Source organism: Aquila chrysaetos, chromosome 10 (genome assembly GCF_900496995.4).
Source record: "Aquila chrysaetos chrysaetos chromosome 10, bAquChr1.4, whole genome shotgun sequence".
Lineage (NCBI taxonomy): Eukaryota > Metazoa > Chordata > Aves > Accipitriformes > Accipitridae > Aquila > Aquila chrysaetos.
This window is the reverse complement of record NC_044013.1, coordinates 31,187,450-31,405,617: the sequence shown is the minus strand read 5'-3', so window position 1 is coordinate 31,405,617 and position 218,168 is coordinate 31,187,450. Positions and strand designations below refer to the sequence as shown.

Below are 218,168 nucleotides of genomic sequence, written 5' to 3'. Positions count from 1 at the left end.
ATAGCAATTAGTTCCCCAGTTTCCATGTGATTAAGTACCTGATTTGATTTCTTCTATTTGGTGTCCTTCATTAGTCACGCTCAGCTCCTTTATGTTACCTACAATTTTACTACCTACCTTTTTATACAATAAGACCCCCTCTGAAGATTTCTTCTTCAGTACTTCCTTCTGTTGCAGCTAGTTCATATTCTTGATGCTGATTTTCTCTATCCCATTTTAATTCTACCCAAGCTATCCTGGAGTGGGAAAGATCAGAACTGCAGAAGTTTGGGGGTTTTTTAGGGCAAATGTGACACTTATAATTCCTGATTTGTTCTGTATTCCTTTTCCAGTCCCTTCTGAACTCATTTTCTTTTCCCTTTTGTGAACTGCCAGTGAACTTTAAGCTGATGCTTTCAAACATCTGCTCTAACTTCATCATTTCTTTCATGAGTGGTAATCATCAGTTCAAAGATCATCACCGTGTTCATAAAGTTAGGATTATGTATCATATGTTTACCAGTGCAGCATTTCCCCAATATCCAGTGTCTTCCCCAATCACTAGGTACCAAGGTAGTAGATCTGCAGTCCTTCACCATGCTGTTGTCCTGAAGAAGTTAGGATGATCAGCAGAAATCATCACCTCGTTCTCCACCCTCTTCTCAAGATTATTACTCTGTGGGGTTCAATTTAACTCCTTTTGTGACACCTGGCCCTTCAGCCCCCTCTTTATTTCCTATCATTCGACCTCAGCGAACACCCCTGGCCGCAGCCCCCTCCAGCACAGTCCTCCTCCACCCACAGGTGTGTGAGGCCGGGTCCTTGTGAGGACCATATTTTTAACCTTTTTCCGCAGGTCTGGGCTGGTGGCACAGTGTCCACCCAGGCTTTGGTTCAGGGACCTCCAGCCTCCCCCGGGGACAGCCCCGGGCTGGTGGCGGGGCCACTCCGAGCAGCAGGTTTCACCCCCAGGGCTGAGCCGCCTGCTCCCTCACGGGATCTATGTGAGCTGCCGGTGGCACCGGGGCTGAGGGGGACGGCGGGGCTGAGAGGACCATGGTGGCACTGAGGGGACAGTGGGGCTGAGGGGGTCTGTGGGGGCTGAGAGGAGTCAGCGGGGCTGAGGGGACTGGGTGGTCTGAGGGTACTGGGGGAGCTGAAGGGACTGGGGTAGCTGAGGGTGTCAGGGGAGCTGAGGGGGATGGCAGAACTGAGGGGACTGGGGGGCTGAGGGGCATGGCAGAGCTGAGGAGAGTGGGGGGCTGAGGGGGATGGCGGTGGCTGAAGGGACTGGGGTAGCTGAGGACACGGGGGGACTGAGGGGGGTGGTGGGGCTGAGGGGACCGGGGGAGCTGAGAGAGATGGCAGCGGCTGAGGGGACCGGGGGCGCTGAGGGGGATGGCGGAGCTGAGGGCACTGAGGAGCTGAGAGGCATGGCGGGGCTGCGGGTGTGCCGAAGGGATGCCGGGGCTGCGGGGGGCACCGGCGCTGAGGGGATGGGGGGGGCCGGCCCCGGCGCGGCGGGCCGCGCGTCGTGAGCCGGGCACGTGCCGGGCGGCGCGCGGGCCGGCCCAGGCGCTGGGGGGCGGCCCTCGCGCGGCGGCCGTTAGAACGCGAGCGGATTCCGCGTCCTTCACTCCCCGCCGGCATGGAGGAGCCGCGGCTGCCCGCCCCCATCAACCCCAACAACTTCCCGGCCAAGCTGTGGCAGCTGGTAAACAGCCCACGCTTCCGCTCCATCTGCTGGGACGCCCGTGGCGAGGGGCTGCTCATCGACCAGCCGCTCTTCGAGAGCGAGCTGCTGGGCGCGGGGCTGGGCTGCGCCACGGGGCCGGCTGGCGATGGGATGGCGGGAGCTGCCGATTTTTTCAAGACCAAGAACTTCACCAGCTTCATCCGACAGCTCAACCTCTATGGCTTCCGCAAGGTGGTGATGGGGCCGGCGGGCAGCGTGGCAGGGCCCGGACCTGGGCCTGGCCTGGGGGCTGGCAATGGTGATGGCAGTGGCTCCGCCGGGCCCCTGCACCACTTCCACAGCCCCAACTTTCGCCGTGACCGCCCTGACCTCCTCATCCACCTGAAGCGCCTGACGAGCGCCAACAAGGCGAAGCTGGCTGCTGGTCTGGAGGTGACCAGCCGCCCGCCCAACCGCTTCCAGCGGGTGCTGGGCACATCACTGCACGTGGACCCGCTGCTGCCGCCCTCAACACTTGGCAAGGCCAGTGGGCCCGGTAAGGCGGGGCAGGCCATGCAGGGCCGTGGTGGGTTTGAGGAGCACTGGGTGGCATGGGGTTTGAAAATCAGCACTGCCCTGAGGGAGGAGGGTTACCTGTCCTTGCTCTTGGCTGCGCAGTTTACCCAGTGTAGGAAAATGGTTGTTCTTCATGCAGGTAGATCTCCTGCCAGTAAGCATGGGTAACATGGTTCACAAGTGTTTCAGTCTGCCTGTAGACTACAATACAGTCCCCATTACGTACTACACTAAGAACACCCTCGCCCGATCTCTGTGGAGCTAGCACAGCTCTACCAGGTGAAAGTTACTCCTACTTGCCCATCAGTAGGGATGCTTAATAAGCTCTCATTAAATCTGTGTGAAACAGTGGGTCATGTGAAGTGACAACTAGAGCATCCTGTCAGTTTTGTGCAGAGGAGAAAAGACCTGATAGCAAGATTTCTGTCAGCTGTCTCCTGAAAAAGAATTGCAAGCTAGATAGTTTTTAAAGAGGATTGAATGAGCAGGTGAGAGCTAAAGAGAAAATAATATTGTTGAAAAGCCCCAGAACATTTTTTCTTTCTTTCTAACCCTCATTGAGACAATCTGAGTTTTCCAAGACAAGTCTGAGCTCTCAGAGAATTATTCCACAAATTCCATATAAGCATTGTAGTTGAAGCTGTGTAAGGAAGATGTGAATATCTTGTTTTGTGATGCTCTTTGTTCGATCGAACTGTGGGCTGCTACCAGAAGAGCAGTCCTACTGCCATTCCCTTGGTCACGTGTTAACCACCTTGCAGCTGATACAGCAACTGTGTTGGTTCAGCACAATGATCTGAGGAGAAGACTTGAGCGGCCTGTTTGCAGCTGGCTGTCAGGCTAGGGTGATGCACCACATGGGTGCTGCAAGGCTTGGTGCAGGAGAAGTGGCAGGACTGTGCAATCAAGAGAAGGGGAGAAGCAGTTGCTGGTACTGCTTCCTGCAGCACCAGCCTGCATTTAGAACAGAGTAGGATATCATGATACTTATTCTTGGTTACTGTTTCAGAGTAGGAACTGTCATCTAGTTCATGCGGTGTTTTCTATGATGTGTGTGGAACCACACCTGTAATACCAAGAAAACAAAATGAAGCATGTGAGAAGGGAAGGAACTTCTCTCAATACCAAGACTAGGAAGCATTAATTAAAGATTTGGTGTTAACATTGTTAAGACTAAGATAAGTCATTACAGACTTCTTCAATGAAATCTGGTCTGACTGATGTACTGCAGGCCATTGGTAGAGTAAATGCTAAGAAAGATACAGCCTTTTAATTTTTTGGCCTTTCTTTTTATGGGTGCAGTTTTAGAGAGCTTTTGCTCTAGGAGTCTCAGTTTCTAGAAAGACAGAAAGAACAAGGAAAACATTGGGCTTTATATGCAGTCGAGTTCTGACAGGCTGACCATTTACTGTGTGCTCTGTACTGACTATTTAGGGGCATGCCTTTGCTGTAAATGTGAGGTAATTTGATAGATAAAAGATATTTTTGTTTGCAAAGTGTCAATCTGTTCCAAATGTCTTGCAACATGTAACTCTGTGTTGAACATCCAGGAACAATTCCTGTAAAGCCACTGGTGCTTCGTAACTTGGCATCCTGTGGTGTCTTGTTTATGGGTTAAAACTAGATGATCTTAATTTCCCCATCCAAAAGTAAAATATAAACAAAGGAATTCTCATCCCTCTGTTCATTCTCTGTTTATATATGGTAAAAATACTGAACAGGAAATAATCAGTCTCATACAGTAACTCTTACTACATTTTCAGGGCCAGTGGTATTTATTTAGTGATTCTTAATGATTTAATATGAACTTGTAGAATAATGACTGTATGTTACCCATTTCTTGAATTAGTTCCCATCAGAGGAGTGAAAGAGGTAGATGTGAGGCTATTTTTGTAAAAAGTCCTTTAGAGTGAGAATTGGGAACTACAGGTCTGAGAAAGCCTGGCTTCTCGATAAACCCTATTGATGTAAATGATCCTGAAACTTATAATTAGCATGGCTATATACAACACTGTGGAAAAGTCACAAATGCAGTAGTTCTTTTAGGAATTCTCTGAGCGTAAATGTTCTTGGTGTTACTGTCAGTGTTTCAACAAAGTCACCAAAACCTCTAACAGAAATCAAGCTGTTACGCTATAAGAACAAATACCATTTCATGAAATAATAACTGACTAAGAGAGGAAAGTAAGGGCAGAATAAAAGGAACATCTAGGAAATAACAAAATGGCAAAGTTTGGCATATTTTAGTCTAAACTGAACTATTTGAGCTGACCGGAAAAAAGTTGGCTTTGAATTTTTTTTCTTGACAAATTAAAGGACTTGTCATAAAGTACTTTCAAAGCCACTTGGAGGATTTTGACATTGCCCTTCCCATAGCTGTCTATGAGCTGTCAGCTTTGGAGTTTGGTAGTCTTGCTTTACAATTTCTCTTTTTTTTTTTTTTTTAACTGTATTGCCCAATTTAACACACAGTACTTTCTAAATTACTTTTGTTTGGTTTAGTAAGTTACTATGCATTTGATTTATAGCACGTTTCTAAATACTGATAACTTGTTACTGCAAGTTTAAGGAGATTGAATGCTACATAGATAACTCTACATTGGCACTGCACTCATATGCCACTGCAGCAGTTACTGGATGTTCACCTGTAAGAAGGCAGTCTGTTTCTGGATTAAGTATATTGGAGCAAAGGCAGTCTTCCCAAATAATGTTGTAGAGTCTTGGGTCCTCATACTGCCTTTCATTGCCTGTGAAAACTCATTTCCTTAACGCTTGTTCCACTTTATTTTGTACCCACTGCAGGACTGCTGACTGTAGGACAGTTTCATCAACCTTATCATCAAGACAGTTTCCTTCCTTACTCCTACATATCGACCTCATCCCAGAACAACGGCACTTTACCGACAAAAAGTTTAGATTGGACTCCAGCGCCTTCCAGAACATGGCAGGGTTCTCTTGGGTTGCTTCCAGGGCATGAGGCTTCCCCAACTTTTCCAAATAAAGGGGTTGCCTTTCCTGTACACCAAAGGTTTCCAACAGAAGTCACATACACAGTCCAGCCTGTTGTCTCTCTTCTGCCACTCCAGCAAGGGTCTCAAACCATTGCCACTTCCCTTCCAAAATACAGCAGCTACGCATCTTCAGTGCAGTACTCACAAGCCTACCATCCAACAGGTATGAAAAAAAATTTCTGCACTTGCTTTTCAAAAAGATATTTAAAAGTGATGCTTTAAAAAATATTTTTCTATAATTCTCTGTCATGTGTATGTCTCAAGTGAGAAATAGATAGAAAGTGTAAAGTCTAAAAGGAAGACAGATCTTTAAACCAAAAAGATTTTCTGTTTCGTATTCCTGTCCTTCCTCCAGATTTTGAGCGTCCCCTGGTGATTTTCCAGGTAGCCTCTCTGTTGAGGTTAAAGGGTGAGGAGAAAAACATTCGTCCACAACTAGTCAGTGTTAGGTTAACTTTCATATTTTTTTTAATTAAGCAAAACTTGGACAATGATACTAAAGCACTGAGTACTTGTTGAAAAGCAGTATACTAGTCCCTGGTCTTGTGTTTTCCCAGGTTAAGTTTTTAAAGTTAAAGATCAGTCAAAAGTATTGTGTAGAATATTTCATTGTGCTCATACTATTTTCATATCTTAATTTTTTTTCTTGCTTAACTTCTTTATGTTGTATTTTTTTCATGCACTGAAGACTAGAAAGTACAAGTCTTCACTCCTTTCTTTTGTCTAAAATGTTTCTGCTAAAATTTTCAGTCTCACTTAAATGTTTTTATTCGTCAGAAGAGAAGTTGAAGCAAATTATTGTTCTTTTCCTTGCCCTTACCTTGAATTGGAAAATCATGTGATAGGTTATTTTTTGGGGGGGGGGGTGGTGTGTTTGGGTTTTTTTTTATTTCCCTAAAACTTCTGAAACTCAGAACATAGTGACTCTTTCCTTGAACAAACTAAAGTTCAGTTATTATTCTTCCCTTCTGCCTGTTCCTTCCTTAGCAGCTGCACCTTCATTAAGATAGATATCCCTGTTTAGAAATCCTACATGTGGTAGCTGCTGTCTTTCTCCAAGTACACAGTGAAATCTTCACGCCTTTTGTGTGTGTCTTCTGAGACTTCTGCTGAGAACGTTTCAGACAATAATCGCTAGTTTCCATAACATCATTTTTGTCAAGGATTCTGAAGAGCGAGGCATTTCTTGTGGACACTCTTAAATGTTTCAGAGACAGTCAACTTTTGCCATGTGCTCCTTGCCCTGTGCTACTTACAAAGATTACTGCGGTGGCTAGAGCCTGCGTTACCAGCTGCAAACTATTAAGTCTCCTCCCAGGAGCAGGGTGTCCTGAGAATTGTAGAACTATAGAATGGTTTGGGTTGGAAGGGACCTCCAAGATCATCTAGTTCCAACCCCCCTACCATGGGCAGGGACACCTTCCTCTAGACCAGGTTGCCCAAAGCCTCATCCAGAATACCTGCTTAAGGTGGGAGATGGTCCCCACTTCACGTTTCTGCCAGTTACAGAGCATAGGCTAAAATTCATTATACTGAATTTTAGATGTCTATATATCAGCTAGTCCCGCGGACCTCTTCGGTAGTCACGGGAAGGAAATGGGCATCTCCAGGGTGCGATTCCTAAAGCTTGGTTTAGAGTTTGTCTTGGGCTGAGATTACTTATGTCCTGGAAGTGCCGATTTTGCAGTACTGACTGGAGAGGAGTTGAGGGAGGCTAGTGTAGATTTAGACATGAGTATGTAGATCTTTATAACTGGATGATGCTAGTCTCTCTCGCGGGAGTAATAAAAGTTTAAAGAATAAATTGGCTATGTTGTACAGGTAAAATATTCTGGGGCGGGAGGTGTGGGGGAGGGCATGATGAAAGCGTACCAGATTTTGCAAGGTACAAAAATTAAGGTGTAATTCAAACTCACATAGAGAAACTTGTGGAATCTGAGGCTTTTGAAAACTCCAATGAATTCATTAATATTTCTGAGAAGATAAGTTTGACATTTCACTACAGAGATTATACGTCTTTTGATTTTTCACTGTCACTTAGGACTGTATCAGTGTTTTTACTTCTGTCCCTGTGTATCTCATTCTCTCCGCTATCCCTTCTTCTGTATATTATACCATACAGAATGCTGAAAGCTTATTTCTTCATATGTCCACATGAAAAAGTCTGCTTTCCTTCATCTTGAGAGCACAGAACCAAGATTAGCTTTTTTCGAAAGTGATAGTTAATCTTAAAATATGTATTTTATAAGTGAGGGGACTAAAGAATATATGTTAAGTCTTATTCTTGACGAGACATTCTAATGTCCCATTAGATTAAATCAAAGTAGAACTTTGTCAAAAGATTTCTTTTTATGTATATTCAAACTTGTTTGTTAACTTCAGTGACAAAAAGATTTCCCTGTTTTTTCATTATGATTCTTATTGAAAGGGCAGTAAAATAAAAGATGCTCATCTGGATCTTTTTTTCCCACTAGCATTAGACTGTAATTATTTTAAGGATTTAGTTCTGTTTGCTTTCAACTATCTGCAAAACCTTTGATAGTAGTAGGATTGCATCAAAGAAATGCAGTGAAGCTTTATTATCAGAGAGTATCCTAATAATGAAAAATCAGCCAAGGAAACTGTGTGAGAAATGTTAGTTATTGGTGCCACCTGACATTGCAAGTCCAGTCATGCCTTTCGAATATATCTGTGGCTGTAGGGTTCATTTACATATGATAACCTTTCTGGTGAGTGGTAGTTTAGGAGTAGTCATGTTATTCTGAATGATACATCCTCTGTTAAGATAAGTAATTTTCTTTGTATGTAAGGCTTAAAATTCACATGGTCAAAAAGGGATTCTTAAAATAAATAAGCAGCTGAAAACATCTGTTTTAACACAGCATGGATAGCACCATATTTTCCCTTGAGAAAAGCAGACTAGATGCATTAGTAATGCACTTGTAAAACTAGTTGTAGGATTCATCTTGCCTAAGATTCATCTGAATGTATAATAGTTGTATATGCCTGGGCTTGTCATTTAGATGACATATATAGTCAGTAGAGAGAAACAGGCACCTCCCAGAGGTTGAGTCATTCCAACTTTCTTAGACATATGCCTTTGGAAGACAATTAATTTCTTTCTGAAGAACCTATTTGTTCATTGACTGTGCAAAGAGTCGACAACTGCTAGACACCTGAGTCTATGTAGCAGTAAGGCAATTAATCCCACCTAAATGTCTAAGTTCAAACAATATTGTCTTTCCCGTTTTCCCTTATTGAAGAGACCTTGGGTATCATCTTCATTTTCATCAGTCTTCTGGCTGGTAAAGGATCGGAGCTTGCATAGTTTTTGTATTCAGGCCCATTCCAATGTGTTCATTGATCTGGCAGGAACAGGCACAGCTGCATTCCCTAACTTCCTGCACAGCTTTGAGTACTGTTGACCCAGCTGTCTGATGAGTACCTGCCTTCTCTTAGGCATAACTTTTGGACCTGACATGATAAGTTCACACTGAAAGGCTGGTCTTAAGGTTCTTCCTTAGTATTTCCTGTGTAGTGCATGCTCGAGTGGAATGGATGATGCTGGAGAGTGTCAGTCTCATGCCCTTTGGCCCAGCTGAGCTGATAATAACGTTTATTAATGTCTGTTGCTATCTTGAATGCATACCGATGATACATGTGTTCCTTCAATTTCCAACAGATCTTTGGAGAAATTGTGGTGTTTTTTCAAGCTTGGAAAAGATCTGCTGCTGATCATACTGGGTTTGCATTTATTTTGGGGCTTTCAGCTTTCGTGAGCTTGCATGTAGTATTGGAACCTGTAAAAAGCATGCGGTACAAATGTGTACACATCGAACTGTAAGCATGGAGCTTTTTTGATGTTCTTAGATTTTATTTACACTTAGGCTCTAACTTCCAGATACATTGGCAAGATACATCTTTGCTAAAAACCATGGCTGAGCTCAAGCATAGCTGTCTGTGTCTATGCTACTGTATCAGACTTTGCCAGAAAAAGTGTTTGGGTGTCTTGATCAGTTCTATCATTAGATCATTAGCCTGGTTAGCACTCTCCCCCAAAAGCGCTGTGCTTAGTTCAGCGGTTGGCATGGGCTTGGGACCATTCCCAACAGGCTGTTTGGATGTGGCTGTTTTGACTTGGAAGAGTAAGAGATTTTAATAGTATTAACAGACTCTCTGCCAGAGAACGGATCTGGAAGCATTTAGTTTACTGGTAGAGCTGTAGCCTTCATGTAGGAGGAAGATGTATATAAGAATGTGATGTTAATATTATCATCTCATTTCTATACAATTCATCCAATTTTTCCAATGTTGAGAAAACAGGATTTAGTGAATGCCTCAATAATTTTCTAATTAATAGTTCTCTGCTTTGGAGATAAGAATACTAGCCTTGATCAGACCAAATGTCCATATAGCTCATCATTTCCTCTGACGGTAATGCCCAAGGAGGAGTGCAGGAGTAGAGCAAGCATGGACTGATGCTCTGCCAAAATACTCCAACAGTGTGGGCTCAGGGAATTAATAAACCATAATATGAGTTGTATTTAATAGCCCTCAGTGGATTTCACTTCCATGAACTTGTCTGTTTCTCCCAACCAATGTAGATTTGTGGCATATACATCATCTGTGACAAGGACTTAATTTCACAGATTAATTGCATTTTGTGCAAAGAGCCACCTTTTCTTGTCTCTTTTGACCCTATTGCATATTCATTAAATCTCCATTTGGGTTTTGTGGGAATGTGACTATATCCATATGCCTCTCACTGCAGCGTTTATGATTTTAAATACTTCTATCTTAGTTCCTTCGGTTGCATTTTCTCTGGAATGGGGAGTTCTGCCCCACTTAGCTCTTCCTTCAGGAAAGTGTTCTGTACATGATCCACGTTGCCTTACCTACAAACTGTTCTATTTTCTTACTGAGATGTAGTGTCCAAAAATATACATGGTGGTCAAGCTACGGGTAAATCATGGATTTATACAGTGGAGTAATAATGTTCCTATTTCATTCTCTGTTCCCTTTTGTATTATTTCCTAACAGTCTGATTGTTTCATTTTTGACTTTGGAGGTCTTTTTGAGAGCAGCTTGAGCTGATATCTTTCTGAAAGTCGCTACTATAATACTAGTATTATAGTATATAAATACTAGTATTATAGTTTATAAATAATCTAGTTCCCAATTATTGATTGACGACTAAAACCCCATCATTTTCTGTGTGAAATTAGTTTATTTTTCCTAAGTGCAGAGCTTTATCTGGTGGGTGGTGGCTTTGGGCAACTCATAAGGTGGTTTTTTTTCACATCTTCATAGCTGACTGCTCTTTTCTGACATGAATAACCTGGTATTATCACCAAGCATCACCTCACTGCTCACTCACTCAATTTTTAAAGTGCTTTATTAAAATGATGAGCAGCATGAGTTCCAGTACAGGTCCTTGGGGACCCTCCACTGGTGACCTCACTTACCTGTGAAGTGACTATTTATTCCTATCTTCTGTGTTGTATCTTTAAAATAGATTATTTTCTAAATGTACAGCCTTCCCTCTCATGCTGTTGTTGCTCAGTTTTCGTAAGAGTTTCTGATGATGAGTTTGTTAAAAGCTTTTTGGAAATCTATCCTATCAGCAAGATCACAGTTATCCATGTTTGCCTACCTACTGGAGGCCTTTCAAGAGGACAATGAAGAATGACTTATCTTAAACAAAAAGTAGTCTTGTTGACTCCTTCCCTTTATATATTATCCAGTATCAACTAATTCCCTATTCCATTGTATTTCCTTCTAATTTTTCTTATTCAGCTGTCAGATTTATAACTTGTATTTGCTTATACATTTTTTTGTTAACATACTTTTAAATAACTTCCTTTAAAACTATTGGTTTCTTTGCCTGATTTATTTGCAACCTCTTTGGATATCCAAAGGTATTTTCAGTAAGTTTGAAACATGGTCATTCGACTTCTGTGCATGAATATTTGTGATGCAGGATGTTCAGTCCTTTCCTTGTTCTGTGAACTGTGCTCTTCATTGATCTCTGCTTGTTCTCAGAGGTCCGTTGCTGGGTTGGTTATAGCCCCACTGACAGCAATTTCATTTTCATAAATCAGTGTTCATATTCCCCATACTGTGTCCTAAAGAGTGTGTGAAAATTTCCATCCATAGCCTGTATGGGCAGAAGTACGCCTCTTTTTTGGCAGAAACCAAATTTATTTTGAGGCTGATCCATCTTGTTTGATGGAAGGGGCTGTATCTTTTTCTTGATTTGTTCAGTAATTATTTATTTATTCCATAAGATGCCATTCATCCCTGTCTCCTTAGTATTCAAATGAGATCCGTGTTCACTGTCAGTTATTTCATAACAGCCTGTGGCAGAATGTGCTTTAGCTGGTAATTTCTTCTGGGTATGACTAGTTTGACTATATCTTAAACAAAAGAGCTTAGAAATTTCTTCTCTCCAATTAACAGGGCAGGACAAAAGCATGTGAGTGAAGCAGGTGTGTTTCTTGAATCTTAATTCAATTTGAAGACTTATTATAAAAGTATAATTATAAAATTATAAAAAAACCTTATTATAAATGAAGTATTATATCACTTTGTATTAATCAACACCTTTGCCTTTGATAACACTGCCTGTCACTAAATGCTTTCTTCAGTGTTATTTAAAAAGTTGTTTGGATATATGGTGACTGTCCATAAAAAAAAAAAAAAAAGTTCTTGTGAGTGCAAACTATTCTTTTTATGCAACTTTCTGCATTTCAGAACCATTCAGAATCGGTCATCGGTCTAGTCTTCTGCATAGTTATTTTTGTTCTTCTCACTTTGATTTACAAACAGAACGATTCATTTGATTAATGAGTTGCTTTTGCTATAAGCTCTACTAACTGTAAAAATACTGTCATTTATATTTTACTTGCAGCTTTTTATAGCATATGATCTGGACTTAATATTTTACACTTACCTACTATTTCACAAGCACTTTTTCCCTTCAGGTCCTTCCTTTTCTTAGAAAATAGGTTCTTTGTAATATGTGTTTGTTTTTCCTTAGAATCACTCTAGCAGGTTACAAGAAATTTCTCCTTTGTTATTGCTCTCTTGCGTTGTTTTTACAATAGCCCTTCAAAAGTTTTCTTTGGTAGTTTTCTTGGGTTTGTAAACATACTTTGGAGTTTCCAGTGAGTGAAACGCAGATATCATTTAGGTTTTTGGCAATATCCAGAATTGTAATATGTTCACAGGTCACAGATGTTCTTCTGAAAGATGTCCAGACTTCATTATAAAGTTGCTCAGAATTAGCTTTTGAAGTAATAAGTCATACACATATCTCATGCTTCTTTAGAAGGATGTCCACTAGCTCTTTCTGTGTTGTTTAGCTCCTGTGTTTGTTGCTCCAAACTGCACAAAAATTCAGCAACATCATAGTAAAAAGGGCAATAGGTATAGATATTAAAAAACCATATTCGTTGTCATAGCAACTGTCTCATGTGAAATCCTATGTAAGTGTCAGACATTGCAAATAAGTTGATCTGATCTGTTCGCCATCTCAAGTTATACTTATTACATTTACTTATTATCAACATTGGACTAAATATGATTTCATCAAGGATTTCTCTCTCTCTCAGAGTGACTGCAGATTTAAACATTATCTGTCCTGCAAATAATGCCTTTAGTTTTAAATTATCTCTGCGTGTCACCAAAAAATAATACCTGCAGAATACTGCCTCATCTACAAAGTTGCTTTTTACAATAAAATAATTGTTTAATTTCAGAGTGTGTTTGTGTATGAACATCCAGGATCTTCTTATGTGAATCGACTTTCTGCGGAATGTTGTGATGAGAAAGTCAAGCAACCAAATTGAATAGATGATATTAAGATACAGAAGATTGTGATTATGAAGTTTCTGTGTCTGTGTGTATCAATTTTACAATATATGTTTTTAATATATGTACACATATATTGGAATAACTATTTTTTAAGATGAAAAAATAATTTTTAAAATCACTTGGGAGGTAATAATACATTTCTGGAATTTAGTTTACTTGCAATTATTGAAATGTTTAATCAAAGTAAGCACTAGATGTCTGCATACCAAACACAAATTCTGGAAGTCTGATAACTGTGTTTGAATTCTTGCAGCTACAATGCAGTGTTCGCCACCTGCCCACGTAGATCCTCTGACTGGCTGTGCTAGTCCTACAGCTTCGACCTACACCCACTGCAGCTTTTTCCAGGTGAGTGTAGCATACGGAAATCAGGTGAAAGAGGAGGAGACTGTATGAATGAACTGTAGGTTTATGGACTTCTGGAATGAAGGATATAAATTTGAAAATTGATCTGCTTGAGGAAGTGAAAGTAATGTGGTTTACAAATATCAATTTCAAAGAACGACTGAACATTAAAGAGGCAGTTTTGTAATTCAAGTTAGGTTTCAGGGTAGCAGCATAATGGGTGTCCTCATCAGTGGATTGCTTTTTTCTGTATAAGTTTTTTGCTTGACTTCACCAGAATTTGTTTTATTTAACGAGTCTATGTTTATCTTTGAGGAATGTCCTGGTGTGGACAAAAAGAGATTCTTTCGTATTATGAAAATACTGGGAAACAGCTCCTCTTTTTTGTCGCAGACAGCTTTCTGCAGTCCTGAGTTTCATTTGATGAATGAGAAAAACTAAGGTGACTTTTGGAATTGGCCCCACCTCAGAGATGTCTTATTAAAGATAACTACAGTACTTACTGTAAATGCTTTATATAATTCCGGTGGAAACTACACCTTATTTGGAGGGCCTGGCTTATAAATATCAAAAGATCTGAAGTGAAAATGCAAGGGCTTCCTTTTCTATTACAGCATAATGCATATACTTTTTTTTTCCCCTCACAGAGGACAGGCAAAGCAAGTTATGCTTATGTGTGTTGAGAAAGGGTTGGCCTACCCAAGCTTGATCATCCAGTTTCCTGTCTTGCAAATATCAACCTTTGTCTTTTATTCATGATTTTTTTTATACAGTCTTATCCAAGATGGCCAGGTTATGGCCAAGATAACATGTTGGTGTAAGGATATAAATAGCCATTGACCAATCATGCCATTGATACTCTAGTATCTATTTTTCACACAGTGTATCTTTGTCCTCTCACTTTCATCATGAGCTTCTTTTTCATCCAGGACATGAGGATCAGTCTGAGTGATGGGAAGTCACAATCAAGTAACTTCTTACCTCAGAAGGCTGAGATCAATGTTTGGGATAGCAGATCATTCCAAAGGAGTCATCAAGGGTGGTGATGTGGCTAGATTGAAAGATAATATAAATACACTGTCCAAAGGGTCTCGTAAAAATCAGTTGTCTGGAGAAGCAAGTCCATGGGCAGTGTGTGGAGTCAAAAGAGATTTAGGCCTCTTGCTAGTGGATGCTTTGATAATACAGCTCTAACAAGGGAACTCCCAGTCAAAAGCTGCTGGTGCATCTGGGCAGAGATTGCTGGCAGGTAATCCTCTGTGTGAGCAGCCCAAAAGCAAGCAGTGGCATCAGTCAGTTCTACCAGGTCAGTAACTGGCTGACACTGAGCAGGATAACACAAATATCATACAGAATGGATCAACACGACTTCTTGAGATTTCTGAGTCTTAGTGTAACGTAGATCATTTCTCCTGGAACACAGTGACAGAGGCTGTGCAGATGGTACAGAAGACAGCTGTTTGCCTGTGGTTCTCACTGAGCTGTTGGGAATAATCAGATTACCTTTTGTGTGCTCTGGGGTAGATACTTCCCCAAACTCCTGCTGAGGGATGCAGCCAGCTACAGTATTGATCGTCCTGCCCTGCTTGTGTATCAATCATCAGTAACCCTCAAAGGCAGTAAAATTAATCAACCCTGGCTGACTAAGCATTTTGATCACTCTTCACAAAAAATAGAACTTTTGCATTGCATCGTCCTACTGAATATCTTCCACCAGTTGCAGGAATTCAGTGCAATGCTGTTGAAGGGTGGTTTGTCGGGCATTTTAGGCTGTTTGTTCATGCTGTGGCCTACTAGATACTACTGGCAACATCTATACAGAACTGCTGGACCAGTCCAGAAGACAGTGAGCTGTATCAGCACACTGGCAGTCAGTAAGCTGATTATCAGCCCTGTTTCTGTTGGATCCAGGCAGTGCTTTGTGGTCTCAGAAGGAAAACCAGGCACTGTTGGACAAGAAAGCCTAAACCTTGTGCTAGTCCTTATTGAGTCTTGCAGAGAGCATGACTTTAAGTTTGGGAGAGATTAAGACAAGTACAGTTTCTTGGGGCTTGGAGGACAGCTGCTGGGCTTGTACAGTACACACCTGACCTGCTGAAAGTGTTAGGTGACCCTGGCTGGAACATGGGCAGACAAGGCCAGTAAGTACATGTCTGTCTGCCTGCGATTTGCTCTCCAGAAAAAGCTACAAAGAATTAATGTATGGAACAGCAAGGGGATATAGATGGTTACGCCCAGATGTAGTGGCTGATGAAGGTATATCTTTTTTCAGGCTTCTGAAATCAAGGTTTCATGGATTTGTATTACACCCTCATCACAATTGGTTACAAAACTGGGAGCTCAGATACAGCTTCATGCTACTTTTCATTTGGGTTCTCCTGACGTGGGGTGTGGATCAGTGTGATGAATTGATATCCTTGGATAGGAATGAGTCTTGTGAGAGAAAACTCCTGCTATCCTCTGCAACAGCAGTTCTGGCAACTCACAACCATTAGTGCAGTACTTCCCTGCTGCTTTATCATAGGTGTGAACTGAGGCTACATATTGGCTTTTAGTGATTTTTGCTGCCAGTATTTCCTTGTGGAACCAAAGCAAGAGGTAACTGGAAATGGAAGAAATAAATGTGGGAGAAAAAAAGAAGTAGAGAAACTTTACTGACCTTAAAAGCAGTTCTAAGTAGTTTGCTTTTATTTGTAATAAGAATGATAATCAGCCATATTATTTCAGAATGAAATTGAATCTAAACTACTTCTGAATGATTGCCCAAGCACTCAAGCCAGATTGTTTTAGTCCTAGCAGTCCCTGAAAAGGTGTGGTTGTGCTCTACTTCCTGCGTACACTATGCTAATCTTACAAGTGAAATGCCCATCTTCCGTTTCACCACTTTTGCTAAATTAGACCATTTTTCCTCTTGAGCTCAAATGACCAGCAAACTATTAGTCTTGAGTCCTGACTTCTCAATTTTTATCACTTCTCATTGTTTCATTGCTGCTTCGCTCCCATCCTTGTCTGTCATATCTTCTCTAGACAAACTAGAAGGATTTAAATTGTATCTTTGTGTGGGCACTTTCTCATATTGGAAATGCGTACAAGGTCTTCATCCAAGAAGATGATAGGTGTTACAACAGCTTCAAGCTGAGGTCCCCTAAGAAGAGTCAGAAGAAGTTGCAGTGTGGGTTGGTTGATTGGTTTTGGCAGGGATGATTTAATCCCTGGACAGTTGACTTGGTAATCCAGATCTTACTTAAAATCCTTACTGCTTAAGACAATAAACAAGCAATGCAACAGAAGTGAAACACCTTGTTAATATTTTAAAAAATACAGCTGAAAAAAATATTAAAGGAAAGGAACTATGTTTAAACCTATACCATAAAAATATAAAGGTGGCTTGCCTTTAATGAAAAGACTGCTTAACTTAACCTAAATTTCTCAAATTCCAGATTTTATCTTCCCCTCCCTTTCCCCCTGCCCTCCACAGTTTATGGCTATCTGCAGACTGGCACATCAACATGAAACCACAACAGGACTTGACTTCATACACCCAGAGGAAGGGATCTCATCTCTTTGTGGTGTTTCCTTCAGGGGCTTCTGATGTTCATGCTGCTGGGTGACCAAATCCTTCACTGGCACTTGATCTGATTATGGCTTTCCTAGTAGGTGATCCTGTGGCTTCCTGTTCTCTAATTTATTCATTTATGGAAATAGCTTTTTATTAACCATTACCTCAGCTAGAAGGTCTGAGGATAATCAGGCACTAAGGCCTAATCCTTCATACTAGATCTCTTCCAAAATAAGATTGTATTTTAGATATACCTGAGTTTCTGTTCAACATCATTATATGACTCGTATTTGTCAGAAGAAATTACCCTTCCAGTGTCCTTTAACTCTGAGTCATCTCCAGAAGAAATAGCAGTACAGACACTGGCTGTTAAAATGTGATTTATCATTTCACTTGGGAAGGACTTGCTGCTTTTGAAAAACTCTTCATTGTCTTCTTTCTGCTTTAAACATTCTTTGATTTATATGAATTCTGCTAAAAAGAATATCATTGGAATGCTGACTGTGTCCTGTCATCTTGTGATGTCATTACAGTGAAATATTTTAGTGGTGTTCAGACCTGCTCTGTGATGGCAAAGGCAGCCTCTATAGGTTCTCCAAGAAGTGTTTCTGACCTGAAGATCTGTAAGGCTTTTATACAGATTTATGCAGACTTTGAGTCCTGCCTTTGTGGGACACTATGTCATGACAAGAGTGTCCAGATGTGAGGCTGTGACAGACAGGGCAGTTCTGCAGTATTTGTTTTCATAGGTATCTGAACTCCCATGCATTTTGGGACTGGAGCATCCCTGGGAATCATCCCTTGTGTGGATGTGTATATGGACAATCACTTGAAGAGGAAAAAGATGTTATTGCTAAGTAACTGTGAGTTCCTCAAGGTGTGTTGTCCATATGCACATTTACAGCCTACGTACCTTTTTCTCTTGCTTAAAAATCTTGTGGTTTGTGCTGGTTTTGTACACAACAGGAATGTTTGAGTTTTAGAAGAACTGAAGGCAGGTAGATTTGCTCTATCATTTTCTATCACATATGTGGCATGGGAAGGGGGTGGCTCTAACGCACCCCCACAGGTCCTACTAAGACTAGAAGTCTCTGGCTTGAATGCTTGGGTATACTTATACCTGCAATGCACAGGGTATGCAGACAATGCATCTGAAGGAGTACACAGCTACTGGTAAGTAACCTTCTCTCCAGGATAGACAGTGAATAAAAGAAAGCAGGCATGCAAAGAGTAAGGTGGTTAATGAAAAACAAGACAAAGTAGTAGCTTCTTTTTTTTTTTTTTTTTTTAATTAAACCGGCTGTTTTAACTGAAAATAACAGACAATCTTTCAAGCTTTTGGATAAATGAACACTTCAGTTGATTGCTCAGGTTCATTTCCAAAGCCTTACAGAACCAATACGTATCCTGTCATTGTAATTTTTTGATATAATAGTTTGCTCTATTTTATTTCTCCTAGAGTCCTCCAGTGCAGTCACCTTATACAGCTGAATTTCTGCCCTCTGACTGGCCATGTAATACATCTGATGAAAACAAGGAGACAGAAGTAAATCTTGAAGCTGTGTTTCAGATGGTTGATGAGATGCATTCATCACCCAAAGCTGAAATTGTGAAAGTGGAACCTGTGGAGAGCCAGTGTTCAACCCCTCAGTCTAACAGAGGTCAACCACTGCTGGTTAATAGTGAGAATAGTTATACACCTTCTTCAGCTGATGAAAGCCAACTGGAACCTCTTACTCCTGTAGCTGCAGACACATCATTTGTGATGGGAGCAGATCAAGCAGTAACTTGTTCTCCATTACAGCCTTCTGAATTTCTTTGTGCTACCCATACCACTGTGTTTGTAGAAAGTGCTGCTGCTGAAGTAGTGCAAGAATCTGTGACCACACAGGAAGCATGTGAAAAACTGAGAGAGGGAGCAGAACAAGCAGTAACTTGTTCTCCATTACAGCCTTCTGAATTTCTTTGTGCTACCCATACCACTGCGTTTGTAGAAAGCGCTGCTGCTGAAATAGTGCAAGAATCTGTGACCACACAGGAAGCATGTGAAAAACTGAGAGAACAACTGGATCACTGCCCAACTCTGTCCTCCCTAATGTTTGTTCAGGAAGGACCATTCAGTCCAGAGCAGGTAAGGGGTAAAGGGAGATAAAATAACATCTTTTTTGAGATAACTATATTCGATAGTAATGCTGGGGTCCGGACTGATAGCTTTTTAATTCTTGCCTGCTTAAGAACTAAAGGCTTCTTTAATTAAGCTTTTATTGGACAGTGGAGGGTTTGCTTGGTTAGGCAAGATTTAAAAAAGAAGAGGGAATGAAAAAGTACCCCATGTTAATGAGCATGAGATATGTTACCTTGTGTTGGCCAAGTTAGGGTGCTCATTTGCATGGGAAAAATAGATAGTGCAGGTGTATTCATGGTGATGAAGTGGAAGCTTTTTTAGGTTATACTATCTTTAATCTTAACAAAAGAGTATTTTGAGAATTGCCACTGAAGGCAAAGATTTTTGTTTAAAATTTAGATAAATGGTTAGATTGTTTCTGATAAACAGTTATTAAGTTTCTGTTTTCTGTGGAAAGTATAATTTATTGACATTTGAATGCTATAAAGCATCTTCATTTGTTTATACTTTGCGGTATCTGACAAGTTGTAATTGTACTTTGGTTTACCTGTGCCTGGTCTTCCTCGTATACAGAATTGTAAGTCTCGTTCAGTGAGGGGCATTCTAGATGTTACTCTGTTAAGGCAGAAAATGCACGCTCTACTTTTTTTGTTTTGAAAACAAAGTAAAAGCAAGAGATTGACTGCATCTGTTTCTGCTGCATGAGACCTACCTTACATGTAGGCACTCAAAATTTCATTTTTGTGTATGTGTTGAAGCTATTGTTCTATTGTGCTATCAGTATCTTGATGCCTTCAGTAAAGTTTATAGCTTGGAAATCCTCAGCTGGTGCAAACTTGATTGCTCTTAGTCATCTTCCTCTTGGGTATCTTTATAGAAATAGATGTATATTCTGATCAAGTCTCCACAAAGCTCAAGCCTAGACTGGACTGTTCTGCTCTGTACTGTGTAGAGAAGGGCACATCCTTGTGCTAGTGCTTACAGAGTTGGCAGTACTCCTTAATGAGCGTCCACTCATTATCTTAAGTGTTGACTGCACTTTAAACATTGTCAGTTTTGACAACTTTTGAAGTGCGTTTTTAGCAGTATATTTGTCCATTGTTGAAGGCCTTTGGAGTTTGTGGTCCAAACTCTCTTGATAAGAACTGAGGGATTAAGCATGTGAACCATGGAGTTGTTTGGGGGGGAGGTGTTTTGGTTTTGAGGCCCCGTTACTTGTGTAATTGTGGAGAATCCCAACCTTGGTCTTGGTCTGTTTATCTAGACGTTAACTGGTTAAATAACTGGGGCTTATTCTGTGTTGAAAAGGAATTCAGGGACTATTAGGCCTTTTGTTTGACAGTTTCCCTTTTTTTGTTAGAAATACTCTTTCTCTTACTAGTCTCCTCTTCCCAAACTGAGGAGAGGCAAGGCTAACTTAACCCTGCGGCTGCCTCTTGTCTAGTGGTGTTTCCAGAGCCTGGGATCATGGCAGGTGCAGAACTCTCCAGAGAAGGTTTCTGTGCTTGTACTCCCATCAGGCCCTTACATAGTTTGCTATCTTCCTTATCCCTGAATCTGGAAGCCTTCTGACACTTTCAGTGGCTGTCAGTGCCATGTAATTCAGAGCAGGCTTACGACAGAATAGTGGCCATGCACAGAAGAGAGTTTTATTCCTCTCTGTAGGAGCAGAGGAGGAACAAATTCCTCTAGTGTTAACACAAGAACATCAAAACAGCTCTGCTGAGTCAGATCAAAGGTCTGTCTTGCCCAGTGTTAAGTCTGAAGACAATAGCTGTAATCTGATACGTAGGGAAGAGCAAGAACAAGGCATGCAAATAGAACAGGGCATTCCTCCTTATACTTTGCAACTACTTTCAACTTGAGGACTTGGAATGATACCCTATACTTAATCTTAGGTTTCTCTTCTGTGGACTGAAGTCAGTCCTTGAAACCATGTCAATTTTAGCATACAGTATCTGACTAAGCAGATACTTTGCTTGTGATCTGTTGCACGAAGAGCTTCTGGCTGTTACTAGCTTCATGTGATGCTTCCTGGTTTCTGTCTCAGAAGAGGCATTCAGCTGCCATCCCTGGCCACTTACTGCATGTCACTTGTGATTTTACAGATCCCTTACCACAGCTGCCTCAGCAGTCTTTTTCCTGACTGTACAGTCCTGCTGCAGTTTCCTCTGCACGGCAGCTGCTCTGCACTTCTGGTTAGCTTTGGGTTTGTTCTCAACTTTTTCCATTTCTACTACATCCTGTTTTGAAATGAAGAGAGCATTGAAGTTGTGGGAAAACTATCCATTTTTACAGTGGCACAAAGATGTTTGCTGTTTTGTTCTGTATTTCTGTCACAGTATTTCTTAGCATTTAGTTGCTCTTGTGACAGCTATTGAGCCTTGAGCTGTCCTCCTCATAGACCTAACAGTTTAGTAGAAACCTGCTTTATTTTGCTTTCCTGATGTCCTGAAAGATAGCAAATTAAAGAGCAATTTGTTACATGAAAGGAGTTACTACATTCAATAGTTCAGATCCAGCATTGTCCTCTTAGCCTCAGTGAATTCCTGTCCTAGACTTTTACAAGTTTTGGCCTTTAATGGGCATATTTTATTCCATTCCTACTCATAAGAAATATTTTTTTTCTTCTTAAAATGGAAATACAACATTTCTGTTATGCTTGATCAAGAGGAATTTGCCTCCTATTTTGTTCAGTCTCCTTGGCAGCATACCTATCTGAAGGTTGAAACTCTTGCTTTCTTTGGTGAAGGTTAACCCAGCAAACTCCATTCACGTGAGTTGTTAATTTTAGTACCTTAGCTTCTCATCATGGTTCCAGCTAGGTATCGGTATAGTCCAGTCTCTGTCTTGTAAGTCATGTAACCAGTGAGATGCAGCAGATTTGGCATTTTTCAATAATTGAAGTGAAAAGTCAAATCTTTCACATTCATCAGCTTTGGTAACTTGTTTGATTCTCCACCAAACAACGTTTGTGACTTGGAAATTGCAGAGTACTAGGCCTGAGTGAAGAGTCTGTCCAGAGGTGTGGTAAATCCATGGTCAGAAGCATGTTCACTTAAAAAAAAAAGAGATAACTTGGGAACTAGATTTGTGTGGGCTAGGTTGATGCTATTACAGTGAAAATCTTATTATTGCCTTTTTTATATTAGATTACTAAAGAGTTAGTCTGTAAGATCCTATAAACACAGTGATAAAAAGGAATCTGAAAGGGGTACTGTGCAGTATCATTACTCTTCAGTTTCCACATACACAACTGTACAGCTTAAAATTGGACACAGTGTTGCAAGTACAGACTCATGAGTGAGGGGGAAATGAAATTCCCTCAGTTTGCTGGCCATGCTCATCCCTGTACAGCCCAAGGTGGTGTTAGCCTTACTGGGCACTGCAGCATCCCCAGGTCCTTGGTAGAAGAACTGCTAGTCAGAGTGTCTAGACTTCTTTCAGCATGTAGGCTAGTAATAATTTTTTAGTAATCGTTATCCCAATATGCATTTGTGTTTTGTTTATCAACTAATGCAGTTTGATTTCTACATCCCCTGTCTGATATTGCTCTTCAGTTCATATTGTACCTATTTTTCTCTCTTTTTAAACAATGAAATTTGTAGAATTGTTTCTAGAACAGTTGTCCTGTGGAGTATGCAAATTAGGATGCTTCCCTCAGAAATCTTCCCTTCTTACACTAGTTGGTTAAGGCTGCTTACTCATTTTTCTATAACTTATTATTATGTAAATGTCATCAGGAATGGAGACTTTTAGTTCATCACTCATGAAATTTGGATTCCAGCTGGTGAAGGTAGTGAACTACAGAACTCCTTCCTTCTCTTTGTTTTTATGCCTAGGAAGCAGTTGTGGTTCAGATGTTGGACAAAAGGCATTGCTAGCCAAATGGTTTTCACATGGCCTTGTTAACAGTACTAATGCAATACATACAGACAACACATTTCAAAGAACAAATACTACAGTAAAGTGGGTATCTAGCAAGTGCAGGAGGTGTGTTGGGGGGAATTAGCTCTCCCTGGAGTATTCAGTTACTGTATTCGCACAGGCCTTTTTGAATATTATTATACAACTTTGACAAAGAATGTATACATATTTCTATTAATATGCATACACATTGTCTTTTATAAATTTAACATTGAGTAACAACAGATGCAAGGCAGACAGTGTGATTTTTGGAATTACTAATATCTTATTACCAAGTGTGATGACCTTTTGTCTCTAAACTCACACATACCACTTTTAAAAAGCACTTTCTTTCCTTAATAGAAGGAAACATTGCAGGCTTTGAACAATCATTCATCTTTAGGATATTGATTGATAGGATTTTGCGGAGGAGATGAATACTCTAGAACAGGTGACAGTGAGAACATCTTTAAAGGTAAACGCCAAGTGCTTAACTTTGGGCCTTTACTTCCTCAGTGGAATAGAAACATAATTTGATTGTTTGGCTGCTTTTTTTTTTTTAAGCTACAGATTTTTGCCACATGATCATGGAAATACATCAGTTCAGTAAATGGTTGCCTGCAAAATACGTATGGAGCAGCAGCAGAGGGCTCCAAAAAGCAAGGAACACATTATAATTTAACGTCTTAACAATTGGATGGGGTGGGGTAAGATTCTCAACCAGAAATGTGTGGCTCACATGTGTAGTTTTGCATCACACAGCCCTGTCAAGTTATTTGAGCTAGATCTGTCATTACTAATACACGTGTTGGTAACAATGAGTGCACCTGGATTTCTTCTAGCTTATTTCTTATAGCTAGTTTGATAACTGAGGGCAAAGTTCAGACTATGAGGACATGTACCCTAATTTTGTATATTCTAGTTTTCTGATCTCATCTTTTGCTTAATAGGACATTTTGTAAGAGCTTGAGTTTCAATTTGGCAATCTTGATTCTGAGTTAAAAACACTTATTATGTAAACCATCTAGGCAGTGTTCAACACTTTTTAGATGTCCTTTTGGAGTGGAGAAGAATAGTTATTATTTTGTCCCTAAAGTGATTACAAGAAAATATTGAGTGATCTTTCGTTTTATTTCTTTTTTTGTTCCTTTTTTTTAAGGAGAATACTAGTGTTAAATGTGAATCCAGGACATCAGAGACAGAAGAGAGACAATTCACTTCAGGAACTGAGCCTGTGAACAAATCTGTAGAAGAGATGGATTCATCTGTAAAACCTAGATGCAGGAAAAGAAGACACAGTTCATGCAATGGCAAGTCCCCTGGTAAGAAGAGATTCTACATTTTTTTAGAGATTACTGAGACAGCTACTCTGAAACTAACTTATTACAGAAAGGGGAGATCAGAATAGTTTAGTTATTGTCTGCAGTATACGTACTTCATTGTGCCTTCAGTTAAAATATTATACTTGTACAACCTCTTAGTGTGCTTACCAACACTCTTCTATACATAATGCTTATGCTAATTACTCTGGTGTGCAAAAGGGTATAAATTATATTGGTAAATAAAACCTGAAGTTCTAGGACTTGTGTCAGAAACCTGGATGCCACAATATTGAGATGAAGTCCATAGATAAGTTTGCCACAGGGTGACAGTGCTACGAAGGAAAACACTGAGTAATGAGGTGACTATTGAAGTAATAGGGAAAAAACCTGCCAAATTGATGAAGTAACTGTAGAAGTCCAAACTTTTTGTCTTGGATCACTAAATAAATTTTGTACCAATCTGCTGATATGTGTGCTGAAACACATGAGAAAAAAAGCAGCAGAACATCTGAGGCCAAAAAATTCACAAATCTAGTAACTAAAGGAAAAACCTAACTGTCCAAAGATGAGAGACGTAAGAAGACACAAAGAGTACTTTGGATCCATTCTAGAGGAAAAGTTGGTGCAGCCTGCAAGTCTTGTAAGAAGGTATTTCCCTTACAGCTGTTCATCAAAGAGCTGATTGTAGAGTTTGAAGAGCTGCTGCTCACTTCAAAGGGTAGTTTCTAGATTCCAGATAATGATGCTAGTTAATAATTCAGCTCATAATGCCCATCAGTTTCAAACATGTAAGTAAGGAATAAAGTCTTTTTGTCAGGAAGCTGAGAAAAAAGGTTGGATGCCATCTTGAAAGAAGACAGGCTTTTGTTTAAAACACAGAATTGAGATTTCTTGTTCAATTACTTCCTGGCATCATGGATAATTAGCAAACTTCTCAGCTTTCATATCTAAAGCAAAACATTTGCTTAATATGCCAGTTGTAAAGTTATATACAGGAACATTTTGGAAAGCATTTCCTTGGGATTGTACCACAGAGATGAAACACTGTTACGCTAATGCTAATCAACAACAATTAGCATAGAGTCTGCTCTCTGGGAAGTGTGATAGTCATCCAGGTCTGTTTCCACTGTTGTACCTTTTAGACTTGGTGTACATGTAAAGGGTAGAAGCAGACAGCACACCTGACCCAAACACGATAAGGCTCAAGTTGGCCCAAAATAAATTGGGCACGACACAAGCCTTGAAGCTGGCATAGCCCATCTCCTGTATTTCAACTGTAAGCCTGAAGCAGACAGGTTTTAAATAGAAGCGGACTTCTGTTCCTCTGACTACATGTTTGTCTGTCAGTACCTCCTTTCCTCTGTGGGTCTTTGGAAACAACTTCTTCCTTAACCCTTCTGTGCTGAAACGTTGCATGATGACAATTTCCAGGTGTCTTCACAACTTATCCTCTGAATGTGATTGAGTCCTATCCGTTTTCCTCTTTTCCTTCGGGCACTCATTTACAAATTTTCTGAGCCTGCACTTTGATGTATATCCTGCTATAGAAAAGGCTTTTGTTCTATCTATTTCAGTAGGCTGGTGACATGATTTGCTTTTCTTTGTTACATGGTGACACCAAGTTCTAGATATCACACAGCCAGAGCCAACATAATGTGGTGCCAAAGGCCAATGCAATAGAGATGGAAGGAGCAGTCACTTCTGTGACTGGGAGCAGCTGTGGGCCAAAACCAAGGTGGTAATTGACATAAATGGGCCAAGAATCAAACCCTCCCTTCTGGAGAAGGCATTACTTTCCTTTGAAGAGCTCGACAGGATTTCTTTGCATTTTGCAGCTATTCTGTAGCCAGAAAGACAACCATCATTTTACTAAAACACAGTCTCCAGGATTTCCCTCCATAGCTGCCAGCCCATCTTTGCAGCACCATAAATCGCTGAAATACATTATTTGTTTTCTTCAAATGAAAAACAATATACTTAACTTTCTCAGCTAAATTTAGTTTACCAGCTTTAAGAACATCCTGCCAACCAGGGTCAAGATGAAAGGTCTCTCTAGTCCATTGTCCTGTCTCCAACAGTATCTTTGGCATCTTTGTACTGTTAAGTAGAAAAGGCCTCGGTAAACTTTTCTTCAGTTAATTTTTCTAGTCACTTTTTGAAGCTATGCAAACATTTAGTATCCATGTGGGGTTTGTAAGTTAATGTCATTAACATAGGTTAATTACACAGTGGGTGAAGAACCCTCCTCTTTGTTTTGAATGCAAGTGTTTGCTTTAACCATATCTTTACACCTCATGCACTAACCGTCTTTGTACCTGACAATTTGACAGAGGGACCTAATTTTCTTTGGTAGCAGCAGGAGAAGAGGACCTATTTGTGAGTGCTCCCAGGAGTCAGAGGCTGCAACAGAAGTTGCAGAACTTAATTCAGCACTAAGACACATCATTGCAAACGAGTATAGGCTGTGTCATCTGTTCCATTCCCACCCTTTTTTCTTGAGAGATGGTGGGTATGGCTCTCTAGTTCCTGGCGTTTTCATCCCATTGAGGTGTGAGGGATAGTTCACCTTTGAGGGACTGTTTTTTTCAGCCCCAGGCTCTTTCTTAGGACATCGATTTGAAGGTGCTGATGATGCATCTTCTTTCTTTGAGCTCATCTATAAAATGGAATTGTTGGAATAAATCTGCCTGGTTATGTTGGCAGCATCCACCCTTGCAACAAGAGTCCTTTCGGATTTCACAAATGATGGATAGGAACTCTGTAAATTCTTCACGTATTCTTGCCCATCTCCTCTGCATTGTACTCCACAGGTACACTCAGCTAGTGAATATAGCTGTACTGGACCTAATATCTGTGGTTTGTGCTTCCTCTTCTAAAAGAGGAAGGACCAGAAGAAGGACCAGATTCTGACTGGAGAAATTCTTGTTTGCAGCCCTTCTTCCTGGAAATAGGGATCTCATTGTGGAGCAGGTGGAATTTGTTACTTCTGGATTTCAGCATTTAAGCATACTGATACATTAGTAGGAAAAAGCTTTCTTTCTCAATGGCTGGCCATATATTTTTTGTGAGTCATCTAGTCCTTCAAATAATCTGCAAGTTCCTGTAATTTTTTACAAGAACACGAACTTAATACTGAGATGCTACTGACTCAGATGAATCCATCATTGTCATGCTGCAAGGTGCCCAAGACATTTACCACCCACTCCCATGCCACTACAGTTGTGTCACTATGCATTCCCTCTCATTCACTCCAAGGTAAAGAGATTTATATGTGCAATTGCTAGGGGCAAATCTTCATTCAGGCAAGGTCTCCCATGCTATCATATGTTCACCTGAACTATTTCCTGCACCTGCCAGCCAAAAATAATTTTACTGTTCATTTAGTTTTCCTAGTAGGTCACGGTGAGGTCTCCTACAAAGGTGTTAAGTGTTAATGTGGTGACAGGCCTGACCCTGAACTCTTCAACATCTCCTGTCTGAAGCCCAAAGTGAAGTTGCTCTCAGGAGTTTGAACTGCAGCTTCTTGCTCCAGCTCAGTTTCCATTACCTTTACTTCATTATATATTCAGTGAAGGACTTTCAAATTACCTGTCCTGGCAGTCTGCTCTTTTGGATGAGTGGATGTTATACCCCGTCTCCTAACTTTACGTAATTTAGAGTCGCATTGTTACTAGCCCCCTCATTTCTCCATCCCTATGCTTTTTCAAGATTTGTTCCCAACAGAGTCTGCTTTGGCAGGAGGCAAATGTCGGAAAGTGCAGAACTGGTGCTTACGGGGCAGGAACTTTGTAGTATAGAAAAAGAACAAAGGCTGGAGTTCTTTTCCTAAGACGTGAATGTGTCTGTTTAGAGATTAAAGTTCACGTGGGTGACATCTGCAGTGGTAGTGCTGTTGTGACTTTATCAGGGTACTTGTTCACTTTCTTGGCCTGCAAGATCTGGCCATACATTGGAAGTATCTTCATTTTGCTGTGGATCAAAGTACTTTTCAAAAAAGGAGTCTCTTGTTTGTCCTCTTAGTGACACCACAAGTTTTCTCTAGGATCTTGGCACCAGCTATGGCGTACTTTGAGGCAATTGTGTCTTTTATGGACAAATGAAGGCACATGTCACAAGCAGAACGGGTATTTCTGTACATACTGCCAGGGTTTCATAGTAAATAATGTTTGGTAGTTGGCATCCATGGTAGTGAATGCACATATGAATAATATATCTTGAAAAAGGGGAGCACTTTTCTTATGATTTGTTTTGTTGTTATTTTATATTTAAAGTTTTGAAAAATTATAGTAATTCCTATTCTTTAAACAGTAGGCCTCAAATTCTCAACTTATAGTCTGCCTTTCAGGCCATATTTTACAGTACCTGATAGAAGTACTGTGTATGCTGCCAAGTGAAACATACACAAGGACTAATATTTACTCAGTATTCCCTTTTCTTCCTAGATCTCCATCTGCTGGTAGATGTGGCTTACAAGCAGGGGTGCTTTGCGAAGGAAGAAACAAGAGAGTGAGAAGTGGGTGACAAGTACGTGAAAATGTGCAACAGCAGCCAGCTGGGTTCCCTTGTCAGACTCCAGTGGCAGTGCTTTGCACACAACAGACACTTTGGATCATTTCAACTGCGTTTTAAAAAAAAAAACCCTCTATTTTTTTTTGCTTTCATTTTAACTTTGTAGGGTATTAGTTGCTGCATTTTTTATACCTCTTCCATTACATTTTCTACCTGTGAAGTTATAGAGCATATAGTGGTCAGAGTATTTAATATGAAGTAATTAGTTAGCTGCTTGTATTTTTTAGATATGGGAAGTCTGAACTTTTTGTAAACAGGATTTTTACCTTTTCCATTACATTTTCTACCTGTCAAGTTATAGAGCGTATAGTGGTCAGAGTATTTAATAAGAAGTAATTAGTTAGCTGCTTGTATTTTTTAGATATGGGAAGTCTGAACTTTTTGTAAACAGGATTTTTACCTTTTCCATTACATTTTCTACCTGTCAAGTTATAGAGCGTATAGTGGTCAGAGTATTTAATAAGAAGTAATTAGTTAGCTGCTTGTATTTTTTAGATATGGGAAGTCTGAACTTTTTGTAAACAGGATTTTTACCTTTTCCTTTACATTTTCTACCTGTCAAGTTATAGAGCGTATAGTGGTCAGAGTATTTAATAAGAAGTAATTAGTTAGCTGCTTGTATTTTTTAGATATGGGAAGTCTGAACTTTTTGTAAACAGGATTTTTACCTTTTCCATTACATTTTCTACCTGTCAGGTTATAGAGCATATAGTGGTCAGAGTATTTAATAAGCAGTAATTAGTTAGCTGCTTGTATTTTTTAGATATGGCAAGTCTTAACTTTTTGTATACAGGAAGCATTAAAAACTTTCTCAAAACTTTCTTACTGGGAAACAAATTGGTTTTAGTGCTGTATTTGGAATCCTTTTATTTAACATTGTTGGAAGCTACAGTATGCTCAGCATAGATGGTGTTTGGTGCTCTCACTGTCTTTGCTTGAAGTCATACTGTGGCCCTTTACTGGGAATTGTGTATTAAACAAAAGCGTAGGAAAGTCACAAGATTCTAGGTCTGAATGGGTCAGGGATTTCAGGAGAGCAGCTATAGGAAAGATGAGCTAATTTTCTGAGTGATTAACCAGGAAATGCTCTTCCTTCCTAAACCAACGCTCTGTTTTCAGCAGCAAGTCTATCCTTTATGGTGGGTATCCATTACATATGACAGCTGCTGATCTTTTACATTAATGGAGAATTCTTCTGTTTTCAATTCTAATGGTATCTGTAATGATAAGTTATTTGTTATTTTCGTACTTTGTTTTAAATAGGTCTTAAATTATTAATTTCTTAACTTTAAAAATATGATTGTATTTATATTGATAGCAGATCGTAAGTTTTTAATAGCTATGCATTTGTACTTATGTTAAAATACTGTTTGAAGGATAAAGGGGGCACATTCTGTATTTGTGATGTTAGGGAAATACATGTGGAAGACCACTTAAAACATAAATTTAATTGCTTCATGCATGTTCATACTGCTTTTATAATTAATTAGAACAAGGCCTGTGCAAAATGCACAAGAACGGAGCAGAAAGAATTTATCAGGACCACCTCAGTTATGCCCTCCAGAGTGTTGTGTAGCTTCTAGCTATGGTCAGGATGTCCTAAGTGAACACTGAGCAGTAGGATGAACTGAGACAAAACCTTTAATTATTCACGAACAGTCCAAACTAGACAAATGCAATCGGAGGATAGTGTTAGTAGGGCGAGTGGGAGTGTTACCACACTGATTGTTCTTGCATTTGTTATTCTTTATCATATATTATATCCATGCAGTGCAATTTCAGGTGACGTGAATAGTGAAAGGCTAGGTGCTTATGTTCATATCCTCCTCCTCAAATGAAACAGTGTGGAAAGCATTTCTGAATGAATGCAAGTATTCAGGCAGTTAAAAGGAAAAGTTTGATAACATTGCTGCAGCTTTGTCACCTGAGTTTGGTTTTGTGCTCCCCAGCTGGCATGGCTTGAGACTGTTGGGTAATATGCCATGGAAGTAGTGGATGGTCTGTATGTCCTGTGGTAGTTTGTGCCATTAATAACAACAGGGTTTGAGAGCATCGGTCTAGCCTTCCTGGATTCAGGGTGTAAGGAGACAGAAATCACAGGAATTCAGCCTTATTAAACTGGGGCTGCTGCCTCTTTAATTCAAATAAAATACAAAGGCAACTTCTTAGCTTACCTTTCTTGCTCCTGTTTACCACCAAAAGATTTGATACTTTCAGAAGTTTAAGTTAGTGGAGTCTTACTGTCTTAATGCTCTATGATTCTAAAGACAAATGATGAAATCTTTGTATTAAAATTTTTTAATATGCTAATTTTAAAAGGCTATGGAGCTGGATCTCCTGCAGTACAGCACTTTCAGAATACACGTGCATGTAAACTCTTATTTATCCTTAAGCAACTCACCGACGTACTGTGAGAGAGCAGAGGAGAAAGGGCACTTGCTACTGTAGGAAATCTGTATAATATTGCACAAGGCCTCACAAGTCTCAGGTACTCTAGACTGAATGTCTAGCATTTCAGCACCTTAACGTGGATGTAGTTCAGTCAGTAAATAATAAGTAAGTAAATTCTGTAATAAGATGTTTTTAACTATATTCTTGTTAATGGGAAGAGAGTGGGATTTGTTTTACCTCGAGGATGTTCTTTTATACTTGCTTAGGCATAGTTGCAGCAATCTGTAATAAATTAAGCTTTTAAACTGAAATGGGTGTTGCATTTATATTTTCTCTGTGTTTTAAATTACAAATGCTAGAGTATCACAGTCGAAAAAAATGCTTCATGTTTCAGTAGTTGTTGCTGACACTTTCATCAACAAATAACAATTACCACACAGCCACATTTAAAAAAAAGTGGACTAATGCTTCGTTTGCGTAATTTATTAATTTCTGTGGAGTGACTCCAGGGATTAGTTTGTTGCACGTGTAACAGAAAAACCCTCGTTAATCTGTTCGCTTTCTGGAATGCCCTTTTCCATGAGTGCTGGGAGCGACAGCGAACGACTCCCAGAACGGCTGGATGGATCATATGCCTTCTGCGCATGGTGCCTTGTTTTTGCATTAATTGCTGAGTGCCCTCTTGAAGCACCACTCCATCCCATGCCAATGTACAGATTTCCAGTTGCAACCTTACTTTGAGGTTATAGGTCTGACCTATAGTATTATTCACCTCTCAGTGATGTCAGAGGAGAATAGCAGTTGAATTCCAGACCTCTGACATCAGCCTGACCTGAAACCTCCTCGCAGCAGCAACTCGAAAAGGGCTACTGAATCTAAATTAGCGAGAGCCGGAGAAAGGCAGCGCGTGAAATGGCCAGAGCCCTTCCCAGGCCCGCAGACCCACGGCTGCCATCCGTCAGGACGCTCCGGCGTGGCAAGCAGCTGGGGACGCCGGCTGGCCGCCCTCCCCCCGGGACGCCAGGGAGGCGCTGGGTCGTGTCCCGTCCCCCCCCCCCGCTCCCCGCCCCCGCTCTCCGCCTCGGCGCTGGCGGCCACGCCGGTGTGCCCCCGCCGGGCCCGGGCACCGGGAGCCGCCGCCGGGCCGCGCTGCAGGCGGGCGGCGCGGCGGGAGGGGGAGCCCGCGGTCCCGGCCCGGCGGGGGGGCGGTGGCTCCGGCTGCTCCACCCTCACTTTGTGTCAGCAGGTAGGAGAGCGCCGGCCGTCCCCGGGGAGGACGCGGCCAGCTGCAGCCTGCCTTCTCCGGGGGCCGAGCTGACGCGGTTAGGTGCAGTTTTTCTGGAAGAAAGACTTTCTTCCGCAGCAGCTCTCGGGGCTGTCCGGCGGCTGGCAGCCCCTGCGCCCGCCGGAGCGGTTGCCTACCCGATCCCGGTCAGGCAGCCTGCCGGTCTTAGCTGCCGGGTCGCTGCTGATGGTCCAGGTTTTATTTTCCTTCGTGCTCCTTGCGTTTAGAGCCGATAATTGCGTCTGCTGTAGCGAGAGGAGAGACTTTGGTATTTTACAGGAGCTTTTCCGAAGTGTTTTGGGGTTCTTTCCTGGGTCTGTAGATTACATGCGGGCACTTCACTTTCAGCCATGCCTGCCCCGGGAGCTTTCTGTCTGCAGTAATTTTCTCCCTTTGATCTTGCTGGATTCTCTTTCGGGCTGTGGAGCTCCGCTCGCACCTACCTGCCTGCCGCATGTGTGCGAGAGAGATTGCTTTCTTTTTTTTTTTTAAGTATTTTTTTATTATAAATACCGATTGTTTTTTGTTTGTTTGTTTGTTTTTCTAAAAAAAGACTGAAACCAAACATCATCAGACCCACACAGGTTTTTTAAGCTGCTGGAAATAACTTTTGCCTAGGATTTACAGCAACATTCCCATCCATCCCGGCCCCTGCGGACTCAAGCAGGCACACTGCCTAACAGGTTTGCAGATCTTTTTTCTTTTTTTTTTTAATCACTTTTTCTCTTCATAGCTGTGTGATCACTGTAACTTTGGTTTTAACTGAAAATAGCCTCTAAAATCTCCCAGTTATGAAGACTCCTCGATACATTCCATGTGACCTTTGGGCAAACCATGGAACTTTATATTTTATTTTGTGGGGCCTTTAGTCGGGATCTCCTTAATGTGTGCTTGGAAGTGGTTGTACCGGAACTCAGGCACGCACAGAAACAGTGCGAGAGAAACCAGATATGCTGTAACTTTTTGCTTGATACCTGTTTGGCTTGGTATCTAACCTTCTAAAGTGTTTTCGGACCTTTTTATTCCCTGGAAACTTGAAACTATGAAGAGAAGCTCCCTGCTTTATTAATTGTCCTGGAGAACTGCACCCAGAGTCAGACTCTGAACATGGATTGCTAGGAGGAAAGTAAAGCTGATCTCCAAACTTGAATGAAGCACTTCTGGCATGAGAAGGATGGAAGGGATCAACTCGATTTGGAGGAGAATGGTACAGAAGCAAACTTTCTTTTCACCGTAAATTCAAGAAATACCTCCTGTGTAATTTCTGAGAAGGATACCAATAATTGCAGATAACATTCAAGGTGAAGGGCTTGAGCTCGTGTTGTGGGAAATGCTGGCAAGAAGGTGAGGTGTCTCTCAAGGGTATTTGAGATGGATGTTTTGAACCTGTGGATCTTCCTAACTCTTGGGCAGGGGACACGAGGACACCATGTCTGTGGGGAGATCTCCCCATGCCTCATCTCTGTGGGACTGATGAGTTCCTAATGCTCCCTGGTGTTCTGAATATCTGAACTTATTTCTTGCTTGCAACCTGTTTCGCTGATCTTTCCGGATTTATCTGCTGGAGGAGGGACTCATAATTTAGGATTTTTTTTTTTAGTTTGTTTGTTTAAAAAATGCCTGTGAGCTCCCAGCGGCCTTTGAGCACGTGGCACCAAGGAAGAGAAATGGTGATGGTGAGAACCGGAGAAGTTGTCTGGTAAGCAGCGCTGGCGGCGACTGAGCCCCTCTGTCCTCTCTCTCTCCCGCCTCCCCGTCGCTGGGACCGCACGCTCAGAAACCCAACGAGCTTTGCTGACGGCTGGAGCCCGCCGCAGGGTGAGGACACGTTCCTGAGCGGTATGTGTGGCCCGAGCCCGCTGCTGCAGCTGGTAGCATGAGTGCTGGCCCCCAGCTGCAGCTGGCTGTCCTCTGGCCTTGGCTGCTCATGGCGACCCTGCAGGCAGGACTTGGCCATACAGGGCTGGCGCTGGTGGCGGCGGTTGAGTCGGAGAGGTCGGCGGCGCAGAAAGCCATCATTAGGGTGATCCCCCTGAAAGTGGAGCCTATCATACTGGAAGGGGAGTTTGCAAATGTTGCCGAGGTGACTCCAGCCGAAGGAAAACTGCTCCAGGTAAGAGCGGCTGTATTTTATCCAACTCCATCTGCCTTACCTTCCCACTCCTATCCTCTCCCCCCTTTTCCCTCCTTGCTGCTTCAGCTCCCAGCACAATGGATTTGATTTTATTTCTCGACTGCAGATTTATAACTGAAGCAAGGAGTCATTTTTTATGTGAGCTGTCCACCTGTGTGTTTTGTTCCTTTGTGTTCCTGCCCCCCAGCCCTGCGCACTGTTTTGAGGCAGAAGGGATCGTGCAAATGGTTGTTGATTCTTCATTCGGTCACGATCTGTAGCTGTGCTTGTATTAATGTTGAATGTTGGATGTGGTCGGTTGATCCCATGAAGATTATTGCATATCTTAATTGATGTTATAAAGCTGAGTGTGTCGAGTCACATGTTGGGACGCTAAACATCGGACAGAAAACATGATTTTTTTTTGTCTTTGTGAAATCCATAAGGTTTTCTACACACTTCTGCTGATAGCTGGGGGTCTGTTACAGCTCAAATACACATCCAGACTTTGCACACCAGAATTACTGACCCTGCTAGTTGTTGTCTTTTGTATTGCCTGTACCTGAAAGTTGAATTTCACCCATACAGTGGTTCCTGTGGTGTCACCACCACGTATTTTTATAAGTGAAATTAATGCTGGTTTCTGACCTTTACTAAGGAGAGAGCATCTGAATGTCTCACCATGAGGTGCAGATGCTGCTCAGAAACAGAACTGAGCTATTTGGTGAACAGACTGATCTCCTGCATATGCTAAGTTTTGAGCACAGTTTCTTGAGACTTGGTATGTACTCTCTCATTTCTGTTGGTAATTTGCTTGGCAGTCGTGTGCTTTATTCTTGAAAACAAAAAATAACAAAACAGCCTGCATTAATATTAAATCTTAATTTTTGCATGGCTTTTTCCAGTCTTGACTTTCCAAATGTGGTATGTTGTAATCTTAATTAAACTTGTAGCTTGGAAATTTAAATTAAAGTAATAAATTTTGTATGGTCTTATAAGAAAAGAAATACAGTTGAGCCAGCTTTAGAACATGGTCACCTGTCTGAAAATGAAAATGGGCAGTTTGTGACATTTATAAAGCCTGTTTTTCCACGCCTTTTGAACCACTCAGAACGAAAGCTATGCTGTAAAATTATATTACCAGGCTAAAAAAATCTTAGACAAATGTACTCAAGGTCCTGTTCTGTCATGAGGCAATGTCCAGGAAAGTCAATATTTATTCCTTACAAAAACTACAGTGGTGTTGCAACTGAGCACAAAGTATAGAGTGTGGGCCTTTTCGAAATGAGAAGATGATAATCTCTATTGTGTGATGTGTGGACATTTTTAACCAAATGCAGTGATACAAGGTGGGATTTTTGTAGTGCCTGCCATCACAGCAGCACAAATGAGGCGTTTTGTGTAGTCAGCCGTAAATAGTGTCAGATTTACAAATGGACTTCATCCTTTAAAAATCATCCTCAAAATGGAGAGGTTGGGGAAACACTAATCTAATCTATTGAGTTTGTGTACACAGATACTGACCTGCACTGTATATGTTTTTAGGCCTTGATTCTGCCACTATGTGTGTGCAGGGGATCATTCCTGTTCTGTATCCCACTGAATCCAGTATGGAACATCATCCAGGTCTGGTTTCAGATGGAAATGTTGGGATCGGGGGGTCAGGCTGTGCCTTCTGCAGCAGGATGTTTGCCCTGTGCCAGGCACTGTGCTCTGGGAAAGCTTAGTCAAGTGTACCTATGACCTCTCGTGTATATCTTATGGTGTAGTTTCTAATTCTGCCACTACGTATTGAAACTCAGAATATAAAATGCCATTTAAAATTGTTTGGGTCCTGATCCTGCAGTGGGTTCCTGCTCTGGAAAGCCAAAATGGGAAATGGAGCCGTATCTGTTAAGGTATAAAATAAGTAAGAAATGAATGGGAAGAACTGTTTTTAGTTCTCATTTAGATAGTTGGATATTAAATACACCTGAATTAGGCTTTATGGGGACATCTCATTTTACATGTCAACATCCCAATCTTGCAAAAACATTAGGTCATGTGCTTAACTTTGATGTCATTGGAACTCTTATTTAAATAAACTTAAGCCTGTTCACACATACCTGCACAATTGGTTCTTTATATGTAATTCAGGTACATAACATGATTATCTTTACAGTTAATGAGCTAAGAAGTCTAGTTTTTACACCATTTTTTTGAATAGGTCTTCTTGGTTATGTCAGACCCTGTAAGATGCAGTCAACCCTCATGCATATCGCAGGAGAACACAAACTGCAGAGCTTAGCTTGGAAAACAAGAGTGGATGGCCCGGTCCTGTTTTCAAAGCAATGCTCTCTTAGTTCAGTGGTATAATAAGATTGCTTAAGGATAAGTGGTGCAGAGTTAGCCCTATATTCAAGTAAAGTTCTCTTTAACTTATAATTATCTTCATAGTGTTCTGGTCAATATATTTTTAGAAACACATTCTTAATTTAATATAGAAAATCCTGCACGTAAGTGATGGAGCCTCACCAAATGTACTTTTACCAGAACATTTTCTTGATTTCTTTTCTCCCTGCCATATTCTCTAGGACCACAGTGTGTTACATTCTTAGAAGCTAACTTTAAAAATATCTTCTTTACTTATAATAAAATAAACCCAATGTCGAATTCCTCCTCACGCCCCTTGCCCCTGTGACCGGTTCTTCTGGGAAATCTCTGGATTTTCAGTTTTGCAGGTCACTGAACAGTGGTGGGTGGGCGGGTAGATGCCAGGAAGCTGCCCGGGACCTGTCTGCTGTCCGCCACTTTCAGTTTAACCCAGGCAATGTTACCTCTGGCACTCCACACGATGCAGTATGATGCAAAAGGAGAGGAATTTCTCAAGTAGGCAGAGCCACTTAAGACTTTATAGGTCAAAAAACCAACACCTTAGACTTCTTACAGAAATCATCTTCAAGCTTGTTCAGAGCTCAAGCTTGTTAGGATGGCACATGCTCTAAGCATTAACTATTGCTTAACACAGGAGAAGTCATGTTGTGAACTAGTTTGCAGTTTCCAAATGGCTGGAAGTTTAGATCTCTGTTAAGCTTACTGCAGTAGCCTGGAGTTCTTCTGAAAAAGTCGCAGGGAAGTCAGAAAATGGCCCTGTATTAAAGATGGAAGAACCAAACCTTTTAGACAAGTAGGTTGGAAAGAACGTATTTGGATCTTACTTATAATGGGCAATCCACGAGCAGCTAAGGATTCAACATGCCCTCTGAATTGCAGTTCCTATAGCTGTTTGCAGATCAACTCCCTTTAATATGATTGCTAATGCAATTTTTACAGCCTCTGTTTTTAATATTTTTGCTGTTCTGTTAGCTGATTTTTGAGGAATAAATCCTGGTTTCCTTCTTGCCCATACCTCAGTCTCCACTTGATACTGGAGAGAGTTGATGATGTTGGTTTGAAGATAGGCAGGAAAATAAGGAATGTCTTGGAAAGAAAAGGAGAGCGCCACTGTAGAGACTTGAGAGAAAGAGTTTTAAGATTTTTCCAAACTGAATTACAACAGAATTCACATGCAAACCTAATTGTGGAAGAAAAAAACTTTTTATCTGAGAAATAGTTCAGCACTTAAAGTGTATATACAAGCATACATAATTAAAACTGAGCATTAGGATCTTTTTATTTGAGTGTATATAACTCCAGTCTTGTATACAAGGGAAAGGATGATACTGTGTTAGTTAGTTACAGTCTCTAGTTCTGGGGCTAGTATTTTGGAAATAATGTTAAAAGTTTGGGAAAAGTCCCAAACAATGATATTTAAAGAGAGATAGATAAACTCAAACTACTGTATTTGCTATAGAGAAGGCAAAGCAATCATCAGTCACCGATCACCTTACATGCCTACAAGTAGAAGAAACATGTAGATATGTAGAACAGTGGAACAGTCGTCTTATTTAGCAGGCAAAAGTTTTCCCAACATGCATTATTTTATCACAAGTCTCACAATACTTTGTTTCATTTCTGTATAATCTTAGCAGTTACATAGGTGATTGTAGGAGAAAGTCAACTTCCATTTACCCACTGAGCACCTTGTTTTAACTTATGACTGCAGGAAAAAACCTTGAGAACACAGAACAAGCTCCCTAAAAGCTCTGAAACCCAAAAGCAAGGATTATCCTCTTTCCTCTCCCTGCAAAGAAATAAAGTATTTTAAAAACATTATTTTTAAAGTCAATCTTCTGTTTAAGGTGGAATGAGTGAGAATTAGAGGAGGATCCTGAATCTTGATTTTTAAGGTGTTGTATACAATTCAGAAGCTGAAAATCACACATAGATATATTCAGAAAAGAAGTGTGGTGCATCTTCATAACAGCAATGATAATTAACCCTTGAAATTGCTACAATGAACCCAACATGATCATCCTGGAAATGGAGAGTGTTTCCAATGTTACAATGCAGAATGCTATTGGGGAATGGATAATCACCTACTTACCTGCTTATAGAGGGTTACGCTCCCAACCCATAAGAAAGTAAATGTATTAGTAGTCTCCTACACTACTAGCTCCTGGATCAAGAAAAGGATGTTGAGTTCATAATGTTGACAGAGATCAAAGAAGTGGGAAAGTCTAACCAAATGATAATGGAGACAAATTACCTGTGAATAAACTGGTCAGATAGCACAATAAGAGTAAGTTCAAAGAAGCAATTTCTGCCTCTTGGAACAGCTAATACTAGAGTACACAGAAAGATATTCTTGACTTAGTGTTAAGTAATGTGCAAGAACTGACTCAAAAGCTAGCAATAATTGAGCCACTTGTACTGACTGCAGCATAATAAAATTCGTTGCCTAAGTACCAAAAAGTGGAACTCTGACGCTAACCTTTAGAATGGGAAATTGCACTAAAGTGAGACAGTGGGACAAATGGCTCTTACAGCTTAAAAAAATATCTTTAGATGTGACATAGATACTACTCAGGAAAGTAAAAGCAGTCTTGGGAAAACATACAAAGCATTGAATCATAAAGGCAGCTGTAATCCAATACAAATACATTGGTAGTGTTGAAGAAACAATTTGGGCCAAACAGAGCTTTTAAAAATTGGACAGACAGTATTAGTATAGGATTGGCATAGTATATAGTATAACCTGCAGTGTAGATTAGTATGGTATTGTATTAGTATAGGATTTAAGTGTAGCTGAAAGGTGAGCCATTAAAATCCAGAAGCAGAGTAGGGAGTCTCAGCTAGAGTTAGCTGCTAGGAAAAGCTGAGCTTAGAGGCTGTTTCTGAACTTCCATCCCTCTCTTGAGCATATGCAAGGCTGAGTTGGAGCTTTGCATGGTGTATCTTCTTTCCTGATCCAGATAACATGGGGCGGGAAGCTGTTCTCTGTTGAAGAAGGAGTTTGAAGGACTTTAAACCTAAATCTTCCAGCTCCCCAGTGCACCATCCGGTGCTGGTCATTGTCCCAGTAGAATTATTTATGACACATGTAGGTGTAGACCCATCCTGAATTGAAGATTTTCAGTCCTAAAAAGGTCATGGATCTGGAGGCCCAAGTAATTACATGGGGCAGGCATTAATAGGAGAAACAAACCCAACTGCAGCAGAGCAAAGATACATGGTCAGAAGGCTAAATCAACAAGGCTGGAGTGAGTGACAGTCAACAGAGGAATTCTGGCCACGTACACCCGTCCTGGAATATATCCAAGGAGCAAGTGGACATTTCCCAAAGATAAACTGGCAGAGGGTTGAGATTACAGAAGAAGGGAAATGGGCCTCAGTCATTCCTGTTGGCTGTAGCTGGGCTGGATTTGTGGGTGAAATGGCTCTGAACCATTAGAGAAATTACTTTTTGTTCTGTGCTTCCATAAAACTAAAGGTTTGGTAGGCATTTCATATAGATTATGGAATGCTATTCTGGATTGCATGTGAATTCATTATTTTTAAATGAAAACTTTCAGAATTGTCAAAGTAATACAAACATCACAAATTTTGTATGATCAAAGAGAACTCTATTGTATTAGACTTTAATTTGGACAAAAATTGACATGCATTTTTATGTATTATATCTCTGTATTTTTCCATGCATCAAGCTCTCAAACATGCCTAAAAGCTTTCTGTGGACTTTCCCCAAAAGTCTTATTTAATCTGAAAACAAGCAAGTTTTAACCTAGAAGGAAAAAAAGTAACACATAAGTGCAATGGAAAATGAGCAGTGTAGTTTGATCTTCAGGTCTGTCTATCTTCAGTATCATAAAAATCTGTGTTGCAGGGGTTGCCAAGAGTCAAATATATGAAATTTTGGTTTATGAACAAAGCAGAGTTGTAAGCCGAACCTCAGTACAGCAGTATATATCACACTCGAGCAATGCACATTCATATTTTTATCACCCTTTTGGGCTTCTCTCCATTCTAGGTTTTGAGATTAGATATAGACAGGAGGACATGGTATAAAGTAGGCATAAGTGGCGTGGATGGTCATGGTGGTCTCTTCTGTCTTTGAGTTCTGTGATTTTTAGTTTTTTTTTTTAAATCTGTTTATTTTTCCCTTATTTTGCCAGCTGTAAAGAACAGGAAATGTTGTACTGCCTTTCATTTGCCCATAACACTTTCAGTCTGCATTAAGGAATAATAATCACATCTCATGCTTCGGAGCTTTGGGCTTGCTGCCAGCATGGGTCAGGCGGGAGTTGGCCAAGAGTTCTCTTGGGACCTTTTCACCTTTTTTTAGGAGCATCAGGGATTGGCCTTACCTTGCAACAAGGAGCTAAAACATATAGGTCCGTCTTCAAAGGTAGGAGAGAGAATATTGTTTCAAATATGCTTAGGTTGTATGGATTACTCCCATGCACAAGATGGAACAGATTGCCAGATTTAGGTGGAAGACTCTCTTCCCCCCCTGCAGCCACCCTGTTCAAATTATCTGAAATTTTGGGTGTGTATCTTCTTCCTCTGCAGCTTGAGACATGAATCATCTGCCTAGATAAATGGATGTATTCTCATCTCGTCACTTCCCTAACCCTAAAGGGGCTAGTTAAGGGCATTAGTGGCCCTTTGATCTCTCTTTTGTTCTCCATCTCAGTAATTTGGTCTCCACTGATCAAATAGGTTAATCTAATGTGTATTACTGTGCTCAGTATCAGGATAGTGGCAGAAATGTAATGGATTATCCTATACAGAAATTCTGACTAGATGGCTGAATTAATTCCTCTGCTATAAACTCTATGAAACAAATTATAAGGTTTTTACCAAGTTCAGTTATGACACGTTAATTTCAAATGTCAGTAAAGAAGTTTGGGGATTAAATTTGCTATTGTTTTGACAAAAGGTATATGAATTCTAGTTCAAAATTACATGGAAGAATAGAATTTAGACTTCCTACTTCTAAAGCACTTCAGCAGCTGTGGTTCCATGGCGTCTTTGTTCAGCTAGGTGGATTTGCTCAAGGCCGCCGGTGCATCACTGTAGAAGGGATACATACACTGCAGAATCTCAGAGAGAAAGACATTGGGATTGAATTGGATCCAGATATGAAAAACGAACTCCAGTCCTATTACAGATGTGAAGCTGTTTTCCCTACAGAGGCCAAAAAGCCCAATAACAGAGTAGAGCAGGTGCAGCAAAGACTGTCTGAAAAAAGATTTTGGGGCAATTGCCACATGGTAGAGCTGAAGAGACAACTTGAGGAGATCTAGGTAGTGGATGGAGAATGTTGGTTCTTTCGTTAGTTGAATTTTGTGCGGGATCCTGCACAACAATGTTGCTTTCAGATTGTTTAAATATAGGGAACATCTGTAAGATGTGAAAGTCAAATAACAAAGAGTGCATTGCAGCAATTCCTGTAACTTCCTGGATGTCAATTTGCATCAGAGATTAATGCTTAGCAAGTTAGTCTCTTTAGACCACCATCCAGCGTAGAAATACAACTTGAGAAACCCTATGCTGACTATGTTTTAAAGTAGTAAGAGAGCTGACTTATGTATATCTGTTATTGCTTCAGTCTTAAATCATATTACTTGCAAAATTGTCTTAATAACTTCTATTTACTAAGACAGTTTTATGCCAAAATAAGTGGAACCTCACAAAGATCCTGAAGAGATAAGAAAGAGTTCCCCCTCTTCCACTTGTCATGCTGCACCTCAGTTATCCCTTTGTTCCGTAAATGTCTTATTTGAATGGTAGTCCTCATTTGCAGCCATGCTGTGGGTGCACATGTATCCCTAAACATCAACGCCAGAGACTTCTGTCCGAACATTTTCCTAGGGCCACAAAAATATCTCTGTCCTGCCTGTTACCCTCTATTTCATCTGGTCTCATTCATTCATAAGACGCCCCAGGTCATATAGTTCAACTCTGCTATTTTTTTCTACTCATCTACTCTCCGAAGTTTCTTTTATCTTTTATCTTTTATCATTTTCGTCTTCCTTTTTCCTCAGAACAATGTTTATTCTTGTTATTTTTCTGTATGTGGTCTTCTTGATCACTACCGGTGCACAAAATGGTTTAGGCCGTTGCCTGGCATCATTTGCCTCCAACACTTTGCTCTCCTCCATTCTTCTCTGTGATCATCTGGTCTTTCCATTATCTCCTTCAGAGTACCTCTGACCTCCGTTTCTTCTCTCAAGAGGAAGATGGCTGTACCAAAAGCTCTTGTTTGTAAACTTTGTACAACGTACATACCTCCATGAGAGGTGCAGTTACCTGATTTAAGTGATGGACAAACCCCATGTACTTGTACAGCATGCAGCTCCTACAAGCCCTATGTTAAAAGTATCATCAAAATAATTTTTGTGGGTTCTTGGTTGAGAAATCACTGCGTGCCATTTCTGACAGTTGCACCTAGTTGTGGCCTGAGTTGGTGCCAATCCATGTCTTCATGCTCCGTTGCTGACTGCCTCTTTTATGGTTGCTTTCTTCATAAAACAAAGTCTGGAGAATGCCTGTGGGACAGGTCCCTGCTGAGCCTTTCCTGAGAAAACCAGCTGTAGCTTTCTATTGCTGAAGACACCTGAGTGGAACATCTTGGCTCCACACGACATTGCAGAGCCTTCAAGCGGCCGGTAACTTCTATGAGTTGAGGGAGATCAAGGGGCAGGAAACGTGGCGGTTATGGGGAGCTTCAACTACATCCGTTACACTTCAGGGAGCTGCTAGTCAGGTAACCAAGAGGGGGAGAAGCAATGCTGGCCTTGGCCTTTTCCAGGACCTCATTCAAAATCCTGCTTTTGAAAAGCTGCTCTGTAACAGTGACAATAATGTATTTTGTTCCTGCAAAGATGTTGAGAGAGAGGCCAAAAAGTCGTCCATAGTTGTGTTTTAATTCAGAAAGGGGAGTTACGTGAAACTGAATAAGGTTGTTATAAAGAAGCTGAGAGGACAAATAGGAGTTATATCCTTGCAGTTGGCATGAAGGTATTTAAGGAGACTACAGTAGCAATTAAGATCAAAGAAATAATTGAAAAATTATAAAAGGATATTAGCATACCTAAACATAAGGGTAAGAAAGTATATGAAAGCATCCTGAAAAAGCAAAAAAATTGGTAAAATGAGAGAAAAGAGGAACAAGCTAAAAATATGTAAAAACATAGTGAAAAGACGAGAAGAGAAATAACTTGAAAATGATAAAAACCCTAATAATAGATTCTTTTCAGTCACATCAGAAGCAGAAAGCTTGCCTGACAATCTGTAGGGACTATAAAAAAAATTGAAGTCTAAAAGATGCACTTAGGACAGCTAAACTCATAGTAGAAAAATGAATGCAATTCTTTTTGTGCTTTCATCTGTCTCAAGCTGAAATGTCTGTAGATGAGATGATGATGTAGATAGACGAAATTAACATTATCAGTCGCCGGGATCAGGTGGTATTCACCCAAGAGTTGTGGAGGATGAAATTGTTGAACTATTAACTATGTATATGAACTCTTGTTTAAAATCCCTGGAAAGTGGCTGATGCGATACCAGTTTTTCTCTGGGCTCCAAGTCATCCACAAAAGCCTAGACCAGTATGCTGTAAAATCTGTATGAAGTAAATTGGTAGAAACTATAATGTAGAGTGTAATAAGTGGATGTGAAGGAGTCAACGGATGTATCAGCTGGGTAGGTCCAGCTGAATTTCCAAAATGCCTAAGTCCCTCAGCAAACACTTTTAGGGAAACTAAGACATGGAATAAGGAGGCGGCTCCTGGATAAGCAATTATTGGAAGATAAGAAGCAGATGGTAGGAATAACTGGGAGATTTTCACAGTGGGAGAAGCTGATGACTGTAGTTCTGCAGGCAGTGTGTGTGCTGGTAGCCATGATGTCCTGTATGTTTAATAAGCACATGGAAACTGGGTGCTTGGTAATGTTTTACAGCTTTCCAATACATTAACTAATTTGAAGTAATGAAGACAAGGATCAGCTATGAAGCATTGCAGAAGAACCTTATGAGACTAAATACTGTAAGGAGATGCATGTGGAAAATCAGTCATTTCTTTACGTTAAGGTGATGGGCTCTGATTTGTCCATTAACGTTTAGAAACTGTATCTTGTGATTATAATAGGTTGTTCCATGCAAGTGTCAGCTTAGTACTTGGTGGTTGTCACGAAGACAAAGAGAACATTAGGAATGACAAAAAGAGAGAATAAACCAGAGAATATCTTTAAGCTCCTGTAGAAATCCAGGATACATCCACATGTTGAATACTGTGTGAAGTTCTGCTCCCCACACCTCTAAAAAAGATGTAGTGGTATTGGAAGAGGCTTGGAGACGAACATGAGGATAAGAAAAAGTATAAGGTGTGTTTCGTACAAGGAACAACTAACTGGACTAATACTCTTCTGGCTGGAAAAGAGGCAGCCAAAGGGTGATATGAAAAAGATCTACAGAGTCATCAACAGGGATTGACTGTTAATCTCTTTCAGTGTGAAAATAATGGGGCATCACGTGAAGCTACTAGGAGCCAGGTTCAGAAGGAAGTGCTCTTCATACACTGTGCAGTTAACCAGTACAATTCCTTGCTGCTGGAACTGCTATGGATGCTAAAAGTTTACAGACGTTCAAAAAACACTGGAACTAATGAATGGGAGACGACTCCATCAATGGCTATTAAATAGCCAGTCCCAGTTTTGCCTCAGGAAGTCTATAAAATGCAGCTTGTTGGAGGCTTGGAGAGTGTCTTGGGGAGAAGCCCTACATGCTTGTCCTGTTCTTACTTCTCCTTCAGAAATCCATTGTTGGCAACGGTCAAAGCAAAGATCATGGGCTAGATGGACCTTTGGTCGGAATCCACACTGCTGTTCTTTTATTCTCATCTTCTGCAGAACACTTTTTCAGCCATTAGGCCCACCACCTTCAGCACCAGCCCTTCCATTCCACCTTTGCTCTGTTTGGGCAAGTCTGTGGAAGAACTGTGATAAGTACATCCTTCATCATCCATTACAGACTTTGAGCTCAGCTTTTCATTCACTTAGAAAGCACTATACAGTTTCTTGGGATCTATTATTGCAAATCTCTTCAACAGGTAGCTCTCAACTGGTGCTGTTAACCAGCGTTTGATGCCCTTGACACTTTGGCCTTCCTATCTTCCTGGATGTACCATTTTTATCCCTCATCAACCTCAATCTGCATGATCCCATCAACTGTGCTCTATTGATGGGATAATAACCATTATAATTTAGTCATGCATGCACCCTGCCTTTGTCTGTTCTTTAATGCAGTAGTACTCACCTAATGAAATATCAATACAAATGTGCTATAGGTTCTTATTTTTCAGAGCAACACCTGCTCCTCCGAATGGCTAAAATGATCCTGTGCATTCTGACTCTTACTTGTCCATCTTTGTATCCAACCATGCTCTGCACACTTACAGCCTGAAATGCATAAGCAGTGGAGGAGGAAACTGGTATTTCTTGAGAAATAGCACAGTAACTTCAACCCCAGTGGCAGCAGAGGCAGACAGTCCCATGTGTGGTAGGGCCAGGCTGGCTGTATCTCATGAACATAGGATGAGATGCGGAAGTTCTTGGTCATAAACCTTCACTACTAATTCTCACCTTTAATAGCTTCAGAGCTACATTTGGCCTCTTCATAATGGTCATCCCACATAAATTTGTTGTGCCCCTTTGGAATAAAGCCTATCTTCCTGTCTGGCAGGTGTACCAAGATGACTTTAAGATTTCTCAGGATCTTGTTTTAAAAAAACCAAACACCCTCTTAATTTTTTTTGAGTATTCTGCATTTTTCAGTGCATCATGGACATCCCTTATCCTTCTGAATCATGCTACCCCAGCTTGGATATTCCAGTTTTGGCAAAGTTCAGAGTTTGTGCAACCAAATTCTGGCAGGGTGGCTAAGTAATATTTATTGAATTATTGTATTGAACTTTATTTACTCACTGCATGGGCTCCATCTGTGATTAGATTAAGTGCTCAATTGAGTATATTTCCCCTAATATTGGAATGATGTTGTCCCAACTCTAAATAGCCTTCAGGAATAGCAAGAATTGTCCTGTAGGCAACAGGGATGTGTCTCTTGTGACTCCTGACTTGGTACATCCAGCGTGCCTTTAGAAGTCAGGTCTTCCTAAAGAGGTAACTGTCTTTATGGAAGACTTTCTTCAAGGGTGTAGACTTCAAGGGTGCAGACTAGTAGGATGCACCATGTCTTTAACTCACGGAAGAACTCGTGTGCTGCTTATGTTCTTTAGGAATCCTATCTTTGGTACTGGCAGAAAGACCCCAATATCAGGTGCATTCATTAGGAGTATCATTCCTCTCCAACAACATTAGCCAATGCTGAATTTCGGAACCTGTGACAAAACCATTATCAGTTCTGTATATCTAAACCTTGCAACATCCTGCTCCTATGCACTAGATCTCAGGATATAACAAAGGGATCTTACTCCTTCCACCTGTTTCTGCCATTTCTGTCCTCCCTCTTCTCCCATTTTTGGGTACAGACTAGGAACCCAGCTGGTGCCAATGCCACAGCACCCAATCAGTGCTAGGGAGTAAGAATGAGATGTATACTGTTCAATTTTGCAGCTTCCTGACCTTTTCAAGGACCTCTGTCAAGGTCCTGCCACAAGAGACCATTGTGGCAGGAGGCTGCTTACTAGCACTGGATATAATCATCCCTCCTCATGTTCCCAGCGCGTTTTGTATATTGCAGGCAACAGAGCCTGCACCTTTGATACCTACCAGCATGTTTGGGTAGAGTACCTGCTCTTGGGAGTTAGCTTCTCTTCATAATAACTGTATCTCAATAACAGTCTGATATTCTGGTGGCTGAAATAAGAGCCTCTCTCCATGTTAGAGAATATTTTTTTTTACAGGTCTGTTGGCATATATACCTCTCTCTTTGCCTAGAGAGTGAATCGTGGTAACCTGTGTACATCAGGTATTTGGTCACCAAGAAGAACAGTTGATGTGTTAAGCCAAAAATAGTTTCAAAACCTTGCCAACCATACCATTTGCATTTTAAGGTTTTCATGTTCAGGTAGTGTCAAACAAGATATTCTGAGGTCCCGTCCTTTCTGTCTGCAGCCATGGAGCCAGGGAATCCAGTGTGCCTGGTGGGAACCCAGCACTGGGAATGCTGAATATATCAGTGGCAGAAAGCTGTTTTATCTGACAGGCTACAAATGAGAAATGTGGGATAACATCTGAAGAGACAGTTTGCAGAAGCTAGGGGTTTTGCAAAATTGACTTCTTTTCCTCAGGTGCCAACAAGTACCTGGCTCTGTTGCCTATAGGCCAGACTGTTTCTTGGATTCCTGGTAAACACATTCTTGATTCTGTAGTCTGAAGGATTAATTGATACCTGTCTAATCCTTCTTCCCCCGAAAGCCTACTGCAAGATAAGGCAAGATGCATTAGTGGTGATCCAACAGATTTCAGTCTGTCTGGGACAGGCTGAGGAAACACTAAAGCCAGAGTTACCAGGGAAGTTTGCCTGTCCTCCTAGACTGACTCACACAGAAGTCAGAACATTTGCTCCAGTCCCTTCTCTGAACTCCTAGCTCTAGATTTTGATGCTAGATAATGGTTGTTATTAGAAGAAGCCCCTCTTAGATCTCTCATCCCTACATAGACCTGTGTTTCAGTGATTCTGGACTGTTCACTAGGACTAGTGAGCAGTAATGTATAGATTACATCAGTGCAGATACCAGAGCAACTATTTCTGTCCATCTGAGGGATTTACAATTTTCTTTGACCCCCTGGTTCTAAAGTTCTGTATGGAGCTTTGGTAAAAGAGTGTTGACCTCTATCCCAGCATGGGATCTTAAGCAGGGTCTCACCATCCAGACAGCACAATAACATGAGCCTGTGGCAGCTTGTTTATTATGCTAACCATGTTCTTAAATGTGACTTTCCTGGTAGCAAGAAGTTCTGCCAGAGGGCAAGAAAGACCCACTGCTAAATGTCTAACATCCAGTGTCTTTATTCCCCCTTCCCAGATAAGGTTTCTTATATGCTTTCCTGAGGTCATATCTAAGTTTCACTGGAGCCAGAAAATAGCTCTTCTTTTCCCCCCAGCGAACCCTAGACCTTCATGGACAAAGTGGTATGCCTCCTCAGACATTTGATGTCAAGCAGACCATCTCCTTCCTGTCTGCACAGAACCAAACCCGTCAGGTGGCCTCTGTTCATTTGTATCATGAACTGGGAGATAAAAGAGGTGCAGTGATACTGGTAATTGCATAACATATTGTATCAGGAGATGTTATGATACTGCCTAAGTGTTCGTGCCTCTGGCCATCAGTAAATTCCATTAAAGGTCAAGTTGTACAATAGTCTCTCCAGAGGATGTCTCCATTCTTGACATCTGCAGAGCTGGCATGTGGAGTTCCATTAAACTCTATACCATTACAGATGCTTCCAGGAATGATGCCAAATTAGGCAGATTGTGGTTTGCAGACTACTCTCAAATGCTTGAGACGCCCCTCCCCACTTACTTGGGGGGAGAGACAGAGGGGGAATTACTGCTTGGAGTTACTCACTTTCTGAATATGGATGTGGATTGTCATTTGAAGAAGAAAAGAAGATAACATGATAGTAATTGGGCTGTTTTGAGATATATAGTATAAATCCACATTAACTGCTCTCTCTACTTCCACTTCAGTCTTGTGGTTGGGATGAGTTGTAGGCCCACAATGAAGAGTATATCCATGCTTACCGTTCTGAATATAAACACACTGACAACGTGCATGTCAAAGACGACTGCTTAATGATGGTAAACTTTTCTTCTTCTTCCACAGCAGTAATCTGAACCTTGTGCCATGACTTACAAAGTGAGGGAAAAAAGGGTGAAATGAGACCGGCAGTATTTATGGGTAGACATACTGCTTTGAGTAAACAAGATGAATGCTCGTATTGAGAAGCCTGATGTTTCCATGAAGGCAAACTTCCTTATGTTTATTTAATTCTGTTGACCATGTTAAGAACTTTGAGAGATTTTTAATAGCTTATAAACTCTGGTTAAGGATCTGTATGAACATGGGTTTAAGTAGGCAGGCTGAAGAACTGTAGATATTTTGTTAATATTGCTGTGCTTCTCTAAAGTTTATGTAGGACTAGAAAAGTCCTGTAGAACCCAGGTGAAAGCCATTGACACTTAAGACCTTTTGGGGTTTTTTGGGGATGTATTTAACTTAGCACAGATTTGAAGGAGATTTAGGAATATTTTATGTTGAATTGTAGCTTGTTTGTGTCCTGGTGGAGAGATCATACTGTCTGGAGAGGTTAGTGACAGTCTGGCTGCCTCTTGGCCATGCAAACCAGTCCGTAGTTTGGGTGTATGTTAAGGATTTCCTTTGATCCAGTATGGCAGTTCCTGTGATCTGCAATCTCCTCAGTCTAAAGTGTACTCAGAGGATCACACTTGACCTTTTGACCATGATATCACACTGCCAGCATATGTTCATTTGTTATTTCGTCATGATACTGTCCTTTCATCGACCTTTGGTTGTTTTCAGAGTCGGTGCTTTCAAGGGTACAAGTTCCTCATCCTTTGAGTATTTTCTGAGCTCCTCGTTCTTGTATTATATTGCTGTCTGTGACTATATCTGGATGTACTAAAAAGTCCATTGTTCCCATGTGGCCAAGACATCAGAGCTGGTGGCAAGCCTTGTTTTTGACATTATTTATGATGGACTTTGTGTTATCTACAGTATGACTGCCAGAAAGAAGTAATCGTAAGTGTCTCCAATTTGATTGACTTTTCCAGTTAAATAGGTAGTTCTTAACTTATGTCATTTCAGTTTCATTTAAATGATTAAACTTAAGTGGTTAGAGCAGGGTGAAGAAAACAGAACCATTTATGTGCATATTGAATGCCATTCTGATTTATTCTTCACCTAATGCCTCACCTGTGGATACTTAAGTGTGTAGAGTCTTGTCCATATAAATGTTTGAAGGCTGGCTGTTACACATACCTGAATTGTTCATTAAGAAAGTGCATCTCTACCAAATTTCCTTTTCTCTCTTCAGTTGAGAAATGAAACATACTGGTGTAAGGAACTAACTGAAATGTTGTGTTTATCAAATGTTTTTGTAGAAGTTTTTCTTTTTGTTATGCTTAGTTGATGCAACGCCCAGCCGAGTGATGTGTTCACTGAGCTTTGAAGGAATCTGTGTCATTTTGTCTGTAACTGCTACAATGATGAAGACTTGCAATATAGAAATCATACAGTTTTTAAAACAAAAATGTCATCTAGTAGGAAAAAAACGTAGCTTGTTTGAATTGGTTGAGTCCAGTGCTGATTTCTGCACAGAAGACATCCATGAGCACTGACAGAGGGGGAGAACTTTGAGTTTCAAGGTAATTTCTCTTTCATCTTTAAATTTTGATATTCAGTTGTGTTTTGCCAGAGTTCAGAGTAACTTCAAGAATTCAACTGTCTTTCAGCTCTATTTACAGGGAAAATATATTGTCATTTCCACTCAGGCTACACCTGTAAGCTGATATCCTTGGGTTTCTCTTGGTTTCACTGTTTTGTTTTGCTTTGTTTTCCACCATGTTTTAACAAGATAAGCATCTCTCAGCGTATTTCCCCTTAATTTCAGTAATTGCCTTCTCTAGTGACCGATTTCCTGTGCTCTTCTGTTCATGTATTACAAGATCTCGGTGTACAGCCCACATAACACCAGTGCATAGAGCTCTCAATCATATTATCATCTCAGGTAATTCATTAAAAGCTCCTCAGAGCATCAAATGAAAAAAAAGCACTAATTTCTCTGAACTCACTCCCTGAAGACACAACCTGTGTAAACAGAGATGCTTACCAGATGCCTGGAAATTTGACATCATCAAACACTGAGGTGGGAATTGAGTTTCTTTCAGGTTTTCAAAGTTCTTTCACTGAAATCATTCAGCCCTCTGAAAATTCTATCCAGGTGTTATAAACTCAGTGTTTGCTGCTGTTCTGACTTGCTGCAGAGCAACATAGAAAACGAAATAAGTTTGAGTATATATAAGATTCAAACTATAAAGGAATTTGTGACTAAAACACAATAATTGAAGTTCTACATTAAATAAACTAGGAAACAACTTTGTCTCTTGAAGCCAAAGATGATACACTTTCTTAAAATGAGCTAAGCAAGTATTCAGCTATATTCTGCATCCTCAAAGCTCACTGTAGGGATCTTGCCTGATAAAAAAATACCTAGATAACCGCAATGCAATCTCATCAAGAAGCGAGGAGATGGCTACCTCTTAGTAACGTAAGAATGCAGCATACTTTTGCCTGTTATCAACTGGAAGTTCAGGATCAAATGAGAAACCATGGTTGTAAATTCGGATAACCGAACAAAAGTCAAGTTGATAATGCCTTTTCTCTTTCTTCTTATTGCCTGGTAATACTGTTTCAATCTTACTTGGACAGTGTTTGGTCAATGTTTACATAAGCATAATACTGTCTGGAGCCAAGCAAATACAGATTATTGTATTGCATCTTCACTCTTCCAAGGTGTCCAGCGAACTTGCAAATGTGCTGAAAAGGGAGGTTAACAAGAATAAGCTAAACCAGTCTGAGGACAGCAGGAAATAGACTGTGCTGCACCTCTTCTAAGGCCTCCCACAGAGATACCAATGATAACCCCGGCCTTGCTAAACTGCGTGATTGGTTTAATTATTTGACATCAAAGCCTGGAGACAGATTTAAAGGAAGTATGAAAGCCTGAGTCAAGAGTTTAATTCTGTGTAGGTTCTTCTGTGTTGTTTATTAGTGTATTAGTGTTGAACCTCTTCCATCAGCACACTGAGCAGCATGGGTGCCTATGTTCATAAACTGCTTGGTTTGTCATCATCTCCTTAGGGTCAGGATTTTTGTGTAGAAGAGTGACTTGCTTTGCAGGTCTTCAAAGCATAGTTTTCTCATCTTTATTGGATAACATGAAGTCAAAGGTGTCTTTACCCAGAAGTGAAAAATACGATCTGTGATGATGCTTATTTCTTCAGGGAATCCAGTCCATACTGTTAGACTTGGTCCCTCCAAAAGGTTGTCTTCTGTGCAGATGAGTTTTACCCCTTTTGTGGAAAGTCACTGGAAAGGACTATGACTTCTTGGGGTTGAATCTGATACTGATCTAATACAGCGTAGCCATCTATCATAGGCCAAATGAACCATGTATTATAAGGGCAAAGTGGTTTGGGGGTTTGTCTCGAAAGGGAGGTGCGGCAACTAGCTCAGCAGTACATGGGCTGCATATATAGGTATGCATGGCAGATGCTTGAAGTTAAGAGAAAAAGCCCAGTAGGAGGAAAAGATCAAGGTGGGTATGTCCTCCCAAATCCCAGCAGTTGGTGGTTTTAGGGGCACCCTGACTGGAAATGACAGGCAGGACACTTGGACTGTTAGCCAGGATGGATCTTGCCCACATGGCTTTCTAGATCTTTTATGCCTCCACATCATCTTTCATCAGGAAATGTAACTCTGGGCCTGTGAGAAGAATTATTTTTGTTTGCTTTAGACCTTTTAATTGGCAGTGGTTTGAGGAGCCCCCTTCATCCTTGCATTATGAACAATAGTGAATAATTATTCTATATTTGTATTATTTACAATGCTCACAATTTTACAAGACTGTCCTCTTCCAGGTGGAGCATCCTACACTCTTCTTATACACAAGCCATTCCACACCTTGTTGCTACCTGTCTACTTTTGCTACCGGTGTACTTTTTTATATTTTTCCATTTTGAGACAGGGTGACCATTACTGAATGGACTGTTCAGCTATAAGCGTACCTCAGACAGTACTTCCCGGTTCTCTTTTCCTGTACATTCCTAACTTTATTTGCTTTTTTGGATAGTGCAGAAATATACATAGAAAAAAAAAATATACAGTGCAAACAAATAGTATGATGTTTTCAGAAAATGTTCCAGAATAATTCCAGGATATTCTCCAAGTTTAATTCGCTATTTTAAAGCCTATCGTTTTGTCCTTACAATTAGAATGATTGTTTCCCAGGCACATCTCTTTGCACTCACTGATACTGAATTTCACCTGTCATTTTATCACATAGCCATTTGAGCTACAGTTACACATACAGCTGATCCTAACTGATGGCTCCTTGCTGCTGAAAGGAAGAGGACTTGCTCTTCTCTCTTTTTTCCCTAATTACTGCTTTACCCACCCCTACTTTCCCGGTCATAACTCATCCCTCACTTGCTGTGGCCCCTGTCCTTGTGAGACCCTTTCCCAAACCTGTCCAACTCATTAAAACTACAGAAAATGCTCAACTTTATTTACTAGGTTCATTTTCTGATGTTTTCATAAGCTAAATGAGCTCATGGAAAAGTCAAGAACGGGGTAAGCAGTGGGGAACGTGTGGCCAGGAGCGTGGGAAGAGGTGGGAGCTATTGACATCCTGTTGCTCATTAAACCATACACCGCGTAGCCTGAGATGCTTCACACAAGCCTTCACAATCAGCTTGAGATTGGATAATTCAAAAAAAATGTTGTTTCATCTGCAAATTTTGTCACCTCATTAATTTACCCTTTCCCGAGTAATTTATGAACATGCTGAAATGCTCTGCATGGGAACTTCCTGACTTCCTCTGTAGTGAACCATGATGCAAATAATTCATTTAGCTTTTTTTGCAAATATTTTTTGAGTGCATCTTTCATTCCCTATGTTATTTGTTAGCCACAGAAACTCACTAATAGGCTTCCTGCTTCTAATGTGTTGAAAAAAGCTTTATTCTTTGTATATAAGCCCCTAGCATGTTTTTGTCTTTTGACCAGTCTCCTTAACTTGCCAGGATTACAGTCTTTTCTGCTCTCATAATTTGGATGCAAGTTCCACATTCCAAAGGTTGCCTTTTCCTTCTGGTATTCTCCTTTCCTTTAGTGTTCACTGTTGGGCTTTTGGGGTCCAGGTAGGGTCCTTTGCTCAATGGCATAAGTTTACTCTGAGCCTCTAGCAGGAGATCTCTAAACAATTTCTGTATCACCCGGAAACATGTTACCTTCTCATTTGTTTTTCTAACTACTTTCCTTATTCTTAGGATTTTTTATGGTTTGAGGGTTTTGTTTTATTTGTTTATTTAATTTTATTTTCCTTTCCTATGAATAGGGGAATTTGAATATCTAATGGTCACTATTACAGAAATAATCTGTCTTCAACCAAAACCCCTGTGTAACATGCAGGATTGCATCTACTTTGGAGGTTTCTCCAAATTGCTCCATAAAGAAGTTGATAAAGGTATCTAAAGCTGTCTTTTGGTCAGACCTCAATACAACATTTGCTCTGTCTGTATGGTGATGGTTGAAGTCACCCACTGATACTGTGCTTTTCGACTTTTCTAACCTTCCTAACTTCCCTTAGCCTTTCCTGGTCTCTGGCATCACCGCAGATAGGTGGTCAGCTGGTAGCTTTAATAGTTTCTTCTTCCATACAGGCATGGAATTTCAGCCTACAGATCTTTGCAATTCTTTCATACAGTTAAATATATATTAGTACAGTCTACTGTATTATTCCTGTATCTCTATTATTACAGCATCCTCTGGATTAACTCCCTTACCTTGAATTTCCCAGATGCTTATGAAATTAATATTCTAATTTAAAAGTAGGCATTTTGTTTTACCCATCTTAACTTGAGGCTTGGATTTTGTGTTTGCAAGATAGATAGATAGATATTTATATACATAAACACACAGAGATGTATATATCTGTATGTATATATCTATATAGATATATACACACACACGTACATATATATACACATACAATATACACATTTACTGATACACGTAGCATTCTTGAATGGTGGATATCAGCGCAATATCCCATTTTTTACCTGTGGGAGACAAATTTTGTATCCAGATTCCAGCTACAAATGCATAAAACCTGACATACAAAATTACTTGTGGAATCTAAAGGTCAGTGTGGTGTGGTGGGTGCTGCTTGAGAGGGGAGTGCCGAGCGGTCTGCATTGCCTTCTGAAAGTGCAATGAATTGGAAAATGCTCACTTAAGTCGCTAGCCCAGAGCAAGGCAGAGGCAGAGCTTGAATCAGGTACAGATGAAGGCACCGATCGAACGTCTGCAGTACTTAATCTCTGCAAATGTTAATAAAAGTATTAGGCAGGCAACATGTTTCCTCTTGTTTTGTTATGGTTGAATTTCATATGCAGACAGCATGCCACGAACCTCATTTTCCCTTGCCATCCCTTCACACCAGCAGCAGCTTTCCTGAGCCTCAGGCACCGCAAGCTCTGACTCATTTACTTAATATTCCTCTAATGAAACTGCCCAGAGCTCTGGACCTATTCTCCTCCAAAACAATCCTTCTCCTCCCTATTTTTCCACACCCTACGCTTTCTTCTCAGCTCCCATCACGTTCCTAATCAGACTTTAGCTGAGCTTCCTTGGGCAGACCTTCCCTTACTGCCAGCCCTTCCATTCCCTGCCCAGTCCCCTCCACCTCCTGCAAGCCCAGCTGCGGCAGACAGGCTGCAAGGACCAGCCCACAAGTCAAGGCTGGTGGTGTGAGATAGCAGTGGAGGTACCAGACAGCCTTTATAGTGAAGCCAGGAGGGCGAGAAAGAAGCAGGAGTGCTTCTTCAGCCATGGTGTGATGAGGAGAGGGGGACAGCCATCACAGTCTCCTCCCTACCTTGGCTTTCTAGGAGGACCCAGGGTAGCTTGAGCTGCACTAATTTATAGGGCATCCTTTGCTGGAGGACCACGGAGGCTGCAGCAGGCAGCTGGAACAAGCACAGAGTGTTCCTTGCAGAAAGGATGGGAATGGCACAAAAAGCTGTAACTGGCCTGTGGGAAAATCCACCTCCCCAGGGCTATCTGTAGTGCCTTGGTGGGCTGGAGGGTAGTGGGAAGAGCAGAGCCCCAACAAAGAGGGCTGCCACCAGAAACAACCAGAGAGCAGCTGTGGTAATTCTTGGCCAGCTTTGATGAGGACCACATTACCACCTGAAATCCACAGGTGATGAGGGGGTAAAGGGAACTGCAGACCTTCAGCACCCATTTAGTTGCAACGCTGGGGTTCAGAAACAGGGGATTTCAGCTCCTTCCTCAGGTCCATTGGCTGTGCTTTTTCCTTGCTCAGAGGTTGGTACTGGACATCGTGAGCAGCAGAACAGCTGGGATGCAGCTATTAGTTTATATATTTTATATATATATTATTATATTAGCTAGTAGCACTGCATGAGAGACTGTGAAACCTGATAGAGAAGCTGTGTGGTTGGAGTAGAGGGAGAAAGAAAACACATTTAGAGGCAACCAGCACACCTGTGGGTTTTCCTGGATGTGGGACACACATGGTGCTGGAATGGGTCTGACCATAACTGGACTGCTCAGGGCAGTATGGCTGCATCAAGAGATGCTGGTGGGCTAATGGTGTTGCTATTACTCATGATGTAGACATCTTCAGGGGGAATTTCAAACCCATTCTTAAAGATTTCTGCATTGTTGATGTTTTTTTGTCTGTATTTGTCATTTCACTGAAGTGTACAGTCCCGCTTTGAATGACTTTGGTCCTTGTGGAAAGAAGGTGGGGCTGATCCAGAGCAGGGCTGGCTACCCAAGTCTGTGAATCACAGCAGCTGTTATGAAAAATACAGGAACGATGCTTCTTCATAGGGCTGAAAACACAAAGCCTGTGAAGCTTGGCTTCTCAAGCTCAGCACTGATTAACAAAATACTTGCTCCTAAGGAACATGTTCCACCCAGTTTGCAAAATGGGGGCACTTTATGATCCTCAGGATTTCTTTTTATAAACATTGATTTAGACAGTCACAGATTGTTCAGTGGCATCTGCAGAATCACTGCATCCAGTGCTTGCTGCGGGTGGCAGAGTGATTTGGTGGGTTATTGATATTTAACAGGCAGGTGGGTGCCCCCGACCAGGTTTCATGGTCAGTGGATGGAGGATTTGTTCCTCCTGAGCAGCTCTGGGAGGATGCACAGGTAGGTTTTGAGCAGAGGGAGAGAAGGATTTGTTTTGGGGTGGATGATCTGGCTGGCGAAGGGCGTGTGGGGGTGGGGAGGGAGGCAGGGGAGGCTGCACAGGGCAGGTGGGTTGGGAGATGCTGGGGAGGAGGTTTGCCTCTGCGGAAGGGGATTAACAGGGTGAGGAAGACTAGGTCAGTCCAGGGGTGCAAACGGGAGGAACGAAGCCATTTTACATGCACGGTGCAGAAACTGCAGCCTGTCAATGAACCTCGCACGTTGCACTGGCAGGGAAAGGGCTGGTGTGTGTTATTGTCGGCATTGCACACACAAAGCTCTCCTGGGCCGGCTGCTCCTGCAGCCTGTACAGACAGGCCTGCGCTCCTCAAAGACGAGGGATCGGATTCTTGCCCTCTGGGGGTTTCCAGCCAGCTTGCAGTTCAGAGGAGTCCTTTCTTTCTCCTGCTGTTCACGCCCTGCAAAGAATTTTCTATCAACAAAAGAAATTGTTTTATAATCAACTTGATGTTCATCCCCAGTCCTGGGGTATGAAAGGGGTTTTGAAGGACCAGGGAAGTGGAGCCTGGAAATCGTGGAAGCAGGGGAGGGCAGCCAGTGGCACAGCCCTTGTGGGACTGGGCAGATGAATTTTGGGGGCACTCCAGAGTCAGTGGAGCTCTTGGGTGCAGCTCTAGGAGTGGGAATAATTGGACAAAATGCCAGAAAAGGAACAGTCCCTAGAAAGAAAGTGTTGGGGGATCCCTGGTATGTGCTCTGGTAGGCTGAGAAGACTCCTGCAGCTTCTGTGGTTGGACTCTAATGTCTCTGTTGAGTGCTCCATCACATGAAGATCCTTGAAATGTTGGTTGTAGCTTGGGCTGTACCTCAGAGTCAATAGAACCAGGTCAAACTCAGAAGGATTTTCTTTGAACACTGTTGGTCATCATTCCAGGGAAAAACCAGTCTAGCTGAACCCTACTTGATGGCAGCCCTGTCATGAATCTTCTCTTACGTGCAGAGGTGCAGAAGTGGGATGTCACGAGAGGCTGGGGAGGTCTCATCAACATCAAGTTTAAGAGCTGTGGGGCAACCTAGGGAAAGAAGGAAGTTTTCTCCTTGAAGATAACATGTTCAGTGGGTTTTGCAGTGCACGGTTTTCAGAACTGCAGCACCTAGATGTGGGTTACCAGCAGATTTTAGTTTGTCCCTGCCAGTGGAGGTACTGGAGAGTGTTCATGGCACACAGCTGGCCTTGCAGCTGGGAAGGACAGATGTCATTCCTGTCCTTGGGAGTGTGAAACATGTGTGGTCAGTGTGCATGCTCTACCAGCTCTGAAACAGAGCTGCCACTGGCATCTCCTGGAGCAGTTACCTGTCTGCCATCGCCATTACAGTTTATAGTGGGAGATAGAGAACTTGCCATTTTTATCACAGAGAGATGCCCTGCAGTCTCCTCTTAAGTGATGGAAATATTAGATGTTTCCAAATCCTATTTCTGTGCATATTACAGCTTCATTTGTAGCCCAGGTCTCATAGTCCTACCATGAAGCCAGTAACTGTTGTTCATTTCTTTGCCCTTTCAGGCTGCGATTATATGTATGTTTTCAGCCTCCTAAACCAAAAATTTCTCAAAGCTCAGAAAAAGCTGGGGCTCAGACAGCCCAACTGTGGTTTCAGGATGAAGACAGGCAGGGCAGTGGGCAGGTTGCTGAGGAACATCATCAGGAGGAAGGGCCTCCAGGTGGAGGCACAGCCTCCACTCTCAGGACTCATGGAGTGGGGGGGGGGGTTGGCAACCTCAGGCTAGGCAGAAAAACTGTTTTGAGTTATCTGCCCATACTTCAGGCTTTTGTAAAGCAGCTCTTGCTTCCCTTTGCAATACAAATGTCCCTGCCTGGGTCTGTGGTGGTGGAGTGAATATTTTTTAGAGAAAAATGGAAGCGTGGGCTCAGGAGCTGGACTCGGTTACCTGACTGGTTTTCTTGGCTTCCATGAATGTGTCCAGAAGCTGGTAAGTTTAGAAAGGAATTTTTTTGTGCTTATGAAAGGCAGTTTTTAAATGTCATAGTTGAAAATACTTTTCCTTAGCAAAAAAATCAACACCAAGCCATCCAGAACTGGCTGGGCACACAACTGTCTGAACAGCTGGGCCGACTCCATGGCATTTTGTAGGAGATTTTTAGGGCTTTAAAGGCAGCCCCATCTTGATGTTGTATCTCCTAGCCAGGAGCACACACTGAACAACACACAACAGCCTTTGAGCTGTTTGTGTCAGAATTGTTTGCTTACTTAATTTTAAAATGACCACATCCACATAATCAAAGGGATTGCCACATCATGATGGTCTGAAAGTGTCCTTTGGCACTTGATTTACAACAGCTAAATAGCAATGAGGTCAGTGGCCAGCTGGCCACCGAAGCAGGAAACTGAATGACAACGAGAATAAATAGCATTTCATGGAGCTGGAGTGTCTGACAGTGCTAGAAGCTGTGAGGATGGATCAGCCTCCAGAATATTAACCATGGAGAGGGCTCTCGATGGTTGCTCAGCTGTCTGCCAGCAGTGATGGCCATGGGAGCAAACAGCATATGGATTCATACCCCCTCCCTGCACACACATATGCCCCTGCAGGAGCAGAAGCATTGTATTGCCCACTAAGAAGATGATTTTTGTTGGGGATGGAAGGGGTGATTGATACAGTTGTACAGAAGTGGCATCTCTGCAGGTTTCCAAAGAATGAGAAACAGTCATCCTTGGACAGATCTCTAGGAGAAGAAGCAGTGTTTGGGAATTCCCCAATCCCCAGTAGCAGAAGTGATTGATGCGAGCTGTGGGATTATAGGATTGGTAAATGAGAAATACTTTTTGGGCTGTCAGCCTGCCCACGCTGTGAGGGGTGCTCGTGATTAACAGCGCTGTCATTTTGTGTGTGCCAGAAGAATGGCAGGCGCTTTGCAGACATAAGGACTTGATCACAGATGCGGGAAGAAAGCTCAGGCCAAGAAGAGTGGGAAGGAGGGGCTGTGGCACTCTTCATGTCAATTAGATTCAGCAAGGAAGGTCACTTCCAGACTATTTTTTGGTATTAGAAAAGGATTTTAATGCTTCTCCAGGAAAAGTGCCACCCCCACTACCCCACAGCAGTTTGTCCAAGTTGACCTCAGTGGTTTCCTGCCAAAAATACCTGTGAACAATAATGACTTGTTAATGATTTATCCCTGTGTTCTCAAGTGCTGCACTGATTCCTAATACAACAGAAACCATCGAAGCAGTGCTCTGCGGGCTCTAAGGTTTTGGCTACAATGGCTTTTTGTCCTTACACAGTGACAGTGATGCAAATTGCATGAGGAAACCAAGGGCTTGGTGTATTGGGCAGTGTAAATGCACATTGTTCAGTGTAGCGTTAGAGAGTATTGGTGGGAAAATCAAGTGAATTGTACTGGGGGAGAAATCAACTGAGCTGTAACGAAGGATTGTCCCTTCCAGAGTTTGCAGACAGTCATGAACAGACACTTCAGCAGCTTCCACGTGGTAAAGTCAATGCCAGCAAGGCACAGCTGTATGGAGTTTGCTTTCTGCAAAGGGAGCTGCAAATTCATGTTGCATGGACCAGGCATGGCTCTGGCGATGGCAACTGTGAGAATAAGCTCTCTCCTTCCCTGCGAGATGGGCACCTGCCATTTTCAAAGGTCATCAGGGCTGAAGTACAGAGTCCTATGGCACGGAGGGATGAGATACAACATTAAAAAACCATTCGCCATGTGCTTCCAGCATGGCTGTGTTAACAAGCCCTTGATCAGACATCCTGTCTCAGTGAGGGGGAGCACAGCAAGATGAAAAGCAGCAGATAGAGAGGGAGAATCTGTGATTGCAACAACTACCTCCAACCTTCAGAACAGGAGAAAAGGCAATCAAGCCTAGGAACCTGAGTCTGCATGAGTCAACTCAAGGTGTAGATGGCTGATTTTTACACAATGTAGTGTAGTTTTATCACTGAGCAGCCATATAAGAAGCTCTAGAAAGTGCTAAATTGTCTTCTCCAGTGGTCTTTCTCTAGCAGGGACCAGTGTCATTGTTAAGAAAAAAGCAGGAAAAAAAGCAGAATTGGCAGGTGTCCGGCTGGCAGCTCTGTGCATCCTGTCTCCTAATCTGCAGCAACCAGAGATGAGAAAGACTTCCCTCCTGTAAGCAGCAGGGCTTTTCTCCTTTCTGAACTTCTAGTCCTAACTACCTTGACTCCAGATGTCCTCATTATCTTGGCACTCATCCTCCTTTTGGATCTCTGTTCCCTCTCAAGGAGACGCAGGTTGATGAGAGTTGGATCCTCCAGTGGAGGTGATGTTGCAACTAACCTACTTTCACTGCCTCAAACAAATGGTCTGTGAATGGCTCCCTTTTCCCCTTCTGCAGAGTGAAAAAAGCTGTTAAAGCTTAGTCAGTCTGTACCATTTTAAAGTAATGTTTGGTCAAATTATTGGGTGTCCTCAAGTAAAGATAGTGGGTAGGTAATCTTCTACTGGATCACATTCTGTTGAGCAGGGAAGTTATTTCACTTTCTGCCCCGTTTGTCTTTGATCCTGTGTATTTGTGGCTCTGTGCTGCTCTGAACACTGCAGCAGAGGTGGCTGAAAACGGAAATTCCTTCACCTTTTTGGCCTCAGCCTCTTGAGTACTGGGCCAAGAGCTGTGTCATCCTCGTCCCTAAGAACCTCCACGTGGAGACATGCCCTTTGGTGATGAATGCTGGAGTGTTCAGAGGCTCCCAACAGGCTGAAACTAAGGGGAAGAGTTTTATGCTTACCTGCTTCAAGCTCCTTTCAGCGTGCCAGTCCAGCTCTTTGAATGTCTGTGATATCTTCAGTGGCTGGACTCCCCAGGATGCAAGCTTGGTTACATGCAGCAAGGATGGTAGTAGTCAAAGGTGCATCTGAGAGCTAACAGAGATTGCTCTTGGAAGTCTCCTGTGAGAATATCTTCAGTCAAAAAAGTAGTTATTGACTTAGCTGAAATCCTTTGTGGAGTTCATTTGCAGAGGATGTTATGGAAGAAAGTATAAATGGGTAAAAAGGGAATGAGGCGTGTTTGTGAAATCCTTCAGGCTGTTAACTACCCTGCTCTGGGTACGTCCTCTAGAACAGTAACTCCAGTAATGCTGGAAAGGTATAAAAAGCGGAAGACCACTTTTTGAGTGGTTTCTGCTGGCTTATGAGAGACAGCTCACAGGGTTACGTCAATTTGGGGTCTGACCCCGTGTGCCTGTGCTGAAATTCTCGCTTCTGCTCAGCATCTGAAGCCATCGGTGAAATAGATTTTCAAACAATTCCAACTTTGCTGTTTAAACTGGTGCAACCTTGTGTGACCATGTGTTGTGCGGCCTTAAAAAGAGCACATACACGTACGTTGGAAGGGGAAGGCTGTAAATGAGCCAGGACTGCAACCCAGACACCCCATCTTTCGTGCCTCCTGTAGCAGCCGATGAGCTCAGCATCCCCAGAAGCCCGGAGCTGCATTCTTGGCATTCCTGCAGCTCCTTAGATGTCAGTGATGTCATCGATAGCAGCCAGGGAATTGCGGATCCCAGAGGGCCTGAACTCATGTCTTAGCAAGTAAGCGTAGGAGGAACCGATTTTTTTTGTAGTGTACTGCACTGTACTAGCAAGTTTTATTGGATCAAATCACAGCAAATATATTTGCATCTACATTTCTGTCTCCTGGCAATACTACAACATCCAACAAGAGAGACACTTGTGTCCTTCACCAGCCACTCTCTCATCTCTATTTAAAAAAACTACATCTGAGCAATAAAACAATGGGAGGCCAGTATGGTACATGATTAAAAAGCAAGTAATTTATTCCTTTAGCGATTCAATCTTCGCCCTGATGCCTGGGACCTGCTGACAATACATCATATTTCAAGCACACAATTGCCACCATGTGAAGACATCAGCCCTTCTCTGGAAAGCATCCCTTGGAAACTCTATCTCTTAGCCTGTGAAAGAGACGCTTTAGCATTTTCTGTGCAGGACAAAATGCCTCATTTTGGGAACATGGGAGCAAAATTTTAACAGAAAATATAATACTTTCATTATCTGGCCTTTCCTACAAAGACCTTTTGGATGATGGCATACCAGCACTGCTGCATCCTCCTCGTAGGCATGGGATGCATCAGTTCAGGCTGCTGCTGTCGCTGGGAGTTTTAAACCCTGGGTTGGACTGGAGCAGAGGTTTTTTAACAATGGTCTGCAGATACCTTGAAGCCATGGTAGCTCAGTCTGCAGATGGTCTAGTGAACAGTATTAAATAGCATTTTATAGCCTGAAGTTCAGTGGTGAGGGGGACCGATGGTCCATGAGGCATGTTTCTATCTGAAATTGAGATTTCAGGTTTTTTTTTCTACTTGTCTTTAGGAAGTTGCTTCTGACAGAAACTTCCAGGAGCAATGCACTGTGCAAAGGTTAGCTTCTGCTCTCACCAAACCTCCCCAGGTTTCTGTGGGTGCAGGACTGCCAGTAGGATGGAGCCATCCTCTGCAGCTGCGGTATTTCCTGCCTCGGAAGCAGTTTGCTCTGTAGCCTCAGTGCTGCTTGAATGTGGCTCTGTGTTGCTCAGCTGTAATTAGAGCAGCTTGCCAGTTCTTGATTTCATCCCTTCGTTTCAACGGGATTTCCAGACTTGGTGCAGTTTGCCCCAGAGAGCTGGGGCTTGTTTTCTAACCCAAATCTAGCCAGACCTTATACCTACACCTGCATTTTTTCAGCTACAAATAACAATGGAAGTGATTTTATCTAATCTCCCACCACCTGGTTTGTTCTTGTCCACACTCTTAGGCACGAGGGTGTTGAAAACGCTTTTGGCAGGAGTAGCTTTAAGCTGCGTAACCACCAGCATTAACACAACCACCCAGGCTATGTGTAAAGAACGAGGTATGGATGGCAGCGACCTTGTGCAGGGAGGGAAACCTGGACAGCCAGAGCTCGTGGGCTGTGTGGTGTCCTCCAGTAAAGTCTGGAAGCCAGCACAGGCAAGGCCCTAGGTGAGGAAGAGCCCATCCTGCATGGACCCCTGGGGCACGAGGGCCTTTAGGAACCTCTTGGGTGTTCCTGTGTGTCTATGTGATTCGGCAGCCAGTCCCCAGGACACCTCGCCAGAGCAGATCTGTGACTTTCTAGCTTGTGTTTCATGATTGAACACTGAAGGCCCCTCCTCTACGCCGGCATTTCGGCGCTGTGCTTTGGAAGGACTCCAGACCAGCAGTGAAGGGCTCTTTGATAATATCTGACGGGCGGGTAAGAATTTTGGGCAGCAGCCAAGGTACACATTGCCTGTAATCGTTAACTCAGTCTGTAAACAGTTCAAACGGCACTGAAGAGGCCGTCAGTTATTACATTAGAAAAAAGCCTTTCATCTCCCCGCGCAGAAGCCAGCCGTACAGTACTGGCCCCTGCTGAGCCAACTGTAGCTGCAGGTCTGCAGGCAGGGCAGGCAGTGCTTGGTCATACAATGAGCGCTGTGCTGAATGGCTGACCTTCAAACCTTCAGCGCTGAAGCAATAACTAAATCATTAGTTTCCTTTTGTTCTGCACCTGGCTGAGGCAATGGAGCCCAGGGATATTCAAGGGGGAGGGGATCAGGCAATGTTCCCCCTGGGGTGCAGCGCCAGCCGGGAAGGCTCAGCAGGGGTGACTCCTCCACCCCATGCCCATCTCCTGCCTGCATTTTTTCCCAGGTTCATGTGCAATCATGGCAAATGCCCATGTTTCACTTGTGACCAGGTAAGGCTTCCCCGCACCATTGCTGGTTTCTCCAGAAATGGCCACAATGGTGGTTCAGATCCATGTCAGGGCCCTGCAATCTCCAGGCAATGGTGGAGGCAACACTGCTGCTGAGCTTCATCTTCAGAAAAGTCCTGGAGGATTCCCCAGTCCACGTCAACCTCGGGAGAGCCCTATGGCCTCCTTCCAGGAGCAGTTCAGCCCTCCTGGAGATGTGCGATGCTTCAGAAGAAATTATGGCATAATCTGCCCCAAGGAGAATTTCCTTGTCACTCTTTGCTCTTCTAGATCTCATCTGTCCTTTCTAGAAGAGCAAGGATGCTCTTTCTGGCATCCACTTTCAGGGCTTTAACTTTGAAACCCATTGTGGAAACTTGCTCATTGAGGAAACGATACTCCAGTCTCTGCGGTAAAGTGATCTGGGTTTAGGTGAGTCTTTGTATCTGGCCCATCACTGCAGAGTTGCTTTTAGGGTCAGAGCTGTCTCCTATAAAGGTGCTTGACATATCCGTTGTGGAAGACCTCGTATGTCTGTGCTACCTGTAAGTTGGTCCCAAGTGACAATACAGCTTTGTGCTTTGAGTGGTAGGAAGGATGCCACTGGGCTGCCGTGTTTTCTGCAGAGCTTGGGTTTTGCCAGTGCTCTGAGCTGTTGCTGAGGGGGAAGACTTGCATGACCTCTGTGGAATAGTTTTAACCTCCGAATGACTGTCAGCACGGTGCAGAAGGTCACTGTGTAAGAGGGCCTTGAAGTATGGAGATTGCCAGTGGCATTGGACCCCAGAGTGGGGACAAGTTGAGCCTTCTAAGTTATATGAGATGAGCAGGTCAACATGGGTTGGATGCTGTTCATTGGGTTTTGAATCCAGACTGCTTGCAGCGTGCTTGGAGGCAGCAGGAGTGTGAGCTGTTCTCCCATGACTTCGGCCAGCTTGCCTTTACTTTCCTTTAGTGGTGTGAGTCAGGGCTGACCAGAGAACCTCCCTTTGCCCTTGATGTTCCAAAATGGATGTGTGGACCAGAGAGAGAGAGCTTAACCAGACATTGTGATGAAACTTTGCCAAAGATTTCCTTGTTGGCCCATACTATCACCATGGTAGCTATGCTACGAGAACTGACACTTGCTCCCCCTGTGTTGGACCTCTCTGTCCATAGGAGAGCAAACTTCAGCAGAGCTGTCAGTAGGACAGCAAGGTGTGTAGTGAGAGTTTTCTCCAACACCATGGCCATGCTTGTGTAATTAGACAGAAAAGATCCAGACTTAGTGACTCATCTAAACCATTTAACTCTGCACATGTGATAATCAAATAAACATCCCTCTTGGGGTTCAGCACTTCTCTTTGTTGCTCACCAGCTTTGTAATAAAAAGGAGAAGGAGATGCAGTTATTGATTAGGGACTGGTTTGGTGTATCAAACCCTCAGGCACTGCTGACCCTAGAGACGGGCCAAAGATAGGGAAGCTCATGAGCACATATAAGGGAACAAGCATAGGAGTATTGCATTGGCAGCTTGTAGATCCTTTGTCTCCTCTCCCACTTCTTGCCACTCCTTCAGGGGACTCGGATGGTTGTCTGAGCTATTCGCACATTGAGATAGGGCCTGAGTCTCTCTAAGAATAATGTGTTTGTTATCAGTGAACGTGTTTGTCTGTGACTCACATGTGGGTAAGGTGTGTTTGCTGTTATAACAGCTCTTGAAACTTTATGCAGGTAAATTAAAAAGCCCCATATCCTGATGGCTAAGCTTCATGCCCAGGAGTCATGGAAGCTGCAATTTCTCCTCAGGCCCCTTGAAACACTCTGCCATTCTCTTCCTTTTCCAACCAGCCATTTCCATTTTCTTCATAGTTAACATCCACTTCATCTCCCTGCCTCATCCCTGCTCATTCTCCTATGTCCTTCCAGCAGCATCCCACAGCGCTTTTCAGCTCCGCTGTAGCTGCATGCTGGCCTCCTGTACCCTTGGTAGCATCCCCTCATTCCTGCTGCTGTGTCTGTGAGGAGAGTGACAGCTACATAGTGGAGTGATCTTGGTGTAAGAGGGGCTTCTGTTGAGCTGATAGAGCTGAAGCATTAATATAAACTGGGAAGAGCCTCTCTTGTACGGGAATGAAGATGTTCATGCAGCATGAGCACTGGGGGAGGCCGGGGGAGGAGGATCTGGTGACTGGGGTGTCCCAGCACAGCAGCATAGCTGGCAGGAGCATTTCTTGGGCTTGCCCCGTGCCGTGGGAGCACAGCACTTCCCCGCATAGCATACTGAGCCTGCTAAGGACTGTCAGCGCTTCAGTGATGCAGCATGTAACTGAGAAGACTGGGGAAGCACACGTGCCCTGTTCCCTCCCAGCCACGCAGAGGTCCCCAGAGGTTTCCCTGGTGCCAGCAGTTGTGACTGTGTCTGTGCTCTGAAACTTCTGGGAGAGGCACCATGCAGGTGCACATCTGGCTTTCAGAGCTGGTACCTCTGCCCTGCTCCTTCCTGCAGCAATCCTATCGCAGGTTCCCCATCTCTGTCTCCTGATAGATGCCAGGAGAGGATCTTGCCCAATAATTCTCACAGCAAGGTCATTGTTAGCAGCAAAGACAGGGAGGAGGGTAGTAGAGCACTTCCACTTGTGCTTTTGAAGCCTATGAAGGAATATAAACCTATGAAAGAATATAATTTATTTAGCTCAGAGCCTCACTGACAGATTTCAGCAGGGAAGAGAGTGTATTAAGCCAGACATTGATATCCACAAATATAGAAATGTCACTATTCTGCCCTCACGAGCTTGTGCTCTGTGACAGAGACACGGCACAACTGAGTGAAGCAAGCAGGTCAGTGGGGAGTGAGCATCTCTGAACAAGCAGACATGTCATGGTGATGCCCAAGATGCTGCATACCCTCAAAAGGCCTCTGTGCCTTAAGCTCCTGGCTTATCTCCTTGTGATGCCAGGCTTTTTTCTGTTTTGTTGTGTAGCTTACCTGTGAGGGAGGCTTTCCAATGTGGCATTTTCATCCACTGCAGGCTGCGGCATCAATGCTGTACGCAAAACGCTCCTGGCATGAGGTGCAGCAGTGGGAGGGCTTGCTGTCCTGAACAAAATCACTGCACACGTCTCCAGGCCCTGTGCGCTTCAGTATTGCCCCAATGTCTTGCATGGGTTTACAGCTGCTGGCATGCCTGCAGGAAGGAGGACAGGAGAACTGGTGCTGGGTCACAGTCAGAAGTCACACAGCTGTCCCCCATAGGTAAGGCAGCGGACAGCCCTGCTAAGGTTCTGCAAGAGCCCACGGGGTGAAAGAAGCTCTCCCGGCTCTCTGGCACTGACCACAAATCTCAGCTTTATTCTATTATTTGGTTTCTAGCCCAAATATCTGTGGGAAATGTCTTCCAGTGGGAGGGTGAGCATGCAGCCCGTGATGCTGCCTGGTGAGTGCTCACGCAGGTGCACCAGATGCGGGGCAGAACCCCCATGGCTGCAGTTCCCCTGCACAGCCCCAAAATGTGCAGCTAAAGGGCAAATACCAAGTGATGCTCCTCTGCAGCTCCCCGGCTGCTGGCAGGCTGGGCTCAGAGACAGCTGGTGTCCACATCTTTGTATTTAACAGCTCTTTGTAGTCTTTTGTTCCATGAATTCTCCATATTATTCATGATTTTACATAGCTCTAACATATGCCATCTCCACTAAGCTGAAGAATTCTTGTTCATTTAATCCCTTCTTGTACAGAAGTAGTGCCCTCTGTTTAAGATGGAGTCAGCAGGACTTCTTGTAATATTCAAGATGTTGACACACTGCAGCTTTATCTAGTAGATTTTCTTTCTTTTTTTTTTTTCTTTAATTTTTTTCCAGTAATGCCTAGCAGTCTATTTGCCTTTTGACTGCTTGGGGTGATTCAACAACAGTTTCCATAAAACTCCCTGTCATGACTCCAAAATCTTTCCTGTTTCTTAACAGCAAACCTAGAGCTCACCCCTGTGTAAAATAGCTGGATATATTTTTTCATGTTTGCATTTTTTAACATATTTTATCAGTCCATCACTCAGTATCCAGTTTTTATATTTTGCAGCCAGTTTTAATATTTACCTACTTAAATATTTATGTATTATTGAAAAACTTGGCCCCTTCACCATTCCTCTCATTTTCCAAATCCTTTGTGAATATTTGGACAATACAGTTTACTTCTGGAACTGTCCTGGTAAGTTCACTCCATTGTAAAGGCTGACCTGCTTTTTTCCCTCTTCTTAGTTCTGGAGATGACCCTGGGTCATACTGCATGATGTTCTGTCGTCTTCCATAGCCTTGACCTTGTAGGAGAACAGAAGAGGAGATACCAGTGTACAGCATTAACTGAACTACCTTTACTCCCACACTTACTGATTGTTTTCAGGATCCCCATGGGTCTGTGAAGCATCACTCTCCTTTTCCAAAGCACTGTTAGTTCTTCCTTTCTCTTCCTCGTACTGTTTTCTACCACTTTTTTTTGGTGGGGAAGCCAGGATTTTTGATCTGCCTTTCCCTACATCGCTCATAAGTTCTTCAAATTCAGCTTGGTATTTGCAACCTGGAATTTTTCTGGTATTGTGGTCAATTTAGTGATGAGTTATATGTTGGTGTTAACAGTTCACCAGTTTCATCTGTTATTTTTTGAGAGCCCTCTGATGAATGCTATCTTGTCCTGTTCTCTTCCTCTCTTTCCATACCCCTTACTGGTTAGTTATAAATTTTTTACGGATACTTCAAATAAATCAATCCTTTTGACTCATCCCCCATGAAGGAAGTGTGTGAAATACTCTATGAGTTCCCTTACAGAGAAAACTGAGGCTGTCAGGGACTTTGCTTCTCCAAGTCCTTTTTTAGCCCTTGTCCCTAAAGACTCTTTCTGAACAGAAAGGGGAACAGAAATGTTTAAATGCTTCTTGGGGGGGGGTGGGTGGGGAGCGAATCCTCTCTTTTCCATGAGCATAGTCAATTCAGTGAGAATTAATAGGCTTAGACTGCAGCAAGACCAGTTCAGATCAGGCTTTAGAAAATACTTCCCGGTGTGGAGGAGAAGGCAGCCCTGCCTGGCTTGCCTGTAGTGGGTGAGGAGTCTCTGGTTTTGGACGTCTCGAAAACAGGTTGAGCAAGTGTCTCCGAGGAATGTTTTAGGTCTGGCTGATCCTGCCTTCGGGCAGCAAAGTGGGCTAGATGACCCCTAAGGGTCATCTTTTTTTCCGACTGTTTTCTAAATGAAGCCCCCAAGTGAGAATTGAGCACCTCGCTATGCCTGGCTTTCCCCGGGACCTTTCCACATCCCCTGCACTGCTGCAGGGATGCTCCTGGCTGCTCTGTACAACCTGTGAGTGGTGCTGGCGTGGTGGGAGGGGCAGGTTGGTGTGAAGATAGTGGGTCTAGCGGGAATAAAGTGGCAAAGATGGCAAGGATAAGTTAGAAAAGAGAAATTCAGTATTTTAGGAGAGATGGTGTGTATGGAAAAGGTAGAAAAGAAGGAGATGCCATAGGGTAAGGAAACAGGAAAAAAAATAATGTGGTAGCAAGCACATATGGATGCAGTGGAGCTCTGCATCCTGCTGAAGGGTGACAGGAGGGATGTGGTGGCAGGGAGAGATGGAGTGACAAAGCCAGGGGGTTCACAGGTCTGGTTGACAGTCTTACAGGCAGTGTGAGGGCTAGGGTATGGGCAGAGTTGGCAGGGCTGAATTGCCCAAGACTGGGTCCAAACCCTGTCAGGGAACTAGCTAATCCCAACCCCACCTCTGGGATCCCAGCAGCACAGAGCCAGAAAGGAATCATCCTGGGAGAAGGGTCTGGCAGATCATTGATGCGACTTCAAACAGGGAAGCCCCAGCTGGAGCAGCACTGCGGGATCCAGCGTCAAAACCCATCGAGGTCCTTCTGCAGACTAGGAGCCCCCAGTAGTGAGGAGTGCTGGTTCAGGACTGTGATGGGATTTAGGCAACATGCACAAGAACTCCTTTTATTTTGGATATGAACATACCTCCTCTCTCCAGTGACTGGATTTTGCCTGTCCTTCATCTACTAGATCAGAGAGGCTTTCTGTAAGAAGAAACGGCTTCTTGGTTGTGGCAGTCGGTGCTACAGAGGTGCCCAGCCCAGCAGAGTGGGGGATGCTCTGCCTGCAGAAACCCGTTGCACCTGCTGTCAGTGAGCCCGTCTACAGCCACGTACGCACAGGTCTGGTTTCGGAGGGAGTGAGGGATCCTGACTCTGTAGCCAAGGCCACCTCTTGAGGCATGAGTCCTCTCCATTGAGGAATCTCACAATACTTGGTTTTCCACATCATCCTTAGATTATTTTTCGAGCCTACTCTTGTCCTGTGAGCACTATGTGCAACCATGATCGCTTACGTGAAGTGCCAAGAAATGCAATTGTAGGATGTAGACAGTAACAGCCAGTTCTTGCTGCTTTGCTGCTGCTTGAGGAGTTGCCTGTATAGCATCAAATGGGAGGAGAAGATGGTAGGAAGAGAGAGAAGAGGTGGTTTGGAGCAGAGACGAATGGAGCATGTTGCTTGGGTGGATGATGTGTGTGTCCCTTGCATGAAGAAGAATCCTCCCGAGCTGCTCCCTGGTCATCTTGTACAGGGTGCTCAGGAAGGCACCTGGACTCTCAGCCTCCAGACATGATTAGCGTCTGATGAGGGGCTCGTCACAGGATAATGAGGGGGCAACTAGTCTGCCGCAGCTCCATGGGCAGCTGCTCACATGAGGAATGGTCTCAGCTGGCAGGGATCCTGCGTGGCTGTTGCTCTCCCGGCGCTGTCGGCTGCCTGCCATGCCCTTTGTGGATGCAGTTGTGCCTGGGCAAGAATGCCTGAGGCAAAGGCCCCTTGCTTGGCCAGGGAGCGTGGGTGTCCCAGGGGGAAAGAGGAAAAGACCACTGTGCCCAGTCTTAATAGAAAATCAAAGGGAAGGTTTTGGTGCATTCCTCAGCAGGTCTTTTCCAGATTTATCAACTGGGTCCCCTTCCAGAACAGCTGCCGGCATTTTATATATGCTCCTCATGCTCATTTGGAGCTGCAGAAGCTTAGCTCGTTACTCTATTCCCAGTGTTTATCATTAATGCTGCAATCAGGCCCAGCAATCCTCGTCACAGAGAGACTGCTCCATGCTCAGCATGCAGGACTGTCCCTCACCCTGTAGAGTCACTGCCCCAGGAACGTCACAGCACCCCAAGCCATTCCCACCCAGGGTCAGACACAGCTCCAAGCAGCGCCGGGAGGTGCAACTTCTTCCCCAGCACCGGCGGCCTGGGCTCCTCCAGGGTCTGGGAGCAGCCTGGTGACGGCTTGATAATGCCAGTGGGAGGGTTATCTCTGAATTATTAGAAGTATCATGAGACATGCTGTTTGCATTTCCTGTTTTGTGTTTTTCTGCAATTATTAAAATGATACATTAACCAAAAGCCAGTGAAGCAGAGTATGAAAGTAATGACATTGCTTGGTAAAGCCAGCAGGATCACAGGCACTTCAATGCCGTGTTGGTGGGGGCAGTGCCTGCCATTGCTCAAGTGAAGCTCAGGATTATTTGGGAGCCCTTCCCTGAGTGCTCCCAAGTCATAACAGATTGGATTGCTTCCCCAGAAACTTGAATTTCTAGAGTTTATGGTGCTTGGCTCGGTACAATTGCACTCTCTCTAGCATCTTTAAGTCTGAATTATGTAGCATTTTGACATTTTTCTTCTAATATCACTATGGATTAGAGAGGAAGACTCTAAGAGAAAGGTGGATGAGGGACTGCCAGTCCAAGGCACACAGCAGTTCATCAGTGCTGAGGTGCCCTGTGCAATATTTTAAAGTGTAGCAGGTTATGTCTTAGCTCATGCTCTTGGTGCCATCTCTTACACCTTGGTCTCTGAGCTCCTGAGGGTTAGGTGAGAGTCTGGGGTTTGATTTCTTTGTGCCCTTGTGACTAGAGGCGTTACCTACCTCAAAATCTAGGCAACTTGCAAATGTCTGTGGTTGTGGGTTTGTTGTGGTTTTGGTTGGGGTTTTTTGGTGTTTTTTTTTTTTTTAATCCTCACCATTTTAACTGGCTTTCACGACTTTGTAAGACCTATTCTTGTCTTGTAGCCCAAGACTTAGTGCTACAAAATGTAGCACTATGATTTTGTAGTGCCTCCTGATTTTGCAGTGCCAGGGTGCTTGTGCATTTGGAATTGGTGCCGGCTTGTATCACAGCACAGGCTGCACGAAACCACCCCCGTGACCGCCAGCAGCGTGCCTTGCACTTTTCTAATGGGTATAACCATGCGACCAAAGGGGCAACCTCTGCAAATTACGCCCCCCCCCCCCCCCCCCCGTGGAAACCCCCATGCCCGCGGGCTCAGCGTAGGCGCAGGCAGACAGCCAGCACGGGGGGGAGGGGAGGGCTGCTCGGGGATGGGGAGTAACGGAGCTCTGGTCCCCGGCAGGAGCCTCCGCCGGGCTCCAGCCGGCCTCCGGGGGTCTTTGGCGGCCGCAGCCGGGCTCGGAGCGGCCCCGGGGGTGCCCCGCAGCTCCCCCCCCCAGGCCCCCGGCCGGGGCTCGGCCCGTGAGCTCGGGGAGGGGCAGGATCCGGCCAAGAGCCCCATCAAGCGGTGGCAGCTCCTGCTGCAGCCCCGGGACTTCGCCGGAGCTGTTGGGGTGAAGACCGGCATCTCTTGGCCCCGGGAACGGTGGGCTGGGAGCTGGTGGGGAGATGCAGGGCAGGATGCTCCGACCTGCACCTGGACCAGCTCCGAGCACGCAGCCCCGGCCAATTTTGGCACCGTCCACCCCGACCTCTCTGGCCGTAGAGGCTCCGACAGGCAGAGCTTTTCTCTCCCTGTACCCAGGAGGGCCAATGAGGTCGTTTTGCATCTCCAAGCAAGCAGCGGTGCTCCCTGTCTCCTTCAGCTTTCAAAAGCTTCCATATAGATGGCTGCATGTGAGCAAATTGGCCACGCTCCTTTATTGTCAGCAGCGAGAAATGGGCATGGTGCAACTTTTCCTGAAGGATGTGACTAAAAACAGCCCAGGTGGGTCATGCTCCCTTTCAGGACCTGTTCCTGTGACCCGCTCGGACAATAAAAGGCAACATCAGCATGTCTGTAGTTAGGTGAAATGAGCCCCATTCTCCCTTGCCCCCACTGTGGGATTTCTGCAATAAGTAGCTGGCAGGGAGGAGGAAACATCATCTGGCTGTTCCCGAGCCAGCCCTGTTCCCCACCTCCTGCCAGCCCTGTGCTGAGGGGTGAGCACACATCTCTGGGTGCCCTAGGTCCATGCTGGGGTATGCAGCAGCCTGAGGATGGGAGCAACGCTGCCTTGCAGCCCCTGGGGCAACAGGGCCAAGTGCGGATGGAGGGTGAGGAGTGCCCTTGGTCTGCTCTGATAATTCTTCCCCCTGTTTTTAAATCTGCCAAGACAACAGCCTTTTTTGCACAGCACTGGGATGTTGTTGCAGGATTACCTGCAGGGTAGGCAAGCCTTCTGGGCGTGCTTCTGGATGGACACCAGATACAAAGCCTGCCCTCATCCTCCTGGTTTATAATGTAATGAGCTTTCTTGCTCCTTTCCCACACTTCCACACACTGATGCAGTAGCAAAAGCTGTCCAGCAACCGTAGTATTTACAGGCTTTTCTGTACCATAACCTGTGTGCTTCATACACCACAAGGTAGACATAGAGGAGGAAGCCAGACAGCTTTTTCAGGAAGAGCTTGGAGGCCTCATGCAAGATGGTAACAGGTGAATTGCAGTTTCCTTCAACCTCCTGCCATCCATCACAAGATCATCATCCCTCTACAGCTAGATTGAAAAATCAGAGGCAATTCCACACTTTCCAGGCAGGGATCCAAGCAGCGCTCGGTGGATGTCATCATGACAGTGAATGCACAGGAATGAGGTGCGGCCATGGGCCGAAGGGACTGCCTGTCTGAGCTCTGCCTTGGTGGCAGGACAGCCTCACCTCCAGTGGACTTGACCACCAAAACCCAAACCAAGTGCCACTGACGGGAGCGAGCCCCACAGCTTGTGTCCCTGTAACATGCTGGGGCATGCTGTATCCTCTTCTGTAGGATGCTCTGCAGAGGCGTGTACCCAGACCTGGTGCCTCGACCCCATCCTGTCTCAGCTCCCCGCTGCCAGTGGTTTGGCTCAAGCTGAGGAATGTTTTTCCAGGACTCACTGGGGATGTGGTTCTTGGGATCTTTTCCTCTCCTTTCTCATTCCTGGTACTTCTCTACCTGCTTTCAGTTTTTTCACTCCTTTTGGCTTCTCCTCTGCAAATTTATCATAAAGTTGTTGGGTTTGGTGGCTGAGAAACAAGAAGTGCTGAATCTTTGAGGGCACCAGAAGTTTTTGTTGTGGTCACTTCGCCTTGCCCAGAGCACTGGCAGGGAGCAAGCTGGCAGAGAGTCCTGTGGCCCGACCATGCCGGCAGTCCTTGCAGCACCGGGACCTGTGCTGGTGGGATGTTCCGTCCCAGAAGTCAAGGGCTGTGGTCTCATGGGCTGCTCTGGCTCTGAATATCTGTGACTTAGACAAAGCCAGACCTGAATGCAGCCTGGGATAGGAACTCTGCCTTTCTCTGGGACATTTTCCTGGTGGACTGAAACTTTGACAGTGACTTGCTTTTTGTGGCATTCAAAGCCTCACTGACTCTCAGACAAGGCCATGGGATGTAGCAGTGGTGGTGATGCCCACCGCAGGGGTGTCCTACACCCTCTGAGCAGGGCCTTACAGCACAGAGTTTGTGGTGGGCTTGAGTCATCCTTTGCAGTGCTGAGCCCCAAGATCTGAGTTTGCCTTTGCTTTTGTCCTGCAGTCCCACCCATTGTCCCTGTGCAACACCAGTGAGGATGAACACACCGAATCGGGATTCATCACCATCGTCAAGCTTGAACAGCCGGATCGGGATCCCAACCCCTGCCTATCGCTGGCTAACAAGGTAGGTGCAAAAATGCCCCCAGTGGCACCAACCTGGGAAGTGAAACCCGTGGTGCAGGAAAGAGTAAGAGTGGGGGGAGGCAGCAGGGTTGGAAAGAGCTGTTGGAAGGTGGAGAAAAGGACAAGGACAGACCAGGGTCCTTGGGAGGAGGCTTCCTTTGGGAGAGATGCTGTGCCAGCCATCCCCAATACCCACCCCTCCTTATCTTCTGAAGTGCCTGGCTTTCTAAAAGGTGTGGATTTTCCCTAACCTGACTGCTCTGGGATGCTCAGACCTTACCCCAGCATCCCATAGGCTTTACTGCCAGGCAGCCTCATGCCCCTCCTGTTTTGCAGCCTTGCATTGCTTGCTGGCCTGTTGGGAGGATTTATGTTTCTCCATGTCCTCTGTCCTTTGGGAAAACATGGATACAGAAAACATCTTCTGTGGCTGTCTTCAAAAATAATACTGTAATACTTCACTGGATGAGGCACATGAAGAATCAGCGCTGAGCAATTCAGACAGACACGAACCAGACGAACTAGTGGTGGGACATGACTCGTTAACAGCACAGGCCACTATCTACCCAACAAAGGGATGGGACATCTCAGAGGTCTTCAGATCAGGTCTCCTGTGAAAGAGGAACCTTAGTGAAACAGTAGTTACTGCGTCAAAAGCTGAGGTAACTGGTACAATTCTCTGGTAATAAGGAAGTCAGGTAGGAACGAGGGTCATTTTCAGCCTTAAAATCTTTGTGTCTCTGATAATGTTAGCCTTATCCATGCAACTTTAGCTTTTTCTTCAGTGATTCACTGGGTCCTTTTATTGTCTCTGTACAAAATGTGTTATTTTCCACAAGCACTGTACAAAATCAAGAACTTCTTGTTTAGCTCTTGGCTTTATCTGGATTGCATTCAGGTGACGCCACCCCTGTTGTCTGCTTTCTGCTGGTAGTGACATGCTGGGGATGGGGACAGGGTCCTTTTCTGTCCTCCCTGCAGCTTGGCTGAAGAGGGCAGGCAAAACTTGTACCAAGCACTTGTTCCTGCACAACAGGTTTTTTTTCGCAGAGGCTGGGGCAACGAAAGCAAGGAAAGGGATGTGATGCTGTGAAGGATTTGCCACCTCGGGGCTGCTTCCCGCCAGCTGTGTGGGCAGCCAGGCAGCAATGCCTATCCCTTTCTGGGCCAGGGTGGAAGCTTAAGTTTGGTTTGCTGCTGCTCTGGAGCTGATGCCAGCTGTTAGCACAAGCCAGTACTGTGTGTGCTGGAGTTACTGATCTGCTATGAGTTAACCCCACATCTGGAAAATGGCCTGGCCCCACCTGTGAGTGCTAATGATGCAAGAGGATGGTGGGATAAAGAGCAAACCCAGTGCAGCTTGTGACAGACATGATAGCAAAGGCTCTGCAGGTGCCTTAGGGAGCACAGCTGGGTACTCCAGCACTCCAGTGTCCATCCAGACATGACCATCACATTATAGTGGTCCCAGGCTGCTGCATCTTACAGGGGGGGATGCTGGGGGTGGAGGCAGCAATGGCTGGTTTGGTCAGTGCAGCTACTGTGGAGGATGTTGAACAGGAGGAAGGAGCAGCCTCAAAGACTCATCTTCCACTTAAGTACCTAAAAGGTTTAAAAAATGGTTTGCTAGTTTTGTCCTTAATCTTTGAGTCTCTGATTGCAGTACTGGAAGTACCAGTGTGTTATTGAGTCCAGGGCTCAGCTGAGGAAGGTCTGCACAGGGAGGAAAAGACATGGTGCATTGCTGCACTGTGGTCATCCTCACTAGCCTTGATCACTTCTCCAGGACCACTAACCCCTCCAAAGCAAATAAACCCCTCAGTTCATTGCCGTGCTCATGACTTGATAGAGTGACAGTTCATTGGCCTTTAGTCATCATTGCTTTGTTACCAGAGCTGAACCCAACACTATTTTGAGATGCAGCTGAACATGACATTGGTTGTCATCCTGCCTGAAGGTAGTCCTGCTCCAAGATCTCATCCAGGAAGGCTCACAGCTCTTCTCCCCCCAAATAGGACTAGTTTAGCCATGAAATACAGGCAGATGCTCCTTAAGCTGGCCACATCCCTAGACCCTGCCTTGTACTTTGGTTTCTCCATCCCCCTGCAATTGCTGTCTGGCTGCTTCTCCATCTTCCTGAAGGCTCTGCCTTCCCTCCAACATCATACAGATCTCTTCCTCAAAATCCCTGGGCAACACTTCCCCTCAAGAGCAGGGATGTAGCTGTGGGATGTGGCTGGTGCTCGCTGGAGCAGGACCCTTGTTTTCCTGGCATGTGTTTCTTGTGGTAGAGCTTTGCATGTTGAATTGCAGCGCTGTATCGATGATAAAAATAGCCATGTGCAAAGTGTTATCATAACCTCTGCTTTAGCTGTCACCCAGCCAAGCAGTGCACACAGACAACCCTGTCCAGCCCAGCACGATGATAACTCCACCAGCCACCAGATGCACTTTTCTGCTTCTCCTCTCTTAAATTCTAGCACTGCTTCAGCATCCAAAGCTAAAACCAGTAGGGCAGGTGTTTGGTCTGCAAGGGGAGAGGAAGGCAAGGAAAATACCCCTGGAATCAATTCAAAGTGATTTATTTTTCTTTCTGATGCATCATTTGTCATTTTTTTGGCGTATTTTTTTCTCTGAGTGAACCATTGATTGTAAGACTGGTTGACAGACTGCTGAAACCTGCTGTAAATACGTATTTGCACCAAAAGTGTTTCAGTCCTCAAAGAGGGAGGTCAGCTGTACCATGTGGCTGAAGAGATCCGACGCAAAGACAGCAAGCACTCAGAAAATTATTGCAGCAAGCAGGTTGTGAATAGCTTGAACTAAAGTTGTGTCCTTTGCGACAGGAATCAGAATGATGTTGGGAAGAGTCACTTGTCCAGCGTCAGTTGTTCATTTCCCCATTGTCGGTGTCTTTAGCAGGATAAAATCTTTGTAGAGCTGTTCATTGTTCATCAAAGCTTGACTGGCTTCAATGGGTGGAAGTCACTACCTGAAAGTCCTGTTTCTTCTTCGGTTCTGGCAAACACTGAGGCTCCTTTGATCCCAGGCAGGACCCCAGTCTCTGTTCCCTGCCCCGAGCCTCTGATCCCACTTTTCCAGCTTCCCCATCCGGTATACCAAACCCGAGAGTGTCAAATCCTATCAGCAACTCAGAGCCGTCAGCCCTCCTTCCCTGGTCTTCCCAACCATCTGCACCTCCATTCACATCCTCATCCCTGTCCCCAGACCCAGGCACCCACCTCTGGCACCCTGCTTCTCCCCAGCGAGGTGCGTGGAGGTGACCAGCACCTGCAAGTGACGGATAGAGCTGAACCTGCTCTACCGCTGCTTGCTGCGCCAGGAATGCCCCTTCCCTTGGCTCAGCCGGCACCCTGCGTTTGATACTGCAGCTGGGAAGCGGCGGCACTGACCTCTGGCCCCCGAGCTGGGGTTTGGCAATGCAGTGGGTAAACTGCTGCAGCAGCTCCAGCAGTTCCCTGTTTGCACAGGCGCTCGGGGACGCACAGATCAAAGGGCTCCACATGAGTAACAGCAGCCCAGCCCTGCGCTTTGTTCACGTTCCTGTCTCACTTTCACAAGAGGTTGCCTCTGCCTGCCTGGAGGGCTTGAAGGGCTTGGTGGGAGGACGTGGGTAACCCCACAAGGTACTCCAGGCAGTGTGGTTTGACCTCACCAGGGTGGTATGTATACTCATTTGGGTGGGTCTCAAAGCTGTTCTCCTCAGACCGCAGCAACTGGTGGGCTCTGAAAAGCCATCTCACTCCTAATCCTAGACCAGACCTGCAGCCCAGGCATCGCCTGAGCTTCTCCCTGATGAATGTGGGGTACAGCGACCAGGGAGAGCAATGTGTATGGGAGTCTGGCCCATAGACAGCCCATGGCTGGTGCACCCATGGTGGGAAGTGGAGACCTGCAGAGGTTTCTGCTGTCCTGGGACAGGAGGGTTGTGTAGCAGTCAGCAGGGCTAATGGGGCTGCAGATCCCTCCCCAGCAAATCCAGCTCTGAAGCAAAGGGGCATATGGCACAGAGAGCTGGGGAATTTGGTGTTTAGGTTTATGGGTTGCTGTGACTGCAAGCTCACCAACTAATTTCCCTCCACAACTAGAGGGAGAAATTGTCCATGAACCACAGAGCTCTAGCAAGAGCAGGAACTGCAGCTCAACACAAGTACAGAAACTAAGGTGTAAGCTATTTTCTCAGTCTAAGCAGCAGGTCCTTCTTTCTTCTGTGAAGAGCCAGGGAGGCAGATACATATCCAAATGGTAGATGTTAATACAGATGTACAATACAAAACGTCCACTGAAGCTTCCGTTCTTTTGGACAGGCAAAGCTGGCGGGGGAGCGTGGAGCCCGTGCAATCCTTTTTGACATTACCGATGATGAAAGTGCTGCTGATCAGGTACAAACCCCGTTGATATTATCTGCTAAACGCCAGTGCCCCTGTCCATCCCAAAGCATGCCCAGGTCAGGACCCACCAGCCACCAACAACACGCAGTGGGAGGTCCCAGAAGGATAACTGCAGGCTGGCTTTGAACGTTGGCTCTTACCCAGCTCATCCATGCACACAGACAGTGCTTTTCTCTTTTGCTCGCTCCGTGGCATGTCCAGATCTCCACATAGCACAAGCAGGCCAGCAGCTTGTGAACAGCACCTTGCTGCTCTTGAAGGACATTGTCTGGTCAATGGAGCTTTTCTGCCAGGACCTGGATGCTTCCTCTTAGGAAGTGACAGATTACCCAGTCTCATCTAGTCCAGACAGCCCTGGTGTACCTTAGGGGAAAGATGATTTCTTGAGTTTTCAAGCAAAAGTCATGGCCACCCTGCTATGCTGTTGGTGATATTCCTGCTGCAAGTTTAACATTGGTTTAGAAACCTCCAGAGGTCCCTTCCACCAACACTGCTGTCATCTCTGGAAAGGAATAGGTTCCTCATCGAAATAATCAAGAGATAATGAAAAGCATCCAGCATTAGATAAGAGGACGGATAGGGGAGCTGGTGCCTGAGCTTATCAAAACTCTGGGCTGACTCCTGCTCGCTGGATCCATCCCTCATGGTTTCTTCATGCACTTATAACTTAATTTCTGATGCCAGAGAAATGCAGCAGTGAGTGCAGGCCCGTGGGGTGATGCTGAGGTTGCTCAGTAAGGGTATGGGAAGTGGTTAGCGGGTCAGATGGCCACCCTGGTTCAGGTCAGTCTGGAGGAGAGGGCAGACTCGGACACTTGCTGAGCCAGCCTGCGCCAGGCTGCCAGGACCGTGGTGGAAAACTGCCAGTATGATCAGAAACAAGCAGAATGTCCTGCAGATCACAGAGGGAGGAGGGGGAACACTGATGGGTCTCACAGGAAAAGAAGAGGAAGCATCTCTGTAGTGAAGGCAGCACTCGGCAGTGTTGTTGGCCATCACCATGTGGAAGAGGAGAGACCAAGAACTTTTGCATAGGGGCTTGAAAGAGGAGCACAAGAGACACTGAGCAGTGTCCAGTTGTGCATGAGGAGGCACCATGGAAGGAAATGAAGAAAGCCATGCTGAGAAGTTGGTAAAAGAGGAGGAGCTTCCATCTGATTTCATCATAGAGGGATAGTGCAAGTTTGGGAGAGCAGCCAGTCTCTAAAGTGTGTGCAAGAAGCATTGGGAGGAACCAGATGTTCCTGGGGGGGTTGGATAGTCCTTGTTTCAGGCTATTCTGGACCATCTCTCACTGTGTTTGTTTCTTTACAGCTGAGAAAGCCCAGAGGTCTGAGTCAGCCTGTGGTTCTGATCAGGGGCCATGATGCTGAGCTTCTCATGGGTGTTGTGAACAAGAACAGAGAGGCCCACGTGAAGATAGAGGTCAAGGAGCCACCAGCTTGGGTGAGAGACACACCATTCCCACTGCCTTCTCTATCCTCCATCCCAAGCTGCTGTGCCATGGAATAGGACCTTCCCAAAGATGCTGAGCTTTCCTCCCCAGGGATGGAGATCACAGCTCTCTTTGCAGGAGCTGCCTGTCTGCAGCATTCAGATGACGTGCTGCAAATAAAGGCTTAAAAGCGCTTTCAGCGTATTTAGTTTCTTTTGCTTAAACGTCATAAGTGAGGCGAGGGGATTCCCTGTCTCTTCAGGCTCTTCAGGTGAGAGCAAGCCTTGATTTTGTGATCTTGTGCTACCTTAGACCATGGTCTCTAGGGAGCTGAGATGCTGCAAGACAGAGAAATTCCATTCCTGCTGGGATGTGCAGAAAAGACTGAATCCTTTTTCTTTTACCTGTAAAGAGAAAGGAGGTAGAGCTTGGCCAAGGATCATGTATTCAAAAGCTGATGGTCAGGAAGAGATCAGGATTCCCCTGCCTAGCCTCTAATTCCCACCCCTGCCACGCGAGAGTAATTTCTTTCCTGTTTTATCCAACAGCCAGACTATGATGTGTGGATTCTTCTCACGGTGGTCAGCACTGTGGTCGTCATCATTTTGATTTTTGTTGTCCGCACAAAGTGCCAGCTGAACAGGACTCAGGTAGGAATCTCACAGAGCAGATGTGTCTGAGCAAACAGAAACACATGAAGGGCAGGACCAGACACAGTTTGGGAAGGGAAATGCGCCTCTCTATGAACTGAAGATGTGGCCCCATGAGGCAGGAGCAGCCCAGGCACAAGTGGAGTGATCTTGAGATGGGCTGGCAGTGTCCTTCGTGTGGTGGCCTTGCTCTCCTCCTGCCACACCACCAGCACTGCAGCTTGCAGTCGCAGCACCTTTTGGAGCTTGTCCCAGCACGCAAAGCTGCAGAGCTGGGCCACAAGCTCTTGATTTCAACACTATTGTCTTTATTCATAGAGAGTAGAAGATTTAGTATTTTTAATAGAAGCTAACAAATTAAATAATCATCTTTCCAGAGTCAGATGTATTTCCAGATTTGAGAATACCCCTTTTGTCCTATAGAAAGACAAGCCTTTGGAGCTCAAAAATCCAGCACTGCTGAGTGATTTTGAATGTCCAGTGCCAGATGTCTCCTGCTGGTGACAAAGCCGACTCTGGCTAAGTCAGGTTAGACAAAAAGTCACCTCTGGAAATACGTACTGTCCCCAGATTCCTGATAATCCCATTCTGAAAATGGAAGGGCGGCGAGAAGTATGGCAATGTAAGGCTGAGCCTCTCCTTAAAGCTTCCTTTCTCCCTGGCAGGACTCTTTGCAGCAGCAGACCATGCAGGCCATTGGGCAGCTGGCCACGCGCAAGTACCAGGCAAGGTGCCGGCAGACGTCGCGATGGGACTCAGCCAGCAGCTGCAGCTCAGCCCCGGTCTGTGCGATTTGCCTGGAGGAGTTCAGCGAGGGCCAGGTAGGCTGCAGGCATGGCTGCTGGTTAGCCACAGCTCTGAGCTTCCTGGCCACAGTCAGATTAGAGCTGCAGTGGGAGCTGAGCAGTCTGGCAGGGGTGGGAGGCCCTTGGGATGTTTCCTTCAGCAACTCCTGAGGGCTGGGAAAGGACCAGCATTGATGGAGGTCTGCCTGCCCTTTGGCCAAAAAAGCCCTGCCCCTGCTGAAGTCACTTGCCTGCAGATTCAGATTCCCTCAAGATGGGTCTCCAGCTGTTGCAGTAGGGTAAAAATACCCATAATACATCCACGTTGAAATAACGGGTCAAAAGTGGGGTTTGCTTCTCCAAAGCACGCAGCCTGAAACCCTCCTATTTGCAAGGGCTAGCACCTCTCTGGACCTTCATAACCCAGAGCTGGATGCAGCGAGCAAAATCAGAGCTGCCAGGGTGCTGCACAGCCTCCTCCATGCAAAGCTGGGCTGCAGATAGCTCGCCGTTAGACATCTTTTCATCCTACAAGGCTCGCTTCTATCAAGAAGGTCCCATCCAGGTCTTGGGAATGGTTCTTCTTGCTCATGCTCCTCCTTGCTCATGCTCCTCCTCTTCTCTCCACCTCTCTCTAGGAACTGCGGATCATCTCTTGCTCCCATGAGTTTCACCGGGAGTGTGTTGACCCCTGGCTGCAGCAGCACCACACATGTCCGCTTTGCATGTTCAATATTCTTGGTAGGGCTCAGACACAGCATTTCCCGGCCAGGGATGGGCTTGGGTGCAGGGGTTGTACCAAGGGGGTCCATGTACCCTTGGGCAATGCATACATTGGTGCATCAGCAGGAGCGTGTGTCTCTGTGCACGTGGGTGTACAGGGCACTGTGTGCATGGAGAGGGGTCTTTGTGTGTGTGAGCCCCCGCAGTGTACAGTGAGGTGCTGGGCTTGGGCAGGGACCTGCAGCAAGAGGAGGGGTTTCCAGTCCTGGGAGCTGTGGGGAAGGGAGGTGGGATCTGAGGGTCAGGGCAGCAGGGAGGGTGCTGAGTGTGCAGGACCATCAAGATGGTTTGGTGGTGGCAGTGAGTTGCAGGGCACAGGTGGGACATGGGACTGTAGTGGCAGTGCAGGGGAGGCTCGCCAGTGGTGGGACTACTGCAGCTGGGCTGTGGGATGTATGCTGGATGCTCCCTTCTCTCTCCATAGCCAGAGACTCGGTGGACCAGGCCACAGCTGCTGGCTCCAGGATGGCCCCTCAGGACATGGAGCCCGGACGGCGACTCCACCTTTTCCGCCAGCACCCAGGACATGCCCTTTACCACCTCCCACATGCGTATCCTCAGAGGAACCTCAGGAGCTTTCCCCCGGAGCCAGCCCATGGCAACCCCTTCTTCCACTCTCCGGAGCTCTCCCAGCTGGATTTTGGCACCATCCACTACATGCCTTACAGGCCAGCCACCTCCCTGCTTGCCTGCGGCCACCCACCTCCCCTGGCCCCGGGCATGCTGGGCCAGCAGCACCCCAACCCCTCGGCGTGCGGGCAGATGCTGCCACCCCACAGGACTTGTTCTCTCCAGCCCCCCTGCCTGGGGCTCAAGGCAGCCCTGGTGCAGAAGCAGCACCGTGTACCCGCCCTGCGCCGGGGGGTCAGCCATGGCCACCAGCACAACAGCAGTGGCTCTGGGGAGAGCTATCTCACGGACCACAGCGGGTATCTGGCAGACGGGCCAGGCAGTGACTCCAGCTCGGGGCCCTGCCACGGTTCCTCCAGTGACTCCATGTTGAACTGCACGGACGTCAGTCTGCAGGGCATCCATGGCAGCTGCTCCACGTTCCGCAGCTCCCTCAGCAGCGACTACGACCCCTTCGTGTACTGCAGCTCAGAGGGACCCACCACGGACAACGGCCAGGAGCACCCACAGCCGCTGAGGGAGACGCGGCCCAGGTCCGTGGACCTGATGGTGCCTGGAGGTGCTGCTCCGGCCAAGGCCCAGGTGCTCAGCCACATCCACTACCACCACCACCAGCACCATCACTACAGAAGAGACATGGAGTGTCCACCTGGGCGCGCTGGGCAGGGGCCTGGGCAGCGCAAATCCCGGTACTCTGGGGCCAAAGTTGGCTTCCACGGTTCTCGGACACAAAAGAGGACCGAGAAAAACCATCACTGTCAGCAGCCTCTGGAAAGCAGTGCTGTGCTGCAGGAGGCAGCTCCAGCAGGACAGCCAACCTGTACCCAGCAAGGCTGGGAGTCCCCTCATGCCCCCTCCGCTTCTCCAAACAGATTGGACTTCAGTGTAGATGCCAACAGACAACCAGGAGCAGCTGGCACATCCCCTGTCCCGCTGCCCCCGAGACACAGCTTACAGAGCCGTCATCACCGAAGGAAAAGAAAGTGTCCCCTGGAGCCCGACCCTGCTCTCCTGCCTGAGGACTCAGCCTTGCCCAAAGCCTGCGATGCTCACATTCCTCACGGCCATCCCGCTGGCTACCGCTGCTCGCCCGAAGTCCAGCCTCTGATCCCAAGCGCTCCCCTGCCCTGCGGCTCAGGCTCTCGGCCGCTCTGGAAGTGTTTAGTGCTGCAGTCCAGCTCAGAGCTGAAAAAGCAGGAGGAGGGGTTGTCAGGACGGGAGGGAAACCGCACGGTTCCTGCTGATTTCTCGGGGACGGGCAACCCCAGACACAGTCTGAGTCTTCACCTTCACTGCCCGTCTCAGCAGGGTAGTCAGGGTAAGTCTGGGGTTTGCCTCTTCTTGCAGCAATCAGGTGAATAAGGGTGGTTTGCTGAAGGTACTCTGGCCGCCAGTAGACCTGGTATCTTCACAGTGAGCTTTCCTAGAGGACCACTGACAACAGATGTGTTTCAGAGCTCACCTGTCTGGAGATGATGGCCTGAATGATTAGCAAGTCTGTTAATGAGTGCACCAAACCCTGCAGTCTCATTCTAAAAATCATACAAATGAGAAATAAGGTGGCTATTTTTAACTAAAAATCTCTAGCAGCTGGAATATCTCCCAAAGGAAGGGGCAGTGTCCTTACATCAGGCTGGATGTCTTACTGGCAGAGTTGTTATCATTAAGGCTTATTGGGCTCTAGTTGTTTTAGCCAGCCCCAGCTAACCGGAATCAACAAGGAAGTGTGCGTGGCCAGTGGTAGTAGGAGAACAAACTAAATGAGTTTATGGATTTGCACATCTCTCATTTCTCACCTGCCTCTGTGCGTGGGAGTTGCTTTTTAGTGTCTTGGAAATCAGACATAATTAAAGTTTGGCCCTTTGCCTAACTGCTGTACATCTTTCGCTGAGAGAGGGAAAATGCATTTCAGACAAGGCTGTTTGAAAGAACCTAACTGAGTTTAGCTCCCAGGTCTTGCTCTCTCAGGCTTCTCTCAATATAGCAACCTGCGAGTCAGCATGGGCAGGTGCTGACTCCGAGCAGAGCCTGGCTCCCTTCCTCACCCTGGCACTGACTCACTGAAGGTCCTCGGGCAAATCATTTTGATTTAAGTACCAAATACAGATCTAGCTGCCTAATTTCTGTTAAAATGCTGGCCTTAAACTCGTGACTCACTGTGCCCATTGTGCCACAGAGATAATAACTTCCTCCACATGCTCGTCTATCCAGCCCTACACCACACCCAGGCTGCTGGTGGTGGAGCGCGGGCCGAGGAGGGAGCAGGGAAGGGGGAGAGGCTGGATGGGGCATGGTGCTCTGGGCTCCCAGACTCCCAGGAACAGATTTTTTTTTCCCAGGCGCAGAAGTGCCTGACACTGCAGATAGGTGGTATGGAAGGTTCTTCAAAGGGCCCGGAGGGATGCTGCTGTTCTGAGAGATAAGGAGGCAGCAGTGCAGAGCTGCCTCTCTGGTTTGCAGGTAGCTCTGAGTGCTGATGTCCCCTGAGGTGGAGCTGGTGGGAAGTGATATTGCCAGGACACAGCCCTCCCAGGGTCACAGCAGGGGACCTCCACATGGAGCAAGCCCTCCTGGCATGAGGGCAGGCTGCTCAGGAGTTGCTTTGAGCTCCCATTTCAAAATGAAACTGGGAGGTCTCCCCAAGCCACCAGAGCAGGAGTCTGTGCACCTAATGTGGGGCACTGGGTGCTGCAGTGTCCAGGGCATTGCAAGGGTCCATTCTGTGATGCCTCTGTCTCTTTGTAGATGGTCCCAGTGGCCCAGATCTGTGCCTACCTCCTGATGGCATGATGGGGGAAGGCTCTCTGACACCCATCCAGAGCCAGTGTGCTTTGCTAAGCTCACAGTCTTCATTCCCTCTTACCTCTGTTTACCAGTAGCTAGAAGGACCAATGTGTCTGAAAGCAGTGTGACTCTATGTCTATTTGACTACAGTAGCTTCTGTGGATGCTTTCAGGACCAGCCAGAGAGTCAGAATCTCATTGTAAGATTGAGAAAATACATAGAAAGGAAAGATTTAACTTTGTTAGGAACTGATGACAGTTGAAGAGAGTGGGAGCTCATGCAGAAAAGCCATCAAGCTGAAAACATGTTGGTTGACACAACACAACCTTTGAGTTATAATCATGTTGATTCTTTATCTTAGAAAGGGACTGGACATAAATCAATAGAGAACAAGTAAAAAGAGCAAAGAACGATCTCTATAGACAGTCCCATGTAAGCAGGACACAAAAAAATAGACAAGACCAAGAAGAAATGCATATATGCCTCTAGACAAATGTTGTAAGGCTGAAAATATAAGTGGATGAATTAGAAAGCCCAGCTTTAAATTAAAGTTTTGACATAAACTTTTCAGAAACCCAGTTTAAAAAAAAAAACAAGCAGTGGGATCCTGTAATTCCCAGGTGAAATTACAAAGAGGAGAAAAGTATGTCTCTTCTGGTGGCATGGGAGGGACACTATGCATTAAGGAGAGTGTAAAGTCCAATGACAAGTAACACAAAAATCCCCAATTGCGCCTAAGTAGGAGGAGTATGGTATTAGGGTTATAATACACTGCATTAGCACAGGCTGCAAAAGAGGAGCCTACATATACATGAGAATCTTCTTCAAATAATACTAAAAGTAACAGTCAAAAGAATAAGATGCTTTTGGGCGCAGGGATAATTTAAAGCCCCAGAAAAGGGCTGGCCAAGCAGCAGAGCAGAGAGGGCAATTTGAAGCAAGAAGCCGTTCTTCCAAAGTGAAGGTGTGGCTAGACAAAGAAACCAGAAAAGAGTTGGATGCAAAGCTAAGTGCAGAGCCACGGTGAAGCAGGCCAGGGAAGATTTCTATGAACAACTTGTGAAAAAGAGAGAGACTATTAATGCAAACGTTTTCAACTCCATCGGAAGGAAGAAGGCTGCCAGAGGCTCTGCAGGTCCAGGGAGTAACGGAGGTCTAAGAGGGATGTTCAAGGGCTGTAACCACATAGCAGAAGAGCAAACTGAATTTACTGCATTAGTGATCAGCATGGAAGTGCTTGAGGAGGTTCTCACCTTGGCGCATCTTTGTTCATGGCATGGGGTAGATGATCCCTCATAAATCACCAGTTTGAGCATTTCTGAAATGCATCAATAAAGTGGATAGTAACAAATTGCCAGGGCAACAGATCACTCGCCTGGGCATTGTGTAGGGGCTCAAGCACAAAACCGCTAAATCACGAATGTGGGCTGCAATCTGTTACCCATGCCCAGAGCCAGAAGGAAGAGCTGAGCGCAATATCAGCTTGAAATAGCTGAAGCAAGAGAATGATGAGCCTGACTTTCCTGCCAAGCAATTTGTTAAAAATTCAAATACATGGTCTGACTTGTAGGCACATGGCTAAATGTGAAAACCAGGGAAGGAGTCAACACAACTTTTGTAGAGAGATAACGCCTTGCAGATCTTTTAGGGGAATGAAGCTCTCAAAGGACAAAAGGGAAAGTGCTCTCATAGGTAAATAACTTGCCAAAAAGAATAGGAGACAAAGTGCAGATCAGTCTTAATGGAGGAAAGTTACTCAGAGAAGGAGGAAAGTCAAATTCTGCAACTGTCTGCACCTTTCAGCAAGTTCATAAATATCCTGTACAAGGAGAGGAGATAGCAAAGTTTATAAAAGACAAAATCCTTCAGGACTGTCAGCTTTAAAACTGGTTACAAAGCATTACAGAAGGATCTCCTGTTGCTGTGTTATCAGGAATAGAGTGGTGGATGAAATCCCATGTAAGTAGCACAAAATGCCACACACAAGCAGAACCGCTTCAAAGTAAAAATCAAATTATTACTAGGAGCTAGCTGGGAACAAATGTGGGACAAGCAGAGTGTGCCATGATGCAGCTGCCTAAGTGTGTGATGCTTTCACAGCTAGCATCCACCACTGATCACCACTTCCCCCAAAAAAGATATAGCAGACTTGGGAGAAGTGCAGAAAGGTATCAGTACAATCACAACGATGAGGTTTTTCTGAGAAAACAGAAAGAATATAGAGACTTTCATGTGGGAAAAAAGATGATTAGCAGAGGATATGAAAGAGAGGATATGAAATCAGGAGAGCAGGGGAGAAGGCAGATAAGAGAGACTCACTGGTGCTTATAACAAAATAAGTGGTGGCATCAAATGGGAACCAGAAGCTTTAAAACACCCAATAAAGTAAAGTAACACATGGTGTGTTATGAAACTGGTGCTTATTGCCCAGAGGAAGTAGGTGCCAGAAGTAAAATGGGTTTGAGAGCCTAGATCAAGAGCTATCAAATGCAGATATGCAAATACACTCTCTGGCTCAGGAAGTCCCTAAACCAGGGTTTCCAGAAGCTGACAGTGCTCCTGTGGGATGCAGCACCCTCCAGGTGTGCGCTTACCTTGCCCAGCTGCAAGGTGAGGCTGAATCTTGGTCCACTGCCCCTGGAGAAACTCCACTTGTGCAGGCAGTGCCATGCATTGGCATCGCAAGGAATAACACTGCCCACAGCCATTGCCAGCGTGCTGCAGCTGATCCCAAAGGTACTTGCATGATCTTGGAGTTTATGCCACTTCCTTGAGCACCTCCACCAGCTTTTCTTGGTGGGGTTTGCATAAAGATACATCCCTGCCTCTCTTGCCTGGGAGACTATACCTGGAGTTGTTTCACTGAAGAACCAATCCTCAAGCAATGCGGAATGGATCCTCTTAAGAGAAGTCAGACAACTAGCAGTGAATTACAGCTAGATGGCTTCCTAAACCACCCCAGCACGCATGTATCTTGTCCCAGAACAGCCAGATTACTCCCAGCACAGGCTGATGAAATCTCTTGATTTCTCTCTCTGGGAAGTCACACCTCCTGCAGCATGCTGTCAGCATCCTCCCCCTCTCCTCCATCTCCTGCTCATCCTTTTAGCCATTCCCTTTCATGTCATGTCTTTGATCTTTGCTAGAGAGGGGGAGAGGGATTAGAGGGCAGAAAAAGACCACTGTTAAAACCTCACTGTTAAAACCTAACACTCAAAGAACAAGATTTCTGTTGTATCACCAAGGTGTGCTCCTTCAGGTCATTGCCTGGTGTGGGTCTCAATGGCCAGTTCAGCAACTGAGGCTCTACCACCTCTCCTAATTCAAGACCTTTTTTTAACCTTCCTTTCTGTTTATATAATAGGGGACACTCACACAGGCATGGTTTTCAGAAATATTTTAATAATGCTATTTGAGACTCAGGGCATCTGACTAATCACAGAGTGATCAAAGCTGTACAGTCCCTTTTGCATTGCACATAAGCTGGTGTACATGAGAAGCAGTTGGCAATGGCTTATTCAATGTACTGGTGACACAAATCACAAATGCCAGCTACCTTCAAACGTTGTCTTCTGGTACTTGGACCATGCCTGCACATACATGTATAACACTGTGTCTGTGCATTAATTTTCCCATGTTGATTAGCTACATTTTCTAAGCAGAATCTCATTTGCTTGTTTTCTTCCCATATATTTAATTTTCAGAGGTCCTGTTCCTACAGCTGGTGATTTATTACAAACAAGAATTTGCTGTGACTGTTTTGAAAAGTTGTTTGAATTGCTCTCTGAATATCTATATAGGCAGTTGTCTCCTGTTGATCTCAGGAACATTCAGGAAAAGGGAAATGTGAAAAATAATGCATGTATGCCTTTACTGGGCTATGCTGACCCTGTGTGAGAGCTCTGGGCAGACTTGAGAGACATCTGGGAAAGGGACTGTGGTGTGTGCGTCAACACTCAGTCACTTAGAAAGCGACTATCTGAAGCAATACTTCAGGGTGCACCATTTCTAGGCAGCCCTTATGTTCAATGTTTCAAAGTAAACTACTCAGCATTTGCCTGTCAATAATTTACCAGGCGGAAGGAGTTGGTGAAGAGCATGAGCCGCAGTCTTTGCTGGCTGGGCATGAAGGATTGGCATTTATGGCCAACCACCACTCATTGGGTTTGGCTTATTTGGGACTCAGAAGCAATTTGTGCAACTTCTTGAACACCATGAAATGCATGTGCCATCCCTTTCTTGCATGCACACATCACTTGCAGTCTGCTTTTGTTGTCTGGAGTTTCTGTTGTTGTTGTCGCCTGTCCCTGGAAGATGCTGCCTTGGCACTGTGTGAGTATGAGTCGGTGTTATTTTCTGTTGCTAATAATTTTTAAAATGGCTGCAGAGATTTTCCTTAAAGAGCAAACATCAAAAAGCCTCAAAAGCAAACATCTAGTAGCGATATGAATGCTGGGGTGCACCATGCCCTCAGCCTGTACCTTCTGAAATATTTGAAGGGTAGCTTGACATCTTATCTTTACATTTTATTGTGCTTTAACTTATAGGAATAAACTGACTGGGGAGGTGGCCAGAAAAGTCCCTCCAAAATACTGGGAGAAACTTGGTGGCTTTCCCTGCAGCATCTGTTCTCTGTATTGCAGGGTCAAGGCCCCAGCAGCTGCAGAGTCTGGGACTGTTCAGCTAGTTGCAGCTGACACTTTTCTTTTTCCTTTTCTTTGAATGCAGGATCTGAAGAGGAGGTCCAGGATGTCCATGAACACTCAGTTTAATAAAACACTGGCCTGTTTGCTTACTAGAAAGCTGGAGTGGACAAAGATGTTCAGCGTACCAGCCGTAGAGGAGCTCACATCTTGCTCTTTGCACAGGCAATGCGTAATAACCAGCCCTGACCTGCATGGCCCACACCAAGATGCAGACTGCAAATAAGCAATGTGACACTTGTGGTCTCCTCACATGGTCCCAGGTTGCAATGGTCACACAAATACAGAGCCGTGTTCTCCAGGTCCCATTCTCCTTTGAAGGCACAGGCAGCCCATCTTCATCCTGTGGCATCTATCTGCGTGGGCTGGCTTGCTCAAAGAGCGGCCTTGGGATTCACCAGCTGGAGAGCTTGCGGAGTGAGTGCAAGCTGCTATTTTGGCATGTTCATGCCACAGAAGGTTTTGCTAAAGACTTCAAAAATAAACAAGCCTTCGAGACCAAAAGCTGCAGAAATGACTTTCTGTGGTCTGGTAGCTCCTGACTTCATTTCCTCACTTAGGTCAAAAGCCAGGTTTCTTCATTCAACTTTTCCACTCTTATTTCAGACACAGGAACAAGCTATTCTCCATCTCACCACTCACAGGTCTGCCCTGCAAGTTGCTGCTTCTGACTTCATTGGAAACCAACAGCTCTCACCACTTTTGATCACTTTGTTGTCCCTCAGCTGACGCCACCTCGGCCATTTGCTACAATCTGCGAGCAGCAGGAGAGGTGAAGACACAGGGACAATGGCAGGGAAGGAGCTGGGTCAGACTCTATTGCAAAGAATCCACCCTCTCATCTGGCAATGTGAACAAGTCTCTCACTCATCCTCTAACTCCTCCACCTACCTTCAGAACAAGTGTGATGGCCACCCCTGTTAAGAGCAACTCATTTGTTAGGCATATTTCAAACCTGAGATGCCCCAGTCACAGGAGTCATGGAAAATCCTTGAGTTCACGTGGCTCCTGCTTCTCTCCTTCCTCCCTTGTTGCCCCAAGACACAGCAAAAATTCCCAGCAAAAGCATCCATAATAAATGCAGAGCAGAGCCCCATCCATCACCTGGCCTTATCTTCGTATTCCTGAGTCACCTGAAATGATCCTGCAAAAGAATTTTTCAAAATACCCTTCTGCCTTTTCTAACTTTTTGATGATGGAGAGAGAAAACTTGAGAAATTGCTAGGCTCTTGGTTTATTACTTTTTCCCCCTTCCCATTTGTGGGGGTTTTTTTTTGAATGTCACTACTTCTTATTTCCTACATCATATAATTTGGGGACATTCAAGTAAATAAAACCTGCCAAATTCAAAACATACAGAACCCGAACAGTTTTCATACAGCAGGGAATTAGACTGTCGAGTTCATTGCCCTAAATGATCTTTCAGGCCAAAGAATTAGCCAGATTCCCACATGAAGCGCACATTTATACAGCACCAAGTGTTTCCAGAGTTAATGCTAATGAAGCATTGGTGAGGACAGTACACTGGAGCTGAAGGTAACTCCTGACAATTTGAAATCCGGTGTAGGGACAGACTTCCCCCATCTGCTCAGTAAGCTTTCTGTGTCTTCCTTTGAAGCAGCAGCTTCTTCTCCAGTTCAGGAGAGCGCACTGGTTATGTAGTCCCAGTTCAGGATAATTCTGCCTCTGCCTTCGTTGGTGAGGAAAGCTTTTTATGGGGTTTGCTGCCCTTAATCTTTGAAAAAGGCATCTTTGTCCCAGCTGCTAATCAGTCACTGACATTCAAGTGATGGTTTGAAAAGTCAGCCAATAGCACTGTTTTAAACAAAACACTATTCCCTTGCAAGTGTTCGTTTCTTGTCTCCTGTGACCAAGCCACTGCAGGACCTTTCAGTCTAGAGAAGAGCTGAATTTCTTTCATGAAATAACTCAGCAGAACTACATTTTAACCTTTCCGGGCTCTTCTCGCTTGTCCTACAGAGCAAGCTCGCAAGCAAGACACAAGCTCGGATGTTTTCTCTCTTTCAGGGAAGTCAGTCTTAAACTAGAGGAAGAAAACCCAGGAGTGGGTCTAGATTCCCCCTGTTCAACTTCTTGTGCATGTGGTCCATGGCTTGTCTCAACCAGCTCCCTACATCCTTGACTATCCTGGAGGGCTCCGATGACTTTTCAGAGGGGAGGGTCATGAAGTCTGGGTGCGCCCACTGGTTTCTTTAGGAGTCAAGAAGGCTGAGAGCCTCCAGGGATGCATTTCACTGCCTCAAAGGAACGAGCATCTAGTTTGCAGTCTAAAAGTCCTCTTTCCTTCCTTATCCTTAAAAAAAAAGGAGGGCTCTGAATCTGTGGCAAGCACCAAGCTTCTTGGAGAAAGTGGTCAGCACTAACGCACCCTTTCCACTCCCTACTGCAGTATTACCAGGCTGCGCAGGGCAATGCCTGCTTTAAAGTTATTTCCCTTCCAGATGTTATGCTGCTGCTCCTTTTCATCTAGAAAATGGCCATCCTAGATGCTGGGCCCCCTCCCTGGGGCTTGCTGAGCTGAATGAGAGCGTGCAGGTCTGCCTCGCTGGGTTCTCATGTGGGAGGAGAGGGAGGAACTCTCCGGGAAGGTAGCTTTTAAGATCCTCTTCCGTAGACGGACTACCATCCTTGGCTGCCTGGAAGGGAAGAAGCAATATCTGAGAAAATGGGGAATGGCTCCTCTCAGTTCTGTACCTCTTGCTTCTGGGCGATGCTTTTGAGTGCTCAGTACCCTTGGGCTCCATCACCCAATTTCTTCAGCATCACTGCAATGAAGTGGAGCTCATTTTCCTTCGTTACGTCCAAAGTCCCAGCTGAAAACCGATGGAAGCCGGAGCATCCCAAACTCCCTCTATCTGAAACCGAAGCCCCAGCCCTTCCCCAGGGACTGGACCTCCCACCCCACCGAGATGGGTACCGTGGGCCGGGCTGGGTGGACCTCCCCCCTTCCTGCACAGAGCCTCTGCTCTCCCTTTTAAAATGTTCAGATCCTTTTGAAATGTGAATATAGGTTTGTTTTTTTGTTGTTGGTTTTTGTTTTGTCTTTTTGCTGAGTCTGTCCTGGCTCTTGGGACTTGGGAATAAATTATGACCCCCCAAAAAAGGAAGAATACGTTTTATATATATGCAAAACTGTGTATTTATGTCCGATAGAAACAAGATGTGTGGATACGCTGATGTGCTCAGAAATATATTTATTTACTAATATATTTATCCATGTACACGGTCTGCTCGCCTGGTTTTGTTCTTTGTACCGAGCCATCGGGGCTGTGCCTCCATCCAACGCCACGGTAAAAAGTCGCTCGGACGGCAGCCCCGGCCCGCTCTGACGGCAGGCTCCGGCCGGGGCGCTGGGCCGGCTCTGCCCTTGTCTGGAGCCCCGGGGCCCGGGCGCTGCTGCCCGCCCCCTGCTCCCCTCGGCGGCTTCTCTGCCGCCCTCCGCCGGGCGTGGAGCCTTGCGGGGCGGCGGGCGGAGCCCACACGGCCGCTGCTGCCTTCCCCGCCGCTGCCAGGCCCGGCCCGACCTGGCCCCGCTCTGCGCCTGCGCGGCGGAAGCGCGGGCGGCGGCGGCGGCGGCGGCGGCGGCGGCGGGATGGCGCTGGAGACTGTCCCGAAGGACCTGCGGCACCTCCGCGCCTGCCTGCTCTGCTCCCTCGTCAAGGTGCGACCGGGACCAGGACCGCTCCCCGCCCGGCCCCGGCCCTCCTGCCCCGGCCCGGGCCTTCCCCCGCCCGGCCCAGGCCCTTCTCCCCGTCCCCTCTACCACCCGGCTCGGGCCTCCCTCGGCCTCCGGGCGCTTCCCCGCCCGGACGGGCCTTCCCCCTCCCTTCCCCCGGCGCAGGCCTCCCTGGCTCCCGCCGGCCCTGCCCGGCTCTCCCCTCCCTCCGCCAGCCCCTGCGGCCGCCCCGGTCCCGGCCCGGCCCCGACCCTCCTCCCCCGGCCCCGCGCTGACGCCTCTGTCCCCCTCAGACCATCGACCAGTTCGAGTACGACGGCTGCGACAACTGCGATGCCTACCTGCAGATGAAGGGCAACCGGGAGATGGTCTACGACTGCACCAGCTCCTCCTTCGACGGGTGAGTGGGGCCCGGGCCCGGGCCGGCCACGCTCCCCAGGGTGCCTGGGGACGCCAACGTGGCACTGCCATGTCACCTGGCCGGGAAACATCACCTCACTCCCATTCTTCCCATAGGATCATTGCAATGATGAGCCCTGAGGACAGCTGGGTCTCCAAGTGGCAGCGAATCAGTGAGTGGTTTTTCCCAGCTGGTTTGGGAGCCGGAGATCCCATTTCTCCAGCAAACCCTTCTCTGGGGCAGTGGGAGTTGCTGTTCGGGCTGCGGAGGGGATTTCTGCTCCCAAAGAGGGGGCATCCGTGCACGCAGAGGCTGGCAGGGATGCTTGCCCACCCGGCTGATGCCGTGCAGGGTAATGCAGTGTTTTCTTTCCCCCAGGTAACTTCAAGCCAGGTGTCTACGCAGTGTCTGTGACTGGCCGCCTGCCCCAAGGTAATGCTGTCAGCTCGTGTTAAGGGGAGGCTCCTGCATGGATGGGAGCTGAGGGATTATTCTGCACATTAGATGTTGGGGCTGTAGCCATCTCCAAGGTGACAAACTGGGAGGTGCATTGTGCTGTACCTGTGTGATGAAATCAGGATTTGGGGGTTCAGTGAACACTGTGTGTTTTGAACAGAGCACACGCCTTGTGGCTGAAGGAGTTAGCAAGGTGACAGCAAGAAGGAGATGCTGAATGGGAGGGTGGTTTCAGGGTTCTGCAGACAGGTTTTCTGCATGCAGTCATTCAGCACTATGCCTGCCAGAAGTTGATATTGAAGATGCTGCTGACTAAAACCTGTGACAATAAGCAGGCTATCAGAGGGTTAGACTGTGATTAAAGGGTGACTCCAGAAAGTGGGTGCATTTCAAACTGTTCACCTACAGGGAAACATGAAGGTTTGTCCATAGAAAAGAGTTTTGCAGGTTGGGATGCTGTTATGGCAATCTCGGTGAGCAGATACCCCTTTCCATCATCATACTGCACTGAGGGCTTATATTACGGTGGTTTGGTGTGGTTATAAATGGAGTGGAGGGTGTAGAGGGTTGGCCTTACCCTCCATAATGCAGAAACTGCATCATCTGTCTAGCTGAGAGCCTCTGCCCTGTACGTAGCCCCAGGGCAGACTCCTAACCTGTGCCCCTTCCCAGGAGTGCCGCCATCCTGTAGGCCCAGGGTGAAAGCTGCGCTTGTGTCTGGAATCACAGGCTCCTTATTTCTGACCTGAGCTCCTCCATCTGTGGTGGGAAGGAGCTGGAACATCACAAGGCTTGAAGCCAAGGCCTGCTGGCACAGCTTTGGCACATCCGAAATAACCGGAGTGCAGCAGGTGATGGCATAAGCTTGATGGTGGCCGCAGGCAGGGAGCACAGGGCAGCAGGCAGAGAGAGTACAGGTGGGAGATGCTGTCTTTGGTCTCTCTCAGCCCATTCTCGCATCACGGGGAGGAGTGAGAGGACTGGGGAGCAAGGTAACCAGCAGGCTGCACTCATGGGCCTTGCAAGCTGTCATTTGGCTGTCCCTTGGTGCATGACGCTGGTGAGAGCCACGCTGAACCCCGTGGTGCTCTTCTGACGTCACTGTTCTTAAGGGGTTACTGAGAAGGTGGGACATGGCAGGCAGGTCACAGAAATGACTGAAAGATTGAAGTCATACCCTTAAGAGCTTGACTGTTCAGCACAGTCATAATATTCAAACATTTTCAGGTAGGAAATAAGGTAAATAAAATCTCTACCTGGTTCTTTCCCAAGGCAAAACAAGAGTTGATGTTTGGGAGCTCTATCTAGACATTTAAACTAGAAGAGGGAACACTCTTAAGACTTCTATTAGAAGAAATTAGGATGATTGTCCAGTTCTTGATCTCTGCAATGAAGGCTACGTGACAGAGCAACCAGATTTTTTCAAGGCTCCTCATCCCTAAAGAATACTGAAATGTCTTTGTCTCCTTGCTGCAGGGATTGTCCGAGAGCTGAAGAGCCGTGGTGTGGCTTACAAGTCCCGAGACACAGCTATAAAAACCTAAGGGGCTCTTGTGCTGCCTGGAGGATTCCCCAGTGCTATGTTTGGAGAGGCAGCAGGCACGCAGGACACTGCTCCGAAATCTTTTAGCTTTAGCATATGGGAAAGCGAGCCTGGACTCAGAGGGAGCTTGCTGGCTCGGCTCTTCTCGCTCAATACCTCTGGACTCTGCTGTACCACTGTCTGCCCACACAGACCATAGACATTTTTTTGAGCCTTGACAAGGGGGAGGGCATGAGTAGGTCTGGGAAAGTGGTGTTTAATGGTGTGCAGAAGCTTTTTTTACAGTTGGTGTGGAAAAGAGGAGAGCTGGGATATAGCTGTGTAAATATTTCAATAAAATGTACTGCCTGATCAGAGTTGAGTCCATCTGTATGCTCAGTCACTAGTTTCACCCACTGCAGGGTGTGGATGGTACGGTGAGGGGTTTCACACTCAGCCCCCTGCCCCCCAGCCTGTTTGGAGCCTAGGACTGCCATCACTTCTTATGCCATGGACCACATTCCTGCCTCAAGAGGGAGATCCTGCGCTGGCTGAATTGGGGTGTCCTTTGCTGTAGGAACAAGCAGACTAACGATTTGTGCCTTACAGCTCAGGGCTGGATGGAATAGGTAAGATGATGTGAAGTATTTCATGCAGAGGTAGTTATCTGGAGGTCTCAGTGCCCTGGGCCTGCAGGATCCTGTACAAGCGACGTGGAAGCAGGCTTGAAGGACCTTCAACTGGCTGTTGCTGGCCTCCAGGGCAGGCAGAGCGAGACCAGCCTGTTGCTGGTGTGGTTGGGAGGCAGCACCGGGCCTTGCGGAGGGGAGGGATGGACGAGCAGGGGTGGAAACACCCATCTAGCCTCGTATTTGTAGAGATCTGGCTGTTTCGAGTGTCAGCCTGGGTACTGTCTGCATTGCATAGGCTCCTGAGAGATTTGGTCTCCTTAGCTGGTGGCTCTTGCCTAATATGTTTTGCTCCAGTTCAGTAGCAGCCACCGATCACAAAGGTGGCTTGTCCAAGGGCAGAGTCCTAGATCAGTAGCTCTGTGAAATGAGCATTTTCTTTTCTTTTCTGAGATAATCCTGTAGCTGGAAAGCTCAATTTTTGTTTTCTGTAGACAAATAGTGGAAAAGCAATACAGCCTGAAAACTGCATTTGATCAGGGATGAAAGTGGCTGCAGTGAAGGGAATGCATCGCTGTTGGGGGGAGTGATGCTGTCAGGAGCAGGGAGGCAACGTGCTCTCTGTCCTGCTCTGATTTGTAGAGCTGGCCCTGAAAGAGTTCCAGGCGCTACAGGTCAGCCAGAGCCTGGCTTCCTGTGGGGTTTCAGAGCAGATATGTGGCTGGAGGAGACTGCTGTGAGCACAGGGGGGCTGTGTGGGGGCTGCAGTGTTAGTCGAGACTTCTTAAACCACGTTTCTCCTGGGGACTTGCAGACATGATGCTGAAGTCAGGAGTATTTGCTCGGTGCAGACCAGGACCAAGTCAAGTTGGTGGTGGGCTCTGAGCTCCAGCAGACCCCTCCAGGTGCAGATCACCTTTTGTGGGAAGAGCTGAGTGCTTCAACCCCTGGCCAGGGGGTTAGAGCCTCCTCTTGGGAAGATGGAGCAGCAGGTTCATGTCCTCGGGCAGAGGAGGGAGTTGACTGTGATCTTCACGCATCCGTGGTGAATGTCCAAAGCACTTGAGTTACCTGATAGTTATTCCCCAGGCTTGCTTGGTTGCAGAGACTGGGCAGGAGATGTACCTTGGAAATGCCTGGTAGGTCAGGTCTGTGGGAGAGAGGTGCAACTGTCCCAGCAGCCCAGGGCATGACTCCACAGGATGCTCAGGTTTAGACATTTTGGCCATGGACCTCTGGGCCCTGGAGGGCAATTTTGGGCTGGCTGTGCCATGAGAGGCAAGGGGTGAGCTGGGATCCCCCCAGGGCACATTCATCCCCTGCAGAATGGTCCAGGAAAGCTGCAGCCAGTGCTGTCTGGGCAGCTGTGTGAGGCTGATGAGAGCTGACAAGGCTCAGAAAGAAAGGGGTCAAGGAGGATGAAACAGGCAGCAATTTCTCCTGCTGGAGCAAGATGGGTCTGGGGAGTGAGGTTTTGGCTCCAGACAGGTTGGAAGGATGTTGGGAATGATGAAGATCAGCAGCACTGGCCGTGCCTACCCCTGGAAGCCTCACCCTTCCAGTGCCACGGGGTGGCAGCAGGGCTTTGTGGAGCGGGGCTGGAGCCTGGCGATGGGCTGGGGTGAAGCTGCTGGGGATGGACCTGAGCAAGGGAGACCTGAGGCACATCTCCATTTTCCACTGTATTTCACAGTGCCTTTTGCTCCCTACTAGCTTCCCAGGTTGTGTCCCCCTTCCCTGGCTCCAGGGATGGGTATGGCCATGCTGGAGCTGCTCCAGTGCTGGAGGCACATCAGGACCCCTTCCTCCAGTTCCAGGCCACCTTGTCCCCTGGCCCCACGGTGCAGAGGAGGAGATGAAGGCTCTGCACAGGACCCCAGGCAGGGTGGGCTTGTTTGGCTGGGCTCCGGGTGTGGGTCTGCAGGCATGGTGTTGTTCATGTCTCCCTTCCTGGGAAGCTGCAGTCTTGCGGTAACACGGTCACTACCCAGGGCTGCGACCTTTGATTAGGAAATTGTCCCCAGGGAGCAGTGTGCATTGTCACTGTGCATCTCAGGGAAGGTGAGGGGGCTTGTAAACCCCTCAGGGACCTCACCCCTTACTAGGAAGCACAATCGGTCCAGGTCATACAGAGTTAAGACTGGTGGGGGCTGCAATGCAAGTGCAATAGAGTCAGAACAGCAAGGCAAACAGGCTGAAGGCCGGTGGTCTTTCAGAGGGAGCTGCACCTCCTCTGCCTGCAGCAGCTCGCAGTGCTTCCAAGAACCTGGTGCCTCCGATCAGGCTGGCTCGGTGAGCCTCTTCCTTGCGAGCTTGCTTGCTCGCTCACCCACACATGCACCACATCTCCCAGCCCACGCCGCCTGAGTGATTCATTGCTCCCAGGCTGCCGAAGCTGAGCATTGGACCTCTGCAAAGCACCTGAAATGAGCATTTTAGTTAGACTCCAGCCCCAAAGCTGCCAGGTTTTGTAGCAGCAAAAAGCAAATGGATGCAGAGCTTTATTTGCTGAGAAAAGTAGGGCAGGGAGCTCTCACGTTGAAGAAATTGGAGGAAAAATGTGCGGCAGCAGCCCAGGCTGTCAACCAGGCAGGGAGCTGGAGATCTGAGTCAATTTAAGACAGCTCCTCCCCCTGCACCAAATGACGTTAAAATATTTCAGCCAGGCCTGAAAATCCTGCAGGTTTGGCATCTGAAGCAGCCTGGCTGCTCTCCGGCAGTGGGGGGGCTGGGGCAGCCCCTGGCAGCGCAGGCAGGAAGCACGAGCCAGTGGATTTCTTCGTGCGGGTTTTGAGAACCGATACCCCGTCTCTCCCTCCAGGCGAGAAAAGTGACTTTCCAAAACCACAGAGCACACGGTGTTTCTACGTGTTGCAGCTGCTGGCGGTGCTGGGAAATGCCCGGCTGAGCTGTCCCCACCTGCGCGGGGGCCTCTCCCGCGGGGGCCTCTCCGTGTGCCGCCCTGGGGACGGGGACCTGCCCACGCATGCCGCTCCCCACCGCCCAGGGATGAAAGCAGCTCACGTTGGCCTTTGTCTTGTAGCTTGGGCAAACTGGGCTTCAGATGAAGGGGGACATGTGTTAGAAAGCGTTGGGCTCCGGCCACGGGCGACTATGCTTGAGGCAAGGTGACACCCCCCCCCCCCCCCCCCCCCAGTTTTGCTCCTGTGGATGCTCTGCACAGGCTGTGGCATCCTCCCTCATTGTCACCTCTGTGCTGGTGTGAAGGCCAGCAGGCAGAGGTGCTGCTTGGGGTCCGGCTGCAGCAGCATCAGGCCTGCTTCACCCTAAAATGGCTTTCACTTGCTGTCTCGCTGCCTTCCAGCACGCGGACTCAGACTTTCCCAGGTGCCTCTCAGCTGTCCCTGTGCACCTTGGGGGGGGGCTGGTTACCACGGGGGTGCAGAGACCCACCTACCTTGGTGGTAGGTGCTGGGGGAAAAAAACCAACCAAAACAAATCCCAGCTTAAAACTGTTTTATTTGGAAACTGGCTGAGGAGATCTTGGCAGGGGAAGACGACCTGGGTTATCCTCCTGGTACCTGTGCTGCCTGCCCAGGGCCAGGGTGAAATGCTGCTGGAGCAAGGATGGCAAAGCCACGGTGCATGCCATTAATGGGTGGCCCATTCTGCCCATCACCTCTGCATCAGGGCTCATGGGGAGAAGCCACCGAGGCACCCGAGTGTGTCTGATGTGGTGGAGAGAGGAGGAGGCCCACAGCCAGCTTTTGGCAGCAGCGGTTTGGACAGTCTGCAGAGGGGATGGGTGCAGGTTTCAGAGGCTCAGGCAGCTACAAAAGCTTTCAAAGCGTGGCAGAAAAGAGGCACGACTGCCATGTGCACTGTCCCAAAGGGTTCCTGGTGCACTGGCAATGGAAGTGGGTGGGTGAGGAACTGGGACATGTTCCCCACTGAGGGGATCTGCAGGGAAAACAGGGAGCTCTGATGTATGATCGGTCCTCTGGGTGTTTGCCCCTCAGGAAGTGGAAGGAGGAGGCTCTGTTTTGTGAAAGAGAGACAGGCTAGTGGGCCATCGGTTGCTGAAGTAGGCCTGCAAAGGACATGTGAAGATGGTACTGCTACCCCTTGCAAGCTGTCTGCAAAGAGGCCCTGAGCTGCTTCATGGTGAACACCTCGAAACCCACTGGTCTGCCAACAGAGTTGGGGTTTTGGTGGCTGGGGGGACACAAGAAGCTGGTGGAGGGTCCCAAGCCTCCTCTTGGCTGAGACATCTCACCTGCCTGGTCTGCTCCTGCAGCTCTGCATCATGGGGAGGGGAGATGCCAAGGGCTGGTGGGGCAGAGTGGGGTCTCACCCTGATGGTGGAGGTTGCTGGGGGTGCTGAGGGCATGTTGCCTTAGGGCAAATGGCAAAGTGAGACCACAGCTGAAGTCACAGGAGGGATTTGAGAACCTGATGGTATCTACCCTGTCCCTGGCTCTCCTGGACCTTCTGCTGCATCCTGGGTGGTACTCGTCCTTCCTCCTCCTGGCCAGATGTGCATCACCCAGGCTCTGACCAAAGCAGGCACTGGGCTGGAAGGGGCTTTTTCCCCTCAGGGGAATGGTCCTCCTGTGTGGGCAGTTGCAGAAGAGGTGTTGAGTGCCCAAACAGAGCCCTGGGACACATGCTGGGCAAGGGCGTTGCACCTCCTCTGGTGGGTCCCCAAACAGCCCAGGTGCCTGGTACAGGGCAGGGTGTCGGCATGTCCTGGTGGCCACAAGATCCAGCCCTTTGGCCAGGCTGGGGGCTTTGATACCGCTCTCCCAGCATCACCTGGCCCAGCTGGTCTGGAAAGGTGTCATCAATGCCAGGTTTGGTGAGATGCTTCCTGGCAGCACTGGGTGCCTGTTCCTCCTCCTTGGGGTCTCCGGATCTCGGAGATGCTCGGCTCCTCCCATGCCTTGTCCTGGGGGGGGGCTGGGGATTACTGGGAGAGGAGAGACTGTCACCACAGAGCTCAACCCTGCGTCTCCTGAGCCTATCCTGCCCCAAGAGGTCCACAGCCCAGCAGGGCGGCTCTCATCCCTCCTTCCTCGTATTGCTGCTGGGCTCTGTCCTGGAGCATCCTTCATCCCAAACAGGCCCACCCTGGCACAGAGCACCCTAGGAGGTTGTGCAACCCTTGGATTAAGGTGGGAAAGGGGAAAACAGGAGTTGCCCATCTGTGCTGCTGCAGTGCAGTGCCGGGTGCCATGGGGTGCCTCTGTGGGGGTGCCAGGGCCCCCGACCCATGGCCTCCCCTACCCCCACCTGCAAAGCCGGTTGCAGCAGGTGACATGGAAAATGACGGGGCACTTTGTGCCCCGCCGGCGCCAGCCCAACGGTCCCGCGCCCGTCATTGGCGCAGATGGGCCACGATTTGTCTATATATGGGCAAAGTGAGGCGCCCGTGTTAACCCGTGTGTCCCCCTGCGCCCGCCCCAGCGCGTCACTTCGGCTTTTTGAGGTTTCCCTTCGCGCGCTCATTTGCCTTCCACTCGCCGCCTGTTTCACCCGGCAGTTTCTAGTTGACTCACTTTTAACGGCCTCGCTCCAACCCTGGCCCCGCCAGCAGCGGCGCTTCCCAGGGGGACAGGCAGGGTGTGGGTAGCAGGGTTAGCCTGGGAGCACATGGGGACCCCCACCCCAGCATCCCACCCAGCGCTGGCAGTCTGGTGCTCGGTGGTGAAACGTGGCTTAGCCCGATGGGTCTCACCCTGAGCCCAGCCCTGTGGGATGGCAGTCCCTCTCTTTTGGGTGCAGAGGTGGGCACTTGGCTGTGCCACAGGTGCTGTGGTTCTTCCTTGTGCCCCATTGTGCCTGGCAGGATGGTGGCAAACAATGATCTTCCCATCCAAAAAGCTCTCAAGAGCTGGTTTTGGCATCCTTGATTTTTTTGGTGCAGTGGCAGCCCTCCCCACACTCTCCAGGAGCATCGCCAGGTCAGAGCCCTCTGTCCCAAGGCTCTTTTTGAGGCCACCCTTTGAGCTGCAAAGCAGGGCAAGCTGTGCCCATCCCTGCGCCTCTGTCCCCTGTTCTCAGAAGGGATATGGTGGCTTGTGTTGGGAACACAGTCATTAGGCATCAGCGTTAACAGTGACTCGACTGAGGCACTGTGGCTCTGTTGGGGTCTGGCAGAATGATGGCCAGGAGATGCTACTGGCTATCTGTGCCACTGGGGCTGTGGACCCAGTGGCTAGTGGACCCCCTTTCCCACTAGCCCCAGGGCAGTGGAGGGGGCTCAGGGAATCTTTGGGTGAGAACAGCCCCTTCCTCCTCCTCCTCCTCCTCCTCCTCCTCCTCTAGCACAGCTCTCTGGCCCATGAGGTGCTGGATGGATGGGAGCCATGTGGGCACAGCTGGGCAGCAGGCAGCTGCCTGCCCCCAGCACAGAGATGTGCCCATAGGCCAGGGCGCCGGCAGGAGTTTGTCTCCTTTAAAGACAGCGCAGGGCCGAAGGCAGCTGGCCTGGCCACCACTTCCCCTGCATGCAGTGAGCACTGTGACCGCAGGCGAGGAGGGGAAGTTGCTGCAAGGCACGATAAGAAATATCAGCGCTTTCGCAGCGCTCGGGCTGTGCTGCCTGACAAGGGCCCTTCCCCCTGCCCGTGGGCCAGGGCCGGCAGCACTGCTGCCCCCTGAGCCCACGGGTCCCACTTCCCTGCACTCGCCGATACTGGGAGAGTTACTGGAAAAGCAACAGCCCATGTCCCACGGGGCAGCAGGGAGACTGGGTCCTGGGGGGGTGGCAGCAACGATGCACCCTTGGTGCTCAATACAGAGCAAAAACTGGGTGGCACCCCTGGGTGCACGGGGATGCTGCGGGTGTCTGACCTGCATCTGGGTGCCACGAGACAAGGGCAGGGGGAGGGCAGAGCCATGGGAGCAGTGCCATGGTGGGAGACGGTTTGGGTTAGGGAGCTGTGGCGGGTCAGGGAGCTGCACCCTGGGGAGCAGCAGTACCTAGTACCCTGGGGGTCCATCAGCAAGTCCCTGGGTGACACTGAGCAGGTGGGCAGGGTGCGGAGAGGGGCCTCAGGAGTGCTGGGACTGGACGCTCTCACAAGGTCCCGGGGGAGGAAACGCATCTGTTTCAGCCTCCCCCAACCCCAAAAAGCCTCTGTGCTCTCAGCCCTTTGGGAGCTATTTTAGCTGGGTGTGCCGAGCGGAGCAGGACGAGCGATCCGGAGCCATGGGCTGGGGTAGAAATTCCCGCAGCCTCGTTTGCCGGTCGGTAAAATTAACCAATGGCCGGGGGATGTGGTAAGTTCATCATCAGTTGGAGACTTTCAGACCTCCTCGTCTGAGCCCGAGGAACCAGATCTGCTGATTTCCTCCTTTGCAAGATGCAGCGCAGGCGGTGGGTGGCTGCTGCTGGCAGAAGGAAACCAGCTTGGGACACCCAAAATGTCATGTCCCCCCATCCGTGCTCAGCCAGGGAAAGAGGAAGTGTCACCTCCCCCCACTTCCCTGCTGGGAAAGTGCCTGCGGCCCTCCTGCATGGCTCCTCGGCACACGGGCGCCTGGCTGGGTACAGGCAGCAGCACAGGCAGGCGGTCAGCAGTGTTCTGCCAGACAGCCCCATTTCGGGAAGGCACAGCTCCTTCCCCACAGCGTCCCCCAGCACCAGCCATGTGCTTCGTCCTACACCTGACATCTTGCCCTCCGGCGCGGTCTCTCCAAGTTGCCTCCTTTAGGAAACACATCTTCATCTTGCTTTGCAACATGGTTAGCTTTAAATGGACCTTTTCTCATGAGGGCCTGGCTTCTCACCTTCACCTCCTGCCTCCCAGGCCTCTGTATTTAGCAGGGGCTGGCTTGTCGTCAGAGCAAGGCACGCTGCAAGAAACATGGCCTTGACCTCGGCACACACAGAAAGTCCCTCAGCAGCACCTCTGGGACCAAAGCTCCCTCTGGCTGCCCCAAAAAAGGCTCCTCGGCTCTGCTGTAAGAGCACGCTTGCCTGTGCCCTGTGCAACTTTGTCCCCCCCGTGATGGCATCCACCACCGCTGGGGACCATCCCATGTCACCGAGGTGGCTAACAGTGCTGAGTGCTGTCCCCAGGGGAGTCTCTGGGTTGGGAATAACCTGCTTACACACCCAAAATGATGTTCACACATTTCAGGTGTCACCACGAGGGCTAATTCGGGGAGCTGAGGAGGCACCTAGCCCAGCTTCACGTGGGACCAGCCGTGCACGTGGTGGCCTCCACTGCCGGTGAGGAGCTGCTCACCACATGGCTCTGGCAAGGCAGAGGGATGCTCTCCCAGGTCGGAGCTGCATCAGCTGCCAAAAGGACCCTCTGGAGACATCACCAGTGGCAGCTTAGATTTCCCTGTTGAATTTCTCACTGGAGCGGGGAGCACGATGTCCCCAGCCCAGTGACTGTAAGGGATGGAGATGGGCACAGGACCAGTGAAGGATGGGAGCCAGGGCAACCCTCTGGGAGCCAGAGGTGCAGGGACGGGGTCGGGCAGGTGGATGGGCTCACTCCAGCCATTTCTGTTTTTTTTTTTTTCCAGTGAAACTCTTTGAGCAGTTCAAACGTGGTTTGGAGTTTCCTGACCAATTCCCTCTCCACCAAAGCCCCTTCTACCTGCTGTCATCAGTGCACATGCTGCTCAAGTCAAATCACTTCTGACTGTGCCATTGCTTGGTTATTTTTGACTTTGCTCTTCCCCTGCCTTCTGCAAACCTCACCAGTAGGTTTTTTTGGTTTGGGGGGTTTATTTTTCATTTCTGTCCAGATTATCAATGTAGAGAGTGAATTGCGTTAGCCTAAAAAAGAGCCTTTTGCAGAGCCACATGAAAACCATTGCATGGACCAATGTGGTCCCGTTTACAGTCACTTTTGGGGATTTAGCTCATAGTTTTTAATCTAGTTTAATGGGCAGCTTCACCCAGCACTGGGGCAGGGTGTGCTTCCGGCACGAAGAGTGGTGCTGGCTGTGCAAACTCCCCCTGCTCCACAACCTGTGGCTGCTCTGGCCCCAGTGCCATCAGGCAGTGATGGCCATTGCGACCTGAGCATGCAAATCCTGCAAACCCAGCTTTCAGTTTTATTCCTGGGGGCCTCACGTCCCTGTCGGCCGTTACAGCTACCCGGGGCCGGGAGAAGTCTGGTGTTGCAGAGCACCAAGCGGGTGAGAGGCTCCAGGAGGTCTCTGGGGCAACACATTTCCTAAAGAGCAGGTTCAGGGCTCGCAGCCTGCTGGCACCCACGTCCCCGCCTGCCTTGCCTTTACCACCAGGCAGCACCTTGAATCCTGCAGACCCCAGCCATGGGCTGCCAGCCCCTCCGTAAGCTCTTTCCATGGTCAGGAACATCTTGATCCTGTGCAGGTCCCACCACCAGGATGGGGCAAGGGGACATGATGGAGCTGCACGGCCATCCTGACCCCCACACAGCTGTGTGTGTGGGGTGGATTTGGTTACTGTCAACCTGTGCAAGCAGCTGGTTTTTTTTTTTCTTTCTTTTTTTTTGCACAAACATGTTTGTCGCTCTCAGCAGCAAAGCCCAGGAGAGCGTAACCGGCTGCTCTGCAACGGCCCCCGGTGCTTCCGGCGCTTGGTGGCGGCCACCCCTTGCCCCACGGCTGGGCTGGCTGCGGTCAGGCTGCGTGGTGGCACTGGGTGGGACCATGCACCGTTATCTCTTCGGCAGCTACGGCTCTTCCTGTGGTCGGGGCCACGTGGGCAGGATGGGGTTAAAAGCGGCCTCGCTCCGCTGCAGGGGCCCATTGCTCCCTGGCAGCCACCACCACCCTATGCAGCACCCCTCCGCACCGGCACGCGCCACTGGCACCCGGCGTGGGTCACCAGCACCCAGTGTGGGTCACCAGCACCTGGCATGGGCCATTGGCACCCAGCATGGGCCACCCGCACCCCGACCTGGTAATGGGGGATCCATCCGAGGCGCCCACGTGGTGCTCGAGATGCAGCATGGGGTCTCCTGGGGTGCTGGAGAATGTGGCCCCGATCCCACTGCGAGGGGGGCAGTGGGTGCAGGGGGCCGATGGCAGGTAAGGGGGTGCCCCCCCATCCCGGGGAGCGGGGAGCAGGGCGCAGGGTGGAGGCGCGGGGGGAGGAGGCACCGCACTGGCGGGCGGGTGGAGGCGGGAAGCGCCCAAAGCAGAAGTGCCACCCAGGGAGTCTTCGGTGGCAGTGGGATGGGACTGGGTGGACAGAGAGGCTGGCGGGGCAGGTGAGGTGAGGCTGTCGGGGCTGGGGTCTGCGTGGCTTCGGGTGCGGGGACCTCCGGGTGACCCCCACCACATGGCCCAAAGGTCAATGGGGGCATCAAAAGGGTCTCCGTGTGGCTGGCAGATGGGGTGAGGTGGAGTCCCCCATGGGTCTCTGTGGCCTCAGGGGCAGGGGGACGGGACAAGGGCGTCTTTGGTAAAGGACGGGGGGAAGAGGTGGGGTCCCCCATGGGGACATTGTGATGTGGATGGGGTTTGTCATTGGATCCCTGCCATGGGGACAAGGGAAAAGAGTCCTCTGTGACCAGAGTGGCATTTAGGTGAGGTCTCCACCATGGGGACAAGGCAATGCAAGGGGTCCCCATCACGTAGGTGGAGTTTGCCATGGGCTCCCCACCAGAGGGACAAGGCAAAGGAGTCCTCTATGACCAGGGTGCTGTTTAGATGGGGTCCCATCATGGGGACACGGCAAGGGGGGTCTCTGACGCAGATGGGATTTGAGGGACAATGATGGAATTTGAGGGGGGATCTCACCCTTGGGGATCCAGGTGAGGGTGTCCTCTGAGACCAGGATGGGATTTGAAGGGCAACAATGGAGTTCAAGGTGGGTTCTCTCCCATGGGGACAAGGCAAGGGGGTCCTCTGTGAATGGGATGGGGTATGAGCTGGAGGTCTCCCTATTGAGGCAAAGCAAACACACCCTCTGTGCCCAGGATGAGGTCTGAGAGGGGATGATGGGGTTTGAGGTGGGGTCCCCACCAGCAGGGACAAGGCAATTGGGTTCTCTGTGATCAGGATGGGGTCTGAGGTGGGGTGCCCTGCTTTGGGGACAAGTCAAAGTGGTCTCCTATGACCAGGATGGAGTATTAGCTGGAGTCCCCCCTTGGGGGACAAGTGAAAGTTGTCCCCTATGACCAGGATGGGGTATTAGGTGGTTTCCCTGCTTTGGGGACAAGGTGAGGATGTCCCTTGTGCCCAGGATAGGGCTCGAGGTGGGACAATGGGGTATGAGGTAGGGTCTCACCCATGGGGACAAGATGAGGATGTCCCCTGTGCCCAGCATGGGGTTTTAGGGGAGACGAGGGAGCACATGGCAGGATCTCCCCTGTGGGGACAAGGATGTCCTCCATGCCCGGCACAGCTCCCTGAGGCAGGAGGTGACACTGGCAGAGACTCTCTGTCCCCAGGGCAAGACCAGCCCTGCAATTTTCATTCCTGGCCATGCTGATGCCAAAGGTGGTCCCATGGCCAGGCCATGTGGCGTGCAGGAGGTGGCCCCGTGCGGGCAGAAGCAAGCACTTCGCTGGAGGAGAGCAACCGCCGGACACCGACTGAGAGACAGTGCAGTCACCCATAAAGTAGAAAGCACTACTAAACAGCACTGCAGGGTGTAGTGTTTCCTACTTTATGGATGAGTGTACTGTGGGCTACGGAGAAGAGAGCACCGCCACGACCCATGTGCCCGTCACGAGTTGCGCGCAGTCCAAGAGCAGAGGACAGGCTGTGCCTGGCTCACGGGAGGGTGCCCACACTCAGCCGCTTGCCCCATGGGCACTGCCACCCTCCCCAGGCTGTGGATGCTCTGCTCGTCCCTGCTGTCCCTCTGGCACCTGGGGACCGGCCATGTGGGGAAGAGGGGCTGCATAGCCTGGCACCCCACGTGCGTGGTGGAGGGGCCCATTGGGTCGGAGCAAGCAGTACGCTGTGAGGCCAGGTAGGTAGCAAAGCCTCCAATTCCCATTTCCCCCCCCCCCCATCTTCATTTTCCATGTGGTGAAACCCTGGGAAAAGCTGGGCGGTGGCGGTGGACACGTGCAATGGGGAGAGGCATGGCAGGTGGACAGGGGCTCTCAGATGGCTTTGTGCTGCCAAAGGGTTGCTGGGTGCAGCGGGGCAAAGGATTGCTAAATAAAACTCTTTCTGCATTGACTTGTGGACTTTTTTATTCTGTTCCTGGGAAATGCAAAACAGGGGAAGAGACACTTGCAACAGGGTTATCCCGCAGCAGAAGGCACCACGAGCTTGCACGCTGCTGGAGACCATGTTCAAAGCCCTGGGGGAGCCTTGGTGGGACTATGGGTGGGGGTGGTGGAAATAGCTCAAGAGGAGCCAGCAAATCTCAGCCCATCAACACAGGGGTCTCACCTTCAGTCCCCCAAGGCTCACTGGCAAAGCTGCCGTGTCATGCGGCACCCCCAGCCATGGCCGCAAGGCCATGTGGAGCTAAGAGCCCCTCCTATGGTCCCTGTCTCCCTCCAGCCACGCACCCCTGGCCTGTCCTTCCTTGGGGGGTTCTAAAGCCAGCCCGGCTTCCAGGGATGCAGGGGGAGGGTCCATGTTCCCCAAACATCAGTTCCCAAACCCCCCAGGCATCTTCACCCTTGGCTTTGACTGATCTCCTGCCTGTGGGAGAAGGCATCTAAAAATAGTAGAAAAAAATACATTAAAAATACATATTTTTTCCCCCTTTTGGAGCCCAAATGTTAATGGAAAGTTCCCACATTTTGTAAAACTTCTTGTGCTGGTCTCGGGAATGTTTGTGGGTGTTTTTATTGAGTTTGGGTTTTTTTTCTTTCACTTTGAGCCCTCCCTGGGCTGGCCAGAAAGGACCAGGGTGTTTTGCTTCTCTTCGCTGTCCCGGCTTTCTCACGTTCCCTGGCTTTGTGACTGTTCAAAGGGTATGCGGAAGGAAAAAAAAATCAAATCAAAACTGTCGTCATGGTCACAAGGAGGCAAGTTTTTAAACAGTAAAACCAAAAAAGGGCTGTCCCCCCCTCCCCAAGCAGCCAGTGCAGACTGCCCTGAACAGCTTTCATTTTGCTGTGTGCTGGAAAGGAAAAGCAAGTCTGAGTTTTTAACATGCAAAAGTTTTGAAAGTTCACCTCCTAATAATGAATATTCAAGTATTAGGAAGGATAAATACCAAATGTTTTTGATGGAGGACTATTGTGGCTACAAATATACCACAATACCCCTGGCCACTCAGCGTTCACTGCCAGGAGAGATGTTTGGAAACATGTTTCTTGCTGAGAGCAGCAAAACAGAAACTGCTACTTTTTTCCTTTTTTAAAAAAAAAACAACTCCATTTTTTAGTGCCCTCCCTCCGTACTGAATGCATTTTGGCAGGTTCCCACAAGAAAACGTGTCCTCTCCCTGTCGGGGTGATCTCCTGGTCTCCAAAGGACCTTGGCTCGTTTACCCTTGCCCCTGTTTGATGCTGCAGAGGCGAGCAGGCTGCGGGGGCCCCTGTCCCTGCTGCTTTGCAGACCCAGAAATGCCCTGAGCAGGGCAGGGACTGGGGCTGAGACCCCTCAGGGTGCTGTGGAAGGTGCAGGTGCCCGTCCCAGCGCTGTCGGGCACCTCTGTGGAGGGCTAGAGGCACTGACAGCCACCCGGCCAGGCTCTGCCGGCATGTGGGGTAAGAGCCAGTTTCTCCCACACCAGCTCCAGTGCATGTAATGGTGTTCCCACACTGCACCGTGCTGGGCCACCGTGTCTGGGGCGGCACTGTGACCCCCGGCAGGGCCGGCCCATCACATCCCTTTTTCTGCTACGTTATTTTTAACCAGGGTTCGGTCCCCACGCTGCTCCACGGCATGGTCCTGCCAGAGGCCATGTGCTGCTGGGGGTGGCAGGATCAGGGGGAAGAGTGAGTGTGGGCAACATGGCCACTCACACCTCCTCCTTGGAGCTGCACCAGGATGTGTCAGAGCAACCCCCTGGGCACAGGGTGGGTGCAGAGAGGTGGGAAGCGGGAGCTGAAGGACTCCACTGGGAGAGCAGGCATCCACTCATGTCACTGCACGTTCCTGCAGTCACCAGCATGAGCTCATGCACAGAGGCAAGAGGGGCTGTCTCGCTGGGGCCATCCCCAGGGATCTGCCGTCAAAAAGATAGAAAAGGGCTGGCACCGCCAGTCACCTCAATCTGGAGGTGCCCATGAGTGCTGATACATGTCATCATCCCCGCACCCATGTGCAGGTCACCCAGGCCTGGTGTGGCCCTGTGTGCTCATCCTCATGCTTCCTTCCCCAGCTGAGACCACAGTGGAGCTCCCATGAACGCCTCCTAGTCCCTGCCAAATGCCATCCCCAGAACCAGAAGAGGAGCTCAACAGGACCCAGCAGGCACTAATTGGTTTTAATTGCCCAAAGCAGCTTCACCTGGGGCCCCACCCTGTGGACCTGCTGCCCCTGGGCCAGGAGCATTATTTAAGCTCAGCTCTGGGTCTTTGGTCTTGTTTGAGTTTTTGTAGAAGTGAGTTTCTCTTTGGTCTTGTCTCCTAGCTGGCCCTTAGATCTGGGTTGTAAGATGCTTGTCTCTAGCTGTGTCTTCTGGATGGTTCCTAGATCCATGTTGCAGGTAGCTTTTTTCTGGCCCTGCACCCTGAATGGACCCCACACCTCTGCTGTAGCCTTGTCTGTAGTCCTGGCTCTGTCTCCTCTTGCTCCTGGCTGGGGTCCCTGGTCCTGGTTCATCTTATCTTGTCTGGGGCTGCCAAGGGACCCTGTTACCAGTGTCCTGCTCAAGAGCTGTGGGATGACTCCTTGGTTTTTGACAACCCTGTGTGTGCGGGGGTCACACTTCTCATCTGTTGCGCACTGTGGAGCAGCCCAATCCTTGCTGCTCCCTGACAGAAAAGCAGGATGCCCTGGGGGACCATGTGCTGTATACCTGTTCTTGCACCACCAGGCACAGGCCTGGCTCCTTGGATGCCTTTGGAGAGCAGTGGGTGCTGTTGGAGGGCTCTGCTGGGATCCTTTTTCATCTTCCCAGACTTGAGCTGTTGATCCTGAGCTCTCCAATATTGCCCACTTTTCATCAGTTGCTGTATATCATCACCTGTTTTGCCTGAGCATGTGGCTTCCCCTGTCCTGGGAGAGCTTCAAGGATCTTTCTAGGAAGTGCTTTGACCCATCTCCTCTACAGGGAGCACAGGCCCACAGCAGATCCCTGGGTGACCTGGAGGACCAGGTGTGCCTGTAAGCACCCCATCCCCATAGCTCTCATGAAGACTTCCTTGACTTGCAGCCCGGGGAGCTCCTGAGCCACTCAGTCTTTGTTTAATAGCCCAGATGAATTTCTCTTCTCTCCTTTCTAAGGATGGTCTGTAGCCATGACTTATCCAGCTGGCTAAATAGCTGTAGGCTGGCCAAGGTGTGAAAGATCATCTCCAGCTTCCCAAGCTCAGGGCCCCAGGAGACATCCTTTCCCCAGGGTTGGTGGTGAGGGTGTGTGGACATCACGTCACCTCACTGGGGTCTTCTGTGAAGGCTGTGGGAAAGCCAAAATTGAGCCTGGGTTGGCCCAGGGTGTTGTCCCTGGCCCCTCTTTCTCCGGGGTAGCAGGTCCTGAGAGTGCCATGGAGCCATGTGGGTCTGGCAGCAGTGAGCGGGAGAAGCAGAGAGCTGTCCAGGGGACTATAGTGGCAGCGGGTCACAGATGACCTGAGCAGAGACCATGAGCAGCACATGGCAGTGGAAGTACAAAACAAGACGTGTCGGAGCAGGGTTTCCAAGGAGGCTGTGCTGTGAGCGGCATGTATGCTGCTCGCAACTACACGATCTTATCAGTGGTGCGTTTCGCTTCCCACTGCTGGCTTTCACCTCCTGCTAATTAAACCCTCTTGTTCTGTCTTGTCAGCAAGCTGTGCAGTGCCTGGGCCTTGTTCCGCGCTTGTGCAGCACCTGAAGATCCTGCCTGGTGTCTCCCCGTCGGGGGAAACAGTCATGGGCAGGAACTGGAGGGGATCCCAGCGGTGGGAGGTGGTGGGACTCCTCCTGAGCTGTTCCTGGAGGGGGAGGGGTCAATTAAGCTGGTGTTTGAAGGTACACAAGTACCAGAGAATGCAGGAAGGTGGGATCAGTTGTCTGGAATCTTCCCTCTGGTCTGTTGGCTGCATTTGCTACTCATTACCAGCTTGGGGCTTCCCCCCACCATGCACACGCACTCCTTAAAAATGGACAGCTTGGGATCTGGGATTCAAGTGGGATGGCAGGCCCCTGCATGCTGTGAGGTGTGAGACACTTAGACCTGGTGGTAACTCCCTATGGCGCAGAACTCCATGTAAGCAGGTCACCTACACCCTTTGCAGTCAGTGCTGAGAAATAACTGTCTTAGTGCTGATTTGCCTGTGCTGTCTCTGCTCAGGCAGAGATGACATATAGCCAATGGCATCTGTTTCAAGAGCTGATGCATCTGCACAGTTACATATCTGGATGGGCTGATGAAGCTCTCAGAGAAGGTGCTCACAAAGTGGTGTCTGAAAGGGGCACCAAAGACCCCCTGCCCAGTACCTCCCCTGGAGCAGGAGGCCCAGAGCAGGTTCTTCTGGTGCAGGAGCCGTGACCACAAAGGGAGCAATGTGCTGTGAAGTGCCAAACTCTGTCCCCACCCTGCAGTGGGGAGGCACCAGCGGTGGGACTGGGAGTTGTTGCCACACACAAGGATGTGGGGAAGGCAGGACCTGTCCCCAGCTGCTCAGTAGTGGTATGAGGCCTGTGCCACCCCTCTTGGTTTTGGGGTCATCAAACCTTGCTCTGCAGTGCGTCATGCTTTGAACAGAGATGGGGAGCAAAGGACAGACAGATGTCCCCCAGGGTGGCCCGGTGGCTTTCCCCTGAGCGTCGCTAGCACTGTGCAGCCTGATGAATGAAGTCATCTTCCTCAAAGACGCAGCAAGGCAGGGAGTAGACAGAGACAGAGCATGCATCTGCCTGCTCTGTGTGTGTGTGCACGCTGAGAGATGGCAGTGCCCCGCTTTGCTATAGCGTTATGTTGCCAGCTCCTGTCTCCCTGGATCATATCAACTCCCCACCCTTCCATCCCTGCTCACACCACCCTCTGCCTCTTGCCCACTGCAGCCCCTGCCCTGGGCAAACCGCAGGCAGGGCCCAGCCTGCGTTTTTGGCAGCAGGTTGTTTCCAGCATGCTGTGCCATGGGCAGTGTTGGTGTGGGGGGGGGCCAAGGTTTTGCTTTCCCAGAGGGAAGGTGTGCGAGCATCCCCGGGGGGCAGAGCTGAGCTGCCCCTTCTTGTGCCCAGCAGCCATCAGAGTGGGAGGGAAGCGGGAAAACCCGCTGGATTTAGGAGCAGACTTGCTTGCCCTGCACAGGGCCCTGCGGGCCGGTGCTCTCCCCAACACCCCCATCCAGGTGCGGCGCGGGGCTCTGAGGGACCCCGACCCCGGGGTGTGGAGGGTGATGCGATGCGGGGGGCTGTGGGGGGCAGCCCGGCCGCCGCTCCCCCCGCCGCTGCCTCATCAATGGGCAGCAAACCCCATTCCCGCACCGTTGCCATGGAAACCGGCGGAGCCGCCGCTATTGGTGGCCCGGGGCGCGGCGCGGCCCCCCCCGGGGTGCACGGCCCGGCTTAATATTGATGACTCGGCAGCGTCTGCGCCGGGCCTGCCCGAAGGCACGGTGAGGGGCTGGCAGCTCCCCCGGCCCCTCCGCTACGTCATCCCGGTCCTGGCCGGCGGCGGCGGGCATGGGGCCGGGGGCGGCAGGGGGCTGAGGGCAGCGGGCAGCAGGCAGCAGCCTTTGTACGGGGGGTGGGGGTGTGTGTGTGGGGCGGCAGCCGCCCGCCCGCCGAGCCGGCGGATCCAGGCGGGGATGGAGCCTCCCCCGGCGCAGGGATGCTGCTGCTGCTGCCGCTGCCGCCGCCTCCGTCTCCATCCCCGCCGGGAGGGAGCGCGGCCCGGGCTGCTCCCGCCGCCGCGGCTCTGATGCCTTCGGGTTTTCCGTGCCGGCTCCCGGAGCCACGGGGAGCCCTCGCCGCCAGCGGGTGAGCCCTGTGCCCTGCCCCAGCCATGCAGGAGCCGGAGCCGGGGGTGTCCGGTGCGTACCCGCCGCAGCCGGCAGCGGGGCAGAGCGGTGCCCCGGCAGCGGGCGATCCCGTCCCCGCGGCCTCCGCCTGCCCGGACCTGGACACGCGTAAAGGCGTGGGGGGCGACAGTGACGGGGCGAGCTGCCAGCCGTCGCCGGGGCCGGAGGGGGCCGGAGCAGCCCGACCCCAGGAAGAGCCCTCGGGGACCCTCCGAGGCCCCCCTGCAGACCCCCAGCGGGTTCGCTCCACGCCGGAGCTCGTTAGGCCGCTGCGAGCGATGGATGGGGTCGGACGCGACCCGACAGACAGACCCCCCCAGGTAAGGAGGCTGCCAGGGTGCGTTTGCTGGCAGGCGGGGTGCGGCGGTGCGCGTTTTGGTGGGGGGAGGCACCGGGGGGATGTCACCTTGGTACGAGACCGGCATGGGAAATAGCTGCACTTGACTGTGGCTGAGCCACCCACGAAACCTTCCCTGTGGGGCTGGGAGCTGCCAGAGCTGCTGTCACGCACCGGCATGGGAGAGAAGGAGCTGCTGCCTTTGTTGCCCTTCCACAGGGATTTCCAGCTGCCTCTCCCCTGGCCAGTGCTGGAGCCGGTGCGGGGTCTCACCAGAGCCCTGGCAGAGCCCGCTTGATGCAGACACGGCCCCTGCACCAGCAAAGGCTGAGCTGTCCCTGCGGCGGCTCCTCGCTCTGGCAGCATCAATGGCTCTGCAGGTAGTGGCAGGGATGTGATTCACTGCCACCCCTTTCCAGAGCATCCCCCTCTCTGCTCAGGGTAGCCTGGGAGGGCTTGGGGCACCTGCACTGCAGGCAGAACCTGTCCCTGTAGACAGCACCGGGGCACCTCGAGGTAATGCAATGCCTGGCCCCTTGCACATCTCTAAAAACAGCCCAAAAGACTCCCTTGGAGTCTCACTTCCTGGATCCAGGCCACAAAAGTTCATCAGCTTATCATGCTTAGGACAGCTTGCCCTCCTTTCCCATAGGTAAAATCAGTCATCTTCCTGGGATCCTCTGGGGTGTGGGGTAGCTCCATGGTGCTTTTAAAATAGGGGAGGACTAAACTCTCAGCCTGTTCTTCTTGAGGATGAGGGGTAAGAGCTGTTAGAGCTGATGGGCGTTTAGCAGGAGGTTTCTGAGCCAAGCCTGTGCTGTGCTCCTGAGCCCAGCTGGAGAGCAGCCTGGACCAGCCCACAGGAGATATGGAGCTGCTGGAAAACCACTGAGAGAGAAAATGGTTTCACTCAAACGCAGTTTCTTATGTGTCTTTTCTGAAGGGCTGTTTATCATGATGCTTAGGGAAACACCACGTTTAATCAGGCAGTCCTCAGTCTGACTCTGACCATAGCCCCTACCTGTTCCAGAAGCACCTCAGCCAACAAATGGAGCGCTGGATTGGGAAGCATTTCTGCTCCCACCCTTCTTCTTCACCCATCCCGAGAGTCAAATCAGTTGCGCCAGACTTACTGTCTTCTCTCCCTTTGGGAGAGCTGGCTGGTGAGGGAGGGGGTAGGCACTCTGTCTTGGTGGGGGACCCCAGCTGGGAAGGCTGGGAGTGGCAGGGGGGGCAGGTGGCTGGAGCAAAGAGGTGTTCATGGGTGCTCCAGCAGCCAAACAGCATGCTGTGGGGTGGGGGCCATGCATCCAGCTCTAGCTGATCCTTGCAGTGGGTCCCCCATGCACCGGCTGTGCACATGGGTGGTGGTGGAGGGGGTGAGGACCCTGCTTGGTTTCTACAGTAGTGACTGCTGAGCACCTGCTATTCATCTTCCCTTGGTTCTTGGGCTGCTTTGCGTGTTTGCCCATGATCTGGGAGGCTCCTGGCTTGGTGGGTGACTATTTCCCTTCCCACTCCCATGGGGCTGTGGCAGCACCATGGCAGTATCATCACAGTACTGGTGTACTGGGGCAGTACCATGGTGGTACTTGATGGTACTGATAGTGCCATGATGGTATCAGAGCAATGGTACTGCGGTACCTGGTGGCACTGTGCTGTACTGTGGTAGTGCCATAGCAGTACCGTGATGTTGCTGTGGTGGTACTGGTGGTACCGTGGCAGTACCATCCTTAACTTTGACGTTGATCCCCAGAAAGGCTAACTTGAAAAAAATTCCTAGTATTTCCTCCTGAAGTCAAGTGGCTTTAGTGATGTGAAAGGCTTCCAGTTCAGACCCAGGAGAGAGCTCAGTGCTGCTGTCCCTGGCAGAGCAAGCGCCTGTGCTGCTGGGCTGTGGAAGCCACATCCTCAAACCCATTTCCTAGGGAGCAAGGTGCTGTGTTACAGCTGGGGACAAGGGGATGCTTACATAGCTCTGCTCCAAAAGCATCACTTTTCCTGGCCAGGCTAGGACAAGCACTACCGTGTGTCCTGCTGCTGGAGCTGGGCTTCCTTTAGGACATCTGTCCTTGGCATGTCAGTGCTGCATTACGCAAACAGGACAGCTGCCTCCAGGGAGTAATCTCCTAGTGCGGGGAAGAGCCTCCTGAGGGCTCATCGCTGACAGAGTTGATTAAAGGTGTTGATTTTATGATGAAGCTCTTGCCGTGTATCCCAGCCTCTGCCACTATTGCTCTGCCATTCCCTCAGGGACAGTCTGTGGGCAGATGTTAAGACTACCCGTAGGTGAAGTTAACCTCGGCTTTCTTGCTCAGGTCCCTCCTGAGTGCCGAGGGCGGAGAGCTGTTGCTCTTCTTCCATTTGGGAGCTGGCAAGGGAACTCTGGAGTTAGAGAGGTGGGTTGGGGACACACACCTGGACCCTCCGGAGCAGGGCTGGCTCCAGAGCTGAAAGAGGTTGCTCAGGGCCTGACCAGGCAAGTGTTGAATATCTCCAAGGGCTGGGATCCCACCACCTCTTAAACCCTGTCCTGAAACTGCAGCACTCTCGTGGAGAGGAATGTTCTCCATAGGTCTGGTGGGAATTTCCCTTGTTGTGACTTGTGCCCAGGTCTTCCCATCCATTTGCTGGGTGCCTCTGCATCCTGCAATGCACTGCAGGGTTTCCTAGCTCCTCTGCAGAGTCATGTGTCCCACCATGTTACCACTGAATAATGCTACCTGGGAGCTTGCTGTCGCAAATGTATTCTTGGTCCTGGGCCTTTGAAATTGCTCTGGTCTTGCTTTCCAAAATTTCTGTGTGGACACAGGAGGTAAGAAATTACTTTCCTGCTGAGAATCTCCAGGCACTGCAGGTGTAGGATCCCAGTCAGAATAATGAATATCAGAGAAGGTGAAAAACATCCACGCAGGAAGAATGGGGTTAAAGTGGCACAGATACAGTCTGGCTGGAAATTGGAAAGTTCCCATAATGCCGTCAGATGGATTTTAGAGCACTTCCCACAAGAGTTCAGTTGTCTGCATCTCTTAAGGGATGCTGTGCCAGTGGGATCTACTTTGGCCCTGGAAACTCAGGATGGTTGGGGAACAGGTTGCTGAAGTGAAGGCTCCTGATGCCCTAAATTGGTAGAGGGGAGAGGAGCAAAGTCATTCAGTTTTGCTATATTCCCTGCGCCCTTCACTTCCAGGATTACTCGCCCCTCCCAACCTCCCCAGCTGCCGTTACAGAAGGGATAAGCTCAGCAGCTGACCACGTCCCTGTCCTGGCATCCCATGAGCCACACAGGCAAGGAGCACAGCTAAAGTGCTCACAGTTGGCTGTTGTGACTACTTCTTAATCTTAAGAGGTCGCTTTGGATCTGAATTTCTTAAAAGCCAAGCCTCAGCTTCCCCTGAGGTCAGATGGTGCTGAGGATATTCAATAACTCTGTAAAACCCAAATGAAAATGTTTAAACCAAGGAGCCCCCCAGTCAGTAGGAATTTAAATATCCACAAAATAACCTGTTGCTTCCAGTGGGGCTTGATAACACAAAGCACAGACACAGTAAGAATTATAAAATGCTGGTAAAGACCTTCCATGTCAAGTGTTCAGGCCAAGCTGCATTTAACAACGAGCTCAGTGCCTTTTGCAGGAATTCATGGCATTTCAAGAGCTTCGGATTTTCTACTGGCAAAGATGGAAAACTATTCATTTAATGTCTGAGGGTGTGTAGAGCTGTACCCTTGACTAGAAAGGGTAGGTCAGCAGAATAAAAGATGGCACTAGGGTGAGAAAATCTTCCTGGGAAATGACGCCAGTTCTTGGTGTTACAGGCACCATTTCCTACAATTCCAATTAGAAAAGGACTGTACTCCATCTTGCTCAAAATCTGAGTAAATTAATCTTTCTTGTCTTGGCAACACTGAGCCTCGTGCAAATGACTTAGTGCTGTTTTCTGCAAGCACTATGAATGTATGGCCAACCTCAGATAGCCACCTGCCATGAAGAGCCAGTGTGACTTTATTTGTAGGAATGAATGGAAGAAAACACAAAGCGAGACTGTATGAAGGGAAGGTAATTTTCATTTTAACTGTCTCTCTGAGTAAACTCATACTCTCTGTACAATGACATGTCCAAATGGCTTGGCCAGGTCACTTGTGTGGGACATGGAGGACGAGGGACACCAGCCATTGCCTACTCACTGTGTCCTTGGCTCCTCTGGAGTGGTGATGACAAACTGGTTTTGGGACAGGGCTGTCACATCATGTTGCCGTTGGCCATTACTGCACCATGATCTTTCGCCGCAGCACCTTTCTCATTTCACCCTCTGTAAATTTTTGGCGAGGGTACTCACCAATGTCTTTGCTTCCTTGTTTTGGGTGTCCTATGGCTGTAGTCTTCCTTCCTGCTGGAATAACATGAAGACAAACAGCATGTGCAGTACTGGCAGCCTTGTTGCCCTCCTCCTGCTCTGAGTGCAGGCTTTCTGCATCCCAGCTATCTGCTTAGTAGTTCTGGGAAAATACCCTTTTGGGCATCAGTTTGTAAGTCTTGTGCTGCTCTTGCATTTCCATACTGACCACTGAACAGCACCTCTGGCTCTTGTGAGTGGTGCAAGTGGATGATTTTTTCCCTCCATTTCTCAGCTACTTGTTAAAGCCCTTGGAGATTTGGGGCTTCTTATTCCAGGACAAAATCTTATAATTGCCCCAAATGAGTTCTTGCTTTACTATGAGAGGCAAAGAATGCCGTTCCTGATGTGTCGGAGTCTGGGCAATTAGAACAGGTTTTAAGCCAATGTGACACAAGCAGAAAAGGTGCTCTTGGCCCCTGGGAAACTGCAAGTAATTTGGAAAAGAGGTACAGGGGGGTGAGAACTGTGGAGCAGATATCTGGGCAAAAACTGAGCTGTGCATACAAAATCAGCCACTCTAGCTCTTTGATACATCTTCCAAGGTGGAAGAGCACATCTGCCTCTTCAGAGCTGAACATGGTAGGTAATCCAGTCTCTCCACTCAATAAAAGAAAACTTATGAGGCCACAAATAGTGTTGCTGAGGCTCTGAGGTAGGAAGGAGACCTGGTATTAACTTTTCAAGCTATGATCCTGTTAGAGGGCAGTGGCACTTCTGTATGGGCAGGGGATTTACTGAAATGCATCTCTGTGGCTTCCCAGGGTGAAGCCCTGATACAGCCCAGGGCCATGCACTGTGGACAGGCACTTTGTTCCCAAATGCATTCATCAGTACCAAAGTCTCATGCCTTTCTAGGGAGTGTTTCTTTGGATTAGAGTTTCTGTTACAAGAAAGATGAGATATCAGAGAACAATCGTCCCTGCTCCAGCCATCAAAATACCAAACCTGGAAAGAGCTAAATTTTATCATTCTTCCCCAGGTTTTTTTTTTTTGCATGCTTACAAACTAGAATTATCTGACACGTGGCATCCAAAAAGAGTCCAGATGCTCCATGAAGACCTCGGGGCTGCCTGGGCCTGAGCCTGCAGTGCTGGGAGCTGCAGGCTGACCTTTGTTCAGACCTAAACAACAAAAAGCCCCAGCAATTTCTATAGAAAGCCAATACCCATGTCTTAGCTCAAATGATTGGCAACATGCATGAACACACAAGAAGCAGAGGCGGTTGCAAAGTCTTACTGTGTTTGCACTGAAGATGTTAACACATTTACTTCCTACTTCTTCTACGTTTTGCTTTTTTCTAGTGTAAATACTGTTGCTTGTGCCTACTTCTGTGCAGATTCAATGACTTGCTCAGCAGCACCCAGAAGAAACTGCAATTGGGGGAAAAGGTAGCTTGGCTGTCTTGGCTCCTGATTGAGCACCTGAATTTTACAACCGAACTATGTTTTATGGTGTATAGCCTGGCTTTCACATATTTCCAAGCTGTGCAATGAAACAGAGATGCCGTTAGTGTCCCCTGACTGTGGTGGGGATGCAGCACAGTCCTGCTTTACCAGAGTGGGTCTAGGCCCATTCTTTCTGAAAGCTGATAAGAGACAAGGGAGAAGTTTGTACATCAGTCTTAAAATGGTAGTTGGAAGAACAGGTGTTGTACGTGTTTGTACGTGTTTCTCATCCTACGACATGTGGACATCTTTCTCACAAGGTGTGTAGGTGGTAAAAAGACCCCACAAGGGACACAGGGTGCCCAGGGGTCACAGAATGACCCAAGGGTAGGAAGGTGATGTTGTTGTTGTACTTGAGGAGCTTGCTTTGCACAACCCTGTGCTGCGGGTTATCTGGTAACCAAGATGGAACATATCCCAGCAATCATCAGCTGCAGTTTCTGGCTGCATACATCCTATGTTTGCAAAATGATTTGTGTTTAATGTGGAGAGAAGGTGCGTCACAGCTGGGGAAATCCTGTCCGGGGCCATGCACGCCTTGTCATGCTTCTGCTTCAGGCAGGTGAAGCCCAGCTGGAAGGAGGATGGGTTACAGGTCTCTGTACCACACTGGAGAGCAGGGCGAGGAGCAAATTGAGGAATTATGATGCCAGGCATGATGATGTTCAGCCAGATGAGCACCTGAACCCTGCGCAGGACCTTTCCCCTGTGAAAGTCCCCACTGGGTCCATCACTTGGAAGACTGCTTGCTCTGGGTCTCTATGCTGGGCTCTGCAGCATGGGGACAGGCTAGCCTCGGGGGAAAGGAAAGGGTTTCTCCAAATCCTCCATCCCTCTCATCTGACTGCCCTATTTTATGTCTGATTGTGAAAGATGAAGAAACACATGCCCAGTACATCAGGAGTGGTTCAGAGCTGCCTTTCTAGCAGCCGTGCGGTATTTTGGTGTCATTTTCTCTCATCTGCTTGCAAAACCTCTCGTATTTTGGCTTTGCTGTTAAAGGTGAGAAACTGTGCCGCATTGCACGCTGGACCTGGCTGCAGCCTTGGATTTTGGAGCGCTGACGCTCTGCCTCTGCCCTGAGAGCTTATTTTCCACTCACATTCCTCCTTGTCTCAGTTTTGCAGGACATTAATTTCTCCCTGGTTGGGGAGACTGGAGAAGCTGAGCTCATCAAAGGACAGCTGAGCCAGGGCCGTCAGGGCTACTGAGCTGATTTTTCTCCTCCTGGAGTATTTTCCTGGGACCGATGATGGTGCTTTCATAAGAGGCTTTAAAGATAGAGAGGACCTGAATTTGTGAGTCTCCAATTTTAGCTGCGTATCTCATTTTAAACACACTGTGAGGAACATACGAAGAGCTGGCAGTGGTCAGAGGGTGTGCAGGAGAGGATGCCTGGGGAATGTGTAAGAAAGAGCAAATAGATAGTGAATGTTCCCCTGAATATTCTCTTAATATCTTGCAAGTTGTGGCTCTAGCACTCCCCATGCTGGAGGCAGTATCTTTGAAGTTAATAGCCTTAGATGCATTTTTTCTTCTGTGAATTTGTTACATGGGGTGATAAAAATCAGAGAAATGAGGAAATCGCATAAATAAGGGCAAGTAGTAGGCTGGAAGAGGGATGGGCAGCAGGAGAAAATGCTGACTCATGGAAACGGGAGTTGGCAATGTGCAGGGCAAGGAGCTGGTGGGGAAGTGCCATGAAGTTGACGGAAGAACAGAGATGTTTGTATCTGAAACCAGGAACCCGGCGCAAAATGAAGGAAGCAGAACAAGTGCTGTAGGACACAGACTGCCTATCAAAGGAGTGGCAGAATAACCACGACTGCATCCCAGGCATGTCTATTACTTCTCCCGTACCTTTAACAAAAATATCCCTTTTACCTCCGCTGGGATGATGCTCGCCGTGGCGTGAGGCACGCTCGCTGTGCCGGCAGTGGCAGTGGGTGGGTTTTGCTCTCGCTCGCTGACCAAACAGGAGGTGATGCTATTTTTGTCTTGCTTTTGACATGCAGCGAGGGCACTGCAGAAGAGCAGCCTATGGAAAATAACTTTGTTCTGTGAGGGAGCCGATTCCCTTGAAACTGGGTGGAAGAGGAGAAAATGGATTGGCAATGACAGGTTTCATTTCCAAGCAGTGAGGATTGAGAAGTTAAGGAAACTAGTTACCAAAGTCAGCTGGAATGAACAGCTAAAGGGCTTTGACATGGTGGAGGCTTGGTGACAATGATTTCAAATGAAGGAGAAGCGGTGGGTTGCATATATCCAAGATAGCAGGAGAGCTGGTGTAGTTTCACCTGGGAAATAGGTCTGCAAACTGTCTCCGGGGGTGGGGGTGGTATTCAGGGATGGCTTTTGCAAAGCAAACCCAGCAGCTGGACCCATATCTGCTGCAGATGGGGAAGTCACTGCAGGGACATCTTGAAACTGTATATGTTTTATACATCTTGAGATTGTGCATGTTTTAAAATCAGTCATGAGACCACCTGTTTCCAAAGGCCACGTGAGGCCTCCCGCTCACGGGGCCACCTGGTAAATTCCTCCTCTCTGTCTGGCTCTCCGCAGGGATTTTAAAACAAAGCTGGGCTTAGACTTTGACATGTTCCCCAGGGCTGGCATGGGGGAAGCCCTCTCAGCCGGTCCATGCCAGGCCGTGCCGTGAGGCACCGGCAGCCAGAGCCGCATTGCAGAGCAGCCACTGCAGGCAGCGTCTGTCGTCCTCTCCGCAGTTTGATTTACTGTCCCCCAAATGGCTTCCTGCAAGTTTTCCTCAGGACTTTAAAGACTGTGCTGGATGCTCTGTGCTCCAGGGGCATTTTGACTGCGTGACCCATTTAGCAGCCTGGCTGGGCACCTCTCCCTGCAAAAGTTGCTGCAGGTCTCTGTTGCTTTTTGAAGTTTTCAGGTGAAAAAGCACCAGCTTTCTTCCAGCTGCCCTGCTGAGGCTTTTCTTTGTTTGCTCATTCTCAATGCATCTTGAAGAAACTGTATTTTGGGCTCTACCTGCCAAAAGAGGTGACAGATGATGACGATTTCCCTGTAACGGGAGGCTTCAAAGCTATGTGCCTGCTGCACAGGGCAGCCGCGGTCTGCTCTCCTCCCTCAGCATCCCTGCTGCTCTTCTCCTGCCTTGCTCTGATTTTAGAAAATTTCCCCCATGGCCAAAGAACATGTCACTTGGGTTAATTTTTTAGTGGATGAGGGTGCTCCTGATCTGGGGGATGCGACTTCCCGGAGACCCTCCCTACCACCCCACAGTGCCAGCTCTGCCTCAGCTCCTGCTGACTCCAGCTCACTGAAAACCTCCCTGACCGAGGGATGCTTTTGGATTTCAGCTCCTGCCAGCACTTCTGCTTGTCTTTATCAAGAAGAGTTGCTTCGGAGGCAGCCTCTGTGCCTCTTTTCCCAAATGATTTCCTCAGCGCCCTTCGAAAAGCACCGTCCATGGGGGCCACAAGCATGGCCTGCAGCAAGGCTGCACCACGCAGTGCGGGAACCTTGAGGAACAGCGGAGCGGTTAATAAATTAAAAGCTATTTCATTATAGGAAATGAATGTTTAATGAGCATGGGATGACGTCTAGGCAGTCCTTCAGTTCCAGGCTCTACACGGTCTTGGAGGAGGGTTCAGCCGATGCAGCCAGTGCTGGCTCAGTGCCGGGGGGAAGGTTTGGCAAAGCTTTCCCAGGCAGTGAGGTCCTGCACAGGACAGACGTCCTGGCACGGCAAGGATCTCCTGCCTCCATGTCTTCTTGCTGCAGATGCCCCTTGTGCCTCTCTGGGCAAAGCCCCAAGGAGCTGTGGCTGCAGTGGGACGTGCTGGCAAGGGGGAGGCTTGGCTGTGTGCCTGGCTCCAGCCTGGTGCACACAGCCACGCTCTCTTGCTCCGTGGCACCTCGCCCGGGGGTCCTGCAACACTCAGGGAGCTAGAAAGGTCTCTGCATGGTCTAGGACATTCCAGCCTTTGCCTTGCTGTGGGCTCTGGACTCATGGCATGAAACCTGGGCTGAACTGGGGACAGCCTGGTAGGGTGGGGGTGAGTGCTTGTGAGTCTTTGCATCCTGCCCCGATGAAGATGCTGCTTTATAGCTACAGAAAAGGGGTTTCAACTGCAGAAATTTGAATGTAGGTCTCCAAAAGGTCCCCCTGCCGTGCTGGAAGTGCTAATTGTCCCCTGTAGAAACCCAGTGCTGATGCCATCAGAAGCCTTGGCTGCCTGATGGGGAGAGGCAGGAACACATCAGCTCCTCTGCAAAAGCTCTCCAGCTCCTATCCCAAGCGCAGAGGTTGCTGGCTGAGTTTGCTCAGCCTGTCTCAGTCCAAATGACCACAGACAAGAAGCTCGAGGCCTCTCAGCAGCAGCAAGGAGATGGAAATAACGCATTTTGACTTCATCCCAGGAGCTACCTGCTTGCCTCTGGGGATGGTTGCAGTGAACCAGCCCAAGGTGCTGTCATGCACAGCATGGGAGATGCTGGTAGGACCTCCCCTGCCTCCAAGCACCCACCCTCCTCTGTCCCCCCATCAGCACGTGCGCTCAGCCTAAGGAAGTGCTTTGCTGTTCCTGGAGCTGGTGATGGGGGAAATATTGTCTGGGACACCTCACTGTCGCTGTAAAGCTGCAGGGATGGGACCGATGCCGCAGGATCTGGTACTGGGTCTCTGGGCCCAGAGCACTGCATCGGGCAGGGTGCATGGCTCCCAGGGGAGCTTCTTGGCTCCCCCAGGCTGCTGAGTTTGGGGATCTCCTTGGTTCCTGGGCCTGCCCTGACCACCCTTGGGAGCAGCCCTGAGTCATTGGAGAGTGGGAGAGGGCACCCAGGTGCCTGGGGTACTGTGGTGTGATGTCCCCGGGGACTGCGGCAGTTACTGCACCTTTGTGCCTAGGGGAGAAAAAAAAAAAGAGGAAAATACATTTTTGCTTTCCCACAAGTGGAAAGTGGTACAATCTCTTTCTGTGGGGCATTTCACTCCAGCTTTCTCAAACTTTGGGATTTCTGCAGGGTGAACACCTACAAACCACTCTGCCAAAGGCCTGTCAACTCCTGGCACCCAATATCCCCTCCTGGTGTCTCAGAGGGCTGGTGGAATCTGGGGACACCACGTGAGGCTGATGGAGAGGGCTGGGTGTTATCTTCTGACGTTTTTTTTTATTGTTGTTTTCATTCTCTTTCTGTTGTGTTTTCCCTCCTTGCTTTGCCAAGGCATTTCCATACAGGCATGAGAGGTTGGGAGAATCATGGCATGAGCATGGCAGCCACGCTAGGGGATTCAATGGGGTGGACTTTGTGGCACTGGTCTCCTGCCCTATTTCTCCAATGGACGTGATTGAGAAGCCAAAATATAGTATTGGTCCAAAGTGTAGTGAGTTTTAGCCAGCCTCAGGCCTCCGAGAACTTAGCAGCACCCGAGTGCTGTGAGCCGCTTGTCTGACTTTTTGCTACCAGGAAAGCCTGGGCAGCATTTCTTCGGTAGCCAAGGGATGTTTCCCTTGTAGTCTTGGCTTGCAAATGGCAGAAGCAGAGCTGTGGACCGGGAAGGTCACGGCTGTTCAGCGGCATCAGCAAAGACTTGTTGGGCACTGGGAGCGGGTCCTGCAAGACCTGCCTGGCTGCTGGGAAAACATCTGGCTAGGTCTTCCCGAGATGTGTGGCTTGCTGCTGCCGTATGGCAGCTGTGAAGCAATAGCTTGGCTATGAGCTTTGCTAATGCACAAAAATACTTTCTGGGGGCCTGCTTCAGCAGCGAGCCTGTGGCGAGCTGCTCTGAGCAGGAAACAGTAACCACAAAGCTATATATACAACTCCCGGCAGAGCTGCTGCTGCATTTGATGTGACAAAATTAAGGTGGTGTTTTGCAGAGAAATCCAGCATGTCGCCTTCTTCCGGAGCTGAGGCTGACACAGAGAGGGCAGAGCCTGGGGCCTGGCTCCTGGGCGGGCTCCTGGGCCAAACCAGGGGAGCTGGCATGGGGAAGTGGGTGAGAAGCTCTCATCACCTCTGAAAGCCATGCGGTGTTGGAGGCTGCCGGGTCCCTGAGCTGTGGGGAGCAGCGCACGTGTCTGGGGTGTCATGGCTTGCACTCTGCCTGCCTGGCTCTTGCTGGCTCTGCTAGTGTTTAACTTGAGCTAGTTTAGATGGTACTGTGGCAAAATGCAAGCGACTGAGGACGACATGAGGCTCTGGGCTTTTTCCCCAGGTGCAAGTTGAAAGCATCTTTAAAGCTATGGAGACAGTAGCTGTCACCCACAGGAGATGTAGCCTGGCCCCGAAGGCCACTCATCCCCCAAAGGACATGCAGCCCCTCACCTCCTCCTTAAATCAGCCTCTGCATCCCACCCTGCCCCTTTGCTGCCTGCACCCTGACCCTGCCAGCCTTCCCATGCAGCCAGGCTGGGCTCGCTGTGGGGCCAGGGCAGATGTGCAGCTGCGGTCCGTCTCCTCCTCGACCCAGGCAGGTGAAGCCCTGCCTTGCCTCTCCCGCGCTGTTTTGCAGAGCGGGGCTGACTACGGCTTCCTCGTGAGCCAGAACACGAAGCTCCTGAGTGCACTGGAGGACCTGCGGCACCGCTGCTCCAGCCTGGCCGAGGAGAACAGCTTGCTGGTGAGCAGAGGATGTGGCCCCATTCCGCGCCCTGGCCAGGTGCTGGGCCAGCTGCTGGCACAGGATGCTCTGTGGGGAGGGAGTCCTGGCCAGGGCGAGCTGCCATCTGCTGCCAACACCAAGAGATGCCAGCACATGGGATCCCCTGGGCAGAGCCAGAGGGGAAAGGGGGCCTGGGTGCTTTGGGTCCCCTGGGTGCCTTCCCATTGTTGGCTCGAGCAGGACCCCTTCTTTGCGATGCAGAGCGGAGCCAGGACCCTCCGCTGCCCTCTGACATCTTTGTCTGGTGCCACTTGGCTGCTGGAAACCACAAGAGGTTTTAAGGCAGCCACCCCGAGAGCAGGCAGAGAGCAAGCCAGCAGCGAGTTGACAGCAGGGGAGAGGGAAGTCGCTCTTGTTTCCTCTTTAATTGGAAGAGCAGAAATACTGATTCACTCGGCCTCGGCTTTGGGTGACAGTGCAGCACTGCCCCCTGCTCCCATGGGAGCTCCGCACCGGGGTCCTCCCCAGCTGCACCCCCAGCACCCAAAGCCAAGCCATGCTGCCACAGCCTGGGCTGCCCATTCTGCCCCACTTCCCCACCCCTGGCTCCCCAGGCCCATGGTGGGCAGCCAGGACCCTCAGGAAACACAAAGAGGGGACGTCCCCTCCTGCATCCTCCCTGGAGAGCATCAGGCCCTTGTGCAGCCTGGCAGCTTGGGGATGCGGCCACCCTGGGCCCCTGAAAATTTGATTGCTCAGCATTTCAGATTTATATCACCAAATTCAAAATGCATATTTTAGATAATTTTCTTACACTAAAAGCATAAATCCAGTATGACCTGCACGCTGGGATGTTACCCCTTATAAGTCATCTGGATTTTAGCAAAGCACTGCCGTGTAAGCTCTTATCAAATCTTACTCTCAAAAATCAGCCTCAGTCTTCTGGCTGAAGAAAAGCGGTGAGAGCAGCAAGCGCCTATGGTGGGATCTCACAGGGCTAGGGAAGAAAATAATTGGAAGGATCAGCTGACCTGACATTTTTGCTGATGTGAAAAGACAGCACAACACATCTGGGTACAACCTTGAGAGAACAAGCCATCGGCAAGTGGCAGCTTATTGAAACAGACAGATAACAAATTAAAGGGGATTAAGAGCAAACAGAATCAATAGGAAGAAAAGGGAAATTCGCTTTGCGAACATCATAAAGTTCTTTGCTGCTTTCTCCCCGTTTCCCCCCCCCAACTCATGCTTTGGTGTCATGAGAAAAAGGACAACGGTGAAGCTTGCAGTGGCAGTGCAGCACAAATCCGCAGCGATGTGTTGAGTCCTGTAACCCCAGGGAAATAAACTGGGAAGACTTTGGAAGAGAAAGCCCAAAGGGTGGGTGGCCAGGCCAGACTGATGCTGGAGGTGCGCTGAGTCCCAGCTGGCAAAGGCAGAGCCTGCAACGAGCATGTTGCGGATGGAGAGGGACCTTGCAGGATGGCCTGGGGTGGGGTGAGGGCCATCTCACAGGGACCGAGAAGTCACATTAACAAAAATAATGGGAAAAACACAGGTTTAAGTGACCACAGAGGTGACAAGAGCAGAGGTTGGTGTTTAATGTTTGGGACAGTTATAGGAGAACAGGCCAAGCCCTGGGTGGGAAAAGCCCTGTGGGCGCAGAGCCCATCAGGCAGGGCCAGAGACTTTGGCTTCCCCTAACACCCTAGCACGCAGCTTTGAGCTGAGTGTGGGCTTCACCTTGAACCTCTCCTTCTGTTATCTAGCGCAGGAGCTGCTTTCCCCAGACAGAGGAGAAGGTGAAGCACCTGAAGAGGAAGAATGCGGAGCTGGCAGTGATTGCCAAGCGCCTGGAGGAGAGAGCCCGGAAACTCCAGGAGGCAAACCTCAAAGTCGTGAGTGCAGGGGCTTGCCGCTGCTGGGAAGCTGAGCTAGGAGAGTACCTCTTTGCCGGGACTTCTCGCTTGCTACTTCTATTGAGCTAGAGAGGCCTTTTCTTTCCCCCTTCCTTTAGCCTGCAGCAGACGTGCTTTGCACATCATCAGCAGGGCAAGAATCACGAAACCCCGCCATCGCCAGCTGCTTCTGCTTGTGTGTGGGGTGCTGGCTTTGAGCAATTCCCCCCCTGCTTGGTTTCTCACTGTAAATGTGCTGACCTACCTTGTGGTGTTAGTTTAAGGTAATTAGCTCAGCTTTCCCTGGGCAAATCGTGAAAATAATTAATCTGACTTCACCAAACAGAAACAGGAAATATTTGAATAAGAAAAGGAGTGTGGTAAAGCAAAACAGGAAGGGGTGAGGGACTCTGATCTGCCCCATGCACATCTCGCTTGCGTTGCTGTGCAAGCTGCATGGTTTTTGCTTTCTCCAGCCCAACAGCAGCTTGTTGCAAACCCTGTAGTATCTGACATGGTGTGGGAGTGGTGGGAGATGGCTGTAGGATGTGGGATCTTCCATGAGCTTCCTAATTGCAGTGGAGTAAGGGAAAACCTTTCTGCTGTTGGAAGGAAACCAGGGATTGTGATGGGGAATTCAGGCCCTTTAGGATAGAAGGGAGGAAGTGAAAGATTTGCTGAAGAGAAGGTAGGGGGTTTTCCTGGCGCTGTCTGCCCTCTCTGCCCCCAGGCACCACACCACCCCTCTGTCACGAGGTTTTCATACTTGCAGGTCAACAGTTGCTGCCAGATGGGCTTGTCAGATACTGTGTTAAGAGAAATCATTTGATATACATCCAACAGCTATGCAGACTCTCCAGCAACTATACAAATACTGTTTTATTTTTTTCCTGAGTGAAACTTTGGGATGGTGACTGTTTAAGACCTGTGTGAGCCCTGGGAGAACCAACTCGCTGGGCTCCTGGGCTGGCTCAGGTCTCCCAAGAGCAGAAAGTGCTTGGACAGCTGAGGCTCGTGGAGGGTGGGCTGGAGGCAGGACCAGGCAGCTGCATGCCCAGAGAAGGGGCCCTGAGGAGCTGGGGTTAATCTGGCAGCAATTGCCTTCACTGCCTGGTACACAGATCCCATGGAGCCAGGGCCCAGCATGTTGTTTCTGCACATGGGCGGAGATGCTTGGGAAGACCTGGGGCGGAAAAGTTTGCACAGAGGATGCCATGTTCCTGATCAGGCAGGGGAGAAAGTCCCCCCCCCTTGCCAAATTGTCAGGCTTTGTGCAGCCAAAAATAGCTGGACAGGAAGAAGCCTGGTTTGATAAACCCAGGGACTGGATGTGGCCTCACTGCCCAGAGGGCTGGGGTGAGCAGGGTAGCATGAGCTGCCCCTTCCTCCAGCTCTGCGGTGCTGGTACCCAGTGGGACAGCTGGCCCCATGGATGGGGGCACATGTTGAGAGCAGGCATCCCAGGGAGACTGCAGCTGGGCAGCCTCAGCTCCTTCCTGAGGCCTCTGCCCAGAGCCTGTGCCCAGCCAGCTGCCTGTCCCTGTCAGCCCTGCTGCCCCTGTACCACACTGCTGTCCCCACCCTGGCTCTTCCCTCACTCGCAGGGAGCATGTGAAGCTGAACTGCTTCTCCTGCTGAACATCCCCCAGTCCTTCCCTGGCAGTGCTGGCCCTTCCTGGGCTCTCTCCCTTGCCTTCCCCTTTGCCTGTATCTTCCACCCATCCATGCTGAACCCCTCTTTCCCGCTGCCTAGAAACCCACAGAAGCTCCATTTCTCTTCCTAGTTTGCTCCCATGCTCATCTTTCCTGCCATCCTCCTCTCCTCCTCTCTGCTGCCTTCTCCTGTCTTTCTGCCTCTGTTGTGTTTTTCTCTCCTCTCCCCACCAGCTGTTGCCCTGCCTGCACCCCCTGTGCTGACTATACCCATTGGCCTCATCTGGTGAGCACCTTCTCCTTCCCACCTCTTCTCTGATCCACTTCTCCATCCAGATTTTCCTTTCTCCTCCCACTTTTTTGTACATCTGTCATGCTCCTCTGCTTGTCTGTCCTTTGGCGCTAGGCTGTGTTTCTTGACAGTGCTCCCTGCCGAATGGCTGTTGCAGTGATGGGGTGGTGGTTAACAAACACCAACGCATGTGGCTTTCTCCCTTGCTGCTCTCTCCGGTGTAGGTAACTGCTCCGGTGCCTCTGAAGGGCTCCAGCCTGGACCTGTGTAAAAAAGCATTTGCCTGCCAGCGTGCCAAGGACCTGACAGAGCAAGCCAGTGCTCTCCTGGCAAAAGACAAGCAGATTGAAGCTCTGCAGCAGGAGTGCCGGGAGCTGCAGGCTAAACTCATCGCAGGGAAGGTGAGACACTTTTTGGGACATCAGTCAGTGGCTGGGGACAAGCAGTGCAACAACAGTGATGGGAACCAGGCTCCAGGAATCGGGATGAGGGCAATTAGCCCCAAGTGCAGATTGAAAACAGAGGGCATTTGATGTGTGATTTGGATGGCAGACATTGGGTGAGTGTGTGGCAGAGCTGGTGTCCGGTCCCCTCCAGAACAGTGTGTTGGGGGACACCCTGGTTGTCCCTCCATGAATTCATGGGTCTGAGCTGTCATCTTCAGCAGTGACTAAAACTACCCCCCTGGGAAACCCCAAGAAGCCACAAATACAGGATGACTTTTTTCACAGTGCTGAGCTTCAAGGAAGATGTAGAAGCAGGACCTCCTTTTAAAGTGTTTCTTTAAAAAGTAAACCAGCTAAGCATGTTCCCAAGAACCAGTCTAAATCCCGTGTCTTGAGCTGCAGGTTTCCGAGCACTCACAGCCACCATGAGACTGGTGACAACCAGGTGCATGCTTGTATGACTATGACTAAGGGTACAAATCATTAGACAGGGGTGGGTGTTCATGAAATCATCTACAATGCTGATGCCTGCACCTGGGCTGGTGACCACGTTCCCCTCAGCACCAGCACAGAACTTGCCAATATAAATGATGGGATAAAAGGGATAATTCAGCTGATCCCAAGACAGCTGTCTAAAACTGGTTGGATGTGTCGCTCCCTCAAAGCACAACTTCTCTGCGATGACTCTGGAAGGAGCCTCTGCAGACATCTGAAGCTAGGTGAAATGATTCCCACTCAAGGTGACTAAAGCAACCTCTTCTGGGCATATCACATATGTCTTTTGTTCACGAGCTGGATGTTTTTAGTTTAGGTCAGTTAATAAACTCTCATGAGAAGCTCAGTAACACTAGGGCTTACACTGGATTCCCCCTGTTCTGCTAATGCAAATATGGTCAAGTGCAACCCTATGTTCCAGCACCCAGCTGAGCTGAATGAATACTTACATTTCTACCTACCCTACTTACATGATATTTAGGTGACAAATACTTTCTTGCTGAAAGCAGTTTTATTTCTGTCCCTGACCTCCCCGTATGTTCACTTTAACTATGGGTTTGAAGGTAGATACTCAATGTAGATCTCATCAGAAGAATGATCGTGTGTTTGCTGTTTGCACAGGCTGCCCCACTGATCCCTTCTGGCATTAAAACACAGGAGAAAGTTATCCAGGTCTGACTGTGCTCTATGGTGTCACCAAGAAGAAATTCCCTTTCTGTCCTCTTGACTTCTCACCACAGACCCCCACAGGAGTGGGAACAGACCCTCTGCAGAACAGTCTGGTTTTCCTAGCAGAGCATGCTGGGCAAACTGAATCTGCCAGGGACAGGATGACAAATTGTAGAGGAATGTGACAAAGGCAGGTGAGCAAGATTCATTACTAGCCGAGGAAATACACATGGGTGCAGTCCTCAGGGTTGATGAATTCAGCCGCTGCCTTGCTAGGGCTTGGGTGACCACCCTGGTTCAGCAGGTGAGACCAGACGGTCTGTTTGTGTAACCGCTGAGGGACCAGTAATGGGGGCATCGATACATGAGCAGGGAATCCGCAGAGAAGAGATCATTCTGTCTGATCGTGCTTTACTCATTTCCCTTCCAAGCAAGCCACTCATTAATTTTTAATTTTCAGCTAGTTAAAATTCAAAATTCACCTAATCTGTCTGCAGCATGCAAAATGCACTATGCCAATGAAGGGGTTTATATGCAGAGATATTATGTGCATGCTCAGAGTTTGTAACCAAATCAATTTTAATCTAGGGTATTTAAATCAGCACAATTTTTTTCAGTAGCTATGATATGGATCTACTCAGTTCCCTTCTAGTGGCAGGATGGACACCCTGCATGCCAGGCTGCAAAAGCATTGGGCTTGTTTTGCAAAGTCAGGGCTCTTAGGATAGGATAAAATTATTTCCTGAGATCATGCTCTGGTGATGGGCTTCCAACCAAACCCCAGCTACAGCTAAAACAGGCTGCAATTTCTTGCAGCATGGATTCTTGGAAGCTGGGGATTGAGGGCAACACACAGGCAGCTGCAGGGGACGTGTATATTAGAAACTGTGAGTGGAGGAGTGAGCTTTTTTTCTAGTCCCTTGTTCCCCCAGGCTTCGGAGGCTGTCTGTTGGGAATAGCTGCTTTTTTTTTTTTTGGTGGGGGAAGGGAGATTTTACACAGAGCCACAGCCAATTTTGTTAAAAGAACTACTACCCTGATAGCCTGAACATGGGTCTGGCACAGAGGAGACCCAGCTGCTCACTTCTTGAATCTGTAATCAGTTCCCATTAATGCTGCCTCAGTTTCCCCCTTGTAGTGTGAGAGTAACCATGGTTTTCTACACAAATTGTATTTATAAAGCACATGCTATTTTTAGGGTGAAAAAGAAGAGAATGGGGAAGCTGATTAAATTTGTCCTGGATACCAATTATATGTTGAATTCACTGGCTTAGGAGCTTTCCAGGGGAATGAGCAATGTCTCCTCCAGCAGCGTATTTGTAAAGACAGGTTTTCATAACCAGCTTTTGTACGTATGTATGGACATGCAGGTATGTGCTTCTTCAGCTTCCTGAAATCTGAAAACCTTTGAAGAATTAAACAAGCTGATGACATATTCACACCATTTTTGTGAGAGTAAGATTGCACTGATTTCCCTCCAAAGCTGCTGGCTTTGGGTCTGGAGGGAATGGGAGTGACCCTTTTTGCTAAAGATAGGGGTCCATCCCCACAGAGACAGTAGTCTCTGACGAGGTTAGAAATCAAGAATGTTTGAAAACCAAACATTATAGCGAGAGAGAAAACTGAACAAATCCCAGATGTTCTTCATTTTTTCCAGCATTTAAAGCCCTAACCACCGTTAGGGCTGCAGAGAATGCCAGCACCCACAGCAAGGAGGTAAACTTGCTAAGGCTCTCGTTTGGCTGGGAAATGAAATTACATTATCCTGACACGCTCTCTGCTGGCAAGCACTGGGAAAGCACACACTTAGAAAAGCCCTTTTGCTTTGGGCTGGGATACCTGCAGAAGCATTACAGGCTAGTTTTTATCTGTGGGAGGAACAATGCATTTGCATAAGGGATGCAAAGTAACTGCTTTTGAGGCTTTGGAGACCCAGGAAACAGAAATCTGTCTGCCACACTACCTGTTTTTCGCCAGTGTCTCCTCAGTAAGGCTTTTGGAGTTTGTATGTTAAATCACCACCCCGACCTGTTCCACCTTTTAGAGCTTGTCAGCAACACGATGTCATGTTTGTGTTTCCCACAGGATGACCCTCGCTGCCTGAATGTCATTGAGTTTGATCGCCTGTTGCGGGAATCCCAAAGAGAGGTGTTACGGCTGCAGAGGCAGATCGCGCTGAAGAATTTCAAGGAGTGTCTACGTTCCTCTAAAATCAGTTCAGGCAGCGCTTTGCCAAGCACTGCCACATGCCTGGGACCACCCGTACCAATGCTAAATACCTGCATCAAAGGTTCACCTCTAGCAAAGGAAGCCCGCTTGGGAGGCTCAATGCTTGGAGAGGAAGCACACAGAGAGGTGAGACAAGTGGGTCAGCAATCTAAAAGTTTTGCTGTTTAATTATTCAATTAATTACTGTTCTTAGGAAACTTAGAAAGAGTATGTGGGCGCTGTGGTTCACACCCGCTGCGAACAGGTGCTGTGCTCGTTTCAAAAATGACCGATGCAAGTACCAGGTCTCACCAGGTGAAGGGGGACGTGGACGCTGCTGGCAGCCCACTCCAGCGCAGGGATGCTGAGTCATGGCGGGGTCTTTGTCCCGCTCATCTTCCCCAGCATGGGGCTCCCGCGCTGTGTTTTCCAGCCTAGGAACCCAGGTAACACCTCTTTTTGTCCTCATTTGCTGAAAACAAACATTTTCAGTGTTTGCTGAGGTTCGGACATTGGCTCCCAGTGGGTGAGCGATGGGCACCCATGGCCATGCTGGCAGTGGCAGGGAGGCCTGCAGCTCCGTGACCCTCATCCCTGTGCCCTGCCGGGGACCGGCCCGTTCCCCGCACGGCGCCAGCGCCCTGCCCCACCTCCCCCGGCGCAACGGCCCCGGCCGGGGTGAGCCCCCGAGGCGGGCCGGGTCTCAGGCCCAGCCCGCGCTGAGGAGCAGGGCCGCGGCCTGGCCGCCTCCCGGGCCCCGGGCCCGGGCTCGGGCTCGGGCTCGGGCCCGGCCCCGGCCGCCCCTCCCCGGCCGCAGTGGTACGGCCCGGCAAATCCGGGCCGCCTCAGGGCGCCGCCTCCCCGCTGGCGGGCCGCGCAGCCGGCAGGTAAGGCCGGGCCCTCCCGCGGTGCCCCTCGCCGGGCCGGGCCGGGGGCAGCTGACGGTGCCTCCGCCGGGGGCCGGGGCCGGGGCCGGGGCCGGGGCCGGGGCGAGGCGGGCGGGCCCGAGGCACCGGCGGGGTGCGCCTCTCCCGCGGCGGGGCCGAGCCACTCCCGGGCCGCCGGGACAGGCCCGCCGGGGGCCTCCGTTGCCTGCGGGGTGGGGCAGCGGGGCTTTTCCTTAGCGCTGGGGGGCGAAGTCCTCCACGAAGGAGGTCGGAGCCGCGGTGAGGGGGCCGGGGCCGGGCAAGGGGCTCAGCCCACCGCGGGGGCCGAGGTCTGGGCCGGTCCTGGTGGGCGCTCCCGGGAGCCGGAGCCGGGGGTGAGGGGGCGGCAGAGGCCTCTAGGGCCGCCAGCAGGCCGGGCTGGCAGGCGGGTGGGTGCGTGGGCCCGGGCCTGGGGTGCCAGGTGCGGCCCGGTGCCCCCCAGCTCCGGCGGTTTGTCGGTTTCCCGAGCCAGGGGCGGCACCGCGGGTTCTGCTGGCTCCTGGTGGGTTTGTCTTGTGTGAGTTCACCCGGGTTCTTTCCAAAGTTTTCAGCACCCGTGGTGTCCTGTGGCAGAATTTCACATCTGTAGGCTGTGTGAGGATGGGCAACTCATCATCCCCCCAAGCTCTCAGCAGCTGCTCTCATTTATTGCTCCCCATTGCTTATAGAAGATGTATTGAATATTCATTCCTTGTTCGTCTTTCCTAAGTCACTCATGAGTTTATAGGCTCCTCTTCTTCAGCTGTTATTTTGTTTCTTTCTAGCCTCTTCCATTATTCAGTGTTGATCATCTTTGTTTTCTTCTTTTGTACATTTTCTCTGTCATTTTTGTGTTGGGGGAAGCAGCGCTGCATGCAGTATCCCAGACACTGTGTCATTGATTTATATGGTGGCATAATGAAGTTTTCTCTCCTTTTCCCAATAGACCTTTTTGCCTTTTTGTCTAAGCAGTGGGTTCTATTAAAACATCATTTGTCTGATGGCCCTCTGTAATCTCAGTGTCATGAGGCCATCTCCACCATTTGTCTCTTTGCTACATCAGTACTCAAAGAGCACAGTTCTTGCTGCCTCTCTTTTAGTCCTCTCATTTTTACTAGATATTTACCAAAGAGAAAACCTTTCCCCTCATCCTGTGGTGGCTCAGTGTCTGCAGAAGCCTTTCAAAGCACTGCAGCTGAATGTGTTCAGAGCACCCAAGCAGATTGTACCTACTGGATCTCCCTTACCTGTTTGCTTGCTGACACCTTAGCAAAACTCTTTATAGATTTGTGAATGTGGGTTTTTTTTCCCAATATATGTTTGTTTGGGTTTTTTTAAGTATCTGCCTAATCTTTGTTGCAATTTCTATTAGTTTACCCAGAGCAGGTGTCAAATGTACTGGTCTGTGTTTCCACAGATCTCCACTGGGATACTCTTAATACTTGACATTTGCCACCTTCCAGTTACTTCATATTAAGGCACTGTCAGGGAAGTGACACACTGCACATCTTGATTCAGTTACTGCTGAAGTGAGAGATTCAGTTCATGCTGAAGGGGGTTTTTGAACCCCTGGGTGAATATTGTCTAATCTTGGTGATTTGTTACTGTTTATTTTGTTCACTTCCACAGTTCTTATAGACAGTTCAGTTTGAGAGAGATCCCCAGCACTGTTTTTCATAGTTTGAGATTTCTGCCCTTGTGGCCCCTCACACCCCAAATTCCTCCATGATGAAGAGGGATGCACAGACTTTTTTTTCCCCTCTGCTCTGCCCTTGTCTTCCTTGAATGGCCCTTCCATACCTTGGTTTTCAACTGACCCTGCAGGTTCTGTCAGACAAAAACATGTATTACAGACTTTCTCATGGATGCTCTTTATTTCTCTGATTCAGGAGAGTCTGTCGTCATTGTCAAAAGTTTTTCTGGCTGATAAATAGCAACAAGACTAAGCCCAACAGCAGTAGTGAAGGAGGAGCAAGGAGGCTGTTGCCAGTCTCTTAGCTGAAACATGTAGTGCAGAACACCCTGGGCTCAACGGGCTGTATTCATGCAGGCGCAGTAGTGCCATGTGGAGGAGGAAATCAGCTCTTGGGGAAGTAACCACAGTTATTGTAATTAAAAGAAATTACTTTGTTCTTCTGTCCTGCTCCTCAGCACATGGGATCAGTGCAGTATCCCCCAGCTTTCAAAGAACTTCCTCAGAGTATAAAAAGCAACCTTCTCTAAGTGTCCTTGGAAAATACCATTTCTCTGTTCTTCTGATTTCTCTAGTTCTTTATTTAGGGTTTTGGGATGATGTTTATCTCTGTAATGTCAAATCATAATTTAGCAGGGATTTTTTTCAGTACTGGTGCTGGCGTAAACAGCTTCCTGTTCATCACTGCTTGTTCCCACTGTCTCTTCAGTTGTGTCAGTGCAACCCATATTGAGCAGTGGGATGTGATGGATCTGAGTTAAAGACAACCTAGCAAACCCAGCCTTCTTCCTGCCTTGTCCTGAAACCTGCATCAGTTTTCTGGTCCAGCTCTGCCTGACACTGCACAGAGCTGCCCTGGCACAGCTGTGGGAATGGGCCATGGTTAGGTGGAAAACGCTGTAGCGATTCTTTTGCAGCAGGATTGCAATGATGCTTGCTGGGTGCCAAGGGCAGAGCTTTCAGAAAGTCTACAGCATTTTTAATTTACTCTGTTGTGTGCTTTAAACTTTCCGGTCATTTGCCAAAGTACAGGTACTTCTGTGCCTGTTGTATATTTGGCTTTAGCTGGTACAGTCTGGGGATGCTGATCAGTTGTACAGCCCCATCCTGCGCTCTCAGCGGGGTCTCTGCCAAAGTCAGTGCACCCCAGGTGGATAGTGCTGGAGGTGTAAAGCAGCTGTTCTACACTGTTTTTTAACTGTATGGTTGAACGGATTCCTTGCACCTGGCTCATTCATTGAGCATCTTCCAGTCTGTGCTGTGAATGAGGTGGCACAGCTCCAGGTTACAGCTCTCTTTGTGATGTGTGCCAGTCTCATTTATCAGTTGTTTAATACCGTGATGAGTCTGGGTTCTGCGTAAAAATAGCAGTAGATGAGCTTGTGGCTGGGGGCAAGTCTTTGTTCTTGGGTGGAAATTAGGTCCATGTGGGCAAATTTATAATTTTATAATTTTTGTAAGTTGTCCGTAATTAGGAACGTCATGATTTTCTTTAGCTTTTTGCTGGGAAGTGATCACAAACAAGCAAATTTGTCTTGCATATCTATTTGCAAGAGAGCGTGACTTGTGAAGCATAGTGCATGGTACTTGTACAGTCAGTATCTAACCTTAGGTGGCATCCGTTAGCATTCCTTGGGGACCTAATTTCATTAAAGTTGACTAAAATGCAACATTTTCAGTTTGCAAGCAAGCATAATTTTGGAGGGGAGGTGTGAAATACAGATTTGAAGCTTGGCACGTGGCAGGTGGTTTAAAAAAAAAAAAAAAAAGTCTCAGAAACGTTTGCACATGGATATTCCAGAGTGAAATACTGGTTTCACAGCATGTGTGAAAGCTCCCAAGGGCTGGGGTTTGTAAGGTACTGTGGCTTGATTGGAGGATCTCCAGACTTCCAGCCCCTGGTTGGTGCTCAGACTGCCAAACTCCTAAGTTAACCTTATTCCATGGGTGGTAGGGAATAATGTTCATGTGGGAGGTGGTTTCAGAATTTTCCTTGTAGCAGAAAATGTGAAAACCTTGATAGCCTGGGCTTGAGTGTAGTCTCAGAGTTTTCTGACTTTCAGCAGTGGAGTCATGAATAGAATAGTTAAAACCTGTGGCTTTCAAGCCTAAAATAGGAAAAAGCAATCGCATTTTACGTATAGTGCTTAGACAGTGTCCTAATGACTGACTGTAAAGGGAGCTCAGACTTCGTAACGTAGGTCCCTCAGTACTGTAAATGTTCAAAGTGAAGTGAGAAATTCCACTTCTGATGAGAGGTCAACCAAAGGTTAAAGGCTGAGATGGAGTCACAAAATCCTGCTGCTTGCTCACTGTACAAGTTGTCTTTGATGATCCTAAAGATCTCCTGTCCTTAAAATCTGTTTATCAAAAGTGACTTTAAATTCGTTGTTTAAAACATTATCAAAGCCCTTTTTCTTCTGTTTACCTCAGGCCTTGCCTTGCTGTCATGGATTACTCTAGGCAGACAATGTCAAGTCAAATATCAGTTGAGAGAGAAAATTCAGAGGATTAAAGGTGTGTTTGTCTGTAGCCCAAATTAAAAGGCATTTTGTTAGAAACTTGTGTACAGAAAAGTGTCTCCTTTCATCTGGTTTGGTGGTGGCACATAAGCCATAGCACATCTGCTGCCATTTCAGTCCTTCCCAGCTACTAGCTGAGGTGGGATGCTCCATTTCTTGGTATTTTTTCTCTGCTCTTCCCTGCCTTTAGATTCTGACATCTTCACTGATTTCTGCTTTCTCTTGTTTATGAGGGTTGTGTTCTCCCATCTGACCAGCTTCCATCTTCTTTTTATTGCTTTGGAGGGGACCATGAAAGGTGTAGCTGATGCTTCTCATTGAAACCTTAGATGAGGCACAAAGGGGAACTCAGATCTGAGAGCTTTCTGGAGCCTACTGTTGCATGTGGGTGGTTCAGTCAAGCTGGATTGATTGGTGCTGGGCTCCAGAAGACTCCCAGCACAGTTCTCCAGTGGCTGAGAGATCCCTGGCATAGTGTTCACCTTTCTCCATGTCCAGTCGTGCAGTTCAGAGATCAGGGGTTTTCATGTGGAGCATTGCTCTCCCAGGTGGTACTGCCAGGAGAGCCTCTTCTCCCTCGGTGTGCATGGTGTGCTCTGTAGTCCTGGCTGTCCCTGAGCTCTCTGGCATCTTGCTTGATTTCCAGGTGGAACCAGCTGTGCAACCGCTGGGACCTGCCTCTGAAGGACATGAAAATTTCCCTCCCAAAAATGCAATAACAGACCAAGAGAGCAGCCAACAGATACAGCAACTGGTGAGTTGTGAACATGGTTTTGGGTGAAGGAGTGCTATACTTTTTCTTGGGGTTTTCACCCATGCAATCCAGGCAGAGATTTTGGGGACTGAAGTCTTTTTAGGTGCAGCTGCTGTGCAAAAGTGGGAAGCTTGAGGAATTGGTGCGAAAACACAGGCTGTCTGCATGGAGAGTGTTGCTGGGTGGCAGCTCCAGCTATTGGGCTGGGTGTCACACTAAAACTAGATGGAAACACGCCAGTAGATTGTGTGCTGTGTTTGGTTTAGTCTTATTTGAACTGGGAACAGATATGACTGACCTGGAACAGATGTTGTGTGAGGAATATGTCCCTTGTCAATTATTCCAGCAAACTAGGACAGTTCACAGTGAAGTTTAGCAGTTCTTATCTATCTGAGGAACCAGAAGTGGTAGTGAGTAACTGCAGATAAAGGTGCATAACCAGAGGATGTCTGCTCTCCGTTAGATGTCATTTGGATTAGAATAGGAGCTAAGATAGCACAGCTAGTGTTTCAAGCTGAATATTTTGCACAGCTGTCTCTTTGTCCCCTGTATCCTGTCCTCCATACTATCCCGTACAAATAGGAACAATCTGTGCAAATGGGAAAAGGAGAACTGTTTCCAGAAGCTGAAAGACTTGGGGAAGAGAGGAATAGCTGTTTCACTTTTAAAAGTTTTTTGGTTTTAATACCTTTTACAAAAAAATCTCCCTTGGTTTCTACATTGTTTATGTTTACCATGAAGAGATTTTCTTAAGAAAATAAAAATAACTAATACAGCATTGGGTCTGAGACGCTGGGCTTGAATTTCTTATGCATTTTAAGAATGTGGACTTGCTGATCTACTTATGCTTGTTTCGTGCAGGAATTTGAACTCAAGAAAAAGCGCAAAAAATGTGAAAACCTTGAGCATGAAGTGAGGAAAAAGCATAAAAGATGCCAAGAACTGGTAGGTGTTCTTGTTGCCTACTGTTGTGAGCATAATGGTAGAAGAGGAGGTTGTGTGCCTCTCTTGGATTCTCTTCAGTTTATCTTAATAAGGAATCACCAGTCTTTCTCTTTATTTGAACAGATTTTGGGCTCCAGCCCTTGAGCTCTTGTTTATTTAGCTTTCAGCTAGCTGTGGGTTGAATATAGCTACATAAATTACCGTGTGAAACTCTGTGGCCTTTGCTAGTTTGAGTTGGTACTTACCATTTTCACATGCACTCCAGACAGGTATTGAAAGATTTCTACATCTTGAGATGGCAGTTACAAAAACCCACAGTCATTTTCTTGCGCTTCCTATTTGTTGGATGAAATCTTGCCTCTGTTTAATTTCATAGAGGTTTTGCAGGTCATATCACAGCATCTGGATTTCTCCCTTCTGTTTCTACTTTGCTGAGCAGTACCGGTGGCATTAGTGACTATGACAATGTATAGTTTCACCCAAGGGTGCTTACCTTCTATTCGGAAATAGATGTTTTATGTCTTGCTCAAATCTCAGTTCAGGTCAGTTCTAATGCGCAGCTCAGACTCATGTGCAGTTCATAGTGCATAGCTCAGCCTCATTGTCTGGGTTAGAATGGGCTGTTTAAGGAATAAGTTGGTCATTGTATGTTGTTAGACAGTAGCTTTTCAAGGTCAAGAAGGGACCAACTCACCTTGAAGTACTGGGACTTAAACTGTGTGCACAGGGAATTAGCAGTTGAGATAGCCAGAAAATATTTGATGATCTGTAAAACTTTGGGATGGGGAAATGTGTGTGTGTCTATGTGGAGTCATGTGATTACGCAACTATTAAATTCCTCTAATGCTGTACAAAGTTGCTGCAGATGGACTGGACCTGACAAATTTAGTCAGCGTCTCTCCATATGTCCATGGCCTCCTGCCTGCTCAGACTATTCTCTAAGGCAGAGTGATAGCTGGCTCATGTTGCTTTCTTAACTCCAGACTGAATCCTGGTTTCGGAGTCAGCCATTTAAAACTCTTTTGAGTTTGCAGTCTAGAACTCTCTTTGTCATCATTCTTCCAAATAATTTTTCTTCCTTAACTGAAATTTGTCAAGACTCTGATCTTGAACCAACAGTGAAACTTGATCAATTGTTGTAGGTAGAGATGATATGTAAATAATGTGACACTGGAGTTGTGAAATAGACAAGGAAATATCTTTCTCATTCTGGGCTTGGACGCTACATAAACGGGAAAGGAAACTTAAGAGATTGTCTGGCACAGGGCTGGTATCTGCTTGAGCGGTGCTGCATGCTGTTGCCGTCCACTTCTCAGGCAGCATCCCGTCAGCATCCTGCACCATCAGTCAAGAGGAGCAGTGGAGCTGCTCTGCAGAAAAATTTGGGGGAGTTAGTCTGCGGGCCTTGGTGTAGTAATGCCTGCTCTTTCTGGACAGGAGATCCAGCTGCAGGAGGTACAAAGTGAAAATGCACGACTGGCCGAAGAGAATTTGCAGCTGAACGAGAAGGCTGAATGGGCAGGACAGGTAAAAAGCAGTATCTTTGTCAGATGGAGCGTTAGTTTCTGTAAAATTTTGCTGAGAAGAACTTGCTAGCATGCTAGGTTTTCAAGTTGCCAGCTGAGTAATGGTCATGTGCCCATCTGTATACCTCTCTGTTCTGCCTACCCTGTGGTAACTGCAAGCAGAGCAGTTAACTGCCCTATTTTTACTACAGAGTTTCCCAAGACTTGAGTGAGATGCTTTGTCCTTACTGAAGTTCCTACTTGGTTTACCTGTGGTAACTTGTTAATGAGTTCATAACCGAAGACAGACAGTGGTTGGTGGGGAGCAGTGTGCACTGGTCAGGGCAGTAGTAGAGCAGAACCCGTCACTGCAAGTGGTACAAGCATATGGTGTGTTTGAAAGTCCTCAGTCACCTCTGACATTTTTTTGTCATCCTCAAAGAGGGGTTTTGGTGGATGATGATGGGGCAGGGGAGAAAGCCACCCCTGCAATTCAAAGCTGCCCTTGCCAGATGGAAAACCCAAAAGCAGGGACAAAGGCAGGATGCTTGCACTGTTCAGTTTGCAGAGCAGATTTCAGGGGAGGGTGGCTGCATCTCAGAGGGTTGCATTCTAGGAACATGTTGCATGTGAGAATGGTGGAAGAGTTGGTACTCCAATGAAGATTCTCCATGGGTTTCTATTCCCAGCTCCTTCTCTGGACAAATGTAATGCCCAAGAGTTAGAAAGTCACTTGTCTGTCCCATATGTCAATGTTGCCACCATGCATAAGGCTTCTCACTTAATAACTGTTCTAAGTGGAAATGTTTGTCTTTGCTTGATAATCTGCATTGCTAATAGTCATCAAGCCATAGTACAGTCTAGAACCAAAATATATTGCTGGAATTCCCTGTAGTAAGTGGAGGAGATAAACATGATTTCAGCAGGCTACTGAACTTTCTGTACTGTTCTCTGTGTTTAATCCTACCATCTAGGATTAAAAAAGCTTGTAGACGTTTGTGCTTTTTTTGTATCTCTTCAGTATGTAGCCTGTTCATATCCCAGTCCCTTCCTCCTTGCAGATGGGGAGGGGAGATGAGTCTAGTGGGAGATGCAGTATGTGCAAATAAAATGTTCATCACATTGAGGACTGATAAAAATGCTTGTGTATTTGTTTTTAGTGAAAGCTGGAGGGAAAGGAGGGTCATGATTTTGGTATCATTACAAGTAGAAAGCAGGTCTGCAAAACAAGCTATTGAGATAGAGAAATAAATTGTCCTCCATTATTTATACAAGGAATACCTTTGGTTACTTGTGCTAATTGAAAATCCTTTCTCTTCAGGTTGAATCTGAGAATGCTGACCTGAGATTGCAGGTTGTTTTGGTTACTAAGGAACGGGATTCAGTAATTCAGACAAATCAAGGACTCCAAACCAAGCTGGAGAATCTAGAGCAGGTGCTGAAGGTCAGTAGGATCCACATGGCTGGAAGGACTGTCCAGACACTTAGTGGTTCTTTTGGATGGCACATGTTGTCTCTTTGCTTTTTTTGTCCATTCTTTTGTTTCTGTTCTTCTGTGGGGAATTCTGCTTCTGTGGGATCCTGGAACATGGCCTTCCAAAGTAGGCAGAAGTGCTTTAGAAAGGCTGCTTCAGGGATTTGGGTGGGAGCGGAAATAAGGTGGCCATCACTGATTTAAGGATTTTCTTTGACTGTGTTACTCTGGCTTGTGGTAAGAGTTTCTTACTTTCTCCTCTGTTTGATGATATGAAATACAAGCAATGTTTTGACTTCGTGGCTCATGATAGGACACAGGACAGTATTTCAGTAATATAATGTCACCCTTCATCTGTCTGTGAATTTTTCTGTAGCACATGAGAAATGTGGCTGAACGAAGGCAGCAGCTGGAAGTTGAGCACAAGGAAGCGCTGCTAGTCTTGCAGGAGAAGCAGGAGGAAGTCAGACGGTTGCAGCAGGTATGCAATGTGGGAGAGAATGGACATTTTTTTACTCTCTGAATCCCCGGAAAGTGATGGGTCTCCTGCACCTTGTTTCCATGGAAGTGCAGTGTATGGAGGAGATATATGTGAATTTACGGGATAAAGTAAACCAGGGAAAAGTGTCTGCATCTAGGCAAACTCTGGTACCTGAGCAAAGTGAAGGGCTTTTCTCATGAATGGTAGTTCTGATCTCTCACTGATGTTTGTCCAAAGACCAGAGATGCTTTCAGTCTGTACAGTGTTTTAAATCTGTAATGGTCTATCAAGGTGGGATGATAGTAGAAGTGGACTTAGGTAGGCTGCTTTCTTATTTACGCTATTTCTTATTTCTTCTTAGGCGCAGGCAGAGGCAGAAAGAGAACATGAAGGAGCAGTACAGCTTCTAGAGGTAAGACAGAAGAAAACAAGATGGTTTAGTGGCTGCAGATTTGGTATGTTTTGTTCTTAGTGTCAGCTTTCTTGATGCGCTGGGTTTTGCTGGTTCTTGAGCAAAATGCTTTAATGTCTTGATTGGATGCAACATGTTGCTGCCGTGAACAGGTATTGGTTGTGCTGGCAGAGTAGTCTTTGGGGTCAAAGTTTTCGGGGATTAAATCCTGGCCTGCTCAGTCCTCAGATAGGTTACTTCATCCAGATTGTGCCCAACAACTCTTTCAGGGATGCATTAAGTTACCAACCTCAGATCTGCCTGCTCCATTTTCCAGGATCATCTGCAAGGAGGAAGAATACTTGCATCCATGCGACTTGAAATTCCTTTTGTGTATATGTGCTGTATGCTTTTTATTAGGGAAAAAAAGGAGAAATGTGGCCTTTGCGTGAGCATAACGAGTAATGAAATTTGAGGCAGCTCACTTGTCCCATTTGCTAGTCTGGGACCAGCTGTGCAAGTGCTCTGACATCCACACAGAACACACTTTGTCATGGTGGCAGATGGCCAAACGGTGCAGCCTGGCAGATGTGATGAGCACTGTTCTGATTTTGATTTGCATTATCTCAGTGTTTATCAGGATGACTTTGGAGAAAACCTTGGCTGTGGATTCCTGGAGCTGCAAGGGCAAAGCATCAAACCCTGGAACTTGATGTGGTGATTTAGTGGCTGCCAGAGAATTGGGTTAGGTTTGATGGCAAGTGGGGCAGCTTCTGCTCTCTCAGTCCACTGAGGTTTTCTAAATACTGAAACATCTGAGACTGAGCAGAATGCCTCACTGTACAACACCGGGACAGTGAGATCTCATGCTAATGAGGCCATGGCCCTGTCTGTAGTGGTGTCATACAGTCAGAGAGAGCCTGAATTGCCTGTATCCACTGCAGTGCAGCAGCTCTGTGGCTGTTAGGAGCCCAGAAGAGTTGAGCGAGATGGTAAGTGTCCTTGATGGAGGAGATTGCTCCATGGCTGCAAATAGCATCTCTTTTGAAGGGGGCCTGACCTGTATCTGAGCTGTAGAGCATGAGAGTGCTGGGCTCCTACTGAATGGGATTGAAATTGTTGCAGGCTGGGTGAATATCGTGGGGAAGTGACATTATGTATTGCCCCATTGCCATGTCCTTTCTGGGACATCTGCTTTTGGCTGCAGGGACAGGATCAGAGCTGATACGGGTGCTGCTCTTATGTCAGTTGGTGTTTATCTGGCTTCTTAGCAGTCTTTAAGGGAAGGGAGGTTTGATGCTTGCCAAACGTTTTCTGAACTAATTCATTGAAGGATTAGAGAAGCTACTTAGGTTTAAACTAGACATCTACCTGTGCAAAGGAAGAAAGGGACAGTCATTTGGTTCTATGTTTGAGAGGCTGGTCATGTTCTTCTGCAAGGGCCTCATCAGTTAAATATTCTTGCTTTCATGTTACTGGTATGGAGATGCTTTACAAGTCAATGACACCAGGTGGACCAAAGAAAGAGAAATTGTCATTAAAAGCTAGTTTAATGTGGAGCAACAGTCATTTAAATGACTTAACTATAATCATAGTCATTCCAGAACATCAGTGTAGGGCAAAATTAGGGGCTTTGGGGTGCCTACACTGTGTATTGTCATTTTTACTTGTGTTTGGATTGCTTTTTGATGTAATATTAGTGACGAATGAGTGTGGTCCATTTCCCTGTTGGAAGAGTTCAGTCATATGATTGTCATAAGTGGAGTCTCCCTCCTTGGAGATGTCAAAACTCAACTAGACAAAGCTCTCGGCAACCTGCTCTAGCTGACCCTGCTTTGAGCTGATGGAGTTGGACTAAGTGATCTCCAGAGCTGCCTTCCAACCTCAGCTATTCTGTAGTTCTGTGATAAGGCAGTGATGGGGGTGACTAGAGGTATGGGATGGTTTCTGTGTGCAGAAATGCCATGGATAGAAGGACTGTCTCAGCTTAGAAAGAAAACTTTGAGGGTTATGGTCATGGGAATGAAGTTGTTCAGTAGTAGTTCCAAAGTACGAGACAACATTTTCAACTGCCTTTTGCACTGCATAGATGCAAAAGGTGACAGCCTGATTTCAGGAATCCAGTGTAGAATTTTGTTGGGAAGTCCAGTGAACAGAGCTCAACTTTGCTTGTTTTCCCTGACCTAGGATCAGGGTGCATGACTGAGCAGGCTGTTAGGTGCTTGAAATCATGTCGAAGCCAGTTTCTGAGCTGTGCTTTGATTCCCAACACTTCTTGGTCTCAGACCTGGGGAAAGGTCTGGACACAAACTGTCCATACTGTTGATTTTATGGGTAATTGCAATGTGCTGGGAAAAGAGGGTTTGAAATTTAGCACTGATACTCAAAGCATATTGTGACTTGGCTCAAAGCATACTGTGATTTGGAGGCCCTCAAAAAGCTCATGGTTATCTTACTCATGCATTTGGTATGTGGGATTTGGCTTTTGTTTAGGAAGCAGATGCTCCTGGGAATGAGGTGGGGATCTCAGTATCGAACAAGGCAGTCACTGTAAGTCAGTGAGAAAACAATTTCATTCAAACTGATGGTTGGGTAATCTTTGGCAGATTGTTGATTTTTGGCTAGTGTAACTACTGATGTGGTTTTATATCTCTTTTTGCTTTTCTTCTTGCTACCAGAGTACTTTGGATTGCATGCAGGTACTGCTATAATCCTGTCAAACAGGACATTTTTCTCCTCTGTCCTGACTTTGACAGTTGCTTGATATTCTTGTTTTAACTATACTCTGGAAAAGATTGCAAGAGTGTCACCTCCAAGAAATAAATGTGATTAAAGGAGCTACCACTATGAGTTTGATGGAGCAGCTGCTTTTCTGTTTAAATGCTTTGCTTTTGCAACCAATTAGAATTAGGAGCTTTATTTTTTTTTTAGCATTTCCAGATTTCTAGAATTGTCCAACTGTGCACCTTCTTCACATGTCATATACATTTAAAGGTCTTTTGGGATCTACTTGCAGTCCAAGAGTGAAGTGTTTCCTTCAAAACCCGAAAGCAATAGCAATATCATTGCAAATGAAAGTGTTGTGGAGAAAAAGACAGGTCCTGCTGGCTTTGTAATTGGTTGGAAGATGGGAAACAGAGATTGTGAATAATAGTTTTCACAGAAGAGATAGTAACTATTGAAGTTACAGCCTGGGAGCTGTGCTTGCTGGCCTATTCACAAATGATTTGGAAAGAAGGCTTATATGGAAGTAATAGGGTTTATAGCTGATAGAAAACTTCTTTCAACAGTCGCCTTTGGATCTGACTGCAAAGAGCTGTGGGGAGATCTCATGAGTAATGGGGAGATTAAATGACAGGTAACACTGACTGTGCAAAGGCAGAAGCAGCCGTGACTAAACATGCACAGTGGTGGGCTCTGAACTACCTGTTGTGGCAGGAAGTGCAGTGTTTGAGGTAGAGTGATTTTTTTTTTTTTTTTTTTTAAATGTCAGCTTAATTCACAGGTCTGGTCAAAAAGGCAAGTACAGTGTTGGGAACTTTTAGAAAAGAAATTGAGAACAGCCCAAGTACATTCTTAGGGTATGCACACATCCTGTACAAATAGCATCCACATCTATTTGGAGTTATGGATGTGCCTTTACTCCCTTTGGCGTTAGCCCTGCTTTGAGCAGGAGGTTGGACTGCAGACCTGCAGAGTTCGCTTCTAGCAAAATTGTGATTCTCTGACCTCAGAAACATATAGCAGAAGATACAGAGAAAGATAACAAGGGACATCTGGATGGGGAACGTCATCTGTAGGAGAAGTGTAGTAGAGCAGCCAAGAAGGAGAGTGTCTAAGAGGACAGGGCTGAGCTGGTGGTGGTTGGGTCTACCTTGGTGTGGAAAATCAGAGTGAGTTCCTGAACTGGTGGTTAAACTGACCCCACCAAGCTCTGCTCCCTGCTCTTGCAGCCTCTTCTGGTAATCATGCTATTCAATCTCAGTTGGTGTGAGGCCCCTTTCTCCCCGTTTTGGGTTGGGCATAGACACAAAAGTCTCCTCTCTCTTCTGTGTCTGGGGCTTGATTCCTGCTGGTTCCCTGAAGCTCCTGGCCATGTCCTTAGGCTCCTCTTCCTTATCCCCCTGCCTCCTAGCAGTGCCCTGGAAACTTGCTGCTTGCCCAGCTGTGTGTGAACCTCTGTGAGAAGTCTGCTAGAAGTCTGCATTGTGTATGATGCGGCAGTAATACTTAAGGGATATTTGTATGTTGTTTTGAATAACACAAGGTGTGAAAGACGCCTGACTAATTAGGTATCTCCGAATTAAATTGTGGATTATCCAAGCTATTGGCTTGACCACCAGTATAAATGGATTTAAACTGTGGTTAATAAATTTACAGAACCAAGGTACTATTATGATGCTATTAAACACGATATCCAGACGCATCTGCTGGCTCAGGTCTCTAGACAAGATGGAAAAACTGTCTCTGGTCCTGGTTCTGTACCTGTCTCTTGTCGTAGGCTGTGTCCCAAGGTGGGATCGGGGACAGATGTTGGTCTAGGCGAAGCTCTACTTTGATCCAGTGCAACTGTTCTTACTGTTGATGGTTTCATTTCTCTATTAAGATGTAATGTGTAGGGGAGAAGCATTTATGTGAAAGGTCTTAACTGTAAGTAAATTCAACCAGTCATGATTGCAGAGGAATCCTGTACAACGTGACTTAGTGAACAAGGAGTTGTCTCTGAGCAAGTGGAGAATGCAGACACTTCTGGAAGTTGCTCACGGCATCTCATAACTCTTTCATAGACAGTTATTTTTTGCTAGACTTCAGAGACTTCACCAGGCTTCCCTTAAAGACTGAGAGCACCTAGCTAGTTGTGAAGGAAACAAGTGATAAACTGACATGTTTAAAACAGATATGTCACAAGAAAATAAAAATGCACCCTTGTAAGTTGGCAGAGAGTGGGCTAGAAAGATTTTGTGGTACTCTGAGATCAGAAAGAAAGCTTTTTCCAGGTCAGATGTGTTATTTTTAGAGCTGCCTAAAACCCAGACTTTCTGTCTCACATAATATTTCAAGGCATGATTTATTTTTTGAGTTGGAAGGAGAAAAAGACACTTCAAAAACATTTTGTGGAATGGAAAATTTTGAAGAGCACCGTGCAGTCATCTGTTTTGATGCATCTTACCTATGCAAAATGATGACGAGTGACTGCAAAGCCTGGTGTGATCTCAGCCCAAAGATACAAAAGGGAACAAATGTAATCTCTTGCAAGGCAGAGCCTGTACCTCAGCCAGATGCACTAATGCCAAATTAAATATTGTCTGCATTAACTCAAGTTGAAGAACTGCTGATTAGATGATATGTTCCCATCCAGCACTAATGCTTTTTGTTTACTTCTCACCTGAAGTGCATGAGCAGGGTCTACAAAGGATACCTGTCTAGGAAGCCAGAATAAGCACTTGCACAGTGGAAGAGTGGAGTGAGAAGAGGGAAAGGAACAGTTGCATTTTCCTGGGAATTGATATGCCTGCAACTAGGGAGTATGTGGGGATGTGTAAGGACAGCCAGTACTCAGCAATATTTTGGAAGGGGAAGATCTAGCGATGGTAGAAAGAGAATACTATAAAATACAAATGGATCTCTAGTAGGAATGTGTCCTTCCCTCTCCATAGTATTTCCCCAAGGCTCCCCTGCATCTCATCTTGCTCAGATGTAGCTTTCTTGTACTCAGCATGAATTTTCCTGGAGCAAGTCAACCCTGTAGGACCTGGTGGCAAAGTGTGTGGACTGCCCGCATCAAAGAAATGTTCTGCAACACAGGCCAGTGTGCTGATGCTCTCTGCCCTTCCTAGTGCCTGGAGGAGCCAAGATCTGGAGGGACAATCGGGAGTCCTGCCCAGAATGGTGGGGAGGCCAGGGTAAGGTTTTGGGAGCTCGCTGGAGCCTCTGGAGTGATGGATGAGATAGAGCATTGGTAGAGCAATTCTTTTTGCAGATGTGATTTTAATGCTTCAATAAACATGCAAAGCCTTTTCAATCTTTTTAAGGCTTATTTATCTTTGACTTATCTCATCTGGTCTTGTGCAGGGCTTGGATAGGATATTGAAGTTCAAACCCAGCATTTCGGGGATAATTCCTAATTGAGCTTGCAGTGAATCTCCTCATAGACGATGAGTTTCAGGTTTTCAAAGATACTATAGTTGCGGAGCTGCCAGTTCCTAATTACTATTCCTGGGCAGGGCACACCTTTAGGTTCTTGGGAGTCTGAGACCCACTGAAAATATGCAGCAAAGGCAAATGCTCTTTGGAGCCTCACTGGTGGTTTTGATATGGGTTTGTGCCTCATGTTGTGTCTCTCCTGTCAGGCCCGGGTGAAAGATCTAGAAGATCAGTGTCGCAGTCAAACAGAGCAGTTCAGCCTCCTGTCTCAGGAACTCAAACAATTTCGGCTTCAAACAGGAAAAATCGACCTTCTCACCTCTACGCTGGTGACTTCTGAGCTTCCTCTTGCTCTGTGCAGCTCTACCCCACAGCCCCACTGGGAGAAGGGTAATTGCTGGAGATGCCTGGGAGTGTTTTGACAAATGAGTTGTTATTTGTGTAAATGGAAAGGTGTAAAGGAAATAATGCAAATGTTTAGTTAACTTTTGGGATCTCTGTTTCTCTTTCTTGTAGATACCTTTGTTTCATTTTGTAGTCATGAAGAGAACTTAGCATTTCTCTGACCAAAGAGAGCCCAGGGTGTCCAGTCTGTTGCACTGTTACATGAGTCACATTTTTAGAGACTTGAGCTACTCTAAAGGGTGTTTGCTCATTGTGATGCTCACTGCTGATCTTGTATTCTGCCTGTGGCTAAAAGTAATGGACAGATATTTTATTGCAGAATCGACTGTTCCTGGATTGCTCACTCACCAGAGCGCGAAGAAGGTTCACAATGAAGAGACTGATGAGTTGGAGTCGTCACAGTGGGCACCTGATGCCACTCTTGGCTCCCCGGTTGCTGCTACCGGTTCTCAGAAACAAGTCAAGAAAGTGGAATCTCAGTCAAACTCTTCAAAATCAGAATCCATGCAGAACAGTCCAAAATCCTGCCCAACTCCAGAGGTAAGTATGGAAGTCCCCTCTGTGGCCTGTGCTTTCTAGCCACAAGGGAATAAAAGCATTGCTGAGAGCACCAGTAGTGTTGCATTCATTCCCTCCTGGCTGCCTGAAGAAAACAGGAAAAACAAGAGAAAAGCTGTAGGAAAAAATTGAAAATGCCTTGGATAGCCATGTCTTTAATGCTCATTTGAGCATATTGCTGTGCTCCAGGAAGGAAACAACTGGCTAGACAGAGGGCTGGGAGCTTAGAGAAGGGGAGGTCAGTTGGTGGGAAGTGTAGGAAAGCTCTTGCTAAGCTTCCTTGTGACGTCTCAGCTACCATTAAAACACACAAAGGCTACAAACTGTTACTTTTAGCATGCTGAGGAACTGGGTCCATACTATTTTTGGCCTTGAGCTGTGGGTGAGGGGCTCAAACCTCTTTGTTGGTGTTTTTAGGTATTAAAATTTTACTTGGTGAAAGAAATCATGAAAAGATGCTGAGTTTGTGCAAGCAGAGGAATGAAATTAATAGGCTTTGCTTGTTTGTGTCACCAAGATCTTGTAGACGGTTGCTGCTTCTCCTCCCTAGGAGCTCTTACGTAGTATTGTAGGGTTCACTTAAGTAGTCTTTCATACTCCCTGCTTTACATCACTTGATGTGACAATTTAGAGTAAAGTAGTGCTGCGAGTGGGGCTGGGTGTGATGGCATGGGAGGCAGCTTTTGCTCTTTTGGTCCGCTGATGTTTCCTGAGTGCTAAAAGCTTTGAGGCCACATGGACTACCTCATTGTACATGCGGAGGACACTGCAGTCTTGAGCTACCGAGGCCGAGGTGAAGGGATGCTGCTATGGCAGGCAGTGCCTATCACTGTGTAAGAACTCTGAGAAGCTGTCATGGTCAGAGTCAAAGTGAAGATCACACCTGGGGAGGAACAGGTGTGTGACTATTATCAATTCTGTAGTGGGAAAAATTACTATTTTTTAGTTCAAGAGAAAGCTTGGAAGCCACCATGCCTCCATGGAGACATAAGGCCAGCAGTGCCTACAGAGGTCGGCATGGGATCCTTGGAAAAGAGCCAGTGTGTAGAGCATTTGGCTTCAGCAACACATGGTTATGGGAACACACCAGTGTTAGCCAGGCTACTAAAACCTACTCCATTTGGATCTACCTTTGGGTGTTACAGGGTGCAGGTGTTTGTTACCCCAGGACATGATGCAAGATTGCATTATGAGGAGTACGCTGCCTTGAAAAGGTGCTCTGAACTCTCAAAGATTAACTTTGGCAGGTCGTATACTAGAAAAAATACCTACTTTGTTTTCTGGTCCTGTGATGGGTCTTCATCAATAATACATTTGCCTTGAGGTCTGCTTTAAAAAGGCAGCTTGAATTCGTTCATTGGCACCATTTCAAATAAACACAAGGGAAGTGCATTTCTTCAAAAGATATGATTGCATTACATAACTCATTGCCACTGGATGTAAAATTCCAAGATGTCAATGGGATCAAAAAGACTGAGGCAAATTTCTCAAAGGTGCTTCAGCCAGGAGCCACCAAATTCATTCAGGGTACAGCCTCCAGTTTAGGAAGTCCATAAGTAGCTGATTGCTAGAAAGCGAGAGGCTATACCAGGAAAATTAGTATCATGCTTGCCCTGTCTCTTGTACACCTTCCTTCAGCACATGCTACTGGCTGTTATCAGAGCCAGCTGTTTGGACTAGGTGGCCCTACCAGTTCCAACCAAAGCTCTGTCTAATGTTCTGAAAGTACATAAACATCATATTGAAGTATTTACAGGTGCTGGAGGGGAACTGCCTGAACAAAAGCACTTAGAGACTTAGACATCTAATAGAGCTGTAAGGTCTCCTTTGTTCAGATTACCCTGTTGCACACAGGGACAACTACCATTTAGAGGTGGCAAGAAATGAATATACTGAATTACGGATATGTAGGGTGGAAGGGGCCTTCAGAGTCTCTAGTCCAATGTCCTACTCAAGTGGGACTGTCACCAACACTAGGTCAGTGTGGCCATGGCTTTGCCAAGCTGAGGCTCTAAAGTTCTTCAAGAATGGAGATCTGCCACCTCAGCGGGAACCTGTCCCAAAGTTGCATCGTCCACCTGGGCAAGTTTTTCCTAACGTCTGACTGGAACTCCTGAAGCCGCAATGTGGAGCTGTTCCCTCTTATTACTACTTCTTCACCATAAAAGTCATTCTTCCAGATGGTCCTTAGCCCAGTGGCCAGACTGGCACAATACATGAGCTTAGAGGACTTGTTCACTGATGTTTGAATCCTTTGAGTGTTCCTTTACTCTGATTTGGGCCATACCATATCCTTCATCTTTAATGTTTTTAGGTGGACACTGCAAGCGAAATGGAAGAACTGGATGTTGACAGCATCTCTCTAATGCCAGAGCCAGGCAGCCAAGGCCCTGCAAAGCTCCAGGTGTTCTTAGCTCGATACAGGTACTGGGCCATTTCTTGTGGTCTATGAGGTTAGACGGGTTATCTCATAGTTGCCTGCTTTACACTCTTCTCTAGGATTCTCACCACTCTTAGGGGTGGATATTAAGTTAGACCATGTATCTTATTCCTCCATAGGATTTTGAGACCTGTTATTTCCTGCACAAGCAAATCCAATGTGCTTAGCTTAACAAAAACATAGTAAGCTCATTTGTTGTTCAGTGAACAGCACTGTGTGAAACTTTTTTTTTTAATATGATATTGGATGGAAAATTGAGTTTGAATTGACACATTCCTTGAAATGTCAGATTTCTCCAGAATAGTCCAAGAAATTTTCTCCAAGAAAATCTTATTCCAACGATTAAGAAAATTTCAGCCCAGAAATCCTGAATTAAAGTTTTTGACCAAAATCATTCTGGTTGTAATTTAAAAAAAAAAAAGAAAAAAAAGGACAGAATAAACCCAGATTTTTCTGATAACTGTTGCAATCCACTGAACAATGGCCACTAGCTATTTCCAGTTCAAAAAGTATTGGCATACCCTTCAGCTTTTAGACTGTCGATTGGGAAAAAGAGAACTGGGATGATTCTGTGCTTGTGAGGAGCAGATCAAATGTGATCTGTGTGTTCATGTCAGAATCTTGGACCCATAAGGTCTCACTCAGCTCATAGAGAGGGTAACATTGCTTTGGCATGTTGAAATCCCTTTTAAAGACTAAAAAGCAGGAATTAGCAGCAGGTGCTTGCAAAGAACAAGGTTTTTTATGAGGCATTTTTTTGTGATAGGCCTTCTGATTAGCTCAAGGATCCCTGGGTAGGCAGGTTAGAACTGCTTGGAGTCCCAAACCTGTCACCAATGTATTTATCATTTTCATGCTAGTGGAACTTTTGGACTGCTGTTTAAAATGTGGAGTTACAGCACTGAGAGTTGTATAACTTGGATCCTGAGGGTTGGATAATTATGAAGAAAAAGGCTAGAAACCTTTTCTTCACTCATGTAACTTTCTTCTTGCGTAAATCAGCTCATTCTTAGGGTTTTAAACATGAGAATTTTGAGATTCTGTGCTGTGCTTGTCCATGACAGTTGTATGGCTGATAAAGTGTACCTTAAATGTTTGGGGTATTTCGATGCTTTGGGTTTTTTTTGTTCGGGTTGGGTTTTTTTTTTCCAAACTATTAAGTACATGAAATGTAGAGAGCTATCTACATAAAATAGTTAAGAGTACAGGTGAATTTAAGGATGCCTATTTTAGAAATGCAGAGTCCTATGACTTACCTACTTGGTACACTCAGAAACACAGCAAGCACTTAGGTAATTCAAATCTTTTTTTAAACACTTTCTTGAGTCGCTCTGATCTGCTCCTTCAGGCATCACAAGACATCTGTTCTGCTTCTCAGAAAATTATTGCTAGCTGCTATTTGAACATGGAGCAATATGTTAGTAGTTATATATAAACCATAAACTAGAGTCTTGACCTTTGTCTGTGGAATTTGCAGCTTGCAAAAAGTGGATGCAGTCCCAGTGAATTGTAAGCTGATATCACAGCTTGAATGTGTTGCTGTGAAAGTTCTATACAAAGTAAGTCTTCATATTGTAAATATTTCAGCTACAATCCTTTTGATGGACCTAATGAAAATCCAGAGGCAGAGCTTCCGCTGACTGCTGGAGAATATATTTACATCTATGGAGACGTGGATGAAGATGGCTTCTTTGAAGGTGCGTTTCGGTAGAATGAAATGTGACTGAACTGCTGTGAAGAGTTGATCTCTCTTAAAAAAAAAAAAAAAAAAAAAAAAGGGATGAATTCAGTGAATCTTGAAACCCCAGGATAAAGATTTTCTGTCGAAAATTAGTTTGTTAGAGGGAAGGGCAGATTCTGTTGGAAAAGGGTTTATTTATGTCATGATTAAATTAAGTCTAAACCATGAAATCCTGGTCTAGTGATTTCAGCGGGAATTTTGCCATTGCTTTCAGCAGAGCTCCAGGTTTTGTGCCCATATGGTTCCTCTGTAGCCATGGAGAGGAACATGGTCAGCCCTGGGCACCTTCTACAGATGGTCTGTTTCCCTCTTTCCAGTGACTGCATAGTGAGCCAGAGACTGTAGGCAGTTGATGGTCCTGAATGCCTCTTGCTCTTTTGGCAGAGTAGGGTATAAGATAAGCAGTCCAAACTGCTTATCAGTTGTTATCCTATTTGGTGTCATACAGTGTGTTTCTCTTTTGGCATGTTTGAAAACATGATCCTGGTTGACTAATAGGCAAATGGAATTGAAACCAAGAATTGTGGACTGTAAATTTGTAATAAAGTTTCTTTGTGGAGCTGGCTTACTCAATGGGATGAAGGATCCTAATTTACTGAGGTGCTTTGCAAGAGCTGAGGCAAATGCATGCCATGTTGCACTGCTTGCTCTTTGACTGTTCTGGCTTTTTCTTTCTTTCTATTTCCAAGCTTCTCACGTATTTATCTATTTGTTTGTTTGTTTGTTTATTGTTTAAAGAATAAAAATGTTATTCTTTACTAACGTTTTCTGCTTTCCCTGCTTTCAAGTGATTTGCTGTAGGTAGAGTTTGAAAGGGGAAAGTAAGTGCAATCCCTACACACTGCTCATTTGACTGTGATCTGATGGTTCTTACACGTACCAAGAGTGCTGTGGTATCAGTCGTCCCCATGGGTCCTTTTGGGACATCTTTATTACAGAAGCTAGCATAAAAAAAGAGGGAACTAAAAAGAAGGCCAGAGCTGAATACAGAGCTGGAAAGATGGACTTTCTTGAGGAAGTACTACAAAACCCAAATCTGTATGGCTGGGAGAAGACAAAATCATCAATCTGCATAGTTTGGGAAGGCTAGAAAAAGACACTTAAGTTAGTGAAAAAGCTGTGATGAGAAACAGTAGGGTAATGAAGAAGGAAAAATCCTTAAGCTAATTACACAAAACAACTTTCTAGTTAGTTGGCTCTGGAATGTGTGGAGCAGTGATTCCTCTCACTATGGCCATTAGGATCTAACTAGAGAAGCCCTAGGAAATGCAGGAAGCTTTGACAGGAATAACCTTCCAGAGGTTTTTTTTTTTTTCATTCCTGACTGCAGTGCAGTTATGACCCAGTGTAGGTGTTGTCACATTTTCTTCACTGTGAAGGTTGAACGGTAGGTGCAGTAGTAACAGGTTTCCTGTTTTTTGTTTAGGGGAGCTGATGGATGGCCGGCGAGGGCTGGTCCCCTCCAATTTTGTTGAGCGAGTTTCAGATGATGACCTCATGACGTTTCTGCCTTCGGAGCTGAATGATCTCACCCATAGTTCATACCAGGAGAAAAGTTTTGTCAGTGCAAGCACCAGCAGTGGAGATAAGAGTGATTTCTCCATTGAAGAGAGTAGCATCAGTCCATTGGCCAGTAGAGCAGAAGGAGACCAGGAGGAACCTGTTAGTCATACAGCAGTGCCTTACCCAAGAAAATTGACTTTGATCAAGCAGCTTGCCAGAAGTGTAGTTGTAGGTTGGGAACCACCACTTTTGCCAGCTGGCTGCCCAGACGTACAAAGCTACAACATCTATGTGGATGAAGAGCTACGTCAAAATGTGAAGAGTGGCTTTCAGACCAAAGCAGTGATTGAAAAGCTGGATTTAAAGACAAAGGCTTACCGTGTATCTGTGCAGAGTGTGACAGAGCAAGGCAGCTCTGATAAACTGCGATGCACTTTCTTTGTGGGGCAAGATTTTTGTGTGGCACCAACTATGCTGAAAGTCCGAAGCGTCACTGCCACGTCAGCAGAGGTTATGTGGCTTCCCTGCAACAGCAATTACAACCACGCAGTGTATCTCAATGGGGAGGAATGTGACATAACAAAACCTGGGGTCTACTGGTACACCTTCCGCAACCTGCAGCCGAGCACTCGGTATGTTGCCAAGCTGGAGGCCCGGCCCTTGAAAACACCTTGGGAAGAGGTCCCAGAGGCGCAGGAGCAGAACTCAGCTGTGATACACTTCACTACCCCGCTAGCAGGTATCAGAGCAGTCATGCCTATTGCCACTATGCATGGAGTGCTTGGAGCAGTGCGCTCTGTCATTACTTCGCTATGAAGCCTTGGGGTGAAGGGAAGCTCTCAAAGCCTGAGATGCTGTACTGTTTTGTCTTAATGTTTTTTTTTCCTTTATTTTAAAAATTTATTCTCTCTTTTGTTTTTGTTTGCTCTGGGAAGACATCTCCTTTGCTGATTTGAGCAGCATGGCTCTCAGGGCATGGAAGATCTGGTTTGCCATGACCTTTTTCTAAGGGTGGCTGCATCTTGGCCTCAGTTACTTTTGCAAAGTTCTGTTTTCTGCGCATTAAAGCTTTCACAGAACAAGAGCACCTTATTTTCTCTGGTTCTGTCTATCATTTCCCAAGACTAGCCTGGCTATTCTAGTACAGTTCTGCAGTGGCAAGTCTGGTGTGGGAGTTTTCTCTTTGATTCTAACCAGGGTTTAGTTTAGCTTTATGCTCTAGTCAGGTAAGCAAGAGGAAAATCTGTTTGGTCTCTTGCAGGCACACCTGATGCTCCTTTGGATGTCCAGGTAGAAGCTGGTCCCTCACCAGGTATCCTCGTTATCAGCTGGTTACCTGTCACAATTGATGCCGAAGGATCTTCCAATGGAATTCGAGTCACTGGTTACGCTGTGTATGCGGATGGACAGAAGGTATTGTGCTGATGCTGTGTAAGGCTGACGTTTGTGCAGGTGGGTGGCTGGAGGCTGGTGCAGGGGTAGTGGGCAGTTGCAGAGCCTCAGGACCTGGAAAGGTTGATCCAGTAAGCAGGCCATGAGGAGGCAATGACAGTCCTTGGCCTGGAAAGGAATGTTATCAGAGAAGGGACAATGTCTGGGCTGTTTGTTTTGACTGATGCACACCAAAAAAGACATCTGTCCAGATTTTTGATGTGTTCTTGATATAACTAAGCCAGGAAAGTTCATGTGGCAGGACCCTTCACTAGTAAAACACGACAATTAGTGTCAGCCTTCTCTGTCTCATCCTAGGCATGTCCTAGTTTCAGCTGGGATAGAGTTAACTGTCTTCCTAGTAGCTGGTACGGTGCTATGTTTTGAGTTCAGTATGTGAAGAATGTTGATAATACTGATGTTTTCAGTTGCTGCTAGTAGTGTTTAGACTAATGTCAAGGATTTTTCAGCTTCTCATGCCCAGCCAGCGAGAAAGCTGGAGGGGCACAAGAAGTTGGCACAGGACAGAGCCAGGGCAGCTGACCCAAAGTGGCCAACGGGGTATTCCATACCATGTGAGGTTCCATCTAGTATAGGAACTGGGAAGTGGGGGGGGAGGGGCGGGAATCGCCGCTCAGGGGACTAGCTGGGTGCCGGTCGGCGGGTGGTGAGCAATTGCACTGCGCATCATTTGTACATTCCAATCCTTTCATTATTGCTGTTGTCATTTTATTAGTGTTATCATTATCATTATTCGTTTCTTCTTTTCTGTTCTATTAAACTGTTCTTATCTCAACCTGTGGGTTTTGCTTCTTTTTTCCTGATTTTCTCCCCCATCCCACTGGGTGGGGGGGGAGTGAGTGAGCAGCTGCGTGGTGCTTAGTTGCTGGCTGGGGTTAAACCACGACAAGGCACTAGCTTGATCCTTGGGGAAGCAATGAGCTCAATGAGCAATGAGGCCACAGGGCATGGACGGAGTACAAGTGCACAACCTTGTTACCACTTGGGGCTTGCCTCTGGACTATGAGGAGTATAGTTTTCTAGCCCTTTCTTAAATTAGGAGCAGGCAAAGGGAGAGGTGTACAAACACACCAGGGTCCAGTATGAATACTGGTAAGGAACCCCCAAGGATATTCTGTATTAAAAGTGGCCTGCCATCTTCAGCACACATGGTGTTGTACCATTGGCCACAGGAGAGGCAAGCCACAGCTGTTTAAAGGAGCACAGTGCAAAACAGAGTGGTGCTGTGTTGAGTGATTGCTCTTTTACCATGGAAATGCTTTTTCCTCTACACAGGTCAAAAAAGGAGGAGTCTGGGAAGGTAGGTGAAAGGGGGGCCAAAAAAGGGGGTAGCCTTTTAAAGCATAGGGAACAAAGAGAGTTAAAAACTGGAGTAGGAGGGAATATAGTCATATTTTACAGAATATCTGGTTATGGTAACAGTTTCTCTTTACTGTTCATTCTTCCCTGACGTTATGTAGAAGGGTGAGAATTCTGCATGCCTGCTCTCAAGAGCCTTGGGACCTGTCATTAACTTTGGGTTCAGGAATTGTTGTTCTCAGAAGGGCTGAGCTGTGCACAATAAATAGTTGATCCCTGTGTTTTTTGCTTGCAGGTGATAGAAGTTACTTCTCCAACAGCTGGGAGTGTCCTGGTGGACTTGTCCCAGCTTCAGATGTTCCAGGTGTGCCGGGAGGTTTCTGTGAGAACAATGTCTCTGTATGGGGAGTCGGTGGATTCAGTTCCAGCCCAGATTTCCTCGGTTTTGCTGCGAGCCTCTCACCACTCTTCACCTTCAGATGCTGCTGTTTCTACCACTTTTACCTCCAGACTGCCCCATGGAGAACCCAGGGGCTCTCTGCCTGGACGCAGCCCACCCACGCACCAGATGGCTGCACTCCTGCTTCAACAAAAAGTTCCCACTGATAGCTCAGATGCCAAATTGACTGATCTCTCCTCTAGCCACGACAGCTCAGTGCGATCTCTGCCAGAGAAAACCTCTTCACCGCCGCACATCTCCTCTCCCAGCGCTTCCTTGGTGCAGGCTTTAGGCACTTCCCCACAGGGATCGGACGCTGCACAGGACAAGAAATGCCTGACTGTGCCTCCTCAGCAGGCTGGCAGCACAGTGCTCCCTGGTGAGGGCATGGACCCTGTCCCTTCAAGGGAAGCAGAATTGCAAGGCCTGGGCAAAGGGACGGAGGTGCAGGTAAGTGCATACATCTCCTGCCCAGTACCACATGTGCTGGGAAGGAGAATGGATCATTTTTGGGAATGGAATGAAACGCCACTGAGCATCTTTCTCTTTCTGTGACACACTGTTGCCTTTGGGCCATCATCCAGTGGTTGGCAAACCGTCAGGGAGTATTGGCAGCTATTGCGTACCTGGAAGAGCAGATGAACTCACCACTTGACCGCATGTGTGCAAGCAGATCAGGAATAGAGTCAGGAAAGCAAGAATTCATCAGAGAGAGAAGGTGAAAAGGATGTTCCCACTGGTGATGATGTCAATGTTAGTCTGGCATTGCTGTGCTCTCTCACTTGAAGGGGTCCAGTCTAGTGGGTTTGTGCAAGGCAGAGCAGGCACTCTAGCACAGTGAAGCACCTTAGTGGACTGCACAGCGAGGCAGCCATGTCTGGAGAAGAACTGGCAAACTGTCATGACATCGGGTGTTTGGAATCCTGTAGGGTGGGTGAGTGCTTTCAGGGCTTTTTTTAGGGCAGTGGAGAGCATGTCTGAGAGCCCCATAAGAAAACAGGTAAAATGATCTATTAAGGTGCTTGCTTTGTGACAAGAAGGAAGTGGGTCCTGTTGGTGTGTGATGTACTATATTAGAAAAAGAATCTTTTTCCCATTCTGACCTTTGACATCAGGGACTCAGGGGAGTGCTTCAAACTGTTAAATTCAGCATGACTTTATTAATCCTGGCAGTGTGAGCTTGCAAAAGCTCAGAGTTAGACAAAAGTGGGGAAGAATTCTGATAATTGCTGGAGCATCAGCAGCTGTGTGGGCCCAAGACCAAAAGCCAGGTAAATACACAGAAGAATTGAGATGTTGAGTCCAAAATTTGAATCATCGTTCTTCAACCCCTGGTCATTTGCTTCTCACAGTACCTCAGGTCAATTGTTCATTTGCCCACATTTAGATGTCTAGTGTTAGATGGTTACACATGGGTGGGTCGCTGTGCCTCCTTTGTAGTCAGTGGAGTGAAATGGGTGCTTCCAGGTTGCAAATCGTCCTTCTTGCTTGAGATGTGTGTCTTCACTTGGCTGTCAGCAAAGAGAAACAAGGCAGAAGAATCCTAGCTGTCAGGTTAAACATGAGACCTAGACCTGTCTGGCTTTTGCCTGACCCCAGGGGACATTTAGAAACTAGGCACTGCAGTATCTAAATCTCCCTAGGGATCTGATCCTGTAAATATATTCACAATGTGCCTAGTAGGTAACAACAAGGTTGTGCTCCATTGCAAAATACAGTGGAGTTTGCCTTATTTTAGAGCGAGGTTTAGAGAAAGGGGTGGCTGATGATAGGCCCACCTGTGTTACCATCCTCGTTCCTGTGGTTCCACTCCTCCATCTCCCAGAGGTTTTCTTAAACACCAGACTGAACTGACTGGAAAACAGATGAAAATTTAAAATTTCTGTAATCCAACTAGGTGACCTAACCACGAGTCTTTGCAGTTGTACTCTCTGTGATTATTCTTCTTCATTAATTCCCCTTTTCTTCACAGTCCTTACCAGCTCCAAGAAGTGCTGGGGTACTGTGCTCACCTCCAGCTCAAGCTGACCTGCAAGCTGGTGGGTAGGGTATTCCTCTGGCAGATGAGAGTGGGAAATGACCTTGTTGTATAGCTTGGGCTCTTTTTCTTCTTGCTGCTCTAAAACTAGTTGTTGTCAATACACTTCTGTGGCTTGCATGAGCCGTGTGTGGTGGCCAGAGCTGCAGCAGTGGAAAGACTGTGTGTCTGCTTGCAGCTGATGGCAGGGAAGTGTTTGTTCCAGCACTGGCCAACCTTCCCAGGTGCAAGTTGCCTGCCCAGATATTCATATGCCAACAGCGCAGAACGCATAGAGTTTGTATCAGGGTTTGGGGTGGTAAGGGCCTCCTTTTGGTGCACAAGTATTGCATGATATGTCCCCCAGGTTTCATTGTTTGTGATGACCTTTTTTTGGTTTGTTTCCCAGATGGAGCAATCTGTTACCAAAGCGCCAGAGCTGGAAAGCCTGTCTGACAGTAGTCTGAAGATATGTATGGAGACCTGCCATGCCTGCTCTGTGGAAGAGTCACCAAAAGGTCCCAATGCTGAAAAAGAGAAAGAGGCAAAGGAGAAGCACTTGAGCCCAGAGCCTCCACCCTCCCCCAGCCAGGCTGAGGGGACAGAGGGCACCTTCCAAGACGCAAGCATGGGAGGGAGCAGCTGCCAGGAGTTCGTGAGGTTGTCTTCTGGCAAGGAGGTGATGAAAGAAATATCCAGAGTGAAAAAAGAGGTTTGTTTAACCTTGGTTGAACGTCTCTGCCCATGGAGGGATGTGGATTGTATTTGACACCCCTAGGTTTTACAATTTTATGCAGTACTGTTCTTCTGTTGGCTGTAAAACATGTCTGCCAGTTTTGTGCGTCTGTGTGTGTGCGTACACACCTGCCAATTGCTGCACTGGGTGCTGCCCAATCTACCCAATTTATTTCCTGCCACACTTTAGCTGCATGTGTACTAGAGAAAGGTAAAGTGCTACTTTGTTGCTGAAATAGAGTGCCTGAGAGGACTGAGGAAATGTGTTTTGCTTTTCAATAGCAAGAAGAAAAAACGTCTGAAATGGGAAGACGACAGCTGACCCTTTTTGCTGAGCACAACCGTAGTTCTGACCTTTCAGATATTTTGGAAGAGGAGGAAGAAGATGAACTGTCTTCAGAAGCTCTGGAAGAGAAGAAATGGGACCAGAGAGAGTCATGTTACCAGGAGAATGGGGAAAAGGTAACTTGTAGCAGACTAATACTTGCGGGAGCCAGTGCAGCCATCCCATGTCATCAGCTCACAGGAGGAGGTGCTGGTCTGAGCCCAGTGCTCTCAACAGTGCTTGGCTAAGTTCCTGCCTGCTCTGCTTTTACTCCCAGTGTTGTCTTAAGCTAGTAAAAATGCAAGTTCTTTGTGAGAGGGAAGGGTGTTTATATGTAATGAACATACCCAGGGTTTAATTAGTTGGAAAAACACACAATGTAATGTGAACTTTAGAACCCAGGGTTAAAAATCAATCCTATTGATCAAGTTCTTAATATAGATATAAACAGTGAACACATAGGAATCTGTAAAGTCCACCTATCTGTAGATCCTGTACCAACGTGCATGAGGGAAAGTATTGAGGTTGAATGACTGAGAAATTAGAAAGATTTGCAGGAAATTTGATATGGCTGTGTAGCAAGAAAACACCCTCATTTTTTTCATGTGACCAAAGAACATCTGGACTTTGTTGATGCTGCCCCGTGTGGCTGCTAGTCTGCAGCACAGATGGAATGGGTCTGGTGAGCATTAAATGATCGGTAGCAGACAGTGTAATGATTCTGGAGTAAATTTGCTGCCGCTCCTTTTCTCCTTCTGAAGGGAGTTCTGCTTCCCAGGTGGGGAGGTTGTACCTGCAGTGCAGCATGTCAGGAGGCCCAGCAGAGCCTGGTGGCTGGAGATGCTGGGGCTGCCTGGGAAGGAGTTGTTGAAAGGGCTTCCAGTTGTTGGGATTGCACTGGAAAAAAAGGAAGAAAAACAGTTTCCCTGGAAGGAGAAAAGAGGAAATAAGAACAGTCAAGAACGTTGTTCTTTGTCTCTTTTTCCAGGATGTTTTATTGGTCTGAATGTTTTTGGTTTTGTTTTTGGGTTTTGTTTTTTTTTTTTTCTGAAAAAGAAACACTGAAACCCCACACACATCCTGTTGAGTTGAGCAAACTGGTGCTTCTTGACCTGATAAAGTGATTGTTTTCTGTTCTAGCAGTGACAAGTTGAGGGTGTGAGCATGACGAGATGCTGAATGGGGAGAGGGCATCAGGGGCAGGAAGCTTTAGGGTACAGAGCTCCCAACATTGCCTTACAGAGTGAAGGAAGATGGTGACTGAAGCTGGCCAGATCTCAGCAGGGCTGTTTTCTAGGATTCTGCATATCTAGTAACATTTTGGGTTATCTCAAGGCTTCTCAGGCAGGATTTGGGGGGGTGGAAGAATGGAGGAGTACTGCTTTTAAAATATTTAACCTCAAATAAGTTGTTTAATTTCTGAAATGATTTATTGTATTAAAACTCAAAAGCAAAAGTCACAACTTTGTAAACAGCTAAAATAAGTCTTACTGGACTTATTTTGTGGTTCCATTTATAAATTCTGCCTATTCCTAATTGGTGTTAAGAAGGTAGGAGCCTAGAGTGCATGTCCTGTAAAGAGTTTGAGGAAGCTGAGCTTGTTTGGTCTGGCAAAGAGGAGGCTACTGGGAGATCTGGTAGCTGCCTACAACTATTTGAAGGATGATTAAAAGGATGAGAGAGCCAAAGTTGTCTTGTTCATGGCAGATATAAAAAGAGGCAGCAGTCATGAGTTGCTGTTTGGGAGGTTCATGTTGGAGATGAGTATAAACTTTTCCCAGGAGGGTGGTGCAGCCTTGGGACAGATCCCCAGAGAGGTGGCGGATCTCCATATTTTGGCGTTTTCAAGCCTCAGCTAAGCAAAGACACTGATTTACTGTTGGCAGCAGTCCTGCTGCATTAGGAGATTGAACTGGAGACCTCTGGAGGCCCCTTCAACCAATTCTAAATATAATTCAAGACCAACTTTTGCTTGGAAAAAGTTATGGAGGTTGGAATAATCAGTAGGCAGCTTACAACTGCCTTCACCCACCACCCCTCCGCCCCATGGTTCAGTTTTTAATTATCTCTGAACAGGCCTGCTCATGCCTGTAGCTTAAAACATCAATAGCTACATATGGTTTGTAAACTATTTCTAGATGTTTTTAGAACATGCCGTGATACAAATTGTCAGGGAAGTTGAACAAGCGACCTCCAGAGGTATCTTCCAACCTAAATTACACTATGCATTTGGGGTTCTTCCTTTTTTTTTTTTTTTTTTTTTTTTTTTTTTTTTTTTAGTGTGAATGTAGTAGGAGCCAAACATAAATTCTACAGTTGTTCCAAGACAAATTTCAGAATTCAGCAATGTTTTCTCAAAAGTTTTATGTAACCTGGTAGGCTCTTACTTGGCTACAAGTGAAATACAATTCTGTGTGACCCGTTTGAGGTAAAGAGTTTTCATGTGTATTTGTGGCAACTCTGGTCACCTGGATTTGCAGACAGCAGGCTACTGTAGAGTTGGACCTTGGCAGATGATGGGAAGGTCCTAGGGAAGGTCCTCCCAAAACAGCAACATCTCCAAGGGGTGTCTTGCTGCACAGGGTCACTTCCTTCTGTTCCAGTGCGAGGACAGAGAGGTAAGGGAGGACTGTGGGTCTTTGTGTGAGCACAGGCTGTGAGACTCAACCCTGTGGAGGGAGGAACCCAATCAGCTCTAATGTGCAGTGAACAGCCGTGGAGGAACTGTGTCTCTCCTGCCCCGTCATCCCAGACTGGGGATGCTGAAGCTGTGGGGAATGAAGTGGGCAGGTTGAAAGGTGCTGCAGATAGTTGTGTGTGTAGAGGCAGAGGCTGGGAGGGAGCTCTTCCATGCATTGGCCTTTCTTGCTTTCTGCTGCATTGCTAGTTCATCTGATTGTCTTTTGCCAGAAGACCCATTGCTCTCTTTTGCTTCTTACCCTTGCTTCACTGCAGACCACAGTCGCTGCTCCATACTGCTGTGCTGGGAGGGAATCAGCTGTAACTTTGCCTCTCTTTTTAATGTTTATTTCCTCTCTTTTTTCCTTTGCTTGTCCTGGCTGTGGCTTTTCTCGGGGGCTGGGTACAGATGGATCTTTGTGATACTGACAGCGATGAGGAGATTCTGGAGAGGATACTAGAGCTCCCACTTCAGAAGAACCACAGCAAGAAGTTGTTTAGCATCCCTGAAGTGACTGAGGATGAGGATGAAGATGAGGATGAGAAGTGTGTTATGGAGGAAAAGGCAGACCCTCAAGACTCCTTGGAAACGCTTACCTACCATTCAGGAAGAACAGAGAAGCTGCTCAACATCAAGGAGCCAGTTCTGAAGGCAGATGGGAGTAATACCTCCAAAGATCTGTCTGCTCAGACTCTGCAGGAGGAGCATGGTGTTAAGGAGAGCAGAGGGGATGCTGACCATGCGAATCCTGCCTTTGTCCAGCTGGCCAGGAGTCAGAAGGCAGCAAACTGGAACTGGGGCTACCAGGAGAACGACCCGAAGTCTGGAACTGGGACAAGTCCCACTTGGAGCAAGAAGAAGGGAAATAATTATCAAGAGAAGATCCGGAGTCGGCCTGAGATGGGTAGGAAGAGACAGAATGATTTAACAGAGCACTGCAGTCGTCTGCTGGGCAACTGCAGCCAGATGGGAGGTGGGTTATACAGAGCTCCTAGCCTCAGGGAGGAGCTGAATGTTGTGAGCAGTGCTGGTAGTAAGGAGGGGTTTGATATGTACAGTCGTGCCAGACAAGGCGCCTTACGAAAAAACCACATGAAAGCAGTGGTTTCAGGGTTTGCAGAACCTGCTGTTATGTCAACACACTGCTCCAGCCCCCGGAGCCTGGAAATAGACATTGAATATGACTCCGAAGATGATCAGGATTCAACCTGTGCATCCCCTCCTGAGAGCAGGCTGTGGCCAGAAAGGTCCCAGAGCTGTCAGGGGGACTGGAGTGATTGCTCCAGTCAATCTGAGGTTGCCTACATGGATGGCAGAAGGGACCTGACCAGGCTGGAGATGATGGAAGAGCAGGGTATGGAGTGGGCTGGGTCTCCAAGCCAGCATCTGCGATTTTTCTGCCGTGAGAAGGAAGCACTGAGATGTGAGAGCAGTTCTGAGGAGCAGGGCTGGGAGCTGGACTGTAAGTCACCTGGCTGGAGAAGGAGGCTCGAACATCCTTCGAAGGGAATACGTAACACCTCCTTGCACAAAAGGGTTGGGTGACTTTTCCTATTCTGGCTTTGAAGCAGCTTGCAGTGGTGTTAGCTTCCCTCTGCTTCCCTGGCCTGCCTGTATCTTGCTTTGTTCAGTGTTGTCCAGAGAAAGGACCCTCCTCTAGGATTGTCTGGAAGAATATCTGAGAGATTCTGTAGTTCTGTGCTGCTCTGTGGCTTTTCTTGTATTAGCTGCTTCTGCTTTTCCTGCTAACTGACCGAGTGTCATCGATGCAGTATTCCTTTTCGCACTGGGTCTTCCTCCCCATGGCAGAAGGCTGTGGGACCCAAATGAAAATCGCTGGTGAAATAAGCTGATTTGTGAAAGCTTTGTGTAGATGATGACTGTAATGTCATTGCCTTCCTGCGAAATGCCCTTTCCTGCATCCTCACGCTCACCAAGGGGATCATCATGTGCCTGGCAGGGTGCCTGCCTGTACTTAGTTCTGTTTTCCAACTCCCTTGGTATTTTCAGCTCTAGAGTGTCCCTGAAGAGGAATGTTGCATTTGGATGCACTGCTCTTTGTGGAGTGCGTTTGGGCTGAGCGCTGTTCACGCGAGTTGGAAGGCAGAGGCTGCTACTAACTCTCTGGTGGTTCCTGTTGCAGGCGTCCGGTAATAAAGATCCTAGGGGCCAGGAGCTGTCTGGCGCAGCCGCCTGGCAGGCTCCCAGCAGAAGAGGGAACAAGAGCGTAAGAAGAAACCAAATGCAGAAACCTTTGCTCTCTAGTCTAGGTGAGTGGGCAAGGGGGAGAGAGTTGGGCAGCAGGACAGAGGGAGGCTGTTGGAAATGGCAGGGGGGAGGCTAGTAGGCAGTATTTGAGCTGTGAAGGGCAGGGGGGCGGTGCTGACGTTATCTCTGGTGTGTCCCCTGTCTGCACACAGGTCCTCCAAGGAGCACTGCTTCAGAAACCTCTGTTGAAGATGATGGCATTAGAGTATTTGTGGCTCTCTTTGACTACGATCCTGTTTCTATGTCTCCTAACCCTGATGCAGCAGAAGAGGAGCTCCCATTTAAGGAAGGACAGATCCTGAAAGTAAGAGCACACCTTAGTGAATGTCTCCAACTCTGTATGGATCAATCTCATGTTCCAGGGACAGCATAAACCTTGGGAGGCAGAGCCTCCTTCATCTTGGGAGTTTCCTTAGCTTCCCTTTGTCCTTTCCCTGTGCATCTCAGTCCCTGTAGCATAAACAGTCTCTGGCCTGTCTTTTCCCTTGCAGGTATGTGGAGACAAGGATGGCGATGGCTTTTACAGGGGTGAATGTGCAGGAAGGGAGGGGTACATTCCCTGCAACATGGTATCAGAAGTCCAGGTGGAGAATAACGAAATCAAGAAGCAGCTCCTGAAGCAAGGGTTCCTGCCTGCTGACACACCAATGGAGAGCATAGGTACTGTATCTCCTTTATGTGTGTGCTGTGCTATTGTCAGCACGTTTCTTTGCTGAAACGTGGAAAGCTCAGTCATGCTGTCAAGCTGTGTGGCCAGTGCAGCCCACCAAAATGATCTCTAGGGCTGGTCTCCAGGATCCGAAGGCTTGTTTAGTGGCTGTTGCAGTAGTAAGCAGGGAGGTCTTGATGGATGAGGGAGGCAGGTGTTCTGAGGTCTCAGTTTATACCTGGCTCTACTGCAGCACAGCGCTGCCCAAGGCTGCATTTGCAGCTGCTGGAGCTGCTTCTGTGCTTGAGGTGCTGTGTCTGTAAATTCAGCACAGAGTGTGAGTGAGGCTGATCCTCGCTAGAGAAGGGGAAACAAAAAGTTTGAAGAGCAGCTGAAGGTTGTTAACAACACTTTTCACTTCTGTGTTCTCTCCTTTGTTTTGCGAGTCTGTAATTGAACCCATAGGGGTGACTCTGCTCTTGGGTGAGAGAATCTGTGACGTGGGAATGGAGGAAGATGGGAGAGACTCATGGGGAAGGAAGGGTGTGAGAAAGCAAGGTAGGCAGTCAGGATTGTACAAGGAGCAGACCTGGTCCTTGGGGTCCTCCTTACTCAGTCCCTGAAGTACATGGTTCAGTGCTTTATGCACTGCAGAGACTTTCCTGTTTCTTCCCACTTGTGTACTCAGAGGGAAGAGAGGAACCTTCCCTGGGATGTGCAGCCATCACAGCTTGGGCTGCAGGTCAGTGGCTGTGAGCTGACCCAAGACTGCTGTCAACATATTGGTGTCCCAATGCCTGTCCCTTAGCCCTCCGATCTCTCATCCTGCACCTCCCTGTGTACTCTCTGCTGCCAGTGGCAATTGTTTGACCTGCTCCACTTGTTAAAACAAGAGGAAATTCTTGGTTTTGGCTGGCACCTATTTCCCTACCAGTTCAGCAGTGTAAAACAGCACAAGTGTGGGTCTGATGGCAAAAGTAAGCCCTGACATTGACTGAGCTCTTCCACTGCCTCTCACAGGCAGTGGAGGCAAAAAAAAACCCACAAAAAACCAACCCCAAGAAAAAAAAGAAGCAATCCAACTTGTTTCCATTTCCCTGCTGTGAGACCCAGTATCCAGCCCTAGAGGCTAAGGGGCTGACAGTGCCCAGTTCCTAAATGTGGGCCTCTGGAAGGTTGATCCTGAGGAGCACAGGGGTCAAAGGAGCCTGTTGTTTTCACTTTGTGGCTATATGATTTTTTTGGTAGGTTGTGTCCTTTGGCCTCTTCCATGTCTAGGGAGAGGAGAGATTTGAGTAAGGCTTTTTTTGCACTTGGGACATTCATAATGTTTTCCTGCACATATCCTCTGGCGCCCAGAGATGGCTAGATGCCTGTGGTGGCCTTTTTCCCTATGTGGATACACAAGACTCTCTGTCCCCTGCCCTGCTGTGTACTCTCAGAAGAGTAAAAGAACTTAATAGCTCTGAGACTTCATGAAACGTAGTGGGTTTGAAAATTTTCAGGAGGGTGGTGGTAGTGAGAACAACATACCTTATGCATGCGTGCAGAAAGTAAACCTTGTTTCCTTAGGCAGCCGGGCTGTATGTACCTCTGTTGTTTTCCTGCTGCCGTAAACCCATATTACAGCCTTGTAACTAAGAAAATGCCTTGGAGGGGTTGGTCTGGGAACTCATTCTGCAGACTTATCTGGGGACTCGTCCAGTACTGACCTTGCTCAGTGCAGAAGCTTTAGCTAGAGACCTTCACAGATCCCTTCCTACCTGAGTTGATGGGGTGCACCTCACCTGGCATTTTTCAGGTGTTAAGGGTACAAGGTTTTATTTTATCCTTATGATGCTGCTTCTGAAAGATAAAGTGCAGCAAAGTTTGCCTGATGTCTACTGTGGTATGGCTAATGGGCATAAATACAATGTGGATTTCTGTGTGTATTTGGGATGTGGATTATGCCTCATCTGAGTCCACATACGAGAAATGGAGATTTGGGCTTTGCCCATAGAAATCATGGTGTCTGCTTCCCAGGGGAGGCATGTCATGCTACTGTGTTGCCTGTTCACTCTTCAAGATGCTTTTCACTTTCCATTCACTGTCTGTTTCTCTTGTCTATTTATTTGCTTTTTTGGATTTTTATTAAGGAAATGGCACATTTTCTCCACCTCCACGCCGCCAAACCGTCCCTCCTCCAAAACCCAGACGCTCCAAGAAAGGTCTGTGTCACCCACTGCTTCCTCTTTGATTTTTTGCAATAGGATTACATACTGCATTGAATTTTTACTACTTGCTTACAGGACCCTCAGATGTTTGTCTCTGTACGACTGCTAGGAAGTGGAAAGAGAGCCCATCCCTGTGCTGGTGTTAAGTTTTTAACAACAGTGATGTCTTTTATAGTTTTGGAGCTTGACCTCTGCTTCTTGTTACATCCCTGAGTCATGGTTACTGGTGTAGACTTTGAGTTGCATGAACAGTTTGCTTCTGTTGTTTGCTGCCTTGGTCTTTGTTTTTTTTATTGTTGTTTGTCAGTTGTGTCTTGTGGTCACTGTTGAAAGATGAACTCTCACTGATGAGACATTTTCTTCCCCCAGCAGGGCTGGATAAACAGGAGAAGTACAAGTCTCATCCAGGTGAGAATTGCTCTTTCTTACTATGAGTAGATAATGCATGATTTTAATACAGATGCATTTTGCGGTCAAGGGCCAATGCAAGACCCTTTAGTGCTGCTTCAGAGCACTGTAAGAAAATGGTCATTCTTACAAAAGAAGTTTTAGTTTTTTTAATTTAGTAGTGGGTGCAGTGGCCCTTGACTAAACAGGGAGTGTTTGAAGGTGGAGGGCACGCATGGTTGTGCTTTGGAGGAGCAGGGAAATCTCTTACTCATCTGATGCCATGGTCTTTCAAATCCAAGGTCCCTTGAGAGGGTGCTCACTCTGCTTAAGTGTGCAGTCATCTGTTGATGTCCAGAGAGGCTAAGCCTGCAAACCCCTTGCTAGCCCATCCAGTGTTGACCTGAAGCAGGGTTTAAATCTGTAAGATGAAAGACTAGACAATGTATATTTTCTGTAACATGAGACTTTGCTTTTGTAGACTCAGAGCAGGTCTGTAAGTAATGGGGCTGAGCCGGCAGGTGGTTGTGAAAGTGCAGCATGTTCCCTGAATGATGAGGTCTGTGCTGAGCTCTGTGCTGCTGTGGCTGGGCTGCTGGCCAATGCTGTCCAGGGCTTTTGCTGTTCCCCTGGCACTTGGAGGATAAATTTTGTAGCTCAATAACATATCACTGCGTGGAGGAAGGAGAAATGTCCATTTGAGACACTATAAAGAGACTGCTGTCCTTTGTGTATATATATACACATATATATGTGTGTGTGTATAAATAGAAAACATAAAATAAAACATTCCTGCATATATAGGCAGGACACCAGGATGCTGGAATGGGGAGATGTCCCCACTTTTGTGCTTGTGAGGTGATATAAGAGGTCAGAAAACTGCTTCACCAAATGTCCCTAAGGCCTCTAAAATGTCTCTCCCATTCAGTTTCCCCCTAGTATTCTTCTTGCTCAGTCTGCTCCAAGAATGGTGAAGGAGTTGCTGTGATTTGGGATTTTGTCCTAGAACTTCCAGCTCAGGATATTTTGGTTTATTTTTGTCCTGCAGGACAGAAGCATAAAGACTTTGAAGCTGAACTGTTGACTCCTCGAAGTATGGTGGCTGTCTTTGACTATAACCCTAAGGAGAGCTCTCCAAATGCAGATGTAGAGGTAACAATCAGCTCCTCACTCCTTTTATAGGTTTCTTTTTCCTCTCTCTTTTTTTTTTCTTCTATCCCAAGACACTTAGCACTTCAGTCAAAATAGGGACAATTATAGCTTGGCAATATTACTGCTAAAAAGGGGTTGGCTGAAGTCATAAAATGTAGAGTTTGCTGATATGTTCTTTCATGTGTTCTCCGATAACAGTGTTCAGTTATCTGTGAAGACTATGAAGCAATATGCCCCTAATGATTTTCAGTATGTGTCTCAGTGAAACTATGCGAGCATCTCATGGCCTCGTAGTGATTAGACAGGACTAAGCAGATCTGGGGCAGGAGGAAGCAGCCCCTGCTGTTAACAACTGATCCAGGGCACACTCTGGTAAAAGGAAAAACCTGCTTAAGGGTTTGAATGGACTTCTGATACTTAAGATGAGCATGTCTTTTGCGTTAAACACCTGTGTAGGTCTTTGTTCAAGAGAGAATACTTAGCTCCAGTTTAATGGACCAGTCTTCTAAGTTCTTGCTTTTCAAGCAGTCCCTACATACAATCCAAACAGTATTTTTGTGGGTAAGTCGTTTCAGGTGGAAAGATTGCAATGCAGAATCCTTTCTGCAAAAACCCTTTCTAAATTAGAACATGGTCTGTTCTCTGTTCTTCCATAGCAGTGTTAGTCTACTCTGAGCAAACATAAACATGGGGTTTGGATTCAGATTCTTTCCATGCATCTGGAAGGGAGTGTATGGCCAAGAGGTGGCACAGTTCAGGTAATGCTTGCCTCCCAAACTGAGTGTCTCATGAGGAAGACAGCCTGCTTCTGAGGACAGAGTGTTTTAGGGATGGTGGATTATCTTGGGAGGGATACAATGAGAGCATGTATCTGGCCAAAGAACACTTTTGAGCCCTTGTCAACAAGAAGATGACTGTATTTTTTGCAGTGATTCAGTCTTCCTAGAACCTTCCCTGTGGACAGAGCTCAAATTATTGAAAGAAGCTGGTGCAGTTCTGTTGCATTGTTGGAGGTGCTCCCTGTTCACACTCCCAGAAAATTTGGTCACCTGTTCTGCTAGAAGGCTGCAGCTGCTGTTTGTGAGCTTGCACGAGGACATAGTAGGATCAGCTGTGCCATTCTGTATGTCTGTGAGTGAAGTTCCCTACAAGTGTCTTTCTGCTAGAACAAAGTAATTCACAGCCAACAGGAGGAAGCCGCAGCCTCCAGAGATAAATCGAGTACTAGGGATATACTAGGGTAAATATATTAGAGGTAGGTCCCTTCCAGCTAACACTTCTGTGAAGTACATATAAAGCCAGTGTGTCTTGAGTGGAACACAGCCTGTTCGGAGACTCTACCTTTTGTATCTTAGAGCAGCTTTTTTGCTGCAATTGGGCAGTTTCTTCCATTAGAAGAGACTGCTTACACCTTTGTCTTCGCTCTTGTGCTCCATGGAGCGCATGCTGGGGTGGCTGACAGAACAGATGGATGTGATGGTGAAGGGTTACGTGTGTTGTGCAGTAATGTTCTGTTTACAGGTCAAATCTTCCCATTTGTATGCATTCCTGCTAGTGATTAATCCCTGAGCATTGCATACAGAACAGGCTCATCCAAGGGAGTGGGATTTAGTACTTATATTTAAAGAAATGAAAGGTATTTCTGGTGCTTGTTCAGCTTGTTCTCAACATACCTTTCCAGAACAGGTGGTAGGTACTATTTTGAAGCCTTATTAAAATTGATTTAAGAAACAGGCTTTGCTCTTGTCTTAATTTATGAAATGCTTCCTTAGCATTGAATTCCATGGTTACCCACTTCAGTTGCTCTTCTGTATCCTGGTCCTGCAAGTCTTAACACAGTGGTCTCCCTCCCTCAGGGTGAGATTGTGCAAGAAGCCCAGGGTGACCTTGTGTTTCTGGTGAGAAATTCCAGGCAGTGCTTCTCCTGTGACCGTTGTTCTGTTGCTCTTTGCAGGCTGAACTGACTTTCAGTGCTGGGGACATTATCACTGTATTTGGGTCCATGGACGACGATGGTTTCTATTATGTAAGTACAGGGGTTGGGAATGTCCTGTGGCTACATCTGAAATCGTTGGATTCCATCTAGTGGCAGGAGAGCAGAAATCAGGGAACAAAATATTCTGCTTTTGGAAAAAAAATAAACCCGTATCTGCTTAGTGCAGGGCAGATTGTTTCTGGCAGTCCATGCTCTGCCTGTAAACCCGATACCCAAATGGTTCTGAGTTTATTTCTTGGCAGAACTCGACTGCAGGTTTCCCAAAGCCTAGGATGCATTTTTCTGTACGTACACCAGTTGAATCACCATCTGCTATAAGCTGGTTTGTCACCAAGCACTCAGACACATGGTCTTATCCAGGGCAGGAGGCTAAAATGGTAACATAAGAATAAAAATGTATGATGACCCCCATCTGGCCATACTTCAGTGTATCAACTTCAACAAGAACTGGTATCTGTTTAATTTACTCTGCATACCTGGGGTACCTGCGAACGAGCTGTGTGCAAGACACGATCCTTAGCCCTTGGATCATCCACCTTTTCCTGCACAGAAAGCAGTGTGTCTTCACACATCAAAGTTGAGGTTCAGCTGCAGGTAAAGTCTCGAGGGGATCACCGTGAATGTTTTGTTAGGCTTCTTTTATAGTGTTGGCCAAACAACATTGCTGGGGTTGTTTTTGTCTTACCCAACCACCTGCTGTTGAACTGGAGACAAGCTTGGTTTGCAGCTCTGGACCTCAGTAAGCATTAAGGCAGTGCCTACAGGACATTGTACCAGTAGTACCTCATTCTTTAAATAAATAAATAAATACCAGAGCAAATCAAAGGCCATTAAGAAAGCTTGTGGCACAGTCATATTCCAGTTGCTTCCACGATAGCAGTGGAAATTTTTTGAGTTTGTAGAAGTGACCATGTTGCTAGAATACATTTGTCACAGCTTGCTGCCATCTTTTCTTCCTTTACAATCTTCTGTGTTTTTGTGGTCTGAATTGTTCTGCAGCTAAGCAAGAATGTGAGTCGTGAAATTTGCTGAGGATCCTTCCAACATGAGTGTGCTCCTGGGCTTCTCTCAGACCATAGCCTAGCTTTCTCTGCATGGGACTGCTCCTCTATTTATTATTTCTCCATCAGCCAGGAAACCTGATGTGAGAACTAAATGTTGATCTTGCAGGGAGAGCTGAACCAACAGAGAGGGCTTGTGCCGTCTAACTTCTTGGAAGCTGTAACTTCAGATGGAGGCATGGTCAAGGAACTTCATTCAAAAGATAAAGAAGCTTTTCCGTTGAGTGCTGAGAGCCAGGTAAGATTGTGTGACTCTGCATAGTCCAGACATCCAAACTGTGATGTGGCTGGAGGCTGGGCATTGTGTAGCATGCGGCATCTGATGGAATCATTTAAATTCTTGCATGCAGCTCAGTTCATCCCATGGGAGATGCTCAAAAGATTAGAAGGGTGTGCTAGGAGCTCTTGAAGACTTACCTGTAGTGCAAACAGAGGCACAAAGCAACAACATCCACTGGGGCCTCAGTCTGATTATGGTCAGGTGAGCAAAGAGCATCCCAGGTCCCACCAGCAAATTCTTTAGATCCACAGAAGGGTCAGTGGTGAAATTCTGCTGCAAGCAAAGCAGTTCAGCCAGCTTCCAAGACACATGAAATTCCTCAGATATGCTCATAGCCATGCTGAAGAGTTCTGGAGTTATCGACACCCAAACACCAACGCTCTCCCACCCATCCTGAGTTAGATACATCTTAATCCAGTCTGAGGTGCTTCCAGATAAATTCAGAACATACTGGGGAGTTTCCCAAACAGATCTGTAGGATGGATCCTAGGGATTTGAAAGCATCCCACAGATGCAGGGAATTCAAAGGTTGAGCTAGCTCCTTGCATTATGTTGCTGATATTCTTGAAACAAATGCTTAAGTGGGAGATTTGGGTCATTTGCCAGATTCAGTCAGTCCTCAGTGGGTGAGGCCAAAAGTGTGGCACCTCCCTGGTCACTCCTGGACCTCATATGCTGTGTCATTCTAGAGAGTGGGAGGCAGGGAGGGACACAGCTTGGTCCCAGCTCACATGTACTCAACCTTCAGTTCTTCTTGGGAAGCTATTGGCACCGTCAAGTGGTGCCAGACCCATAGAAGTGTGTAAGAGCAGGCCCAGACTGGCTTTGAGCCAGTCCTTGAGGAAGAATGTGTCCCTGAATCCTCCTCTGTTGAACTCTCCACTGGTGCCACCCTAGCTTTCCCACTCTCTACGGTGTTCCTTGTCCTATTTTTCATGCTCAGCACTTCTTTTCTCTGTACCTACCTCTCATGTCTATCTTCAAATGCTGCCTGATCTCCCTTGGGCTTCAGCTGCAGCCCCATCTCTTGCTTCCAGGCATTTCAAGCTTTGTGGGTCTGCACTATAGCCTCAGTACCTTTGTACAAAGAGCAGGGGGCAGGCCTGACTCAGAATTAAGGTTTGTATGTAGCTTGGTGGATCATCTTCTAAACTCAGAATTTGTCTGGGTCCCTTGTGCTTACCTGTTCAGGATACTCAGTGCCTTTTCTCCCAGCCCATAAGTGCCTGTCTATGCTGGGGAGTCACAGGTTAATAAGCTGTTACTACCAGGGTTTAAGAGCCCTGAGGTTATACAAGTCTAATTTTCCTGGGGGAAAACAAGCATTCAGAGTGGGTTTCCTTCTTCAGTTTACCTCTCAAAATGATCTACTCTTCCCAAATTACTCATCTATTGGAATAGAGGGTGCCAAAGGAGACCTGATCCAATGCAATTAAAACAGGTTGAATTCATAGTGTAACTTATTACAGATCTAACCCTTCTCTCCAGCATCCACCAGCAGCAACAAGGGCCTGTTTCAGATGCCAGCAGTCATTATTCCAGCCCCAGCCTAGGTCCTCCCAGAAACCATGGGGAAATTCAGGTAGCCTTCAAGGCTCAGAGAGCTGATCTGCCACTTGTAGATGTGAAAGGTTTGGCTTAGCTAATGGTGTTTTATTAAGGGCAAGTAAGAGAGAGGAACTTGGCTGATAAACAGGGTAACATATACAACAAATCTGCCCTTATTTCAAGTATTCCTATTTGCATCCTACTGGTCAGGAAACTGCAACACTAGTTGGACCTGCCATGTCCCAGGCTTTGTCATGGGCCTTACAGGGTAACAAGGTCCTGTCTGCTCTGCTGCTGAGCAAGCAGCATGAGCTGCTCCTGCTTGCTGCCCTGCAGCTTGCTGCTGCTCCACTTTCCTCTCTGCTTTCCACTGGTGCTGGGTTCAGTAGTGGGTGACTGTTCCCCTGGGCACAGCAGTTTGGCCCAGATATCCCTGCATGCTCAAGGCTGTAAGCCTTTCATGACACCTTTTTTTTTTTTTAACAGAAATGCCTTTCAAATGTGATAAAAACAACCCATATAAAATAGATGTGTTTCAGGCTTGCCTGCCTTTCAGACCTTTCCATTTGTCTCCACTTCTCTCTGCCAGAGATCCAACAGAGCTTCCCCCTGCATTAGCTCTGACTTTGGGTCTGTAGCACAAGAAGCTGTTGCCTTACGTCAGGATCAATTTGGTAGTTTTGGTACTCAGCTGATCCATGAGCAGCTATTTTCGTAGTCTGAAGTCTGGGGACTTGGAAAATTCAGTTGATTATGTCAGCCAATATTATTTCAGTGGGAATCTACATTAACTAAGCATGACTTTGTGTTGGCTGCTTCTGTGTAGTGATAGACTGCCTCCTGTCCTGCTGCATCCCTGCTTCAGGATACCTGTCCTGGGTAATCTGGCTTAGCACTCTTTAACTATGTGCAGTCCTGCCTCCTGCTTGTGCTTTGCAATCCAGATCTATCTAAACAGCTTCCAAATATGAAGGGCATGTTTGCCCCCTTTTAAAAGCTGTACATTTACCCTGCTCATAACTAAACTTGTATTAGTTAACCACATTTAAGTATGTTTAGTGATTACTGAGGTGAGACAGAACCTGACCCCACTGAGTTTTTGGCTCTGTCACAGCAATTGCAGCATTCCTACCGATGGGCAGAACACCTGATGGGTAAGGCAGAAGAAATACCTCCTCCTGTAAAACATACATATTCTAAGGGCCATTCCTGAGCTGGAATGAAGTCTCACAGTGACACAGCCACGCCTGGGGCTTTCCAAACTCCAGCGACATATTCACTCCATAGAGTTAAGGAACTTGCTTGTTAAAGTGTGTTGTTGGCATATACAACACAAACAGAAGCACCTTTGCTGCTGCTGTTTGGGATGGGGGGAGTGGGGAGTATGCAAAAAATCACCAAAGGCAAAAGATGCATGGCAGCCTCTGGAGAAGTATTGTTTGAATTTTCTGAAAGACAGCGTGGCAAAACAGACTCCCATCAAATTTACCAGTCCCAGCTTGAGACCTGACACATCAGGGGCATGCATGTGCACCATGGTGTCACAGCAGAGCTTTGAACTTGTATTAAGGTTAGTTCCAATCTTAACAGAAACTTCTCCAGCATGATCATGAGTGAATTTTAAGTTCCTTGTAACTTCTTGGATTTGATGTTTTCGCCCTGTCTGTTCTTCACACTTCCCTTCTCCCTGCTGCTATGCCAAAGGCCTGAGAATAAGGACAACTTACTTTCCAAATTGGACTGGGGAAGGTGGATAATTTTTAATTATTTCTGAGTAAATCTTAAAATGCTGGCAACTGAAAAAGGTGAAGCAGTTTAACGTTCAAACTGACAACATCTGGGGATTAGATTAAGTAATAAAAAATACGGCACAAAGAGGAGTATCCAAGAAGTTATGGTCACAAGCTAGGGCCCTGAAACACTCATGCTCACCAACTTAGAGCAGTTGCTTTCATGCTGTGGCTGTCGAATGAATATTGTTGTGTCAGTAATATGCAGTTTCTGTCAAAGACTGATTGTAAAGCACCTTCAGAAACTGTTTGATTCTAATTGATTTCATGTATTTATTTCTGTATGTATTATGCACCCGTGATGGTTCTTTTCTTCAGAGAATGAGGAAGAGAAGAGTCCAGTGATAGATATGAATGATACATAGAGAGAGAGAGCAACCATGTAAGTTTGTGTGAGAAGACCTCTTCAATCTCCCACCCAGCCTAGCATATTAAAGGGTCCTGCACCCATAGTTTACTCCTTTTCTTGCTTGTAGTTTGACAGGCTGGTTTGGGGCTCTGCTAGCAAGTCCACCTTCAAATCCTCTGGTGGCAGACCTTTACCTGCCAGATTGGTTCTATATTAAAGACAAGCCATGATCTGTTCAGCACTTGAAGTGCAATTGTTTGGAACAATTATCTGGTGGTTTTGGGGACCATGATGGGACTGGGCTAGGTATTCAGGTTTAGAAAAGACCTGCGTTGTAATTCAGCCTGGCCCTTCTACCACTGTTCAAGCACGTCAACAGCCAAAGCTTTGTTTAGCCTTTGCAAGATCCTGCTCAGGCTGAGCACACCCCATATTCAGCCTGTGTTTTTTTTTCTTCTTGATTTTACTCCTTCCTGACTAGAGTCCTGAAAAACCCCTGCACACCATCAACTTAAGTAAGTAGTAACATTTAGTCCCTAAAACCAACCTTGCATTGATGTTATGTCTGGTAATACTTAAAAAAACAATTTTGGGGGTAATACTTAAAGAAACAATTTTGGGGTTGGGGGGGGTGAGAACCCTGGTTTTGGGGAGCAGTGGGAGCAGATCTGTGTTTTTCTTAGTTTCAAACATTGTTTTCCTGAAATTGTGCAAATCAGTAATACCTGAGACAGCACTGAAAACTGTCCCCTGAAAAATAACATGACTCTTTTTTTTATCAACCCTAATAGCTTTTGTCAGGATCTTGACAGAGCAGTTTTTCCTTCATGTTTCTCTTAGAGAAGAAACCCTAATTTTAGTATTGTTTGTCTCATACCAGATGAATCTGTGAACTGGTTCTGTTGCTTTTCTGCCATATAGAGACCTCTGAGAATATCTGCACATGCTTGTGTGTGAGAGTGCCTCTGTGTGTGGAAATCTTCCTGGGCATCGTATGCCACAGCTGGGAATCAGCAGGACTTTCAGCCACAAAGACAGGAAACTGCTAGTCACTTTTTTTAACTGTTCAGCATTTGACAATGACATTGATACTGCAATATCCTTATTGCAGTAAATAACTGTGACATTTGTGAGTTGCTCTGGTTACCTGTCTGTCATTTTGTACACAGTCTTTCATGCATAGCTCTACAGGAGAAATTGTATAAGGTTTGTTGGGCCACTTCAGATCTGCCCTAAAACTGTCCCACCTTTGCCAGAAGAATGGTTTCCAGTGGTGCATGGGCACCACGCCTCTGCTGCCCTGGCTGTGCAGGGATCTTTACAGCACTCCTGCATCCTTTGGGGCTGCTGAGTCAGCCCAAGGCCTGAGCTTCATAGGGGAGATCACTCACTGCATGTTGGTGAGACCCCTTCTAATTAGCCCAATGCTTTCATGCATTTTATCCAAGGATTCTCTGTTGCACAATGCATAAATAGTTTCTGGAGCAGAACCCAGGGATTCTTACTTTGCACACAGCTAACCCAGTAGGCTACCAAGTTAGCCCTCATCTGGCTTACTTTTTCTCTTTGCCTCCATAAATCTTGCATTACCAGCTGCAAATGGTTCATCTAGATTCATTCAGATTTATTTCCAGACTTCTCAGACCTGACTAGCACTTGGGCCATCAACACCAAGCGTTGCACCGTGCATGCTCCCAGGAGATAGAAAGACTGGAGTTGATGCTGCAGCTTTAGTTGGAGGAGTGGACCTCACAGGCAGAGTGCAACTTTCACAAGGGCCAGGCTGTGCCATCAAGCCCTCTGCAGCATGTCCTTGGCAGAAGCTGGCCTTTCAACACAGTGCTGGATATCTGGAGAGTTGCAGAAATACCTCTAAAAGCGTGTGGAACAAGATTTTCAGGTGAAAATAGAGTGTGAGTTCAGGAAAAATCAGCCACTGTATTGTTTACTGTAATGAGGAGAGGCGGAGAGGAGTTACATCTCCATCGCTGTAGCCAGAGACCTTAGTTCAGGTAGGAGAAAGTCTCATGGTACTGTCACTTGGGACAGTTTAAAGTGATTGCTGCAAGACAGTAGTGGACTTTTCAACTTTCTGGAGTTGGGAAGGGTCGTATATTCACACCAGGACAGAGCTCTCCAAAAGTCCTGTACTTCTGTCTGCTCAGGACTGACTTGATAGGTATTGCACATACCGAGTCTGACTCTAGAGAAGAGGTTTCTACTCGTCTTGTACCAAAAGTGCTTTCTTCCTGCAGTGGAGTGAAGCGACTGGAATACAGCAGCATAACTTCTACCTGTGAGGGGAGGAGAGGTCTCAGCTGCTTTTTGTGCTCTTTGTCACACAGGAGGTGGGGTGCTGAAACAGCAGTAGGGTGATTGACCCCACGAAGCTTTAAATAAACTAACCCACAGCACAGAAACTATGATTGTGCTATAGCTATGGCAGTAATGTTATGTCTGTGCATCTGCTTGATTCAGCAGCTTTCCCCAGGCATGGTGTGGGACCAGGACCAAAGCACATCCACTCCTGCCAGTGAACTGCAAGCAGCTGCTGTGATTCTCACGCATTTCCTGTGCAGGGCTAATGTCTTTGCTCTTCAGTAACGCTTCCACACCAGGCAGAGCATCTTGCTGCCAGTGTCGCTAACTCATCTTCCCTGTTGGAGCTGTGGCTGCTTACAGACCCTTAAGGGACATGCACTCAACTCTTCCTGACTTAGTGGGACCCAAGCAGAGAGATGTTGATGGCATGATGTTTCAATGTGCCAAGGAACAGGGCTCTTCCTTGGCAAAGCTCCAGCCACTGTCATGTTGTGCCAACATAGGCAATGCCAAGATAGGATGTACAGCTGCGAGCTTGGAAGATGCTAGCTTGTGAAAGCTGTGTGGAAGAGAAGGCCATGGGACAAGTGCTCTCCTAGGCCTCAGAAACCCAGAGCCTCTTCCCTGGTGAACTTTGCAGCTTCTTGGGAAAGCTTGCCCTGCCAGATCAGAAATGGTCACTGTCTGTACACCTAAACACAGCGAAAGGAGATCATGGAATGCTGCTGGGAACTGACCTGCCATTAGTATCTTGTGAAGAGGAAACCGAGCCCAGGACTAGGGCACTTTCTGATTTCTAAAAGCCCTTTCCAAAAGGAGCAGCATACAGTGCATCATTTGGGACTCTGGATCACAGTTAACGTTCTCAAGTGCTCAGGTGAATTAGGAATATATGTCAGTTGCTCTGTGCCACTTGATCCAAGACTTCTCCATGTCCTGCTCCATCATGAACGTTTTCTCTATTATTGGTGCCACTGCAGAACATCAGACTTTGCTTTCTGCCCCTCCTGTGACTACATCTGGTGGATGCTGAGCAGCCTTGCAAGACTCCAAATTTCTCTTCTTACCATGACAGAGCATGGCCACTGTTGTAGAAGCCTCCCAGCTTAGCCATCCTCCTTGAACTTCTGAAGGTCTTGCACAGCCCTTGTTCTTGTTAGGTTGGTTTCTTCTTAATGTCCTGCCTTCTGTCACAGAGTGTGCTGGGAGCCCACCAGGCTCCCTGGCCTAGGCAGCCAGCAGGCATGTGTGGATGCATCAGTATCTATCCATCCATGCTCTCAGGAGGTGCTTTATTTAACAGCATCTTCAGCTGTGAAGCAGCATCTTCCACCAAGTCCTCAGTGGGGCTTTTCTGCTGTCCTATTCTTAGCCAAAGTTAAGGAATTTAAGAATGTCTGAGCTCAGGCAGAGTCTCGGTAGTGGGTACAAAAAAGTTTAAATCCACTGGAAACTTCCTAACTGGATCTGCAGCTGCATAGAGGAGCTGAGCCTTGCAGGGTGAGGGACAGATTGGCAGGGAGAAGGCAGGGTTCTCTGGCTGAGGTTTATGTTGGCATGATGTCCTTCATCAGCTCTAACTTCTGCTTTTTTCTTTTGTTTTCTCTTCTTCCCACTCAGTTAAATCCAGATGGGTCTGTTCAGAGTGACTCCTCACCAACTCCTCCTACTCTACCACCTTCCTGCCTTGTCACGGGTGAACAGTGTCCAGAGCAGGCATCGCTGGCTGCTCTCAAATGCAGTGATGTACCTGGTCAGAGTAAAAAGAAGAGAGGCTTCTTCTTCAAAGGAAAAAAGCTCTTCAAAAAACTTGGGTCCAGTAAGAAAAATTAACAAGGGATTTATTATTCTGTAAAGACTGCCTGTGCAGTCCACACAGGGACTGAAAATTCAGGAGAAGCCCTCTGCAATAAGCTGATTAGAGTATTTTCATAGGGGAAAAGTCTATGTTGAATAGAGAAAACTCTTCAGTGGGTCTGTGAGCTGTGGTCTTTGCTGAGAGCCCAGCCATGGGTGCCCACCCAGCGTGGGTAGTGGCTCTGAACACAGTGTCATGGCACTGGGGTGTGTGAGGCCTCAGCTCCAGGATACAGCTACCTCCACAGTAGTGTGTCCTGCTCCATGCAGCCCTCAATGCACTGGTTCCCTGTAAATATTTTAACTTAAAAATTATATTCTGGTTGTAAGTTAGCTAAATGACTTTTCCCAGCAAAGCCCCAGTCCCTTAGGAAGAGATCCCTTGTACTACACACCCTGGTATTTCTCTGGTCCAAAGGAGTTTGTGTCAACTCCTTCACTTCCTGCAAAGAAAATTTGCACTTTTCTGTTCCCATGAATCCCCTTTGCTGTCTCTGGGCTGACAAGTGAGTTATTTGTACTGTAAACCTGTAAATATGCAGCTGTGCCTAGGAGCATCCCACACTGCCTCAGTCATGTTTCAGCATGAGGATTGCAATGGAGGAAGGAGCGATACCCTGAAGGGGGTCAATACTTCTGCCTGTAGGGTGGGCTGCTGTAAGCTGCTCTTGGCTGGTTCACCTTGACCACACACTGGCTGGGGACTCCGCCTTATTTATTTATTTATCTATTTATGTATTTATTTATCGCCTGCCTCTTTTCACAGTTTTATTTGGCTGTTTCAGTGGGCTGCTCTTGAGTTGGAGCATTTGGAGAGCAGAGCTGGGGATGGAGAGTTTGCAGCTATTTTCATATGAGATGATGTGTTCCTTGAGTTAAGACACATCCCTTTCTAAGCCACGGAGAGTTTTGTACTACATGGTTTCTATCCTTTTCTGTGTTTCTTTCTTTGCATGTTTCAGTGGGGTTTTGAGAAGGACAGTTATGTGAGGTACATGAATGGTGCCAGCACAGTGTCCACGAGTGTTGGTGATACGGTATGTTTTTATTTAATATCAAATTTTATTATAATAAAGTCTATTTTCACAAAAACACATTTTCCTTAAAAAAGCAAAAGATTCAGTGATGCTGCTTCTGGGGGCAGGGGGTGCAGAGGGGAAAATGATACCAATCATTTGCACCTTGAGGATGCTCCACAGCATTTCATATAGGAGCCCGCTTTTCCTGTGATTGTGGTGCGAGCTACCTTCTCTGGGAGTGAAAAGTCTTTGCCTCTCCTGCTTTAGAGGCCCAGTCCTGGAGATGAAAGCACCAAGGTGCAGTTACAGAGTGTTATACTGTGCCTGAGTGCAGTTATACCATGTCCAGACCTCAGCTGGATGTGCATGTAGCCCTGCTGCACTGCCTGGGTGGCTTCATGCAGCATTAGTCCCTGCATCTGGGCACTAGATCCCTTTACTGTGGGTGCCACCGAGCCCAGGGGGACCTGCACAGCCAGATTTCTTCCCGCAGCTCTGTTCTCTGCTCTTCGGTGTTACCTGTATGTGGGTGCTCCTGGATGTGAAGTGAAGGGCACGGGGCTGAAGCAGCTGTCCTGATACTAACATCTTCTGCAGAGGGATTGCAGGTCAGCAGGGAGGGTTGCTGGGCCCAAGGTGGCTGGGAGCAGCCGGGCCATACAGCTACACCTATGCTTCCCTGTTGTGTCGATGTAGCAGAGCAGTGAAAGCAGCATCAGGTATGATGGCTACATCCAGACCACAGTGTTTCATTCCCTGATGATTTCATTTTTAGACTAGAGCAAAAATTAAGAGGTCAGTTAGGGGGTTTGTTAGAAGTACAGCTTTTACTTCTTAAGTTTCAAATGCTTTGGCATTTTCCATTTTTTAATTGGCTCCTCCACAGCGAGCCACCTTCAAGCCAGGCTGGGAGCACACACCTGTGGAGAAGATCTGCATATCCCTTGCAGATGTTGGCTTTTTTTCATACTGTGCTGATAGGGCAGGTTGGCTGGGATAGACCAACCAACTCTCTGCAGTTACTGTGTCTTCTGACATAGCCACTGCTGTACTCGGGCGATAGACCGAGACGATGATCTGCTTTGTCAGAACAAATGGCCCCAATAGACACCAGCCCCACTGCAACAATCTTGTAGGTGGAACGCGCAGCCCGCTTGCAGGCTTGCAATTTCCAGAGAGTCCAGGCACATCTTGTGTGAGCAGTGACTGGTCCTGTCCAGCCAGCAGGACCTGACCAAGCACTGCAAGCAGCTGCTCAGAGGTTGTTGCAAGGGTCTTCTTCCATGTTTCTTACCCAAGAGATTAACAGCCTACTGCTAGGAGCCTTGAATCAGTGCTGTGCCTAGAGAAGAGGCTTTGCTGCCTCTGTGTCTCCCAGTTTGGAGTTGTTCTGGGGACTGCTGCCCTATGCAAAAGTCTAAGTGTGTATTATCAAAAATGCCATTATTGGTGTTGATTTTTGTAGTGCCACCACAACAGACACATGAGTCTTGGGCTACTTGATGTCCAGTCCTCCTGTGTGGACCTGCTCTAGCTGCTCAGTTCTTCAGGGCCTCAACCCTGTGTGGTCTCTCCGATCTGGAAAGAGAGGGTTGGAGATCCTGGAGACAGACTGAGCTTTCCTCCAGTCTTGCTAGGAATTGTAGTTTTTCTGCCTGTTTGCCTAGATGTCTGGAACTGAGCAGAGCTGCTGTCTGTGGTATCTGACCCCAAGAAAGGAGAAGAAAAAAGGTGGTTTTCCCCTCTCATCCAGCTGGAACATTTCAGCTGGATGATATTCTTTATATGCTTCAATATACTTTGGCTAAAAGAGGGAAAAGTAAGAAAACCCCAAAAGCTCTGAGGTCAGACCACAGGTCTTGGCTCTGTACCTTGCTCTTACAACTCATTGAGTAGTTGATGCCTCATAGTCCCATCAGTGGAAAGGTGAGCACTTGAAACTGCAATCTCCCGTGTTACGTGGGGCTCTGCGAAGGCCACTGGCGCATAAATGTTGGGTCAGTTCTGTGGAATGGCAGTTGTGTACCTTGGTCCTCTGGTAATTCAGCCAAGGTGGCAAAAGTCACTGTGGGCTTTTCTGGGGATTTTGCAGGATTTCCTGACAGGGGTGACTTGGTTGCGAAGCTGCTACACCTTGGAGAGAAATGTTCAGGATGATCTTGATATTGCAGTGAACCACTGTTTCCTGTGGTGGACAGGAGTCAGGGCAAGGACAGACTGAAAGTGTTGAAGTAATAAAGTTGCTGCAGCTATGAATGTTGGAAGGTGTTTCCGTGATTTCTGAAGCAAGACTTAAGTGATGAAAGTCATCAGCAACCCAGTAATTTATCTTCAGCTTGCCCTGCCACGGAGGAAGTCGGTTGCCGTTCTAACCGAATTTACCAGCTGGAGTTTCCTAAGCAAGTTGTTTAAGGTCTTTTGAAAGAAACTGCCTGTCATTGCTTTTATCAGTTCATCAGGGGATGAACTGAAGAACAAAACCCTTAGGAAGAAAAGCAGCGGCTCAAATGTTTTGGGGTCTGCCCAGAGCTGGAGGCCATGTCTGCAACCAGTGCCTGCAGGATGGCTCCCTCAGTCCTGGTGCTTCCTGCCTCCTCAGCTGAGCCCTTGTGACCAGAAGGTGCATGTTGTCCCTCTGCTCCCCAGGCATGTGCTGGGCTGCCTCCCAGCAAATTTTGCTGCGATAGACACAGACTATCATCATTTAGCAAACTCTCCCTAATTCAGTTGGTTCCCCAACACCAAACCTCCAAGGCTGTAAAGCCTCCAAGGCAGGCTTTACAGCAAAGCTCAGAAGTGTTCTTGGGAAAGGTTTAAGACCTTCAGGCTTTGGTAGCTAAACGCAAAAGGCTACAAGAAACAAAAAAAATAAGGTAAAATGGAAATATAATCTAGATGTTCTGCTTTGTACCCTCTGCTTTTAATTGCTGTGCTGTATCCCAGGTGTTGATGGCACGTCTCTGCTCTGAGGTGCTATTACTTGCATCGACATACTCGTTTCCTCGCTCTAGAGGAGCAGCACATGGTCTCTCCTTTGCCGCTGAAGGTGGTGAGCATGAGGGCTTGGCACTTGCATTGATGCTCAACAGAAGGCTCACCCAAAAACATGGCCTTTTCCATCCACTATTATCTGGGAGCAGGGTCAGTCTCCAGGGAAAGTGCACATTCAAGAAACAAAGCATCTCTCAAAACCTCCCACTTCCATGGTTTCTGAAGCAGTTTTGAGAGCAATTAAGTAAGTTCCTAATTGTGAAATGCAATTGTCAGCACAGATATGCACTAACTGTCTCACTAGCCTTTGGAAAATCGTTATCCTCTTCTAACCGGTGAGCTGCATGATACAGCAGTGTCGTGGTTTAACCCCAGCCAGCAACTAAGCACCATGTAGCTGCTCACTCACTCCCCGCCCCCACCCAGTGGGATGGGGGAGAAAATTGGGAAAAGAAGTAAAACTCGTGGGTTGAGATAAGAACGGTTTAATAGAACAGAAAAGAAGAAACTAATAAGGATAATGATAACACTAATAAAATGACAACAGCAATAATGAAAGGATTGGAATGTACAAATGATGCGCAGTGCAATTGCTCACCACCCGCTGATCGACACCCAGCTAGTCCCCAAGCGGCGATCCCCTGTCCCCACTCCCCCCAGTTTATACACTAGATGTGGCATCACATGGTATGGAATACCCCGTTGGCCACTTTGGGTCAGCTGCCCTGGCTGTGTCCTGTGCCAACTTCTTGTGCCCCTCCAGCTTTCTCGCTGGCTGGGCATGAGAAGCTGAAAAATCCTTGACATTAGTCTAAACACTACTAGCAGCAACTGAAAACATCAGTGTTATCGACATTCTTCACATACTGAACTCAAAACATAGCACTGTACCAGCTACTAGGAAGACAATTAACTCTATCCCAGCTGAAACCAGGACAAGCAGATGAAAGATGCAGATAATGGCTTTGGAAACCTGCCAGCTCTCCCCCTTTGCACAAGAGCAGTGCTGTGCTTGCTATTGTGCAAGCAGCTGGTGATGGTGGCAGCTCAGGCAGCTACTCTGCTTCTCTTTCGAACACGCTGAGCTCATAGGATCACAGAAAGGTGTGGGGTGGGGGCACCTCCTGAGCCTCTGGTCCCCTCCCTGCCCTCAGCAGGGCTACCTCAAAGGCCAGAGGAGGTTGTTCAGGGTCTTGTTCAAGTGAGTGCTATCTCCAAGGATGCAGATCCCATCCCTTTTCTGGGCCATGTCCCTGCACTGCACCACTCTTATGGGTGTTTTTCTTACATCTAATGGGAATTTTCTTTGCAGCACTATGTGCCCATTGCCTCTGATGTCCTTTCACTGTGCACTTTGGAAAAGACTGGCTCTATCTGCTCTATAGCACTCCCATGAGATAGTTGAAGCCAATAGTGAGGCTCCCCTCTCAGCCTTCTCCCCTCCAGGCTGACCAAACCCAGCTTTCCCATATGTTCTGTGCTCTAGGTGGAGCCCCTCCAGTTTGTCAAAACCTGTCTTGGACTAGGGGTCTGCAAACAGGACCTGTGCTCCAGGTGCAGCCTCACCTATGACTCACTGCAAGATCTGCAATTTGCTTTGCAGATTTTCTTTAAAGCACTGAAGGACCAAGACAGTGTGTCAAAACATACGGCTCCACCTGCAAGGACCCCAGCTTCAGGGACAGGGACACCTGCAGAGTCACTGCTAGAGGCACTGTACAACCACTGCGGTTCCTGTAGGGTCCCACACAGGGAAGAGTTCAGCTAATAGACATTCATTTAACCTACCCTGGGGGAAGAGCGGCAGAGACTTGGGTGCTCTCAGTCTGTGCTGCTAAACCAAGGAGTTTCTGTTACAGAAGGAAAAACACAATTGCAAGGTGCAATTAGTTAGGAGTGAGCTGAGGAACAGCGCTGGTGAGCAGCTCCTTTGCTTCTCTGTACACCAGCTTGTTCAAGCACATCGTTTGCCTGATCCAGCAGTATGCCACTACCCTGCCTCATTGGCTCAGCTGTAACACACCAAGGATTTGACCATCAGCTGGATTTGCACTGGGGCAGGGAGAGGGGCTGTGGCCAGGGGAAGAGGTGATACTTTGCCAGATGAGCTCCCAGTACAACAGTAGTTTGGGCAAGGGTGAGATCCTACTTGAGCTGTCCTGTGCTTAAGATCAGCAGCTGGAGATTGGTGAAGCCTGTTCAAACTATCATCCAGGTGCCTCCTCTTGCTGCTCCTGCCTATGCAGGGAAGTGCAGAAGGAGCAGCATTCGTGGACCCTTCCAGACCACAACAGAGACACGGGGCAGGGTGGGTTAGGGAGGTGGGATGGGGAGGGCTGAGCAAAGCAGACACCCTTCAGAGGTGGTGCCTCCGTAGGTGGATATGAAGACAGCTTTTTCAACCTCTAAGAGCAGCAAAGGATGAAGAGCACCATGGGGGAAGGAACCCTGTCCCTGTAAGACATCTGCAGAAGGAGTGAAGACTCTCAAAGCATGGCAAAGTGCTGCCTTGCGTCTTCCCCCCCAGAAAAACTGGGGAAGCTCTGCTTGAGTATCAGGCTGTGTCTTCAGGTGGGTGCAACAGGAGCCTCCCTGCTAGGGAGCTGGGGTGGGAGGTGGGTGCTGCACTGCCTTGGCCTCATGCACCCGTGGGGGAGTTTCCAAGCCCTGTGGGTCAGCCCCGCTGGGGCACCCGCTGCAGATAACACCCTGCTGCAGATAAAAATGCAGGCACAGAGGGGACCATGGTAAGGACAGCAGAAGATCGCAGGTGAGAGCCTGGCCCATTGCACGCTTTTGCTTTCATGGAGCACTTGTTTCTGTACCATGGGTGGGGGATGGAGGGGCTGGGGCTGTGTTTGGAGCACCCAGCTGAGGTCTGCATTTCCCACTGCTTGTGTGATGGCTTCCCCCACCTTGCTCCAGGGCAGGCAGAGCCACTCTCTGCCTGGCACCAAGCACAGCTGGAGCACAGCGAGGATGTGGCTCGACCACATTGCTGCTGCTGCTGGGGGCTCCTGCACAAGGAATGGGTTTAGCTCAGCATTTTAGGCTGGACTCTGGGCTACCTTTGCCGGCAGCTCCGTGGTGGGTGCTAAGCAATGTGCAGTAGGCACAGCCCACAGCTCTGGGCATATGCTGATAAAGCTGATTGCTTTGGAGCAGCCTTGGGAGCTAAGCGCATCAGCTTTGGGCAAAATCATCCCAAATGTCTATGTGTAGAGGACCTCCCATGCTGCCCTGGCTGATCCCTCTTCCCCTCCAGCTCTTCTAACCCCATGCACCAACACTCCCTGCATGCTCCATGTTGCTGCCCGGGCTCCCTGGCAAGCTGCCTGCCTGCAGCACTGGCAGTGTGTTCTACCCCCTGCTCCCTTTTGTGTTGCCTCCACAGTCCCAAAGCAGTGTGTTCCCACCAGTGCCTGAGGTCCCTGGGACAGGAGGCAGCTCTCTTTCCATGTGCCACTGCAAGGACATCCCTGGCAGCACACTCGCTCTTGGGGAGCATTGCACTGGGAAGGGGACACCTTCTGAGCTCCCTTAACACATGCCATCAGCAGTGTGGGCACTGACCTTTCCAACACATAGCAAGATCCACAGATTCTTGGTTTTCTTCACTTCTTGCCTTTCTTTGCAGGGATGAAGGCAGAAATCTTCCTGGGGCTGCTGGTGATCCTCAGCCTGTTCCAGGCATCTGTATCTTCTTCCTTTGGTATTGTCTTTTTCTTAGGTTTTGCAGATCAGGGTCTTTTCTGAGTAGGAAAGATAAAGTTAAGTCTAGAAGAGCCTGAATTATTCTGTTGTAAGCAGCAAAGTCCTGAAGAGGTGTCGGAAGGAGTATAGTCAGTTTGTATCTACTGTGACAGCAATCCTGGCTGTTTCACGTTTTTATCAGTTAACATCCTGTCTGATTTCTTAAAATCATGTTAAAGGAGAGGTCAGTTCTGGGAACTGCTCTATCCCCATGGTACAACGGTCTCCCTCCCTGCAGGCTGTGCAAAGGGGTGAGCACAGCCTCTCCTGGGAGAGTGTGGTTCAGCCCTGGGGGCTGCAGTGCAGGCAGTGGGCAGGTCACTCACTCCCTTCATGCTATTTTTTATGGAGGCTGAAAACTAAACTCCCCTCTTCTCAGGGGGGGTCGTTCCTGTTCTCAAAGTGAGGAATGAATTATTGTCTCTTTCTGAAGTGAACTCGCTTTGGCTGCTGCAGCATTTGGTGAATTGGAGCTATCAGGGGCTGTGGAGTTTGGGGATGGGGCAGTCACTTGGTGCTCTTCCAGCCCGGAATCACTGCTCCAAAACATATGGAGACCTCTGCCTGTTAATTTGCAATGTAAAATCCTTCTGGAAAGCACATGACTGAAGGATCAGTGCTTTCTTTCATTTGTCTCAAATGGTGGTCCTGGCAATAATTTCTCTCACCAAGATTGTCGAAGAGGTGAACTCTGGGTTGATCAGGGAAGATATTTTAAAGAATCTGGGGAGAATTAGGAGATATTTATCTCCTTTGTGCTGATTTCTGAAGTTTTCTTCTTCCCTAGAAGCTGTAGAAAATGCTGTCACTCAGAGAAGCCCACCAGGGGCTGTCCCCTCCTGTTCTGTGACCCGCAGCCAGCAGATGATGGGGACACGATTCACTTTTGGGAGCTCCCCCGAGCAGGAGGGGGAGCAGTGAGGGTGGCAGGAGGTTGCAGGATGGACTGGGGAAAGCAGTGGGGAAATCGGGCTGCGTACCCTTCTGCCTTGATGTATAGGGGGATATATATGAGCTTTGGCCAGTTGGTGCTGGGGGGAAGGACCCAAACTCACCATAGGTGTATTGGTAACGTGGCTATAACCAACCTAGGATAAAAAGTGGGGGGGTAAAGACAGTGATGAGAAAAAACGCAGACTAGAGCTCTTAATGCTTGTCATGGCAGCCAGAGTATCTGTGCAGGCTCTCTGAAGGCAACTATGGCTGGAGGTGTAGAAGTAAGATGAATCACATTAATTGGGGTTGCAAAATACCTTGAAGAAATAGCAACTGCTGTCCTGTGAAACAGCAGGAGGGATGATGCCTATATCTCTCATGGTGGCTATTTGAAGCCTTCACTGATGGAGATACACTTTTCATGCCTGGGATTGACTCTCTGAGACTCCCCTGAGGAATATATGTATATACAGATATCTCTAGAGAGCGAGCAGCAGCAATTACTTCCAGCACTGCTGTGCCAATATCCCTGGGTGCTGGAGGCATGAAGAGAACCCCCGTGCAGCACAGGGATGGTTCTAGGTGGGAGGCAGAGCTCTCACCTCTGCTCTTTCCTATCCCTTACCGAGATCTGCCAGAGCAGCTGCCAGACGCATCCCTCCTGAGCAGCGTGGATGAGGCCAAGCAGCTGGTGGATGCAGCCTACAAGCACACACGCGACCGGTAAGAGTCGGGACTGGGCTCAGCTCCCGGCATACGCTGCGTGCCCTGCCTGCGCTGCAGCGCCACCAGCTTTTTCTCCCTTCTCCGGCAGAGAGGGCAAGGGTGCGAGATCCTCCGGGAGCACACTGGGCTGTAATCCGGCATTTTGCCTGCCTTCACCCTGTTTTTACACCACACCTCCAGTCTATGGGGTCACTAAGAGCTGTAACTCTGTCCTCCTTCATGCATGCCATTCCTCCCAGCTCAGTATTGCTTGGCTTTGTTTCATTCCTCAGGGATACTCCAAGGAGGACTGGAGCCAGCACAGGCTCCTCCTGATTTCTAGTGGTTCCCTCCTATGGAGGGAGCAAACCACTATAGGCTGCAGTGAAGATGTTTTGTGGGATCTGCCAGGAGACCCCAGCTTTTGCCACCATGGTTTGGGAGCATACAGCTTCATACCAGCCCATACATACCCTCCTTCAGTAGCCATCCTCTGAAACCCCTCGCCGGCCTAGGGACCCCACCATCTGAGAGGGGGCTCCAGCAGCATTAAGACAGGGCGACTTGGAGATGTTTGGGACCTCTGGGTGGAGACTGGCACCCATACACATTGATGAGCTGCGTAACAGCTGAGTGATGTTTGGTTGCCTCAAGGATGTAAAGACCTAAGATTTGTCTTCTGGCAGGTGGAGCTGGGCAATTTAAGATATTCCCTTCCTGCAACTCACTCTGCTCCTCTGCCGAGGGTGGCAGGAGCAGCCCTGGTCTCTTCCAGCTACCGTGCAGGGAGGTAGATGACTCTGCCTTTGTTTGCAATTCAGACTAGTAACACACCAGGAGAGCTGGGGTGCCCGACGCTCCGGTGGATAACCTGCAGGACTCTTGGCTTTGCCCCATTTCAGTCCTGCAGATTTTGTTTTATTCTTCCTTGCAGCATAAAGGAGCACCTGCAGAATGATGCATTGGCCCCAGTAAAGCTTCTGGGATATTTCAAACAGCCAGTGGCAGGGACTCGGGCTGCTGTTCGGGCTGCAGATTACATGGAAACCACACTGACCCTCCTCAAAGAGAAGCTGCAATGGGCTGTAAGGGGGGACTTCAATGTCACAGGTAGGGATCTCACTTTGCTGGGAGGAAGGCAGAGGAGGAGGATAAGGGGCTTGGTCACTGGGGCTTTGTGGGGCTTGGGAGGAGGGAATGAAAGGGGGTTATGATGGGCCATGACTCAAATCCCTCCCACATGACTGCAGTGAGGAAAAGCTGAGTTATTTTTCCATCTTAAAAAATTATTTGGGGGTTTATTGGTTAATGAAAGTGCTTTGTGCACTTCCCTGGTTCTTTCTGCAATATAGTGGTTAATGTACCAATGGGTCAAAGCTTGTAAGACCTTGCTAGATAATATTCTTTTGCTTGAGTAGGGAATGAGCAAACACAGAGGATGCGACTCACAATAGCTCAACCCCACGGTAAGTAGTTTTTCTGCCAGACTTCAGCAAGCAATAGCCAAAGTCACTGCCAGCTTGTTCTGCATTGGGAGCAGGATGCTGTGAGAAAGGCACAGAGAATGAGAACAGAGCAATGTGAAGGGACATTTCAGCACGTGTCTTGAAGGAGCAATGTCCTCCATGAAGTGGCAGTCCTGGCCTCCCGGCAAGACCAGTTTGCTGGGAGCAGGAGGCAAATTAGGGCCAGTAAGAGAAACAGTTCAGAGAGGCACGGGGAAGGCTCCTGCCATATAAAGATGAACTCATGGGGATCCCCAGCATTACAGCAAAGCACTGGCAGGCCAAGACATCCGTCATTGGGTGCTCCAGCATTGCTCCAGAATGGGGTGAGAGGGAAGAGGGAGGCAGGGCTGACTGTGCCTCGGCTCCAGCCCCTCCATCCAGGAGTGATGCTCCAGCACTGCTCCAGAGACTTGCCAGACCACACAGGTACCACCTCTCATCTGCCTGCCCAGGAAGCAGCAGTGGCTTCTTAAACCATGCTGTGGCCCAAACTGTTGGTGGCAGCCGTGACTATGAAACCTCCAAGGGACTCAGGAAGGACGTGGTGTGCTAGCAGCAATAGCCAAGAAGGCTTTGCTGGTTGAACTTATCTCCCATGCATGGGGAAAGCTGCACAGTGGAAATGCAAAGCCAGCATCCCCTTGTGCTGCCCAGCCACCTGATGGTTTCCTCTCCAGGCAGCTCTGAACAGTGGTGATACACACTGGTGGCTGCTTCACAGGGGGAAAAAATCTTGTAACACACCACTAGGATGACTGTAGCTGTTAGCAATTTATGGTGGAGATAAAAAGGGAGGGGAGAGGAAGGAAAAAGTATTGCTAATGCTAGAAAATAATTCCGCTGCTGCACAGGTCAAACATGTAATTATAAATAAGATTTGACCACAGCTTTGTTTGGTTTAATGCTTTCCAAACCAGAAAAAGCAATCTGCTGCTCTAGAGAGCAACCTCAGCAGATCTTTGAGCAGGAAAACCTTAAATGACAGCTCCTTGTCCTCTTCCAGATGATACTGTGATAAGAAACCATTTCAAAGGTACAAGGAAAACTTTTTCCTGAGCCTGGGAGGCACTACAAACCCAGCAGGGCCAGTATGTTCCTGTATGTTTATTCTCTGTTGTTACCTGGCAGACTTGCTGACGCCGGCTCAGCTGGAGATGATTTTCAAGGCAAGTGGTTGTGACCAGCAGGATAAGAAAATAAATTGTGGCGCTTCTTGCCACTACCGAACGATCACTGGCGAGTGCAACAACAGGTGAGGGGGCTGTGTCAACAGAAGGATGGATGGATGGGTCTTCCTTCAGCAGATCTAGACCCACGTCCTCAAGGATGATCCATGTAGGATGCTGTCCTAGTTTCAGCTAGGATAGAGTTAACTGTCTTCCTAGTAGCTGGTACAGTGCTATGTTTTGAGTTCAGTATGTGAAGAATGTTGATAACACTGATGTTTTCAGTTGTTGCTAAGTAGTGTTTAGACTAATGTCAAGGATTTTTCAGCTTCTCATGCCCAGCCAGCGAGAAAGCCGGAGGGGCACAAGAAGTTGGCACAGGACAGAGCCAGGGCAGCTGACCCAAAGTGGCCAGCGGGGTATTCCATACCATGGGACGTCCCATCTAGTATAGGAACTGGGAAGGGGGGGGGGGGCGGGAATCGCCGCTGGGGGACTAACTGGGTGTCGATCAGCGGGTGGTGAGCAATTGCACTGCGCATCATTTGTACATTCCAATCCTTTCATTATTGCTGTTGTCATTTTATTAGTGTTATTATTATCATTATTAGTTTCTTCTTTTCTGTTCTATTAAACCGTTCTTATCTCAACCCGTGGGTTTTGCTTCTTTTTCCTGATTTTCTCCCCCATCCCACTGGGTGGGGAGGGAGGGAGTGAGTGGCTGCATGGTGCTTAGTTGCTGGCTGGGGTTAAACCATGACAGATGCCTTCTTTAGGGTTTTACAGCCCACAGTGTTGTTTCCTAGATGTGTGGAGCTTTTAATTACAGTGTTGCTTCAAGGGTTCTTGGTACTGTACATGAACTAGCTCTTGGATCAAAATGCGAATAGCTCTGTGCTGGGGACTGACTCTCCAGCCCAGGGTCTCTGTCATCAAGCTGCGTCTTTCTGTGAAATGAAGGTGCATAAGTCTCTGCCCCTTTTCTCTGACGTTAAGCTTTCACCTTTGTTTTTCACCCATGGTCTGAGGTCGAGGGTCCTTCCTCAGGCTGGATGACACAAGGAATCACCAGCAACCTGAGTTCTTGCCTGATAGAAGCTGAGGCTTGGTGTGTATTATTATTGTTGTTATTATTAAACCTGAGGCTTATTGATAGCACCAAACCCATAGGGCTGCAGCAGCTCCCTAACCATTGTACATCGCCATGTTGTCCCATTCCAAGGTTCCTGTCTCTCTCCATATCCATGAGCTCTTGGCCCTGCCATGATCCTAATGACACTAACAGTTTGTTGTTCTTCCATCCACTCTGACAGGAGAAACCCATCACTAGGAGCTTCAAACAGAGCCCTGGTCAGATGGTTGCCAGCAGAATATGAGGATGGCGTGTCAGTCCCCCACGGGTGGACAGAAGGAAAGCTTTTCTCTGGATTCCCCTTTCCACTGGTAATGTTTGCAACAGTCATCTGAAAATGCAGTATCAGGGCTTAGGGATTGCCAGTCCTTGGATAGATCACAGGCATCAAAGTGCATGTCCACCAACTGGCATGGTGGTGATCATGAGGAGGAAGTTAAATTCACCAGCTTCAGATTGATCACAGGAGAATCTCCACGGTGGTCTAACAGAAATGCTTTCTAACTCCCATGCTTTCAGGAACAGCAACGGAAAATTAATCTGATTACTGCAGAAGTGCGGCATAAAGAAAGAATTACACAATGTTTTCTTTTAAATTAAGTGCATTTAAGCCAAAGTAATTTACTCACCTTTTTTTTGATTTGATTTGTGGAAGCTGGTTGTCTCCTGAAAAGCAATATGCCAGAGGATAAAATGAACAAGTGAATTCCCAGAATAAAAAATATCCAGCTAGAAATTCTGTGTGTAGGTCCATGGGTGGGGTGATCTGTGGGGGTGCAGGTGGCTCTTGTGGTGCCTGGACAGGAGCAAGGACACTGTGATGTGGTTTCTGGTCACTTGGGCTTGGTGCAACAACAGGACTGATGAGGAGCTCTGCGATTTTCTGGTTGTGTATGTTATGCTCATGCTTTCATTGTACTTCCTAACCCTGCTTTACAGCACAGTGTCAGGGCTTGAGCAGGGTTTTGACCAATTTTTTTGTAGTAATACATGAAGGAAGAACTGGTGGTGGAATTGTGATAGATGGGGAAGGGATGAGAAGGGAAGAGGGCTTTGGGAGTGTGTCCTGCTAGAATGAGTTTACTGAGATAACTTTCAGAAATTCCCAAACACTATTTTTTTTCCACACTTCTATTTCAAAGTGGTATTTTAAAATCTTTTGCCTCCCTTTCCCAGGCTATTCGGTATGGGTCTTGCTTAGCTGCTTCCATATGTCCATCAAGGGATACTCTTGGCCTAGAGGCTCAGAAACCTGGCTAGAGCCAGAAAAATGCAGTGCTCAGGGGGCACTCAGTAATGCCTTCCAACTCAGACAGAGATTTAGGTTTTTTTCTGTGAAGTCTAAGGAATACCTTGTGAATTTTTGCTGATGACCCTACGAACTGATGCACCCATGCATACAAGTCACACATGTTCTGCCTTCATCCCCTGCAGGTTCGAAAAGTGTCAAACGAGATTGTCCGCTTCCCCCCCGAGCAGCTCAGGATGGACCAGCAGAGATCACTCATGTTCATGCAGTGGGGCCAGTTTATTGACCATGACCTGGACTTCAGTCCAGACACCCCAGCCAGAGTCACCTTCAGTGGCAAGGTGGACTGTGACACCAGCTGTGCCAAGCAGCCCCCTTGCTTTCCCATCAAGGTACAGCCAGCCTTCTTCTTGCAGAAAAGAGAGGGAGAGGGTACCTACCTTCCAACCAGGAGATGCTGGTGGCTCTCGCGGTCCTTGGCCATGGAGGGACGTCCTCCCAGAGCAGGCCAAGGGGTCAGACCTCTCTCTGTAAGGTGACAGTGCTGGGTCCCAGGGGCTGTCCCCAGACGTCAGGCACAGTCACAGCTTGTCTTTCCCCCATTTCCAACCATTTACCCATCTCCCTCAATGATATGGCTTTGCTTTGGAGGTATGGTGCAAAGGCAACATGGATGAAGCCTGGATTATAGTAAATGTGTCAAAGATAGGAGATGATGGCTGTCAATACCGCAGCAAATCCATACCCATTTGATGGTTAAATGCTCAGTAGTGCAGGGGGCAAGGATGTGATGAGCATCTCTCAATAGTGGCTAAGGCATTAGCACGATAGTCACACTGCAGTCTCCACTCCAGTAAATGCTTAATGATGTACATGTCCGCCCTGCTCTCCTGCCTTTGAAGATGTACTGCAGCTCTGGCTCTCCCATCTACCTGTATATCTTTTCAAGGAAAACTGCAAAGGGATGGAGCATCACTGAGTATTTGCCCAACATGCATTTGAGAATGCAGGCAGGGTCACAAGTTCTGGATGACAACAGTCCACAATGTAGATATGGACACTAGACTCCAACATGAGATAGGAACACCTGAGCTTTAAAGATTCAATCTAACATGTATATATCAGGGAAAAAAGTTTAGGTATCTGTAAGAGTGTATGGAAATTTAGACATCTCCAGGCTTTTATGCATATTTGGGACTTGGACTCCTAAAATGGCATCTCTGCTGTCAATCTGACCCTTTATATCTGGGATTTATGACTGATCTCCACACTACCTAGCATGGGGACTGTCTTTGAAATGGCTCCTGCCTAGCATTTCTTATGGCTGTAGTATCACAGTGCAGCTTCTGCACCCCTGAACTGGTGATGAATTAATCTTCTATCTTTCTGCAGATCCCACCCAATGACCCACGAATTAAAAACACGAGAGATTGCCTTCCTTTCTTCCGCTCAGCTCCTGCTTGTACCAGCGGCAGAGCAATTCGAGATCAGATCAACGCGCTCACCTCCTTTCTTGATGGCAGCATGGTGTACGGCAGTGAAGTGCCTTTGGCCAACAAACTGAGGGATCAAACCAACCAGCTGGGCTTGCTGGCTGTTAACCAGAATTTCACTGATAAGGGGAAGGCATATATGCCCTTTAACAACATGCAGAAGAGCCCCTGTCTTACAGTCAGCAGAGAAGCTAAAATCCCTTGCTTTCTTGCAGGTAAGTTGGGTGCTGGCACCCCTAACCCTGAAATCCAGAGCAAACAATTCCACCAGCTCTAGTTCATTTTTTTTAATTGCTTGTTTTTCTTATTTAAGTAAAAAATGGAGCATAGCAAAACATCATGAAAGACTGAAACAGGCTGTGCTAGGTAGGAGAAAGGTCTTCACCATCTCCAAGTCTTCTTTGTGACTGTATGCCTGGGGTGAAGCTGCCTCATCTGTTCTCAGCAGCTCTGGTGTAGGGCCCAGAGAGCACATGGGGCTGCTGGAGGTGACCTGGGAACCAGTGCCACGATGGAGCCAAGCAAATGCAGCAAGAGCAGACTGGCCAGAAGGCAATGGCTTGTCCATACTTGTCATTTGGAGGCTGTCTCTCTTCCATCAGGATAGGTACAAGTGTGTTGGTGCTGGGCTGGGTCACCTTCATGAAACATTTGCACGTGCTGCTGCACATGAGTGCATCTGCTGCACTGTGAGAGGAGCTTAGATCCCAGCTGGACCGAGAATGAGGCTGGCCACAGACCAAGGTGACCTTTTAAGATGTGTCCCCACCACTGAGAAGGCTGGGGGTGCACTGGCAGCACACCGGCCAGGACATCAGCATAGGCGTTCAGTCCACTAAGACAACCTCCTGCTCCATTTATCCTTATTCATGCTTTTGGTATCCTCTTGACCACTTCTTCAACCCTCCTTTTGTCCTGGGCACAGCCTCCCAAAGCCACACCTCACCTCCAGCCAAAACACTGCACAGCCACTGCAACCTTCCTATCTGCTGCCGTTTGCTGTCTTCTCCTGTCCCCAGCACACAGAGACAAAATAACTGACCTGGAGACCTGAGCATTGGTCCCTTCTCCCTGGCCCTTGCTGGTGAGGACCAAGATGTTGCCACAAGCCTGCAGCACCCCAGAGAGGGGTGTTTCTGATACGCCTTGTGAATTAGTGTCTCACTCACTGATTCTTGTCTCTTGGTGACTAAGACCTCCTGGCTAACTCTGCTGGCTCTGGCCACACTAGGCTGCTCATGGCACTGCCAGAGAAAGCTTGAGGGCACAACAGATCTCATCAGCTGTGGAGCTGATTTCTATCCCTTGGCCCCCTACATATCTGGCCCAAACTCCTCCAGACAACATCCCCATGGTCCTTGAATACCATCAGGACCTCGTGGTGGGACTGGTGTGAGAGCTCTGCTTGGTGTCATCCTTCAGTGACCTCCTTTTAAGCGCTTGGTATTTTATGTTTCCTTCAGCCTCTTATACCTCTCCATCTGTCCCATCTGTTGCTCCCTGACTTCAGCTTCTTCCCCAGTTCCATGCAGGTCTCTCCCTGGTGAGGACCATGCAGGATCTGTGCCAAAGGCAGATGCCCAGTGTGAAGCAGAACGGGCAGGCGTATTGGATGCTTCCCAGGGTGGGCTCTCAGCCCCCAGGACTCCACAGCTAGGGGCTGCTGGAGCAGTTGCTGTTCCGTAGCTGGGTACATAGCCATCAATGAATTTATAGTGAACATTTCAGGCTGGCTCGGAAGCTCCTTTGAAAATTCAGCGTCTTATTTGTGACTTTTCCGGTCCCTGAGAACTGGGGAAATTTTATGTGTGCAGTTGCCTAATAGGGTTCAGTAATCTCCTACTGGAGCTCTATTGGAAGCCCTGGGTGGATGCATTCTGCTAGAGGAAACCTCACAGTGCTTCTTTTGTTTCTTCTTCCGCAGTCTCTTACAGACAGCCTTTGACAGTAAATGAAAAGGGCTCTGTGCTGAATGCAAGAGCAAATCCCTCTATTTACTATGGGACTAGGGGACTAAATACGACATATTTACTTTTCTCTGAGTGCCTCTTTATACTCTCATCACCTGCTTGCTCTTGGGCTTCCTGCAGTAGATGTTTGAAGAAGGATTTAATATTTCATTGTGATGCTCTTTGTAATTTATTCCTTCAAGTTGTGACTCATTTTGCTTTTACTTTTACCCACCAGAGAGCTTGATTGTGACTGTCATCTTGCTTTGGCCGTAGTTTCAACTGGTTTGAAGGATGCCTTCTGACTTTCAGAGCTCCCTTGGCCATCCTGACTTCCCTTTGCCCATTTTCATTTCTTCACTTGAGCTGTGAGAATGTCTTAATTATATGGGAGTCTGGAGAACACCTACTTGTATTTAGCTTCTTAAGTTAATGCTCCTAGCCCTTATTTTAAAAAAAACCTTCGCTATCTCTCTGTGATGCTGAGCGCAGCCATGGTGGCATCTTGGCTGCCAAGCAGAAATTTGGCTTTTCACTGGTGCTCTCCAAGCCTCGGGGCCCAAACCCTGGTTTCCTTCTCCTCCCGTGTGTTTCTTACCCATCTTCTTCACAATGCAGATATTAAGACATGTAAAAATTTCTCTGTGCATGCTTCCCAATGTGACTTTTGCCTCCTTCCAGTGGGAAGCAGCCAAGCACACGCAGGTCACTGGCAGTACAAGTCTGCTCACTTGTGATACTCCTAGGTGATTCTCGAGCAAACGAGATGCTGGAGCTGGCATGCATGCACACACTCTTTTTGCGGGAGCACAACCGCCTGGCTAGAGGGCTGAAGAGACTAAATCCCCACTGGAATGGAGAAAAGCTCTACCAGGAGGCACGAAAGATCCTGGGTGCCATGATCCAGGTACCAGCTACAATGTCATATGTCCTGAGTCTGCTGCCTTGTCTTGCAGTCTCACAGAATTAACGTGATGGGCTGTGTTAGTGTGGGGTGTCCAAAGGGTGCAGTATTCTGGGGTGCAAGTGACCAAATTCTTTCCACCAGTCCCTTTCGTCCAAAGCAAAATCACATGGTGATAGCTGAAATAACAAGCACAGAGGGGCCCCCCTGAATCTTTGATGTCCCTCTACTGTTTAATTTCCAAATTGCTTGATGGGTTTTTAACCGCACATTTTTGTTTGAGAAACATGGGGACAGAAAAGTCAGAGGAAAAGTTTTTCTAACCAGTGTTTGGTACAGGATAAAAATGGTACTGGAGATTTGGATTAAAATTCCTCTGGCTTGTGAGTCTCGTCCTCTCGAGAAGCCCCATGTGCTGCAACAGTGGGTGCAACCAGCCACGGCATTCCTCTGTCCTTTCTGCTTTGGGGCAAAGAGCCCCTCAGGACTGTGCTGCACCACAGACTTCACCCTGAATGAGATCCTAGGGTCACAGAAATATTTCTGTGCTTGGAAGGGACCTCTCAAGGTCTCTTGTTGAGCCTACGGTTTGGAGTAGAACCAGCTTCAAAGCCAGATGAGGTTTCACAGCCAACAGAAAAGGCCGGCTCCTATGAGAGAAGAAGACATGGGGTTTCCAAAGGCAGTGCTTAGTCGTACCTGATTGGAAACCTGTCTTCTTAATTGGCTTAACAAACAAACAAAAAGCAGGAATATCAAAAGGTTTAAGTTTTTAAAACTGTCAATTTAAATATTATAGTATTGTTGAATAAACATGTTGGGTAAGCCCATGTGGAGAGACTCAAACAATTGTACTAAAAGCATTGTCTCCATCATCATGTTTAGATCAATGGTTTGATCTTCTTGCAATTTTCAGACAATTAAGACATTTTCACCTACTGACACAGAATTCGATTTTTTAAATTATATTGCGCAGTCTCTTCAATATCTCAAGGAGACATGAGACCAGGGTTCCAAATCTCTACTATGGGAGGACTAACACAGCTGCCTGTGGGTATTGATATAATCTGTGCCAACACTGTTGACTTTTTCTTCATCATCTGAAGCATTTAGGGTGGGAGGGAGGAGGAAATGCAGTTCTACCAGGCTGATGGGAATGGCCTCTACCTATAGGACAAGGAGGGAATATTTGGGAGGATTTGGCAGACTTTCATCTTGCTCTGACCTGCCAACATGTTGAGGCAGGGAGGAGCATGTCTGGGGACACCTGAGTGCCAAGTCCTCAGCACCAAAGGGCAGAAGATCCCAGTGCACAGGCAGAGAATGAGCATGGGTCAGGCACGAGCAGTGTCTGTGCTTCCTGATGTTTCTGGAGAAGTTAGGTCCACTTTGCATTTTCATGCAAATCACTGCATGTTCATGCAAATCTCATTACTGCTAGAGAGTGTAGAGATCCCACCATGCATGGCTGGAGAAACCAGGAGCCCAGGCAGTGGCCTGCAGTGCCTGTTTCTGTGCCTGGAGCTGCACTACCTGTGGCATGGTACAAAGGCCAGGTGCAGAAGAGGCTTTGAACCAAGGCTACAGAATGAAAGAAACAGAAATGTCACTCAACAGTGCCAGAAAGGATCCTCACCAGACTGCCAGAGCAGCTGGGTGAAGGTTTGATGAGGTGAAAGAACGGTTGGCCCTGGGGAGTCTCTCTGCTCCACATCTGTGCTAGCAAAATCTCCTACATAAATCCCATCAAAGAAGTCCAGTGTGACAGCTCCTGTAGTTTGAGACATGAACAATAACTTTGCCCAAAGAAACTGATGGCCAAGTGATTAATTATAGACACTTTCCTTGTTTCTCCCTAGTAGATTATAACCTACAGGGACTACCTGCCTCTTCTGTTGGGAACCAGTTTCCGGAGATTGATTCCTCGCTACCAGGGCTACAATGAGTCTGTGGATCCTCGAATATCCAATGTCTTCACCCTGGCTTTTCGTTTTGCTCATGCTTCAGTTCCCCCAACTGTTGACCGCTTAAATCAAAATTACAAGTCCATAGGTCCCAAAATTCAACTTAGAAATGCCTTCTTTGCTGTCTGGAGGATTGTTAAAGAAGGTAAAGCCTGTCTTGCATCTCTGCAGTGTAAGTTTATTTTGTTCGGCGTTTTCTGCCCTCTCTGGATGAGCTCCTGCTTCAGCCAAACTTAAAAGCAGTTTGCATTAAATGTATTAAATGACCTTTACTACCAGACAGAGTTTTTCCCAACATAGCTGTTCTTTGCAGTCAAATGCAGCCCATCTTATTATGAAGCATGCAATTTGATTGCTTAATTGCTGTACACTCTAAGAATGTTATTCGAAGTATTTTCTTTTTAATTCTTTAAGTGCAGGAAAATTGATTCTCTTGTAGTAGAAGCTTATAATTAAATATAAGCTGCATTCAGCTCTCCTGAGCCTCTTACGCACGCACTTGCCACCCTGCTCTGCTCACAAGTCCCTGTGTAACTGTTGCAGGTGGTATTGACCCCTTTCTCCGGAGCCTGATGGCTAATCAGGCCAAGTTGATGACACAGCAGCAAATGGTTGTGGATGAGCTCCGGGATCGGATGTTTGAGCAGATCGAAAGGATTGGGTTTGATTTACCCGCACTTAACATGCAGCGTAGCAGAGATCATGGCCTCCCGGGTAAGTTGGCTGTGGGAGCAGAGCTTCCAAAGAAAAACAGGTGGAAATCAGGCACTCTTGTGATTGAACATTGAGAAATATCTCCAGCCCATGCTTGGCTGAAATTACCCTTTCCCAAACCTTTTCATCAGTTCTGTACAACCATAGATAAGTAGGTGGGAGGTTGAGCAATGAAGTCAGAGCCTGGCTGCAGCTGGAGGAGACACGTGGCACACGGCTAGAAGAACATGGGGCATTGTACAGAGCAGAGTCAAGTGCTCAGTAACTGACTTACTTGTATTGTTGTTCAAATGACAGAATTGGGAAAGTAGTTCAGCAACAAGTTTGCAGGAATTAGGGCCAGAAGTCCCCCGTGGCTTCTCTCCAAGCATCTATAGTGGTCCAGCCCAGCCACACATGACTGGAAGGGCAGATTGCAATGCGTGAGGAAAATCTCACCATAATTCTATAAAAACTGTGTCCCAGAAAAAAAAACCCCAAACATGTCAGAACCACTTTCAGGGCTCTGCAAGATCCAAAAAACAGTGTAATGGCATTGCAAGATGGTCTTGAGAAATAGACTGTTGATAGGACTTTACAACTGGCTCATGGATGTGTTGTTGCCTAACAGTGTCATAAGGATGATGTACTGCCTGGAGCTGCTGTGTCAGTAACGTCCTGGGAGATGCAACAGGGCTCACTTTGAAACTGTGATGAAAAGCATGCCGATTCACAGGTTTTAAGCCCAGACAGAGGCTTTGCAATACATCCAGGTGCATGGTCAGGTCACAGGATCGCTCTGCCTTTGCTGCAACAGAAGGTTACCATTTTTCCATGCTTTATCTAGGAACACTATTGTGCAGAACCTGATCTGAACCACAAATCCTGAATATATAGCTTTGACTGCTGATCTGCTGCAGTGGAACTGACATGTATTTCTAGTATGAATTTGTGTTTAGCTTCTAGCCTTTGGGTCTCAGCCCACCCCTGAGTGCTACTGTACTCCTTGATATTAGACAACCTGTGAAGGTGATGACAGTATAGCAAGATTGAAAAAGCTTCCTAACTCTTTTTCTGATAAAGCAAATTCTCAGTCTCCTTAGATTGTTTGATAGTGGTGTCATCCAGGCACCATATACTGTATCTTTTTCTCTGAATTCTCCCCAGTTTTCAGACATCCTGCTCACAGCAGAGATGTATGCTGCTGCAGCATCATCTCATCTCTGCACCTAACAGTTCACTGAGTTGGCAGGTAGGAGAACACATTAGTGCCCCATAGACTTTTCCTCTACTTAAGCGGTCATTTGATAAGACAACGAGTTGCAGATTGCCCTCTGCTGGGTACATGCCTTCTCCACCAAGATGCAGAATTATGCACCAGTTGTGGTTCAGTGGATTTTCAGCTGTTTGCAGTACAGAAAAATTAGTCCAGCTGGCAAAGTCTGGTGGCCCTCTCCCACCTGAAGTAACTTGGGCTATGTAGACCTTTCTTTGCAGTGTGGGATGGCTTGTCCCTGTGGCTAGACAGGGACACAAGTGAGACCAGCTGTGGGGAGGTACCTGGGCACTATCCTGTTGTACAGAAAGAGGTAGCATCAACATCTTGTCCAGATTCACTTTCAATGAAGGCAACATCAATGAGTTTTGTGAGGACCTCTCTCCTGTGGGTCTGTCTGAAGGTATCTGAGACTGTATGCTCTCTGAGCTCCCTTGGGGTTCCTGGGTCACAGTGAAGATGAGGCAACCATTAGGCATGCCCAGACCCTTCATCTGAGCACCCACAGCACAAGGTTAGGAGCAGTCCCAGCACATGCAGGATCAGGTACCTGAACACAGGTCTCCTTTGCAATTTGAAATGCGCTGGGATTGCTCCTCTGAGTTTCTGCTGCAGCTTCAGCAGGCTGTGGGTCTCCTGTAGTTCCTTGGTCACATCACCAGGAGGTTGTTTGAGACACACCATGGCTCTGGAGCCTGTGCACAGGCACCTGCATTGCCGCTGAGTGGAACAGCAAAATGGTACTGGAAGGTGGTGGAGCAGCTCCCACTAGCAGAGATCACCTGCAAAGACATGGCTTTTCCACAAACAGCATTGAAATGCCAGGCAGGATGAACTGGCTCTGGAGGAGTGGAAAATTGATGGCATTAACAGAAATATAGAAAAATTTAGAAAAATGTTTTAAACATATTGGGACCCTACCTGTGCCCCGGTTCTGGGAAAAAGAGGAAAAAAATCTTGCCAGGAGAGGGAAACACACTACTGATCTGTCTCCTCTGATACCCAACTACTTGCAGGTTATAACTCCTGGAGACAATTCTGTGGGCTCTCACAACCTTCCGGATTGAAGACACTTGCTCGAGTGTTGAGGAATCATGGTTTGGCAAAGAAGTTCATACAGCTGTATGGGAGACCAAAGAATATTGACATTTGGATTGGGGCACTTGCAGAGCCCTTTGTGAATGGAGGCAGAGTTGGGCCTCTCATGGCTTGCCTTATTGGCACCCAGTTCAGGAACATTCGTGATGGGGACAGGTAAAAGAGGAGCTGGGTATTCAAACACCAAAGGACAGAGGGAGAATGGAGTTTATGCAGATTTCTTTATGCAGATTTGGAAACTGTTCCAGTTGTTTGTTGCTTTTTTTTCATTACTCCACCAAATGTTTCTTTCCCTTTCTGGTGATGTTCTTATTCCCCGTCTAGATGATGGTTGAGATCCTAGGTTAAGATCACTTCCCAGCCAAGTGTTTTCACTCTCAGCCTGTTCACTGCCAATCACTACTTGTGCAAATTGGATTGCCCTTCTCTGTGGTGATGGTTCACACCCCATGTGAACGTTTGAGCTCTTTTCCTCCTTCAGATAAGTGGTTTCAAGGAGTCCTATGTTACCCTGTGTTCAAACGGCTGCTCACTCCAGCAAAGGGAAACATCTAAATACCTTAACAAGAAAAACATGTACAGCTCTAAAGGTGGGAAAACCAGGATCTAGATGGGTTGACTTCACCAATTAGAAAAAAAGCTGTCAGGTTTAATCAGCCTAAATGGCTTGCACTGACAGTAGATTCTCAGCATCCATTGATGTGGTGGCTCATGCTTTCGGTAGTTTTGAAAATTTGCCTGCAGACCAAGGGATGTTGCTGAAGGACTAACACACTTTCGGACTTTGTAGGGAGTAAAAGAGATGAATTGTTCTCTCTTGGTTAAGTCCCAGCTCAGCCCAAGCTGCTTCCCTGGCACTAGCAGCATCCCTGTCCCCTCTCTGTGGGACTGCTCCTTCTGGGCTGCTGTGCCCTGCAAAAGTCAAACATCTGTCCACCTTCCATCTCCTGAGTTTGCAATACACAGCTTTGCACTATTGCAGTGTCTTATGCACTTCTCAGGGGTCTTAGAGATGATTTTTCACTATTTCTCCTTTCCACCCTGGTTCTGAGTTGGAACCCTGTGGTCTGACATGTAGCAGTGTTTGGTCTTCACTTGCACCAGGATATGGGTGGGTTGGGGTTTGCTTGCCAGTCAAAATCATTCAAGCCATGTTGTGCTTTCAACATACCTAAAGTCCTCCTTCTTCTTGAAGTTGCTTAGGGACATCAGCAGCAGAAGTGAGTTATATGCCCCATTTTAAGCTGCATTTCTGAAGCAAGGTCCCTGTACTTGCTAGCAATATTGCCTGAAAAATGGGATCATGAGCAGTGTTTCTGGGAAACTTCTCTGCCTTGAAAGACTTACTATGAGCTCAAAACCCAGTACTGGGAGCTTAAAGGCAAACAGTCTACTGCACATCTAGAAATCCTATTCTTATGGCAGGATACAAGAACCCATTTTTTTTTAAGGAGAGTAGTTATAGGGCTGGTTCCAGCATGGCAATCATGTGGATATAACCAGTCTGTGTACAGTATGTGCAGAGTTTTCTGTTTGAAAGAGGGTGCCTTTGCTTCATTTGAGGGAACACAGCGCAAGGCTTTAATTCAATTGCATCTTTATTATATGTCCATGTCAGAAAAGCAAGTTAAATTATCCAGCTGGTAAGTCAGGGCTCTTGATTTAGATAACAGAAATTTAAATTTGTTCTTAGTGAAAGAAATGTGTTATTGGTGTTAATGGGAAATAATGTTGCAGGGGTCTTGAATGTGAAGAAGCCAGAAGGCAAAAATCTGTTGTGCTGTCTTCTTTCTCCTGCAGGTTTTGGTGGGAGAGCAGAGGGGTTTTCACTCCTTGGCAGCGCTCTTCACTGGCCAAAATCTCCTTGTCACGAATAATATGTGACAACACCCACATCTCTAAAGTACCGAGACATATCTTCCAGGTTAACAGATACCCTTGTGGCTTTGTGAGCTGCAGCCAGATCCCAAAGCTGGACCTCAGAGCCTGGAAGTCAAAGAGGACTGAGGAAGTTACAGAGCAAGGTATAAGGTTCAAACAGCAGATAGTTCCTGCCTGCAAACATGTGAGATAACCAGACCCTGAGGCTCTAAAGCAGAGCTGTCTAACCCAGGTCTGAACATATGTGCCAGGTACATATCTAGCACACATTTAGATACTCCATTTCATCAGGCCTACGGTGAGTAGCTCCTCCAGCACACAGATTTTCTAGCATCAGGATTGCAAGATCAAGCTAAGTGCACTGCTCTGGGATTTTTCTGATTAACAGACTTTCCAGTTTAGCTCTTCACTGTTGATGCCTGTGCTTTTCTGCAAGGGAGGTGATGCCTGGATTGGGGAGGCTGGTCTTTCTGTCTAGGTGCTTGGTCTGTCTTTTGCACAGCTCTGAGCAGGCTGTCAGCACATCCTAGTCAGGCCAAAAGCGGCTCTGCACTTGGATAGAGATTCCTGCTTTATGGAAGAGATTGTGGTGTTTGATGTCTCTAGGAAAGTTTTTGCCTATATTTACAGTATTTCCCTCAGCGGCCTTCAGGATTTGTAAAATTCATGAGGTTTAATGCTTTTCTTCCTAAATGCTCTCTGAAATCCCTGGGAAGTAGATGTAGGAAAGAATGTCTCTCCCCTGGGAAAGGTAGGCTGCTTCAGTGCCTTAGGGCCATGCCTTTTTGTAACAAAGCATCGCATTTCCTTTGCTCTGACAGTCAGGCCCTGCCATGCTCTCATGATGATATCCAGGCTGTGAGAAGCAGCAAACCTCTGCAGCTAACAGCAATCATTAAGAGCTCAGACAATTCCATCTGCAGTCAGCTCCCACTTTCTGTGAGGATGGTTCATTATATTCTCCGCAGGGCTGTGGGATTATCAGCTTGAAAGTATGGCAGGGCGCAACCATAAATGCCATCTTCAAGGTGTCAGAAAAAGTGAGACCTGTAGGATCTTGTAGTCAAGGAGGGATCCCCAGAGGTCATTAGAGCAATCAGGACTAATACCAAAGTTATCGATCCCTCTGTTCCAGGTTAACCTGGGGAAATAAATCACACAAGATAACAGGGAGCTGTGGCATGTCCTTTTCTCTTTTGTTAACACATTGCTTTTTATGTCCTGTAGAAGAAGCATCTGGTGACTTCTAATGCTGAACATTGAGGATTCCCCAGAAGTCCAGATTTGGGAAGCTGCTGAGGTGGATTATTATTTTTTACTGTGTTTATGCTTTTACTGCCTGAAATGTTTGGACATGGTTGCTGTCATTTGCTCAATTTAGTTTGCATGAAGCCTTTTCCATGACATGGAGTCCAGCAATAAAAGAACTTCATGAAAAGAGGTCCCAGATCTGTGCAAATCACTCAATATCACAAAGCAAAGCAAAATGAGTTATCCAGAAGCTGACTCCCAATCAAACCAGCTGCTGGCTTCGGCATTTTCACGTACTCTGTGTTTCAGTAAGCTTTACTGTCAAAAACATGTTTTGGACCCTCCTTTCAAAGTTTCCAACCTACATAGAAAGAGATTGGGGCACTGGAATGACTGCTTATTCTTGCTCTCCATTTTTTTTTTTGTTTAAAAAAAGCACATCCTTCAGTTTCCAGAGAAAATATACTGATTTCACGGTGCCTTTGAGTGAAGCAGAAATACCTGTCATGCACCCCAAATAGACTTGTTTAAAATGCCCTGTTTCAGGTTTTGGTTAAATATGGAATGAAGAAATTGTCCACATGGAAGAAAGCTGTTTTCTCATTGTTTTTTGCCCTTAGTCCAGAATGCCTAAGGCATCATGTAGTGTGACAGAAATCTGTGACAAGTTATTCCTGCAGCCTGGCATGAGCCAGAGTGACTTACCCCTGGGCCATGGAGCTGATGGGATGTGTCCTGGCAAAGATAAGAACAGTCTTAATGTACAAGAAATTAAAAGCTAATCTAGTTTTACTCCAAAGTTGTCCCCTCAATATCTTTTCTTTAAAGGGATCAAAAGTGCTTTCTCCTTCCTCTGTAGTCTGCTATGTTACTGTTATTGATCAATAAATTGCAATTTTGAGGTAAGGCCAAAATGTTCCTGTACTTCTGTCGTGGTTTAACCCCAGCCAGCAGCTAAGCACCATGCAGCCACTCACTCACTTCCCCCCCACCCAGTGGGATGGGGGAGAAAAATCAGGAAAAAAGAAGCAAAACCCACGGGTTGAGATAAGAACGGTTTAATAGAACAGAAAAGAAGAAACTAATAATGATAATAATAACACTAATAAAATGACAACAGCAATAATGAAAGGATTGGAATGTACAAATGATGCGCAGTGCAATTGCTCACCACCCGCTGATCGACACCCAGTTAGTCCCCCAGCGGCGATTCCCCACCCTCCACTTCCCAGTTCCTATACTGGATGGGACGTCCCATGGTATGGAATACCCCGCTGGCCACTTTGGGTCAGCTGCCCTGGCTCTGTCCTGTGCCAACTTCTTGTGCCCCTCCGGCTTTCTCGCTGGCTGGGCATGAGAAGCTGAAAAATCCTTGACATTAGTCTAAACACTACTTAGCAACAACTGAAAACATAGAATCATAGAATCATTTAGGTTGGAAAAGACCTTCAAGATCATCGAGTCCAACCATTAACCATGCCCACTAAACCATGTCCTTAAGTACCCTGTCCACTTGCTTTTTGAATATCTCCAGGGATGGTGACTCAACCACTTCCCTGGGTAGCCCATTCCAATGTTTAACAACCCTCCCAGTAAAGAAATTTTTCCTAATATCTAACCTAAATCTTCCTTGCCTCAACTTGAGGCCATTTCCTCTTGTCCTATCTCCAGCCATCTGACAGGAGACCAACACCCACCTCACTACAACCCCCTTTCAGGTAGTTGTAGAGAGTGATAAGGTCTCCCCTCAGCCTCCTCTTTTCCAGACTGAACAGCCCCAGTTCCCTCAGCCGCTCCTCATGAGACTTGTGCTCCAGGCCCCTCACCAACTTGGTCGCCCTCCTCTGAACATGCTCCAGCAACTCAATGTCCTTCCTGTAGTGAGGTGCCCAAAACCGAACACAGTACTCGAGGTGCGGCCTCACCAGTGCTGAGTACAGGGGGTCTATCACTGCCCTGCACCTGCTGGCCACACTATTTCTGATACAGGCCAGGATGCCGTTGGCCTTCTTGGCCACCTGGGCACACTGCTGGCTCATGTTCAGCCGGCTGTCAACCAGCACCCCCAGGTCTTTTTCCACCAGGCAGCTTTCCAGCCACTCTTCCCCAAGCCTGTAGCGCTGCATGGGGTTGCCGTGACTGAAGTGCAGGACCTGGCACTTGGCCTTGTTGAACTTCATACGATTGGCCTCAGCCCATCGATCCAGCCTGTCCAGAACTCTTTGTAGAGCCTCCCTACCCTCAAACAGGTCGACCCTTCCCCCCAACTTGGTGTCATCTGCAAACTTGCTGAGGGTGCACTCAATCCCCTCATCCAAATCATCGATAAAGATATTAAGCAGAACAGGGCCCAACACCGAGCCCTGGGGAACACCACTTGTGACCCGCCGCCAACTGGATTTCACCCCATTCACCACAACCCTCTGGGCTCGGCCATCCAGCCAGTTTTTTACCCAGTGAAGAGTGCACTTATCCAGTCCACAAGACACCAGTTTCTCAAGGAGTATGCCATGAGAGACAGTGTCAAAGGCCTTGCTGAAGTCCAGGTGGGTAACATCCACAGCCTTTCCCTCATCCACTAGGCGGGTCACATGGTCATAGAAGGAGATCAGGTTGGTCTAGCAGGACCTGCCTTTCATAAACCCATGCTGACTGGGCCTGATCCCCTTCTTATCCTGGACTTGCCATGTGAGTGCTCTCAAGACAAACCGTTCCATAATCTTCCCTGGTACCGAGGTCAGGCTGACAGGCCTGTAGTTCCCCGGATCCTCCCTCTGACCCTTCTTATAAATGGGAGTCACATTGGCAAGCTTCCAGTCCTCT

At 47.2% G+C, this 218,168-nt stretch overlaps 5 protein-coding genes and 2 long non-coding RNA genes across 29 annotated transcripts; all 7 read left to right on the top strand.

Annotated features, from left to right (window-relative positions):
- Positions 1 to 1,583: 1,583 nt before the first annotated feature.
- HSF5 (heat shock transcription factor 5) lies at positions 1,584 to 30,368 on the top strand. Of its 3 annotated transcripts, XM_030026991.1 has the most exons (7): positions 1,584 to 2,210; positions 5,033 to 5,404; positions 13,370 to 13,464; positions 18,480 to 18,786; positions 18,943 to 19,151; positions 24,211 to 24,373; positions 28,816 to 30,368. In XM_030026991.1, exons 1-7 carry the CDS (start codon positions 1,628 to 1,630, stop codon positions 28,881 to 28,883), a joined length of 1,797 nt encoding a protein of 598 aa, XP_029882851.1. In that variant the 5' UTR covers positions 1,584 to 1,627; the 3' UTR covers positions 28,884 to 30,368. The 3 variants fall into 3 exon arrangements, with proteins under 3 accessions (XP_029882851.1, XP_029882850.1, XP_029882852.1); XM_030026990.1 differs by having other exon boundaries at positions 18,480 to 19,151; XM_030026992.1 differs by lacking the exon at positions 24,211 to 24,373 and having other exon boundaries at positions 18,480 to 19,151.
- Positions 30,369 to 32,664: 2,296 nt separating this feature from the next.
- RNF43 (ring finger protein 43) lies at positions 32,665 to 96,201 on the top strand. Its single transcript, XM_030026989.2, has 9 exons — positions 32,665 to 34,731; positions 76,656 to 76,778; positions 81,106 to 81,180; positions 82,504 to 82,635; positions 83,173 to 83,274; positions 83,940 to 84,095; positions 84,698 to 84,800; positions 85,267 to 86,790; positions 92,985 to 96,201. The coding sequence occupies exons 1-9, from the start codon at positions 34,495 to 34,497 to the stop codon at positions 93,026 to 93,028; spliced, it is 2,496 nt and encodes an 831-aa protein (XP_029882849.1). The 5' UTR covers positions 32,665 to 34,494; the 3' UTR covers positions 93,029 to 96,201.
- A 288-nt stretch (positions 96,202 to 96,489) lies between these two features.
- SUPT4H1 (SPT4 homolog, DSIF elongation factor subunit) lies at positions 96,490 to 99,409 on the top strand. Its single transcript, XM_030029085.2, has 5 exons — positions 96,490 to 96,641; positions 96,950 to 97,056; positions 97,173 to 97,228; positions 97,435 to 97,488; positions 98,989 to 99,409. The coding sequence occupies exons 1-5, from the start codon at positions 96,573 to 96,575 to the stop codon at positions 99,054 to 99,056; spliced, it is 354 nt and encodes a 117-aa protein (XP_029884945.1). The 5' UTR covers positions 96,490 to 96,572; the 3' UTR covers positions 99,057 to 99,409.
- A 5,743-nt stretch (positions 99,410 to 105,152) lies between these two features.
- LOC121233602 lies at positions 105,153 to 112,401 on the top strand. The gene is made up of 2 exons (XR_005933444.1): positions 105,153 to 111,562; positions 111,820 to 112,401. It is a non-coding gene; the product is annotated as an uncharacterized LOC121233602 (long non-coding RNA).
- Positions 112,402 to 117,400: 4,999 nt separating this feature from the next.
- TSPOAP1 (TSPO associated protein 1) lies at positions 117,401 to 191,652 on the top strand. Of its 14 annotated transcripts, XR_003925318.2 has the most exons (34): positions 117,401 to 117,994; positions 130,347 to 130,454; positions 132,206 to 132,334; positions 134,504 to 134,680; positions 137,975 to 138,244; positions 143,864 to 143,971; positions 144,833 to 144,916; positions 146,354 to 146,443; positions 147,743 to 147,865; positions 148,272 to 148,376; positions 148,738 to 148,788; positions 151,446 to 151,466; positions 155,118 to 155,301; positions 155,636 to 155,856; positions 158,189 to 158,298; positions 159,902 to 160,011; positions 161,482 to 162,297; positions 162,820 to 162,971; positions 164,605 to 165,198; positions 167,175 to 167,477; positions 167,783 to 167,962; positions 170,914 to 172,041; positions 172,649 to 172,775; positions 172,926 to 173,077; positions 173,265 to 173,433; positions 175,558 to 175,629; positions 176,005 to 176,043; positions 177,071 to 177,174; positions 179,129 to 179,200; positions 180,341 to 180,469; positions 183,174 to 183,213; positions 184,168 to 184,231; positions 184,680 to 184,713; positions 188,141 to 188,216. XR_003925318.2 is itself a non-coding variant. In XM_030027696.2 (33 exons), exons 1-32 carry the CDS (start codon positions 117,659 to 117,661, stop codon positions 184,212 to 184,214), a joined length of 6,351 nt encoding a protein of 2,116 aa, XP_029883556.1. In that variant the 5' UTR covers positions 117,402 to 117,658; the 3' UTR covers positions 184,215 to 184,231; positions 188,141 to 188,373. The 14 variants fall into 14 exon arrangements, 12 of the variants coding, with proteins under 12 accessions (XP_029883556.1, XP_029883557.1, XP_029883558.1 ...); XR_003925319.2 differs by lacking the exon at positions 183,174 to 183,213 and having other exon boundaries at positions 117,402 to 117,994; XM_030027696.2 differs by lacking the exon at positions 184,680 to 184,713 and having other exon boundaries at positions 117,402 to 117,994; positions 188,141 to 188,373.
- LOC115346959 lies at positions 173,442 to 174,443 on the top strand. The gene is made up of 2 exons (XR_003925321.1): positions 173,442 to 173,980; positions 174,111 to 174,443. It is a non-coding gene; the product is annotated as an uncharacterized LOC115346959 (long non-coding RNA).
- A 1,671-nt stretch (positions 191,653 to 193,323) lies between the features above and the next one.
- Positions 193,324 to 215,534, top strand: LOC115347511 (eosinophil peroxidase-like). Of its 8 annotated transcripts, none has more exons than XM_041126917.1 (14): positions 193,324 to 194,958; positions 196,025 to 196,099; positions 197,706 to 197,799; positions 198,716 to 198,891; positions 200,418 to 200,541; positions 201,769 to 201,898; positions 203,022 to 203,228; positions 204,229 to 204,544; positions 207,025 to 207,185; positions 209,045 to 209,291; positions 209,690 to 209,860; positions 212,132 to 212,369; positions 214,014 to 214,237; positions 215,322 to 215,534. In XM_041126917.1, exons 2-14 carry the CDS (start codon positions 196,027 to 196,029, stop codon positions 215,342 to 215,344), a joined length of 2,184 nt encoding a protein of 727 aa, XP_040982851.1. In that variant the 5' UTR covers positions 193,324 to 194,958; positions 196,025 to 196,026; the 3' UTR covers positions 215,345 to 215,534. The 8 variants fall into 8 exon arrangements, with proteins under 8 accessions (XP_040982851.1, XP_040982850.1, XP_029884847.1 ...); XM_030028987.2 differs by having other exon boundaries at positions 194,902 to 195,157; positions 197,715 to 197,799; XM_030028986.2 differs by having other exon boundaries at positions 194,902 to 195,157.
- Positions 215,535 to 218,168: the final 2,634 nt, after the last annotated feature.

Excerpts from the sequence above, each read along its gene's own strand:
- HSF5 (XM_030026990.1), top strand. The coding sequence starts at position 1,628 with ATGGAGGAGCCGCGGCTGCCCGCCCCCATCAACCCCAACAACTTCCCG. Across the intron at positions 5,405-13,369 it reads ACAAGCCTACCATCCAACAG|CTACAATGCAGTGTTCGCCA; the intron begins GTATGAAAAAAA and ends GAATTCTTGCAG. Across the intron at positions 19,152-24,210 it reads GACCATTCAGTCCAGAGCAG|GAGAATACTAGTGTTAAATG; the intron begins GTAAGGGGTAAA and ends CTTTTTTTTAAG.
- RNF43 (XM_030026989.2), top strand. The coding sequence starts at position 34,495 with ATGAGTGCTGGCCCCCAGCTGCAGCTGGCTGTCCTCTGGCCTTGGCTG. Across the intron at positions 34,732-76,655 it reads CCGAAGGAAAACTGCTCCAG|TCCCACCCATTGTCCCTGTG; the intron begins GTAAGAGCGGCT and ends TTTGTCCTGCAG. Across the intron at positions 76,779-81,105 it reads GCCTATCGCTGGCTAACAAG|GCAAAGCTGGCGGGGGAGCG; the intron begins GTAGGTGCAAAA and ends TCTTTTGGACAG.
- SUPT4H1 (XM_030029085.2), top strand. The coding sequence starts at position 96,573 with ATGGCGCTGGAGACTGTCCCGAAGGACCTGCGGCACCTCCGCGCCTGC. Across the intron at positions 96,642-96,949 it reads TGCTCTGCTCCCTCGTCAAG|ACCATCGACCAGTTCGAGTA; the intron begins GTGCGACCGGGA and ends TGTCCCCCTCAG. Across the intron at positions 97,489-98,988 it reads GACTGGCCGCCTGCCCCAAG|GGATTGTCCGAGAGCTGAAG; the intron begins GTAATGCTGTCA and ends TCCTTGCTGCAG.
- TSPOAP1 (XM_030027689.2), top strand. The coding sequence starts at position 117,659 with ATGCAGGAGCCGGAGCCGGGGGTGTCCGGTGCGTACCCGCCGCAGCCG. Across the intron at positions 162,298-162,819 it reads CTTCACTACCCCGCTAGCAG|GCACACCTGATGCTCCTTTG; the intron begins GTATCAGAGCAG and ends GGTCTCTTGCAG. Across the intron at positions 173,078-173,264 it reads AGGAAGGACAGATCCTGAAA|GTATGTGGAGACAAGGATGG; the intron begins GTAAGAGCACAC and ends TTTCCCTTGCAG.
- LOC115347511 (XM_041126916.1), top strand. The coding sequence starts at position 197,621 with ATGAAGAGAACCCCCGTGCAGCACAGGGATGGTTCTAGGTGGGAGGCA. Across the intron at positions 198,892-200,417 it reads GGGGGACTTCAATGTCACAG|ACTTGCTGACGCCGGCTCAG; the intron begins GTAGGGATCTCA and ends GTTACCTGGCAG. Across the intron at positions 212,370-214,013 it reads AACATTCGTGATGGGGACAG|GTTTTGGTGGGAGAGCAGAG; the intron begins GTAAAAGAGGAG and ends TTTCTCCTGCAG.